At 37.9% G+C, this 259,296-nt stretch overlaps 9 protein-coding genes and 3 long non-coding RNA genes across 26 annotated transcripts; 7 read left to right on the plus strand and 5 right to left on the minus strand.

Moving 5' to 3' along the window:
- Positions 1-4,092: 4,092 nt before the first annotated feature.
- rab11fip4b (RAB11 family interacting protein 4 (class II) b) lies at positions 4,093-51,503 on the plus strand. The gene is made up of 13 exons (XM_067373808.1): positions 4,093-4,352; positions 19,903-20,109; positions 20,273-20,461; positions 22,204-22,332; positions 33,841-33,876; positions 36,514-36,613; positions 37,267-37,370; positions 37,612-37,752; positions 38,108-38,189; positions 39,970-40,107; positions 40,808-40,966; positions 48,687-48,830; positions 49,580-51,503. Exons 2-13 carry the CDS (start codon positions 19,925-19,927, stop codon positions 49,694-49,696), a joined length of 1,524 nt encoding a protein of 507 aa, XP_067229909.1. The 5' UTR covers positions 4,093-4,352; positions 19,903-19,924; the 3' UTR covers positions 49,697-51,503.
- Positions 51,504-78,258: 26,755 nt separating this feature from the next.
- On the plus strand, positions 78,259-83,566 carry LOC137010907 (uncharacterized). Of its 8 annotated transcripts, none has more exons than XR_010893424.1 (9): positions 78,265-78,825; positions 79,211-79,283; positions 79,418-80,599; positions 81,707-81,760; positions 81,851-82,015; positions 82,144-82,204; positions 82,302-82,380; positions 82,591-82,641; positions 82,768-83,559. It is a non-coding gene; the product is annotated as an uncharacterized lncRNA (long non-coding RNA). The 8 variants fall into 8 exon arrangements; XR_010893422.1 differs by having other exon boundaries at positions 78,266-78,825; positions 79,418-80,587; positions 82,768-83,558; XR_010893423.1 differs by having other exon boundaries at positions 78,266-78,825; positions 79,418-80,587; positions 81,912-82,015; positions 82,768-83,557.
- Positions 83,567-109,243: 25,677 nt separating this feature from the next.
- On the minus strand, positions 109,244-116,228 carry utp6 (UTP6 small subunit processome component). Its single transcript, XM_067372651.1, has 19 exons — positions 116,005-116,228; positions 115,836-115,920; positions 115,617-115,658; positions 115,214-115,306; positions 115,065-115,112; positions 114,866-114,929; positions 114,556-114,674; positions 114,361-114,438; positions 114,195-114,276; positions 114,024-114,105; positions 113,588-113,763; positions 113,387-113,466; positions 112,715-112,792; positions 112,407-112,586; positions 111,111-111,191; positions 110,806-110,915; positions 110,366-110,432; positions 110,181-110,253; positions 109,244-110,082 (listed from the first exon to the last, which is right to left on the minus strand). Exons 1-19 carry the CDS (start codon positions 116,094-116,096, stop codon positions 109,928-109,930), a joined length of 1,785 nt encoding a protein of 594 aa, XP_067228752.1. The 5' UTR covers positions 116,097-116,228; the 3' UTR covers positions 109,244-109,927.
- A 115-nt stretch (positions 116,229-116,343) lies between these two features.
- suz12b (SUZ12 polycomb repressive complex 2 subunit b) lies at positions 116,344-130,546 on the plus strand. Its single transcript, XM_067372650.1, has 16 exons — positions 116,344-117,337; positions 117,683-117,729; positions 117,839-117,903; positions 118,004-118,072; positions 118,944-118,993; positions 119,095-119,180; positions 119,311-119,542; positions 120,245-120,353; positions 120,447-120,552; positions 120,757-120,931; positions 125,003-125,091; positions 127,087-127,230; positions 127,484-127,641; positions 128,541-128,739; positions 128,931-129,010; positions 129,131-130,546. Exons 1-16 carry the CDS (start codon positions 117,190-117,192, stop codon positions 129,429-129,431), a joined length of 2,058 nt encoding a protein of 685 aa, XP_067228751.1. The 5' UTR covers positions 116,344-117,189; the 3' UTR covers positions 129,432-130,546.
- A 13,481-nt stretch (positions 130,547-144,027) lies between these two features.
- LOC137011574 (uncharacterized) lies at positions 144,028-146,524 on the minus strand. Its single transcript, XR_010893496.1, has 5 exons — positions 146,482-146,524; positions 145,725-145,855; positions 145,512-145,563; positions 145,366-145,402; positions 144,028-144,537 (listed from the first exon to the last, which is right to left on the minus strand). It is a non-coding gene; the product is annotated as an uncharacterized lncRNA (long non-coding RNA).
- A 779-nt stretch (positions 146,525-147,303) lies between these two features.
- Positions 147,304-161,541, plus strand: atad5b (ATPase family AAA domain containing 5b). Of its 4 annotated transcripts, none has more exons than XM_067373438.1 (14): positions 147,304-148,389; positions 148,525-148,675; positions 150,479-150,875; positions 153,144-153,232; positions 153,364-153,509; positions 153,621-153,771; positions 153,961-154,128; positions 156,505-156,656; positions 156,811-156,904; positions 156,974-157,038; positions 157,262-157,447; positions 160,204-160,952; positions 161,052-161,204; positions 161,375-161,541. In XM_067373438.1, exons 1-14 carry the CDS (start codon positions 147,616-147,618, stop codon positions 161,445-161,447), a joined length of 3,348 nt encoding a protein of 1,115 aa, XP_067229539.1. In that variant the 5' UTR covers positions 147,304-147,615; the 3' UTR covers positions 161,448-161,541. The 4 variants fall into 4 exon arrangements, with proteins under 4 accessions (XP_067229539.1, XP_067229541.1, XP_067229540.1 ...); XM_067373440.1 differs by having other exon boundaries at positions 157,349-157,447; XM_067373439.1 differs by having other exon boundaries at positions 153,409-153,509.
- Positions 161,542-162,429: 888 nt separating this feature from the next.
- On the minus strand, positions 162,430-165,719 carry tefm (transcription elongation factor, mitochondrial). The gene is made up of 4 exons (XM_067373601.1): positions 165,532-165,719; positions 164,643-165,112; positions 164,405-164,554; positions 162,430-163,274 (listed from the first exon to the last, which is right to left on the minus strand). The coding sequence occupies exons 1-4, from the start codon at positions 165,572-165,574 to the stop codon at positions 162,849-162,851; spliced, it is 1,089 nt and encodes a 362-aa protein (XP_067229702.1). The 5' UTR covers positions 165,575-165,719; the 3' UTR covers positions 162,430-162,848.
- A 27-nt stretch (positions 165,720-165,746) lies between these two features.
- LOC137011038 (E3 ubiquitin-protein ligase RNF135) lies at positions 165,747-170,095 on the plus strand. Of its 2 annotated transcripts, none has more exons than XM_067373599.1 (5): positions 165,747-166,108; positions 166,386-166,481; positions 166,576-166,722; positions 169,365-169,470; positions 169,560-170,095. In XM_067373599.1, the coding sequence occupies exons 1-5, from the start codon at positions 165,773-165,775 to the stop codon at positions 170,084-170,086; spliced, it is 1,212 nt and encodes a 403-aa protein (XP_067229700.1). In that variant the 5' UTR covers positions 165,747-165,772; the 3' UTR covers positions 170,087-170,095. The 2 variants fall into 2 exon arrangements, with proteins under 2 accessions (XP_067229700.1, XP_067229701.1); XM_067373600.1 differs by having other exon boundaries at positions 169,365-169,461.
- A 1,718-nt stretch (positions 170,096-171,813) lies between these two features.
- On the plus strand, positions 171,814-192,732 carry rhot1b (ras homolog family member T1). Of its 2 annotated transcripts, XM_067373596.1 has the most exons (21): positions 171,814-171,905; positions 172,004-172,139; positions 173,787-173,845; positions 173,985-174,066; positions 174,556-174,599; positions 174,691-174,744; positions 175,252-175,304; positions 177,426-177,534; positions 179,239-179,340; positions 179,478-179,576; positions 180,664-180,772; positions 180,915-181,035; positions 181,601-181,685; positions 181,780-181,925; positions 182,123-182,223; positions 186,389-186,519; positions 186,952-187,035; positions 187,527-187,649; positions 187,872-188,074; positions 190,345-190,467; positions 191,699-192,732. In XM_067373596.1, exons 2-21 carry the CDS (start codon positions 172,103-172,105, stop codon positions 191,814-191,816), a joined length of 1,983 nt encoding a protein of 660 aa, XP_067229697.1. In that variant the 5' UTR covers positions 171,814-171,905; positions 172,004-172,102; the 3' UTR covers positions 191,817-192,732. The 2 variants fall into 2 exon arrangements, with proteins under 2 accessions (XP_067229697.1, XP_067229699.1); XM_067373598.1 differs by lacking the exons at positions 171,814-171,905; positions 190,345-190,467.
- Positions 192,733-192,870: 138 nt separating this feature from the next.
- cd7al (cd7 antigen-like) lies at positions 192,871-200,877 on the minus strand. The gene is made up of 4 exons (XM_067373602.1): positions 200,705-200,877; positions 200,060-200,413; positions 194,199-194,305; positions 192,871-193,695 (listed from the first exon to the last, which is right to left on the minus strand). Exons 1-4 carry the CDS (start codon positions 200,763-200,765, stop codon positions 193,519-193,521), a joined length of 699 nt encoding a protein of 232 aa, XP_067229703.1. The 5' UTR covers positions 200,766-200,877; the 3' UTR covers positions 192,871-193,518.
- A 2,919-nt stretch (positions 200,878-203,796) lies between these two features.
- On the minus strand, positions 203,797-216,204 carry znf207b (zinc finger protein 207, b). Of its 2 annotated transcripts, XM_067373095.1 has the most exons (11): positions 216,022-216,204; positions 215,494-215,620; positions 215,272-215,410; positions 215,000-215,185; positions 214,847-214,922; positions 214,692-214,762; positions 213,554-213,696; positions 209,777-209,869; positions 209,104-209,316; positions 208,747-208,912; positions 203,797-205,628 (listed from the first exon to the last, which is right to left on the minus strand). In XM_067373095.1, exons 1-11 carry the CDS (start codon positions 216,060-216,062, stop codon positions 205,477-205,479), a joined length of 1,407 nt encoding a protein of 468 aa, XP_067229196.1. In that variant the 5' UTR covers positions 216,063-216,204; the 3' UTR covers positions 203,797-205,476. The 2 variants fall into 2 exon arrangements, with proteins under 2 accessions (XP_067229196.1, XP_067229197.1); XM_067373096.1 differs by lacking the exon at positions 209,777-209,869 and having other exon boundaries at positions 203,801-205,628.
- A 9,751-nt stretch (positions 216,205-225,955) lies between these two features.
- On the plus strand, positions 225,956-230,162 carry LOC137011676 (uncharacterized). Of its 2 annotated transcripts, none has more exons than XR_010893508.1 (5): positions 225,956-226,007; positions 226,958-227,047; positions 227,199-227,288; positions 229,545-229,633; positions 229,765-230,162. It is a non-coding gene; the product is annotated as an uncharacterized lncRNA (long non-coding RNA). The 2 variants fall into 2 exon arrangements; XR_010893509.1 differs by having other exon boundaries at positions 229,770-230,162.
- Positions 230,163-259,296: the final 29,134 nt, after the last annotated feature.

Consider the following 259,296-nt stretch of genomic DNA (forward strand, 5'->3'; position numbering starts at 1 on the left):
ACTGTGTTAAAATATAGAGGGTTTTCTGTAAAATGAGACCATTTTTATCAATTTACTGCAATGTATGTGGCTAGGGTGTTCTTTTAAATTCAGATATGCCTAATTCTCTAAAAAACCCAAAAAATGCTGCAGAGCTCGCGTCCTCAATGCACTTGGATGGTCACATGGACATGGTTATGTCAGTCAAAATAATAAAATAATAAAGTATTCTCGAAAACACATTCGGTTATGTCTTAATTGAACGAGGTGAGAATTCGGAATCGGATGTGTATATTGGATGTGCGCGTGCATGGAGTCTTACTCTTAAAGTGACAGCAACCTAGAAATTCCTGCGGTTGTCTGTCATGTCAAACAACAAAACACAGCTTTAACAAAGATTAATCTATATTACATTAAATTTACACAGTGAACAGTTTCATTTTATATTTAATTATTACATTTCTGTACACGAAAATTAATACTACAGTTAGAACTCATATTTTATTTGTAACTTTATGTTGCATTTATCTATGCTTGTAGTTGGTATATAGTATTTGTCCTTTGGGGGGAGGGGGGCTAGGGCAATCTCGCCTAGGGCAACCAAAGGGCTAGAGCCGGCCCTGCTTGTGATCGCAAATAAATGGAAGCAGGCCTAACTGAATAGGTCTGTATTCTTTTTATGTCAATATAAATATCAGTTAGATTTAGCATGATTGATGTGCACTCCTGACATAAATTAATACATTACTATTACTGTAACATTTTTTTATTGTAAAACATTGTTCAAATATTGATGCCGGAATCTTAAATCTTTAAGTAAAAAACAAACGTTCGCAAGTTTGGATCGTTAAATCTTGAATCACTGTCAACTGTTGAATGAATGTCACGTCCAGCTTGTTTACAATGGACAGTAATATATCTCAAGCCCACACATTCATTCAAAACAATTGAGAACTACACACTTCTTGTTTGATTAAAAAAAGGAAATGTATTCTAAAGCCATTTTGAAGGCTTTTATTCAGTCTGTCCATGTGAGTTATACTCTGGCCTGCAGAGTCTAAATAGAATCACTGATGCCCTTTACAAGGAAAGGAGCACGAAGCTTTAACAAATTGCATTTAAACAAATAGCTTGCAGTCATTGGTCGACCTATGGCCAAACTCTTTCTGAGAGAGAGCCCATGAGAGAACATTCCTTTCCACATAATTAGCTTTCATCTCCACCCCCCACCCTCAAGGACCCCTTTTTTCTCATTTCTCCCTGTCACCATCTCTCTAGTTCTCTTTTTTTCCTCAAACTTTTTCTATCTTCTCTAAATCTTTTTCTAATTAAGAAGCTAAAATGTGCAAGATAAAATCCAAGGTCAGAGAGGAAGAAAATTAACACCATCTATTTTGTTCCTCTGACAAATACCAGAAGAAACAAGATACAAAAATCCAAATGAGAGCCGTAAAAGTAGTTGTGGGTTTGTTTTGAAACTCCCTCAAGAGGTTTGGCTGAAAGAGCTGGCTGTGTTTTTGTATGTTTTGGGGTCACTTGTATCAATGTGACGTGAAGTGGGAAACTGGAGACAGGTGTGGATAGTGAAAATTTACCTGAGCTAATGCTAAACACACAATGAGAAACATGATATGAGGAGACATACAGGAACTTTGATAATAAAAACGGTCAGAAGATGAAGTGTTAGGCTTTAGAAATCACAGGTAATTTGTTAGAATGATCAGGGTGGGAGGAAACAGAACAGTTAAAGGAATATATATACAGTGCTCAGCATAAATGAGTACACCCCCCTTTGAAAAGTAACATTTTGAACAATATCTCAGTGAACACAAAACAATTTCCAAAATGTTGACAAGACTAATTTTAGTATAACATCTGTTTAACTTATAACATGAAAGGTTAATAATATAACTTAGATTACACATTTTTCAGTTTTACTCAGATTAGGGTGATGCAAAAATGAGTACAACTCACAACAAAAACTACTACATCTAGTACTTTGTATGGCCTCCATGATTTAATGACAGCACTAAGTCTTCTAGGCATGGATGAACAAGTTGGCGACATTTTGCAACATCTATCTTACTCCATTCTTCAAGAATGACCTCTTTTAGAGACTGGATGCTGGATGGAGAGTGATGCTCAACTTGTCTCTTCAGAATTCTCCATAGGTGTTCAATATAATTCAGATTAGGGCTGCACGATTAATCGCATGCGATTGTCATGCGTGTCTCATCAGTAAAGCCGGTTCTGTGATTAGCGGTAAAGGTCCATCACCTGCTTTCAAATGGAGCGGCACTTAATATACAGAGCCGTAGTTCGTGGACAAGCTACGCAATATCGCATTCATAATCGCAGATGAATCGCCTTCGATTATGAACACGATATTACGTAGCTTGTCCGTGAGTTTCCCGAAAGCATTGTTAGTGAACCATGGTCGTTAGTCCCATTGAACTCTATTGGTAACGACGGAACTTGCGACCATAGTTCGCTTTGGGAAACGCACCCCTGTATATTAAGTGCCACTCCATTTGAAAGCAGGTGATGGACATTTACCGCTAATCACAGAACCGGCTTAACTGATGAGACACGCATGACAATCTCATGCGATTAATCGTGCAGCCCTAGTTCAGATCAGGAGCCACTGAATCACTTGCACCCTTTTCTTCTTCAGAAATCCAACAGTGGCCTTAGATGTGTGTTTAGGATCATTGTCATGTTCAAAAAGTGTATGACAACCAAGGGCACAGATGCCGTCAATGAAATGCAGCTCCCCGATACCAGCAGCACTCATGCAGCCCCGCATAAGGACACTGCCACCACCATGTTTCACTGTAGGCACCATGCAATTTTCTTTGTATTCTTCACCTTTGCAACTCCATACAGTTTTGAAGCCATCAGTTCCAAAAACATTTACCTTGGTCTCATCACTCCAGAGTATAGATTCCCAGTAGTCTTCATCTTTGTCAGCATGGGCCCTGGCAAACTCTAGGCAGGCTTTTTTGTGCCTGGGCTTTAGGAGAGGCTTCTTTCGTGGACGGCACCCATGTGTACGCCGTATTGTGTCACGAGAAATAGTCACCCCAGTTTGGCTTTCTACTTCTTTAGATTACTGCAGTGAACTTGCATACTGATTTTCTTCAACCCTTATCATCAGAAGGTCATTTTATAGTTAACTGTGTAATGAAGAATTAGACTCACCTGTGGTTGAATTCTTGTTAAATTAGACATTTGTAGTCTAAAATTTAGCTTCAAGTTCTTGCTCCAGAGACTTTCAGTGTGGTGTACTGAAAAGTGAAAAAACTGAAAAATGTGTAATCTAAGTTATATTATTAACCTTACTCTCATGTTATAAGTTAAACAGATGTTATATAAAACTTGTTTTGTCAACATTTTGGAAATTGTTTTTGTGGTCATTGAGATATTGTTTAAAATGTTACTTTTCAAAGGGGGTGTAATCATTTACGCTGAGCACTGTATATATATATATATCTAATTTGTTTCTCAACTAGATTTCAAAGCAGATGTTACAGTTTAAAGGGTAGGTTTCGCATCAGAGAGACTGTTGCAAATGTTAAAGGGCTTTTTTAAAACTTTCCAATTCTGCAATAGTGCAATACAACCACACACACAAATCCAGTTTCACAATGAATCATACTCAAACACACACACAATACAAACTGGTCTTGCAAAGAAGGAAGTGAAATTGTGACGTTTGGTGCTTTTGTGTGTACTGTGTTGCAATTAACATTGTCTCCTCCAACTTCCCTTTGTATTGTGGAATTACAAATAATTTGTTTTATTTTCATGTCTTTATTTATTTATTTTTCATTTTAAAACGTGATTGGAAATGATTCATTCTTGATTTGAGTTTTTTAATGTTTTAAATCCCTAAGCCTCTCAACTTTCCAAACTAATGCACTTTCTGTTGCTACAGTGATTAGGTGTACCTGCATATGCAAATGCTTTAGGCAGGAGCTAGTGTGCAGCTTTTTCAGCTCCACCCACAGGACCTCCCCTGAACCCGGTTGCCTGGCAACAGCCAAAGAGATTGAGAAGGAGAGAGTAGGAGCGGCTGGAAACCCACAACTGCTGTCAGAGCTTCTGCGAGTGTGTAGAGGGAGGGTGTGTGGTCAAACAAGCTGTGTGGTGTGTTTTCACAAGTTTCAGAAACAAATAGATTCATTCAAGAAGTGAGCAGATGAAAATAGTCAGGATAAGGATTCTCTCTCTCTTCCTTGGCTGTGGATTACGGATTTTGATACAGAAGCTTACCAGTGGATGAGGCCTCACCTGTTGGATTTTTTAGTTGGATGACAACAGTGGACAGTTGGAGTGAAGGAGATCATGGTCCCTCAGCTCTGAGAGACAGGGTAAAAGGAGCTCTTTTTATTGTGTTTGGCAGGGGAAGGAATGGACTTTGAATATAAGAAATCTATGTGAAGGGTTTCATGTTTTGTTTTGCTCTCTCAAGGTTTACATTTACCTGTTCATTTCTCATTTGTGTTACTTCTTATACTCCGTTTCACTTGTTTCCCATCAACCTCATTTTCTCACACTAATATGTCTGGACTATGTCTTTTGTTGGTTTCCAAACAGTTCTCTGTTGTACCTCTCTTTCTCTCATTATTAAACTGTCTGATTGCCCTGCAGTCAGATGATAATGAGATTAATTGTTAATTGAGAGCAGCTGGCAGCTTGTGTGTTCATAAACCTAAAAGAGATTTATAGTAGCAGACATAATTGAAATGTAGGTTAAATTATAGGTTAAATTGTAAGGTTAAATTTGTGACCTTGTCACTTCATTGTCCTTTTAACAAAACATACATTTACTTTAAGAAAAAAGGAGGAAGAAAGTGGTTCATATTAGAGTGCCACTAGCATATTCAATAATTTCCATAGTTTTAAAACCAGGTAAAAGTTAGACTGCTAAGAAAATTTGTAAAATATACTCATTATTATTATGTAACAATCTTGTCTATGGTGACAAATGTACTGTAAGTGTTAATCATGAAGATGAAATGCACCTCACCAGGTAACTAGACCAGCTTGAGCAATTAAAGATCATTTAAAATGTGTTCTGGGTTAATTGTTGAGTATTTTAGATTTGAGTATCATTGAATATGCGTGTCAGTTGCTAAATATTTGGTCTGTAACTGAAAACTAGAATCTCCTCAGAATTTCCTTAGAATTGTAGTTGTCTAGTTTGAAATAAGATTTTAAAGGCCGCAGGCAGCTGTTGCTGAAAGCATAGACACATTTTTTGAGAAAGATCACCATTACACTGATTTTGGATAACTTTATCATACTGCATTTTTTTTTTTTTTTTTTTTTTTTTATACTGAACTTTTAAAAAAGGATTTTTAAAAATAAACTGTAAATGGAAGTGTGTGTAAATGTATTTCAACTATTGCTTGCACTGCTGTTCCTATCTATCATCTTGCTGACATTTGTTATATCACCTGTCTTCCCCCCCGCCCCCCGTAAACAGTCTCTCCTTTTCTCTCTCTCTTTGCAATTAGTTTGGCTCTGCTAAATATAGACACAAGAGGACCAGTGCATAGTTGAATTCAATTACCCACTTGTGTTTCACACACTTAATGTATTGTATAAAAATACTGACACACCAGCCTGCATAAAAACCTCTGGAATGCTGTCAGAATTGATTTTTCCATCGACCATTAATCAATTGTTACTTTTTTTCTTTTCTTTTCTTTTTTTTTGTTTAGAAATTTATTTAGAACACCTACATTTATTTTATGTGTATTACATTCTGAACAGCTTCCTAGAGAAATTTAGCTTTGATATTTATCAGAAGTACTCTTGAAAGCCTCTCAAGTCTTTTCTGAATCTCTGTGTCAGGGTATCTCACACACAAAACCCCTCGGCTTGAGTTACTGCTTAAGCACAGTGCAGGTTTCGATGCACAGCAGAGCGATGAGGTCTGGTAATGCAATCTCTCTCTCTAAACAAAGACAGATTATATATTTGTTAACTGGATATGGGTTAAAAAAAAAAAAAAAAAAACCCTGTACAGCAGCCAGGCGCAATCCACACATATACAGATATAGCTTATATATAGCATTACACAGAAACAGGTTTATGATTATTAATTTTTTGCCTGTCCATTAAATTGCACTGAGAATTATTCATTTGATAAGTGAATCAGTCTTGGCAGGGAGTTTTTGCTATTGGCAATACCATGGTTTGGGCATGTAGTGTATTTCTTTGGGTTGCAAAAACTGCAGTGCATCTCAGGATGGTGACTCATTGGTTCCTGTGCATCAGCTCGGCCTTGACGGATCTTTTTGTTTTTTTCCTTGGTGTGTGTGTAGGAGGGAAAATGTCTCCTCAGATGAGTGAGAAATGTGAATCAGTATGATACATTACACTGACTGTAATCATTATTACACAGGAAATACACATTTCTCTTCAGTTATAAGAACTGTGCTAATTCTAGATTTTAAGTTTGTAAAATACCATGAGATGGGCCGTTTAGTCAAGATGTACATCCAGCAATATTAGAAAGTTGGCACGTGCACAGGTAGACCCCAAGTGGTGCTCAAGCACCTACCCTTTGACAAATGCCCTTTTTGTAAGGCATTTTTTATGATTTAGCTTTTGTTTAAATGTGGCTCGTGGCATTAATTTTCAATTTTAAATTTCAGCGGCGTGTGCCCGAAAACTTATTCTTAATAATTTTGCGAGACCGCTGATGATATCCCTTGTCACAGTGTGTTAGCCAGCCACTGTTAGCCAATGCCATTGTTAGCCATTAGCCATTGTTAGCCAACTAACATCGCAAGTTCCATTGTTACTAACATAGTTCAACGATTTGGTGTTTCAAGAAACCATAGTTCAAACAAACATTCACAAACTTGTGTGGTTGGAACAACACAGCTCTCGAGCTGTGGTTAGAAGCATGTTTTCTTGTTTTTAATTAACACGTGACCCATTCTGTTTACACCACCATGCGAATATGAAATGAAGTGTGAAGTGACATGTGGCCAAGTATGGTGACCCATACTCGGAATTTGTGCTCTGCATTTAACCCATCCAAGTGCACACACACACACCGTAAACACACACCCGGAGCAGTGGGCAGCCATTGCTGGGGCGCCCGGGGAGCAGTTGGGGGTACGGTGCCTTGCTCAATGGTCTCACCTCAGTCGTGGTATTGAGGGTGGGGAGAGCGCTGGACATTCACTCCCCTCACCGACAATCCCTGCCAGACCTGAGACTCGAACCTATGACCTCTGGGTTACAAGTCCGACTCTCTATCCATTAGGCCACGAATTTGGGCCATTAGGCCCAAATGGCGCCAGCATCATTTTCAAGGCAACGGAGTTCACTGCGCACTTTAATTAAAAAAAGCATAGACATGTACATAGCAAAACATAATAGATTAAACATAACAGATCCCTATAATGCCCACCGGGGTGCTTTTAACGTGTATCGATAAAGTAACGGATAGCTTTCCTGACCTGCAGTATCCTGATATGTACAACTACCTCATCAACTTTCCCTCATTCTACTTCGGAGACACTTTAAAAGCTTTAAAAGAGGGGTACAAATGGACAATCTAATTTTGTGATGAATATTCAACTTTGGAGTTTCGTTGTCATTGGAAGGGTAAGTCAACTGTGTTGTTAGGTAACTTAATCTGTCCTAGCTATCTTTTGTAGGTAGCCAGCATAGCTATATCACCATGAGTACAGTAGACATCATAAATGAAATGAAATCTTAACCCATGTAATCCCAAATTTTCCCCAAACATGAAAATATCCAAATGAGGTGTCATTAGTTGCCCCTTGAAATAATCAATAATTATTTTTTGAAATTTTTTATGGAAATGTGTGTGAAAAATTGTGTTTTATGTTCAGCCACAATTGTGACCTGTTGAATGTGTAATGTTAAGTTAGGCTATATAAGAATTATAACAGTATATCAGTCCAGTTATTTAACACATTTTAAACTCTTTCATATAATTTTAGGGTTACTATTAAACATAACCCTTATACAAAACTTATAGGAATACGGAGATAAAACAGCAGCTGTCCACCATGTTGAAACAGTAAGGATTGTAAGGTCTAAACATGTCTGGTTTTAAAGGTGCCCTAGAATCAAAAATTTAATTTACCTTGGCATAGTGGAATAACAAGAGTTCAGTACATGGAAATGACATACAATGCGTCTCAAACACCATTGTTTCCTCCTTCTTTTGTAAATCTCATTTGTTTAAAAGACCTCCGAAGAACAGGCGAATCTCAACATAATGTCGACTGTTACGTAACAGTCGGGATCATTAATATGTACGCCCCCAATATTTGCATATGCCAGCCCATGTTCAAGGCATTAGACAAGGGCAGGCAGTATTAACGTCTGGATCTGTGCACAGCTGAATCATCAGGCTAGGAAAGCAAGCAAGAACAATAGCGAAAAATGGCAGATGGAGTGATAATAACTGACATGATCCATGATTACATGATATTTTTAGTGATATTTGTAAATTGTCTTTATAAATGTTTCATTAGCATGTTGCTAATGTACTGTTAAATGTAGTTAAAGTTACCATCATTTATTACTGTATTCACGGAGACAAGAGCAGTCGCTGTTTTCATTTTTAAACACTTGCAGTCTGTATAATGCATAAACACATCTTCATTCTTTATAAATCTCTCCAACAGTGTGTAATGTTAGCTTTAGCCACGGAGCACTTTCAAGCTCATTCAGAATCAAATGTAAACATCCAAATAAATACTATACTCTCATGATCCGAAGCATGCATGCAGCATGCATGACGAACATCTTGTAAAGATCCATTTGAGGGTTATATTAGCTGTGTGAACTTTGTTTATGCACTGAATTATAGTCGAGAGCTCGGGGGGCAGGGAGTGCAAGATTTAAAGGGGCCGCAGCCTGAATCGGCGCATATTTTATGATGCCCCAAAATAGGCAGTTAAAAAAATGAATTAAAAAAAAATCTATGGGGTATTTTGAGCAGAAACTTCACAGACACATTCAGGGGACACCTTAGACTTATATTACATCTTGTGAAAGAACGTTCTAGGGCACCTTTAAATTATTGTTCGACCACTATCGATACCAATGCTACAGCCTCTCTAGCACTCTCCTGATGGCCTGCCAAAATGGCGGAGTTTAGACTGAGTGACGCCAACATCCAAGCTCTATCCAAATGTCATTTACATATTTTAGTTTGCCAAAAGATTTTAAGCACCGTTTTTGAAGAGTGCGCATTTGCGTATGTGCTCTAGTAGGCTACGTATGAATGAGCCTAGGATTGAATCTGGAAATAAAGCAAAATAACAGAAAAATGAGATTTAGCCCTTAGATGCCATGTCTGTAATTTATAGCAAAAAATCTAGCATTAATTTGATCTCAAACAGATTAATTCAAAGAAGTTATTACACCACCACCTGCGTGACATCATTAACCAACGTGGCTGAATGACAGGTTTGCGACAATACTGTTTCGGGAAACACCAAAGCTTTATGAATGTTTTGTTTCAAATTAGTGATTCGGAGTGTGTATCAAACTGCCAAAGTCACGTGATTTCAGTAAACGAGGCTTCATTACATCATAACTATTTTGAAATGTTTCGAAACAGTTCGAAATTTCAATGGTTCACCGTTAGAGGGCGATGATAAAGTGAACCCATAAATCATGCAGATTCACTGAGAACTATTGAATAAGTCTCTATGGGCTTTACCCTATGGTTTTACAGATCTCTGATCAGTTCTATACATTTGTAGATGTCAAGTCAAGTCACCTTTATTTATATAGCGCTTTTTACAATGTGCATTGTATCAAAGCAGCTTCAGTAAACGAGGCTTCATTACGTCATAATAGTTTCGAAATGTTTCAAAACAGTTCGAAATTTCAGTGGTTCGCCGGTAGATGTCAAAACCTCGATCTGCCCATCACTAGTAAACAGTCGTGACTAGCTAGTTGATTTGTTCAACGATGCATCGTACTTTGGTAGTGAAGCAGTGAGTTACGTCATTGTATGGGAAACGCACCCCAGAGCAGTCGAGCAGCATCAATGACTACCGTAGTCCCGGACCTTCCTTTATTGGTGACGTCCAGGTAACCACTATTAAAACATCTCAATACAGCCAGGCTAACTTAGCCAATAGTTAAGCTTGACAACAAGAAAGCTAGTCTGGCATGATGTAAGCGTTACGCAAGGTCGGAAATGGCACCAACATTAATAAAAATGCCCCCCAAATTAATAATTTACATTGAATTAGTGTATTCATTGGGCACTTGCTTCATTCATGATTAAATCAGTTGAATGAATGATTCTATGATTCACTTATTACGACTTGCTGCCACCTACCGGTGGTTTTAGTTTCTTATAGGCCTAGAATTATTTCATTTTTCCCAATATTTCATATTTCTCTATTAAAAATGTTATATTTAGAACATTAATCGAATAACCTCATAACATTATTTAGGCAACTGTAATTACAGTGTAAATGGATATTGTTGATAGGCCTACTGATTTCATTTAATTGGTATAACAGCCCTGTAGTGTGTGTTAAATAGTGTAATTTATTAAAAGATGATCAACAGTATGTACTTATTATAAATAATTATTAGAGGGGTGCCCTTTTTTCACTTGAGCACCTGCCCCTCAAAATGTCTATGCACAGCCCATGGATTTAAATAGCTTGTCTGTTCACACACAATGCCACTAGTGAATTTTATCCTTGTCTTCTAAAATTATTCCTCGTTTAGCTGGACAGGCCCTGAATCAGTGGTCTGATTGTTCTCGTTAGAAAAATAGAGAACATAGTTTGAGAGTTATTTAAATGTGTCATGGCTGAACACTAAATCAATATAGAACTATCTTCATAAATATGTCTATATAACGCAGATATTGACTTTTCTAGTATAATTCTCTAGATATTTTAATCATGGCTGAATAACTTATGCAAGACTTTATTTAGACATTTAGCTTTAAGATGCAGTGCATGTAGCTAGTTTAGCTGTGACATCATGCTAAACCTCCCATAGGTCACTTATTATTGTCCAAAGAGTTTCTGGGCTTACAGCTTACAAATAAGAACATTCCATAGAAATCCTTCAGCTATAGCAACCTCTCCTCCCTTTATGTGACAAAAACACCTGAGCAGTCTACTTTTGTCATGGAACAATACCAATCATGTTTTGTACAGAGTCTGTTGCGTTTCTGAGAAAGGCTTTTATTTTACTATTTATTTATTTATTTGACGCCTTCAGTATTTGAGTTCAATCCAGTTATTCTAAAACTAAATTAACAACAATCATTTTTTACAGTGCATTTGTGTAATTGAACTTTTGACACAAAACCTCATAAGTTCTTCAGATATAATGACCATGCAAACTAATGAACTAGCCAAGATATTAAAGAGTGTATGCACTATAGTGTCATTGCACATTTGACACATTTGACTTGCTTTGATTCACAAATGTGCCTTTAGTAAAGCAGCCTGGTGAGGATTGCTAAATTTTCTAGGCAGTGAGCAGTTAAATAGAGCTTATGATTATAAGATGGAAATGAGAACAGGGCCCTGGGGCTCTTCAGTTCAAGGGCGAACATGAGACGTCACACTCTAAAAGGGTCTAGAGACCCTGATGTACACCATTGATTCTGTAGTTGCCTTTAGTTGCACCCAGGGCCGGCTCTAGCCCTTTGGTTGCCCTAGGCGAGATTGCCCTAGCCCCCTCCCCCCAAAGGACAAATACTATATACCAACTACAAGCATAGATAAATGCAACATAAAGTTACAAATAAAATATGAGTTCTAACTGTAGTATTAATTTTCGTGTACAGAAATGTAATAATTAAATATAAAATGAAACTGTTCACTGTGTAAATTTAATGTAATATAGATTAATCTTTGTTAAAGCTGTGTTTTGTTGTTTGACATGACAGACAACCGCAGGAATTTTTAGGTTGCTGTCACTTTAAGAGTAAGACTCCATGCACGCGCACATCCAATATACACATCCGATTCCGAATTCTCACCTCGTTCAATTAAGACATAACCGAATGTGTTTTCGAGAATACTTTATTATTTTATTATTTTGACTGACATAACCATGTCCATGTGACCATCCAAGTGCATTGAGGACGCGAGCTCTGCAGCATTTTTTGGGTTTTTTAGAGAATTAGGCATATCTGAATTTAAAAGAACACCCTAGCCACATACATTGCAGTAAATTGATAAAAATGGTCTCATTTTACAGAAAACCCTCTATATTTTAACACAGTGGTGGAATATTGTATATATTTTATTGTATTTTTTCAACAATGTTATGATAAACACAGATAAAAAGTCACATTTTTATATAATTTTTTATTATTATTTTTATTAAAAATGTGTAATTTAGGATTGGCTTCATCTATGAACCTGCAGAGTTTCTTTTTATTCCACTAGGTGGCAGTAAACGGGAAAAAAGAATCTTCTTGATATCTCCTTGTAAACAAAAGTTATTAAGATTTTACTGAAAGGAGGTATTGGTGCCTCAAAGCGTTCCTTTCCTGTCTCTATTTTTGATTTCTGAAAGAACTGGACATACCCGAATTAAAAAGAGTGCCTTACCCATATAAATTGGAGTAAAGGGATAAAAATGGTCTCATTTTACAGAACACCCTCTATATTTTAAAACAGTAATATAATATTTCTTATATCTTTTAGTATGTATTCATAATTTTATGATAAACACAAATAAAAAGTCAGATTTTTATTAATTTTTCAATTACGTTTTATTTTGAGAGTCTGTAGTATAGGATCTGTTTGGTCCATGTCCCTGCAGGAAGTTTCTTTTGATTCCACTAGTTGACAGTAAACATGGGAAAAAAGAATCTACTTGATATCTCCTTCTGAACAAAAGTTATTGAGATTTAACTGAAAGGAGGTGTTGGCGCCTCCATGTGAACTTATACGTTCTTGTTTCTGAAAGAATTGGGCATACCTGAATTAAAAAGAGTGCCCTACTCGTATACGTTGGACTAAAAGGATAAAAATGGTCTCATTTTAAAGTAAACCCTCATAGTTTTAACACAGTGGTGGAATGTTGCATTTATTTTATTGTATTTATTCACAATTTTATGATAAACAAATAAAAAAATTTGATTTTTATTTATTTTTCAAATCAATATTTGATTTAAGAGTCTGTAATTTATGATCTGTTTTGTCTATTCCCCTTTAGAATATTTATTTTTATTCCACTGGATATCAGTAAACAGGGGAAAAAAGAATCTACTTGATATCTCCTTCTGAACAAAAATTATTGAGATTTAACTGAAAGGAGGCACTGGCGCCTCCATGTGTACTTGTACTGAAAAAATTGGGAATACCTGAATTAAAAAGAGTGCCCTACTCATATATGTTAGAGTAAATGGATAAAATTGGTCTCATTTTACAGAAAATCACCTACATTTTAACAAGTCAGTGGAATAATTTGTATTTTTTATTGTATTTGTTCACAATTTTATGATAGAGATGGAAGTGGGAGGTGTGCTGGAGGCCAAAAACTCCCTTCTAGGTGCCTGGCTGACTTCTTAGCTACTATCCATCCTTCATCACTCAGTCTAGTCTGAAAAACAAAACAAATTTGTAAATTCACATTGAAATCCTGAAATGCATGCTAAAATAATGATACATGTGCACAAATGCATGCTAAAATAATTAAACATATGCACAAAGGTAATTCATATATACACATAACAGATGCACAAATGCAATTCACTTATGCACATAACATTCACAAAGGCAATTCGCATAACCACAAAACAGATACACAAATACAAGTGCGTGCAAAAAAATAAATAAATAAATAAAAAAAAAATGAGCACAACCAATGCACAAATGCAAGCAATTATTAAAATATGCACGAAACAGAAACGGTTATATAAACTGCAATTCGCGTGCAGATGAAACATGTATAAAAGCGCACAAGGCAATGCACTCCTAAATGCAACCGATGCACAAATGCGTTAAATACAAATATGCATGGAAAAAAACAAACATGCATGCAACAGTACAAATATGCATGCAACACACGATATGAAATGCACAAAGACAACGCTTATGTGTAACGTTACTTACTGAGGATGAGTATCTTCTCCCACGCAGCTTTTCTGACCGCGTCAAAGCTAGTGTTGCTGAAATTTTCAGTCACTCGACAGACGATCAAGCTCCTCCAAAACCGAATTCAAACCAAAAACACCTTTTGTGAAGCCATTGCGCAAAGACAAAGTGTTCTAACCAGTTTTTTACGCAATAATACAGGGGAAAACACTGTCAGTTCTCTCCAACTAGCTTTCTAGCTGAACAGGACGTCCTCAGGAAGACACGCTCAGTGGTCCCGCCTCCTCAACGTTACAAGCGCATATCTTAGCCAATGAATGGGCTAGGAAAGTGATCGAGATGTCTATGGAGAGCTAAGAGAGCTAGCTTTATGATGGTAGGACGAAATCCGCGATGACGTCATCAAAAAATCGCCGCTAACAAAGCTCATTGATCAGAGTAATAAACGTTTTTGGCTGCATCCCATGTTTAGATCTGTACTTCTGAGACATATTACAGTGTCGTTTGGCCATACATGCTCATAGACAGGTGAAAATAGTCTCATTTTAAAGAAAACAACCTAAAGAACGAGCTGATATAGCATGTGAGGCTAGTAGCAACACGAGGAAGTAGTGATCGGAGCAGGAATATGATTCATGTATTGTCTTGTTCAAAGGAGTCATTTTTATCTTAATGATTCTTTTGATAATTTCGATACGAAAACATATTGGATTGGTGAAATAAACTATGCAATGATATTCTGGAGAGTGAGAGCATTTCATTTGATATATGACTTGTCTATGTTTGGTGAGTCTGTCTGATAAAAATATTAAATTGAATATTATGAATATGATTTTTTCAAGGGGGGGTCGTTGCGGGGGGGGGGGGGGGGGGTTTTAATTAGACCTTATTATGTTCTTTAGTGTAATACAAATGCAAAAGTGACTGGATTAGCAAGAAAGCTAAGGTTCTAAGCTTTTAAAAGATACCCTATATGTCTAGTTTTGTGCTCCATAATTTATAGATTTTTGCAAATAATTATGATGATGCAATATTGGACCCACCGGTGGGTCAGGCTTAGGCTGCAGAGCTGAAGAGGCTAACTGTATGTTCACACCGCCGGCGGCGAGAGCGTCAAAGTGACGCTAGTCATTCATTTTCAATGAGAGCCGGCGGCGAGCTCCGGCGAGAGCGGCGCGGCGCGTCTTGGACGGTGAGAGCGGCGAGGAGAGTTGAAATCAGGTTAACTTTATGGTAATGAGCTATGACGCGGTTCGGCAGCAACCAATTAGAATGTAGAGGTCCTCGCTTGAGAGGCTTCCGATTGGTTGACGCGACTTGTCACTTACTTTGGCTCTGCTTTGACCCTCCCGTCGGCGGCGGTTTGAACGAACAGCACAGCGTTGTTGGCAGGGCGGCCAAGGCGAATGTTGACGCTCTCGCCGCCGGCGGTGAGAACGCACGGTAAGAGCTATCTGGAACGCGCCTCTCTCTCTCTTTCTAGCTCTCTGTGCGCGCGAGCCTTGTGTGCGCGTCTGCGCGTACCGATAACACCTGCGTGCGATACCGAATTAAATCCTCTTTTTCCTCTTCTAGCGCTGGAATAGTTTTATATGTGTGAAATAGCAAAACAAAACACGTTCAAATTATAACCTGTTCACTCTATTGCGGTGAAACTTGCAAATGATCCGTGAATCACATGCGTCCAGAAGCGGGGCTTGATCCGAACGGATCACGGATCAACAACAATCCGTTTAACCGCTAGTTCAAGGTGATGATGCACAATACTAAGCACATTTATTTCATTTAACACCTTAATGGCTGAGATGAGAAGATTTACCTCTATACTCGGTTTTCCTTTTATCTTTTTCCGTTTTCGTCCCTGTGCACCGGAGGGTTTATTAGACCGCTTCATTTTCTTCATCAACTGCGCACCTAACGTAACGTAACGGCGACCATAGAGGGCGCCCGCGCCCCCAACATATTTGTCGCCCTAGGCAACCGCCTAGTTCGCCTATAGCAATCGCCGGCCCTGGTTGCACCCATTCTGCCCTGGGGAAGGATAATGTTTTTATAATTTCTCCTTGGTGATATTGAGTTTACCTTCCTAGATTCAGTTTTTGTAGTTCATGTAATTACCTGACTAAACCAGTTTGTTGTTTTGGGAGCAGTGTTTCACGAAACGGATCGATACTTCTCCAAGAATGATGTAAGAGGCACTTGGAGAGGTTTGTCCTGCCCTAAGCTTACTCTTACTACTCATATTTCATCTTAGTATTGTGTTTAAAAAAAAAAAAAAAAAAAAAATTCTCATTCACTTCAGCTGGTTTCAATTCATTTCGTAATTGGGGCACCTCTTGCTTTCTGTCTAAAATAGCCCCTACTTACTGTACATGTACAGCAAGCTCACTGTACTCCTGAAAACAGCTGCACACAGTGGCCTTGAAACCCATTAAAGTATTATATTGTGGCTGGTGGGTGGTAAGCTTGTGACTTCATAATGCATCTGTCTAAGTGACTAGTGGAAGACTCACAAGTCCTTGACTAGACAATCAGTCATTGCTATTTCACAATTTCTCAGTCCTTAACAATATTGTTTTTGTACTGAAAATAGTTCTAGATATTGTACTTCGTGACAGCTGGGAAAGTCATGAGATGAGAACATAAAAGATGTCAAAGTGGCCAAAATTTAAGTCCATGATAAAGAAAAAGAAAAATCTTTTAAATGTTTTATAACTTACAAAAACACACATTATTTGAAATGCACCTGTTGTATTCATATGGTTTTAAATTTTTGTTTTACCATTTTCAAAAAAAATTAAGTTTATTGGCTTTAAAAAATAATGCGGTTTAACAATCAAAGTAAAAAGTATTTTTCTTGAATACATGTTAGAGAGAAAAAAAGTTTATTTAATCATAACTTCAAACAGTCTTGCCTTGTCATAAAAAAAGATCAAATTTTCTTATATTTTACGGTACTAACCTTGACATAGTCATGTCTGTTTTTTTTGCCTTTTTTCAGCTGCTTCATAAGCAGTGAAGCTTTTTTTATTATTATTATTATTATTTTATTTTTTTTATTTAATTCTTTATTTGACAGGGACAATGGACAGCAAAAAACTGCCCCAGAATTAGCTACAAAGCTAAAGTTCATCTGCTGTCCCTAAAATAAATAACAAAAAAATTCAAGTTTTTATTTTACGCTTACGTTTTTTCCCTTATTATATAAAGACAGTTTTTTTAATAATAAAAAATAAAAATTTCAGTGATTTAGTTATTGTATGTGTACCATAAATAATAACTGCATTTTCGTAGTATTTTTGAATAAATTAATAGATAGTACAGAAAAAATATAAAGCTCATCATTGATCCATGTGCTGTGATAAAAAGATTCATCAAGAGATACTCCTGATGTTGGAGCCAATATCCTTGTGGGCAGCACTCTGACATGCTCGGACAACTCCGGTTGGTTGCACTTATTCTTTTCATCCTGTCATGGTTATTTGAAGTGGCCTCATGCTCTGTTTACCAACTGTTTTCAGTTGATCAAAAAAAAAAGGCAGAAATGTTAACATAAATCTGCATCACAACATGCACAATTGTTAATTGTGTAAGGTCATGTCAGGTCTCAGAAGTTCACAAAGAACATGTTTTCAGACAGCATGCCTTTCAGTTTCATGTATGGCATATTGTTTGAGTAAGGGATTACATAATGCATAAAACTGACAAGTGTTCTCAATATCTGAAAAATACACCCATCCTGCTTTTTTATTATTTTTTTATTATGAATGTTAAAATTCTTTTAGCGACCATTATATAATGTGATCTTAAAGGGGCATTGCACTGTGAAATGTGAACATTACAGCTATTGTCTGGCAGGCACTGAACTTTTGTGCATTTTTCACACATGCATATTAATGCGTTCAGAGCAATGTGTGCATGTACAGTTCACTTTCTAGCATTTCCAATGTATGTTGGCATCCTTTATGTAAAAGCTTCCTGCAGGGCATTGAATGTCATGTGTTAAGTTGTGGCGAGTTGTGCGCATTTATAATCAGGTGCTCAAACATGGGTAATCGTACCCTGCTGAGACAGTCAAGGATCATATTGTGGAGGAGGAGATCTATTCACAAATAGAAGAGCACATAATTACCTCAGTTTTGTGACCTGTTTTGATTTTGTCCTTTGCAACGGAATATGAGAAAACTCTTTGTATGGCTTGTATGTGACAGAGAGAGAGGGTAAAAAAAGAATAAATGCGTGTGTGTGTGTGCACTCCCACTGTTTCTGTGTCTATAGGACCACTCACTGTTCAAGCACCCTGACCACACACTGGCATTTTGTATCCCTACCCCCTCATGTTCAGCACAGCAGAATACTAAAGAGCACTTTTTTTTCGTTCTCACACATGCGCACACCCACCTGCTGTGTGATCAGCTTACAAAAGTGACTGGTAGTTGTAGAGCCAGTTTTGTAAACCACAGAAGCAGTGTCTGATTGATTAAAAATTGAGAAGAGAATGCTTTATGCTTTTGCAGTTCTGTCCATTCTTCTGTAAATGCCAAACAGAATGCAAAGAGGTAACGCTACACAATTTTGGCTAGTAGCTGTGATTAAACTTTTGTGTTTTCTTGTTGTGGTCCTATACTGGTCGGCTATGTAAAGATTCCTTTATAATTTCTTTTTATGTTTTTGCTTGCAAAGACGTATTACAAACACTTTACTAAAAAATTGCCGGATGATAATGTGTCAATGACATGATGCTTTTTATTTCATTCTATTTAACAGAAATAAAAAGTCATAAATGCCAGTGTGATATAACTGTCCTGATATCATAATGAATACGTGCATTTTTTTTTTTCTTGAAAAAAAAAAAAAAAAATACTTATAAAGTTTGGCATAAACTTTTAATATTATTTCTTATAAAAACTGTTAACAAAACCTAATCAAATTTATGTGGTCCAAAAAAAAAAAAAAAAAAAAACACACACATGACTGTGTATCAAGTCTCTTAAAATATCTGATGGTTTGAAACTAATTTAGATTGTAAAACGTCACGTGCAAAAAGTAATTGTGTGTGTGTGTGTGTGTGTGTATATATATATATATATATATATATATATATATATATATATATATAATTTGCGCAATTACTAATTCATGATATTGTAAAAAAAATCTATGTAAAAAAAAAAGTAAACTTTTTTTACTTTAACATATTGTATGCAGAAACTAATTAAGATTTTAACTTTTTTTTTTTTTTTTAACTACATGCCATTTTTAGAGTCATTATATTTATATGGTATAATGATATGACATTTTTTCAAAACTATATTAAACCAACATAAGGTACATTGCTAAGAATTTTGCACATGTATTTAACACTATTTTTAAAAAAAAAAATTTAATTATTTTTTTTTTTAAATACCTTTTCTTTGTTGTTACCCTTAAACAGTATGTCTTCAGTCACAAATATTACTAATATATATGAGAGACCAAATGGATAAACTGTTGGTATCCATGTTCTCAGCTTATGAGGCCATGAGGCCTCTGCCCCTCCCACCCTGGCACCGACCCTCAACATATAAGTAACTTTGCAAGTAAACGTATTCTACTAACCCTAACCATAATCTAATAGTATACTAATTCTCTAAGTTACTTTTAGTTAGTAAAATGTCTAAAAAGGACTATGGAAATAAAGTATAACCGAGATTTTATCTCTGACAGACATCAATGCGTCAGTGATATTTTCATAATTGTTTCTCTTCTTATGTAATCCAAGCTGGGTGTTGTGTGACTGTTCTAATAGTTTAATCTCTTTTACTTTTGACAAAACATTCAGGACAGGCCGGACTACAGTCATCATGTCCATCCAGGAGTGCCTAGATAGCCCAATGTTTGAGGATGAGGAGGGTGAGGAAGGCAGAGGGGTGGAGAGAGAGTCGGATAGAGACAGTACAGTAGATAGCGCTTTGTCATCAGAGATATCGGATGAAGGGAGAACCGGACAAAAAGAGGAAGGGATTGGTATTTGCCTCCCAGGAGAAAAGTGAGTGCATTTTTATGTTATCTGAATAAACATAAGGCTGAATTTAAGGATTTGTAAAAGAATGAGTGAACTGAATGAGAATTGCTTTCATGGATGTTACCAAACCTAATGCGCACAAAATAAAATCTTTTTTTAATTTTCATGTCTTCTCTCATTGCTGCAGGTTTAGTCAGATGTATAATCGCTCAGAGATTTCTGATCAGTCTACACATTCATCTGCCTCATTAAATGAAGAGCAGTTTGAGGACTATGGAGAAGGAGAGGATGGAGACTACACTCCTAGCAACCCCTGTCCAGACGATGAGATCCGAATTAATGGATGCTCAGATCTGGGCTCCTCTGTTTCCTCCAGGTAAATGTGTGTCTATGTGTGTATTCCTCGCTCTGACTGCCCCTAAGTCTGTTTTCAGAGGATTTACTTTAAAATGAAAGAATGATTAGTTCAGAAATCCAGATATCAGCTTTCATTACACAGGATTTCTTTCATACAATTATATAAATAATTGTATTAGTGGATGGAACTGTGGGAAACTTTCTCACTCAAATGGATGCTTTTTAGTCCTGAAAATGTCCAAAATGGTTTTATTCATGTTTTCTAACCTACTGAGTAGACAGTACAATCTACTGAGTAGCGGTACATTTCAGTACAGTTCAGTACGGTATGCAATTTTTGTCGTTTCCTTTGTCAGAAGTTGTGAATGGTACCCTAATTCCGAACTGTACAGTACCTCTTTTTTGGGACCCTACCTTTGGGGTACCAAGCACAATAGTACCAGTAGTACTGGTACCAAAAGGGTGGAGCTACACTCACTGCAGAATGTTGATTGGTTGCACGTGGTACAAGGTGAATGACAACACAATACCAGTGCAACACAATGTGTATTTTTCAGTTGTTTTTCCTTGCAGCCTTCAGCCATTGCTGAAACAAAGCTGTTGTATGTCCCCCATTGTTGTTTACCGTCTTTCTTCTTCATGCAAGAATGACGTCAATTGCTGCTTTCCGGCTTATACACCACGCCAATCAAGTAAGGGTACTGTTGGCAGTGGGAACACAAGCTGTCCTGAATCGTACTGTGCTGTACTAAACTGAACCATACCGCTCGGTGGAAACTAGCAGTCCCCAACACTACATTTTATTTTAATTATTTTAATTAAAAAAGTAAAAAAAAAGAAAAAAGAAAAAGAAAAAGGGAAACATTTTACTCTTCTGGTCTGTTCAGCCATTATATGTTAGTGTTTAACATATAGGAAAGTAGATGTTTGTTTGTAGAGCATATCAAATGAAATGTAGTATATATCAAATGAAAAAAAAGAGAATCTGCTGATTTATATGATACATGTTCTGTCATTTAATATGCACTAATCTGACTGCAAATTAATTTATAACCCAGAAGTGAAATGTTTTTCTAAACCCAAATTGCTTTTCGTCCTGCAAATGCTTTATATTTATATGCAGATGCTGTGTCCAAAATTGCATACTCCCTTGAATAATACTCTTTAGGTAATTATTTTGAATAAGTAATTACTTCTTGACCACTAAAAAAGTATGTTTTATATAGTATAAATGTGTGTAGTATGAATGTAATCTGTACGTACTACTTTTGCCATGTTTTCATTAACATGTGACCTTCCAGCGTCAATTGCTTCGCATCACTGCCATTCACAAATGCTTTTCCATGGCCTCATGGGATAGTAAAGTGTCTATTGTATGCATACTTCAGAATTTTGTTGGAAGAAGTAGGTCATCCAGGTACTTTTTGCCTACTTTTTTATGAGTACTGTGAATTTGGACATAATTCTTTTGTCACATACTGTTTTTCACCCACTATATATTAGGGAGGCATGCGATTTTTGGATGCAGCCAGAGTTTTACAACTTTTACCACTTCAGAAAGATGGTGGTCATATATGTTAGTGACTTCAACACTTTACCTAATTTCTAAGTGCTTAAAGGGATGGTGTTACAACTCACTTCCTGTTACAACCATCCTGATCCTCACTATACAAATATTTTCTTTGAATTTCCAAAGAAAATTATAATAAGAACAATAATTCTTTGGAAATTTTGATCTTCACTCTCATTCCCTTCATCCAGTGCTGGTCAGACTCCTCGGAAGATGCGCCGCGCTGGTGATCAGATGGATGTGTTTTGCTCTCAGTGCTGTAAGAGGGTCAGTCTGCTCAATGACCTGGAGAATAGACTGAAAAACCTCAAAACCAACAGGTACAACATTGACTATAGTTGTGTTATGTGTTATGAAAGATTAAGTTATAAAATACTTTTTCATCCAGAGGGGTTTGTCATAGAGGGTGTAAGCTCATCTTCAGGAAGACTTGGGGTTAGAGTTAGCTCTTTGAAACTAAAGTTTAGTGGTTATGGTCTAGTTTCTCTTCAGTATGTAAAATGAGTGCTCCCTTACATATGGGAAATAAGCTTTTAGTGGCCTGGAATACACATTAGAGGCTCTCTGGGAGGATTAGAAGTTATTTGTTCTTCATTCTCTTCCCGTGGGCTACAATAGACAATATAAAAACAACAGTGTGATAGAAGCAGGGTTTTCCTCAAGGAGTTAATGTGAGTATATGAGAACACAATTGAGGTGGATGGGCTCTGATATCTTGCTGCAGTCTCTCTGCACCACTAATGATTCGCTCCCTTTTCCATACATCATCCAGCCCACCACTTTAGAGCCCATTAGAGCTTTATTAGGCACCTGCACACATCCACACATTAATCTGTCTCTACGTATTCTGTATTTTCCCATCTCTCTGTGTCTCTTCTTCATTCTCACTCACATCAACATCCACACATGTACAAACAGGCAAGCCCTTCTGAGGCTTTGGATACTGATGATTTTGTAGAAAGTCGGGAGATACAACCAGATCTTCTCTCTTCTTTTCTTCATCTCTGCTGGTTTCAAAGATTGTGAGTGAGTTTACCTTAACATTTCTCTCTTTTGAGGGGGCTTGTAATTAGCCACTTATATCTTAGCCTTTCAAAATAGAAGATGAAATAGGAATTAGATCAGATGTAACAGATTAGACAGATGGAACATGTTTGTACATGTTGGTTTGGGAAGAGGGCGTCAGATAGAAGAGGAAGAAAGAGAAAAGGCCAGGATGGGCTGCGGGATAGAGTGGAGGAATGAAAGCTAAATGCTCTGTCAGCAGATTGCTTCAAGAAATGCATTAGTTCACACCTCATTCTGTCACTGCTGGAAAAAAGCTATGTCTGCAATAACTCTATATGTGCGTGTATGAGCAGGAGAGAGTTTTGTGTATGAATTGTAGTATGTGCTGCTTTACCATAGAAATCCTTAATTATTTGAAAACTCTATTTAAATACCTTTTGAGAGCATTGGTAAGGTTGGAGGTATCTGATCTCATGTCAAGGCTGACACTAATTCAAATATGATGTGAGTGAGCCTGGGTTAAGTGCAGTGTCCAAAAATGGAATAAAGCCTATGACACTTCCCACTGATAAGGTACAATTTGGTGTCTCATTATTCTTCTAAAAGCTTTTTTTTTTTTTTTAATACTGTAGAAACAGTATATTCTATCCCATACCCCTAAAACTACCCATCACAGATCATTTTTGACATTTTTACATTTTATAAAAATATAATTTTGTATGATATATATATATATATAAGCTGTTTTCCTCATAGGGACCAAAAAATAAATTCAGTCAGGAGCACTTAAGTCAAAAATTACAAGAGACAAAATTTAGTCAATTTTTTATTGGCATATTTGCTAAAGTTACAATTTGGCGGTATGACTCTGTTCTAAATTCCCTGTCCTTTCATGAGCTCCATGAAAGCCAAGACCGGGTACAGCAGCAGCTTCTGGGGACAACCTCCCATTTTTTAACTGGGAGAGCAGCAGAAAATCCCCCTATTGAGAACAGAGCATGCATCAATGACAACAGAATGACACTGATTAAGTTATACACAAGTTTAAGGAGGAGCTGGGGAGGAGGTGGGTTGCAAGCAGCGTGCAGTGGAAGCAGCCAAGCAGGCAGAGAGACGGAAGCTGCATTTAAGTAATGCGCCTTATTTTAGAGTTGCCAATGGAGTCCATAGAAATTGGATCAGCTGATATGGGTGGGGTTGGAATTTGAGAATCAGCTGATAGCGGAGCTTGACTACGAGGCCTGCCTGAACTAACGCTGACGCTTCATTTCAGTCAGGACCACTTAAGTCAAAAATTACAAGAGACAAAATGTAGTAAATTTTTTTTTATTGGCATATTTGCTAAAGTTACAATTTGGCGGTATGACTCTGTTCTAAATTCCCCGTCCTTTCATGAGCTCCATGAAAGCCAAGACCGGGAACAGCAGCAGCTTCTGGGGACAACCTCCAATTTTTTAACTGGGAGAGCAGCAGAAAATCCCCCCCAAACAGACCATACCAGGCAATCCTCCCTGGCTAAATCGAAGAGCCAGCCGAGGATTCAGATGTGCATTTCAGGAAGCCAATGCAACAATATTTATAAAAGAACAAATTAAGATACGTGAAGCCAATATAAATGTAGCTAAAGCAATGATAGAAATAAGTATGTAAGTATGCCTCTGTTCGAAAATTCCCTGTCCTTAACATGAGCTCCATAATAAGTTAGGGAACAGCAGCAGCTTCTAGGGACTACCTCCCATTTTATAATCAGGGAGAGCACAAATTCCCCCCCAAACAGACCATACAAGGCTATCCTCCCAGGCTTTTTCTGCCAATCAAAAAGCCAGCAGAGGAACCAAAAAGCTTAGCTTACTGAATTTAAGAGCCAATCGATCTATGTGAAGCTAGCATGAGGAATGTAGCAAAAGCCAATGATATAATGATCATTTTTACGAAGCAAGTTCATTTATGCACTAATCCCATGCGTGAACGCTCTTTACAAAAGCGTACGTGAGTATTTACAAATCGAAAGCAGTTTTCCATCAGTGACTTTCATATTTTATAAAAGCCCACAGCATTTCAAATAACAAATGATGCCTTTTTTTATTTGTACAGAAAATTGCCTATCGGTGGACAAGACCGTAAACTGCAAGTGTAAACATGAAGTAAAGCATGCGTTTCTCACAGGTCTCTCATACCCTGTCAATGAATCCTGTGAATGTAATTTGCTTCAGCTTTTCCAAACTTCACGCTCAACTTTAAAGAAATTAATTGAAAACGCTCACTCTGCTCCTTGCCAGTGGACACACACCAAGCACACGCAGCATCATCACGCATCTGCGGGCAAATTACAGTATTTAAATGTAAATGGGCCCAACAGCTACTGAAGCCATAATATTTATTTTCAAGCAGGGAGCAGTACTCATTGCTTTTCTGGCTTGAGCAACGGCCGAAGGCAACATTCATAGCAGCTGAAGACCATCGCCCCATGGCCTTCAATGTAGAGACAGGAGTGGAGGAAGCTGCAGTTGTAGCAGCACATAGCACAGTGAGTGAAGGAAGTTCTGGGGAAGCTTGTAGTATTGCAGAGGGTGTAGATGGGAGGTAAACCAGGCCCTGGACATGGGCTTTCCCTCCTCTTGTGGCAAATAATGTGTCGTGCTGACCAGTTTGTGGACGGCTCCTCAGGTAGCCCAACATAAATAACAGGATAAAGCAGAGTTAGATTCAGAGATTAAAACGACTTCATTTCTTGTTCCTATCAGTTTTAGAGTGCTTTAGAAATATGAGGTGGTGCAATTAATTTGATACATCAGAAATTGTGAGGTCATGTGACAGAATAATCAGCGTGTGGAAAACTCGCCACCTCTGAGAAACCGTGAACAAAAGGGGAAAAGCTGATCATTAACTAGAGGTTTCTCTTTAAAGCCTGTTAGCAGAAAACAAATAGATGAATTTCTAGTACGCTGATGGTGGATGGATCCAGCAATGCAGGTGACCATACTTTTGGTTGAAGGCAGTACAGCTATCGAGAAAGTGGCACAGAAGAACTAAAGTAGATAGTAGATTAGTAGATAGTAGATTGATGGCACTGCCTCTAGACCCAAGAGTTGGAATTTCTGAAATCAAACAGACAGAGAATAAGCAATTTGTTGTTTAGCATGGAATGTGTGCAGCCTGAAATATATATTTAACCATGACTGACCAATAGGCTACTTCAAATCTGTTTGAACTGAAGAGAGTCCCTTATTAATATGAACGGTTTTGTTGCAAAAACAATGTTTCTAGACTAGTGTTTACCCCAAAGAATACAGCTATCACAATGGATTAAATTACAACAGAGCAGTTGACAAGGTGATAGCAGCTCATTGCAATACACTAGCAAATCACTGACCATTAAAACAGAATCACAACAAACCCTCTATTACCCTATTGTAAATGTGGAGGTCATTTGGACGGATTATAGCATGTGTCCAACATTCATTCAGCTGAAACCAACCAAAAAAAACATGGTTTAATGAAAATATCAGCCCATTGGAAAGGCGTTGAATAGTTGAGCCACAGTAAATATCTATACATAAAAAAGCCCATCACCGAACATCTCATAACCATAGTGGGTTAGTCGCAGTAATTTAACATAGATGGCTTATGCTGCTGCATATGCAATATGTAGCACTACTGTTATATGCTTGTATTTTACTCCTCTATGCAAACTGTAAACACCCTTCTTAAAAACCATAGACTGTAGAAAACAACAGGCTTTGTTTGATTATTCGCAGATTAAAAGAGGGATTTAGACGCGAATGCAAGCCCTGTACTGGAATCCAGAATTTTCTCCAAATTTAGAAAGTGCTCTAATGCAGACACTATGAGCAAGCAACAGCTTCTGAAACTAATATTCTATTATAGCCAACTTTTAGTCCGAGTTTTTGAAATGAGGGCATACGGAAGAACGAACAAAGGAACGACTCCCAAAACTCGTGCACGAGTATTGGAACACAAGTGTTTACCACCGGCATTCGCTGTGTTGTGTTAGTGGATTCATTATGTCGGACTCACTGCAGGTAACTCGTAATCTGCAGTTGTTACTCCTGTCTCCTGACAAAAACATTGCATGCAGTGCCTATGGAGTGCGGAAAGTTACTGGAGAGTGCAGCCACGCTAGTCTCTCACAAGGAACGTCATGGCAGTGATCGACAAGCCAGAGGGCCAATCATCGCGTAAACGATTGGCTGATGTTTTTAAGGCCCTACCTCATGCACCGATGATGTATATTAATATTATTACTTCAGTGCACATAATAAATAGTCTTTTATCAGTTAGTAAAGACAGTTTCAAGTAATATTGCAAAAATGTATAAAGCAAAACATCCCATTTAGCACCTTTAATCCCACGTATATGTAGATGTCACTTCAAAACCCTGCAGCGTGCAACAGACTATCGGTCCTCACAGCAGTATGAATTCTTAATTTCGTGATATGGCCACGAGAGCATACAAAGACCCCTAGCTCAATCTTAGCCCAAGCGGTCTAAGGAAGTGCAGCTGCATTAATAAGCTGTTAAAATTAATGATAGGAAACGTACTCGGTTACTAACGTAACCTCGGTTCCCTGAGATATGGAATGAGTACTGCGTATGGGGGGAAAAGTCTCCTTTTCCCCGCTACTGAAGCCTTTTCAATAACGCAGTGTAACTGCACCGTCATTGGTTCACTCATAGACAAGTTGTTGAACCAATGGCAGCACGGCTCAGCTGCGCGGCCTATGAGAAGAGGGGCGGGGTAATGTGCTATATAAGCGAGCGTTTCGCCATAGGCCATCAGGCCATATCGACTGAAGCGACGACCTAAGCCGCAGCCTCGTGGCACGGCAAGTAACGCAGTACTCGTTCCATATCTCAGGGAACCGAGATTACGTTAGTAACAGAGTACGTTCCCTTTTGATATTTCACTCGTACTGCGTATGGGGGAACGAATTCAACCGCGCCGTGCCACGGCTGGGGAATGGCGGAACTTGTCCGGACGCCATTAGGGGGGACCAAGGACAAGTGAAGGCCGAAGCCGCTACTACCCTGTTACACTACAAAGGAGAGAACTCCTGGGTTTGTGCAAAAAGCGGAACACCTAGAGGGCCGCGAATTTACACTGAAAGGACCCGAGCATGTAAGGTCGGAACGTCCAACTGGTAGAATCTGACAAAGGTGGACGGCGAAGACTAGCCGGCCGCTTCACAAATGTCTTTGATTGAGACTCCACTGGACCAGGCCCACGACGAAGCCATGCCTCTAGTGGAATGGGCCCTAACTCCGATGGGGCAAGTAGCGCCCACAGAGGAGTATGAAAGAGCTATAGCGTCAACGATCCATAGTGATAGACGTTGTTTTGAGACCACCGAAACAAACGAATAGCTGATCAGACTGCCGGAAAGGCTGTGATCGCTCAATGTAGACGCGTAAAGCCCTAACGGGGCATAAAGTTTCCAGCTCTGGCTCGTCCGATGAACGGGGAAGCGCAGAGAGTGAAATCACTTGTGCTCTGAATGGCGTTGAGAGCACTTTTGGAACGTAGCCAATTTTTGGTTTCAAAACGACCATGGAGTCGTTTGGACTGAACTCAAGGCATGCAGGGCTCACCGAGAGTGCCTGCAGATCGCCAACTCGCTTTACTGATGCCAGAGCAAGTAGTAAGGCAGTTTTGAGTGTTAAGGGTCTGAGGCCCGCTAGACGCAGTGGCTCAAAAGGAGGACCTTTAAGAGCTCTGAGGACCACGGAGAGGTCCCGGGGGGAACGGTGAGGGGACGAGGAGGATGCAATCGCCTAGAGCCCCTCAGGAACTTAATGACCAAATCGTTCCGCCCTACTGATTGTCCAGCAATGGGCAAGTGAAACGCTGCAATGGCTGCTACGTAGAGGGGGCTCGTCCCAACTCTAAACGCTCCTGGAGGAAGGTCAGGATGGAAGAAACATCACATCCTTCCGGGTCGATGTTGCGTGTGGAACACCAGCTAACAAAGACCGACCACTTCTGGGCGTAGAGGCGTCTTGTAGACGGGGCTCTCGCCTGTGAAATGGTATCTAGCACTTCCTTCGGAAGGTCAGATGATTCCCGTCGAGAATCCACAGATGTAGAGCCCAAAGCTCCGGCTGCGGGTGCCATTTTGTTCTGTTCGCCTAAGAGAGGAGGTCCCATGGGGCTTTTGTGGAAAGCCGAAACAGCTCAGAGGTCCAAATCTGGCTCCTCCAGAGTGGGGCCACTAGCACAACTCTGTACTCGTCCTCTTTGATTCGCCTGATAACCTGAGGGATCAGGGCGATCGGAGGAAAGGCATAAAGAAGGGTATTGGGCCATGTGTGGGCCAATGCATTGTCCTCCTTCGAATAATAGGTTGGGCAATGAGAGTTGTCTTCTGAGGCGAAGAGGTCCACTTCCACTCTCCAGAAGAGCTCCCATATAGTGAGAACCGTCTGGGGGTGGAGCATCCACCCATCTGAGGGAACGTTGTTCCGAGACAGCATATCTGCTCCCAGATTGTTCTTTCCGGGTATATGAGTCGCTCTGAGCGTCCGAACCCTTGGGAATGCCCATTCCAGAAGGCTTTTCACCAGAGCGCATAAGCGGCTGGATGAAAGACCTCCCTGGCGATTTATATAGGAGACCACTGTCATACTGTCCGACTGGACTAAGACGTGGCGATCCGTCAGATGAGCCCGAAAGGCATGGAGGGCTCGTGTCACTGCCAGCATTTCGAGACAGTTGATATGTAGGTGGCTTTCCTTGTGTGTCCACGAGCCGAAGGCCGGACTGCCCTCGCACAGAGCGCCCCAACCCGAGTTGGATGCGTCTGTCGAAAGTACCGTTCTTCGTGATACCGCCTGAAGGGGTACTCAGAGTGTGAACCAAGTGGGGTTCATCCAGGGCTTCAGGGCTGCCAGACAGGCCTGATTGACCTTGAGGCGCAGGCGACCGTGGCGCCAAGCGTAGGGAGGTACCCGAACCTTCAACCTGTACTGCAGAGGCCGCCTGCGAAGTAGGCCAAGCTGAAGAACTGGAGAGGCGGAAGCCATGAGCCCTAGCAACCTCTGGAACAGCTTTAGAGGGAGGTAGGCTTTGTTCCTGACGGAGGCCGCGAGCTGCTGAATGGCCAGAGCGCGCTCTGGCGAGACTACTGCCGTCATACGGATAGAGTCGAAAACTGCGCCCAGGAATGGGATACGCTCAGTGGGAAGCAGCAAGCTCTTGGCTGGGTTGACCCTGAGACCCAGGCACTGTAAGTGGCTGAGAAGCACGGATCTGTGGTGCTCTAGTTCTGTGCGCGAGCTGGCTAAAATGAGCCAGTCGTCGAGGTAGTTTAAAACACGTATTCCCATCTGTCTCAGAGGGGAAAGGGCCGCGTTCATGCACTTCGTGAAAGTGTGAGGAGCCAGGGAGAGCCCGAAGGGGAGGACCGTGTATTGTAAGCCACACCCTCGAACGCGAATCTCAAGAATCGCCTGTGATAGGGGGCTATCTGGATGTGAAAGTAAGCATCCTTCAGATCCAGTGAACAGAACCAGTCCTCGTGGCAAATCTGCGCGAGGATCTGCTTCAGCGTCAGGACTTTGAACTTTCGCTTCATGAGGGAAAGGTTCAGTAACCTGAGGTCCAGAATGGGTCTGAGACCGCCGTCTTTCTTCGGCACCAAGAAGTAGCGGCTGTAGAAGGCCGACTCGCTCTCTGGGAAGGGAACTATTTCTATAGCCCCCTTTCTCAACAGGGTTAAAACCTCGGTTCGGAGGACATGTGCGTCGTGCATAAAGACGCTAAACTCATGCACTCACAGTGTGGGCATGAGCTGCCGGCAAGTGCGTCATCCGCGTGGGCAACGCCCAGATATCCAACGCACTCCCCGTGTCCGTCATCTTCGTGCAGCGGGGCTCTGCACATAGCACAGTGGTGAGGCATTGAAAAATGCTGGTAGCGCCGTGAAAACGGCGATTGGGAGGCTCTTTAATGGCGAGGGCCGGGCTCGTAGCGGTGAAAACTACTGGACAGTTGCTCTGAGGCACGGTAAAGTAACCGCGGGAAGACGCTCTCAGGGTGCGCCGGATGGCGGGAGGCGGCGGCTCGACGTCGACGCGAAGGCGGCAGTCGGCGAGGGCGCGGCCGCTGCGAGGAGCCGGCGAGTCAGCTGGGTTCACTGCGGGGCCTCTTCGGCGGCGGCAGAGCTTCTTCAAAGGCGGCAAGCTTCTTTCTCGGCAAGCAGGCTTCTGCGAGGATCAGCGAAGAGAAGTTTCAGTCGTCGCTGAAGGAGAAAGGACTTATGGCCCATGGCGAAACGCTCGCTTATATAGCACATTATCCCGCCCCTTTTGGCGGGAATGTTCGCGCACTCTCTTCTCATAGAGCCGCGCCGCCATTGGTTCAACAACTTGTCTATGAGTGAACCAATGACGGTGCAGTTACACTGCGTTATTGAAAAGGCTTCAGTAGCGGGGAAAAAGGGAGACTTTTCCCCCATATATCTATAGCTTTTGTCGTGATAGTGCTTTGAAAACTGCAACAGAGCTTCGGAGTCCCGGTATAACATACTATCACCACGGTCCATATACAATAAATCTCCTATTTCTGTTTAAAGCAAAAAGTAAGTAAGTTTTAGCAGTAAGTGACTGATGATAACGAACCTGATGACCACAAACGAAACCTCCAGAGCCAAAGACCAGTAAAACGTTTGTCAAATGATATGATTACAGCATCAACTGTGCTCTTGCTTCGTTGAGAATACCTGGAATTGCCTCGGCATACTCGGCATGTTGAAATAATATTACGTGACAGCAGTGAGTCACAATGCTGACGAATATGTGTTCATATAAATCGCTGTTCGTCCCATATTTATTAAATTGTATGCCCAGATATAATCGCCTAAATGCAGCTGCTCCCGTACTTCCTATGTAAATAGGTGAATACATTATTTTTAATCATAAGGTGCAACTAGTAAGCAAACAGCTTCTACTTAACCACAAAATCTGCTGGCGATCTATTGCTGGTGATATTCGCGAACGGTCTGAATCTGTTAAACATCCTGCCAAACAAAACTATGATGCTGTAGCTTCATTTGATATGCGATTACAACGAAAAGCCTCTTCCTATAATAAAGTTCAGTAAAACTCGTCTCTGAATAAAAAGCAAATCTCATTGCTAGCTCCTTAGTAAATCACTCTTGAATATAAAAACAGACTGCTCACTGACACGTGAAATAAAACTCACGTAGTGTTACATCATATCAAACTGATAAAGCAGACCACCCGAAAACGATAGTGATAGAGCATAAAAAAGACCGTTTCACTTATCTTGATTAATTGCAAGCAGCGTGCAGTGGAAGCAGCCAAGCAGGCAGAGAGACGGAAGCTGCGTTTAAGTAATGCTCCTTATTTGAGAGTTGCCAATGGAGTCCATAGAAATTGGATCAGCTGATATGGGTGGGGCTGGAATTTGAGAACCAGCTGATAGCGGAGCTTGACTACGAGGCCTGCCTGAACTAACGCTGACGCTTCATTAGTCTAAAATTACTGGTTTTACCATCCTTGTGGGGATTGTGTGTGTTTCTGGTAAACACTGCACTGTGAACCACTCACACATACACACATACGCACACACACACACTTTGAAAATTGTGGTTATCGTCTAAGATTAATTGCTTATAATAAAAAGCATTCATTACATTTGGTTATCCATATCGGAAATTGCAAACAATTTCTATATACTCTAAAAAATGCTGGGTTAAAAACAACCCAAGTTGGGTTGAAAATGGACAAACCCAGCGATTGGGTTTGTGGCGACCAGGGCGGGCGAGAGCCGTGAGGGAACGGCGCGAGGCCGGTGGCGCGAGTGTTAATGAGCTTCACCGTTCCCTCATGGCTCTCGCCTGCCCTGGTCGCCACAGGGTTGTTTTAACCCAACTGTTGGGTTGAATGTTTGCCCAACCTGCTGGGTAGTTTTATTTAACCTGTTATCTAACTGTTCTTTAAAAATTTCAGTATTGCTGACTTAAAATGAACCCAAAATATATTGAAAATTAACATTTATTAATATGTTTAATAAATGAACATTTTAATTTCATTTTAGATTCATTTTAAGTCAGCCATATAGTCATTTTCAAACAATAGTTGGGTTAAATAAAACTACCCAGCAGGTTGGGCAAACATTTAACCCAACAGTTGGGTTAAAACAACCCAATCGCTAGGTTTGTCCACTTTCAACCCAACTTGGGTTGTTTTTAACCCAGCATTTTTTAGAGTGTAGAAACTATGCCTATAGAATCAATATCTATAGAAATCTATAGGTATACCAAATGATTAATTGATTAACCATCAAGTTCAGTTGGGTTAAATAAGACAAATGTATTAAACTGAATGAAAAGAGATGGAAAAGTTTTAACTAGCATGTCTGTATTTTGATCACATCAGAGCACTTGACCATTTTGACTGTATCCAGTTATTGAAATCATATACAACGTGTATATGAGAAAATAATACTTCTTTCCAATAATTTGGGAAGAAGTAAATCTTTAACAATGATTTTCTTAATTTTTACACAATTTTAGCATTGGCTGTGTTTGTCAAGATCAAGCATTCAGTTATATTATTTTTAAAACATTATTAAAAAATATTATATCATTAAAAAATAACCAGCCCTCATATGTAAATAAATATAGTGTTTTACTGAACAGTTGTTTAAAAAAAAAAAAAAAAAAATTCATCAGTATTAAACTAAGAGACTTGCACTATATGTTTGATCTATGTTGTCATTTAATTAGATGTTTGTTTGTTTGTTTGTTTATTCTTTTCTTTTTCTTTTTTCCCTCCAGCCCGAACAGAAAGATCTCCAGCACTGCATTTGGAAGGTAGGTCACTTCATATCACTCTGCTCTGTGTTTGTTTGTGTAGTCTATGCTGCTGTTAATAATTAATAGTGCCCGTTTCCAACTCCCTCACTGCTTTGACTGTGAGCACCACCTGTGGTTTAAGTGTTATATAAAGTTGTGGAGTCATGATATCAATATTAATCTGGCAGGCTAAATCTTTAATCAAAAGGTGAAAACAATTTGTGAAGGAGAGATGAGAATATAAACGTGTCAATTCTAATATAATTGAGATGATTTTAGTAAAAGTTTAGACTCCAAGTTTAAGTAAACTGAAGATTTGACAATAGGGTAAAAAACACAGAGCCGTGGAGCATTACATAATCGGAATAGAAGTTTGTTCCTCATATCAATGTTTGCGAAATATATAGTGCAATCTGTAATTTGTCATAAAGAACAACAAGAACAACAACAAATATATATGATGGTAAAAATTACATATAACCATACATACAGTTTCTCTCATAAGTCTGAATCCTATTGAAAATTATTCTGTTTTCTATTTTATATATTCTATAGTTCTATTCTAACTATTTTACAGTTTTTTTTTTTTTTTTTTTTTTTTTTTTTTTTAATTGCTTTGGTGCAATTTTCACAAGCAATTGGTACATTTTCACAACTCTTAGGTAATATCACAACAGATCATCAAAAGTGCACTTTCTTCAAACATTTCAGCATATTTTCAATTGTATTAGTGCAATACACAAAAATACAAAGTATCGTTTTTTTACTATATAAATTTACTATATAAATGTTTCATTCACTCTCAAACTTTTCCATCTCTTTTCATTCAGTTTAATACATTTGTCTTATTTAACCCAACTGAACTTGATGGTTAATCAATTAATCATTTGGTATACCTATAGATTTCTATAGATACTGATTCTATAGGCATAGTTTCTATAGAAATTGTTTGCAATTTCTGATATGGATAACCAAATGTAATGAATGCTTTTTATTATAAGCAATTTATCTTAGACGATAACCACAATTTTCAAAGTGTGTGTGTGTGTGTGTGTGGTTCTGGTAAACACTGCACTGTGAACCACTGTCCCCACAAGGATGGTAAAACCAGTAATTTTAGACTATTTATTTTTTGGTCCCTATGAGGAAAACAGCTTCTAGATCATACAAAATTATATTTTTATAAAATGTAAAAATGTCGAAAATGATCTGTGATGGGTAGTTTTAGGGGTATGGGATAGATACCATTTCTACAGTATAAAAATCATTGTCTATGGAAAGTCCCCATAAAACATGGAAACCCAACAGACTGCATAACATCAGTTCATCCTGTTCAAAAGTTTTCACCCCCTGACTCTTAATGCATCATGTTTCCTTCTGGAGCATCAGTGAATGTTTGAACCTTTTTTAATAGTTGTGTTTGAGTCCCTCAATTGTCCTCAGGGGATCTCGAAATCATAGTCACTGCTGGAAAGGGTTCAAATATGCAAAAAAATCCTTGGAAACTGAAGAATCCGCAGGACCAGGAGGATTTTTCTGAAGAATACTAGGCAGATTAACTGCTCCGAACAAACAAGGGTATTAAGAACCAAAACCAATGGTTCCCAAACTTTTGAACGGGGTTATTTTAATAAATTCAGCTATTGTTTTTGTCTTGTGGACTATATAAACATCTTTTATGTAAAATATCTTACTCAAGACAGTACTAAATAAAAAATAACATGCATTTTGTATGATCTCTCTTATTTTGTTAAAATTATTCACATTTTCACAGATTCTGCAAGTGGTTGCCATACTTTTTCAGATCTCTTGTGTTTAATTGTATGAATCTGATCAAATGTTGCGTGGGAGGTAAACACTGGGTGGCAAAATTGTGTGGGTGAATAGCAGTTTTTCTTGTCTACTCTAAATCACAGTGACAAGATGAAAAAGGCCTGCCACAGCTGACCTGAGTGTAAGAGAGATAGAGAACACAGAGCCAAAGAGAGAGAGAGAGAGACAGACACCAATGTGTGTAATTTATACAATGTATTTTCATGTGTAAAGTTATTGATTTAATGAGAATGACAGAAATAAAACAAAATGACAACCAAGACCTGACTCTGCAGAAGTGTTATGTGAATGTGTAATTGTATACACACAAGATTATGGCTCTCAGAGACTAATGCAAGTGGGACAAGAGAATAGTGTACATGCCTGCGCATGCGCTTGTGTCTTTTAGACGAATGCTTTTTGGTTCTGTGTGGGTGGGTTGACTGGATCGGGCACTGCACCAGCTCTCACAATGCCTCTATTGGTCAGTGCCTTCTCTCCTTCGAAACTGCAGTGCTCCTAAAGATGCACAGGCATTGAATGTAGATTCATAGAACAGATGTGTGGTCCGCTGCAGTGATGCAGCATGGGTAGCGTAGTTTGCAAGCATTGCAGTGTAGTCCAGTCCATCCATAGAACTGAGCAGAGAGGTAAGTGGGACATCCCTCTTGCAAAATATAGCTGTCAGCGTGGGATCTGAATGCTGAGGGTGCACAAAATGAACTGGTGTGGCGTGTGATGAATCAAAATAGAATCGCATTATAATATCTTATTGTGATGCATGACAGTATTCTATGATTAAATTGTTTCTGTTTTTGTTTTGTGTGCATGTGGGTCCAACAGGCAGCTGCTGCACAACAGTAACCTCAGCAGTAGTAACGGCAGCACAGAGGATTTGTTCCATGAAAGCATTGACTCCTGTGAATTAGACATTACTGAGAAGGTAAAAACCCCTCACAGCACACTCATCTACTTCCTGAACATAGTCCTGTGAAAACTGCATCACCAGTGCTGACTATCTTTGGAGTGTCTTTTTAAATACACGCTTAGTCCTGACCTCTGCTCAGGAAATCACATCCGTACGTGTAAGCAGCTTAATGCAGGGGTTTAAAAGGGTCCAAATGATGCTGATGACTTAAATTGGATTTTGTCTGTAGTGTAACACTTTTAATGTTATCAAAACATAATTTTTTTTTTTCTGCTCTTCAATTGCCTTTGTGTATAGATATTAGTATTTTACTCTCCTCCCAAACACAGACTTTCAAGCTTAAAATATCAATTTTTTATAGAATTAAAAAAATGTAACCAAAGAATGCTATTAAATACAGAATATAAGTTCAAGATGTAATGCAAATAATATGGTGGAAATCGTGGATTATGAAGTTTCACACATAAAAAAAAGAGAAATAATTCAGCTGTGATCCACTGTTGGACCTTGTTAGTAGTTAAAATAAAATAATGTTGCAAAACTTTTTTTCATGGTCCTGCTTCGGTGTTGATAGACATTCAGACTAGACTGGTTCAGAAACCGCCACTAACTCATAGCTGCTCTGAGAGTGATAGTGAGATTTAAATGTATTGTTGTTTCCTACACAGGTAAGTTACTTGGACAAGAAATTGACAGAGCTGGAAAGTGAGATTCTGATGAACGGGGATGTGAAGTCCAAGCTGAAACAGGAAAACATACAGTTGGTTCACAGGTAAATTGCTTTGCTACTCAAGCTCCACCAACCCATGCAAAGTTCATTTCATTGGAACTATGTTATATGGATATGTATTTGCATATTTATCACTTTTAAAGAGCAGATTCTTTACACAAGCAAAACTTTCCCTGAAAATAGTCCTAGCAAAAGTTTTGCATTTGCTAAATGATAAGGTCAAAGTGGGTCTCAGCAGGTCTTATAAAGTTTCATGCTAATGATGAGGACTGTGCTTCAACAGAATTCACGAGTTGGAGGAGCAGCTAAAAGACCAGGAGACCAGAGCGGATTCCATGATGGAGGAGGAGCTCAGGAGACACAGAGAGGCCTACAGTCGACTGGAGAAAGACAAGAACACACAGATAGAGCTGCTTAAAAATCGGTGAGAGACAAAAATAACATTGCAGCACAATGTGAATTGTAATTGCAAAACTGTCATATTTTCTTTAGCATTACGAGTCTTGTAAGATAATTTGTTATTCTAGTAAAAAAAAAAATCTTTAAAACAAGATAAATTTACATAAATCTAACTAAACTTAGTGAGGTTTACAGTAAATACACTAAAGTAAATGTATAAAAATACTGATTAATACTATTATTTTTGTCATGCAGTAAATACAATAATGCTTTAAAATAATTTTTTATACCTCATTTATAGTTTTGACATTCGCCTAGGCAGTGGTTTTACATTCCACTGTCCTGCTATTTCAGCTTTTTTAACACTCTCTCCGCCACAGAGTACATCAGCTAGAGGAGGAAAATGGAGACATGACAATGAACATGAACAGACTAAAATCCCAGACAGAGAAGCTGGATGAGGTGGGACAGTTTATACATACTCTGATTTCAAGTTTAAATTGAGTACATTTTTATTTAGGTTAAAGGAAATGTAAATGTGGATGAATCGATGCTTGTAAAGGTACTGCTTTATTTAAAGGTAACCTATGTAACTTTTTTTTTCTTTTCAAAACTAACAAAATTTAAATAAGTCAATACATCATCAATCATTCTTCCAAATCATGTATTTGTCTTACCCTGACTCACTATGGTAAGCCTATTATAAGTGTTTATATTTTAGACCTGTCGTGATGGTCGGGATGGTGTGGCATATGTTACTTGTCACAACGAGCAAAAGGTTGACATGCCATGGAGTAGGGCTGCATGATATATATTGTTTTAGCATCAAAATTGCAATATGCGCATCCGCAATAGTCACATTGCAGGATGTGCAATGCAAGTATAGGGAATCATTGATCTGTACGGACCAGATACCACTGTTTAAAATGCACGCGATTCTCAGATTATTGCAGAGTTTGACCATCATACAATGAAAGTTTATCATATTATATACAGGTCCTGTCAGTTTAAATGTGCAAAGTCAATGCATGTAAAACAGAGTATCCTCGTAAAGACAGTTGCTTATGGCTTAGGTGAACTAAACAATTGAGAAATTTGTGTAATAGTATTTTGGATCCGTGCATTCAGTCTTAAAGTGAAGGCAGCCTAATATTCCTGCTGCTTTGTGTCATGAATGATAATCAAACAACAAAAAACTAAGAGAAAAATCACTTTTGTAGTTGTATTAGACTTGCCTGAAAAATATAAAGCTTTATTTATTACATTTGTATCTTTGTTCTATTATGTTTATCTATGCTTTTAATTTGTTCATTATTTTTTATGTGTATTCACCCACCTCCAAAATCACCCCAATCATACTAGATTGATTCATTCTTTCCAAATAGAACTATTCAAGTCATCTGGTTAATTTTTTTCATATCGCAGAAAAACAAAATATCGCAATGTCAGTTTTTTTTCCAATATCGTGCAGCCCTATCATGGATCAAGCTAAATCTCAAACCTCCAGGGAATCAGTCAGCTGTCAAAAAGAGAATGTGACAGAGCTCATAATAAAATGAGAATCATCATGGCTTTGGCTTGGCTTTGAGGAGATGGCAAGAATGAGGGATTTGAAATGTTGTAAAAGTGAGATGGTATTTTTATTATTCAACAGGTAAGGTATTTTATTGAACAGATAAATTAACATATGTCTCTAACAGATTTCATTGTAAAGCATTCTCTATTGTGAAGGTCCATTTTATTATGGGTTGTTGTAACGCTGTGCTGGAATTTATTTTAAAGGTGTGTCTATTAATGGGTATAGCTACAGGTAGTCAGCTTGAAATCCTTGAAATCTAAACTGGTTATATCTCTTAAACCTAGTAGTGAATGTTTTATGTGCAGTAGAATTTTTAGTTATGAGAAGGAACCATATTCATCCATAGTCACGCAGAGCTGAAGTACAACCAATACAATGTTCTTCCGCAAAATGCATGCAGTTTTTGTTTTTTAACCGCTAGAGGGCAAAAAGTTAAATAGTGTACCTTTTTTAAATGTTTAGAACAAAATTTGTTCCTAACACAACTTCTGGCTTGTAAAGCCATCTGACAGTTCTTACTCTTGGAAACTGATGAAAGCTATCTTGCCAGTTTTAGGGGATCTGAGCTGAATTTTAGGGATTCAATAGGGATTTTAAATAAATGACAAATAATTGTCTAAATTGACTGTACACCTGCTTAAATTTTCATTTGTGTTTGTGAAGGAGAGGCAGCGGATGACAGATAAACTGGAGGATACGAGCCTGCGGTTGAAAGATGAGATGGATCTGTACAAGAAGATGATGGACAAGCTACGACAGAACAGAAATGAGTTCCAGAAGGAAAGAGATACCATGCAGGAGGTAAAACCATGTTCTAAAATGTGCTTATTTTCTGACACTGTTTAAAACTGACAAGAATTTGGACAACCTTTGATTTATAGAAAATCCCATAGAAACTTATGTAAAGATTGTGATAATAGGGATTTTGACAAGTAGGATTTCGATCAGGGGGCAGTGGTCACTAAAGTTTCAGTAATAAATTTAGAGTAAACTCTGTAAAAATGGCATTTAAACAGTCTCATTATTCAGCAAGTTGTCAAAAGCTCTTCCTAAGCTTTTATATCTACTTTTATGGCAGTTGTTTTTTAAAATGTATTTACCCAGGTAAAAAAAAAAAAAAAAAAGTACACAAAGTGCTCTTTTTTTCACACACTAATTTTGTACTTGATATACTAAAAATTCTTAACATAATCAAACATCTAAGTGGACTCAACTGTGCTATTTTGAGACACCATGAATATTAACTTAAATGTGCATTTTGTATTAAAACAAAATTAATTTAGTTACCACTTGAACCCCTAGTGTACTACAAAGTGTTAACTAAATACATTTTTAGTAACAAGAATTTTTAGTATATTATATAGTATATTTTGTCCATCGACTACACAGCAATCCAATCCTGCCCTTGACCACATATAAAACAGAAGTGTTCTCAGTTCAGTAGCTTAGTGCTTTTGAAGTTATTTTCAAAAGTGTATTTTATGTTCCACTTCTGTTTCAGCTGATTGAGGACCTACGGCGAGAGCTGGAGCACCTCCAGGTATACAAGCTGGAGGCAGAACGAATGGGGCGTGTTCGCAGACCTTCCATTAGCCTATCAGAATACAGCACTCGAACACGTGAGAGTGAGTTGGAACAGGAGGTCAAGAGACTAAAACAGGTGAGAGACATGGAAAGCTGCTCAATCTCTTAGCATGTATATTTCTACTACGGTAGTCCCACATAGTCAGATCTTTGACGAAACCTAATGAGTACAAATTATTTAACATTTTCACATGAAACCATGACTACCGTTGAGAGAGAGAAAAAAAAAAAAAGGAATTATTTACTTTTTGTGTTTTATAAATGTTATTATTTTATATAGTGTTTAATTTAAATGTGTGAAGGCTGTCAGCTTCATTCCCTTCAGGCAGTCTCCACTTTTTGCAAAAAAAAAAAAAAAATTAATAAATAAAAATAAAAAGCACCAGACAACAGTGATCTTTTTTTCAAGTCTTTCTTTGTCTTTTTCTGTTTCTTACTTCATCATTTTTTTACTGTGTGTATATGCAGAGGAGTGTTTCCAAGGACATGCCCTTTGACCTTCAGCAGCTTGTGTCTGCTCGGGCACGACTCTTTCCGAGTCTGATGGTAAACTGTAATTCTTGAGAAGACTTAATATCATCTCATTAACCACTAATGTGTTCATTCACAAGAAGTCTATTTTCAGATTATCTTCCAGTCTTCTCACCTAACATCTAATATAGGCTAGTTTTTTTGTAGGTTGTAGATTTCGTAGTTCCATGTTGCCGTCAAAAGAAGAGGATTATTAGACAAAATCACAAAAGTACTGGTGTACTGAATATCAAGAATATCACCTTGTGCCTAAAGCAGAATCACAGGGCATGTTGCTCAAAGCTTTCTGTTTTCACACCACTCTAATTTTCCATTTCCAACTCCCCACTGATGTTCCAACGTTCAAGTAACCACTCCTCACCCATGCAAAATCGCACATATCTAACTGTGGAGTGGTATAAATAGTGAAATATCCCACTGCTATTATACTAAAAATGAGCACTCTTAAAGGGCATATTGCAGGTTAGAGCTTTAGTGATTCAATGTATAGAAAAATAATGTATGAAATAGATTTTCTTGAAAAAACACACATAAATACGCTACATAGGTTTCTGGAGTCGTTTTTTGTGAGAAAATTTTACTTCCGCATCTGAAAAATGCCCAATCGGACGTGACGTCAGTGAAGGGAGCGCGATCAATATAAACTATAGGAAAACAATGGAACGCAATGACAGTTCGGACGCTGAGGAAATTGTAAATGCTTATTTATACTCGTATAACTAATCACAGCCATACAATTAGCCTGCTATGTGATCAAGAGAGCAGGGACAGGCCAGAATTAGACAGAATAACGGTCAAAAGAGACAAATTGAGCTGTTGTGTGAGGAGAAGCAGTGAAGAACAGGACAGAGACCGGTGTTAGCTTATAGATTACGTTAGGTAACGACATGTGCTCAGATCACAATATTGTACAGATTATTATCATGAATCAGGCAATAGCAAAGCTATTGGTCATCTAGGAGTAACTGATTACTAACAGAAACAAATAAATTTGATCAAGCGTATGTCACACGCGTTAATATCCGTCCACACTAACGTTACGTGATATAGCCGTTTCTCATCACGACTGATTTGGTAGTTAGCAAATGTAATAATCAAACACAAAACTTAAAATGTGCACCGTAAGTCTTCATCGAGCTGCATCTCTTGACGGATCCGTGATCATGTCTCCCGCCGGCGGCCAAACATATAGTGTACTGTATGTGTTTCATGTTATCCTTTATGCATTAATTCTGTGTTATGAGTTTATTCCGTGCCCATTCACCGATAGTGTGAGGATGTATATGACGCCGTGATTATGTAGTTGTGTGAACTTGAATGTGTATATATAAGTTTACATATATGGCATGCATGAAATTGGAGTATTTACATTACCAGCACATCATTCAAAACTGTTTTGTGTAAGTGTGAGACTGTATGCATGTGTAAATAATTTGTATGTATCAGTGTTGAAATTGATTCAAGTAAAAACGGTGAAGAAGCATAGCGTGTGTAAGTTTATTAATTTAATATAATCATTTACAGAAGTATTACAATGTTGAACTCCCATCATATCGCCAGGATGATAATCCTCCAGTCTAAAATGAATGCATTTTTCGAAGCACATGCAGAAGTGAAGTCCCGTCTCTTCACCTGCACAAAACAAACCCCGGAACAGAAGATAGCGTAGTTTTTCTTGTTAGTAAACCTCTGTACTCGATGTCCTGACAGGCTGAAGTTTGTGCAACCTCCACAAACACAATAATTTACCATTACGATGATAAATAGAATACAAAAACTACCGAAAACACACTGATTCACGGCCGCTGTTGCTAAATACCGTACTCGGTTACTAACGTAACCTCGGTTCCCTGAGATACGGAACGAGTACTGCATATGGGGAAAGGTCTCCCTTTTTCCCCGCTGCTGAAGCCTTTTTCAATAACGCAGTGTAACTGCATCGTCATTGGTTCACTCATAGACAAGTTGTTGAACCAATGACGACGCGGCATAGCTGCGCGGCCTATGGCGACAAAGCGCGCGAATATTCCCGCCGAAATGGGCGGGATTAGGGGCTATATAAGCAGGCGTTTCGCCATAGGATTTCAGTGTAATCGACTGAAGTGACGACCCTGAAGCCACAGCCTCGTGGCACGGCAAGTGGCGCAGTACTCGTTCCGTATCTCAGGGAACCGAGGTTACGTTAGTAACCGAGTACGTTCCCTTTCGAAACTTCACTCGTACTGCGTATGGGGAACGAATTCAACCACGCCGTGCCACGGCTGGGAACGATATAGCCTGTATTTGGACACATGGGAGGGGGTCCAAAAGACAAGTGAGAAGGCAAAGCCATAACCGAACCCTAGTTACACTTAAGGAAATAATTCCTGGGGTTGTGTGAGGCGGAATTCACCAGAGGCCGCTAAATCACACTGAAAGAACCCGAGCTTGCAAGGTCGGGACATCGGAGATGATAGAATCTGACAAAAGTGGACGGCGAAGACCAGCCGGCCGCCTCACAGATGTCTTGAATGGAAACTCCGTTGGACCAAGCCCACAAGGAAGCCATTCCTATAGTGGAGTGGGCCCTGACTCCTATGGGGCAGTCTGCACCCAGTGAGGAGTAGCACAGGTTAATAGCGTCCACTATCCAACGGGAAAGGCGCTGTTTTGAGACCGGAGACCCCCTGGAGCGGCCACCAAACAAACAAAGAGCTGATCCGACTGCCTGAAAGGCTGCGATCGCTCCACATAGGTCCTCAATGCCCTGACTGGGCAGAGTAGCTCCAGCTCTCGTTCATCCACCGAGGGAGGAAGAGCAGGAAGCGAGATGACCTGAGCTCTAAATGGGGTTGAGAGCACCTTAGGAACGTAGCCATGCCTAGGTTTGAGAACGACCTTCGAGTCTCCAGGCCCAAATTCAAGGCATGCAGGGCTCACAGAGAGGGCCTGCAAATCGCCAACGCGCTTAACCGATGCCAGTGCTAACAGCAGAGCGGTCTTAAGCGTTAAGGGCCTGAGATCGGCTGAACCCATTGGCTCAAAGGGGGTACCCTTTAAGGCCCTGAGGACCAGTGAGAGGTCCCAAGTGGGAACGGTGAGGGGGCGAGGAGGAATCAATCGCCTAGCACCCCTCAGGAAATGGATTATAAGGCCGTTATGTCCCACTGATTGGCCAGCAATGGGAGCATGGAAGGCCGCAATGGCTGCTACATAAACCTTAAGAGTAGAAGGGGTGCGCCCCATTTCCAAGCGTTCTTGGAGGAAAGACAGTATGAAGGATACGTCACTCTCCACAGGGTCTATGTTGCGTGAGGAACACCAATCAACAGCTCAGAGTCCTTCTGGTAGCCCCGCTCTGGAGGAACCAGGTTTGGTCCTCGGTGTTGGTCTTCTCTGATGCGCCTGATAACCTGAGGGATCAGTGCGATCGGAGGAAAGGCGTAAAGGAGCGTGCTGGGCCATGTATGGGCCAGAGCATCGACTTCCTTCGAGAAAAATGTTGGGCAATGAGAGTTGTCTTCTGAGGCGAAGAGGTCTATCTCTGCCCTCCCGAAGAACTCCCAAATCTTGAGGACTACCTGGGGGTGGAGCATCCACTCGTCGGAGGGGATGTTGCTCCGTGACAACATGTCTGCGCCCAGATTGTTCCTGCCAGGAACATGAGTCGCTCTGAGCGACTGAAGCCTCTGAAGAGCCCATTCCAGAAGACGTTTCGCCAGAGCGCATAAGCGGCTGGACGAGAGACCGCCCTGGTGGTTTAAATATGACACCACTGTCATACTGTCCGATCGGACTAGAACATGACGTCCTGTCAAGTGAGTCTGAAAAGACTGAAGGGCCTTCATCACTGCTAGCATCTCTAGGCAGTTGATGTGTAGACGGCTTTCCTCGTGACTCCACGAGCCGAAGGCCGGTCTGCCCTCGCACACAGCGCCCCAACCCGAGGTTGGAAGCGTCCGTTGAGAGCACCGTCCTTCGTGAGACCGCCTGTAAGGGTACTCCGCGCTTGAACCACGTAGGGTCCATCCAAGGTTTCAGAGCTAGAAGACAGGCCTGATTGACTTTGAGACATAAGCGGCCGTGCCGCCAGGCGCTGGGAGGAACCCGGAACTTCAACCAGTACTGAAGAGGCCGCATCCGAAGAAGGCCGAGCTGCAGCACCGGGGAGGCGGAAGCCATCAGCCCTAGTAGCCTCTGGAAAAACTTCAGAGGGAGACAGGCTTTGTTCTTGATTGAGGCCGCGAGCTGCTTAATCGCTAGAGCACGCTCCGGCGAGACAACTGCCGTCATACGGACTGAGTCGAAAACTGCCCCCAGATACGAGATTCGCTGGGTGGGGCACAACGACCTCTTGGCTAAGTTGACCCTGAGACCCAGACATTGTAAATGGCTGAGGAGCACGGATCTGTGGTGTTCCAGCTCGGCTCGCGAACGGGCTAGAATGAGCCAGTCGTCGAGATAATTTAGGACCCGGATTCCCATCTGCCTCAGAGGGGAAAGTGCCGCGTCCATGCACTTGGTGAAAGTGCGAGGAGCCAGAGACAGCCCGAAGGGCAGGACCGTATATTGATACGCCACTCCCTCATATGCGAATCTCAAGAATCGTCTGTGACGGGGGGCTATCTGGATGTGAAAGTACGCATCCTTCAGGTCCAGCGAGCAGAACCAGTCCTCGGGGCAAATGTGCGCGAAGATCTGTTTCAGCGTCAGCATTTTGAACTTCCATCTCATGAGGGAGTGATTCAAAAGTCTGAGGTCTAGAATGGGTCTGAGACCACCGTCCTTCTTGGGGACCAGAAAGTAGCGGCTGTAAAAGCCTGACTCGCTCTCTGCCGGGGAAACTATTTCCACAGCTCCCTTTCTTAGCAACGTCATAACTTCGGCCCGGAGGACATGCGCGTCGTCCGGATTGACCGAGGTTTGAAGCACCCAGCCGAAGCGAGGGGGCCGTCGTGCAAACTGGAGCGAGTAGCCCTGGGTTACGATCCCCATAACCCATTCTGACAGATTGGGGATGGCCTGCCAGGCCTCGGCCCGAGTGGCAAGGGGTTGAATGATATCGGGTGACAGACCGCCGTTGAGGGGGTCGTACACCGAGAGGGGTGGAAGAGGAAATTTGCTCTTTTTGAGATGAGGTAAAATATTGTTCGCCGTGAAAACGGCTTTTGGAGTGGGCGCAACAGGTGTGGGCCCAGCTGTCACTTGGAGCATGTTTCCCACGCCCGGAATTAAACGAGGCGGAGGGGAAATTACTCATGGGAGCTTTTGGGGCTGGAGTTTGTTTCTGAGGAGTTTGGCCTGGAAGACTTGAAATATGGCCATTGTATGGAGTGCGAAGGCAGCCTGGCCGAGCGGCGAGATTGCCCTCCGTGAAGAAGGCGACCCGCGAGCGCAGGGAACTGAGACTCATGCACTCGCAGTGCGGGCATGAGTCTCCAGCAAGCGCGCCGTCCGCATGGGGCTTGCCCAGGCAGGCGACGCACTCGGAGTGTCCGTCGCTATCGTGCAGGGGGGTCCTGCACGTAGCACATGAGTGACGGGGCATCGTGAGACGCCGGTGCCGTGAGAAGCTCTTTTAGAAGCGGTGAAAACCGCTGAAAATTGCTGATTTTAGAGCGGCGTTGAGCCGCAGGTGAAGCTCTGAGGCGGCGCGCCGGATGGCGGCAGGGGACGCACAGGATGCGGCCGGGAGCGGGAGGCGGCGACTCGACGACAGCGCTGTAGCTGCAGTCAGTGAGGGCGCCAGCGATGTCCTCAAATGGCGAGTCCAGGCGAGTCCGCTGCGGGAGCCTCTTCAGACGGCGGCGAGAGCTGTCAGGGAGGCGGCGAGCTTCTTCGGCTTCAGGCGGAGATCAGCGAAGAGAAGTAGAGGTCGACGCTAAAGGAGAAAACACTGAAATCCTATGGACTAAACGCCTGCTTATATAGCCCCTAACCCCGCCCATTTCGGCGGGAATATTCGCGCGCTTTGGCGCCATAGGCCGCGCAGCTATGCCGCGTCGTCATTGGTTCAACAACTTGTCTATGAGTGAACCAATGACGATGAAGTTACAGTGCATTATTGAAAAAGGCTTCAGCAGCGGGGAAAAAGGGAGACCTTTCCCCATACGCAGTACGAGTGAAGTATCGAAAGGGAACAATATATTCTGCACTGAATCAACACAGAGCTCTGCGAACATCTCCCTGTAGTGACGTAAAATGACGCGAAACTGAAAAAAAAAAGCGGTTTTTGCAGTACCTTTTTATATGGTATTTTTGAACAAGGTTATATATTCATCTCGAAAAAATTTTTAAACCTGCAATATGCACTTTAAGCCTCGTTTCCACCAAAATTACCCAGGATTTTACCTGGAACTTCATTTAGACCCTGGTCCCTGCAGTCAAAACATACTAGCCGCTTTTCCACTGTTGGGCCAGTGCTAGCCAGGGCTAACAGCGTGCCGGGCTGGGCCTATGGCCACAGACCTTAGGCACTGAGGCCAAAATCAAGTTGCATTTCCACTGTCGGTCCGCTAGCTCCGCAGCGCTGATCTAAAACCCGCCCTTAAACACACCTCCCTTGATCAAACGTCACACAACCCAACCCATTCCAGCGTGTAGACCATCACCTGACTACGATTAGCTCCGCCTTTCACCTCGACCGCGCCTCAAGCCCCAGCTGGCCCGCTTTAGACCAAGGTTTTCAGCAGGCCAAAAAACCCATGCCTTTGGCACCGAGGAAGCACCGAAGAGGCGCGATCAAGCCCCGGAAGTGAGGCTTAGTTTATAATATATAAAAAAATAAAATAAAAAAAAGCCCCGGAAGTGACAGTGGAAACGCAACCAGCCCTGGCACGCACTAGCACGCCCGCCTTTGGCCCGGCAGTGGAAACGCGACTATTGAGTACCATCCCAAAGTCCCTAGTTCCTGGGTAAAGTTCTTGTGGTGGAAACACGGCTTTAGACACTGCTTGACCAATCAAAATAGAGCTATATTAACTAATATAGCTGTTGCATTATTGTGAAAATAAAGATTTAATAGTAGTATTACATTTAGTGTATGGCTGTTATAAGAATGTGATCTGATATTTTTTTCCAATCTACATTCATACATTCAAACACACTCAATCCAGATTATCTTCATCTGCAGGTTACTGCTTTCTGTTTGCCAGCAGAAGCTGATCTAACCAACTTCTCTTGTTTCAGTCACAACTAGGCCACAATGAAAAAGGAAAAGCAAAATGACTCTTGGAACATCTTTCTAGGTTAATTGTAACGCCATCCTCTTTCCTTTTCCATTACAGGAGAACCAAAAATTGAGAGAACAGAATGAAGATCTAAATGGTCAGCTTCTCAGTCTGAGCCTCCATGAGGCCAAAAACCTGTTTGCCACACAGACAAAAGCGCAGTCTCTGGCCATGGAGATTGATCATGCGTCCCGTGACCAGGTAAGAGAAATGCATAACCTTGATCTGCTGATACAATTGGAACATCCTAGAGGAAGTTTGTAAATGAAAACACAGCTTTAATGTGTGCGTGTGGACAAGAGAACAATATGTAGAGGGGTTGTGTCTTTTTATTTAAAGAAATTAAATAATTAAAGGGTTAAAAGAAATAACGGTAAAAAGGTCCAGTTTTAATGGCAACCTAGTTGTGAAGTAATCCATTTAAATTCTTTGCAAATAATATTTTATTTAAAAATATGCACACATTGACTCTTATTTGAATGTTTAATATGTCAAAACTGCAAAATGTTTCGTCTAGTCACATTCAGTTATGAATGACATGGATCATGTAAATGATAGCATATTTTCAATTAAAAATTGTGAAATTCCATAAGAAGTTGAGTAGTTTGCATCACCGTATATTACTGTGGGTCGTAGAACATACAGTATCTATTGTAAAACAGTGGTCAAATATTAAATGTTTAGCTATTTACATCTTACCATGTACTCATTCACTGTAAAAACTAAAGTGTTGCGTTGTCATTGCATTCATACTTTTATGGTGGTTACACCACTAATATTTACTGTAAACAAAGAAACTTAAAAGGAGTAGTTCACCTAAAAAGGAAAATTGTGATTGTGGAAAATTTTCTCCTCAGTAGTTCTCAAATTTCAGTCAAAATCTTCAGTTTTTAGAGACCTATACAATCAACCAGTTCAATATCATTCTAACGCTGTTTCGATTCCCACAGTTGATGGAAGCCCTCAAGGAACAAGAGGAGATCAACTTCCGTCTCAGGCAATACATGGACAAGATCATTTTATCCATTCTGGACCACAACCCATCTATTCTGGAAATCAAAAACTAAAAACCTGTCATAAGCTGTTTAGAAACAGAGGACCTAGAGCTCCCCCTGAGGTAGCACAGGACTTTAAATGACTTGTGCCTCTAAATGCACAATAACTACAATATGCTGGTGTTTTGTGCACCTATCTCATGTTACAAAAATTTAAAATATACTGGCTGAAATATTCATGCACTTTTAAAGGGCATTTTTGTGGCTCTGTACAACACAAGGGAGTTTTACTGGAATGGCATTATGGTTAGGGTACTGAAATTGCACCAACTAATATGTGAATATTTTAGCACTGGGTGTTCACGCAGTGTATTGCGTTACGGATTGTTGATATTTGCCGAGTTTGCACTGGAATGTGATGAAAAAGGGTGATTGATTGAAAAAGAAGAACTTATTCAATGGCCATCAGAGCTTGTCCCATTCAGAGTTGCTGTATCTGATGAGAGGAAAGAGATTTTTGTAGGTGCATATGTAATGATTTTGGTAAGAGAAGGTTATTTTGACCGTCGTCCTATTATATGGCATGTGAAGGAAAGAGGTAAGGAGAGACAAATGAGAAGAATAGAGGAGAGGTAATCAGAGCTGGTAATGGAACTTGATAACACTGCCTGTTGTAAAAGAAATCCATTTTAGATGAGGGCAATGCTCTAGTCTGTGTTTGCAATATAAGGTTGAGATGTTTATTCTGACAATAATCTGTACATGCTTCAAAAATGAGTAAAAATGCAGGAGGCTGAATGTAAACTGTCATTGTGAATGAATGTACAAAACAAGTAGTATTTCAGGTTATTTAGAGGCTTTAGCATAATAGTTTAAGACCTGTCTGTTCATCAGCTGAATTATGTTCTTAATGGTCTTAAAGGAACTTGCACTTGTTCTTCCAAACTAAAATATTTAATATTATGTTAATAATTTCAGATGCAACAATCTCATGATTTTCTATAATGTGCAAATGTGATGGGTAACTTACAAATACAAATAAACATAAATGATGCAGGTCTACATGAACACTGATAACTATGAATTTGTGTCCACATCCTAGGGGGGTTTCATATTTGGTATTTGAACTTTTTGAATGGTAAATGAGTCTTAATTTTTTTTAGAGCATACTAAAATTACAAGTCCACCCCCAGGCCTACATTTGAGTGTATTATGAGATCCTGAAAATGTTATTGTACACATTTTCTCATCATATCTCCCTTTTCACTCACTAGTAGACTTTTTTTTTCCAGTCACACATTAAATAATTACTGAGCTATATTACACTTTATATGTACTATGTGTGGGATTTTAGCAACTTGTAAATGATGTAAAAAAAATCTTTTTTTACTCTGTACCACTCATTGCTTTTACATTATCTCTCGCTTTGTAAGTACTTTACGCGTAGAAACACCATGACTACTATCTGATTATTTCTCATTCTCTTTATACATTTATAAACGAGGTGCTGGAAATAAAGACAGTATTAGGTTTGTTTGTTTGTAAGAGAGCAGACTGGGTCAAAAACATGCTGAATGGTAATACAAACACATGCACACACACTTTTATCCAGAAAGGGATATGTACACTTGCACAAAATGTATACCAATTGAATAATAGACTGTTCTCAAATGCCTTAGCAATACTGTAATGGGCTTATTTCTGTTTCAGATGTCTGTTAATCCCTATGATTAAGATGTGCATACAGGCTTTTTACTTTTGCATGTCAGGAGTTACTGAACTGTAACATGAGAAACTAACAGACTGAAATTTTAAAATAAAACAATACAGAATTCCATATTTGTGACTGAAAGGGTTTGGTATATATTGCATGACACTGTATTCAAGACTGATGCAAACAGAATCAATAAGAGGTTTATATTATATGGAAATGAGATTTATGAATCTCATAATTGGTGTACAAGAACAAGAGAAACAAGTTATAGATACAATGTAGCCTATATATTCCAATAAAACTCATCACATACAAGGAAAAGCTATATATATATATATATATATATATATATATATATATATATATATATATATTTCGCATTATAGCCATATTCATATTAGTAATCAAAGAATATTAAAAGTGTCTGAGTTCAGAGAGACTAGATGTCTTGACTTGCCATAATGTGGCAAGAATGAAAAAGCGTTTCAGAGCCTACAGATTGTCTGTACATTGATATCCTTACATTGTAGTGTTTGGTTTCACCATCAGAGGGCGCTGTTAGCAGTTTCAATTCGTATTAGCTTCATCATCGCACTAGTTTTTCCGGAGTAAAAAAATGGACCAGATTGAATACACCTGTTGTGCTGAATTTCGACCCCCCTGCCAGATTATTACCCCCTTAGTATTGGTAGGTTTAGGGGTAGGGGTTAGGATTAGGGGTGGGGTTAAGATTAGGCAATCAGGTAGCGACTTCAATGAGGGGGGCAGTAATTTGGCAGGGGGTCGAAATTCGGCAAAACCCCGGCAGGATATTTAAGTAGCTTTTTATAAACATGTCTCAGAAAAAAAAAAACATTACAGGTGTGCATCTTGAGACAAAACATAAGATATGTAAGTGCAAGTTTCTTTTAGTTAAAACAGCTCAAACATACATCTAAAACATTTAAATTTGTTAAGGTGAGGACAACTAGTTAATTTTGAGGTATTGATACAAAAATGAATGACTCCTGTCAGCAAAAATGAAAAATACAATAAATAAAAGATAGTTATAAAAAAAAGCTAATTAATTTAAATTAAAAAAATTTAAAATTTATAAAAGCTATAAATGTCCTAATTTAGCTAAGGCCTAATCCTGGCTTAATCTAAACCCTGTCTGTGAAACTGGGGCTGGGTTTCACAGACAGGTAGGCAGGACTAAGCCAGGAGTAGGTCTTGGTTAAATTAGGTCGGACATTTAATTAGCTTTTATAAACATGCCTTAGAAAAAAAACATTCCTGGTGTGCATCTTGAGACAAAACAATGGCAATGAGTCACTGACATATTTAAAGATATGTCCCTGCTAGTTGCTTTCAGGGAAGACAGCTAAAACATGCATTTTTAGTCTGGGACTAGACAATATTTGCCCCCTAAATTGATTTTCCAGTATTCCATATTTTTACGTTTATAAATAACTTTATAAAATAAATAATGTTTTAAATAAAAAAATGTTTAATAGAGAAATATGCAAGGATGGTAAAACTAAGTGATACTTTTAAATATTAAACAAACTGCCAGTAGATGGCAGCAAGTCTGTTTTTATGAGTGAGTCATCGAGTCATTCATTCAGTAACGAAGCAAGTGGCTGTGAATGAATCATTGACTCTCACGATTCGTTCAAAGCCGCATTTGTGTGTTGTAGTTCTGCTCTGGTTTTCGTTAGAAATATTATTTTCGTTGCAAAATAGAGTAAATACTGACAGTACTGTGTTTAAAATGTACGTTTTGTTTTTTGACCTGTTGTATAATAATGCATGTTTGCAGTCATGTGGATATTTGGGTACAATTGCATTCTTCCTCGTTATCAACATTAAATACAAGAACTCACACAAGGTATGTTTTTGTATCGAAGAAAGTTTAAGTCTTGATATCAATCCACTATCGGTGTCTATATTTGTGCTTCATTCAAGTGCTAAATCCCCACTTTTACAAATAATAATAATTATTATGATAATTCCTTACATTTATATAGCGCTTTTCTGGGCACTCAAAGCGCTTTACATATCGAAGGGGGACTCTCATCAACCATCACCAATGTGCAGCATCCACCTGGATGATGCGACGGCAGCCATATTGCGCCAGAATGGGCTACAGGGTGATATGGCTGCTGGTGCATTGTCGAGAACGGCAGTAATGTAGCGCGATTTAAGGCAGCAGATTCTGCACGCAATCTATCATATGCATGCTGCTTGTGTGGATGCACTCATTTTAGACTGCAAAACATGAGGTAATTTGATTAAATGTAATGGATTTACAGCATTTTGCCAGTTAGAAATACATGCTCAGTTTTAATATTATTTTAAGGTATGGTAGAGTTAAATTAACTACTCCGCATTTTGTTCGCGTACCCCCTTTTGTCACCTCGCGTACCCCAGTTTGAGAAACACTGCTCTAAGTGATGTCACGCGTTTTTAGGCCAAAACATTTTTTGTCACATACAGCAAACATCTCCTCACTATCCGCTAGCTGCCTGTCCCCTGAACACACTGTAAAAAAACCCCACAGATCTCTGTAGTCGCCACAAGCTCCAAAAACGGCAATAAAAACAAACTAGTGCAGCCTGGGGGGTATTCCAGAAAGCAGGTTATGTGACATACCTGGGTATGCTTGAGAGTAAGTAAGCAGATAACCTCAACTTTCAGTTCCAAAAACTGAGGTAACTTTTAGGGTATGTAAGTAACCATAGCAACTTGCTCTCTGAACATAACCTGCTCCGGAGCAGGTTATGTTCAAGGGTTAGTTAGTTTAAGAGGAATTCAGAATCATGTTATATTATCAATATGGTTATATTAATGTATCTAAACTTGTTATATAGTTACAGTTATATACACAATGTTATATTATACAATATATAAATGTTTATTCAATTCTAATATACAAATTTATTTTATTGTCATCTCACACATGGATCTCCTTTATAACAGGACATTTTCTATGCTATAATTTCTATAATAAAATACATATCATATATGTGATATCTTATTAAATTATTAGCATCAAACAATATTAAGAATATAAAATTATTGCATAACCACCCAATTGGTGATGTGCACCAAGTAGGTTATGTAAATCGCCATTAAACAAAAGAAGAATAATGAAGTAGAAAGGCGTGCTTTTTCTTAGCATCTGTTTCCATGGTGAATCATTGATTCGTCGCTCTGCTAACCGGCAACATACTCTGGTTTGGCTGAACTTACTCCCGGACGCATTTTTGGAACCAGCATACCACAAGTAAGCAAGGTTTGGGTTAATCAACCGAGAGTTCAGGGTATATGTGACAGTAAGTTACCCTGCTTTCTGGAATACACCCCTGGACCACGAATCATAATAAACATGCTCCAGCCAATAACCGACAAGAATGATTTTAAATGCGCGTTCATGACTGTTTCAGAAGCATGGATGGGAGGGGAGGAGGAGGCGGAGGAAAGGTCTAGCTAGCTAGCCTCTGTTTTGTTTGACAACACTTAGAACGTCAACAGGAAGTTAACTTACTCCGCTCAGGATCGCTTAGAGAACCGTTAAATAAATTCCAGCACAGTGTTACAACAACGACAAACTATAATAAAATTATCATTTACAATGAATTATATACTCACCCGTTGAATAATAAAAGACGCCATCTCCACGTCACTATTACATTTCAAATCAAAGCTCTCGCCATCGTTTTATTGTGAGCTCTGTCCCATTCTCTTTTTGCCAGCTGACTCTTCTCTGTTCGGCGTCGAGATTTAGCACTTGGGTAAAGTTGGTTTTATATTCGCACATTCGGACATCCGTATTCAATAGCCTTGTTAGTCACACTACATTGGACATTCAGTGGACATTCACAAGTAAATATGCCATTAAAACAATACTTGCCTATTTTGATCGACTGTGAAAAATGTTGTAAGTTGACAATCGTTGGTTGTCAATATCATGTCGTTGCTTAAAATTCGCAAACATTAATTTATTGCCCATTTATTGGAAAGTCTGAATTTATCAGAAGTCCGAATGTGCGAATATAAAACCAATTTTACCCAAATAGATTTAGCTTGCTCCATGTCAACCTTTCGTTGTGACAAGTAACCTATGCCACTTTATCCCACCATACGTATTTCAATGTAGTCGGAGCATAGACTGTAAAAAAAAATAGTCAGAGCAACGTGTCTCTATTATTTACGGATATGACGAGACACGCACGGGCGAGTGACGTATGTACGCAATTTACCGCGAAACCATCCCGACAGGTCTGAAATATAAACACTTATAATAGGCTTACCATAGTGAATCAGGGTAAGACAAAACACGTTTTGGAAGAATGATTGATGATGTATTGACTCCTTATTTAAATTTTGTTAATTTTGGACAAAAAAAGTTAAATATTATACCTTTAATTAGCTACATTAACAAAAAGTTGGGTTAACTCAAGTGCATTTACTCAACGGATTGTGGAAGAGTAAACAAAAATTGAATTTAATCTTGAAATCTACATTATGTTTAAATGGTTTATGGCCAAGTATTTAACAGAATGAAATGTTCACATGCTTTTCTCACATTTTTATCAATATAGTATCTGGAGGGAGAACATATTTCTGTGGCCAAGAAGTGAAGAAGAAAAAGAAGAAATGCACCCAAACAAGTGGAGACCAAAAAAAGTAAATAAAGCATTTATTCGAATGTGTAACCGCAGTATCAAGCCACAGCCCCCTAGTCAGGAAGAGGACTGGGAAAAGGAGTTAGAGGAGATTTCACAACGCATAGAGAAGCAGAAACAGCCTCCTTATGGTAAATTCATGTAAAAATAATGTTTGATATAATCTCAGTTTCATAAATTTTGTAATAAGCTATTCATATGTATCGACTTGCATGGCTGTATTTCTACCACAGATCCTGAAGATGACTTGATTACAGAAGTAAAGGAGATGTTTCACTGTAACGTCCAGAATGGTCCAAGCTCAAAGCAGGGACACTACAGCCCAGCAGTTCACCACATTAAACCTGTGAAATGGGTCCGCATTGTTTATACCGTAGTGGCTGACCAGTTTGCTGATGCTGAAGAATAAGGATGTTAGCTCTTTGTATATGTGCTTCCTTACAGAAAAAAAAATATTTGAAATGAGTTGGTTTATAATCTACTGAGCTCAGGCCAATGTTGTTTTAAGCACTTTTGTTGTTTTTAGTCACCTTTCGGTATTTAATGTTAATTTATAAAGGTATGTTGAGCAAATCATTGCTGAGCAGATTTGCCAATTTATTTCATTTATTCACTTTTGCCAGTTGAAGCCAGTTTGTTTTAATCTTAGTCTAAGCACACATTTGAATTTCATTATTGTATATCTATAAAATAATGCATTACAATGTTGAGGTTCATTAAAGGGAAGGGATTGTGTTCTTGTTTAGAATTAAGAAACATTAAAGAATGGTTGGAATTGAACTGAAAATGAGCATTTTGTACAATATGTGTATTGTCACTTCACATGAGTTTCCACTAGATGGCAATATAGGCTCAGTCTTCAGGAAAGATTTGTCCTTGAATTGAGCATTGGTACTTATGTCTTCATAGTCTTGGTAGATACAGCTCTTCTGGTAAAACAATGAACCAAGATGTTGGCTAACTAAGATTCTTCATGGCTAAGATGTTGTTGAAGTTTGTCTGTCTCGAAGTGCTTGCATTGTGATGATGGGTTTGACTTCCTCAACTGTTCTCTCTATAGTGACTTCTTGTGTCTCCTTAAGATCAGTCAGTTACTGGGGTGTCATTCACCACATTGCTTTTCTAGTACTGTGTTGTTCTTTGCTTTTACAGACAGATCTCAAATGTTTATATCTAAAAAATAGTTGTTTGCTTCAAAGTGTGATTTTCAAACATGGTTTATGAAATCACGTGAATAGCCTAATTGGTTGCCTGCCAGACATCTCAACAAAATTCCATTACTTCCATTGAATCAAACAATGCTCTTTGGGTTATTCTCAAATCATTCTGGGATAACATGGATCATCAGTTTTAACACAAACTTGCTACAGTGTTTCCAGTGCTGCTGTCATTGAAATACATTGGGAACATTTATTATTATTATTGATTTATTTTGTATAATTATTTTAAACTTCACTCAAATTGGGGTTAGTAATTTTTTTAAAGAAATATTTTTTTAAATTAATCAAAAGTGAATGTAAAGACATAATATTTATAATCCATACTGTACATATTGTCTGAACTTTCTATTCATCGTCTCCACAAAATTATTAATCAGCACATCTGTTTTCAACATTGATAATAATAATGTTTCTTCAGCCCCAAATCAGCATTTTATTATGATTTCTGAAGGATCATGACACTGAAGACTGGAGTAATAATGCTAAAAATTCAGCCTTGATCACAGGAATTAATTACAAAAATTACTAAATTTAACCATTATTTAACTTGACAGGAGACATCAGAGATGAGTATTAATCAGTGTTATTATATTCTACTTATTTATTGATCCTCTGACCACATCCTGCCCAGAGATTGCAAACCTTTCTGAGATTTAACTTTTAATTGTGTACAGCCTCCTCATCATGTCAATTTTTTTTTGTTATGGCTGTAAATATCCGACAGTGAGTAACAAGTAATCTAGACCAGTTTTTGTTAAAGAGTTTTCTGTGCTTAAAATGTGTTGCACAGTCAGTTACACAAAATTTTTGATTTTATTCAATGTTTTTATCTTATCCTCGTATCTTACTGGAGTTTAGTGCAGCTTGCTTTTTTAGGCAAAAGTTCAACAAAGACTTAATGTCTAAAACATTAGGGGCGTGATGTTTAGAAATACCTGGCAAGTGCAAAGGCATGTTTATTGGTACAATAGTTTATTTCCTAACTCAGATGGACCATAAAATGGTGCAATGCCTTTCTTTCATAAACAACGCAGGCCTTCCAAATAGGCCAGACTTTTTGCACAGTCACGATGGTGCATGTTTCAGATTAACTACAGTTTGAATCTATTATAAATGGGTTGTGTGAAGTACCTCTGCTTATGGGCTTTTGTCAGGAATCTTGTCTGGCCTTAGATGCCTAAATGAATCGGCAGGTTAACCGCAGTTCAGGTGCAGACCCAACAGAGGGTGGTGTTCTACATGTCTCTGGCCCTGAGATGTTGAGATGCGGAGTTTGTCTGCAGGCCTGTGCGCAGGGAGCCATGACGCTTGTCTCCATCACTGTCTAGACCAGCACCAGGCAGCTGTCTGGGTCAAGCTATAGACTGACTGTATAGAGTGTGAAAAAGATACTGAAGGTGTATAAAAGGGAAGAGAATTACAAGATTCAATTCTTTGTGCTAGATTCATCTATATCACTTTCATTAGAGTGTGATGTTTAGGGAGGCACATTCTTTATGTGTTTAGGGATGTATCATATCGGTTACCAAAAGTATAAACCGGTATACAAATAAAATAAATTTAAGGAAATAAATTACATAACAAACACAAAGTTATTTTAAATTGTAATAATGTTTCACAATATTACTGTTTTTACTGTATTTTTGATAAAATAAAAACAGCCATGGTAAGCATAAGAGAATTCTTTCAAAAACATCTTAATTATTCCAAAGTTTTGAGCAGTAGTGTATATTGGCTATATTGCCATAATCTGATGCTCTCTCAATAATAATCTAATAACACTGTTAAATGGAACATCTTTTGCAAATTTTCAAAATAAAAATCATTTTTTTCATACTGTACTTTATAATGATGTGATGCCTAAATTCACTTATAGTATTTAAAATTATTGATTTAGTTTTTAGTGTTTAGTTTTTTATTTAATTTTTGACAAAATAGTAGACAATTTTAATGTAGTAGTTTATTGGCTATAGAATTTCAAAGTCACTATGAAGTCAAAATTGACAATTTTATGCTGATGGAAAAAAATCAAGTCCTGTCCTTAATTTTTTTTCTCATTTGAGAAGCCATTTCACTCTTATATACATCACAATAAGGGAAGAAAAGACAACTGAAACTTATATCCATGTCCATTACTCTAGATGTTCTCAGTATGTACTGATCTGGAAGGCCAAGAGGTCATCCACTGCAGAAGGCCGACTTTGATCACCAGGCATAAACCCACATCCTCATTTTCAGGATTATTTAGACTTTAGATAAAGGGCATTTCCTCCCACATATGCTTAGCTGCATTCTTTTTTAGAAGAATGTGTGTGTGAGACTGCCCTCTTGTTTTAAGTATGTACAGTCATAAATCTTGTGTCAGTTTTTTTTTTTTTTTTTTTTTTTTTGTGAAGTGACTACGTCATTAAATTCTTCTGGGAATAAATCTTGGTGATAGAGTGAAATACATTTTTGCTAGCAGGTAGCAGGTAGTTCTAGTTTCTATTTTCTGACATCATCAGTCTCTATGTCCTTTTATGATTCCAAGCAGGGTTCTGTTCCACTGCTTCATGACTCATCTCCTCTCTGGATTCAACAATAAACGTCCATAGTCTGTCTCTGGCACACTTTTTGGCCTGCTCTGCACAGCAGACATAGCAACAAGATTCGACCCAGAATCCAGGACAACTCATTGCAAGGTCACTCCTCCCCGATGCAGAGCTGAAAGGTGTGGGCAACCTCCTACATTCACAAAGACAAAAGAGATGGTTGGGTGTGTGCATGCATTAGAATGAAATAGAAAGAAAAGTGCATAGGGAGGTGTGCACACCTGTGGGAAAGAAAGATAGAACCCAACATCACATCACTCCTTTCAGTTTTACCACATACCAATGTTTAAAAAAGAAATTTAAAAAAATGTTCCTCTATAATTTATTCCTGCCATTTTAGTTTTTAATAGAATTTAGGGGAAACATTCTTTATAGGCCTAAATTATATTGCAGATGATTGGAGGACAATGTCTGACATGTTGGAGCAAATGAGTTCAGGCAAGTTAAATATGAACTAAACGGTGTGCTCATGTGTAAATGTGTTTTCTTTGGATTAAGTGATATACTTTGGTGTTTTTCAAAGACAAAGCGGTTGAGAGGTTAATTAATACTGAGGCTGAATGAGAGAGGTTGACGTTTCCCTCTCATAGATATGAAAAGAGTACTTGGTCTAAAAATGCATTCCAAAATAATACATTAAATATATTATTCATACACACAACTGTGTACTCTTTTCATATCTATGAGAGGGAAACATCAACCTCTCTCATTCAACCTCAGTATTAATCAACCTCTCATTATTATAATCATTCAATAATAACTGCCTCATAATGTACATAATTCATTCTCAAACCATCAAACTCATTGATGCTTTTCACCTATGATTGCTTTGTCTTTGAAAAACACTAAAATATATCACTTAATCCAAAGAAAACACATTTACACATGAGCACACCGTTTAGTTCATATTTAACTTGCCTGAACTCATTTGTTCCAACATCGTGTCAGACATTGTCCTCCAATCACCTGCAAATATAATTTAGGCATATAGAGAATGTTTCCCCTAAATTCTATTAAAAACTAAAATTACAGGAATACCTTATTAAGTAGTATGGCATGGTCTTTTATTCTATTATTTCTTAGATAAGTATTTTAGAAAAAAAAAAAAAAAAAAAGCATGTGTCTTCCCAATCAGAGTCATGTGCTCCAACCAACATGCAGGGATAAATAACCTATAAAACAGGAAATGATATTGTACAGAGGACCCACATGACTGGTAAGTCAATAACTAAACAAATAATTACATCATGTGGCTTGACACCCCAGATCTTAATGGTATTTGTGAATTAATACTTTGTGATATTTGTAAATAATAATAATAAATAAATAAATAAACACAGCTATGACCGCTTCACCCAACGGTTCAACACCCTTAGCAACCACTCTCTGTAACATAAACTGTAGGTTCTCAATTGATATTGTTCATTGAAGCTTACTGTATTATGTAAAAGAGTATTGTGAGAAAAAGATTGAGTGAGTGAGATTATTACCTTCAGATTTAGCATTTTCCTTCAGGTCAGTCCTATGTTCATAATAAAAAATCTGTTTAAATGTCCGATGTATTATCTTGTCCTTTTAACAGTTAAGGGGTTTTCCATGACTGACATTGCAAGTCAAAGCATTTGTCAGTTGCATCTTGTTCTGTGTTCACAACAGTTTAGTCTTTTCAATGTAAAAGTCTTTGCTACTGATTGACACACTCATAAAAACAGTCTTTACTGCCATCTAATGGCGTAATAATGTAACTTCTGTTGCTGTTCACAGTCAGGGACTATTTCTTTTGGCGGAAGGAAGGCTTTTATTGAAAGTGTACTTCATGAAAGTTGCATTGATACATATTTTTGTGTGGTAACCATTTCATAAAAGCAATAAGGTAGGCCTACTCGAGGCTAGTGCTGTATAGCGTCGTGCCTAACAATGCCCTTCAGCCGTGACTCATTCACAATACAGCACAGCCTCTCGTACCTTATTGCTTGCATATATATTCTTAATCATTTTTGATAATGATTAATAAGGTTTAAGGAAAGTATATTAATTACGTTTAACACCACATAACATGTAGGCAATATCAAAATTTCAACTTTGAAAATCAATAGGTTTTTCAAAACAATATGAACCCAATATAAATACAAAGAACTCTGTCTGTCTGCATATCTCTGTATCCAAACGAGCAAACATTGCAACTTGAGCATGTTACCCAATTGGTAGAGATGACCTAACCCACTTACTGTACACACTTACTTTTGATGACAGGTGTTTTTTGCCCTAGAGAAATTACTCGGGAGTCCATTAAATGGTTGCTTACATCTCAATATATATAAAAGTTCCTTCCAGAGAATACAAATTCCGTGAGAAACACATTTAGGTAACTTTTCAGTGGCTGTAAGTGAGCCTTGTGGCCATGTCATGAGTCTGGCTTACCATGGAAATGCCTCTGGACCCGGAGCAGCAGAGTGGTCCAGGCTTGATTTTCTGTATCATTTGTCCAGGTGGAGAAAATAGAACCTGTGCCTCCTCTAAATCTGTCACCTCTGGCTCAGAGCCACGAGAGAGGGAAGCACAGGACAGAGAGAGAGAGAGAGACCGAAAGGCAGCAACAAACAAAAGAGAAAAGAGATGAGACTTAAAGACCTCAGATGTAAACAAACTGATATTCTGTAAATATGCCACAAAACTATCCTGTAGATTCAGGACATGTGATGTGTATTGAGAGATGCCTAACTGCATAGTCACTTGTGGTTGGTAACTTCTAATTTTACCCTGCCCTTCTTGATGGTTGATGGCAAACATATTCCTAAAGAAGGAATCATGTTTTCACGTGAAACTTTGTTAAAAGTCCAATCATACCAAGCTTTTGCTTAGGAAGGATTATAGGTAAACAGATGTCTTTTACCTCCTCCTGACCCCTAAAATTTCACCAGTTTGTCTGCTGGTTTCACTAAAAGTGTCTTGGGCAAGAACGTTTTGACAGTACTTTAAAGTATAGTGGTCACTTGAGAGTTGAGTATGACAGATATGCGCTTCCTCTTTCACCTACATTTCTTAGACATCATTCACAAGACAGTCTGTTCCATTGTGCTGGAAATGACACTGTTGAATGAACCTTTGCCTGGATGAATCTATAAACCAGCTGACCATGATAACTGTTGTGAATGGAGACTCAGGCAGGGGATCCAAGTGCAGCGTTTTATTAAATGTAAGCGTGGTCGTACAGGCAGGGTCAATCAGGAGCAAGCAGGTACAGCAGAGGGTAGACAGAATCCTAATCCAGGTACAGGCAGAGGTCGGGACTGGCAGATATCACTCACAGGTCGGTATACAAAGCAGGGGTCAGGACAGGCAGCAACGGGTCAATAAACAGGGAACAAGCAGGAACGGTAACAGCAAAACAGGCAGACAGAAAACACAGGGGAACGCTCTGAATTGCAACAACAGTTAACAATACTTTGCGGTGAGGTGGTGTGTGTGGAAGTCCTTTATAGTCCTGGTAATGATCTGCAGCTGGGTGAAGTGATTAATGTGGAGTGTGCATGACTGTATGTGGCAACAGGTGATTGGTGAGTGCATGTGATTGACAGGGAGGATTATGGGAAATGGAGTCCGGAGTGAACAGGAACAGACTGTGATCGTGACAATAACTGATGCACTACCCTACAAGACCATTTTTGGGGATTTTATAGGATATAATAATAGGAAGTTAAAATGACCTTGATATGAATTTAATAATTTAAATTCTACCCCCATAATCATAAACTAATCAAAGGATAATTTAAAGTCAGCAGATCATCATCGAAACAATGAACCCCATTACAGGATGATCAGGACACCATGAAAAGATATAACTTATGTTAGGGTTGTGTTGGAGATATAGGGTCACACAGCATTCAATGCTCCATAAATTAGGAGCTCCCTAAAGTTTCACTTTGAAAAAAATAATTTTTTGGATGCCCTGCAACACCATCAAACACAGACAATGCTTGAGTCACACATAGGGATTCCAATTATAATTACAATATAATATGTTACTATAAATAATTATTAATCTAATATCAATTACTGCGCTATATTTTACATATAAATGTATTATATGTCAATGTGAATTTATATCAAATATTTATATTTTTAATATATTTAAATTAGTATAATTTAAATGAGTACCTATATAATTTGCCATAATTGAAACAGAATTACGATTATTTTTAATATAAAATTAATTTTAATTATGTAACTGTGATATAGCCTGCAATTTATTTCTGCATTGTATTCACAGCTGAGGTTAATTTTTTTTTTATTTTTTTTATTTTATTTATTTTATTTATTTGTTATTGTCATTATTTTAGCCAAATTTCACAAAGTACTGTGCAATGACTACTTAATTTCCTTCTCTACTTCCTGAAAACTGATGTTCTGTATCAGTGTTCACTTCTTTCTGTTTGCAGTGGCTTTCACACTAAATATGTTTACATTTACGTCATGAAACATTTTACAAGCAATTTGTGAAAAATGTATCAAATAAATTAATGGACAAAGCATTTGAGTTCACAATTTTATAATTATGTGAGAAACACAGTATGATACTGGAGGGATGAAACTACAGCTGTATAGAAAATCGGTTTCCTGGGAAAACTGTTACAGTTTAGTGGTTATTGTACAAAAATATTTGAATCCAGAATGCTGTGATCGACCAATCAGAATTATGTATTCCAGTATTATGAGTATGATTTGACAAAAATAGAAGTGTGTGGAGCACAAACCGATACGTTGTGAGTTTGAAGGATGTTGTAACTTGCAATGTTTTGCGGATGAATACATGAAAACAAAGAGAACTGATGATTAAATCCTCTGATTTGGTATTTCATGTTCTCAGTGTTGTACTGCTGATGGCAGTATTGTATCAAGTCACAAAACAGATTAATATGTATCATTTAACCAATACAGAGGAATAAGTAAAAATTATTTTACATATTAATTAAGAAATTTTTTTTTTTTTTACGTTTCAAATAAAATCTGTATTAAACAACCTCTCTCTCTCTTTATTTGGGTGCTGGTAGTTTAATGGTTAAAGGTCTGAGTATGTAACACAAAGTTTGAATTTCAGTGCCAGGTAGGGCACTCCTGAACTCAAGAATACTTTCTTCTGTCTCAAATGTTCTTTTGTAAAAGTTAATTTGCCCTAGCAAAAGTGTATTGTAAGGATTAAAAGTTTTTGATGAATAATTAAATAAAATTCACAGGATTAAGCACTGGAAAACAAGAAATCTGCAACAGAAAATAGCAGAGAAACTACAATATACCCTTGCCAACCATTGCCACAGTTTTTTTTCCAATAATTTTGCCAAAGTTTTCAGTTAAGTTTTGGCCACCATTAGATAATGAATAAATAATGTATTTGACTATTTTAGACAGTTCTTCAACCTCAGTTTAAACCTTAAAGGATTAGTTCACCCAAAAATGAAAATTACCCCATGATTTACTTACCCTCAAGCCATCCTAGGTGTATATGACTTTCTTCTTTCGGATGAATACAATTGGAGTTATATTGAACAATGTCCTGACTCTTCCGAGCTTTATAGTGGCAGTAAATAGAAGATGAGATTTTGAAGCCCAAAAAAGTGCAACCATTCGTCATAAAGATATTCACATGGCTGGGGGATATTTAAAAATGTTAAAAACTAAAATAACTAGCTTCCGACAGACAGCCGTACTCATTACGCATGGCGTAATGACGAATGCGGAAGCACAGAGGAGAGAGCAAAACAAAACACCAGTCACAAATTAGAAGTCTTAAACAAGAATTTTTAAAGAGCTTGAGTTTGTTGCACTGCCCTATTTGTTTGAACAGCGAGAGGTGTCAAAGCTTACTCCTACATCGCATCAGGGGTTACTCTATTGGCATAAGTCGACGTGTGCACGGCCGTCTGTCAGGAGCTAGTTATTTTAGTTTTTAAAGTTTTAAATATGGATATTTTTCTTACACAATGTCAGATCTTAAAATTTATACTAGTAAATTAAGTCTTTTTAGAAAGCTACCAACATATTAGCTGTGTCTCCATATTATTGCCAAGTTTATGTAGGTGTGTTGAGGTAGATCCCATCCTTGCCTGTAGGATCCCGCCACTGTGACAAGTTTGAACTGCCGCCAGTGTTTGATGTTGGAGACTTGTTGTAAGATGATGAGTCATCAAAGCTTGTCTTTGCTCATATCTATTTGCATGCAGACTCCTTGTCTCAGGTTCATACTGCTGATTGAATCCGAGTGCATTAGAGTTGTTTTATCATTTGTTAAATGCTACACTTACTGTAGATCAGGTAACTCATTTTCAATTCACAAAAGCACCATTTTTAGGTAATGTTTTTCACATTGTCCTTTGTCAGGCACAGAGCAAGTACATTATAGCTGCAGTGGTATAGCATAAGTACATGCATCTGGTAACTTTAACTCAAAAATGTGTGCTTTAGACTGTGCATCATGAAAGAACGCAGTTACCTGTTCACAAAGTCCTTTCTGGGTCTTGATATGATGTCATGCATATATCTGCATTCCAAAATAAAATAATATCCCTAAAAAATTGACAAATTGTTACGGTACTGGTGTAGAGATGAGGCAGATGCAGATTTCCACAATCATAAACACTCTTTAATCAACAACGGCAGGGAATCACCAAACATACACATAACACAACAGAGAACGGACAAGGAGTGCAGGGAGTGAGTGCAATATATGGGGAGTGCTGACAATAGAGTCCAGGTGCAGGTGATGAGTGCTGATGAGGAGCAGACGAGGGAAGTGAGTGCAGGTGTGGAGAACAGGAGGATGATGGGAAATGGAGTCCAGGGGAACAAGGGATCCTTGACAGTACCTCCCCCTCCCGGTTGTTACATCTACGGCGCGAGGACGTGCCTACCGGGAGGGGGAGGTACTGTCACGGATCCCTTGTTCCCCTGGACTCCATTTCCCATCATCCTCCTGTTCTCCACACCTGCACTCACTTCCCTCGTCTGCTCCTCATCAGCACTCATCACCTGCACCCTGGAGACCTCAGGCCGGAGCAGGGGGAGGAGTGGACTGGAGTGGAGGTCTCCAGGGCAGGTTCAAAAGCCATGGCGGGTCAGGGGCCGTGGGCAGCCATGGCGGGTCAGGGGCCGAAGCCGAATTGCCGATGATCCCAGGTGGCGGTGAGGATCCGGCGGGGCAGGGCGATGCCGCAGGCTTGGCCGACCGAGGTGCAGGCGGGGCTCCAGAAGGCCGCAGTGGAGCCAGAGCGACAGCCGACCAAAGGGACGCAGGAGGGAGTGAGGAAGCCAACGGAGCGTGAGGGACGAAGGGACGAGGTGAACACCGAGGAGTGCAGTCCTGATGTGAGGGAAGGCCGACGAATGACTGATGCGGAACCGGGGGGAGGATGGAGCCTGGCGGAACTGGTGGACTGATGGGCCACGGTGGAGATGAGGGAGGTTGGAGCCAAGGGGGAGCATCTGGACCAACGGACCGAGGTGGAGTCCTGGGTGAGGTGGCTTGAGGTGGAGGTGCAATGTGGACATTAGTGGGAGGAGGCGGGAGAGGGAGGCAGGGAGGGAAAACAGTAGTTGGGTTGGATAGTTCAATAGCATAGTTCATAATAAGAGCGGCTGGCTCGGCGGCGGCGGCGGCTGGAGCGGCTGGCTCGGCGGCGGCGGCGGCTGGAGCAGAGGGCTCGTAGGCGGCGGAGACTGGAGAACTTGGCTCGGCGGAGACTGGAGAACTTGGCTCGGCGGAGACTGGAGAACTTGGCTCGGCGGAGACTGGAGAACTTGGCTCGGCGGAGACTGGAGAACTTGGCTCGGCGGAGACTGGAGAACTTGGCTCGGCGGAGACTGGAGAACTTGGCTCGGCGGAGACTGGAGAACTTGGCTAGGCGGAGACTGGAGAACTTGGCTCGGCGGAGACTGGAGAACTTGGCTCGGCGGAGACTGGGGTTGAGGGCTATTTCATCCCCTCAAATACAATTAAAATCCCCACAGGCACTGGAGCTGGCTCTGTGGGGACTGGAGCTGGCTCTGGAGATACTGGAGCGGGCTCTGGAGATACTGGAGCGGGCTCTGGAGATACTGGAGCGGGCTCTGGAGATACTGGAGCAGGCTCTGGAGATACTGGAGCGGGCTGTTTCCTCCTCCTCCGCTTTCGGGACCCAGTTGAGGAGTGTGGGTTCCGTGTGGGGCAGGCAGGGAGTTCGCTGGAGGGGCATGCGGAGGAAGACGGAGGTTGACTGACTGGCCCGGCCAACCGTGTTTCTGGATGGACCAAAGACAGACACCCATCCTGAACCCAATCAACGATAAATTTGGAATCATTTAACCACAAAATGGAATTTATGGTTTCGCTTAAGGAGAAACGATAATCGGGTTCACCAAAATGGATGGTGTCATCGTCTAGTCCATCCAGAAACAGGGAGATTAAACATGCTTCAGGCCAGTCAGACAAAACAGCAAGCTCAACGAACTCCTCCACATACCTCTCCAGCGAACGACCGACCTGCAGAAGCCCGATGATGCGATCGCCAGCAGACAAGGGAGTGGGAGGCATTGGAGGAGCAGGAGCCAGGGAGCCGGGGAAAGTCTCCATCCCTTTTTTGTGGAAATCCAACGGTATTGGTCCGTTCTTCTGTTACGGTACTGGTGTAGAGATGAGGCAGATGCAGATTTCCACAATCATAAACACTCTTTAATCAACAACGGCAGGGAATCACCAAACATACACATAACACAACAGAGAACGGACAAGGAGTGCAGGGAGTGAGTGCAATATATGGGGAGTGCTGACAATAGAGTCCAGGTGCAGGTGATGAGTGCTGATGAGGAGCAGATGAGGGAAGTGAGTGCAGGTGTGGAGAACAGGAGGATGATGGGAAATGGAGTCCAGGGGAACAAGGGATCCGTGACAGTACCTCCCCCTCCCGGTAGGCGCGTCCTCGCGCCGTAGATGTAACAACCGGGAGGGGGGTGGGCGCCCTGGAGACCTCAGGCCGGAGCAGGGGGAGGAGTGGACTGGAGTGGAGGTCTCCAGGGCAGGTTCAAAAGCCATGGCGGGTCAGGAGCCGTGGGCAGCCATGGCGGGTCAGGGGCCGTGGGCAGCCATGGCGGGTCAGGTCACAAATATATTGATGATTTTGTTAATTTTTTTAATTTAAGCTTTAAATGCAGCTGCTCAATGACTTCAAGGAATTTATGACGAAATAGCACATTGTGGAAAATATAAAATAATAATGGCAAAATTCTAGTTGTGAATTAGTAAAGTTGTAGGCCTACACTGTAAAAACAAAATTAAATAATTAATTTGGTTCAGATAACATAATATATTGAGTTTCTGTTGATTAAACTGATTGCCTTCATTATATTCACTCAAAATTTTAACTTGAATGAACTCAAATTTTTAAGGCAACTTTTTTTTTTAAGCTAAACCAACAATTCTTTTTTTACAGTGTATTTGTTCTTAAGTAAAAAGTTATATGGATTTTTGTTGTTGTTGTGTTATAGTCTGGAATAATTGAATGCCAATGATCAGTCAACAAACCAAAACGTATGTTCTCCACATATAATATACAGATTTTCTCTGTAATTGATATGTGTGAGACCGTTGGGATTTGTTTTGCAGATGAGAATCTTGACAAAAAACAGCATAAATCCCACAATTAAAAGGTGCTAAAATAAAAAATAATTATTTTACATGATTGTAACAGTACATTTTATAATTAAATGAAACTCACAGGCAAAAATGTGTTTAACTGTTTGGATAGAGTACATAAAGCATTAAAAAACAAAAAATCTGCAACTACAAAAACTACAATATACCCCTGCCATGTTTGATGATGGAGACGTGTTGTAAGATGATGAGTCATCAAAGCTTATCTTTGCTCGTATCTATTTGCATGCAGACTCCTTGTCTCAGGTTCATATTGCTGCGGAATCCAGGTGTGCACTATAGCTGCAGTGGTATAGCATATGCACATGCTACTCTGAGAAAGCATCTCTGGGTGTCATGTGGTAATTTTACTGTTTTTATCAAAGTAATGTACCTGCTCTCAAAACAATTAACACAGTGATCTAAACACACATTTACCTTAGCCAAAGAGTTCATCTTTACTGCAAAATAAAGCACTGCATTTTTTTTTCTTCTAGAAATGCATTTATTAAAAGTAAATACTAACATCAAAACTACAGGTGTATTGTCTATTGATTTTATAACATTTTCAGCTGTAGATGTACAAATACATTAACAAAAATACAGGTTTATTGTATTTGTTTTTCCAACAGGTTTTGTTATACACTGTAAAAAATGACCGTGATTTTAACAGTAAAAGACTGTAAAAATGCTGCGGTGAAAAACTGTTGATTGGTTTACAGAAAGTTTCCGTACTATATACGGTGAATAACTGTAATAGATCTAACGGTACATTTAATGTAATTTTACGGTAAAATACCGTTAAATTCACAGTTTTTGGAAGTGAAAAATAACAATTCATTGTAAAATTTACAGTGAAAAACCGTATATTGACATTCCCACAATTCCCTGCGTGACACTTCACATTTGATATATTTTCGTTGAAATAACTCTGTTTCTTCTTAGTTTTTCTCATTTTTTTCTAATCAATTTTGTACATTAGGGTTTTATGTTACATCTAATGTTGTTAAATTAATGTTTATTGCATTTTTAAAATTTCATGCATGTTACCATGATGGTGTTTAGTGTGTGTGTGAATGACACTGTGTGCTCCTTCTATATATTAGTATTGTCCTCCTCAGCTTGTGGAAAAGCTGCTTGGGATGAACTTTGATTCATCATGTGACTCTCATCACCACTGTGTTTGGTGACTGTCAGTGTATTATAAAGGTACAAAACAGATATTAGTACTTCATTAGGTTAGTAAATTAACATTATATCAGTTAATGAAATACGTTATTTTACCGTAAATTTAACAGATTTAAAATGTAAAATTCACATGTAACTCCGTAAGTATGTTTACGGTTTGATGTCATTTTTACAGTATTGTTCTGGTAACCACAGCTGCCGGTATTTTTCCGTAGAAACAACGGGATTTTTTTTACAGTGTATGGGCCATTGAGCAAATAAAGCTTAAAAAAAAGGTATTTAAAAAAAAAAAAAACTGATGTAATGCATATTTTCGAGTCATGAGCAATGTTTAAACAAGTTGTTACATATTATTTCAAAGTTTAAAAAAAAAAAAAAACTATTATTTTTTGTCAGGTGGTACAAACAAATATTTGTGAATACAGTATATATCTATCCATACATGAAATTAGCTGTTTTTATCAGTATTTCAGAGGTATCTATAACCCTTTTTTACTCTGCCACAATGATCTGTTGGGGTCCTCTGGATGTTGCATTACAGTATCAGGCTTAAGGTTATTACCTTGTCATTTGATAATAAAATATTTGCAGTTGTGCCACCCTGACATTTGAGAATATACAAATTGCTGAGCAAAAGTTTTTCAATTATCTTAACAACTTTAAAACTACAGATATTTATAAAATGTGTTTATGTATATTCAAACATAACATTATGCCAAAGTATTTTATCTTGAATTTCTTATAAACAAAAATAAAATTTGGTGGCTGAATCCAAAATCCCCCATACCCTCAGATAGGGCTCCCCAGGACCAGGATTCAGAACCACTGAGTGCATTTGATAATATGATAAATTCCAGTGTTTTGTTTGTTGTGTTTGGACAAATGGTACATAAATGTTAAAAAAAAAAAAAAAACTGTGATAGTTTTTTTCCTGATTTATTAAAGTTTTGGTTGGATGTATTAACTATTATGAAAACATTTGAGAATTTTGTGCATAGTATTTTGAGAAAATTATTCACATGATTTGCAATTTGTGTGAAATGAATGAAAACGTACAAACTGTTTAGGACAATTAAAGTGTTCAGATCACTGTGTTAACTGTTTTGAGAACAGTGATCCGATTTTGGAGAAATGTGTCAAATCAACTGAGAAAAACTGTAACTCAAAAATGTGTTCTTTAGAGTGTTGTGTATCATGGAAGAACACAGTTATGTGTTCACAAAGTCCTGATGAGATCTCATGCAAATATCTGCATCCCAATTTAGGACATAATAGTACATTATGAAAAATGCTATACATATGTTGTTTTTGTGTTATTGTCTGGAATAATTGAAAGCCTCTGATCAATCAACAAACCAAAATATATTTTCTCTACATATAATATATAGATTTTCTTATTTATTGATCATTGGGATTTGTTTTGCTGATGAGAATCTTGACAAACCACTTTTTCCACGTAAACTTGAAAAAGCTATTACCTTGAGAAAAAACAGCATAGATCCCACAATTAAGAAAAATATATATATATTTTATATGTTTGTAACAGTCAAGTACATTTGTGAATGATTTGGATTCTGGAATGTAGGGAGATGTTTGTATGATGTGTTTGTTGTTATAGGTGGACAGTTGGCTTACTGTAATTCCACTGAGTACTAGATGTGGGAGGCCTGCGTAGGGAAGAAAATCCAATTGACCAACTCTTGATCTGTAATAGTTTTGGTATGTGTTCCTGACAAGCCTGTGATTCGTTGACCCACTGACGGCTCTGTGATGTGGTGGAGGTCTGGTCTTAATAGGCAGTCTTCTGTTTTTTTGTGGTTTTCAAACCCCAGACAGGATGGCAAGAAACCCCAGCATTGACTCAGTTTTGGTTCGATGCTGGAAAGCGTGATTAGTTTCCCGCAATTTATCTGCTTTGTATCGCTGTGAAGGGAACTGATCCTAAATCAGTTATTTATTTGAATAAGAGCTTTTGTTCTTTGATGACTCATGGAGGAGATTATGTGGTTAAATCATTAGGAATCTGCACACTGTTAAACCTGGCTCTGTTATTTTGGTTCAGGTTACCCAAATATGCATTCAACATGGAGGTAATATTCTTTGACTTAGTCATTGTAGTCAGCATAAAAAAGCCAGCATTTGACTCCAGGGGGTTAATAAAGGCCTTCTGAAGCGAACTGATGTGTTTGTGTAAAATATCAATTAACAAATATCTTTATTTAAAATTTATAAATTAAAATAACAAGCTTCCATTCTATACTACACCATGACGTACTACGCTATGTCCTACGTTATACCGCATAGTACGTCATGCCATTGTGTTGAACGTCATGGCATTGTGTACTACATCATGGAAGTTAACGCTTTTTGGACGTACATCGCTGGAAGCTCATTATTTTACTTTATAAAGTTTTAAATAAGGATATTTGTCTTACACAAATGCATAGATTTGCTTCAGAAGGCCTTTATTAACCCCCTGAATTAATTTTTTTTTATGAGTGGATAAATTTTTTTGTCTTCAAAATCTGGGCAGCCATTTACAATCATTATAAACCTTGGAGGACTAAGGATATTTTTTAAATATATCTCCGATTTTGTTCATCTGAAAGAAGATCATATACATCTAGGATGGCTTAAGGGTGAGTAAATCATGGAATCATTTTCATTTTTGGGTGAACTATCCCTTTAAATCTGAAACTTCTCTCATCCGTATGAGACTCCTCATCAGTGCTTGTTATATTATTAGATCTTAAGAGCTCTTTGTCTCGTCTTAAAGTAAGGCACAGGTGTTTTCCAATGTTTGAATAGTCAAGCACTTCTCTCTCAAGCACTCTTTCCCTTTCACTAATAATACATGACCGCGCACACACAACCCCTGCTCTCTTCTTTGGCTGTCTTGTTTGTTCTCTCTCTCTCTCTCTCTCTCTCTCTCTCTCTCTTTCTCTCTCTCTCCAAGTAGTCTTCCTCGACCTACTCTCCTGAGTGTTGATTGTCTGATGAGTGTTAATGTGTTGGCCCCAGGCATTTGTCATGTATTTCAAAACCATCTGACTGTTGTACACTATCCGGCTATTATTAGAGACTGGCAAAAACGGCTGCTCTATGCTCCCAGTCAGCGGAAAAAAATCTATCTAACTGGTAGAGAGGAGCTGAATGATCCTCAGACCCAGACTAGAGTCTTCAGGGAGGAACACTGCTGAACAGCACAGCCATAGTGGTAATTTCATGCTCTTATGAAACAAATTTTTGTAAGAGTTGTTTTGCAAAGTAGCTCATGACATGCTCTTTGTGTGCGTTTCCAAGATTCTGGTCATTTGATGAAAGGCAATCTCAGATTCTTGGTAGCACTAATGCTTAGTTGCCCTGTGGAAATGCTGCTTCAAACACCCACAGCCCTGGTTTTGTGCTTGTACAAACTTGTTTCATAAAAAAACCTTATTTAAGCCAGAACATAATTTTAAAGTGTCCATGTTAGAAATGGGGAAATTGATCATATACGACATGACGCTCATTTGAGTTTTTTGAGAAAGTAAAAATGTGCACAGTTTCCTGTGATGGGTAGGTTTAAGGGCAGGGGTAGTGTAGGGTGAGAAAATACAGTTTGTACAGAATAAAAACCATTACACCTATAGAATGTACCCACTATTCACAAAAACAAACGTCTGTGTGTGTGTGTGTGTGTGTGCGCGCGTATGTGTGTGTCATGGAAAATAAGTCACTAGATAAATTGATGGCAAAAGCAAAATTAGTTCAGGTAGTAATATCTAAATTAAATTCTAAAGTTAAAATGTTAGATTCTAAATTCTGAAGTTTAAAATCAATATTAAACCATTATGAACATGCTATATGAAGAATACATGATTAAGAATTTGTACGTGTCATCATTAACCCTTTGGCCATAATAATAAAGTAGCACCATTTGGTTGCATGTTTAAGCTGTGAGAAATTTGAATAAGCTTCATTAATTTTCTTGATTAAGAAAACAGCAGGAAATTCCTCCTCCACACAGAAGTGCTGAGAATGCAGCTCTGATAATGTTATAGAGTATCTAAATGAAAGTGAGGAATCCACAGACATTAACCTGAAGAGGGTCATGAGTGGGCTGACTGTAGAATGCAGCCTGCTGCAGCTGTTTGACAAGCTCCCTCCCTTCTAATTTATTAGGGTGAACATTGTCATTCTTTTTATTACATGCTTTTTTATTGCAAAAATTTAGCACGCAGGGGGTCTTCTTGCCCCATGGTATGGGTCCATATTAATTTTAAATTTCAGTTTGTGCTATGACAACTAAATTGATTTCTATTTTATTCTCTTAATAACACATTAGGTATCATCATCCTGCACAAATTTTTCATATTATTCTTATGGCAGTTTGAAAAAGAAAAAAAAAGTTTTTTTGTTTGCATCCACTCAAATATGGGCCTCTGTAATACCTAATAACTAATAATAATATTGTCAGACCAACCCCTGCTCTAACCTCATGAAAGTTCCAATCTACTATGTCTGTGTGCCCAGGGATGGACAGTATTTATGATACATGTATTTCAAATACGTATTTGAGAGGGTTGATGAAAATGTCTTTGTATTTTGTATCAAAATAATGTGTTTTGTATTTTTGTAGTTTTAAAATACTGTAAAATACTCTCTAAGTCTACATGATGACATCATAAAAATGCAGCCTCTGATTGGTGCTTACTCAATAGTTTGCCCAGACTTGTTGGGATCAGAACAGATGTTAAGTTTAGGTGTTGGTTTTAGTAGCTTCGGCTAAATAGTTTACCAATTTACATGTTCTTGAAAACTATTATAACGAGCAGCAGCCCCCTATATTTATGATTAACAATCAAATGATTAATTAATTAGAAACTAGTTGCTATGGATACAGGTGCCATCAGTTGTCTTCTTATGAATGACTTGTTTGTGACTGAGTCAGTGTTGCTGATGGAAAGTAGGCCCTTCATTACCAAACACCAAGTAACGAAATTAGGATACAATTATGAGTCATTCGCAAACATTATACTGTTGGTTACATTAAAACTAACTTTCATCTGCGAGATCACAGGGATATGTGAATATTTGATCTGTTAAAGCCACAATATTTAAAGTTACTTGCTAGAGGTCGCTTATTCAGTCGCTTATCCTTGATTTTGTGGAATCATGGAAGGTGTTGTCTTCACGTCTACAGCCAGTGGAAAAGAATCAGGACGGGACTCGGTCAGAAATCATGTTCATGGATGAGATTATTAATGTTACAGAGTGATGTTGGAGCTGAACGAGACTGCTGGAGTGACTGCTAATGAGAGACGAGCGCGACACAAGCGAACATTTATTATGCCAAAGTTGCTGCTTCCGCTTTTTTTCGGTCTAGCGTATGCAGAGTAAAGCAGCGCTGTTGTCTGCTGATGAATGAATCCAAACAGTTCCTCATTTGTCTAATAAAACATATAATATGTTTTATTAGACAGATGAGGAATCTAAAGCTTTGATGTTTCCATGGTTTCTACTAAATAAAACTGGAAATTGAGGGCATTATGTCATTGATAGGCGATGCACGGACACAGCCTGTGTCTTGTTTAAAATTCCTTATTTCTCTCGATTTAATAATTCTTGAAAACATTTAGGATAATGTAAGTACACAAGTCAACAAAATATATAACATTGTACTAGAGGTTTTTAATATTTTAATCCAAAAATCCTGCTGTACATATTGTGCCTTTTAACTGGTTGCATGTCAGATTTATTGCATGACTCGGGCAGAGAAAAGCTGTTGCTATCAAACATTGTTTGTCAGTCAGTGTAATGGTGAAGGGATAGATCAAATAGGCCAATTTCACGCTCCCTTGTAAAAGTATTTTTTAGTATTTTCAAAATACATCAATACAGTAGTTTATTTTGATACATGGTGTGGCTGCTGTATTTTGTAGTTTATTTTGATACATTTAAAATTAAGGTATTTGGTATTTTATTTTAAAATACATTTTGATGTATTTTTGCCCAACCCTGTGTGTGCCTCTCTTAGTAAGTACTTTAGTACTTCCTGTCAAGTGGAAAATTAAAAGGAGTGCTTATACTTCTCCTGGAGTAATACTTATCAGGTAAAGTACAAGTATATGATTTGTTTCCTTGTACACTAATGCTTACACACACTGAATAGAGAACTATGGGCCAAGCACATGTGTTCTGTACTTTTAGAATATCAGTATTGCTGGTTTAGAATAATTTGGGAAATTTTGCTTCCCTTTTATATGATGACCAGTGTTTTCATGTGAATTTTTATGCAACCATGTTTTTAACCAATATTTTAAACATTAGGACATGATGAAGTATGCATATTTTTGTATTGGTTTTATTAAATTGTTCATTTATTTTCGAGACATTAAGCATTTACAGGAACACTTATAACAGAAGCAAGCTAGTCTAAAACATTTTATGACAAAATAAAGTATGTATGTAGAAAATAGGCCTACTGCAAGCTGTGCTTTATGCTGCTATAATTCCACACCATCAAAGAAAGTATCAGCTGCCCAAATATTTCAAACTGTACAAAAGGCAACAAAAAAACATTTTATTTTATCTCTGCACTCTCAACAGAAAGGCTTGATTTTAAATTGCCTGGTTTGGCAGTTTGTCAAGTACCAGGGGCAATATCTGAGAATTGAGGAATCTTGTGATGTCAGGTGACGTCAATGAGTCTTCAATTCAATTTCACATGCTTTTACAGAGTTTAGTCAGAACAGCCATTCATAGATCTTTACTCTGGAACATTAGATAGATCGAATATTGATACTAAAATTAGTACAATACTACTGCTTTATTAGCATATAGGATATTTCATTATTGTATAAAAAGCCAAAACCAATTGTATATGGATAATATTATTCAGAAACGAACAGCCTCCTCATGAGTTTCACTGCTGTTTGATAAGAGACTTCGCCTCAGGCTTCATGTCATGTGCATGCTCTCTTTAAGACAGAAGATGTTTGTATGTTTGTTAAACCTACCCAAAACAGAAAACTTTCTGCATTTTACAAGGATCACACACACACATACATTCACACAAAAAGAGAGAGAGAGAGAGAGACTGTGAGAATGTTAGCTACACTCTTAGAAGAGGTCGAACCTTTGGAGTTCAATAAAGAACTTTACAGTGCAAATATGAACTTCTAACTATCAAAAAGGTTCAAAGTTGAACTTACAGGTAAACTGGTTATTTGGAAGTTCTTTTTAGAACCTTTGTTGTGGTAACAGGGTTCATATTAGAACCTGTGTATAGTTAAGGTTCGTTTATGAACCTTTTCTAATATGATTGGAGTGTACAGTCGATACAGTGTTTCATCTGTACCCCCCGACCTCCCCGCACATTTCTATAAATTGCATCATAACATTGAAAGACACCATGTTTTTTGTCCATTTTTAAAGCATAAACTAAGAAGACCAAGAATAAAAATTCAGTTTTACATTCATAAATGGACAAGAAGCTGTTCAATGTTAAATGGAGAGGTGACGTGAAATTCTTAGCCCTAAAAATAGACTATGTTCAATATCTTTCGCTTAGACAACCGAAAAAATATTCCCCAATTGAAAAGGACACTATGCAGTTTTAGAGCAAAAATCATGAGTAAAGTGTGATGCACAGGCAATTTATTTTACGTGTTTCATCTCTCCTTCTGTTCCAACTTTATCTACTTTGTTATTAGCTCATGTTTTAGAAAACATTTCATAATTGTATTGTGTAAGGTTTCATCAGGAAGATTATTTTTTTCTTTATTTAGTTTATTATTATCATTACTACTACTACTACTACTACTACTATTGCTTTTACTACAGCTGTTGTTAATCATTGTGCTGAGATTGCTTGTGCCTAAATGTTTTTACAAAATAAGAATACTGACAAATAACTAGCAATTCAAAAGTACATTATTTTCACTAAAAGTAAACGAGATTATTAATATTGTTTCGTTTTTAAGCATGAATAAGCAAATCCTTCAAAATGCTTTAAATGTTTTCATCTGGGCTTTGGTACGCAACGCAATGCACTGAATCTCCACAAGTCTCTCTCGCGCAATGATGTCAGTGGTCACGTGGAAAAAACCGTTACAAATGTTGAAGCGGCAGCAGCGGGCCCGAGTGGGACTGAGCGGAACGACACAAAAATCTGAGGTAAGACAACATAACGTCTCAAATAAACTATTAACTTTTTGAAAAGCTATGAAACACCTATTTAATGTCATAAACTTTAAGGTGTGTGATAATGAATAAATGACGACGGGCCTAAGCAGACACGTCGTGTTAATTCGGCCACAATATTGTCAATTTAACGGCCTGGAGAAATAATTCCGGGTGTACCACTTACTACACCTTTCCCACATGTACTATTTCAAGATATTTCCCGTTTTTTATCCTTACTGTGTGTGCGCGTGTGTTTGCTCGCGCGCTCGAGAGAGAGAGAGAGAGAGAGAGAGAATTTAGTAAAAATGAAAAGTTTATTTTTATTCATATTTTATAACGCATTGTTTTCTAAATTGCAATATTTCTCTGCATATAGAGGCAAGAATAAGCTCAGAGCTGATTCACTGGAAAATCCATGTGGCTGACTGGTTGATGGCAACAGTTTCCAGGTGATCATCCCTACATTTCAAGGTTTATCTCACAAAAATGCACACTCTGTTTAACTTCCCCATTGCAGCAAAACAGACATTTTCACAATTAAGAAGATATGACATTCTCCTATTGAATCCTGTTGTTTTAACAGACAATGGAATTGATGCGGACACTTGAATGAACCTAACTGAAAACTATGATACCTAAAATATTCCCTAAATTGAAGGATCAAGTTAAATTCATAAGATTAGAAGAAAACCTAAAGACTGAGATGCCTACCAAGACCACAAACACCATTCATGTGTAAGTTTATTACATCTACTCTTAAAGTTTTAAAAAAGTATGTGGACACCTCTATTAATTATTATTTACATTTTTTAAATACTTAATAGGTTGTACTGAAGAATTCAGTGACTAGCATTTTCTCACATGTATGTATTTAGTTGACACTGTTATCCAAAACAACTTACATTGCTTTAAACTTATATTGCATTCCCGTTTTGGAATGGGATGCCCATCAACTTGTATAGGTGTGATGGTTAGGTTTCCACATACTTTTAGCTAAACTATATTGCTATCATTACAAATTACTGAGCTGTTAGTAGTACCATTATAACATGCACCTCTCTGCAGTTTTTTGTTTTTTTGTAGGACTTGATTTGGTATTTCACATGGATCAATCTCAACACAACGTATTGCTCAAACAGGGTGACCAGAAATTTATCAGCTACCCCACTAGCAATACAAAAAAAACTTAAGGAGAGTGGAGATTTTTTTTCTTTATAAAATGTATTTATTACTTTTTTTTATCACAAAGCAAATGGAGTTAAAAAATAATCTGTTTGATCAGATGTGCACATAATTCCAACAGTGAAGTACAGGTAAGTGCATAATTTTAAAGAAAGATGGAGGTTAAAATTGCCTTTCTTTAATTTCAGGTAAAGCAAGCAAACAATACAACAAGGTTAGTTTAGCCCTGGTGACAAGTGACAAGACTGGAAGAGTGTATGTAAGAACGTGTCAAAGAGCCCTGCAGTTTCATAAAACCTTTTATAGTATTTTACATAATATTATTTTTAAAGGAGTCATGGTGTCACGGACAGAAGGAGACAACAGAGGTAATACAGTTCACAAAGGTTTATTATTGCAGGTGGCAGAGATGGGGAGAATAAACAGGTTAGTAGATTGAATGATGACAGGTTGAATGAACTTAGCTGGATGATAACAGTCTCTTTGTATTTGTAGATGATGGTGAGCGGATTGGTCTGGACTGAAGACAAAGGATGATGAAAGTGAGGGATCTCAATTATGAGACGAACAGGTAAGGAACCAGGTAAGCGACACATAGCATGAGATGCTTAAAAACTAATTCAAGAAAGATCACATTTGACTGGTATTGAAAGACTAAATTAAATTCGTAGCAGGTTTAGCAAAGTAAGGAAATGGGGTATTTTACCAAGGGTCCAAGGACTTGTGACACTAAAAATTTGGCAAGTATTGTAGATGTAAGTATGCCAAATGAAATAACACCTTTTCACTTACATGGCTAATATATATAAACTGAAGGGCTCTTTGACATGTTCTTACATACACTCTTCCAGTCTTGTCTCTTATCTGTGCCCGGTTGCATAAAGCACCTTAAAGGGTTAGTTCACCCAAAAATGAAAATAATGTCATTTATTACTCACCCTCATGCCGTTCTACACCTGTAACACCTTCATTAATCTTCGAAATGCAAATTAAGATATTTTAGTTGAAATCCGATGGCTCAGTGAGGCCTTCATAGCCAGCAATGACATTTCCTCTCTCAAGATCCATTAATGTACTAAAAACACATTTAAATCAGTTCATGTGAGTACAGTGGTTCAATATTAATATTATAAAGCCATGAGAATATTTTTGGTGTGCCAAAAAAACTAAATAACAACTTATTTAGTGATGGCCGAATTCAAAATACTGCTGCAGGAAGCTGGTGTAGTATTTTTGGCACAGAAATACAGTACTCCGTCATTCGTCCAACTCGTATTTTGAAACTTTGGCCATGTTTAGCATGAGAATCCAACCCTTTAACAGTGTAAATAAGTCAGAATATAGCATTATACCCCCTTTAAGCTTCAGAACGTTATGAATCAGCGTGTCGAATCATGATTCGGATTGCGCGTCAAACCACCAAACTGCTGAAATCATGTGACTTTGGCGCTCCGAACCGCTGATTCGACACACTCATCATCACTATTTAAGTCCTTATTTTTGTTTTTCTGGAACACCAAAAATACTCTCTTTATGCAACCGGGCACTGGTATTTTGTAACAATGGCTGAACACACCTTGTTTAATTGTTCGCTTGTTGGAGACCTGGAAATATAGAGAACTGTTTTTACTCTCCACCATTCTCTAAAATTACACACTTGCGTAATAATATATTTCTTTTGTTTTTTTAGATGGACAATCTGTCTGACCAAGATGTGTATCAAAAGAGGTCAAGGGCAGTTGGGGTAAGTGTCCCAGACAGAATCAACTTAAGTTTTTTAAGAATAGCAGACATATTTTTGTGGGTAGATTTATTCAGGAGAAGATGATTACAGCGTTGGGATCCACTTGGATAAAATGAAAACCAAATGCTTGATGATCACCAAATCCTTTTAGAGGACTAAATGACACGGACAAAGAGTGAGGGGACAGACTATATGAAACATCACTCCACAAAGGAAATATTATCATGATATCCAGCCCTTAATGTCACCTCAGTTGTGAGTAAAATTGTGTTTCAAATTGTGACTTAAAAGCAAATAATAATGGAAATTATGTATCATTTAATACGTTTATATTGAATACATACATGTTATATTGAATATAACATTATTCTCTTCTTGTTTAGGAACCACGTACACCCAACCCTGTGCTGTATATACTGTAAATGGATGTGCCTTGTGTAACAGGTATACAAAGTATACTAGTAAATATTGTTATAATTCACACAAAATTGTTCATATACGTTTTATGATACCTGATCTAAAGGTGCGCTTCTCCTTTAAGTGATGCGAGGTCACAGTATGACCTAATTTCCTGTCCTGTCTCCTCCTCTTCCCTTTTGAAATGTGATTCGATGGAAGAGGTAGGTTTCTTTTGTCATCCTGTTAATTTTATTTAATCCTAATGTTAATTATATCTTTTATATCTTTATTTCAACCCAAACTTATGTGTAAAGTACTGTTTTATCTATCCTTGGGATTATTTTTGATATTTTACATTCTTTGAGGTATATTTCTGTCTTTTATGTGAAACAAGCACATGGTAATGGAGGCGCACCATATTTGTTTTATAGTGTTATAAGGGCCACTGGATCTGAGGCTGCTTATTTGTCTCTGTTAAACAGGTATGTTTTCTATATTATTTTCCTTATGTTCATGTTTTCTTCCGCCCTTTTGAAATGTGATTCGATGGAAGAGAGTCATATAAGGGCCACTCAATCTGAGGCTGCTTATTTTTCTCTTTTACTCAGTAAAAAGATCCAGTGAATCGACTGCTTGCTGTCCCGTGTCTGTCTCTTCATTCAACACAACGTAACACAACGCAGACCAAGTTTTAATACCCGGTGTCGCTGGCCGCACATCACGCTGGGCATAAGCGAGCCACACGGGTTACACTTGGATGCGGTCTGTTTTAGAAATAATGATGCAAGGGGAGAAAGTCTGTGAAGTAGACGATATGACCAGGTCATATGACCATGTTATTCTAATGACAATGTACTTAATCTTCAACCTTGAATATGCTTCAAAGCCGAGAAACACTCTTAACATTATTTGAAAAATAAAAATGTCCTGTTTAAACATTATCTTAAAAATTATATATAAATTAAAAATTAAATTATTAAAAATAATATAAAAATGATAGATATTCAGCTACATTCTGTTAAAGGTTGATGGAAATGTATAGATTAATGAATGAATTTATTTATTTGATTGTTTATTTATTTATTTATTTGAATGATAACAAACAATTTTCCTTTTTTCTCTGTCCATTGGTGCCTGTGCTCACATTTTATATTTATGTATTAAACATTTTATAGACAATCATTGTGTTCTGTATTCAATGTTTTGAAATGGGATTAAGATATAGTTATACAAGTTATATATAAGACATATAGTTAATGTATATTTTATATTATATTTTAATAATTATTATTAATATATGTTATTGCTATCTAAAAGGAAAAGGTTCAAAATGGAACCTTAATGGGCTTTAATGCACCTTTAAGTGAAGGTTCCAATTAGAACCTTTTTAAAAAGGTTCAAAAATGAACCTTTAAGGTTCCCCCACAGTTGCAATCGCCAGGAACCTCAAAAGGTTCATTTTTGAACCTTTTCTTCTTAGAGTGTAGTTGAAAGCAACACTAGCAACTGAATAAAAAAAATTAGAATACTATGCAGCTGCCATCAAACAAGAAAATGTTAAAGATGTAAAAATAACTTTTGACTAATAGCTTTAGTGTAACAGTACACCAATGACATTGTAACTACGATTGTGACAATAGTTTAACGCATAAGTTCATAGTATACTTTTCAAATGTATACTAGCTTATTCATTATCGGAAGATTCCACGTTTTTTCTTTTCTTTTTTCTTATAAGTTACTCCTTTGGGTGTCATAGTCTTTGTACACATAAGGGTGTGCCGGAGGAGAGAGGGGGAGAGGCATTGCATGTATTTTTGTAAAATTCTTTTAAATTAATGTCTCTCTCTTGTGTGTGTGTGTGTGTGTGTGTGTGTGTGTGTGTGTGTGTGTGTGTGTGTGTGTGTGTGTGTGTGTGACTGGTCTAAATGAGTGGGTGAAAGGGTTATGGGTCAAGGATTCTTAGCTTTCAGGAAACCTTCCACTCACCTCCTAGGAACCATCAATCCTCTCCCACGCCAATCTCAAAAAATCTTTATCTTAACTGTAAATTTAAAACAAAGCCTACCAGGCCAACTAAAGACCTGCATATTCAAATAGCAAAATTCCGTTTTGTTTTGCATGAAAATTAATGTTTTCATGACAGTTTGTATTGCAACTAGCCTTGTTTGGCTAGTTCATTTACATCAGTACTACTGACTTTTTGTATGTTCACTGCATGGGCCTGCCATGATAAACTCACTCTTTGCTTCTCAAGTTGGTGACTCTGGCACAGAACACTCACACTTTAGATGGGGCCCCATCTGTTCTGCACACAGACAGCATACACTGTAAACGATTTCTGTTGTTTTCACAGTATTATTGCTGTATTATCAGAGAAAGCTTACTGTAGAAACAGTTTACAGTAAGTTGCTGTCAATTTTATAACTTTTGCAGTATTATTGCTGTATTTCCAGCTTTGTCTTACTGTAGAAACTATTTACAGGACAGTTGCTGTCAATTTATGCTATTCTTTGAAAAAAACAATAGAGTGGGAAAATAATTACAGTAATCCTTATATTACTGTTAAATTGATGACAGTAATAATCCAACAGACAAGGAATTTTATTTATTAATTATATATTTATTTATAAGGAATTTTATAATACATCGTTTCATAAGGTAACCCATATATTAAGGCATTTAGCATATAGTTAAAAAAAGTTTAATGTTTTATGTGGGTGTTTTTTAATTGCGTATCTTTATGGTTGCCAGATTTTGACACAAAACCAACTAATCTCATAAGTTATAGCCAACAATTTTGTGGGTGGGAGGTAGTTGTAGAGATGTAGATGTCAATAATATAGGCTAGGTAAATAGATAAAATCAATTCCCATGATATTCTTTTATTATTATTATTATTAATATATTAATATATTATATATTTTGCTTTCTATTAAACACACTAATTAAGAGCGGAATCGCAAGGGATATACCTGGCAACCAATCATCTAAACCGTCAGCCCGCGCTCATTTTCCAGTTCATTTGCTGAGCCTTTGAGGATGAGCAAGACCAACAAGAACCAGTCAGGTGAGATATACAATTTTATTCAATATCTTAAAGATGTGTATTTCTAAAAGTTTCACCCAAAATGGGAAGATATTCGTTTTAACGTTACCACTAACGTTAACGTTAAATAATCGGTGGTTTGATAGTAGTTTTGTAACACAAACATTCTAACTTTAACGTTAGCCAAATACTAATTATCACAAGGTTTGCTGTTAATGTTAGTTAATAATTTCAAGTTCAGAACAAAGTAATCGAAATGTTCTTGTTTCTGAACATTTGTGTGTAACTTACACCGTGTGTGTGTGTCCTGTCGCGATCGAGGCCTTACGCGCCTAAGCCTAAAGCTATGTTCGAAATCGACCTGTTGCACTAATGTTATGCATGACTTTCGGTTAATAAAGAGGTAAGTCATTTTCAGCTATTGAAGAACGCAGTAAAATTCATAAAATGAGAGCGGTTTTAGCTTTGTAACGGATCGAGGAGATCAGGATGTCTATGCAGTGTTGAATTTGTTTTTCATTTCTTTTAGCGTGTATGTTGTTCGACATTGCAGCGTGCTGATGAGTATCTCTCTCTCGGTTAATAAAGAGGTAAGTCATTTTCAGCTATTGAAGAACGCTGTAAAATTCATAAAATGTGAGCGGTTTTAGCTTTGTAATGGATTGAGGAGATCAGGATCATTCAGAAAGGGGATGCATTGTGAAACGAATATCTCTGTGTAGGTCTATGCAGTGTTGAATATGTTTTTCATTTCTTTCAGCGTGTATGTTGTTCGACATTGCAGCGTGCTGATGAGTATCGCTCTTCGGTTAATAAAGAGGTAAGTCATTTTCAAGTCTGTTTATCACATTGATGTCTGTCAAGCTGTAGTGCAACTCAATTTTTGTGTTTTGTTCTCTATAGGCAGCAAAAACCTGGGATCTGCATTGGCCCTGTCAAGTCTGGAGAGTGTTTTTACCGTTTAATGAATTAAATTGTAATAAAAGTTTTTAAATGGACTTCTGAGTGTTGTCATAATTTATGTGACATCTAATAATCAGTAATATAACTGTGAAATTTTTTTTTGCATACAAGCCTTTATATTTAATTATTTTTTAAGCATGTAACAGATTGTAGTTAGTTATATGTTGTGTATATATGCATATATGTGAATATAAAAACTACCGTAATCAATTATACTGCATAATAACTTTACTGTATTTTAAAATACAGTGCAAAAACATGAACTGTAATTAATTTTACAGTATAAATATACTGTAAGTTATTATACAGTATGTTGTGAACTACTGTAGTCAGATTTACAGTAATATTACCGTGGAATAAAATACTGAAGCTTGCTGGCTATTTGTTGCCAGTAAGTTACTGTTGATTTTACGTAAAATTTTTTACAGTGTATCAAAACATAACAGTTACAGAACACAAATAATACAAAGTCACTCAGGTCCCTCCAGAAATGCCATTTGTTCTTCAATGTTCACATTTTACATAAATGTTATAATAGGAATTTTATCTGTTTGTGTAATAAGATGTTACGAGTTTCATATAAAAGTACCTATGTAGAAAGATGTTCTGTATGTTTATATTATTATGCTGTACAGTTGTGTTAGTTATCATTCAACTTGAGTAAGGTCTATTAACACTCTTTGGTTTGCAATATGTCTAATAATGGAATATTATTTTTGATTTTTTGACATAAAACACCAGACATTTTAGAGCACAATTTTGTGGTAAATGTTGGGAAATTAGGTGAATAGTTTTTGTATAAATGCCTCCCCCTAACTGAATGATGTTTTATTAACAAAATTCGGGAGGAGCAAGTTCAGATGATTAACCTAATTAGCACAGGTGGAGGGCATTCAGTTAATCAACTCAACCAATGTCAAAAGGTATAAATTCAGCAGACTGACTTCTGTTCATCTGAGAGTTTATCAGCATCCCTCCTCCACCCCATCGCTTCACTTATAGTTCTATCTACTTTTACCACACCGAGGGGAGTACTCTGGGTTCGGGCCAAAATTCCGAGCTCGGAGCCCTCTCCCCGGACAGCACGCCAAATACGCATAACTTTACTCTATTTAATTATATGGATATGTGAACTCATGAAATTCATATTTCATTCAAGAATTCACAAAATACAATTAAACCAAAATTAAGTAATGTTCTTTTATTAATATCAATATCAATGTTTTCACAAAAGCCTGCCATCTTCACTGTTGAGCCAGTATTGCTCTTCAGCGTGCTTTTTTTGGTAAACATAAAACATAAATAAAAAAAACATAATTGTGAGACTTATGCAGAGATGCAGTTATCATGTATTATCATAAACACTTCCACATACATAAATAATTAAATAAATGCAGTAATAAAATTTATGAGGAAATACATTATATTATTCAATTTTCGGTAAACAATGTTAGATAAAGTTGATCTGTGAACATTTTTGCTCAACAAAAATGCGTTTTAAAACCCAGATGTAGAAGAAATGTGCTTAATAGCACAGTTTGAGGAGTGTTTCGGCATGTTTATTCCCAATGTGATGCAATCCCCCCCATGAGAAAAAAAAAAAAAACAGGAATGAAAAGTTATGTTACACAATATACTACACAGTATACACAGAAACACAAAGGGTTAATATATGGATACTTAGTCATTTGTATTATATTATGTTCATTTATACTGTGGATTCTGTGGATTCAGTTGTCCATTAGGAACATTAATTTTAGCAGCCTCTCCACAGTACAACTGCAAGCTTCCTGATGAAACCTCTGCATCTATCAAGTAATTCATTCATATATCAGCGATATTAAACATAAGTGAATTGCTCTCCTGTGGAATAAGCTTTTCAGGATACAGGTTAATCCTGATTTCATCATGCAAAAAGCCATGGCAATTAACTATGAATCACTGTGTGTAAACAACCAAAAACCTACTACCAGTCTCTCTGTATCAAAAGCTCAAGAAGGACAAGAACAGAACTTGACTTTGCCATTAACAACATACAATGGATAATTAGAATCTATTAAAAAAAAAAAACAGAATAGATGTTGGAGGACAATATTTGAGCTCTCATTTTGAGATTTTTATGCATATATCCCATACAATAACACTCATGCTGACCATAAATCATAAATATATAATCATGCCAATTCAAAAAGTTGTATTTGCCAAGAGCCAACCCTGGGATTTCAGTTAGCTGTTTATTTAACCTTCCCTCCTCCTTTCCATTCAGTCATACTGAGAAACGCTAATGCACAAGACTTGTTTTAATAGAAGTGCACATCCATATTAGTTCAAAATGTCCATAATTGTTTCATGCTGAGTTTACTGTTGGAGAGGATAAACACCAATGACACTAAATCATGTTTAGAATGAAAGAAAATGCACATATTATTTATATTAATAATACCTTCCCACCCTTTACAAGGATACAACAAGCATTGACATCTTATTTGCTCTGGAGGGTGTTCAACAATGCGTTTCCCAACTTTTATATTGGAAGGTGGCTGCAGAAATCAGGTCGGGTAAGTTTAGCCTGGAGGGGACCGGGGAGTGTTGGGGGTGGGGGTGGTTGCTGCTGCCTTTCTACATTTTGTTTGCACATTGCCTCGTATGTGGACCAGCTTTTTTTTTTTTGTATCCCACACCCACATTACTGCAGAACCCAAGGAGATATTTGGAGTTGACACTTGTTAATAGGGTGTGTCCTCCTCCTATTCCAGTGGTGACTCATCAAACTCCCTCAGATTCACCTGTACACTGAAAGTGTGCTGTTAACTTTACAAACGTGAGAACCGAAACACAGTTTTAATTAGGTGACTACACAGATGAATATATATACACAACCTTTCAAAAGTTTGGAATCATTACGATTTTTTTATGTTTTTGAAGTCTCTTCTGCTCACCAAGGCTACATTTATTTGATCAAAAATACAGTAAAACAGTAACATTATTAAATTTAAAATACACTGCCTGGCCAAAAAAAAAAAAAAAAAAAGTCGCTGTTTGGATTTTAATATAGGCAAATACAAATAAGGATCATTATTACAGTGATTATTATGTTTCTAGCATGTTATATGTTTGGCAACGGTTCTTTTAACCCTTAAAGATAGTATGTAGCTAAGACGTATCATGGCCATATTCCAGGATGACATTATCAAGATTCACCAGGGTTAAAATTGTGAAAGAATGGTTCAGAGAGCATTTTCACACATGAATTGGCACCTCTGAGTCCTTAACTTCATTGAAGGTCTTTGGGATGTGCTGTAGTAGACTTTACAGAGTGCTCACCTCTTGCACTGTCAATACAAGAGGCGAGCTCTCTCTCTGTCTCCTCCAGCACATCCCAAAAACTTACATTTTCATGTGTGAAAATGATTCTTCATGCTCCCTCCCAACAATTATTTCACAGTTTGAGCCTGATGAATCTTGACATTGTCATCCTGGAATATGGCCATGATACATCTTAATACATGGTTGTTTAAGAAATTAAAAGCTACACACTCCATCTTTTAGGGTTAAACGTTCCGGTGCCAAACATGCTAGAAAAATAATAATCACTGTAATAATCCACCGATTGACTCTTAAGTATTTGCCTATTAAAATCCAAACAGCAACTTTTTTTTTTTTTTTTTTTTTTGGCAGGGCAGTGTAACTTCTCTGTTTTAAAGTATTTTAAAATATAATGTATTTATTATCAGTTATTATTTGTGCTCAATTATTTATAATGGTATTGGTATTATAAACATTGAAAACAATTTCGCTGATTAACATTTTTGTGGAAACCATAATATATTTTGTTCAAGATTATTTGATGAATCGAAAGTTTAAAAGAACATCGTTTATTTGAAATAGATTTATTTGTAACATAATAAATGCCTTTGCTGTCACTTTTGATCAATTGAATGCATCCTTGCTGAATAAAAGTATTCATTAATTTCATTATTCAAAAGTCATTTTTATAATTTTTCTTTAAAAAAAAATGTCGGTGATGGTTTCCACAAAAATATTAAGTAGCAAAAGCTGTTTTCAACATTGATAATAGAAAATTGATTTCTTTAGCACCAAATTAGCATATTAGAATGATTTCTGAAGGGCCATGTGACTGATGACTGGAGTACAAGCTGCTGAAAATTCAAATTATAATAATATTTCAGAGTATTACTGTTTTTACTGGATATTTGATCAAATAAATGATGAGCATTAGAGACTTCTTCTAAAAACATAACAAAACATTAGGGATGTGCCGATACCGATGCCTATACATTTATTAATTTCTCTCTCTCTCTCATTTTTTTTTTTTGTGATGTTGCAGTTTTCCAAGCACAACACAGTGAGACTAATGAATGTAGGACAGCTTCTTTATTATTATTCTAATGAAAAAAGTAATAATTTTTATTTGCTTGTCACAAACTTAAAGAACAAAAAAATTCACAGTGTCCAATAACCTTCAAAGGGCATAACTACCAATATATATAATTGTTATAAAATACAACAAACAATACAACAAATACTATAGAGATACAAATTAAATAAACTTGTTTTTCAGATACAGTAGGTTTATTTACCATGTATACATTTATTTAATATCTTTTGTTGTTTTATTAACATTAATGACAAATATAGGCTACGGTCCCTTTAAGACCGAATCCATGGAGACTGACACATATTCTGTTTTTACACAAATGTTTAGGTCCACCTAAGCCATAACCGACTGTATTTATGTGAGAAACTCCACATGATGGACATTCTGACAACTATGTGTGCATTTGACCATTCAGGCGCGAGGAGAACTGAAAGAGAGAGAGAGCACGCACGCGAGAGAGCGCGCTTCTGGTCTGTGTCATTCAGCGCGATTCCACCTATCCCGCTTCACTAATCAATAACGAATTATGACTGAAAGCATGTGTGTTGTCATCATTAATTTTGAAGTATTCCCACACCTCTGAGGCTGACATTGTTTCTGCTGTTGCCGCTGGTGTCTCTGTGCTCGGAAAATCCTGTCAGTTACGTCACGTGAGGTATCGGTCTTTGGTATCGGGTAGGGCTGACCGATATATCGCATGCGATTGGAGCGGCATTTAATAGACAGAACCGTAGATCACTGACAAGCTGCGCAATATCGCGTACATGTCGCAGATGAATCGCCTTCGATAATGAACGCGATATTGCGTGGCTTGTCAGTGAACTACGGCTCTGTCTATTAAATGCCGCTCCATTTGAAAGCAGGTGATGCCGATTTAGCGGTAATCAGGGAACCGGCTTTACTGACGAAATGCGCGTGACAGTCGCATGCGATATATCGGTCAGCCCTAGTATCGGGGGTATTTTTACGAGTACGAGTACAAGTACACAAGCTTGGTATCGGGCCGATACCGATACTGGTATCGGTGCATCCCTACAAAATATTCCAAAAAGTGGTCTTTTATTGGTCTTAACCATTTTTAATCACTGGTCAGGAAATTAGCAAAAATATTGTACATAAAGTAACTTAGGATGGAATAGCCTTCTCCTTTGTAGCTATTCTGTAAATGTTTAAGTCATGTGGGTAGACTTGCAGACAGCTTTTTACAGGAAGAAGAGTCAGTATTGTTTCACTCAATGTTAAAGGATTAGTCCACTTTTAAATAAATTTTTTTCTGATAATTTACTCACCCCCATGTCATCCAAGATGTCCATGTCTTTCTTTCTTCAGTCGAAAAGAAATTAAGGTTTTTGAGGAAAACATTCCAGGATTTTTCTCCATATAATGGACTCCAATGAGCACCAAAGGGTTCAAGGTCCAAATGACAGTTTCAGAGCAGCTTCAAATTGATTTAAACGATACCAAACGATAAATAAGGGTCTTATCTAGCAAAACGATCGGTCATTTAAAAACTAAATAAAAAAGTTTAAGTTTTATAAGCACAAATACTCACCTTGCTCTGTTCTGGTATGCACGTTTGTGACGTCACATAATACGCAATTACGGAAGTACGAGTCTGTGTTTACAGATTGAACGTGCAAAGTCAAACGCCATTTACAAAAAAAAGTTAAAATAACAATGTCAGATGATTTTGAACTTCGAGGAGAAGATGAGTTTTTCGCCGCCCTACCTTTTTGAACCGGAATACACAGAAATTAGGCAGATGGAAGAGACTGCTGCGGCGACACACACCTCTCCAGCATCGGGCAGACGAAGATCTAATGAGACATGGTGGTGCACATGTGGCAAATGCCAACAGAGGAAGAATCTAGATGCTGCCACGACTGGACCATTTCAATCCTGCCATTAGAATCAGTCGGTGAGTCCCTGTTTCCATCTCGCTGCATTACCGGACAAAATGGATTTCCACCGTTACTGAGCAACAGCGTTTTAAGGGGGTCGCACACTGGACTCGAAGCTCAATGCTGCGCCACGTCTTTAAAATTCAAACGCATTGTTTTCTATGAGTGTAAGCACACCGGCGGTGACATTCGGCGCCTGTCCGTGGTACCGCGCTACGACTCAAAATCCTGCCGTACCACAGAGCACCATGTACATTGTTTTATATTAAATATATATTATATTTCTCTCAAATCATCGTTAATGTACATACTGACTTCACCATGTGCTGCAAGATACATTAGTTTTACATTTTTAGTTTAACAGCTTGAATAAAGTCTAAAAATGTATAATAAACGCAGCCTTTCTTTCCTTTTGCTTTGTTGTGCCATTTTTCCATGTACACTAACCTCGAAATATTAAAGCATGGGCATATGTAACATTTCCCTGTTGACGTAAAACACTCCCATTGTGCAGCTCTTCTATCAGGAGTCGATTCAAAATTGAGCTTGCGCATATATTATGTGCGTGGCCGGTGTGTGGTACCTGTGAGTTGTCAGAGACGCGACGCTTCGGGTCCGGTGTGCGACCACTTTAAGAGGTGTTTTTGTTCTGATGAGGAAGGGTATGACAGTCTGATGGCACTGACAACACAGGATGGAAAAACCATTAGTTGTTTTACCTTTTTTTGTAAATTACGTTTGACTTGTAAACACTGAGTTGGTACTTCCGCCTCCGTCAAGCATGACCTTTTCAACGTAATTGCGTATTACGTGACGTCACAAACGCGCATACCAGAACAGAGCAACGCGAGTATTTGTGCTTATAAAACTTAAAAAAGCTTAAACTTTTTTATTTATTTTTTAAATGACCGATCGTTTCACTAGATAAGACCCTTATTCATCGTCTGGTATCATTTAAAGCACTTTGAAACTGCACTGAAACTGTCATTTGGATCTTGAACCCTTTGGTGCCCATTGAAATCCATTATATGGAGAAAAATCCTGGAATGTTTTCATCAAAAACCTTAATTTCTTTTCGACTGAAGAAAGACAGACAACGGACATCTTGGATGGCATGGGGGTGAGTAAATTATCAGCAAAAGTTTATTTAAAAGTGAACTAATCCTTTAATGGCTTCAAACAGTTCATGAGTAATTGAAAAATGTCCCCAGTTTGTCTGAGTTTAATGTGAGACTAAATATGCACTATAGGGCTCAAATCTGGACACTGACCAGTCCAAAACATGAGCCTGATGGACTTGTTCTTAAGGCAAGCCACTTCTTGGTTGTCTTTGCAATTTGGACAGGAGCATTGGTTTTGTTGAAAACAACTTTTCATTTGTGGGAAGCAAGTCATTCTACAATATTCTCCTGTTCTCCAAAGCATTAAATGACTTTTCATAGTGTAGAAGCACACCAATACCAGTAGCTTACAGTTTTTTTCGATTGCTAAACGACAGTGAGCACAACTGGAGCTACATGTGCAAAACTCTAACTACAGTCTGCACTACCAACAGTCACCTGAGCTAAACAGTTAACACATGGCTCAAAACAGGCTCAGTGCAGCCAAACACTATGCACAACCCTCACTGTGATAACACACACTGTCACTCAGAACACACTGAGAGTAAAAACACTAGCATCAAACACCAACACAGAAAATACTAACTTTTCATCTTTACATTTTGAACAATTTCAGTGACTTCATACAAAGTAATATTTTCTTCAAAGAAAAGAGTGACATTCTTTCACATGATTTATTTAAATTTTTAGAACATAACAGTTCTTTAAGGTAAATGGAAATTAGCAGTTTGCTTCAATAGTCTGTAGTAATTTACGAAATTACAGTAATGAGTTACATATATATATGTGTGTGTGTTCACTAATAAGTCTAAAACAAGACACCTGCTTAGCCTTTCAGCTGAAATTACAGTGTTTGAAAGGCACAAGGCTGAAATCTATTCTGTTTTGAATGTGTGGTTCACAGTTTTGACAGCAGTGCGTTAGCATTTGAACAAAGTGCTGTAAATCCACAGTGTTGTGCAGGTTGTGGTTAAAGTCATGGGATAAGTGTGTAGAGTTTTGAAAACTGTGTTCAAGCAATGAAAAACGAACTAGAGTTTGATCCACATGAACTACTGCTGTGCAGACTATAGTTAAGAGTTTTGCACATGTGACTCCAGTTGTGCCCACTGTCGTTTAGCAATTGAAAAAAACTGTAAAAGGCTCCCCACACAATGACATCCCCATATACTTCACTATGGTAGAGATGGATTTATTATTATATTTCTCAACATATTTTCGAAGACACTGTTTTGGAGGATCGCCACGCAACTCGTGTTTCATTGTGATTCATCACTCCACACAACTGCAGAACCACGAATCAAACTTCCCACATTCTGCCAAAAACTTAATTCTATCTCTGATGTTTTTCTGAGCCAGCAATGGCTTTAGTGCATTTGCTTAAATTTGCTCATTTCCTGACCAGTAATTTGTTGTTAAGACAATGAAAAGCTTAGTGTTTAGCCATTTTATTTATTTATTGCCCTGGAGTGTACACACATACACAGGTTTGTTTTTGTGAATTGTGGGGACATTCCATAGGCGTAATGGTTTTTATACTGTACAAACCGTATTTTCTATCGCCCTACACCAACCCTACACCTAAACCTAACCATCACATTTTTACTTTCTCACAAAAACTCATTCTGTATGATTTATAAGCCTTTTGAAAAATGGGGACATGGGGTACTGTCCTCATAAGTCACCTCTTCTTGTTATACACATTTGTGTCCTGATATGTCACAAAAACACACGCACACACACACACGCACACACACACACGCACACACACACACACACACACGCGCACACACACACACACACACACACACACACAAAGACACACACACACATGTTTGTTTTTGTGAATTGTGGGGACTTTCCATAGACTTCAATGCATTTTACACTGAACAAACTGTACATTCTATCCCCCTACCCTGCCCCTACCCCTAAACCTAACCCTCACAGGAAACTGTGCAAACTTTTACTTTTTCACAAAAACTCATTCTATATGATTTATAAACCCATTTACATTGTGGGGACCGCTGGCTGGTCCCCACGATGTAGGTGAACTCAGGTTTATATTACATCATGGGGACATTTGGTCCCCACAATGTAATATAAACAAAAGCACACACACACACACACACACACACACACACACACACACACACACACACACACACACACACACACACACACACACACACACACACAGTAACCCCTATAAATGTCTTTGCATTACCAAATTGCATTACAAAAGACAACTCAAGCAAACTTTTCAGCAAAACATTTCTTCAGAAGTTACAGTTTTTTTCAATTGCTAAACGACAGTGGGCACAACTGGAGTCACATGTGCAAAACTCTAAATACAGTCTGCATAGCAGCAGTTCATGTGGACCAAACCGTAGTTTGTTTTTCATTGCTTGAACACAGTTTTCAAAACTCTACACACTTATCCCATGACTTTAACCACAACCTGCACAACACTGTGGATTTACAGCACTTTGTTCAAATGCTAATACGCTGCTGTCAAAACTGTGAACCACACATTCAAAACAGAATAGATTTCAGCCTTGTGCCTTTCAAACATTGCTGATTGCAATTTTGCATGATTAGCCCCTCAATTATTTGTTCGAATTACAGTATGTACTTTTAGTTTCTACCTTTTTTTTCCTCATTACTGTAATTCCGTAAATTACTACAGACTATTGAAGCAAACTGCTCATTTTCATTTACCTTAAAGAACTGTTATGTTTTAAAAATTTAAATAAATCATGTGAAAGAATGTCACTAATTTCTTTGAAGAAAATATTAATTTGTATGAAGTCACTGAAATTGTTCAAACTGTAAAGATGAAAAGTTAGTATTTTCTGTGTTGGTGTTTGATGCTAGTGTTTTTACTCTCAGTGTGTTCTGAGTGACAGTGTGTGTTATCTCAGTGAGGGTTGTGCATAGTGTTTGGCTGCACTGAGCCTGTTTTGAGTCATGTGTTAACTGTTTAGCTCAGGTGACTGTTGGTAGTGCAGACTGTAGTTAGAGTTTTGCACATGTAGCTCCAGTTGTGCTCACTGTCGTTTAGCAATCGAAAAAAACTGTAATTTTCAAATGATAAAACATTCACTGCCTATGATATCCCACTATCATATAAAGAAATCAGAGTATGGAAAAATATTTGTGCTTCCAGACTATTGGCTCTATTCAGTTTTCTAATTTATCATACCTGCAAACTAGTCACTTTACAGCAAAATTAGCCCTTTTGAATAAAAATACATAATTTATGTGAATCGTGTAGATCCAAAGAGGATTTTTTCGGGGCAAGTGTGTGTGTCTCAGCATTCTCACAAGAATCGTAAATAGGCTACTTTCCCATAGGCTGGAGTGAGTCACGATCTTTCTTGCTGCTCTGTGGCGTGATAGATCGCTGTAGCGCTCGTGAACCAACCATCTCTTCTGCTTTACACAAAATAAACATAAATGAACATCCGAAGGTATGTTGAAAGATACAGTACAACTTGCCGAAATCCGCATCATGCCACATGCAATCGATCAATCAGTGTTTCAACCGCAGAAAGGCGTCAATAAAACAGCTTGTAAAAATGTCACATTTAGCCTACCTCAGAAAAGCCATTTAAATGTTTAGGCCTAAATAAAAAAAGAATAGAAAAATAATTGTCATTAAAAATGTATATAAATTTCCTTGTGTAATTTAGCCTATATGTAAGTAGCTTACAAATCGATTTTAACCTAATATTATAATGATGTACCAGCTGTGGTTCTCTGTGTAGTTTACAGCATTAGTTGAGAGATTTTTTTTCTTGAAAAGTAATCAAATCGCAAGCTTCTGAATCAAAATCACATTCAACTGTGAACTTTGTGTCAATGCTCAGCCGTACTGCCAGTAATTTATTTATTTTTACTTGAAGCAAATGTTGTTTTTTCCATTTAAGTTCTTGTCAGAGTGCACCAGAATGCTTAGTTTACATGTTAAAATCACAAAAATGATGTGTAGCTCCTACACATCACCTTTTACACCTCTTTTGACTTTGCAGATGTTTATAAACTCATGAAATTCTAAAATATTACTGCGCTTATGCTGTGCTTGTGTAGGCTTCTCGTAGGCTACTCTATGCTTTGATACCAACAACAAATACCGACAGTAGAGCAGAATGGATAAATCAGAGAACGATGTCTATGAAGTATTTGTCAAATTATTAGAATGTTAAACAAATGAAATATTTACGCCTATGTAGCGAGTGGTATGGTCGGAAAGGGAAACAAACTCACTATGCCACCCTTTTCAACAGGGAATATATTAGTACTTGTAGATTAATCCCCAACAAAAGTCTCACAGGTATGTGGTTTTACGAAGAGAAGGGCTGAGACATTAATACTAAATACCAAACTTTATTTCAACAATCAAACACTAATTTAAAAATCACTAAAAAATTGTAAGACCCTAATACAAACATGAAGCAGAGAAAACAGAGAAAATGAGACTGAGGCTTACCAATGGGAGAAAAACATTTGATAGGAGGTCTGGAAATTTGAGTCTGGAAAAGTATTGAATTTTGAAATGGAAAATGTGTAGGAACCCTGACTAAAGCTCCTTCTATTTTGTTTTAGATAATTATGCTTCCCTTGGCCCTGTTTACACCTGCTCTTAGGATGCTAAATACAGGTGTAAACATGGTCTAAAATGTTTTGAGCTTGTCCACTTTTCACCACTTCCAGAGACAGTCAGAAACACATTTAACCAGACTGCTTTCATAGTGTAGACACTAATGTGGTCGAATGCATTTGAACAGACACAAAAGAATGACCTAACCTGATATGGGATGCATTTTTAGAAAGTGCACCAAAACAACTGATTCAGACTTTGCTATGGATTAAGTTTGAAATCGGTGTTACAATTTGTATCCTTTCCATTCACTTCCTTTACTGCTTGCTCATAAGCAGATTAATGGCTTCAACACAAGTGGTCACAGGAGATGCATTTAAGTGAAGTTCCTAAACGTAATTTAGGGAGGAGCGAGCCCATCTAATCTTCCAATCAACAGCCAGAGCATATAAGCAGCTGCTTACCTCTCTTCAGTCTCAGCTGTTTCAGCATCCCTCCACCTCCCCAAACTCCACCTTCATTTCAGGTACCTTGCCCTATGTAATCACATCCTATATTTATTCACTGGGGGGTGTATCAGAGCTCGAGTTGAAGATGCTTCATCGAGCCCCTCCTCAGTGGACAGCAAGCCAAATTAGCTAACCTAATATCCTAAAGATTATATGGGCAAACGAACTCGTTAAAACACATTAAGACCAGTTGTAAATGGTAATGTTTCTAGACTGACAAATTAAGATATTTTTGATGAAATCCGATGGCTCAGTGAGGCCTCTATCCAGAAAGGTACTCAAAACATATTTAAAACAGTTCATGTGAGTACAATGGTTCTACCTTACAGTTTTTTCCGATTGCTAAACGACAGTGGGCACAACTGGAGTCACATGTGCAAAACTCTAACTACAGTCTGCACAGCAGTAGTTCATGTGGACCAAACTCTTGTTCGTTTTTCATTGCTTGAACACAGTTTTCAAAACTCTACACACTTATCCCATGACTTTAACTACAACCTGCACAACACTGTGGATTTACAGCACTTTGTTCAAATGCTAACGCACTGCTGTCAAAACTGTGAACCACACATTCAAAACAGAATAGATTTCAGCCTTGTGCCTTTCAAACACTGTAATTTCAGCTGAAAGGCTAAGCAGGTGTCTTGTTTTAGACTTGTTAGTGAACACACACACATATTTATATAGAGATTGTATGTGTGTATATATATATATATATATATATATATATATATATATATGTAACTCATTACTGTAATTTCGTAAATTACTACAGACTATTGAAGCAAACTGCTAATGTCCATTTACCTTAAAGAATTATCTTCTAAAAATTTAAATAAATCATGTGAAATGTCACTCTTTTCTTTGAAGAAAATATTACTTTGTATGAAGTCACTGAAATTGTTCAAAATGTAAAGATGAAAAGTTAGTATTTTCTGTGTTGGTGTTTGATGCTAGTGTTTTTACTCTCAGTGTGTTCTGAGTGACAGTGTGTGTTATCACAGTGAGGGTTGTGCATAGTGTTTGGCTGCACTGAGCCTGTTTTGAGCCATGTGTTAACTGTTTAGCTCAGGTGACTGTTGGTAGTGCAGACTGTAGTTAGAGTTTTGCACATGTAGCTCCAGTTGTGCTCACTGTCGTTTAGCAATCAAAAAAAACTGTAATATTATAAAGCGATGAGAATACTTTTTGTGCGCCCCCCCCCAAAAAAACACCCCAAAATAACTTTTCAACAATATCTAGTGATGGCTGATTTCAAAACACTGCTTCATGAAGCTCTGAAGCTTTATGAATCTTTTGTTTTGAATCAGTGATTCGGATCGAGAATCAAACTGCCAAACTGCTGAAATCATGTGACTTTGGCGCTCCGAACAACTGATTCAAATCAAATGATTCGTAAAGCTTTTGAAGCAGTGAAATCGGCCATCACTAGATATTGTTGAAAAGTCGTTATTTATTCAATTTTTTCCACACAAAGTTTTCTTGTCGCTTTATACTATTAAGGTAGAACCAATGTACTCACATGAATTTTAAATATGTTTTGAGTAACCTTTCAAGTTAGGTGGCATTGATCATCATCCAAAATATCTTAATTTGTGTTCCGAAGAAGAATGAAGGTCTTACTGGTGTAGAACGACATGAAGGTGAATAATAAATGACATTATTTTCATTTTTGGGTAAATTAATCCTTTAATACCTGGTGGAAACATGGCATCAGAAACCTGTCCGAAATTGGGAGGTACCTTCATGTGCAAACTTTTTCTGCAAAGCCATTGACTGATAGGGCAGTGAGGCAGCGGTCTAAACTTTCGGACAGAGCCAATCACTTTGATACCAGTTCAATGGTTCAGAAAAGTCCAATTGGTTTAGAAAAAACTCAAATGACTTGGATATGATTGGATAACTGGACTAACCAGCAGACCAATCTCATTGCACAGTTGGTGGTTTGTTAGTTTGTTCAAATGTTGGTTTGATCATTATGAAAAGCCATAGTCTGTCATCAGAATAATTTAATATAGTGACCTCCCTGAAGTGTCTCACATTATTCCCAAACACCAGTCATCCAAATGGAGGATAACATGACAGCGTTTATTTAGTTCGTCTGCACTCTCTGAGGCGTAAGTCATTTATGATGTAGGAACTATAAGAGCTATAGTGGCTTCCATTTTTATTACAGATATTTTGCACCAATTTCCCAGAAAGTGATGATTTTGTTCTCTTGAGAGGATGGGATGGAAATATTTGCAAATTTGCAAATATAAAAAAAAAATAATAATTCACAACTTTGGATGAAAACATAGCTACAGTCACATTCTGAAAGTGTCCAAATAATTGTTTACATTTTGTACATGGTATATACACATTCAGTATGGTCTTATTTTAAGATCCCCTCTTTTTCCTCCCCAAAAGGCAGGCAGCTATGGAGGATTGTGCATTGCAATTGGCTGTCCCTTTGGATGCAGGTTGTTGCTGGAGACAGACAGACAGAGTGGGCAGTCTTCACCTACCTCAGACAGAGTCATGAACAGGCAGGCAGCAATGAGGAGAAAGAGAGAACCTCGATCCTGTGATAGCCATATGAGATTCCACATGCTCTGATGAGTCATTTCTCCCTCCCTCCCTCCCTTCCTCATCCCCCACTCCATCCCTCCCTCCCTCCCTCCCTCCCTACATATGAAGCGTATGAGCCTGAGTCATCAGCTAGCTTTCTTTCTCTTGCTCCAACCATGCTGCCAGTCTCTTTTCTCTCCTTACCACCCTTTATTTCTCTAACTATTGCTGTTTCAGTTACTCTGCTGCCACTTTCACTCTTATTCTCTCTCACTTCCTGTATGAAACAAACAGCAGAAGAACAATTGGTTAGAAATGCACACACGTTTTAAGCAACGCCATTGGTTTTCCCCCATTCACATATAAAATTCCCCTCACTGCTTGCCTTGGAGACAACGGATGGCCCTATGCCAAGATGTCAAAGTGTGACGTGAATGAGAGAAGCAGATATATTTGACATATATTTGAGTTACTGATTTGAACGCGCAACAGATCTCAAGCACTGGGATCTGGTTTTTATTGCAAATGGGAAACATTTTTAGTAGCTGAAACATAACCAATTGTTGAAACAAACCCCAAATTCTATAAACACACTTCTCTAAAGGATGATGTCCATAAGGAAAGCACATTTTGAGGCTAATCACTATATTACAGATCCTGAGGGAACAATACTGTTAGGACTGATTTAAGAGCAGTTCATCGTTGAGCATTGCAAGAGTAATAAGGATTTTTAGGGGCATTATGACTGGGTCAGTGTAACACAGCTGCCCCTAAAAGTCCCTCACTTTTCTTGCTGACTTATTCACAGTTTCTTTGTCCGGGATCTGCCTGCTGTTCAAGAACTTCTAAGGTTTATACCATGGATCTAAAGACTCTGAGGAAACTGAAGTAAAGGTCAGTCTGGACTATAATATCCCTCCTCTCCCTGAACGAGGGCCAACCATAATGTCAGAGCCTTATTATTAGAATGCATTGAATGACTAAACTATTTCAAATGATGAACTGTGCTTTACTAAGTCTTTTTTTTTTTTTACCTGAACATTAGAAAATGGTCATTTACAAACTACAAACATCTCTTGATCATTCAGGAAGATTCTTCACAGTACAGAAGTTTGTTGTAAGTTTGTGTTATGCTTGTTCTATTCAAATTATGCAAATACAATAGAGCTCTAACTTTAAAATTGTATTTTAATAGAATTCAAAGCAGATGCTTAATACAAACTCCAGCATGTTTCAGTGAAGCTGCTGTAATGACTTGTTTTCTGAAAAAAAAAAAAAAAGTCAGTTATTGGTGAATGGGTAAAGAACTAAACATAAAAATAACTTTTTTTTTGTGAAGTAATTGGAAAAATTAATGTATGTTTTAACTTGTATAATATGGTCATATTACGGGTATCTTTAATTCCTACATTAGGTGAGGTGAAATAGAGCAAATAAGATATTTTATGGTATTTAAAAAGGAACTGATCTCATAACATCTAATGAAATAACTTTTACCAATACAATAAAGTATTATTATTATATAAACCATTCTATAAATTATTATTGTAGCTTTTCATGTGCTGCATTGGAATAGGTTAGTTTACTGTGATTACAGGCCTTTGCAACTCTCAAGATGTGTGACTGAGCCAGAACAATATACAAATCATTTGGGAAAGTATTGGCAGGCAACTTTGAGAACTGCTATATCAGACATGCTTGTAAGCTATTGCAGAAGTCATACACACTAACAAAGCTTCTTGTAACCTGCCTCTGCCACTCCCTATACAGTAAAATCTTTAATGAGAACCAACATACTTTTATTTTCGCAGAAACTAATGAAGTTTATGTTTTTGATTTTATGTCTTTTTTTTTAAGTTTGTCTTTTTATTGTCCCTGAATTCAGTATTTTTTCGCTGTTAATGTTAAAAAAAGCTTTTATTCAGTGTTAGAGTCTGCTATTAATTTTAAAATATGCAAACAAAATTTGACAAATTTATTTTAGTAAACAAAAAGGCTTGAATTCCAAGCATTTAGGGTTTGAAGACAATATTTATATTTTCTACATTTTGATTGTAAAGCATATATTTAACAAAATCAACATACAGGTAAAACACCTGTAAAAAATAAATGAATGAATGAATAAATAAATAAATAAATAAATAAATAAATAAATAAATAAATGAATATGTCAAATTAATTTGGACAAATTTTTACGGATTTTTTTTAGAGTGTACCACTTCAATATTCACAAACAGTTCTACATTTTTAAATAAGTAATATGACACCTAAGTTACTAGTTATTACCAAAAGCCTATAAAATATTTAATTTGAACATTTATAATGCATAATACAAGTTCACAAAACATTTAGCTGACACAAACAAAGCTTACATCAATCATTTATTTATTTAATTTACAAAATTTATTTTAGTACTCTGCAAGAGATGATTTCTGTCAAATGTTTCCAAAGCTCTTTACTACATATAGTACTTTTATAAGTTAAAATATACTGTAAAACTATGACTTAAGTTGGATTAAGTTGGGTTGAAAAAGGACAAACCCAGCAATTTGGTTGTTTTGACCCAGCGAATGGGTTAAATGTTTGCCCAACCTGCTGGTTAGTTTTATTTAACTCAGCTATTGTTTAAAAATTACTGTGTTGCTTACTTAAAATGAACCCAAAGTATGTTGGAAATTATCATTTATATGTTTAATAAATTAACATTTATTAATAAGTTTAATGAATAATAATTAAACAATTACCATTTATTATATTGCTTATTAATCAATGTTCACTGTTTGATTATTATTGTTGCCTGTTACATGTCTGATTTTTCATTTTCAACCTATTTTGGGTACATTAAGCCAGCCATATAGTATTTTTTAAACAATAGTTTTTTTTAAATTGCCCAAACATTTACCCCAGCCCAATCACTGGGTTTGTCCATTTTCAACCAAACTTGGGTTGTTTCTAACACAGTTTTTTTTTTTTTTAGCTAGTGTACTAGCTTATATTTATATATTTAAATTATATTTGTTTTCTGCTTTATGTAGGCTATTAATATGTCAAATTTACATAATACATAATTATACATTTAAATCATAAATTAAAATAAAAAGTTTATAAGAAAGTTTGAAAAGGGTTTGGAGTGAAGAACAGAAATCTAAAAAATGTTATGACATCACAAAAAAGAACAGAATATTGAACAAGAGCTATACTTAACTTAAACTATTCTATTCTATTTCAGCACTTTATTATTATCAGTGGCCTATTGGAGATAAACTCCACTAGCTAAGCTATATTCAGCATGGTCAATTGACAGAGATGGTCACATGGGCCGAAAACTGGGACTTTGTAGGCCAGTTGAATAAAAGGAAAACTCACCTTGCCCGCAAAGACCCAGCCTCTGACACACTCTCAATTGTTGCTGAATTCTGCTTCAGGTTGCGTGCTCATGCGTTAAAAGTGTATTAGTCTGTGTTAATCTATGGCATTTGCAGTAGACCATCGGCAAATCTCGGAAACGCGATCATCCCATTGCATATGACATGAGAAACAACGACACGACGAGTCCAGTGAAGACCGAGTGAACCTATCAAGCCACCAGTGTCTCACTTTTTTTACCTGTCATTTTCACCATGTCCACCACCAGCCTTCCTCCACGGAGCTTCTTTAGAAAGAAGGGTCATATCGCCTGAAGAAGAATGAAAAAATGTTGCCGTGTAGTGAGAAGTTGCTGCCACTCTTCACACATTATCATCACCCGCCCCCTTATTTGCGCTCAACTCCTCATGAAGACACAGTATATCCACAGGGACCGCTTACAACATTCTCCCTTTGCGCAAAAGTGGACGAAGGGAAAAAGTCAATATTACGCGGTGGAACAGTGAGCCTCGTTAATGCGCAAGCCTTTTGAAATGCTCCATGTATGCTGTTTCTGCCAGAGCGACCCCATGTGCTCGTTATTAATGAATTATCCATCTGGCTGCATACACATATCATATTTGTACATGTTGCGCTGAAGCGCCACCGACTGGTTCCTTCGACCACATGCGGGATGAATTGTGTCTGGGTCTAGAATCAGCGAGTCCTACTATGGTGAAGGCATAGCTTATGAATATTAATTAAGCCAGGCTGACGTTGCTTAGTAACCCTTCTAAAGTGTCCATTCACGTACTGTAATTAATCCTCGTAACTTCAGTTAAACCGCCTGCTGGTTTGACCTACTAGGTTAACGTCACTAACCTAATTAATATTCAAAAGCCAGTCCTTCATCGTAGTAGGATGTGTGTATCCGCGCCCGGGACCTCCCAGAATTGGATCGTTGATGTGACTGCATAGCCTGGTTATTTCAAGATCGTCCTGCGGATGTGAAGATGAATGCATTAGACCTGTCATAATAAACAAACGACTAATAGGAGTAAAATCACTAAAGTTTACGGTATCCATAACCCTGCTAAAATTGTGCATCAACGTCAAAACACATAACAATAACACTAATGTAAATTATAAACTATTCAGGTTAATTGTTGTTAGGTTCATTCTCATTCAAAACCGGTGAATAATAATAAGGATAATTAATACATTCCATTTACATTTACATTTCCAATACATCCGCCTCTAAAAGTTATTTAATGTCTGTATATTCTATAATTAGGCAACAGACTGTACATAAATAAAATTGTATTTATTTATTTTTTTCAGTTGCAGCGTGGAGCGGCTCCCTGTGGTGACACATTAATATACACCCTAAACATTCGAATTGTTCTACTTTTTCACTACTGTTGTAGTTGTGAAGAAAATTACGACACTCGTCTTTCTTTTATTTTTAATAAGTATATACATGCATACAAAAAACATAAAAAACAAAACAAAAAACATATACATGCATACAAAGCATATTAAACGCCAAAATACCAATATTCTGTTTGTAAGATATTTTTATCTCTCTGCTGTGGCGTATTTTTTCATTATATTTAGAGACATTATATATAAGGACATCGTTTTGTTCACAACAGATGATTTAATACATTGAATAATTCTCAATAGAAGACACGCCCTTCACATATGTCGTCATCACTGGAGCCGCTTTAGGGCTCGCGGCGGAGTATCGCAGATTTCTGTCATACGGCGGCCGGTTATATTTTAAAAAAAATATTCAGCTGTACGAATGATCATCCACATTGCATCCGTTATTCAGCTAACATCGTCAAACCTTCGGTGAGTCTTTATCATTGTTCATCACGCTGTTTGTCCGAGCAGGAATGTCAGCTGATGATGTTTTCATCTCTGACGCCTCTCATCATTTCCTAAATTCTTTTATCTGGCTGCTTCAGAAACTCTCAGATACTAAATCACACATAGTGCATTTTATTTAGCAGGGATGGTTATTTTACCCATAGGGAGATATATGATCGGCCTAGTGAGCTGAGCAATAATGGCCTGTAAATCAGTGCAAAGTTGCACAGTTCTTCGTAGCTTTTTTAAATTGATTGAGACGGCAGAGGTACAAGATTTTGAATTGTGCTCAAACTAGAGTTGCACTGTTGCTGTGAAGGATGTCATGCCATGCTTATATTACATGCAGTAGGCTATGTAAAAATGAGGGGCTGTGAGATGTACCTGGGCTCGTTCTGTCAGTGAACAGACTGGACTGGTCAATACAGTAACAAATGATGTCACTGTCAGTATTACAAGCAAACACATTATAATGAAACAAAATCTCCTTTAATTTGTGATTAATGCTACATTGTTTTGATTATTTTTCATTGAATAATAAAGGTATTACTGTACGCACCACACGAGAGTGTTTCATAATACTAGCTACTGCATATGGCATATGCAAATTAACAGAAAATAAGAGTGAAACAGAAGCTTGGTGTCAGCAGTTACCCTTTAAAGGTATATTTCCCCCAAAAATGAAAATTCTGTTATCATTTACTCCCCATCAAGTTGTTCCAAACCTGAAGATATTTTGAAGAATATGGGTAACCAAACAGCTGATGGGCCCTGCTGACTATACCATTGAAGTCACTAGGGCCCCATTAACTGTTTGGATACTGACATTCTTCAAAATATCTTCTTTTCTGTTCACAAGAAGAAAAAAATTCATACCGGTTTGGAACAATGTAAACATTTTACAAAGGGGCCTCATTCCAGGGAGCCCAAATTAAAGTGCCTTAGTTTGGTGTGGAGAATCTGTTTAAAGGGATAGCTCACCCAAAAATGAAAATTATCCCATTATTTACTCACCCTCAAGCCATCCTTGGTGTATATGACCATTTTCTTTCAGACGAACACAATCAGAGATATATTAAAAATATCTTTAGCCCTCCGAGGTTTATAATGATTGTGAATGGGTGGCCATGTTTAAAAAAATAAAAATAAAAATACATCCATCCATGATCAAAGTAATCCATACAGCTCCAGAGGTTTAATAACGCCCTTTTAAAGTTAAGTGATGTGTTTTTGTAAGAAAAATATACATATTTAAAACTTTATAAATTCAAATAACTAGCTTTCGGCTGACAACCATACACATACTGCACATGTCGAAGGATTTCGATATGAGGAGTTTGAGTTTATTGCACAGCCCTATTTGTTTGAACCGTGAGAGGCTTACACTTACACTAAGCTTACAATACTCCTACATATATTGCGTCATATATTGCGTCAGGCGTTTACTCATTTGGCGCAAGTCGACTTACGCAGTATATTTGAAGCTAGTTATTAGAATTTATAAAGTTTTAAATATGGATATTTTTCATACAGAAACGCATCCCTTCACTTCAATATTAACTTTACAGCCTTTATTAACCCCCTGGAGCCATATGGATTTGTTTGATTTTGGATGGATGCATTTTTTTTGTTTGTTTTAAAATGTAGCCACCCATTCACAACCATTATAAGCATTGGAGGCCGATTGTGTTCATCTGAAAGAAGATAGTCATATACACCTAGGATAGCTTGAGGGTGATAAAATCATAGGATAATTTTTAAAAGACATTTCTAAAAATGGCTTATTTTATTTTCTACAGATGAAAGAAAATTGTTTGGAATGGCATGTGGGTGAGTAAATGATGACAGAAATTTCATTTTGTTGAACTATCCCTTTAACCTGCTGTAGAATTTGTTTCACAGCCAAACAAGATATTACAACAAGAAATATTACAATAGATGCTGCATACATACAGTGTACACATTATCTAGTGTTACTACTTTAGTTTGAGTATGTTTTATTTATCTGTCTCTCTATCCCTCAGAGGGGGCGGGGTGAGTGAGGTCCGCTGTGAGGATCCCACACTGTGGGGCAGTCACACACTCAATGGTGTCTCCCACAATGAAGGCATTGGTGGATGCAGTTTGGGCGGTGTGGAGCATTGGGGCCTCAATCTATGACTACATCCACACGAGTGCCATGGAAGAGCGCATTCACTCACTGGAGAGTGTTATAACTATCCACCAGTGTGTCATTGGCCTGCTGTCGGCTGCACTTGTGGCTCTCTTCACCTATATTCTACTAAGAAAGCACTGACTCAGGACTAGTCAAGCCAGAGAGACTACAGCGGTGACAACAGAGGGAATTTATGTTGGTGTCAAGCAGTGTTCGGTTCACCTTAAAAGGGATTTTTACATGTCTGACTTTTACCTAATCAATAACTTACTAAACTTTAGTTACTCCTAACTCGTTAAAATTTTGCTGCTTCATTATCAGTTCATGTGATTCCTAGTAATCTGGTAAACCAAAACAAGCATGTTTCTTCATTAAAAAATAGGCTTCCACCATGGATTTCCATTATGGATTTTATAGGTTGTTCATGGTTTCTTTACACATGCTTGGTGAAAGCTGAACAAACACAAAACCACCACTGGATTAGCAGGCTTTTCAACCTGTTTGCTGCTATCTTCAATGGAGTCAGTTTTTGTGTAGCTTACTTTTAAATGACACATTCAGCTTGCCAATGTCAAAGTATAACTTTATTAACCTATAACATCTCATACAACTTATTTCTCAGATCCATGGGAATTGTTAATAACAATTAGTGACATTGATTAAACTCTTGATTTCACAACTTGAAGTGCCCTTAATCACTAAAGAAAAGGTGTAGTGATCTTGACAATTTTATCTGTGTATATTAACTACTACTAAGTGTCATGCTTGAGAAGCTTTTACTTTGATTTTATTAAAATTCAGTTGCGAAATCAGTTTATGCACTGCCATTGTGCGTTTAAATTTTTACATTTTATGAAAAGGCTTAAGTTTCGTAAAAATGTTAAACTTGCTCTGTAATAGCAAAATGAATGTCTAGCTTTATGCAAAAAAGAAAAAAAAAGTATTCTGAATTGATGAAACCTACAGGCTACAATTCTATTTTATTTTGTGTAGAATTTGTTTTTATTTGGTGTGCTGGTGTTAACCAGGATCCTTCAAAATACAACAAAGCATTTATTTAACATTTTTAGACCATAATGTCATAATAAAATGTTTATTTCTGGAAGAACAGGAAAGAGCAAATGTCTGTGCACTAGCATGTTTCACAAAACTTTCAAAAGATAACAAATGGAATTTCAATGTTTCCTTTTACTGACTGCAACATGGGAATTAGGCTTTTAAAAGGGAAACCCCTGAGGCTATCAGTCACTGTGTGCTCCAAATATGAACAATACAGAGTAAGATGTTAAAGACTCATGCTGGTTTTAAATGTTCCCGGTCTGCAGCAGTGTGTATTGGGTGGTAAAACTCTCAACTCTTTCGCCCTCCAGGGTTTTAATAGCCCTCCAATGGAGCTTCCCACAGTTCTCTGGGTTTCCAAGCCTTCCTAACTCTTCCTTGATGTAATCCATCCACAGATCTAAAACATCAAATTGTTTTTGTTGCTCAGTGTAATATACTATTCAAGTATGAGAGAGAGTTGCTTCTTCAAAGGCTAAAAAGAACTGAATCACTCACTTTCATCTGAGGAGCCGAACTCACGAAGGGCTCGCTCATAGTAATCTCTCAGGTTACTCATCTTTGGTGTCTCCTGAGAGAATAATACAAATCAGTAATACACTGTAAGCATTTATACACGCACACACGTCTGTTGGTTAATAAATATTTTACACACTCGTCACCAGGTGCTACATCACTTTTACCTGCTCCTTTTCGATCTGAATCATCTTCAGGAAGAATGCCTTAGTGAAGGGTCTGTGTTCATGTAAGCTAAAACCCAAGAAGTAAAAGAAGGGGTTGTTTTCAAATGGCTTATTTCTAATTTGTAGATATACAGTGCATTCCAAAAGTCTAAAACCACACTGAAAATATAGAATTGAAAATTAAATTAAACCTGAAAATAATGTTTCAGGATTTTGCTTATGTTTCTCATTTGTAAGCTGCTGCCTTATATATAAGTATCTGCTAAATTTAAAGGAGTAAAAAGTATGTCAATATAAAAAATTGAAATATTTAAAATTCTGATTAAAATGAAGTTAAATTTAAAATTCCATTAAAACAATGCAAAATATAAGCATTTTTACTCCCACTGTTCATACAGAAAGAAAGAACCTTAGAGCACATAAATGTATTCGATGTGTACCTTCTAAATGTTTTTCTAGCCCTTTTGTAACCACCAGTTTTGTATGACCATTCAAGGTATTTTTCCTTCATGGCAGATGACACTGCAGGTACTGGGGACAGAAGTCCTTTCTGCAAGTACAGAATCAGGAGCAATTTAATTACTTTTGACATTAGCACTGTGGACTGCAATAGAATTCAAATTCAAAGTATTCAGGACTACAGTAAAGAAAGTAAAGGAAAAAAGCTAATGTCAGAAATATCCACAGTCACTGATCGGTCTTGAGTAAGTTTTAGTGTAAACAAATAATTAATGTTATGTCCCACCTTGAAAAAGGTCTCAGTTTCCTCTGGTGTCTGTGAGGTCATGCTCCAATCTGCCTGCAGCTGCCATAATGGAAGACTTTCCTGCAGAACATATAGAGATTATTAGATATATAAGGGATATAATTGGATCCACAGTGAAAATATTTGTAGGTTTAAATTAAGAATGTCTACATTTCAGGATTTTGAAAAAAAGAGAAAAAAGCATAAAAAGAACACTCTATGTAGGTCATTAATCAAATACAAATTTACATTTTATTTATTTTATCCAAAGTGACTTACAAATGAGAAACCAAGCAATTCATCTTAAGGAGGCAATAACACAAGTAGTACTAAAAATACAATTTCAAACATTGTCTAGAATACAGTTAGAAGAATGTAATTAAGTGCTTACAGAAGAGATGAGTTTTTAGATGATTTTTGAATATTATGATGCTGTATTAATAAATATAACAAAATTTGTGACACTGACCCTGGGAAAGCATATGTACTAAAAGTCAATTTCCTTGCTTTCACAAGATGCTTTGGAACATTCTCAATGTAGTTCAGTTCCACTGTACATTATGTACAATGCTGAAAATATTAATGAAAGTAAGAGCATTTGCACTACTGCAACATGACCCCAAACATATTATTTTGGACCCCAACCGTATTATATAATATCACAATGAATTTCACAATAGTGATGAGTTCACTCACTACTCTCCTCCTCAAAACCTCTAATTCTGCAAGAAACTGATATAACCATTTTGTTTGGACAAAACAAACACCAAGACGTGAAGGAAAGAGAAATGAATTGTGCATGCTGATATCACTCTATAGCCTCACGTTCCCATGTGGTTGGATAACGGCCTCTTTGTGGAGTTATGTAACCAAAGGCTTCATAATCCTGCACACATGGCTACTTCTCACTTGCTGGTTGACGAAAGAGCGCTGAGGACAAGTAATGTGCAAACCTAAGTTATCCTAGCAAAGGACGACTCCTATCACTTGACAGTTTTATATAGGCATTCCTGTAGCTCAAACAGTAGAGCAGGGTGCTAGTCACACCAAGTTTAAGAGTTCAATTCCCAGGGAATGCATTAAATGATAAAAATGTATGCCTTAAATACAATTTAAGTCACTTTGGATAAAATCCAAATGGATAAATGTAAATGTAATTATAATATTGTTATTCAATAAAATATTTGTAAGAAAAAGCACTAAGGAGAAGTTCATTTATTAAAGTAGACTAATTAGGGCAAATCTGCTGTTGCAGGAAGATGTCCCACTTAGAGGCAGCTGTGGCACAACTGCTACCTTGGGATTTACGTGTTTCAGGGCTTCCTGGAATAGATGTCCCGCCTCTGCGCTCTCCAGATGGACCAATGTCTGGAGGCTGAAGCTCCACATCTCTAATGATTGGCTGAAGCGCTGGGTGGCTATGATGGCAATCTGGGTAGCAGTTACTGTATCCCCTAAAGACAGCAGGACCTGTAGCTGTTTTTGTGGGGATAGAAGTGGCCTATATTACTACAGCAGCACCATTTTAACCAACTGCTGCATACTGCATAAGGTGTGTAAGGAGAAGGTGTTTCAATAAGATACCAGTGTTAAGTGTACATTACCCAGTTCTTGTAGAAAGTCTCTTGCAAAAGCTTTGCGTCATGAGCACTCTGTAAGACTCGGAGTAATCGTTGCTTTCTCTGAAAAGTCGGACAGTCACACAATCAAGTTAAGCACAAACTGAAAACAATAAAATCAAATACCAAAAAACACTTGTTTAAGAAAGAAAAAAAAAAAAAGTTGCTATTAGTAACAGGAAATTTCTCAATGTTATGATCAGACTGGTTATAAAGGTATTATCATCAACATGCAATTTGATCAGAGCTTGGTATCAATCTATTTAAAATAAATAAAAATAAGATTCAAAATAAACTTTTCTATAATAAATTAATCAAAGAGTGGCTTAGATTCATTCAGCTCAAACTGAGCTAATCATAAGAACCTCTATAAAAGGTTTTGGCTTTTCCTGAGACACAGGAATCACACAAATTTGAATGATGAAACAAGAATGATGGGTAAGAACTTATAGGTTATTGTTTAGCCAGACGTTATACCAAATTGTTAAAATGAACTCTTCTCAACGTGCCTTTCGCCTGTAAAGGGGGAATGACTTCATACTCATGTTGTAAATGTCTTCCCAACTTCCCAAATCAAGAATATCCATGCCATTTCATAATTAACATTATCATATGAAAATTTTACACTACACCCCAATAAAACACCAGGTTCTTTACCTTTTCCTTAAGTTCAGTGATGTTTGTCTTCCTCTTATATCTCTCAAGACAGAATGTGACATAGCATGTCCACATAGCCTCTACAAAAAGAAATTATGCACAACCATGAGAATCCACTCATATCCAACCAATGATTTCTAACGTAATATTTTTAGATGAAAACACCGAACATGTCTGGAGGTAGGTGTAACATCATGATACCTGTATTAAGGCTCTTCAGAGCCTCCTCATAGACGGCACAGCAGCGATCTTCTCTGCGGTCTGTATCGGAAGCTCTTCCTTTCGCAGACTGGAGCTCCGGGGCCCCGGCAGCATCCAGCTCACGCTTAGCCATGAAATCCCACATCAGGTAGTCATCGTTATACTGACTCTGCAGACTGAAATCAAAAGTATTCAAACATCACCTTTTCTGACTTAAAGAACTTTCTGTACATGGATTTTGCCAATACTGGTTTCACAGTAATTTTTTCTGGATTTACAATAGTACCAATAGCATTAATTGTTGCTGATTATTCAGCAAACATGATAAATCATTCAAACTCTAATTAAAATGATCATGTAAAAACTGCAAGACATGAAAGAGGAAAAAAAAAAAAAAGAATCTGCGTTAATAGCAGGCAAAAAGGGAAAAGACTACTCTTGCAGGATGGTGTCCTGTAGCTCCTTTGTGAAGTCAAAGATGGCAGCGATCTGTAGCAGGGACAAGATGAATTCAGCCCCTGATGAGACAAGACAGATATGTTTACAACACTCAACTAATACAATCTGAAACAGTTGAGTTGAACAGCTCTGTGGAAATGTTTCTGACCTTTAATTTTTTGTGCACCATCTCTGTATACCACCTCAGCAAGTTTTCCACTCAAGATTTCTGGAGAAAATGTATATTCCCCCTAAATTGAGAAAATAAATGTTTTGTTACTTTTTTTTCCAATTGCATTTTATGCACGGGTCCAAATCTTCACCTATTAACCCACCACATCTATTTGAGCTTGTTCCAACTCCTGCTGCTGTTTCCTCAATTTCTCAGCATGCATGAGCTCCATCCGAAAATACTGCACACACACAAATGAATGCTATTTTATCGTATGAACATCAGTGTGGACCTTTTATAACTCAATTTTTTATTAGTTTTCCCAAGCTAATTCAAAGAGACGCTAGTGTCTTCACACCTCCTGATAGATTTTCTTATTCTCAGGGTGAAAGCGCAGGGCACGGAGGAAGAGATGTCGAGCGCTCTCTGAAGAGTTCCTGTCCTCCATCTCACACTTAGCAGCCATTATCCACAGAGCTGCAAGAATTACAATATTACTTTATTTCTTTTCATCTGTTTGAAAATGTATACACCTCTAAAGTAAAAGAATATACACTTGACACACACAGACATACTCACATACAAATATTATAAGAATATGGTTCCATAGAGCAGTCAGAGTAATATAATTGTCTATAGCAATGACAATAAATCCAATAAAAGTTTACCTGGTTTGTCCGGATGGATAGCCAACATAGTTGACAAAACCTTGCTGAGCTGAGACTTTGTGCCCTGTTTGAAAGATGAGAGGAACATGATTAAGATCTTCTTTTAAACCTAATGACAAACGTATTATAACTTCATCATGCCCCTTAATATGGATGTGATGGTTTTTATTGAAGTTTATGCAAATGCAAAATCACATACCCATTTCTTATTAAAGGCAACCTGAGAAAGCCAGAGCTGCACATCGTCCTACAGGAAAAGCATTTATTTGAATCAAAATATATTTGAATCAAAAACTGAACATCACTTTATAGCACCTAAAGTGAGATTATAGTTTCATATTTTCCAACCTGCCATTTCGTGGTAGCCCTTCTGAAAACATTGTTTATGCGATGAATGAAGGGATACTCAATTTCCTCACGTTTAAAATGGTATTTAATTCTCTGTAAACACAACAGTACAGTTCAGTTAAAGTACAATTTAGTGCAGGGGTTCTGAACTTTGGCCCTCAAGCTCCACTTTCCTGCAAAGTTTAGCTCCAACTTTGATCAAACTCATCTTCCTGCAATGTTCTAACTAATCCTGAAGACCTTGATAAGCTTGTTCAGATGTGTTTGATTAGAGTTGGAGCTAAAATCTGCAGGAAAGTGGACCTTTATGGTAAGTGTTGAGAACCCCTGCTATAAGGTAACAATTTTTTTTTTTTTACTAAAAATGAATTTTACAATAGAAGTAAACCAAAGCTCTACGCACCGACCTCCTCTTCTTGATGAGCTCTAGGACGTTAATTTCATACTGAAAAACAAAAATCAAAAACAGCCAATTATGTCACATATCAACCTATTTGGACTGTGCAGCTTGTTAGAAGAATTATTTGCAAAGTCCAACCTATTAAGATAAAGATAACTAATATGTATACTGATCATTTTTGTCTCAACAAAATAAATTAATGAGCTTTTGGTTAACACAGACCTGTATGTACGTAATAAAGTCATCTTTACTCTGAATTGCCCGGTGCAGCTTGTATTCAAGAGCAGTAGATCTTTTCAGCATGGACCTAAAACAAAAGTCTTGTCTGAAGAAGCTGCTTGTTTCAGAGAATAACCACTTTTTCTATTAGTGTGTTTACTGTTATACTCACTTGACTTCTTTATTCGTGAACAAACCGACTCTCTCCAGCTGCTGAAGCGCTGGTATTCTGTCCTCTAATCGTTGTTGTACTATATCAGCCATTTCTAAAGGTTGTGAAGTAAATTTTCACAAAACGTGTAAGATATTCAGTGTTTTAATATAATAACGAAAACCGACCAACTTCACATCACTACACACGTGTGGAGGGGAACTTGTCATATGTTCTACATCCGGTTGCTCGTCAGAGAAAAAACTCCGACGAGAATTCTGCGCACGAATGATGGGTCCTCGGTTTTTTATTTTTATTTTTTTAAAAGCTATTCGTTTTAGGGAAAGATTGTAATTTTGAGCATTAATAAGTAGGTCAATTTTTCTTCTTTGCGCATCTTCGTGAACTGGCGAGGGACAACACTGTCAATATTTTTAACCGCTGTCATTCGATTCAAATGTAGCACACACTTTTTATGTTGGTTAAATATTTTCGTTATTTATATTGGAAATTATAATTTACAACATATGAGTAACTAAACAGAGTCCTTAAAATGTGATTCTGCCCCGAGTCCTGTCTCTTCTCAGAACCAAAACATTCTTGGCGGCAATTTGTCTCCTCTACCAATCTTAATCTCGCGTCTATCAAGATCAGTCAGACCAATAGAAAACTTCGATTTCACCAGACGACGTTTCTGATTGGCTGACACATTGCAGTAGGCGGGTTATCATGGCACTTTTCTCAAGGGCTCGGGCGATACAGTAGTACCGATATCCATCATTTGGTAGGATTTTCCCATCCAAAATAAATGCAATTTCGGTCGTAAATAACAAATATTTAATAAACCATAACGTTTGTCTAAACCGGAAGGTGAACGGCTGCCTATATGGATGGATAACCTGGTGTTATTTAACTGTGTTTTTGTCGCTGTGAAGGACCGCAAGCTAACGTGCTAATTTTCATCTGTTGAGGATCAGTGACCAGACTGGGGATATACATCAATAACATATTTACAAGTCATATGTTTTACTCATATAAGTCATATTAATACACGTACTAGTTAGAGAGACTGGTAACCAGCGGTATATGATGTTTAGGTGATGGTAGAGAGCTGGTTAAAGGAGCGAGGGCGGCTGTCTGTCATTAATGTGCAGATATTCATTTCGCCTGGTGTTTTTGTGTGAAGTTTCGGTAAGTTGTTAGTTTATGATGGCTCCTCAGAAATACTCGGCTCAGGTGATGAACTGTAAAGCCAATGGTGCTGTATACCCTTCCTCTGGCGTGAGCTCACTCAAGAAGCCCAAGATGGAGCAGCTGCAGGCCGACCATGAGCTCTTCCTGCAGGCCTTTGAGAGTGAGTCCACATCTGTCTCATTTAGCGCACAAAGTAAAACCATTAGCTCTTCCTGAAAGAGAATACATTAACAGACTCACATCTGTCAAAACACAGGATCATGACAAACTGCTATGCCATTAGATACCTGGACCTTGGATTAAAGTCAAGTCCTTGGATTTATCTTTATCTTGGGTTTATTATTTATAACAAGTAATAACTGATTTTGATGGCGCTTAATTAAAACCAGTTTATTGTAGATGAAGGATTTAAAAGTGACATATAAGTTGTCACTTAACAGAGTAAACTTTATAATACTGTGTTGTTTTTAATAATGTTTATTAATGTTTTCATTTTTTCCGTCAGAGCCTACTCAAATTTACAGATTCCTTCGAACAAGGAACTTAATAGCTGTAAGTATACCTTTATAAGTTAATAAAAGGCTTAACACTGAATTTACATTAACAGTTAAGTTGAGTCTGGTTGTACTTGGTTTTAGTTTTCTTTCTTGCTCTTTCACAGCCGATATTACTTCACAGGACCCTTACCTTTATGTCTCATAGAAACTCACGAACAAATGCCAAAAGGTGGGTCCTCTCAATGTTTTAATAATTGTTACCCAAAAATCTGCTTTGCTTAGCTCTCTTAAAGTGTATTTATTGAATAAACTGTTCTTTCTTTCTTTAGGAAAGCATTCAAAGTGGATGACTTGCTGTCCAGTGTGGAGAGAATGAAAGGGGAGCCTGAGTCTCAGAGGTATTGGTTTTCTACTGATTTTTTGCAAGCTGTGTTCTGACAAATGTGAGCCTAAAGGCTGGAATACACCACACAACTTTTAAAATCTGAATTTTTTTTTTTAAAGTAATAGGCCTTGTACTAAGGGTGGGAATCACAGGGTACCTCACAATACGATACGATACATGGCTCATGATACCGATAATATCACAACACAGCAATTCTGTGATAATCGATATATTGCTATACAATCCTATAATGATACATCACGATATGTCTAACAGTGAAAACAAAATCCCTGTGAAAAGGGATAGTGTAGGTTCTGTCTTTATTCAAGTCAGAATTGTTTGAAAACAAAAAAAGCAACACAGGAAAAACTGGGCATTTTACACTAAAAAACTGACTTTCAAGTCTCTCTGAACACAATAAGCTAATGCAGAAACATGTGCCTCATTACTAGGAGACACATGACAAATGAAAGCAATATGTATTCTAAAACTCACTCAAAACATCAAACATGTTTTATTTCTTCCAGCTGGGTAAAATCATAGTCTGAATCGAAAAATCGTCATACATTACGCAATTTTCTGTGAAATCTGTCAACACCAACTGCCAAAATTCGCAGACTGGTTCTGACTTTCAGCAAATAGTGTTGAATCTGGGCAAAAGTCGTGTAGTGTATTGCAGCCATAAACTGGATTGTTAGATTATAGCAGTTTTGTCCCAATAAGCTTGGGAAAGGCGCTTCATAAATAAAACTTATTGTTGTTTTCAGAATGACTGTGTTTTAGAGTGAAGAAATAGTTTTCATTGTAAATTGTGTTATAGGAAAATGTTATAGGATCATTTGGTTCCAGATGGTGTTGTTTAGTTGTTTCATTTGTGATTTCAGTTTGACTTCACATCTGCAACTGACATTCACTGGATTTTTTCACAAGAATGGTTAGTCTAAATCTGCCTGAAGTATATCAATGTGTCTGAATTATCATCTTAATGTACAATTATCATTTTAGGGTTCTAATATAATTTTGTTTCTTTACCAGATAAGCCATGTCAAAACTCAGAAAATGATCAAAACTCAGTTTCACTTGAGGTGCTACTTGTCAAAGTCTGTCATAAAAAGCGTAAGGTGAGCCTCTCTTTACTTATATGTGTTATTGCATTAAAATGTACAGGTGGAGAAAACAATAGTTAAAAAATCTATGCTGATTTTAAGACCATAACTTTTTTTTGTTATGGTGGTCATTTTGCTTCCTCAGGATGTCAGCTGCCCTATAAAGCAAGTGCCTACGGGGAAAAAGCAGGTGCCTTTGAACCCGGATCTCAGCCAAACCAAGCCTGGTGCCTTTCCTTCACTGCTGGTGTCCAGCAATGAGTTTGAGCCCAGTAACAGTCACATGGTCAAATCCTATTCTCTTCTCTTCAGGGTGTCTCGCACAGGCAAAAGAGACCCCAATGGCTTCATCAACTGTGAGGCGGATGAGAATATCGGTGAGTGGCAGTGTAGGTACACAGTGTTTGACATCTTTTTGAAAAGTGTAGAATGCTGTGGAAAAGCTCTGCACCCATCCCAATCTGTTTCATGGCTTGAGTGTTAAGCTAAAGGGATAGTTCTTCCAAAAAAAAAAAAAATAATAATGTAATTTACTCACCCTCTTGTTCCAAACCTGTACGACTTTCTTCTGTGGAATGCAAAAGTTGTTTTGAAAAATGTTTTCTTTTTTGTCTATACAAAGTCAGTCATTGGGGTCTAGTGTTCTTTGGATCCCATTGACTTTCATTATATGCACAAAACAGTTTTTCAAAATATTGTGTTCCACAGAATTAAGAAAGAAAATGTCCTACAGGTTTGGAATGATATGAGGGTGAGGAAAAGATGACAGCATTTCCATTTTTGGGTGAACTTTCGCTTTACTATCCATGAATCAGGGAGAGGGATGGCAATTTAAGGAGTATCATTTTTTTCAGAAAATCTGATGGTGAGTGACTGACTGAAATCGAACCTTTTCTGTCATCTCTCCATGATGATGCATGAATTGGTGCGAAGAGCAATTAAAGTTAGCACCCTACATTTTCAAACATAGTCAATACAGTTAATTGCGCACTGCCCACTGCAGTTGTCGTAGCCTCAGCCTCACAAATGCTAGGCCAGAACAAAATGGAAGAAAACAGTTTTAATGATTTTATCTGTAGATGTAAAAGAGGAACTCCCATCCAGAAAGAAGAGATCCTTATCACACAGAGGTGATGGAGAGACCACAGAAACATTTGTTGCTCAGATGACTGTTTTCGATAAAAACCGGTTAGTAACTTCTGAAAGAGCTAGAAAAAAAAAACAATAGATGCTGTTCCTTATGTGACACATGATAGCTGATTAAAAACTATTATCCTTCAGACGGTTGCAACTGCTGGATGGAGAGTATGAGGTTTCCATGCAACAGATAGAAGACTGTCCAGTCAGCAAGAAGAGGGCCACATGGGAAACCATACTGGATGGAAAGGTTGGTGTGCTAAAACTAAGCTGTGAACTTTCCTGTCAAGCATTTGAAGTTCTGAACAAAACAAGTGGCGAGTTATTTGGCAGTGTTTTTTAAATTTGTCAAAAATCCTGAAGTTTTCTTGGTTTAAATCCCATATGTATATAGCTGTATTGATTTCATTCAGTGGCAATGTAGATTGCAATTGTTGATCCTTGTATTTTGAAGAGGTTGCCCCCATTTGAGACCTTCTCTCAGGGACCCACTTTGCAGTTCACCCTTCGCTGGACAGGTGACCCCAGTGACCCTTCAACGGCCCCTGTGGCCAAACCTCTCTCCACCCGCAATTCTGACACCAGCACCACAGAGAGCAGACCCAGCACTCTCCGACCTGCACCTGTTGGTAAGGAGGCAAGGGACTGCTTGCTAGCATCTGATCTTGCAGTGCTCGAAAATAATGACTGCCTAATGGCCCGAGGCAAGTGTAAATGTCACTCGGGACAGTTGACGGAATTTTCTGTTGCCTGATCGGGCCAGTGATGCATGGTCTGTGCAGCTCTCAAAGTGACAGCAGTATAATGAGTTTTTAATGTTAATAAACCAACAAACGTTAGTCGATGAGAAGAGGCTTAGTTGTCCAAAATTGTATTAGTTGTTTAGTCGCAGAAAAAAAAACTCCACAGGAAGTGGCGAAGTCACGCTATCCGTGAGGAAAAGACTGTTAACGGCACTGTTCCTTGTGGTAAATACTGTATGTCGGGCAGGAAATTCAAACGTTTGCCTATCATCCATCGACTTCAGATCATTTGAAAGATGTAAGTAACTTGGCCTTTTTGCTTTAACATTAACCTAGATAAATGTTCTCTATTATTAGTTGCATATGACAAGTGTTATGACATGTTCTAAAAAAAGGGCTACACGTGAATATTTCAGATGTTAAATGGGAATCCAGAGACAACAAGAGAGGATCTTATGTCACCAAAGACACCAAAACATAAGATCCACAAAAAGCAATTTATTAAGGTTGAATGAAAAATAATTAAATCAAGGAGCCATGGCTTCAGTATGCCCCAGGGTAGAGGTCTACAAATACCCCCTTTCCACCAGCACGAACCAGGTGCTAGTTCAGAGCTAGTGCTAGTGGCAGTTCGGAGTTGGTTCAACTGACGAGCCTTCTAAGAACCTGTTTGCCTTTCCACGGGCTTGAGAGCCAGCACAGAGCCAAGTCTTACGTCACTGTATACGTCTCATATTTCACAGCAAGCTAGCGCTGAAGCGTCAAACACAAACACACCAAGCTTGTTTGAGATGCATCGGCTTCTCGCATAGCGATCGGCGCATGACATCAAAGCTTCACGAGAACGATCCAAAAGCACAAGGAGTTGTATGCTCTACAAACGCTCCCGTGGATCCGCGGCACCCGCTGAATCAGTCCGCGCTGCTCCGATGCATCTCGAACAAGCCTTCTATCAACAATTGCGGATGTTTCACTACTGTTGATGCTCATGGCTTTGCGAACCTACATCAGCATCCAAACACGGCTCGCCGTAATCTGTATATAGACGGAGATTACAATTGATCTGCTATTAGCTCGATTAGCTGCTATTTCAAAATTGGCGGTCACAAGTTTCTTGTTGGTCACGTTAACCCCGCCCCTAGCTCCTTACGCAAGCGGTTCTTACTTCTAGCCCAGCAATGTTTTGGTGCTACTTACGAACCACTTTTCTTGGTTCGGAGCTGGTGCTTTGTGTGTCGAAAGACAAAGAACTGATTTGAAACTAGGCTCTGGCTCCGAAACAGCACTCAAACTGCCTTGTTGGAAAAGGGGTAAAAGAGGACCCGAGACCCGATATTTTAAATGGTCAGCCGGGTCCGGGTTGGGTCCCAATCTATTATCTAATCGATCTATTGGAATAGGCCTAATGAGTGGATTAAGCATTTCAATCGGCAAGAGAAGAATAACGGAGGAACTTTCTTGGCAAGTGCATCACAGTCAGGTACAAGGGAGAAAGCTAACTTGGCCTACTAACATTAGGTAAGACAAAACATTTTATTTTCGTGACTTGTTTATTGACTTGTTAATAGCAATTTGCTGTGGAATAGACCTATGTGCCGATCGGGTCCAATCCGGTCTCGGTCGGGTTCGGGTCCAGCTTTCAAATAAGGGACGGGTCCGCGTTGGTTCCGGGTAGTACATTTTTAGCATCTCTCGGTTCTGCACGGGTTCGGGTCCAACTTTCAACATAATAGTTGTGCGTAAATGTGTGTAGCACATTTACGGGTCTGAATGAATTTTGGACCCATGAAGACATCTACCCCAGGGCCAAAATAATAAACAAAATAGACAATAAATAAAACATGAATAAATAAAATAATCAGGAAAAACTCTAACTCCCTATAAATAAACAGTAGCTAAAGTATTAGCAGGCTTACTGCATGACATGGAGGTACTGGCGCAACACTCCGTGTCAAAAAAATGAACCGAAACTCGGTGTATAGGCCATTTCCCTCACAGACATGACATAACTACGGCACCTTTAAAAGCTTTCCATAGAACGTGTTTTCAAAAGATGTAATATAAGTCTAAGGTGTCCCCTGAATGTGTCTGTGAAGTTTCAGCTCAAAAGACCCCATAGATTTTTTTTATTCATTTTTTGAACTGCCTATTTTGGGCTTCATTAAATATGCGCCAATTCAGGCTGCAGCCCCTTTAAATTTTCATGCTCCCTGCCCCCGGAGCTCGCGCTTGCCTTAAACAGCATAAACAAAGTTCACGCAGCTAATATAAACCTCAAAATGGATCTTTACAAAGTGTTTGTCATGCAACATGTCTAATCGCGTAAGTATGGTATTTATTTGGATGTTTGCATTTGATTCTGAATGAGTTTTATAGTATGCTCCTTGGCTAAAGCTAACATTACACACTGTTGGAAAGATTTATAAAGAATGAAGTTGTGTTTATGAATTATACAGACTGCAAGTGTTTAAAAAATGAAATGTCTTGTCTCCGTGAATACAATAAGAAACGATGGTAACTTTAACCACATTTAACAGTAAATTAGCAACATGCTAACGAAACATTTAGAAAGACAATTTACAAATATCACTAAAAATATCATGATATCATGGATCATGTCAGTTATTATTGCTCCATCTGCCATTTTTCGCTATTGTCCTTGCTTGCTTACCTAGTCTGATGATTCAGCTGTGCAGCTCCAGATGTTAATACTGGCTTGTGTAATGCCTTGAACATGGGCTGGCATATGCAAATATTGGTGTCATACATATTAATGATCCTGACTGTTATGTAACAGTCGGTGTTATGTTGAGATTCGCCTGTTTTTCGGAGGTCTTTTAAACAAATGAGATTTATATAAGGAGGAGGAAACAATGGTGTTTGAGACTCACTGTATGTCATTTCCATGTACTGAACTCTTGTTATTCTTGTAACTCTTATTATTATTGTAACTATGCCAAGGTAAATTAAATTTTTAATTCTAGGGCACCTTTAAATGTCTACTTTTAAATTAACCAATTCAAATCAAAAACAAATACTCTCTAATTATGTAATCTTTATGAAAGGTGCCTTTCTCTCTAAATGCACGTTCATTCTACCATGGAGATGAGAGTCAGCATCATCAGATTCATCTTTGCAGCTGACACTGACTCAGAAAACACTAGTTTGTTAATAAATAATTAAAATGTATCCTACACATTTGGAATTGGCTGTATATTACGCCTATATATATTAAAAGTTCATTATGGTTTAGTATTCCCCCCAGTATATATTCAAGTAATGAAATCATTATAAACGTGATTAATTGACTTATGACTTAAATGAACAACTACTAGTCGACTAGAAATATCTTAAGTCCTAATTTGTGCATTTGCTCGTAATTAAATTTTTTTTTTTTTCTTATTTTATTACTGCCAGTTTAATTGTCTTTAACAAAATATGAAATTTGTATGAGTTAGGCTAGTATTTTTTGGTGTTATGACCTTTTTATTAAGTGTATGGGTCAAAAAAAAGAAAAAGAAAAGAAGAGAAAAGAAAAAAGAAAAGAGAAAAAAAAGAAAAGAAAAGAGAAAAGAAAAGAAAAGAAAAGAGAAAAGAAAAGAAAAGAAAAGAGAAAAGAAAAGAAAGGGGAAAAACAGGAACTAGGCCTATTTTATTTATTACTTTTTTTGTGGTGGGGCCAGTGAACATTTTGGCAGGGCAAGTAAAAATTTGAACCAAGAAAAAATCCTTGGCGTTGAGCCCTGTCTTGTATAAGTTTGTTAGCGACCATGGCCTGCTTGGTCTGAAAACATACAAAATTCTTATCTGATGACTATAATCATAAACATAATGCAGGATGTGATGACACAGAATTTGCTTTCTTGCAATGTTTTTAGTTTTGGTGAGGTTTCTCATATATAATATCTAATCAAGATCGAATGGTGAATATAGTTGTTTAATGTTTTATTCTCTCAGCCGTGAAGGATTCAGTGAGCACCAGCATACAGACCAGGAGAGAGCAGTCCCCCTGCGAACCTAGACAGAAACTACGCATCTTTTACCAGGTAGAAATTTTGAACTCTTTATGATGGTACATATATGTAAATTGTAAAAAGGGCTATATCTAAGAATTTTCATGTATTAATGTTTTTTTTTTAATTGCCAATGTGTGAACAGCATGTAATGAAACTTATGGTGTACTCACACTAGGCACGGTTGCCTTTACTGAGCCCGAGCTCAATTGTCCCCCCTCCCCACTCACTGCACTTAACGTTCCGAGCCGGAGCACGTTTGCGTCATATACGATGCAACTTTTTGAATGGAAGAAAACAGGAAGAAATGCACAGATACTGCCTAATATATTTATCATTTATGCAGCGCAGCGATTTTCACTTGCACGTATCAGAGGATTTTTACAGCAAATTACGTTAATGGTGGAATTTAAAGCTTTACTTGCAAACTACAATTTCTGTTCATCAAGGTGAGAATCAGACCCATTATGAACCCAAATACAAATTAATTGCATGAATTGATAAGTGTACTATCAGAGTAGTAATAAAGATGTTTGCCATCGTAATGATGACAGTAGTGCACACAAAAGTAGTAGCTGTTCTGTGCTCAGGCACGGTTTGCGCTCACACTGCATGCGAACCGCGCTTGAGCCCAACTGAACCGTGCTCTGGCCCACCTCTTTCAAGTGGGCCAGGGCTGGCTAAATGAACCGCGCCAGGGCACGGAACGGAACACTCACACTTGTCAAACGAACCAAGCTTTGAGGGTCAAACGCTCGGGCACAGTTCAGAGCGCCTAGTGTGAGTTTACTCTTAAATGTCCCTTCCTAGGCTGTCTATGAAAGTCTGTTAACTGATTTTTATGTGACAGACTTGGGATGTTTTTGCCAGGAAAATCTAAAGGATGTGATGTTTTTGCATGCTTCTGAGAGCCTCTCTTCCATTCTGTCACATGAAACGAATGCTTATACAATGTTTAGGTTAATGCCATTCTGTACTTCTGTAATGTCAATAATGTCATGCAAAGAAAAGGGATTAATTCAAACTATAGTCTCGCATAGCCAGGTTTATAGTCTATAGTCTCTGATATACTTTATAATCAAACTATCATAACAGAATAATTTTAATGACCTCATCTGTCAACATGATGCCGGTGAATTGCAGAGCTGGTGCAAACATATACACATCGCTATGATCAGATGATCTCTTAAATGCTGTTTTTTTTCGCCGTTGTCATTTTTGTTGTGTTTCTTTTGTTATTGAGAGGAAAGTGCACAGCAAATATTTACATATTCATCTAAACTTCGCTCTCAGCAGCATGGATGGCATCTGGATGTTCATTATCAGTACATCACTGCCAAGGTATTTTCTAACTTATTTTTACTCTAAGCAAAGAATAAAATAGAACATCGCTGTGAGTATATCGAGGCCTTGAATCACGTTCAGTCTCATGTACATTCGTTACGTGTCCATGAATGCAAACATGAGCAATAAGTCGCTGGCTGCAGTTCACTTAATGGCCAACAATGTCACTTATAACAAGGGTTTCTGAATTCTACATATAGCCCCTTTAAAGTACATTGTATATTACCAAATAGAAAACACAATTTACACTTAAACGGTTAGTTCACCCAAAAATGAAAATGTCATTTATTGCTCACCCAGTGAAGCCTTCATAGCTAGCAAAGACATTTCCTCTCTAAAGATCCATTAATGTACTAAAAACATACATTCTTGTCGCTTTATAATATTAATATTGAACCGCTGTACTCACATGAACTGATTTAAATATGTTTTTAGTACCTTTATGGATCTTGAGAGAGGAAATGTCATTGCTGGCTATGCAGGCCTCACGGAGCTATCGTATTTCAACAAAAAATCTTAATTTGCGTTTCAAAGATTAACGAACGTCTTACGGGTGTGGGACAGCATGAGGATGAGTAATAAATGACAGAATTTTCATTTTTGGGTGAACTAAACCTTTAAGGTTTACTGGAGAACCAGTTGCATCTTTATGCATCTTTGTTTTTTTTGTTTGTTTGTCCACAGTTTCTGTACAACAATAACACTCGTCAGCAAACAGAGGCCAGAGACGACCTGCATTGTCCTTGGTGCACGCTCAACTGCCGTAAACTCTACAGTCTGCTGAAACACCTCAAACTCTCCCACAGTAGATTCATCTTTAACTATGTGGTGAGAACAGAAGGATACTAAAATGAATCTCTGCCTGCTTTGTTTCAAAAGATGAATACAACAGTTGTATTAGTTTAATACTTAGTGTAACAGTTACTTATATTAATTTTATAATTTCTTGGATAGTTACTGTTTGTATGAAAAGTTTTATTAGAACAAGAACTTAGAGGGATCATGCTATAATTGGTTGTGTCTTTAATTTCATAGACAATTTCAAGAATTCAGTCACATGACTAAAATTTTTGTTTTCCAGCCTCATCCTAAAGGTGCTCGGATAGACGTTTCCATAAATGAGTGCTATGACGGCTCATATGTCGGCAATCCACAAGACATCCACAGCCAGCCTGGGTTTGCTTTCAGCCGCAACGGCCCTGTTAAAAGGACAGCTGTCACCCACATACTTGTTTGTCGGTATGAAACAGGTCTAAATGTGTCAATGTATTTTGGGGGAAAAAAGTCACCATGAAACCAAAATTGACAATTCTTAATTGTTATAAATGATTTATCTGTACAAGTCATAATTTAAAAAGGAAAAAAATGGCACGAGGGCCGGGCAGTACGTTTGTCCAGTACAAGATAAGAAGAATCCTTCCCCTTCCAGCAACCTGTCAATCACATTAAAACAAGTGTAGCAGTTAGCAAATGACAGTGATCAGTTCCCAATGAACGAAATCAAGTCCCACCTATGTTTTTTTTTTTTTTTCTCGTCCGTGAAGTTGTTTTACTAAGATGTCACAATAGTGAAGAAGAGACTACCACAATTTCCGTTTAATTTTGACTTTAAACCTATGTTGTAATCAATAAGTGCGTTTCAATCACTGACAACTATTTAAAATCAGCTCAATTGATTTTTAAATTGTCTTCAGTTTTGTTGTCAAAATATATACAGACTGTGCACATTGAATAAGCCAGAATGCCGGTAAAGGTTTTTACATAGAACAGAATTGGGGTAAGTCAAGTCACCTTTATTTATATAGCACTTTATACAATATAGATTGTTTCAAAGCTGCTTTGACAGGGATAAGCAGGAAAATTACATTTTGTGTCTTTGATAAGTCTTTCAGTCTGGTTTTTCTTAAACCATTATGAGTTTTACTTGATTAAAATAAATAAATAAATAATACTGCTTAGGGCATTTACATGACCTTACATGCATGTATTGTTGCTCAGTGTTCTTTTTGCCTATAAAATCAATGGTGCTGCAAGCTCTTAAAGTTTAATACAGATAAATGCAGAACACTCTTGTTTTATTTATGGTTGTGATGCCAGAATTGTTACCCATGGTTGTTTAATCTCACACTTTCACTTAGGCCAAAGCGAACCAAGCCAAGCCTGTCTGAGTTTTTGGAGTCAGAGGATGGTGAGCCTGAGCAGCAGCGGACTTATGTGAGCGGACATAATCGTCTGTATTTCCACAGTGACAGCTGCATGCCCCTCCGTCCACAGGAGATGGAGGTGGACAGTGAGGATGAAAGGGACCCAGAGTGGCTCAGAGAAAAGACCACCACGGTTAGTTGAGTGGTTAAGCAAGTACCATTCTCAGCATGATTGATTTTTGCATTTGAATGGATCAGTTAATGCTCTTTTATGTATTATAAGTCTGGGTAATATATGAAGAAGATCATGCTTTCACTCAATGGAACTTTTCAGTTCATGCATTATGTTTGCACTGATAGTAGTATAATTTGTTTTGCCTGAAGCAAATTGAAGAATTCACAGATGTGAATGAAGGAGAAAAAGAAGTAATGAAGTTGTGGAATCTTCACGTTATGAAGAATGGGTAAAAATATACATTCATATTGTCTTTCATCTTTATATTACTGTTTAAGTAGCTTTAGAACCTTGATCATAATTTACAAAAACACTGTTGCATCTTATTTGCCAACTGTCCATTCTCCAGATTCATTGCTGATAATCAGATGAGTCAGGCAAGCATGCTGTTTGTGGAGAACTGCGGGCCTCACATCATTCGCAGGAATCTGTGTCGGAACTTTCTCCTCCACCTGGTCAACCTGCATGACTTCAACCTGGTCACCATAGCGACCATTGACCGGGCCATGGCGCGTATGAAGGAGATAGAGGAGTCACTTCCTGAACTAGAGGAGGGGCAGGAGTCGTCGGATGTCACTTGCAATGGTCATGCAGTGTCCTCGGGTGTTTCACTACATGGCAAACGCACCAAAAGTGGAGTCTCAGATTGACAACTGCCAGTTTTAAAAGAAAAATTATGAACAGAATCATGAGCTCTAGTTTGAACTCAAATTCTCCATACTTATCCCTTGGAATCACTTTATTGTTTTAAGGTCTAGAACTCTCAGCCAGCAGTGCTCTGTGGCTTAGAACATGAGTTCTATTTCTGATCTGCCCATTTATTAATAAGGAGCCCATTTGAGACTCGATTGTGAGTTAGCTGCTGGTATTATGAACTGACGCAAGTGCTTTTTGAATGAATTAATGCAATTTTTCAATGTTTTCCAGTGCAGTGTGTCATAAACCATTATCATTTCAGCAGTCATGTCTAGGATAATCTTTAGTTGTTGTTTTTTTTCTAAAAAAGAAAAAGAAAAAAGAAAAAAAGTGAGTTACTGTAGAATTGGGAGTACTGTTAATCAACATTTTCTGTATACGTTTTGACTTTTTTTTTTCTCTCTAAACCACTGTGCGTTCAGTGACTATTTAGCACATAGTAGCACTTGTGTTACTACTTATTCAGTGGCTGTAGACTCAGAATTGTTGAGACATGGACCCTAAGTTGTGATATTCAGGTTTCTCAAGTGGGATTTGAAAGCTAAACGGCTTTGCATTTCCTTTTTTATAACATACAGATGCTCTTTTATCAGATTTAGATTGGACCAATCGATATATAAATTGCATTCTGTCAACAGCTTCTTGTCTCACATGTGGAGTGTGAAGATCCTTCCATCTTAGAATAACTTCTGTGTATATTTTTTCTTTTTTTCCCCAGTTCTCTTTTTAATTGACTAGCAATATAATGCACACCCCATGAAAGGAGAGCTGCCTGTGTTTAGGCTACAAGAAGTACTTGTTTCATAAATCTTTGTAAACCAACCTCATTATGCCATTTAGAATGGGGATCAGGAATCATTTTCAGTCCTATGTAGGTCATGTCAAATCGATGTTACTACTGGATATGTGGTTATATAATAGTTTGTTGCTATTATAATGTTCAGATGTTGTACATGCCAAAGTATATCAGATACAGCATCCTTACTCCTTCAATTTGTTTTCTCTGCAAAATGCACAAGTTTGGTGTACACAAGAAAATTATTTACAAATTAAAGATGTGTAAATGCTCGGTTTAGATTGATTTTTGAATTAATTGTTCTCAATTCAAAAAATGCTATGGGACCACTTGTTTTTGGAAATTTTAGTGTCATTCTAAATGTGATTCCACGCGAAAACATTGTTTTCAATATTAGAGCAACAATACTAGTTTACAATACTATGTAAATACTAGTTTTTATTTATCATCTTTATAAGTTGAAATGGAGATGTATTTTAGCAGCCGTAAAGCGAGAAGCCACGCCTCCATGACAATCATATCCATTTGGGGAGAGTGAAGGTCATGGTGAGAAGGCATCTAATGACGCAGCCCATGAGATAGGACTAAAGCTGCATTCACGTCACCTCGTATTTACCGGAATCTTGAAATGACAACACGTGACGTTATATTCGGAGCTGTTCACGTCCTTTTGGTCCTTGGACTGGGAATTATGCGTTTCCATGGCACCACTATCAACGCCTAATAAATGAATCTACAGCGGCCACGTGGTACATCTGGGAGCTTTCAGAAAACTCCCAGCTTACAAGCTGTAATTACGAGCTCTACGAGGACGTGAACGCTTTTTACAAGCTAGAATCTTGTAACTACAGGAATTACGAGGCCACGTGAACGCACCTTAACCAGTGTTGCCAGATTGGACTAAAGATTTCCAGCCCAACTACAGCTTAAAACCCGCCCATTTCAAAAAATACCAGCCCAAAATACATACTGTTATTAAAACTGTTATAGAATAAAACACACAATTTTTATTATTATTATTATTAAACAACCAGACTAACACATCGCACATTGGAGAGCACCAGGCTCGCCTCAAGTATATCCAGTGCATCTTTTTTTTTTTTTTTTTTATATAAATGATAATTTTATTGAAACACAAGGTCTACATCGGAAACCTCAGAAGGGGACATTTTTTATTGTTCTTGTGCTACTATTGTCAGAACTACAGTTCTTTTCTAATAGGCCAATTCTCAAATCATTTCATTATACTTTTCTTTTTGTATTAGTAGGCTACTTACAAATTTGTGCTTAATTACCAACTAATTAATTTTTTTATATTATCATTATTAAAATTATTATTATTATTTAACTTATAGACCACTGGGCGATTCAACATGAATTCTCGTTTTTTTTCCTTCTTTTAATTTTAAATAAAACTAGATTAAAAAGTTTGAGACAAACTTTAAGTTGGCTTGAAAAAGCCTAGCCTGAAAGTTTAAAGTAGTTTATAAAGTTTAAAGTTTGAAAGTTTTCAGTTTGAAAGTTTCAGTTTTAGTTTAGTAGTTTTGATAGATAGATAGTCAGGGAAAGGTGGTTGCTAGGATTTTACTATGCGGTTGCTAAGGTACTTAGGATGGTTGCTAGGCTGTTGCTATGTGGTTGCTAGGGTACTCGGGGTGGTTGCTAAGGTGTTGCTATATGGTTGCTAGGGTACTCGGGGTGGTTGCTAGGGTGTTGCTATATGGTTGCTAGGGTACACAGAGTAGTTGCTAAGGTGTTGCTATGCGGTTGCTAGGGTACTCTGGGTGGTTGCTAGGGAGTTGCTATGGTAACCTGGGTGGTTGCTAAGGTGTTGCTAGGCAGTTGCTAGGGTGTTCTGGGTGGTTTTTAGGTGGTTGCTATGGTAACCTGGGTGGTTGCTATGATGTTACTAGGTGGTTGGTAGTTGTCACAGATGGTTACTATGGAGTTTTTATAGTTATTAGCATGTTTTTAGCCCACTTTAGCACTTAGCTAATCACTATTAGCATGTAGTTATTCACTGCTAGCATGTGTAGCATTTTGGAAGTCCAGATTGCTAGCATGAGTCAAAAGAGCCAACAGCCATGTCTCTACGATGTTCTGATGCAGAGATATAATTCTTGCAAAACGGTTGCTAGGGTACTCTGTTTGGTTGCTAGGGAGTTGGTTGCTAAGAAGTGATAGATAGATAGATTTAGTTTGATAGATAGATAGATAGATAGATAGATAGATAGATAGATAGATAGATAGATAGATGAGAAGTGATAGATAGATAGATTGATAGATTTAGTTTGATAGATAGATAGATAGATGAGAAGTGATAGATAGATATATATATAGATGAGAAGTGATAGATAGATTGATAGATTTAGTTTGATAGATAGATAGATAGATAGATAGATAGATAGATAGATAGATAGATAGATAGATTTAGTTTAATAGATAGATAGATAAATGAGTTTGAATGAGTTTCAATGGATTAGAAATAGTACATAGAATGGCACTTGAGTCTAATTGAGTTTTTGAGTCTAATAGGCTTCCGTAGTTTAAATTCGAATTTTGACAGTTGGCATTTGAAAGTCTTGGCTCATTTGAACATTCCGTCAATGAAAGTCAATGGGATTTTTCCGAGCTTTAATAGTCATTTTTAGGAAAACCGTAAGTCGGATCACTTAGAAAAGATATAGCACACTTGGTCAGAACAGTCTTAAGGTTTGAGCCGAATTTAGTAGTTCTAGCTTTAAAGCTCTAGGACGAGTTAGTGTTAGAAATTTTAGTCTCAGAAGAAGAATAATAACTAGATAAAAAAGTTTGAGGACAAACTTTAAGTTGGCTTGAAAAAGCATAGCCAGAAAGTTTGAGAAGTTTTAAAAGTTTGAAGTTTGAAAGTTTAAGTTTTATTAGATAGATAGATAGTCACAGATGGATACTATGGAGTTTTTATAGAGTTATTAGCATGTTCTTAGCCCACTTTAGCACTTAGCTAATCACTATTAGCATGTAGCTATTCACTGCTAGCATGTTGGAAGTCCAGATTGCTAGCATGAGTCAAAAAGCCAACCCCCATGTCTCTACGATGTACTGATGCAGAGATATAGATTTTGCAAAACGGTTGCTAGGGTACTCTGTTTGGTTGCTAGGGAGTGGCTTGGCAGCTACCAGTGATGATACTCCAAAGGCTGCTTGACAATATAAACCAACCCCCATGTCTGTACGATGTTCTGATGCAGATATATAGATTTTGCAAAACGGTTGCTAGGGTACTCTGTTTGGTTGCTAGGGAGTGGCTAGCCAGCTACCAATGATGATACTCCAAAGGCTGCTTGACAATATAAACCAACCCCCATGTGTGTACGATGTTCTGATGCAGAGATACAGATTTTGCAAAATGGTTGCTAGGGTACTCTGTTTGGTTGCTACGGTGTTGCTATGCGGTTGCTAGGGTACTCGGGGTGGTTGCTAAGGTGTTGCTATGCGGTTGCTATGGTACTTGGGGTGGTTGCTAAGTTGTTGCTATGCGGTTGCTAGGGTACTCGGGGTGGTTGCTAGGGTGTTGCTATGCGGTTGCTAGGGTACTCGGGTGGTTGTTAAGGTGTTGCTATGCGGTTTCTAGGGTACTCGGGTTGGTTGCTAGGGTGTTGCTATGCGGTTGCTAGGGTGTTGCTATGCGGTTGCTAGGGTACTCGGGGTGGTTGCTAGGGTGTTGCTATGCGGTTGCTATGGTACTCGGGGTGGTTGCTAAGGTGTTGCTATGCGGTTGCTATGGTACTCGGGTGGTTGCTAGGGTGTTGCTATGCGGTTGCTAGGGTACTCGGGGTGGTTGCTAAGGTGTTGCTAGGGTACTCGGGGTGGTTGCTAAGGTGTTGCTATGCGGTTGCTAGGGTACTCGGGGTGGTTGCTAGGGTACTCTGGTGGTTGCTAGGGTGTTGCTATGCGGTTGTTAGGGTACTCGGGGTGGTTGTTAGGGTGTTGCTAGGGTACTCGGGGTGGTTGCTAAGGTGTTGCTAGGGTACTCGGGGTGGTTGCTAAGGTGTTGCTATGCTGTTGCTAGGGTACTCGGGGTGGTTGCTAGGGTGTTGCTATGCGGTTGCTAGGGTACTCAGGGTGGTTGCTAGGGTGTTGCTATGCGGTTGCTAGGGTACTCGGGGTGGTTGCCATGGTGTTGCTATGTGGTTGCTATTGTATCCAGGCTGGTTGCTAGGATGATGCCAGGGTGATTTGTGTGGTTGCTATGCAGTTGCCATGGTGTTCTGGGTGGTTGCTAGGTTGGTTTGGGTGGTTGCTATGAGAGTTGATCATAGATAGATAGATAGATAGATAGGTAGATAGATAGATAGAGAGATAGATAGAGAGATAGATGAGAAGTGATAGATGAGAAGAGAGATAGATGAGAAGTGATAGATGAGAAGAAAGATAGATAGATAGATAGATAGATAGATAGATAGATAGATAGATAGATAGATAGATTAGAAAGAGAAATAGATAGATAGATAGATAGATAGATAGATAGATAGATAGATTTAGTTTGATAGATAGATAGATAGATAGATAGATAGATTAGAAAGAGAAATAGATAGATATATAGATAGATAGATAGATAGAGAGATAGAGAGATAGATGAGAAGTGATAGATGAGAAGAGAGATAGATGAGAAGTGATAGATGAGAAGAGAGATAGATGAGAAGAGAGATAGATGAGAAGAGAGATAGATGAGAAGTGATAGATGAGAAGAAAGATAGATTGATAGATAGATGAGAAGGGATAGATAGATAGATAGATAGATAGATAGATAGATAGATAGATAGATAGATAGATAGATTTAGTTTGATAGATAGATAGAGATAGATAGATTAAAAAGAGAAATAGATAGATAGATAGATTTAGTTTGATAGATAGATAGATAGATAGATAGATAGATAGATAGATAGATAGATAGATGGATAGATTAGAAAGAGAAATAGATAGATAGATAGATAGATTAGAAAGAGAAATAGATAGATAGATAGATAGATAGATAGATAGATAGATAGATAGATAGATAGATAGATAGATAGATTTAGTTTGATAGATAGATTTAGTTTGATAGATAGATAGATAGATAGATAGATAGATAGATTAGAAAGAGAAATAGATAGATATATAGATAGATAGATAGATAGAGAGATAGAGAGATAGATGAGAAGTGATAGATGAGAAGAGAGATAGATGAGAAGTGATAGATGAGAAGAGAGATAGATGAGAAGAGAGATAGATGAGAAGAGAGATAGATGAGAAGTGATAGATGAGAAGAAAGATAGATTGATAGATAGATGAGAAGGGATAGATAGATAGATAGATAGATAGATAGATAGATAGATAGATAGATAGATAGATTTAGTTTGATAGATAGATAGAGATAGATAGATTAAAAAGAGAAATAGATAGATAGATAGATTTAGTTTGATAGATAGATAGATAGATAGATAGATAGATAGATAGATAGATAGATAGATAGATAGATGGATAGATTAGAAAGAGAAATAGATAGATAGATAGACAGATTAGAAAGAGAAATAGATAGATAGATAGATTAGAAAGAGAAATAGATAGATAGATAGATAGATTAGAAAGAGAAATAGATAGATAGATAGATAGATAGATAGATAGATAGATAGATAGATAGATAGATAGATAGATAAAGACATATTAGATAGAATGGAAATTTGAATGAGTCTCAATGGATTAGAAATAGTACATAGAATGGCATCTAATAGAGTCTGATGGGCCTCTCCAACTGTCAAAATTTGAATTTTGACAGTTGGAGTTTGAATAGTCTTGGCTCATTTGAACATTCCGTCAATGAAAGTCAATGGGATTTTTCCAAGTTTTAGTCAGCTTTTTTAGGAAAACCGTAAGTCTGATCAGTCTGAAAAGATATAGCACACTAAGTCAGAATAGTCTGAAGGTCTAGTCCGAGTTTGGTGGTTGTAGCTTGAACAGTCTAGGAGGAGATGCATTTAGAAATTTAGTCTAAGAAGAATAATAATAACTAGAATGTACATTTCCTGAAGAAAATGTGAATGGTGCTTGCAGTGGCAAAACTCGGCACTCTTGATTAGCATGATGGTAGCATGATGCTAACACCCTTAGCATATTGCTAGGATGTGTTTACCAAGATGCTAATCATGTTAGCATAATGCTAGCAACATGCTAACATGATTAGCATGTTGCCACCATGATGTTAACACCCGTAGCATACTGTTAACATGTTTTTAGCAAGATGCTAACCATGTTAGCATAATGTTAACAACATGCTAACATGATTAGCATGTTTGCTAACATGATTAGCATGCTACTATCATCATGCTAACACATTTTCACTAGTTTGTGTCATGTTTAAACCCTAAGCTAATCACTATTAGCATGTAGCTATTCACTGCTAGCATGTGTATCATGTTGGAAGTCCAGATTGCTAGCATGAGTCAAAAGAGCCAACCGCCATGTCTCTATGATGCTCTGATGCAGAGATATAGGTCTTGCTAAACAGTTGCTAGGGTACTCTGTTTGGTTGCTAGGGAGTGGCTTGGCAGCTGCCAATGATGATACTCCAAAGGCTGCTTGACAATATAAACCAACCCCCATGTCTGTACGATGTTCTGATGCAGAGATATACATCTTGAAAAACGGTTGCTAGGGTACTCTGTTTGGTTGCTAGGGAGTGGCTTGGCAGCTGCCAATGATGATACATCAAAGGCTGCTTGCCAGTATGAATGATATAAACCAACCCCCATGCCTGTATGATATTCAGATTTGAAGATATCCCCTCTATGCTTTGGGTTGCTAGGGTGCTCTAAATGGTTGCTAGGGCGTGGCTATGAAGTGTTGAAGGTGATTCGTGATTGGCCGTTTGCTGCCCCGAGTCAAATGAGCCCACCCTCATGTTTCTATGACACTCCTATCCAAAGATATTCATTTGATCTTTTTCAATGGAAGTCTATGGAACTTGTTGCTATGGTGCTCTATATGGTTGCTAGGGCGTGGCTTGATAGCTTCACAATGATCCTGAGAGACTGATTGGTTGCCTGAGTAAAATGAGCCCACCCCCTTGTCTCTAAGACATTGTGATCCAGAGTTATGTTCAATACAAAATCCCTATGTAATTTCCCATAGTAGGAAAAACACAGTACTTCCTGGTTCATGGGCACGGCTTCACCATAGTATGTCTATGGGGCAACTTTGGGCAGCTCTTGCGCCCCAGGGGTACAACTTACACCCAGTTTTGAGGTATGGCCTGACAGAGCTTGCTAGCCTCTTCAAACGTGGTAACCCACATGTTTCTACGAAATTCTCACTCGGAGCAATAACTCGTCAAAATTTGTCGCAATGCAAAGTCTATGGGATTTTTTTCGCTACTTTTTCGCCCGCTGGACGAACATCGTACACCCGATCGCTTATAAAAGTCATAGCACAGGTCTCCTCAATAAGCCGGTCGAATTGACACCTGATTCATTGGTCTAGGACAAAAACTGTGGGAGGAGTAGCGCGCCAAACTTTTGTCCAGAAAAATAATTATAATAATAAGTATGAGCAATAATAAGAATGGAGCTTTGCCTATGGCAAGCACCATTAATAATAAGCTTAAGTAGTAGATCAGTAAGTTGGCTTTTTCAAGCCAACTTAACTAGATAAAAAAGTTTGAGGACAAACTTTAAGTTGGCTTGAAAAAGCATAGCCAGAAAGTTTGAGAAGTTTTAAAAGTTTGAAGTTTGAAAGTTTAAGTTTTATTAGATAGATAGATAGTCACAGATGGATACTATGGAGTTTTTATAGAGTTATTAGCATGTTCTTAGCCCACTTTAGCACTTAGCTAATCACTATTAGCATGTAGCTATTCACTGCTAGCATGTTGGAAGTCCAGATTGCTAGCATGAGTCAAAAAGCCAACCCCCATGTCTCTACGATGTACTGATGCAGAGATATAGATTTTGCAAAACGGTTGCTAGGGTACTCTGTTTGGTTGCTAGGGAGTGGCTTGGCAGCTACCAGTGATGATACTCCAAAGGCTGCTTGACAATATAAACCAACCCCCATGTCTGTACGATGTTCTGATGCAGATATATAGATTTTGCAAAACGGTTGCTAGGGTACTCTGTTTGGTTGCTAGGGAGTGGCTAGCCAGCTACCAATGATGATACTCCAAAGGCTGCTTGACAATATAAACCAACCCCCATGTCTGGACGATGTTCTGATGCAGAGATACAGATTTTGCAAAACGGTTACTAGGGTACTGTTTGGTTGCTAGGGAGTGACTTTCCAGCTACCAATGATGATACTCCAAAGGCTGCTTGACAATATAAACCAACCCCCATGTGTGTACGATGTTCTGATGCAGAGATATAGATTTTGCAAAATGGTTGCTAGGGTACTCTGTTTGGTTGCTACGGTGTTGCTATGCGGTTGCTAGGGTACTCGGGGTGGTTGCTAAGGTGTTGCTATGCGGTTGCTATGGTACTTGGGGTGGTTGCTAAGTTGTTGCTATGCGGTTGCTAGGGTACTCGGGGTGGTTGCTAGGGTGTTGCTATGCGGTTGCTAGGGTACTCGGGTGGTTGTTAAGGTGTTGCTATGCGGTTTCTAGGGTACTCGGGTTGGTTGCTAGGGTGTTGCTATGCGGTTGCTATGGTACTCGGGGTGGATGCTAAGGTGTTGCTATGCGGTTGCTAGGGTACTCGGGGTGGTTGCTATGGTGTTGCTATGCGGTTGCTAGGGTACTCGGGGTGGTTGCTATGGTGTTGCTATGCGGTTGCTAGGGTACTCGGGGTGGTTGCTAGGGTGTTGCTATGCGGTTGCTAGGGTACTCGGGGTGGTTGCCATGGTGTTGCTATGCGGTTGCTATTGTATCCAGGCTGGTTGCTAGGATGATGCCAGGGTGATTTGTGTGGTTGCTATGCAGTTGCCATGGTGTTCTGGGTGGTTGCTAGGTTGTTTTGGGTGGTTGCTAGGTTGTTTTGGGTGGTTGCTATGAGAGTTGATCATAGATAGATAGAGTTTATGAATTTGAATGAGTTGATAGATAGATGATAGATAGAGAGATAGATGAGAAGAGAGATAGATGAGAAGTGATAGATGAGAAGATAGATAGATTGATAGATGAGAAGTGATAGATAGATAGAGAAATAGCTAGATTTAGTTTGATAGATAGATAGATAGATAGATAGATAGATAGATAGATAGATAGATAGATAGATAGATTAGAAAGAGAAATAGATAGATAGATTTAGTTTGATAGATAGATAGATAGATTTAGTTTGATAGATAGATAGATTTAGTTTGATATATAGATAGATTTAGTTTGATAGATAGATAGATAGATAGATAGATAGATAGATAGATAGATAGATAGATAGATAGATAGATAGATAGATAAGACATATTAGATAGAATGGAAGTTTGAATGAGTCTCAATGGATTAGAAATAGTACATAGAATGGCAGCTAATGGAGTCTGATAAGCCTCTCCAACTGTCAAAATTTGAATTTTGACAGTTGGAGTTTGAATAGTCTTGGCTCATTTGAACATTCCGTCAATGAAAGTCAATGGGATTTTTCCAAGTTTTGATCAGCTTTTTTAGGAAAACCGTAAGTCTGATCAGTCTGAAAAGATATAGCACACTAAGTCAGAATAGTCTGAAGGTCTGGTCCGAGTTTGGTGGTTGTAGCTTGAACAGTCTAGGAGGAGATGCATTTAGAAATTTAGTCTAAGAAGAATAATAATAAGCTTAAGTAGTAGATCAGTAAGTTGGCTTTTTCAAGCCAACTTAATAAGCTTAAGACGTAGATCAGTAAGTTGGCTTTTTCAAGCCAACTTAATAATAAGTTTAATAAGCATTTCAGTAAGTTGTCTTTTTCAAGCCAACTTAATAATGACTGAATGATACACTGAATCGTCACTAGTAGGGCTGCCCCCTAATAGTCGACCGTTAGTCAGCTTGAAGAGGCTTGGTCGACCAAGATTTTATTAATCGGTTAGTCGCAGAAAAAAAATCTCCACAGGAAGTGGCGAGGTCACGCAGTCCTAGAGGCACAGATCATTAACTGCAGGAAATCCAAACATTCACCTATCATTTATCGACCTCAAATATGCCTTATCACTTGAAACATGTAAGTCGCCACTTTAGTCCATTCTCTTTAATGTTTGCCTATAGATAAATGTGCGCTATTATTTGGCATATCCAAGTGTTTGTGTGGAGAGCGTGTGTACTGCATTACATGGAGGCGTCGGTGTGATCACTGCACTTAAAATACTCCGTCATTTTTTATGGAAGTAAATCAGTAGCAAAACACGAGAGGTTGCTGATTTGAATGTGAGAACTTGTCATATTAATTTGTATTTGTAAACTGAAATGTACACTCACAGCCCTGATGTGAAAAGCTGAATGTTTCCATTTGCACACGCAGACAACAATCAAAACACCCGTGTTACGAAGTTGTAGTTGCAGATTAATTGTTACAAATGTGTAAAATGGCATTCACATAGACAAAATGACAGACACAAATGTGTGAGACATATTTACTGTTGCACTTTACTTCAGTTTCGCTGTACAGCTTCAAGTCGGCGCTTACAACCTCTCAGATCTGGCAGTACAAGTTCAATTCCTGGCGTTTTGACTTTTGCTACTCTTTTTGCGATATTCATGTTGCAAAACTGACTTGAGCACTTGAAAGCAAAAGGGAGAGAACAGAACGGGGGTGGGGTGGGGGGGGGGGGTGAAGCCGTTTTATTGGTCGATGCCTGACCAACGCCATCCAGTGCGACTTGGCATGCAGAAAGAAATAATTGCGTATGTATGAGACAATATTTTCATTAAAATATCATTAGTTTTAACAGGTTTTTATATTACAGTAAAAGAGTAAAGTTTTGGACCACCAAAACAGCACGATCTGCTCTATGAAGTGGCGTCATTGTGTACAAAAACGTCCAATTTCATTGGCTGACTCCAACCAATAAACGACTTTACTACTCTTTTACTGTAATATAAAACTCAGTTAAAACTAATGATATTTCAATGATATTTTAATTGAAAACATGGATTTTATCCCACCCCCCCCCCTCCCATGTCAGAATGTTTGAACCCAGACCACTACTATATGAAAATTCAAGTCCATTTGCTAAACATTTTAAATATATAAGCCTGTAGCCTATACATCATCATATGTTCTGTCATATAGGCTACAATAAACACACAGCAGCACAATTTACTTGCATCAAACTCAGTAGGCTATGTAGGCCTATTATTAGTAATTATTATAATTAATCTTTTTGTTGATCCATTTAATTTATTGTCTTTATGTGAAATATATTATTGAAATAAACACATTTAGTGTCGTCAGGCTTTCATTTGTGTTTAATGGATAAAACAACAGAGCTGCGATCTCATGTTTATGGCTGCTGTAAATTTCCCGAAACGTTTAGAGAAAAGCTTCAAATATTTAACAATCTTCATTTTCCCATCCCTACTCAATGGTTTTAGGCCTCATTGCAAATGTTTCAGTCGAATTTAGCTGTTTTATTGAGCGTTTACTCATTTTGAGCCTGTTTTTTTAAACATTAACCATCTGTAATGTCATATCCAATCAGATTTCTTTTCACCCATATCCCCCACGCCCACCATACGCACGTTTGACTTTACAACATACAAACGCACACCTTTATTTATTCTCATTCTCTCTTGCTCTCTTAATATGTAATGAGTTTATGCAGATAGATTTTAATAATTTAAATTTAACATTTTTAAAATTTAAACATTTTGTAAAAAAAATAAATTAAATAAAAATAGCGCCCTCTCTGAGTACACTGGCGTTGTTCATTGGTCAGGCATCGACCAATAAAACGGCTTCACCCCCCCCCCCACCCCACCCCCGTTCTGCTCTATCCCTTTTGCTTTCAAGTGCTCAAGTCAGTTTTGCAACATGAATATCGCAAAAAGAGTAGCAAAAGTCAAAACGCCAGGAATTGAACTTGTACTGCCAGATCTGAGAGGTTGTAAGCGGCGACTTGAAGCTGTACAGCGAAACTGAAGTAAAGTGCAACAGTAAATATGTCTCACACATTTGTGTCTGTCATTTTGTCTATGTGAATGCCATTTTACACATTTGTAACAATTAATCTGCAACTACAACTTCGTAACACGGGTGTTTTGATTGTTGTCTGCGTGTGCAAATGGAAACATTCAGCTTTTCACATCAGGGCTGTGAGTGTACATTTCAGTTTACAAATACAAATATTAATACGACAAGTTCTCACATTCAAATCAGCAACCTCTCGTGTTTTGCTACTGATTTACTTCCATAATTTTTGGTCATAGATAAGAGTAATGCAAAATGTAAAGGGTCTACTCTTATTTCTGTAAACTCACAATAACAGCAAAACGTTGTGCTTTTGTAAAACAATGAAAGCAATCAGGATGCGTTTTCTGATCTCGGTCTCGGTGAACTTGAGCTCGTAACAAGCATGAACCGAAACTCATCGTATAGGCTGCTTTCCTCACAGACACAAGAAATATATCTATAGCTTGGAATGTCTACTTTTAAACGAGCCAATTCAAATGGAAAATAAATATTCTCAGATTATGTAATCCATATGAAACTTGTATATAGGCGTGTCCACTACTGCGGAGATGAGAGATGAGTCAGCATTGTTGACTCATCCGCTCTCCCATTCCTTTCTGTAGGACTTTTTATATTTAACCCACTTTGGCATGATGATGATGATGAATGATGATCACTGATGATGATAATGCAGTTTTTAACGATATAACAAATTAGCCTACAACAACCCGCCAATCAAGCTTGAAGTCTGATTGGACAGGATTCCCCTGAACCTTATTGGCTAACCTGAACCATACCTAATTTAAATGTCATCCTAAGTTATATAATTTATTTTATAGTTAGTTTTCATTAAAAAAATAATAAAGAATACTGTTTATAGTCAAAAATAAAAACCCGTCTGTTGCATCAAAAACCAGCCCAAATCTTAAAGACCCGCCCAATCTGGCAACACTGACCTTAACTGCAGAACCGCAGAACCGCAGAACCATACGTCATGACAGTCTGAGGACGACAGCGCCAGACTAATGCTGCGTTCACGTCACCTCGTATTTACCGGATTCTTGAAATGACAACACGTGACATTATATTCGGAGCTGTTCACGTCCTCGGACTGGGAATTATGCGTTTCCATGGCACCACTATCAACGCCTAAATGAATCTACAGCGGTCAGGTGGTACATGTGGGAGCTTTCAGAAAACTCCCAGTTTACAAGCTGTAATTATTAGCTCTACTAGGACGTGAATGCTTTTTATAAGCTAGAATCTCGTAACTACAGGAATTACGAGGCCGCGTGAACGCACCTTAACAGCCTGAGGGCGGAGCCAATTTATCTCCGTAGGCATCGCTCCATTTGGAGCTTTTTAAAGTTTAAAACCATGTTAATGTGAAATATTGTATTAAAACGATCTAACTGAAATGATAGATTCGCATTGTGTTAATAGCTTAATCATATACACAAACACGTTACGATATATATATATGTGTATATATATATATATATCTCCTATGTGTGTATTAAAACCCCCTTGTAACCTTTTAATATTTTAAAAGTTCATACATTTGTTTTATGTCTTAAATGATTAACTGAATATAAATTGAACAAAAAGCTTAAACACTAAAAATGATAAACATTTAATTTGTCATAAAATATTTTACTGAAGCATTTCAGAATGAATCATTGTTTTTCATAATATATAATACACATTACACGGTTGTACACTAGAATGCATGAATTAAGCACATTCAGATCCATCAAACCCAAAAACAAAACACAAAAGATATTTATTTAATTTTAATAAAATGTACTAAAATGTAAGAGCAAAAGCATTATATAGCCACTAGCTGTGCTTTGCTCTAAAAAAAAAAAAAATACAAAATCAAACCAAATTGAGTGTAGATTGAACAGCAGGTACATGATGATAAATTAAATCCTAAAAAAGAAATGTTTTTGTCCAGACACTCATTAAGAAAAATGTCCAGATCATCCTTAATTTGAAAGCAAAACACTAAAGACTCTCTTTGGCCAGTTGTCTGTCATCATCTGTTTCAGCCTGTGAAAGTTGAATAAGGGCTTGTTCCTGGTCTTCCTCTTTCAATATCAGAAAGCATAGCTCTTCCACTAAACCCATGAAGACCTTTGGTTGTTGTGCAGTGCAGAAGTCTTCCGTGATCCGTGGTTCCTTCATTAGAGAAGGGTACAAACAAATGGGATGAGATGTTAAAAGTGTATTTAACAACACTTTGTGTTGTAGTCAGGATGCAGCACAGCATGTATAATAAAGTTTTGACATTCTGTTTTTCTCATGTTTATATATTGAAGACATAAATCATACCCTGTCACCAATGAAATTAATCAGTTATGTTCAGTATAATTTTTTTTTTTTTAAAGGCAAGCAATTCACATGGCTTTTCACGCTGCACTTAACCCCGGGTTATCGTCGTCCTAAACACCACTTTTAACCGTGGGTAAAGTAACGCTCCACATATTGCTTGTATATTTACATGCTTTTGACAGTCACAGAAACACTGTGCATTGTATATAAATAGAAAATTCAGCATTGGAAAGAAAAAAAAACAATAAATGCTGACAGAAAATGGAACAATTGCAGTATAGTCTGAAATGTTCATTCAGGATAAACTTGATAGAGAAGTTGACTATATGTAATGAGGATGTGCAATGCCTGAGCATTTATGAAAACATATTGTGTGCTTTGTTCATCCAATCAGTGACACTAACACTGCAAATAAGGATGTTAACCAGGGTTTAGTAATGTACAGTGTGAAACGCTGCATATGAATACTCAGAATTAAATGTTAACCCCAGGTAAATGATGATCAGTGTGAAACGTGAATCAAGATAACCCAGGATTCTGTTTACCTGGGGTTAACAATCACCCAGGGTTAACTATTTAAAGTATGAAAAGCCCTCATATATGTTTTTCATTCTAATGAAAAGAGAAGTTCATACATTTTTAAAAACGTTTTTTTCCTTTTTTTTTCTTTCTTACCATTAACATGAAGATCCCACACAGCCGGTCAACTGTTCTAAAACAATAGAATATTATTAAGTTATTCCTGAAAAGATTTGACAGATATAACAACACACCATCTGTATAAGTAGCTTATGTGTTTATGAAAGTCTTATGAAACTAACCTTGTTTTTGATCAGCTTCTCTTGTCCTGGGGTGATTCTGCTTGTCAATTTACTGCATTGCAAAATCAAAGAAAAACTTAAATATATAACCATAAAAATTGCATAAAAGAAACAAGTTTCATTATTCTAAAGTCAAAATTACTACTTACTACATTGCAAAAACAACATTTTCAGCAATACAACAAATTCAGAATACAAAAGAAACGTTCATACCTCCATGAACAACAGCCTTTTTGAAGTGAATTTGAAGCTGTGCATTCAACCTGTGCCGTCTGGTCGGTTTAAGAGCACTGGACAGTGGAAATTGTTGCAGCACGTTTTGCATCGCTGTAAATGAAGTGCCTCTAAAATCCACAAAAACACTGATCAGTATTGTAAAATGTAACCAATTAAATAAAATACAGTACCAACAACAAGTAAAATCACAAACCATGAATATGTAAACACCCAGGTGAAAAAGATACTAAATACTATAGTGTTTTTGAAGCATACTGTATTTACAACACTAATGAATGCTACAGAATACTATAATATTAACTATAGTGAACTGATAAACTGTAATAAATAGTATATTTTAGTTTTTACTACAGTAAACTGTAGTGTATATTGTAGTATAATATACCCTAAAATTGTAGAAAACTTAGTACAATATTGGGTAAAGTAATTTGTTTATATTATTATAGCTGTTATATTATCACAGCAACTATAGAATTACCACAATAAATTAATTCAAGTACTTATAGTAGTATAGTATGGTTCAAAAACACTAGTATTTACTATAAATGGCTATAGTATTTTTTCACCTGGGCGCAAGCAACGTGAGACGATTTGTAAAACATCAAAAGACGTGATAAAGTGGCTTAGAAGCCCATTTACAAAATATTTGAGTCATGTTAAGTGTTAACGATCGAATAAATACACAACACATAAACGTGATCGATTAAAAGCACAACACAAAGAAACTTTTTACCGTGTTCTCTTCTTCCGCCATTGTTTGCTTGTTTGTCGCTAACTCCGCCCACATCCAACGAGATCCCTGCGTTCCAATGTCCATACTATCCATCCTAAATAGTATGCGAGATTAAAATAAGTGTGTCCCAAAGCATAGTATGTTGAAAAGAGTATGCCAAAAGTCCCCGGATGGTCTACTATTTCCGGTAGATTTTTGAAGTGTGGATCCGTGCACACTATAAAGGCTAATATTGCCCACAACCCATTGCGCATTGGACGAGGATTCAGTTCAGAACTACAAACATGAGTAAAAAGTGTTAAACTACAAAACATAGCGGATACGCGCGATCGACGCTGAGAGATTTGAGTGACTAATAATCAGTTTAACCTGATAGAAAATATATATTTAATGTTACCCGTGTTATTTTTCATCTGCAAATACCAATGTGGACTTTTATAAAGATCCGAATGGCCATTAACTTTTAAATGCATGCATTAATATGAGGAGAGTTCTCCTCATGAAAGACACGCGACTGCAGATCAACGTGCTGTATTTCTCTCCTATACGGTAGGAAATTAACTAAATGAAATGTGGAGGATGTAAGATGATTGACAGGGCAGTTTACGGTGACTGGATGCGACAGAGAGAATTGACGCGATTGTATGACGTGTTAGTATGTCCCAAAGCTTGTCTACTCTTTTGCTACACACTCAATAGTAAGTACTTTTTGTTCACAGAAAGAGTACATACTTTTAGGGCGTAGTATAAGTAGGCGAATTGGAACGCAGCATATTACTCCGCCCACTTCCGCCCTCAGGCTGTTAGTCTGGCGCTGTCGTCCTCAGACTGTCATGACGTATGGTTCTGCGGTTCTGCAGTTGGTTATTATTGCAGCCCATGAGCAGCAGCAATCGCCTTTCTGCTTGGCGCGAGATTTAATATTAGACCGTCAAACCTTGCTTTGTGTTAGTACAAATCCATAACAATTCCGTGAATTTAAAAGCTCGACAAGGTACAAAACGCCCACGGTATTCATCATTAAGGTACAGCAATAACTTTTTATCCAAAGCGAGAAACTGGAACGGTTAATTATGAAATATGAAGATACAACTGTGACTGCTACTTGTTGCAGTTAAAGTGTTTACTGTAGGGATGGATTACATATATATGGAAACGCCGTTCTCTCTACCTCAGCCTACAAACAAGAACTCTTCCGGAAGTGTCTCCGACAGAAGGACCTGCATTACGAACGTGGAGACGGACAGCAAATGCAAAACCCAGGTGCTCCCAAAACACAACAGGCTGAAACGAACAAAAACACACAAAGGATTGGAGGATTTAACTGACTGCGGAAACAGGCTCACCCACGTGACTGAGACCCCGGAGTCCAATGCATCTTGTGACGTTATTCTCATTAATGGTAAAGAAAAACTATTTACTGATGCTGCCATAGCTATTGACGGTAAAGACAATTCAGTTTGTCTTCCTATATCATCAGAACTTACCACAGAAAGCATAAGAAATGAAAGACGCCATTCTCAAACTTTGCAAAAAGTTTCCCAAATGCAAAATGAGATATCTACAAAGGGATTTCTGAAACGCAATAAATTGACATTAAAGAGGATGAGCAGCAATATGGGTGTTCAGTTTGTCTCTGTTCCTGCAGAGAGGGAACGTAGCTCAAGTGACAGAAGCTTAAAGCCAGACATTGATCATTTTGCAGCTAATAAAGAGGTGTTGTCCAGCTGTTTACGAATAAACACCAGTAAGGGGGACCGTTTGATGGATCTGCCAGAAGGTAACATTGGACAAACCCCAGTGAGCACAAAACATCATATTATTGGCCAAGCCCTGACTCTCATCACGCCTCGGACTGCTCAGAACATCTGTAGAGAATCAACCAATGTCAAAATCCTCAGAGAAATGGTGGGTCTGCAAGTCTCTCTCTCTCTCTCTCTCTCTCTCTCTCTCTCTCTCTCTCTCTCATATGTTGTTGATTATTTTGTATAGTGTAGTAGAATAATTAGTTTGCTCAGTATTTGTGTTTATTTTTGTTCTCAGATGTCTGGCTGGAGAAATGAATTTTCCAACGAAATCAGCAGTGAGTTTCTGGAAGAGATTCAGATACTCAATTTGAAGTTTCCCATCCACAGGTTTCTCACTCTTCTCCTGAGGAAGAGAACTAAACCCGAGGAGGAGAGTTCTGCTTTGGGTAGGAAATTAGACATGATTTACCAACAAATAGATGTTCACAACCTACCTACAATATTTTAAAGAGGAAGCAACAGACAAAGATCTTTGTTGTATTTATTTACAGTGGGTATAAAACGTTCATACACCCTTATTATAATTACAGCTTTTTGAGATATAAGAAATGCATCCATTTAAATCCATGTGAGATCTTTTTCCACATTTAATATAATGTTGAAACAGACAAATCATATAACAAATAAATATAAACATTTAATGGGGGGAACAAGTGAAGATTTAAAATATCCTTGTTGCACAAGTGTGCACACACCTCAACTAATACTTGGTTGAAACACCTTTTGCTTTTAATACAGCTGCCATAAGAGTATATCAACGCTATTTGTCCCACTCTTCCTTGCAAAAAGAGACTCAGATTAATCTTATTTCAGGGAGATCCTCTGTCTACATCCCTGTTTAAGGCATTTCATCCGTGTTAAAAAAAAAATCTCCCCATTGGATATAGGACTGGGCTCTGACGGGACATTTGAACATTTTCTTCTTCTGGAGCCATTTCTTTGATCTTTGACTTTGACTTATCGTGCTGTGATGAAATTCCTCTTCATCTTCAGATTTCTAATAGAGGCCTGCAAGTTTTGTGCCAAAATTATCCGGTATTTGACACTCTCCTTGATTCCTTCTATTTTGACTACTGTCCTGGTCTCAGCTGAACTGAAGCAGCCCTACAGCATCAGCATGCTTCATTGTGGGTATAGTAGTGTTTGGATGATGACCAGTCTTGTCTTTGTGCCAACATACCTTTTAAAATGATGGTCCAAAAGTTCAGTTGGGTATCATCAGACATTTTGCGGACAAAAAGCGGGCTTATTTATGTGTGTTTGTTGTTGTTTTTGTCTGGCTACCCTACCCCATGCCAAATAAATGAAGAATACATGACAATGTTGTCACATACAGCAAGTGATCAATACTTGCCAGATATTCTTGCAGCTCCTTTAATGATACTGCAAGTCTCTTGGCAGTCTCCTTGATGAGATTTAATTTTGTAATTTTACATCAGTTTTTGACAGGTGAACTGTTCTTTGGAATGTCATTGTGCTGTCCACTGTCTCCACTTGTTGATAATGGCCTTCATGTTATTCCATGGCACATCTAATGGTTTTGGAAATATTTTTGTATGCTTCTCTGGTGCCTCTTCACAATTTACAGGTCATGGATTATGAAAGGATGTACATTATGAAAGGGTGTAAAGGTGGAAAAAGATCTGACATAATTTTATTGATGATACTATATATATATATATATATAATTAAAAAGCTCCAAATTTAATAGGGTTATGAAGACTGTACCTTTCTAGTAATGGGGCGAAAAACTACATAACCTAACCACCTACCCATTCATCATGCTGCTGCTAGTTTCTCATGATAGAGAAAACAAAAATATACTAATCAAATGACTTTAGTAAGATATTCCCTTTTTTTTTTTTTAGTAATATTTTTTTCTCTATTTTTCTATTTTTATTTTTATTGTATTTATGCAACTCTTGTATAACTAGTAATTCAGCTCTTACTATGAAAAAAGGCATTTCCCACATGCTGACATGGCATCAACATTTCTATTACTACTACTATAGTCATCAAACTAAAACTAAGATTAATCATAAAAAAAAAAAAAAAAAAAATTCTGATTTACTGTAAATCTGTGTGGATGTGGGAAATGTCTTTTTTGTAATGTTTTGTGATTGTAAGGTTTTTGTTTTTTACTTTTATTGATGCAAGTTTTTCCATGTTTTACTGCCACTCATTTTCAGAAGCAGAAAAAACTGACTATTCCAAGCATCCTTCAGCTTCCCCTGTCCAGAGAAAGAGAAAACGAGAGTTGCAAGAACAGATGTGTGACAGGACATACAAAAGTCCTAAGACAAACAAAGGCAGTATTTCTGCTGATAAGTTGGATTTTGAGCTATTTTCAGATGGTTTAACCCACTCTCATGCAAAATACAGAAACCGACTGAGCCGAACAAAACGCAGACAGCAAGAAACTACATGTTATGCTGTTGTCACTGAACCAATGCAGGATGAGACTGTTCATCTGGACCCATGGCGCGGTTGTCTACAAAGAGTGGATGTTCTCTGGACAGATAAATATAAACCTCAACAGTCTAGAGAAGTCATTGGCAACTCTGCATCAGTACGGCAACTACACAGGTGAAATGTCACTGCATTAATGTTAGATGGTAGCCTAGTAGTTAACCCAAAAATATGTCATTTAATCACTCTCAGTCTCAAGATTTTTTTTTTTTTTTTTCCCCAAAGTCACAAAAGAAAAATTTAGTCTGTACAACTTGTGTACTTTGTCACAGGCCTTTTTAAGTATGAAGCATATAGTATCTCGCAAAAGTGAGTACACCCCTCAAATTTCAGCAACCTTTTTATGTTCTCAAGGGAAAATACTATAGAAATGAAAATTGGATATACTTTAGAGTAGACCGTGTGCAGCTTGTATAGCAGTACAGATTTACTGTCCTCTGAAAATAACTCAACATACAGCCATTATTGTCTACATAACTGGCAACAAAAGTGAGTACACCCTAAGTGAACATGTCAAAACTGTGTTCAAAGTGTCAATATTTTGTGTGAGCACCATTGTTATCTAGCACTGCCTTAATCCTCCTGGGCATGGAATTCACCAGAGCTGCACAGGTTGTTGCTGGGATCCTCTTCCACTTCTCCATAATGACATCCCGGAGCTGCTGGATGTTAGACACATGGCGCTTCTTCACCTTCTGCTTGAGGATGCCCCACAGGTGCTCAATAGGGTTCAGGTCTGGAGACATACTTTCCCACTCAATCACCTTCACCTTTAGCTTCCTCAGCAAGGCAGTTGTCATCTTGGCGGTGTGTTTGGGGTCATTATCATGCCATTTAGCTCAGTTTCTGAAGTTTGCTTCAGAATGTCACAGTACATGTTGGAATCCATGCTTCCCTCAATGAAGCAGAGCTCCCCAGTACCAGCAGCAATCTTGCAGCCCCAGACCATGATGCTACCGCCACCATGCTTTACTGTAGGCAAAACACAATTTTCTCAGTACTCCTCACCACGGCGTCCCCAAACATGCTGGACACCATCTGAGCCTGTTATAGCCAGACACAGCGATACACATTCTTTCTCCCACATTAAACAGTTGAGAGAAGAAAAAAAAAAAGATGGACGAGCCCCCAATTATGTTACAGCCACTGCCATAACATAAGAGAAGGATGACACAATGGCTCGGTCAAATAGGGGAATTTATTGAAATAAGACAAAATATAACAATGAGTGGGAGAAATTAGAAAGGAAAATGCAAACCGACTTGTTGCAGTGTGTGGCGTATGGTCTGAGCACTGACAAGCTGAACTTCTGCTTCTGCAACCTCTAAAGCAATGCTGGCAACACTCATGCTCTGTTTTTTGAAGCCAGCTTCTGCACCTGATGCACAGCACAAGGTCTCAACTTCTTTGATTCAACTTCTTTGGCTTGTTCAAAGTGGAACCCATTTTGGAAAGCCTCTCTATGACCCTGGCCACTGTGCTGTAACTCAGTTTCAGGGTGTTACCGATCTTCATCTAGCCTAGGCCAACTTTGTGGAGTGCAACAATTCTAATTCTCAAATCCTCAGAGAGTTCTTTGCCATGAGGTGCCATGTTGAACATCCAGTGATCAGTATGAGAGAAATGTACTCAAAGCATCAAATTTTCACTGCTCTAATACAAGATCCACACATTTGTATGGTCCTGTCAAGCAGACAAAAACATGAACATGATGGATAGGATATGTGGCTTTGCATGGTTAAATAACATACATCTGTTATCAGTTAGGGTGTACTCACTTTTGTTGCCAGCTATTTTGACAATAATGGCTGTATGTTAAGTTATTTTCAGAGAACAGTAAATCTATACTGCTATAAAAGGAGCACATTGACTACTCTAAAATATATACAAGTTTAATTTCTATAGTATTGTCCCTTGAGAAGATAAACTAAAATGGTTGCTGAAATGTGAGGGGTGTACTCATTTTTGTGAGATACTGCACAGCAATGCTACAGTTATGAACCCTGATGAACATTCAGCTTCATTATTTATAACTAAAATAGTTACTTATTTTATTTTCTGAACACTCTAATGTACTATTTTCTGTACATTAAAAAAAAAAAATGAAAACAAAACGTATTAATTATCTTATTAATCAAACTTATTACCAGTGGAAACTTATTAGCCTACATGGGGTGGGGCATTCGAATATTGTGGGCAATATTAAAGTCAAAAAGGTTGGGAACCACTGTTCTAGAGGAATGCCATATGATTAGTATGTCACTAAAATAAAAATATGTATGCATTTTATGTATTTTACTACACAAAAATGACCAAAAGATTCATATACTAGACAGTACTGACAAACAGAAGTGCATCTCCTTTTGTTCATTCTTCCAATGACAGCTGGTTAAAAGAATGGAAATTAAGGGCAGACATTGAGGAGAGGAAAAGACGACAAGAAGAAAAGAAGATGAAAGAAGAAAACAGTAATGGTATGTAACTGCCAGAGCATTTGCAGTTTTTGCAATAAAATATAATATTATTATCGTAATAATTAAATATTATATTTGTCAAGCCTGTATTGTTCTGTAACTGAGAAATGTGTAAACTTCTATTCTGGTAGAGTCATGGGACTGTGGTGATTTTGAGGGCGATACTGTATCCATAGACCATGAGAAGGACCTGTGTAACACAGTGCTCATGATCGGTCCATCTGGAGTGGGCAAAACTGCTTCTGTTTATGCCTGTGCACAGGAGCTGGGATTTAAGGTCAGTGCAATATGTTTTCATTTTATCAGAGCGTTTATCACAATAAGCGTAATCTTGGCTGTCTGTTAAACCTGCCTTAATGACGTCTTCCTCTGTTCCTTGGTCACACAGGTGTTTGAGGTTAATAGTTCAGTCCTGCGCTGTGGTCGTCTCATCCTCTCCCAGCTGACAGAAGCGACTCAGTCTCATCAGGTGGACATACAGAAAATTACCCTCAAACCTGAAATAATTAACCAAAGCAAAATAAAACCTGCTCCACCTTGTGAGTGAACATCTTAGTTTACAATATTAATTCTTGGTTCATCAATTGATATTGTCTTGCACAAAATTTCTCATGGATTCTGACATAGATGACCAATATGAGTGAAAGGGGATAGTTATATAATTAATGCTGTTTATTCAAACTGAATAATTTTGAAATCATTGACTACATTTCCCCTTTTTTTCACAGGCGATGAAGCCAATAGAAAGGTTAATTCATCTAAGGGCACTTCAAATTCTCCTAGTCTTTCCTGTCTAAGTGGTAAACCACAACCAGTAAAACTCACTCGTTTCTTCAAGTTGAGTAGCAAAAAACCTGTAGGTAAAACCTCTGATGGTTCTGAACGCCACATTCATGGTAAGTGTACTACGCTAATTAAGCCATGTTTTACAAGAACATGTAAAATGGGACTGTTTCGCTAAACCATTTCATAGATATATCTGCTTTGTCTGGGTAAAATAAGTAAGCATTGTATTGTATAAGTATTCTATAATATCTGAAGAATAATAATGGAACTTTTATAAATATGAACATTTGTCATTATTATTTTGGTTTACAATCAGGTCTCATTTGTTAACATTAGTTAAAGGCACAATATGTAAGATTTTTGGATTAAAATATCCAAAAACCACTAGAACAATGTTATATATTTTGTTGACTTGTGTACTTACATTATCCCGAATGTTTCCAAGAATGTTTAAATCCAGAGAAATAAGCAATATTAACCAGGACACAGACCATGTCCGTGCTCGCCTATCAATGACATCATACCCGCGTTATCCTCTGTTTCCGGTTTTATTTTGTCGAAACCATGGAAATACCTCAGACGCTTTAATATATTATGTGTTTTATTAGACAGGTAAGCAACTGTTTGGATGGAGACATTTATCAACAGAAAACTAATTGTTATATAGCTCAACACAGTAAGTCTTATTGTTTAAATCTCGTTTTCTTGATTTTCAGGGAGTACCATGTTTTACCATTCCTAATATCGGTCTAGTTTACTGCAGTGTGCTTTGTGTCTCATAGTTGCTGCTGAGCGAACACTAGGGGTGGGACGGTTCAGATTTCTCACAGTTCGGTTTGTATCAAGGTTTTAGTGTCACGCTTTCGGTACAGTTCGGTATGTGCTATGTTTAGTAAAAAAAAATAGGACAATTGTACAAATAGGACAAACAAGAAACAGCACAAATAAATACATGAGAGCTAAGATACAAATAAAATAAACAATGCTTTACAGGTTTTTCAGGTATTAACAATAGTTTTCAGGTACGGAAATTGAATAAAGTAATCAAATATAAAACAACGCTGCATATAAACTTCTTTGAATAGTTAAATAACGATGAAACATTATTGAAGTTACAAAATCTATTCAGTGAAGAGTGATTTCTCCATGCTTTGTTGTTCGAATAACATTAAAACACAGAGCAGGAATATTAGACTGCTTTCCCTTGAAGACATAATTCAAAGATCCAGTACACTGATACTGATACACATACGTTGTCTGTCTCTTTCTCCTTAAGACATAACCTACTATGTTTGTTAGGATACTCGCTAAGATGGTCATGTTGACATAATTTTTGTGTGAATTTGTCGGTTTATGGCAAGACTTGAAAGAGAATTTGTGAGTATTTGCGCGCTGTGACGTGGCTCTCCATGAACGAGCTTCAGATGAGCGCACACAAATCTCCTCACAGCGCTCGCGAGTTCTCTTTCATGTCTTATGGATGAATGTTTAAATTGGCAAGGTTTAATGAGTTTAGTTTGAACACAGATAGCAATGTGAGAAGTTCAGGTCTTACCTGCGCTCGTGTTGCGCGCTATCAACACCCGAGTGATCACGGCGTAAATGACTGGTCATAGAGCTTTCGGCACGTCATTGAATATTTGTTTACAACGAGTGACAGTTTTGTCCACGTTCTTTTGTCCACTTTCATTGTTGTTGTAACGTATTGGGAAACTAGAATGCGCATCGACTGAAACATACATTAGCTGAATCCATCTGTTTTGCACACTGTTTTCAACAAACCATATTATACATACGTCAGAGATATAATTTTTTTTTTTTCATTTAGCGAACGCAGAGTAGCACTATAACAACTTTCAACACGTGTCTCGCTTGTCTCTCATTAGCAATTACTCCAACTGCCTCGTTTCTGCTCGCACAGCACTCGCCTTGCTCTGCTTCATACTACAGTAACGTTAATAATCTCATCCATGATTAGGATTTCTGCCTGAGTCCCGTTCAGATTCTGTTCCTTAGGCTGTAGACGTGAAGAGAAAACAACACCTTGCATGAGTCCACAAAATCAAGGCATCATCAAGCTATGCCTTTGTGTGACCTCTAGTGGCAAAAATTTACATATTGTGCCTTTTTAACGTATTAACATGAACTAACAATGAGCAATACATTTGTTATTGGCAATTGCATTTGGTATTTATAAACGTTTGTTAATGTTATTTAATACAAATCCAGCTGTTCATTGATTGTTCATTTTAGTTTACAGTGCATTAAGTAATGTTATCAAATACAACATTTGATTTGAATAATATATTAGTAAATGTTGAAATTAACATTAACTAAGATTAATAAATGCTGTTGAAGTATTGTTAATTCTTAGTTCTTGTTAACTAAAGTAAATAGTTTAGAAGTTAACTGATGTTAACTAATGAAACTTAAATGTAAAGTATTACCATTATATTGATTATTCATCACAAATCTGATTACAACAGCTGTCGAACTGAAACCGGGTAGACTTCAGAGTTCAGGGTCGGGTTTTAAGGACAAGAGAGAAGGAGATAAGGAGTTAACATGTTCTTCTAAAGATCCTACATCAGTCAGGCAGAGCCAAACAATCCCCATGTCACTCATTCTGTTTGAGGAGGTAAAAAGTGAAAGAGACTACTTTGCAGACTGAGTGAAAGCATCATAAATGCTTTTAATTAACTGTTTATTAAAAAATAATTTATAATTAACTAATCCTTTCTATTTGTTCCCGTTTTTTTAAATGTGATTTCAATGTTAAATGTGTCCCCCAGGTTGATGTAATTTTTCCTGAAGATGTTGGATTTCTTGCAGCAATTAGGACTTTCATGAGCACAACCAAAAGACCCATAATTCTAACAACCAATGGTGAGGAACCAATGATTGCATAAAATGCAAATAAGTGTTTTTGTTTGTTAAAATGATGCTTCCTTACAGATCCATTATTTGGTAGAAGACTTAAGGGGCATTTTGATGAAGTCCATTTCCAAACTCCTTCACTGGTAAGAAAAACATATGTATATTTGAATATGTAATATCTAAATGTTAATATTTAAATATTACACTATTCACAGATATTGTAAGTTACTGTTCACCTTTTTTGTATCACAATGACACTTTTTGATGCAATTGTTTGAATTAGCTCTTATCTTATGGCATTAATATTATTTTGATTAATTGCATAATTATTTGAAGTAATAATATTATGTATAATTTTAAACTCAGCAAACCATCAGGAGCTATCTGCAGTGCATGTGTGTGGTGGAGAACATGAGGACTGATCCAGAAGACATGGCTTTTTTGTTGTGTCAGAATAAGGGGGATATCAGACAGAGTATTCTCCAGCTTCAGCTCTGGGTCTGTAGTGGTGGTGGGAGAACGGAACAACAAATTCTCAAGAACACTCTCAAAGTGAGCCAGATTTGCCTTACTACTTATTTATCTGTACATCCAATTTTAGAAATCCAAACTGTCATCAGTCTCAAAGTTTTGCATGGTCATGTAATAGATCATTGGGTGTTTTGTGTTATGTGTCACTGCACACTTAAATCTTATTACCATGTACTATATAATACAGTGGTTCCCAACCCTCGTCCTGGAGTACCCCCAACTCCATATTTTTTGTCTCCCTAATCAAACACACCTGATTCAACTTGCCAACTCCTTTAGTAGAGACTGAAATGATGTGTATAATAAATGTGTATTATTGGGGGTACTCCAGGACCAGGTTTTGGAAACACTGCTATATTGCAAACTGTTGTCTAAAAGTCTTTGTTCTGCATACATATATACACTGCCTGGCAAAAAAGTTGCCGTTTGGATTTAACTAGGCAAATGCTTAAGAGTCTATGACTGGATCTTTATTGCAGTGGTTATTATGTTTCTAGCATAGAGCTGGGCGATATATCGAATGCTTTTGTCACGCGCATTTCGTCAGTAAAGCCGGTTCCCTGATTAGGCTTGTTTGAGATGAGCAAATTCTGCGCAGAATCGATCAACGGTGATCACCGCGAGATGCATGCCGGTTAGAAATGTGTCCGAGGGTGGTCCGCCTTGCTCTGATGTCATGCCGGCGTGTGTCAAAAACCTCTCGCGAGGGTGAGGCGGACGTGTCGGATTCTGCAGTCGAGCGCAGTTGCTCTCCACCGACTGCGCTGACCAAAAGCACGATGGGAAACGACTTGATGACGACACAGCTTAAAGCTTATTGGTTTAAACAACCGTGATGTATTGATCTCTTTTAAAATGTTTGATTTTGAAACACTAATACCATGATTTTATGCGTATAAATTATGTGTGAATATTCCAAAAGTCTCTGAGAGTGCGATCTCTCTGTGGGTTATGTGATTGTTATCATATTTATAAAAATATATAAAAACATGTCTGTAATTAAAATAAAAATGATTGATACATCCTTCGAATGGAAATAAATATCAAGTACTTTGGGTGTATTGTTCATTATGCTTATTTTAATTTAAAAGCAACAGAACGTAAATTACATCCAGTTTATCAGCAACACAGCGCACGAGTGTGAATCCCACGATATCCGCCTTTGATCTCGCAGGTGTCTGATGCACTCCGAGAACGGAGAATAGAGTGCCCCAGGGATGACGCGTTTTTGTAGGCAAAACCCGGAAGCGAGTTAGCATTTTAGGACTTCCGGTTCCAACGCCATAAAGCCTATGGGTTTTTTGAATGGGTTTTTGCTAAATCGCCTGAAATAAGGTCTGTGGTTAACAAAGCCTCTAAATACTTTCAAGTTTTGATCTATGACATAAAACACACCAGTTATAACCCACTTGTGATTTTTTTTAAACTTTTACTGTGTCTTCAAATCGGCGGTTGCTAACAAATTGCTAAAAGGGACTACTTCCTTTGGCGGGGACGTCATCATTAAAAACGGGACATTTGGACAGCATTTCTCATGAAAAAGTGGATAAGTATTCATACACAGCACAGATCATAATCAGCAAGCATGTTTTTAAATAGTTGTTTTCTAAATAAAGTTTGAGGACGCTTGGTGGTGACGACGTTGATGGTGTGCTGTAGTCCGTTTATAGCCTACTGTTAGCCTTTTTTTTATCTGACCACTTTATTTAGGCTTCAAAATCTATAAATGTTGTGTTAACTTGTAAAGATTATCTTGATGGACAAAACATGTAAGTGTCATAACCCTTTGTTAAACACAGAGCTTATTTTCTGCGATTTTCCAAAAGTCTATGGGAAAAATGAATAGGCTTTCAGTCGAGGGAACCGGAACCCGCGCGCCACTAACTTCCGGGTTGGCCTACAAAAACGCGTCATCCCTGGGGCACTCTATTGTCCATCTTGCCTGCACTTTTTTTCACTCCTCCCCTCACTGCAGCCGCCTACTCTCGGCTGAACTTAAGGCGAGGCGAGGCCAGGCGCATCTCAAACAAGCCGCCACTAAATCGCCATCACCTGCTTTCAAATGAAGTGGCATTTAATAGACAGAGCCGTAGTTCACTGATAAGCCACGCAATATCGCGTTCAATATCGATATGAATCGCCGTCGATATTGAGCGCGATATTGCGTGGCTTATCAGTGAACTACGGCTCTGTCTATTAAATGCCGCTTCATTTGAAAGCAGGTGATGGCGATTTAGCGGTAATCAGGGAACCGGCTTTACTGACGAAATGCGCGTGATCAAAGCGTTCGATATATCGCCCAGCCCTATTCTAGCATGGCCAAGAAATTGATGCACCTCTTGGTGGAAATAAATGTTGATCAAGATCTTGTATTGACAATGCAGGAGTCAAGCACTCTGTAACTTTCAATGAATTTAAGGTTTGTGCCAATTTTTTGTGTGAAAATGATTCTTCATGCTTCCTCCCATTCATTCTCACAATTTGAGCCTGGTGAATCTTGACATTGTCAAACTGCTTATCTGAGTGAATGACAGAAAAAACATCATGTGGAGTTATAAATAATGAACAGGTGATTGTGACATACATTTATTAGCAGTCAATTCAGCATAGAAGTGGCTAATTGATAGATTAATGTTCTGTTAAGGTTAGTTAAAAGGATTTGTGTAATGTAGAACCTAAGCATCAAAGTGGACCATACTTTATGCTGCTTTTCTCACAGAGCTTGTAGGCCTCATAGTAATACACCTAATGTGTGTATTCTGTCTTAAATTACACAGTGTGGATCATGGACTGAGCTGGAAAACAGCAGATGTCTGGAGATCCTGGCAGAGAAAACGGGAGGAGGTCTACTGTACTCCAACATCGAAAGACTATTTTCTCCACATTTCACATCTCAATCCTCTCATCATCAAGAGTCAATAAATCCCAAGACTAAAGGAGAAAAGACAGTCAAAGGCTTGATGTTACAAACCTCTGCAAATGTAAATGAGGTTAATCCAGACAGACTCTTTATACGCAGAGGACAAAAACGTTTGTCATCTTGTGAGCCAAAAAAACGTTTCTCAGTTCCCTCAAAGCAAACTAATCATTTGGCTTCAGAAACAGATGTCCATAGAAAAGATAATTCACTCATGCTGGTTTTTCAGCATTTGGTGTGCATTGCAAATTTTTTTGACAACATGTCTTTTCTGGATGCTTATTTACAAAGACCATCTCTCAGTGGAACTGGATATTGCAAACCGGAACCTCTTGGTTGGATGGGCGCCACACTGAAGGATAGCTTATTGGACTTACCAAGAGAGGAGCAGATTAGACAATGTTTCGAGAATTCCTCACAGATATTGGCCATTGTGGAAGGTTTGGGTTTTCTTCAGTGCCAGACTGAACTCTCTGGGATCTGGATGGAAGCTGTGAGGCTGAAGGAGAAATTGTCTTCAGAGAAATGGGAACAAATTATTTCTGCCCTTTCTCTGCCATCTGACAAAAAAACCCTCAAATTGTGTCACTGCAAATTCTGTGCACCTAGGTATGTGTGTATTAAATGAGTTTACATGAAGCGTTAACTTCATCTCTGTGTGGTGCTGCTCTAATATCCTGTGGTGTGTGGTTTTGACTTCTTTTATAGTGGTATCCAGAAGTGCAAGGAAATTGTATCCATACTGATCTCTAGCAAAAAGGTTTGTTGTCATAATAATAAACCTGCTCTTTCCATGGACTACCTGCCCACTCTGCGCTCAATCTGTAGATCAGAGAGAGTTAAAGAACAGCACTCATTCAGGTACTTGAATTTGTGCATGTACAGCTTGGAGTCTCAAGATTCATGAATGTGCCACTGTTGTACTTAGGAAATTTCTAATGCTTTATAATAAGAAATAAAATGTACCGCAATTATTTAATGTGATCTTTGTTTAATGATTAAGATTTGCTCTGTTTGTCTCTCACTGTCAGACGTTCACACTACCTTTCAAGCCTTAACCTGCCCAGAAGCACACTGGAGCTTATGGCCTCGGATTTCCCTTGATGTCTGACAGGCTGCTCTAGAAAACCTCCATGACTTCTAAACTGTTTACTGTATTGTGACAGGAATGTGATGTTTGTACATGGTTACAGAAATATGTGAAGTCTTATATAAGATCATTTTACTCTTGTCAAATAAAGAAAATATATTTTGTTAAACTTTTTAATGTATTTTACTAATTAGCAGTGGGGAATTTTCACTGGTACCTCAAATGAACATAATGACATTCTCGTTATGCACGACAGTACCATTCATAATATCTATATATACACTGTGACTCCAACAAATATTCAAACACTTAGTAAGTCATGTTTAAAAATACACGAATTTCATTGCATTACATACTAAACATCAAACCTAGTGCCATATGCAAACAAATAGATTTTCTCAGAACTAACTAGTTTTGAAGCCACTTTTTTATTTTTAACCAACTGGTCTCAAGGTAATTTGTGGATGTATAAAGTAATTTCCCTTTAAATCCTCAAATATCCCAGCAGAATAATCACTGGTGTAGTTAATCAAAATAACTATTTTTAACATTAAACATTTTTCACAAAATTTGACAAGTGCCCAAGACTCTTGCTTCATATTGTGTTTTGATATTTAATATTAAAAAGCATAACCTTTTTAATATTCTTGTTATATTGAGAAACGTTACTTTGTCATCACAGGAATGTATTTTATTTTTAATTTATATTCAAATATTATTAATGTTTCACAGTATTACCGTTTTTACTGTAATAAATAAATAAATGCAGTCTTTGTGAGCATAAGAGACTTCATTTAAAAACATTAAAAAATAATCTCTCCCTCTACAAAATGTATGCCTTGTCTAATCTTCATCTGTGTTTGGCTTGAAAAGGTCTGTCAGATGTTAAATGTTTCCACACTGTGGCTCAGGGGACACTATATTTCTATATTTTGTTTCATTCTCATGTGAAAAATGACAACAAACCAGCTTGACATTTTTAAGTAGTTTCTTTAATCCCAAAGCAGCTTTCCCACTGGACAGTACAGTTCACATTCCCCCTCGAGCAGCAACCTGGGGTTTAATGCCTTGCTCAAGTGCATAATGGTGATGGCTCATTCTTTGTGGGTATCCAACCGACAACGTTATGATTACAAGCCTTGGGCTTTAACTCGTAGTGGATACAGAGGTGGAGCAATGACCACTAGTTAAATATTGTATAAAACTGTTGCATTTTAACAGGGCTAAAATAAGGTGTATAATACCATGTTACTGTAGATTTCATTTAACCTTTAAATTTATAGGGCTTGTCCTGGTCCAGTTTAACAGTTAGGGAAATAAAAGTGCTTAATAAAATCCTAAGTAATGTTCAAGGAACTTGATTAATCATTCAGCTGATGAAGTCAACAAATAAGACATGGTCATCCAGTAGCGATTTACTCCTGCAGGAGTTCGAAAAATGCGACAGCTTGCAGAAGAGCGTCACAAAGCTCTTCCCCTCTATTCCTACTGCTTATCTGAAAGGAGTTTCTGTGCTTTAACACCAAGTCATGAGGAAAAAGAACACGTGGGTCTCGCTTCATCACGGACCCTGTCATCATTTTCCTTACTGTCTCAGCTCCACTTGTCCGACAATCTCCCACTATTAGGTTGAAATGGCGGCCAATGGCTGTGCGTAACATGTTAAGGACTTTAGGAGGGCATCCTGGTTCCCTCGCTGGAGTGAGTAAAGCGAATAGCATGGCCTCTACTGTCCGGAGATGGACCATGACTGGATAAAGAGAAGTATTCTGGGGAGAGATGCTTGGCTTCTCCACCACAAAAAAGTCAGCAGCAGGAAAGCTTGAAATAACAGTAGAGATCTGGGGTTGATAAAGAATATACACTGTAATTCAAAGTGGTTATTCCAGTGCAAAATCACTATCAAATAAGGTGCATGAAAGTAACTACTATACAGAAGTTAAACCAGCAACTCTTGTTGACAGGAGAACTTAAACCGACACATTTTGGCATACACAAATGATTTGAGTTGTTTGTGTATCATATCAGGCCCAGTGAGGGACATACCACCAAAAAACAAGACACTAACACATACAACACTTAAGGTAAAAAAAAACTATTTTGTCTCTAAAATGTTTTCACTACAGAGTGCTTTGATTTGGAGCGAGCGTTACAGGGGGAGTGGCCTTGCATCTTTAATGGCCGATTGGCCCAGAATGGGTTTGCAAACGCAAACCCAGAACAAAACCTGCTCTGGAGCAGGTTAGCCTTGTAGCATAAGTTACCATGGCGATGAACACCTCTAAAAATCAAACCACATTCTTGGGCCCGAAAACCAGAGTTTGCTCAAACTAATCTTTTAACTGGGTAGCCACTGAAACCGGCTTTGTGCAACAGGCCACTGGAGTGGTGAACGTCAGTCCTGTAAAGCCTCAGTCATGCAGAGTTGAGCTCCAACCTTCATAAAAACTCGCTTGCCTATAGCTTTCTAGCAACCCTTCAGACCTTGATTAGCTTGTTCAGTTGTGTTTGATTAGGGTTGGAGCTGTGGCTCTCCAGGACCAACGTTAGCCACCTCTGATATAGGTGAATCATATTCATTTAGGAAAAAGATTGCATGGGTGTTTGAATCGAGATTGCAATCTTTTAACAATAATCATGCAGCTCTATTTGTTGACCTTATAATTTGTAATCAAAATGATACAACTACAACTGTGAAATGTCAGACATGTCCAAATATTTCTCCAATCATTTTGTCTGGATAAACCCCGCCCCTTTCTTACTATAAACTGCAAGCTATGCATTCAGATTTGCTTTCATCCAATCAACAATCGATGCATAGAACTAACTCCCCACCCCTACATTTTCTTCAATTCACAAGGGTTGCTGGTTTACCTTCTCAAAAGGATATGCAAAGATTTTACTGAATATTAAAGCTGAATACTGCTAAATCTCAAATAAATTAACATAAAAACACAATTTAGAAACTCACATCTTTCAAATAATCTGATGCCATGTACGTTCCTTTCATAAAACTCTTGCACTCTGCTTGCTGCCAGTCTAAGACCGTTTTTGCCCGATCCATGTGTGTCCATGCAATTTTATTAGTACCACAAACAATGGACACGATAGAGCTTGTATCCTGCAAGACATTCAAGAACAAAACATAGAATACATTTCTTTATTCACAAAAGCTATTAAATTTAGTGGTTTAGATAAATTTTCCTCACCTCCAAGAGAGCTCGGTCAACCTCAGGTCTTATAAATTTAGCCAGATTGACTTTTCCTTTTTTCCTCTCTTTCCTGTCAGCTGGTTTGAGGATTGAGTCAAATACTATGACAGCACTCTTGTGTTTCAGTAAGGGTACATTAATGACACTGTCCAGACTGTTGAATGGTCCATATCTGGTTCTGTAGTCAATGATGTTGACAGCTTTCCGTCCTCGCAGCAGTTTGACCTGTGCCAGTTCTGACTCTGTGGCTGTATTAAGACGCTGGAGGATGGCAGCACGCTGCTCTGCAGTATAATACGAGTCCAGGGGTTTGTCGTTTTCTTGGCACAATTCAGATGAAACGGATGAATTCAGGGTGTCAAACCCAGACAACATTATTCTGCTCCTTTTGCAACAGGTGCAATGCAAGAATCGGAGCTCATATTCAGGCAAGGAGCTTGGAGGACGACAAAACAGACTGTAATGCCCTGCAAACAATCAATGATTTAGTCAGAAAATAATCAATCAAATAGTACAATAACAGTGCCAATGTTGCAAAGGGATTTTAATTTCAGCTATAAAGTAGCTCTACAGAAGACAATATTGTCATTAACCAGCTCAATTCAGTTCACGTTATGTTCTCTAACTCACAAATAGTTAAGTAGATAGATATATTTTCTGAATAGTAATTTAAGCAAGTTCATTCAACAAATACAAATATATTCAAGTAAAATACTTTATACTGTATATAACTCTACACTTAAAATTACGTTACATTGGTGCAACTGATAACCCAAAAAGATCTGTGATGATCTGCAAGACACTGTATAACGTTAGTCCTTGTGATTGGCATCGCAACTTGCTCTTATTGAATTTCATACCTAATATATTTACGTGTTATTGTTACCTTTGAGAACGATAGAGGACAGAAGGCGTTTCGCAATCCACATGTTTGATCGCTACAGCTTACTGTTTTTGTTACATGTGAATGTGCCCTATGCTTTACCCTCAGAGGTCCGAGGTTAAGGGCTCGTGAGGAAACATGGTGTGTGTGACTTTGGTTCCGACGGCGAATGAACACTTTGGCCAAGAAAACAAAAGAGTTAAGAGGTAAGTTTCAGTTTCGATTCTAGAAGAAAATTGTTGACATGATGGCAGCATTATATGAGGAAATCGTGAAGTTCGTCGCAAACAATCTTAAATGCTTAATATGTTTTAATATTTTTACAAAGCCAGTTACGCTAATTTGTGGGCATAACTATTGTCTGAAGTGCATCAATGAATGTTGGGCACGTAGCGGCGCAAAGAGAGATTGTCCACAGTGCCGGACAGATATAAGAAGTAACGTTAGTAAACTAAAAATTAACTTCACTCTGTGTGACATACTGGAATTACAGGAGCTTGGTGGTCGTGAGAGATGGGAGCAGATTCTGGCAGAAACAGATCAAGACTACAACCCACAACACGCTGGGAGAACTAAAGTGGCAAGTTCATGGTCTTAATTTGACCAAGTTCACGGTTTATTATGCTATAATTTAGTATAACAATGTTTTATCCATGACTAGTCTGAGCTAGTTTTGGGCACTTTTCACCTAGCCACTGTAGACTGGAAAGAGTACCACCTTTACCTAGAAAACCAGTATAGGCAGGCACATTTCAGTAGGGATCTATTTAATACACTACATGGCAAGTGTAGTGTAGCCTATCTGGTCTAGTGTGCTAACGTTCTATCTATTCTAACTTCAACTGCTTGCTCTTTAGGATACTTTAATGAAACGTCTGGATTGGTTAAAAGCTGAGATCAAAAAGACAGAAGATTCACTTTCAGCTGAACTGAATTCAACTCAGGCTTGTGAGGTAATATGTTTAGCGTCTTAGTACTTTCAAATTTGCACATGTACTATATGAAAATAAATCTTAAAAAATAATGAGTGAATTTTGTATGACTCAGGATGGGTTTGGCATTTATGATCCCTCGACTGTTTCGATGGATGTAACCACTTCATCAATAGACAGTGATGCTTCAAGTTATGCTGACAGAAGTTTTAGTCAGACATCAGGGGATCATCAGGAACAACCTTCTCAGTACAGTACAGAGGTACAGCACCTTTGGTATCTAAAGATATACACTCAAATATACACCTGTAACAATACCATTATGAAAGTTTGCACTCTATATATGCAGAAATGTTTTATTTTGTATTATTGTCTGTGAAGTAGATGTGGCAATAAACTCAAATACTACTATAAATCAAGGAACATGTGATCCAAGACCCTCATATCTACCAATAAAGAGACCATGGCTGTGTCCGTAAACTTAGGTTGCTGACTTGTTGCTTCACTGCTTTATCAGGCATTGATTTTGCAGGCAATGTTTGCACACTAAGGCATCTCACAAAACTGATTTCAACAGTTTGACAATTTAATGATCTACAATAAAATAGAGAGAGCTTTGGTGATAACTAAGTGAATATTTAATTACCATAATAGTAATTTCCCACTATGTTCAAAAATATGTCAAATAAAGGTATCCCCATGATACTTGCTGCATCTGAAAATTTAGGCAGCTGACTTGTTGCCTCACTGCCCTATCAGGCAATGACTTTGCAGGCAGCATTTGTGCATGAAGATACCTCACTAAACTGATTTCGGACAGACTGAGGCAGCGTAAAGGTTAAATGATCTACAGCAAAATAGAGATAGCTTTGATGATAACTAAGCAAATATTTAATATTAGTAATTAATAGTAGTAATGTTTTGCTAGAAATGACATCAAAAGTGGAAAACAATGGTCAAATTTTTCACCCAAACTGACCACCAACCGCAACTTTCATTATTTTTTTAGCTCAACTGTCACAGAATGGAAAGCACAGAATTGTGGGATATCAAAGGCAGCAAAGGATACATCTATGCTGCCTTCAAAAATGATCAGATGAAGGCATCTCACGAGTTAAGCATTTTTCAGTTTTCGGATGCAGCCTGGAAGTTAAATTAACATTTGATATGTATGTGCAGTTGTCAGGTGGTACAGTGGTCACCTGGTACAAGTAGGAGCTTTCAAAAAAAATCCCAGCTTAGAAGTTGTAATTATGAGCTCAGTGAGGACATTGATGCTCTTTACAAGTCGAAATCTTGTAATTATGGTAATTACGACATGGCTTGAATGCATCTTTAGAGTCTAAGGTGTGTTTGATTAGGGAGACATCTAAAATGTGCAGTGCTGTGGGTACTCCAGACCACTGTTGAAGGGACACTTAGTTATGCAGTTTCTATAACTAGTAATGTAAATTGTTCAAAACTTTATATCAAAATATATCCTTGGAATGATTAAAAGTCTAAACAGCTTGCCATACAAAATCTGCAGACTTACTCTGACTTATGGCAACTCCTAGAGACTGTAAAAATCTAGCACAGCATGAAAAGTCATGTAGTGTATTTCAGCCTTTAGAATGATTTCTGAAGGATGTCTGAAACTTGTAAAGGCTCCCCCTCTCTCAACACACTCCACTCACTCTCAGCTTGCCCACATTCTAATTTACATTTACATTTATCCAAAGCGACTTACAAGTGAGGAATACAACAAGCAAGTCATCATGACGATGCAAATAGACACAAGACGTGCTCACAATACAAGTTTTAGGCAGTGCTCAGAGTATCATAAGCTACATTAGAGAGGGATTAAAGGAAGTGAAAGGATAGGTATAGATTTTTTTTTTTTAGGATGAGGATAAGTGCTCACGAAAGGGAAGAGTTTCCTGCTGTCTTTTGAATATTGCCATGGATTCTGCATTTCGGATGAAGGTAGGAAGATCAATCCACCAGCAAGGAACAGTGAACAAGAATGTTCTGGAGAGTGATTTCGTGCCTCTCTGTGATGGTACCATGAGCCTTCGCTCCTTTAATGAGTGTAGGCTTCTGGTAGGAGTGTAGACTCGTAAGAGTGAGTGGAAGTAGGAGGGTGCCGAGCCTGTGGTAGATCTGTAAGCAAGCGTCAATGCCTCGAATTTCACACACCTGACCATCATTAACCATCATGAACTGCACTTACACCCTGCATTCTTGAATTGCAATAATATAACTGATTTTACTTAATGTTTTATCAAATAAATGCAGCCAAAATCATAAAGGCCCTGATTATTTTAATCTAAAATTGAAGAATGAACTGATGTGACGTCATTTTGAACAAAATCAGGCCAAAACAAACTTCTTTGGAATTTGTTTTGGGAATTCAAAACAGCTTGCCAAAGCGAACTTTCCGGAAAAGTTTGCTTCGGCTGGTAAACAACTTTGTACTACCATTGGTCCATGGTGATTACGTAATAGGTAGTTGTAGATGTTTGATAACAGTTTATCGCTGCTCACATATTTTGAACTTTGTTTTACCCCTAAATGAAGAACGGAAAAAAAAAAAATCTTTGCCACGGGCCTTTGTTTGTTTGTTTCAAAAGCTTCTTACTGACCCCAAACTCTCAAATGGTAGTGAATGTACAAATGTATATATTATTCATGATGGATTGTGTGCACGCATGACAAGTGGATAAGACCCATTATGTTTTTACAAGATGTCTAAATGAGAGGTTTTGGAACCAAAGTATTTTCATTAAATCACACCAGCCCAGCAAGTACATGTAATGGCTAGTGATTTAGGGATCTTCTTAAAACTGATATAATGAAGAATGCTGAGGAATATGTTTACAGTTCTCTCATAGAAATGATTGTCAAAAACATAATCTCTTTCAGGATAGTTCACAGGAGTTGGTAGAAGAGAATTCAGACTCTCTGTTTGAGGATGCTCGACCTACTCCCAGTGCAGTAGCACAGCATCGCAACAGTGATGGTGCTGAGGGTAATGTTTTTATGCTAACTGATTTTCATACATGTTTGACTAATATGGATATTCATGTTATTACTTAAATGTCTCTCTCCCCCTCCCAGCTGCTCTTCAGGCAAAGTTTGTTGAGCTTTCCTTCTCTCCTCAGCTGGGAAACAGAAGGCTGGTTTTTCATACAGAGCGCCGTACAGTGGAAACACAACTGGGGCAAGGAAGAACTTCACCTGGCCGTTTTGATGCCTGTCAGTGGATGGCTGAGCAGGAATTCACAGGAGGGTGGTTTTACTGGGATGTGGACACCACATTCAGCACTGGATGGGCTGTTGGGGTGGCGTGTCCCGATCTGATGCGTAACGAGAGATTGGGAAAGACTTCTTCATCTTGGTGTTTGGAGTGGAGCAGTAGGCAACTGAGTGCTTGTCACAACAATATAAAGACCACTGTAAAGCATAGTGTCCCTAATGGGATCAGAGTCATTCTGGATATGGCAAAAGGACAGTTGTGCTTTCAGGGTCTGGATGATAGCCTGCTTGAATTACACAGTTTCCAGGTGAATTTCTCTGGCCCTGTCAGACCTGTCTTCTGGCTTTATGGATTGTCGCAAAATGCCTTAACCTTTCCTAGACATTGAGTGTAGGATAAAATTGATCCATAGAATTTACAATAGCTTATACACTCCATTTTGCTTACAGAGAATTTCTATATATATATATATATATATTTTTTTTTTATTAAAGTTATGAATTGTATTGAACTTTTTTCAATACCTGTGTAATCTCATTTGGCTTTCTGGCATTTACCCTTTAGCTACACCACCATAAATATTCTAGGACCAAAGAATGTCCTTTTTTTGCCTTGTTCTGCCAGCTTCATTTCTCTTCCATTGTCCCAGATTAAAATGAATAAATTAGCTTAAACCTTAAAAAGCTTAAAATGAATGAATACATACATACATACACCGATCGGGCATAACATTATGACCACTGAGAGGTGAAGTGGATAACACTGATTATCTCTTCATCACGGAACCTGTTAGTGGGTGGGATATTTTAGGCAGCAAGTGAACATCTGGTCCTCAAAGTTGATGGGGGTCTTGTGGGGTGTTCCTGGTCTGCAGTGGTCAGTATCTATCAAAAGTGGTCCAAGGAAGGTACAGTGGTGAACTGGCGACAGGGTCATGGGCGGTAAAGGCTAATTGATGCACGTGGGAAGCAAAGGCTGGCCCGTGTAGTCAGATCCAACAGACGAGCAACTGTAGCTCAGATTAGAAGTTAATGCTGAAAGGTGTCCTGATTGAAAGGTGTCAGAATACACAGTAATGAATCGCAGTTTGTTGCATGTGGAGCTGCATAGCCGCAGACCAGTCAGGGTGCCCATGCTGACCCCTGTCCACTGCCAAAAGCGGCAATAGTTGGCATGTGAGTATCAGAACTGGACCATGGAGCAATGGAAGAAGGTGGCCTGGTATAATGAATCACATTTTCTTTTACTTCACGTGGATGGCCGGGTATGTGTGTATCGCTTACCTGAGGAACACATGGCACCAAGATGCACTATGGGAAGAAGGCAAGCCGGCAGAGGCAGTGTGATGCTTTAGGCAATGTTCTGCTGGGAAACCTTGGGTCCTGCCATCCATGTGGATGTTACTTTGACACGTACCACCTACCTAAGCATTGTTGCAGACCATGAACACCCTTTCATGGAAATGGTATTCCCTGGTGGCTGTGGCCTCTTTCAACAGGATAATGCACCCTGCCACAAAGCAAAAATGGTTCAGGAATGGTATAAGGAGCACAACAACGAGTTTGAGGTGTTGACTTGTCCTCCAAATTCCCCAGATCTCAATCCAATCGAGCATCTGTAGGATGTGCGGAACAAACAAGTCCAATCCATGGAGGTTCCACCTCGCAACTTACAGGTCTTAAAGGATCTGCTGCTAACATCTTGCTGCCAGATACCACAGCACACCTTCAGGGGTCTAGTGGAGTCCATGTCTTGACAGGTCAGGGCTGTTTTGGCAGCAAAAGGGGGACCAACACAATATTAGGAAGGTGGTCATAATGTGCCTCATCGGTGTACATAAGCAAGCAAAACAATAAATCCCATCAACACTTCCTTTTGGTGCTTTCCTGCTTATTTCTAGAAATCTGATTTGCTAAATCTGTTAGCTTGCCTTTTTTTTTTTTTTTTTTGCTTGATTGTGTTTAGGCGCTTGGATATGAGTTAATTTAATGGAATAATATGATGTATCTTGAAAACATGTAAAAAGTGACTCTTAACTAATAACTTTCTATATTAAAACGGAAGAATCTTGCGTGTTTTGACTTTTGCATGGTTTGTCCCTTTGTGAGACCCGTAGTCATGTTGGAGGTCAGCAGGAGGCGTGTGCGCGTTACATCTACAACAGTTAACAGCCACTGAGTGTCTCCACTCCACCACTTTAGGCTCCAGTAATGCCAATTAATACCGATGCTTATATCATATAGAAACGTCGTATTGCGCTGTGATTTTAAAAATAAACTTGTTTTAATTTTTACATAATGTCAAGCTTATTTAGTGTGACGATTGATGTGGATTGCTGTGGACGCCTGTAAAATCTTGAAGATTATAATCGGGTAAATGCGATCTGACTTCAGAAGTGGGAAATATGCGGAAAGACGTGAGGATTCTGCTGGTTGGAGAACGTAAGTCTCTTATTAATGGGATGTTGTCCTTATTTGTTACGAAATTACCGTAACCTTTAAACAAGTGAATCTTAAATAAATATAACATTTACAGTCTTCCTCTGAAATATTCAGCTTATAGACGGTAGAATTGTTTGAAATTGTCGCTTTGTAACATTAGATGGAATGACAGTTATGGTTGATGACAAGGTTACTGTACTGTCGCATTGCTTCATAACAGTAACATTGAACATAGACATTTGGTTATATTTATGTATGACCGTGTAAGGATGAGGGATAGTGAACTTCCTATAGTATCTAGGCAACGTTTTTGAGCATCTTTATGTTCCCGTTTCAGTCTGAGCTGGGCAAAGTGTGTGAGAGATGCCCAATAATACTGTCTAGGTAGACCACTCACTACATAGAATTTTATCTAAGCAGGCAGCCCACTGTCTTTTGGAAATGCTGTCTTGATAGGCAGCTCACTAGGTTTAGCCTATAGGTTTTCTTGGTAGGCAGCTCACTAGGTATACAAAATGACATCTAGGTTTGCAGCATTTGCAAAATACAAAGTGTAAAAAAATTGAATATTTTGAGGGTTCTTACTCCTGAAGCATTGAAGATCTGTTGTGGTCCATGAAGGCCTGTTTAAAATAAAAGGAAGAATAGGTTAATCTGTGACAGGTTTTATGGAATGCAGAAGGTTGGTAAATATTGCAGTTTGTCACACTCAAATGTGTTTGCCTATCTGAGAAGGAATGTTATTTCTGAGTTTTATGACCGTAATAGTGTTTCATCTGGCTTATGAAATAAATTATAAATTAAAATTGCATGAGGAATTCTCATGTCTAGATTATGTTAAGGATTTCAGGGTTGATCAGGTTGATATGTGGAGATATAGGGGGGGGGGGGCATAAAATAATTTTTCTCATCTACAATATTTTCCTCATACTGTCTTAACAATTAATGTCTATAAAATTAAATATGTCCTGTTTTGTTGACCATTCTGTTGTCTAACATTTCATATCTTTGTCAAACAATTAGCTTTGTTGTTTCTAGCTAGCAGGGTAGCTTGTCACAGGGTGGTACAGTTGGGGGCAATTGTAACACTGCATTACAATTGCCCCAGACACCATCAAAATAGTGTCCAGCATAGTAGGGACATCAAAATAGATTGATAGATTCCAATAATTTAGGAAAAGTGTTTTTGCCTCTCAATCTGGGGATCTATTTTACTGAGTAGGCCATGTTCACAGCATGCCGAGGTTCAGACCAAGGAAAACAGCAAGGGGAGTTAATGAATTGTTCTGGATAATATGGATGTAATGGATATTGAATAGTTTTAACTATATCTATATTCTTTTGAGTTTATTATGGTCATTGGTATTTATAAGAAGATAGTACATGTGTTGTTACAATTGCCTCCGCATGTGGGGGCAGATGTAACATTTGACTTCTAATGTTTCAGTCAATATTGTGACTCTAACATTGCTTGTAAAAACATATGGTGACTGTTAACAAGTAGAACACAGATACAAATTACTGACATAAAAATTGTATCCAAATATTTCAAAAGGTTTTTGAGTAATTACGACATGACCAAAATTTGTTACAGTTGCCCCTGGTCTCCCCCTAATACTCTTTTTGTTTGTCGTTGTGTTTAAACAGCCAAAGTGGGGAAGACATCCCTGATCATGTCATTGGTCAGCGAGGAATTCCCAGTTGTGGTATGTATTATTATTATTATTATTATTATTATTATTATTATTATTATTACAGTCCTTCTAAAAATTATTATTCTCACTACGTTATTATTTGCAACAGTGTCTGTTTCAGTTGTCAGTATGGATCTTTTTGTCATAATAGGTTCCTTACAGAGCTGAGGAGATCACTATACCAGCAGATGTCACACCAGAGAGAGTCCCCACTCATATAGTAGACTACTCGGGTATTAAATAAGCAATTCAGTTAGTGGTCATGTAAAATAGTTCAATGGCTGATTATTGATGATATGATTTAATGATGATAGCAAATACACAACTTTACTGACATTATTTTGGAGTGTCAACTTACACTGTGCAAATAGTGCCAGTAGCCCAACTTGTGGCAAAGACTATTTAAATTAACTTTAGGGGTTGGTGTAAGGGAAGTACTTTAGGGATAAGGATAAGTAAAGTTCCAATAAGGCAGCATATATTATAATATATTGTATATTTAATAAATATACAATATATGAACAGAATATGTTGTTATTATTTGAAAATGTTTTATAACATACTACAGTACACTGTATCTGCCACTATTTGCACTATGCATTAATAATATTTAACACTTTTTACACAAAGAAAATACTTTTTGTTAATTTTAAATAAATATTTTAATTATTATTATTATTTAATGGAGAGGAGATAACAATGTCTTTTTTAAATATTCACAGAAGCTGAACAAACAGATGAACAACTGTATCAAGAGATCTCAAAGGTAAGATATGGATTAACAACACTCAAAGTGATTTTTTTTTTGTTGGTGTTGTTGATATCTTCAGAGAAATGATATTTGCATCCATTTTTAGGCCAATGTTATATGTATAGTCTACTCAGTGAACAACAAGAAGTCTATTGAGAAGGTGAGAGAACTTGATCATACTAGTCTTCATTCTGTAAGCCAGAATAACTTAATCGTTCATTATAATAATTGGTAATTTGATCCGTGATCTGTCTGATAATACAATTTACATATATTTTACTTAAAGGCCCATTCACATCAAGAATAGTATCTATTAAAATATATAACTATATAAGTGTCCAAACCAGCTTACAATAATGTTCTGTTTATTATAAGTAGTTATGCTGCAGATATGTTGCATGCCACTTTAAATGCTCAAGCTCTTTAAAATCGGGTGGATTCTGATTGGCTGTCAATGTTTTTATTATTCATCAACTGGTAGAAATCATTCTAAAAGTGATTCTAACAATATTGTTCCTTGTCATTGTTATAGTTGTGGTGTGGATTCTGATAGAATTAGAATGATTATTAAAACTTTATAGTCGTTGTTATAGTTATCATTATTATCCTTGATGTGAACAGGTCTTTCAGTAGCTTTCAGATTTTGTAAATAATGTAATTGTCACAGGTGACAAGTCACTGGATTCCTCTGATAAATGAGAGAACAGACAAAGATAGCAGGTAAGTACCTGCTTGTATTAATGGTTCAGTGTGCTCCATTGTATGCTGTGGGATCTTCTGGACTTCTGGCCACATGCCATTACAGCAACAGAAATGATTTAATGAAAGCGTTAAGCTTGCAGACAAATACTACTGGTGTTTAGATTAATAGTAAATATAATAATACATTTCCGCTTTCTATAATAAAAAGGAACTATGTGGCAGTTCAATCATTTTTGTTTATCAATAAAATTTATTTTTCACACTGAGCTAATTGGTTCACTAATTAATTTTATTATATATTTTTATGGTAAATAGTGTTATCAGAATGCATTGTTCTCAGTTTGCCTAAAAGAACATACAACATTACGATGTTTTACACACAATTTACATATGATCAATTTCTGTCAATTTTACCACCAGCTAACAATTTGAAATTACGAACACTTTCATGAATCTGAAAATTTACTTTATTAATGCTTTACACAAAAATGATTTTTGCCCATATTTCATGAATTAGGCCCACCTTATGTGACTGTTCTGTTGGTCATCACACATGAAAAGGGGCAGTAGCAAAAAAAACCTAAAAAATAAACCGTGCTATATATTCATGGTTTGCACAGCCTCTTAAAGTCACAATTAAATGGAATTTCTTTCGCAGTCAGTATAATTTCCTCATACACTATATTGCCAAAAGTATTGGGACACCCCTCCAAATCATTGAATTCAAGTGTTGCAATCACTTCCATGGCCACAGGTGTGTAAAATCAAGCACCTAGGCATGCAGACTGCTTCTACAAACATTTGTGAAAGAATGGCTCGCTCTCAGGAACTCAGTGAATTCAAGTGTGGTATTGTGATAGGTTGCCACTTGTGCAATAAGTCTATTCGTGAAATTTCCTCACTACCAAATATTCCACAGTCAACTGTTAGTGGTATCATATCAAAGTGGAAGCAATTGGGAACAAGAGCAACTCAACAACAAAGTGGTAGGCCACGTAAAATCACAGAGCGGGGTCAGCGCATGCTGAGGCTCACAGTGCGCAGAAGTCGCTAACTTTCTGCAGAGTCAATATCTACAGACCTCCAAACTTCATGTGGCCTTCAGATTAGCTTAAGAACAGTGTGTAGAGAGCTTCATGGAATGGGTTTCCATGGCCGAGCAGCTGCATCCAAGCCTTACATCACCAAATGCAATGCAAAGCGTTGGATGCAGTGGTGTAAAGCAAGCCGCCACTGGACTCTAGAGCAGTGGAGACGTGTTCTCTGCAGTGATGAATCATGCTTTTCTGTTTGGCAATCCGATGGACAAGTCTGGGTTTGGCGGTTGCCAGGAGAACGGTACTTGTCTGACTCCATTGTGCCAAGTGTAAAGTTTGATGGAGGGGGGATTATGGTGTGGGGTTGTTTTTTAGGGGTTGTTGGCCCCTTAGATCTAGTGAAAGGAGTTCTTAATGCTTCAGATATTTTGGACAATTTCATGCTCCCAACTATTTGGGAACAGTTTGGGGATGGCCCCTTCCTGTTCCAACATGACTGCACAACAGTGCACAAAGCAAGGTCCGTAAAGACATGGATGAGCGAGTTTTGTGTGGAGGAACTTCACTGGCCTGCACAGACTCTGACCCCAACCTGATAGAAGAGCTTTGGGATGAATTAGAGCGGAGACTATGAGCCAGGCCTTCTTGCCAACATCAATGAGCTTCTAGAAGAATGGTCAAAAATTCCCATAAACGCACTCCTAAACCTTCTGGAAAGCCTTCCCAGAAGAATTGAAGCTGTGATAGCTGCCAACGGTGGGCCAACTCCATATTAAACCCTACAGATTAAGAATGGGATGTCATTAAAGTTCATGTGCACGTAAAGGCAGGCATCCCAAAACTTTTGGCAATATAGTGTATATGTCTATGTTTGTCCAAACTCTGTCCTGGAGGGCCACTGTCCTGCAGAGTTTAGCTCCAACTTGTGTTTAATTGGGGATGGAGCTGCATGAGTAGGATTGGACAGCCCGGTCCCTACTAAAAATAGCCAGAAGCTGTTTGTGTTTACCTTTCACTGTGTGTGTGTGTGTGTGTGTGTGTGTGTGTGTGTGTGTGTGTGTGTGTGTGTGTGTGTGTGTTTGTGCGCATGCATTTGTTTAAGGGTTCCGCTGATCCTTGTGGGGAATAAATCTGATCTGGTTGAACATAGCAGTATGGAGACTGTCCTTCCCATCATGAACAAATACACAGCGATAGAGACTTGTGTGGAGGTATGTCAAGCCATGCATATTCATATTATTTGTGTGCTGAGCAGCTTAATGTCTCCTTATCCCTGACATCTCCTTTAACCATCAAATAGGTCATGTGCATTCAGATTATACTAGTCTGTATGCTGTGTGGATTCCAGTAAAATATTTCATTCCAAAGGCATGATACTCAAAAAAGAGGAAGCCACTCCCCAGAATCTCCACCAATTTTTAGGTATTTTTGAAGTCCCCAATAATCTAATATAAGCTAAATTGAAGTGTACAGAGTAGAGTGTAGAGTGTACATTGCAAGGCAGAGTCAAGGATGTATAAGAAAATAATTTATGGTATTAAAAAAAAAAAAAAGGTGTACTTAAATATGTATCGTCAGGTGAGCTCTAAAATGTAAAGCTGTATTCATTTATTGTTTTACAGAGTTAGTTCACCAAAAAAAAATGAAAATTCTGTCATTAATTACTTACCCTCATGTCGTTCCACACCTGTAAGACCTTTGTTCATCTTCGGAACACAAATTAAGATATTTTTGATGAACTCCTAGAGGTATATGACTCCTCTATAAACAGCAATTTAACCACCACTTTCATGGTCCAGAAAGGTACTAAAGCCATCATTAAAAAAGTTGACGTGACTGTAGTGGTTCAACCTTAAAGTTATGAAGCGATGAGAATACATTTTGTGCGCAAAAACGAAACTAAAATAATGACTTTATTTAACAGTACATTCTCTTTTGTGTTAGTGATGCCCGGGTCGTCTTTTCTTCCAACCCGCGGGTCCCGCTTTTATGAAATTATTTGGCCTGCCCAAAGCCGCCCCGCCCCGCCCCGCCCCGCACCCGCGACTATTAAAAATAGACATACTAGGCATTGTAATGTTAAATGAAAACAGCCTTTATTTCAGCCTGAAAGTGCTTGGAAACATTGCCCTGTAAACTGGCAACAACATGCAATTATGAATATGAACCATAAATCAGGTCATATTAATAACAAGATAATGATAAACATTTTCAACATTTACAAAGCAGCGTTTGTATTCATCTAATAGGCTAAACATTTTTTTATTTCAGATTTGTATAGGCCAACAGTTTACAGCCTACGCTACATAACCACTGAACTTTTGTTTTATTTAACACACGAAAATGTTAATTTAGCGTTTTTACGTTCGCTGTGCTAAAAAAAGATGAGATGACCTGCGCATCACGATTCTTTGTTACTCTCATACGCTGTTTACGTTCAGCACTTCCAGGTTCTATGTCAGAACAGCGGCTTAACAATGTCTTTTGTACCTTTCTGGACCTTGAAATTGGTGGTTAAATTGCTGTCAGATACCTCTCGGATTTCATCAAAAATATCTTAATTTGTGTTCCGAAGATGAACAAAGGTCTTACGGGTGTGGAACGACAGTACTTTAACTATTGAACTTCATGGGTTTAACATGGCACAGGCAATTTCACCTCTTTTGGAAAATTATGTGTTGCTATTTGTTTGGTTCATAGGTGAATTCCTTACGCTTCACTGTAAGGATTTATACTGCATTTTTGTTAATTAATCAAGCTAAAGTCCCATCTCTAGTTTTTAGATTTGCAAAAAGCTTAATTTTATCTGTAACTTTAAATTGTTCAGATAAAAAAAATCCTGTATTCCTATAATTTCTTTGATTGTGTAGCACATTTTAATGTTTAATTTGTATCTTTTCTACCTCTTTTCATAGTGTTCTGCTAAGAATCTGAAGAATATTTCAGAGTTATTTTACTATGCACAGAAGGCTGTCCTTCACCCTACAGGGCCACTCTACTGTCCAGAAAAGAAAGAGGTCTGCACATCTTTGTGTGTGAAATACTTTTTAATATGTATTTGCTTAAACCGTACAGTACTTCATGTATTGTGTTCTGAAGTTTAAGGGTTTTTAATTAATTAATTAATTTATTATTTTATTTTTTTGGTTCACAGATGAGGCCTGCCTGTGTTCGAGCATTGACACGAATTTTTAAGGTGTCAGATTTGGACAACAATGGCATCCTCAATGATTATGAGCTCACCTTTTTTCAGGTGAGATACCTGCTGTGTATGGTATATTTATGTCCTTTTAGGGTGCTCAACACAATATGTGGATATCTTCTAATTAACAGGGTTATATCATTATATTTTAGAGAATTGTTTGCTTCCTGCTTGTTACAACAGTTTAGGGAGAGCCTTTTTCTGCTCCTGCATAGCATTTGTGCACAAAGTGAGGTCCATCATCAAATGTGGTGTGGAAGAGCTTAACTGGCCTCCACAAAGCCAAGACCTGAACCTCTTTGACAACATTAAGAAGAATTGGAACACAGATCCCATCACCAACATCGGTGCCTGACCTCATTGATCTTCCAAATCAGTTGATCTTGAGAAAATCCCTGCATCCATATTGAATCATAATTGTAGCAAGCCTTTGTGGACCAATCTCCTGTAAATCCCAGTGGCTTTGAAATAAATGCTCAACAATTGTATTTGGTGTTTTGGTCATGGAAGTGTATTTGTGAATGTAGTCTTCTTTCTCTCCTAAGGACATGTTTACATATATATATAATATATATATATATATTTATTATACACTTAAACTAACATTTGTTGGTCCTAACCTTTAAGAAATATTTTTTACTCAATATTTTGCCATAAAATTTTGGTTAAGTCAAACCATAACAATATAATCAATCTGAAGAGACAGTTCACCCTAAAGTCAAAATTCTGTCATTACTCTCATGTTATTTCAAACATGCTTTTGTTCATCTTTGAAACACCAAATTAAAAAATACGAAGAAGGTTAAAATTTAAAAGATGAACATTTGATGTGCTCTTTGTATGTGTGCTGCTGATCACTGTTAATAATAAAAGCCTAAATTAAATCTGTTTATTATATAGATTTGTCTTACAATCTCTTAACTTTTGTCACGTCAAAATTGTGGTGAAATGGAATTTCAGTGGAGAGACCGAAATCTTGTATTATTAAAAAATGTCTTTATTTTTGTTTTGAAGATTAACTGAATTCTTACGGTTTTGTATTGATTTAAGGGTGAGTGAATGATGGCATAATTTTCTTTTTTGGATGAACTAACTTTGTCATGTGTATTCAATGTCATTGTCTGTTTCTTATTTATAGAGAACCTGTTTCAACACCCCACTAGCCCCCCAAGCCCTGGAGGATGTAAAAAATGTTGTAAGTAAAAACCTGACGGATGGAGTGCGTGACAATGGGCTCACTCTCAAAGGTAAGGCTGCATTTGTCAAGCTTAACATTTGCACACAGCCCTGTGTTTGCTTAGGAATCTGTCCAGAAAGGAATATCCGGGGCTTCTTATCTTAGCTTTATCTTTAAATCGATCATCATGGCAGTTGTTTTTTTTCCCACAGGTTTCCTTTTCCTACATACTCTCTTCATCCAAAGAGGAAGGCATGAGACCACGTGGACGGTACTGCGGAGGTTTGGATATGATGACGATCTTGAGCTGCATCAGGACTACCTGTTTCCCCCGTAAGAACAACCACTTCCCATCAGTCATTATTTCAGCAAGTCACATTCTCTTTCATGGGTGGAAGCAGCAGCATCTTATTTCGCCTCATACCTGATTTCTATTAATTTGGCTTGTCTGAAGAGACCGTGGTAAATTTTCTGTTGGTTAGAACATACTGTAGATTTATTTTCCCCAGGTTTCTTTGTTTATATTCCCCACAGTTCTTTTTACAGGGTCTTTTTCAAATACAGACCTTTTTACTGGGTCTTAGATTGCATGTTGTAATTTTGTCCTCTGTATAAAAACTTAATAAATTAATTATTTATTACATGTGAGTGCACAGAATACATTTTCTTTTCAGTAAAAACTATAAATAATAAATATAATGTAATCTTAATGTGTCTGTTGATTAACTGCTCCCTTACAGTAATTAAAAACAGGCTCGAACACTCTTAACCTGGAAATTTCATAATCTGCTTTGAACACTCCCCATTAGACTTTTCAGCAATCCCAATTTAATCCAACTATGCTAATCTGCTAATCTTACAGTTATCAACATCCGACTCAATGTTTACGTTCCTACAGGTTAAAAATACCACCAGATTGCACCACAGAGCTCAATCACAATGCTTACCTGTTTCTACAGAGCATCTTTGATAAACATGATAAGGTACAAGTGGTTGATGCTCCTTCACTTCATTTTTCATTTCTGGATGATCAGTTGAATACTGTTTTAAATTAAACTTGTTTTGTATCTGCTTTAGGACAGAGACTGTGCTTTATCCCCTGAAGAGCTTATGGATCTCTTCGATGTTTTCCCCTACGTCCCCTGGGGAATGGATGTGAACAGTACAGTCTGCACTAATGACCAGGGCTGGATCACATATCAAGGCTATCTCTCTCAGTGGACGTGTGTATCAAACATGCCATGTGTCTGTTCAAGAATTCTAGTCTTCTTTAATGTTGTGAATGTAATGATGTGTTTTTAAACAGGAGAATAAATCTCTGTTGATCATTAGAATGTTACCCTGTTGTTCATTACTGTCTGAATGGTTTTGAAATGCTTCATCAGTTTATCAATTATCAATGTTTTTTTTTTTTTTTTAGGTTAACAACTTACTTGGATGTCCAGCGATGTCTAGAATATCTTGGCTACCTTGGTTACTCCATCATTGCTGAGCAGGAGTCTCAGGCATCTGCCATAACAGGTAAGTTCAAAGACATATATTTGCTATAACAAAAAATATATAATTACTACTACTTGGGTATTTTTGAGCCAAAAATGTCTGTATAATCGGATATGCAAAGATTCCATCTTGGACATTTGAACTTGAAAAGTTGTTTAAAAAATGTGAAAATAATGACAGCATTTTCATCTTTGGTTAATCTCTGAGTCACTGAGCCCTCCTGTGGTTGTTAGGATAATTGCAGATGCAGAAATAAAAAGTCAGTAGTCAAGTCACCTTTATTTATATAGCGCTTTATACAATACAGCAGTTTCAAAACAGCTTTATAATAATATACAGGAAAATAACAGAATCCGTGTTGTAAACTTCATAAAATTATGAGACAATTCCTTGACTGCACTGATACTATTTGTGAGGCAGCTGGAATTAAACCACACCTTGTTGCTTACACCATGTTCACCCAGAAATGAAATTTCTGTCATTAATTACTCACCCTCATGTCGTTCCACACCCATAAGACCTTTGATCTTTTTCGGAATACAAATTCAGATATTTTTGATGAAATGCGAGTTTTTGATGAAATGCGAGGTATATGACTCATCTATAGACAGCAATATAATCACCACTTTCAAGGTCCAGAAAGATACTAAAGACATTGTTAAAACGTTGATGTGACTGCAGTGGTTCAACCTCAATTTTATGAAGTGATGAGAATACTTTTTGTGTTCAAAAACAAAACAAAAATAGCGACTTTATTCAACAATCTCTTCTCTTTCATTATCCTTATGAAGGTGACTCAGTAAGCACAGTAAAGGCTTCTGTGTTTACATCTGAATGCCGGCTCAGTATTGGCTAAAGCTGCACATGTGAGCAGCACGACGCATGGGTGTGATGCTGATGCAGGAGCCGACTAATAATAATGAGTTGCCGTTCTGATGTAGAACTTGGAAGCGCTGGACATAAACAACGTATGAAAATGACACAGAAGAGAAGATTATTGTTGAATAAAGTCACTATTTTTGTATGTTTGTTTTGCTTTTGTGCACAAAAAGTATTCTTGTTGCTTTTAACTATGTCTTTAGTTCCTTTCTGGACTTTAGGAGTGTTGAATATATTGCTGTCTATGGACGAGTAATAAACCTTTTTGATTTCATCAAAAATATCTTAATTTGTATTCCGAAGATGAACAAAGGTCTTACAGGTGTGAACTACATGAGGGTGAGTAATTGATGACAGAATTTTGATTTCTGGGCGAACTAACCCTTTAATATTCATTTTAATATTTTTGAATGCACTGACACTATTGGATGAGAACTGAACTGAGCTCGATGGAGACTTCACTGTTTTCTGCAGAGCTGCTTTATAGATGAAATGAACTAATTTAAAGGTGCCATCGAACGATTTTTTAAAAGATGCAATATAAGTCTAAGGTGTCTCCTGAATGTGTCTGTGAAGTGTCAGCTCAAAATACCCCATTGATTTTTTTTTTTTTTTAATACATTTTTTTAACTACCTATTTTGGGGCATCATTAAATATGAGCCGATATAGGCTGCGGCCCCTTTAATTGCTCACGCTCCCCACCCACGGAGCTTGCGCTAGCCTTAAACAGTGCATAAACAAAGTTTACACAGCTAATATAACCCTCAAAATGGATCTTTACAACGTGTTCGTCATGCAACATGTCTAATCGTGTAAGTATGGTATTTATTTGGATGTTTACATATGATTCTGAATGTGTTTGAGGCTGTGCTCCGTGGCTAACGGGTAATGCTACACTGTTGGAGAGATTTTTAAAGAATAAAGTTGTTTATGAATTATACAGACTGCAAGTGTTTAAAAATGAAAATAGTGACAGCTCTTGTCTCTGTGAATACAGTAAGAAACAATCGTAACTTTAACCACATTTAACAGTACATTAACAACATGCTAACGAAACATTTAGAGAGACAATTTACAAATATCACTAAAAATATCATGATATCATGGATCATGTCAGTTATTGCTCCATCTGACATTTTTTGCTGTTGTCCTTGCTTGCTTACCTAGTCTGATGATTCAGCTGTTCACATCCAGATGTTCTGCCCTTGTGTAATGCTTCGATCATGGGCTGGCATATGCAAATATTGGGGGCGTACACCCCTACTGTTACGTAACAGTCGGTGTTATGTTGAGATTCGCCTGTTCTACGGAGGTCGTTTATACAAATGAGATTTATATAAGAAGGAGGAAACAATGCAGTTTGAGACTCACTGTATGTGATTTCCATGTACTGAACTCTTGTTATTCAACTATGCCAAGGTAAATTAAATTTTCAATTCGATGGCACCTTTTAATTGATGATCTTTACAATGGAATTGAATCAATACTAAACTGACTTAAGCTAAACAGTGACACTTTTTTTCTTTTTAGAGCTACTTTACAGCCAAATTGAACTCTTTCATCACTGAATCATTATTTTCCTATTGATTACTGTAAAACTGCTTTGAAACTATTTGTATTGTATAAAGCGCTATAAAAGTAAAGGTGTCTTGGTTATCAGGTGGGAAAAAAAAGACATACCAGGCTGAGTCGGAGACAGAGGTGTAAAGAGTACCTGAAAACCATACTTGAGTAAATGTACAGATATCTTACTGCGAAAATGACTTCATTACTAGTTACAAGTCACCAATTCTAATATGACTTGAGTAAAAGTTTTAGATTATCTGATCTTAACAGTACTTAAAGGCACAATATGTAAGAATTTTGCAGTACAATATCCAAAAACCACTTGGCCAGTGTTATATATTTTGTTCACTTGAGTACTTATAACATCCCACATGTTTGCAACTATTTGTAAATCGTGAGAAAATTGCTATTTTAACTAAGGCTCCAGGACGTGTGAGGAGTCGTCTGTCAGTTACATACCCGTGTTACCCTCGGTTTCCGGTTTTATTTTGTAGAAACCATGGAAACACCAAAGACACTTTAACATATTACATGTTTAATAGGCAAGGGAACAACTGTTTTGATATATTTATAGACGGATAAACTAATTGTTGTTATAGCTCAACATAGTCTTATTGTTTAAATCTTGTTTTCTTTATTTTATTTTATTTATTTTTTGCAAGTACCATGCTTCTTGCCTCAGAGAAAAATACTATTTTTGAAGTAGCTAATCAGATGCAGCTTTATTTTTAGTAACAGCCTACAGCATTTTCTCCATCATAAAATACATTTTAAAATTAATTGCATGCCATTTATCAACACAAGCCATCCAGCATGTAATATAATATTCTAAAATTAATCTAGCTTACTGCAGTGTCAACAAGTGTCTCACAGCAGCTGCAGAGCGAACGCACAGAGTAATGTTATAACATAATTTTCAACACAGTCAAATGTATCTAATATGATAAACAGCATAGACATTATAATGTCTATGATAAACAGAGCTGTGTTACCTCATACTCATGACAGGAAAAGCGGAAGCGGCGCCTGCGACTGGCATAATAAAAGTTCTGCTGCTCGTGCGGTGTGTGTTGCACAATCGCTCCAGTGGCCTTGTTTAGCTCCCACAACACTCAGTCCGGCTCTGTTTCATACTACAGTAACATTAATAATCGCATCCATTAACATGATTTCACCCCGAGTCCTATCCCGGTTATAAGTTAAAGACCACATGTCCCAAAATTCCGCGTTTAAACTTGGTGTCATCAAGCTACGCCTTTGTTTTGAATAGGCCTCTAGCGACCTCTAACGGACAGAATTTTTTACATATTGTACTTTTAAGTATTTTACTCATGTTGAATGTAGGCTCAGTGATGCACTAGTCCTCAACCCCTGAGAGACATGCCAGTAAAAATGAGAAACAGTTGATTTGTAAGATGAGAATCATGTTTATTTTCTAAAGTCAAAATAAAACTGAACACCTCAAAATTGCAATAAATCAAGGTCGACAAAACAGCCTCTTAAACGGCTATAAACTCTCAAGTCTCAGTTAAGCTCAAGTGCAAAAAAGCCATAAGTAAACCACTATCTTTCAAAAAGGTCTTGTCAATATAGCGGATAAAGTCAGTTTAGTGTTGATTCAGTTCAGTTCAATGACTGTGTAAAATTCATCATGACATTATGTATTTTATTTTATTTTAAAATACATAAAAGAGCAGTATGACACCTATGGTGCTGACTGAATGTATCTGCACATGCTAGTGACCCGTGATAAGAAGCTCGACCTTCAGAAGAAACAGACGCAACGGAATGTATTTCGCTGTCATGTGTTTGGACTAACTGGAAGTGGCAAAACTGGTTTCCTGCAGGGCTTCCTTGGCAGAAACCTTGTGGTCAGTTACAAGAAAAACATTTTGTTTAAATGAAAAACCATACAGACCACTTGCCTTCAAATAAGCATTGTGTCTTAATATTGTGACATTTTTTGTTTGTTTGTCTGTGTTATTGTGGAATGAAAAAAGCACGTTACAACAAAGTTAAGTTAGGTTAATGTTAATGTACAAATATACCATTGCTGTTCATTCATAGTATGAACATTAAGTAGTAATTTGTTCATAGTTCATCTCTTGCGCAGTTTTAGATTTCATCAGAGCTACTCTATAGGCAACATGATTTTGAAACATTTTACATGCCCATCTGTGGTATTTCTGATGGTATCATTTGCCTTTTATTCATTAAAAAAAGATGTGACTGTGTAGTTTAGATGTGACATTGTCATGATTGCTGTTTTTTTCCCTAAGATGTTTATTTACTGTCCTTCACAGCATCAGAGGACAATAAGAGAAGAGCATAAATCATATTATGCAATCAGCACTGCACATGTGTACGGACAGGAGAAGTACTTGTTGGTAAATAAATTTGTCTTACAGAATCTTACACATTAGAATTTTTTTTTCAGTCTGGAGCAGTAACTACAGTAACTCTGAACACTCTCTTGGAAAACATAACTGCTTCAAAATTTGTGTTTTTGATATGGGTGTGTGTGATTTACGTTGTAGAGAAAAACGTCCAATTGTTGCTGTTATATTTACCACAGACCTTATTTTTCCTCATAAATTGAAACCCCCCAGAAAAAAACCCTTATGAAAATCTCAAGGAAACAACTTGCCATTTAGTGGCGAAATTAGTCTTCTGGGTTTTGACATCATCCCTGCACCTCTCTATTGCAGTTCCTCAAACCATTTGAACTTACATTATGCATTTAATCCATTTTTTTGGGATCCAAGAGTTCAGATAATTGACCACTATTTCTCATTATTTCTACTATTTATCAGTTTCTCAAAAAGTAAGCTGAATTTTTGATGAAACTTTGTTCTAAGTTTCTTTGTTTTTCCTTCAGCTCCATGAAGTCTTTCCAGATTTTGATTTCCTGTCTGAGACAGAACTTTCATGTGACATTGTGTGTCTGATCTATGATGTCAGCAACCCCTGCTCTTTTGAGTACTGTGCACAAATCTTCAAGGTTTGCTATACTGACACTGATCAGTGTTGTTCTTTTAAACATTGATGCCAATTTGTTTTCCCTCTAAATAAAGGGCAAAGCCAATACTGTGCTGTCTGTTTAATAATAATAGATTAGAGAGCAATAAGTTCCTTTATGACTGTAATTTACTTTTATACATGCTATATTCTGCATGTTATCTGATATTTGTGTTCTAAATGCACATTTTACCTCATTTGCCAGCAATACTTCATGGACAGTAAGACTCCATGTATGTTGATTGCTGCAAAGTCAGACCTGCCAGAAACAAAACAGCAATACTGTATGACTCCACTGGAATTCTGCCGCAAGCACAAGATGCCTCCGCCTCAGTCCTATACCTGTAACACAGCTGCGGCTCCCAGCAAAGACATCTTCATCAAACTCACCACCATGGCCGTGTACCCGTAAGTGTTGTTTCATTATCCACAATTCAGATGTTTAGAGGGTATTTTAACATTTGAAGGACAGTGGAGTTTGCCTCTGCTTATCAGTACTTTTTGGGGGGTGTTTTAACCTTAAAATGGGTTATACAAATGTTTGAGAGGCTGTGGGGAGAGGCAGGTAAAGTGTAGGCCTCATTTCTTGGTTTCATGTTGAAAGGGTGTTTTGTATGAACATACATTCTTTGTTTAGCTCACTGGCAGCATTTAAAAACAGCGTGACCACCTATAGTGGGAAATCTGCTCACCTTCAGTAAAAGTTGATATTTCACATATTTACAATATTTGTAGGGGACTTGCGTGTTTTAAATGGTTTAATTGTTTGTGTAATTGTTTGTACCCCCCAGGATACGTCGGTATTTTGGGGGTATAAAAATGCATGTTACAACATTTTTGCCAAACATTTAAACTCTTTATTCTCTCATAAGTTATTATTCAACAAGTATAAGTAAGTTTAAGTATAATGCCTATTTATGAATATATTAGCCAACTTCTATCATATTTATCATATTTAATATGCCAATTTCTAGGGATGGGAGAGATGGACAAATAAATGTTCCCCAAATCCTGTTGTGTCATATTTGACATTTACATTAACATGAAAAATTGTAAAAAGTTTTAATTTTTAACATTACAAAATAGTGTATGAATAACCAAGTAAACACAAGTTGTTTCAGTCCTGTAAATGTTTATCTTACATTTTCTCTATAAAAATCATTAGATTTCTGAGGAAAAAATACATTACTTGATTAAAAAAAAGTATAAATTAACAGAGGACAGAAGGCATGAAGTAGATTGGGTACTACAAGTTTTTCATATTGATTAATTTATAGGCCCTAGATATTTGTGTATTAAATATGATTCATTAGGCTAATATATTCATAAATAGGAATTATACGTATTGTCCAACAGAATTTTACAAATAATGTTTAGTTTAAGTTATAAAAGGTTGGCTAAAATGTTGTAACACGCATTGCCACACAAGCATTCTTTTTTCAATTAATTTACAAAGTGAGGGAAATTAAAATCAAAAATAAGTCAAATCATGAAATCATATTATTTGTGGCCTAAGAAGATGGAAAATGTGTCTGGCTATCACAAGACCAAGCTCAATTTAAAATTGAACATTGGTCTGGGGAGTCTGCTATGTATTTTCTACTGCACAAGAGGCGTGATCGAGCATTATTCACGCAGTTGGATAGTCCTTCAACCAATCAGATCAACAATCTGGGTGACGTACTTTGCAGAGCGATGTGAAAATTCCAGTTTATATTGTTTTGTAGCATTGATCAGCGGTTTGCAGAAGCAGCAATGGCATTGAGTGATTTTTTTGCAGGTTGTGCAAAAAAAAACATGAAAGTGAGTGGTATTTACACCCACTCGAGCGATTTGTTTACTAAACTAAAGAAGTCATTCAGCATCTTTGCGAGGTTAAAAGGAATTGGATTGACGGTCGTGCTTGCCGTTGCTTCTCTATCGTCATCGTGTTATACCCGCCAATAGCGAGCAAGGTGGATAAGCCAGTCTGTGATTGGTTCCCGCAAAAGTGTAACAGAAGCAGTAGAAATTAATGTATGGGTTTCCAGACTTGAGTTGCTGGGTGAAATCAAATTGCCGGCAGATCAGGCTGGGTTTACCCAGTCTAATGGAAAATAGCAATAAATAAATTTTCTGATTTCTCTTTATGGTCTTGCCATTTTATGGGTTAAAACAAATGACTTTTATCTCTCTCTCTCTGTCTCTCTCTGTCTCTGTTCAAATGGAAAAATCAAATCTCTCTGTTAAAATCTCTGTTCATTTACCACTCTTGTTTTTTTTATATGCAGATAACGATGAAACTAGCACGTGGTTTGGTGATTTACTCAGATAAATTATTTTGCTAAAAACAGAAACCCCTTCTTCAAGCTGTCTGGCTGCAGAGCATCTTATGAGTCAGTTAGTGAAGTCCCGAGCATGTGATATAAATAATATTTTTTCCTCATTTTTTCCTTCATTGTGTAAGACAATAAGAGAGACACTGCATCTTCTGTGTGGAAAGAAAACAACAAAGAATATTACACTCGTTAGTGGTTTAAAAAATCTTGAGAGAACATATAAATTCACAGTGTGCATTTAATCATTTCACTTTTTCACTTCAAGTCTTTCCTTTATCTGTTAACTCGAAAGTACACTATATCCTGTTTCTTAGAAATAGCTCATTTGTCATGTGCTTGTATCTTTTTCTGTGTTGGCAGCCATGCGCGACTGCGCTGCATGTGTACCTGTAACAGGTGCACCTTCTGTCTGTGTCAGAACTTCCTCAACTCTGAGCTTGTCCAGACGGTTCGGACCAAACTCTACACTGTCGTCTTTAGCAGGTTCTCAGGATGGTTTTATCTTGCTTCATTGCTGTTCCTCTATTTTTATATATCTCTTCTTAATTCATCTTTATTCATCCACTTTATTTATCATCCTGATTCACATTCATTTTCTTTCATTTCAGCCTTTTGGTTTGGCCTGATAAACTTTTGACTATATAGACTATATGAAAATGCAATGGAGCTGCTGCAGTTATGACGTTTTGTGGACTCATTTCTGAGTTGGGCTGTAGACTTTTGGATGGATCACCAGGCATTTTTGGATACTATTTCAATTCAGTCCAGTTTATTTGTGTAGCACTAGAACTTTATAAAGAACTTTATAAAGAATAGTGCCTCATAAATCCCCCCAATGAACAAGCGAAATGACAAGGAAAAAAATTCCCTAAGACATTTAGGTAGATGTCAAAAAAATTTTTTGAACCAAGAATCTGGGGATTCTCACACTGGGAAAGCCCACCTTCTCATGCTTTATGCAAACGTGCATACAAACTCAAATGTTTATTTGAGGATCAACAGTATTAATGATAGTATTGGCATTTGTGTGCATGTGTAATTAGACAATGATTATAAAGACTTCTAATAAAATAAACCATGTCATGTGCAAACAGGAGGGATATACCCTTCGCATATACCACATATGACGAAAACAGGTTAAAGCTGGTCTTGAGACTGTCATGGCCAAGGGGACATGTGAATTTGGGGTTGATTTAGTGATTTAAGCACTTTCCTGCAAATTCTACATGCTTCTTAAATTCATTATCTTGTCATCGTCATCTGACTTGCAACTGGTGACATGCAGCAGTTCAGTTTCTCATTCTCACACAAGTTTTAAGTTGCAACAATGATCCAGCTATTACCCTTTTCCTCTCTTATTTCCTCTTCTTAAAGTTTCTTTGTTCTCCATCTGACATTGGCATTTCTTGACTCTGAAATGGTTCTTTCTTCATCTTTTATCTTCAATAGAGTTTTGTAACATTTTAGTGTTGAGCCTTTCTTCATTTCCTGTATATATCCTCCTTTTCATTTGAATTCTTCGGTTTGTCACTTTTCACGCATCATTTTTAGTTTTAACTTGATCTTCCCATATAGAATGTTACTAAATGTTTTATTTGTATTTATCTTAAGTTGTAGCCACATAGCTATAATTAGTATAGTTGTAAAAGTTATAAATGCAAGCTACCAGATATTAATCGAACCTTCTTGTCTTAATTTCTGTTTTGTCTTTCAGACATATTACACATGCTGACCTGAAGAGCTCTACATTTTGGCTCCGAGCAAGTGTTGGTGCCACGGTTTTTGCTGTGTTTGGCTTTGCCATGTACAGAGCCCTCCTCAGATCTCGATGAGCAGACACTAAAACTTACTCTCCTCACTTCCTGTCTACCTTAGATATATCCCATTTGCAGAGGAACCAATAGAGACAGGAATATTTCGTTTTTAAAAAGGAAAGGATAAAGCAACATAGCTGTTATATTTATATTTAATTATCATATTTATTTGAGATGGAAAATTAGAATAATACAAGCAAACTGTAAATATGTATATGAGAGAGAATATTTATTTGTTGCCATGTGAATAAAAATATAAAGCATTCATATTTAAAGCAAACAAAAGCAACACTACGCCCTCACTTTTGTCTCAAACTGTCAAATAAACTGTTAGTGGTCTATGGCCCACTGTTTTGAACCAAAACCAACCAAGTGGCAGATAAGACCGGGAGCCTTGTTGCCTGCTTGTGTAAAGTGAAACTGTGGAAACACTCCATCTTCTAGACTTTATTTGCATGCTTTAATGTTTTAAATAATGTCTGAAGAATGATGTGAAAGTCTTATCAACTGATTTTTTTTCTTTTAAGTTTGCATCTTTTTCCAACCTTTCAATAAACAGGTCCTGCAATAGTGTATTTTGTGAAATCAAATTTTATTTTTTAAATAGAATGTGCAGACAGTGGTAAACTACCACTCTATTCTTATTCAGTTCCACACAAGGGTTAAAAACTAAAACAACAAATAAACATATTGCCAGTGCGTACTTTAGAAATACAGAATACTTTATCTTAATTTAAAGAAGGATGTGTTCTTGCAAATGGTTCCTGGTTGAATATGTATCAGAAAAAAAGTCTGATATAGCTTGTAAATTTTTTATATATATTTATATATATATATATAATGTATATGTATATATATATGTATATGTATATGTATATATATATATAATATATATATATATATATATATATATATATAATGTATATGTATGTATATGTATATGTATGTATATGTATATGTATGTATATGTATATGTATATGTATATATATATATGTATATGTATATATATATATATAATGTATGTATATGTATATGTATATGTATGTATATGTATGTATATGTATATGTATGTATATGTATATGTATATATATATATATATATAATGTATGTATATGTATATATATATATATATATGTGTGTGTGTGTGGGTTTAATATCTACATGCATATAGATGTTTTACTTAAATGAAAGTCACTTGAGTCTATTCTGGATGGAATTAAATTAGGCCACACGTTCTCTCCCTGTATGTACATAGTTACTGTTTATATACCTTTATTTTATTATTATTATTATCATTATTATATTTATTTTTGTAAAAATGAAAAAAGGTTATAAACAACTTAACAAATGTGGAGTACAATTTACATTTAAAACGCCTGAAGCCTATATGTAAAGTGAAATATGTTATATGACTACACCTATAATCAAAATAAACATAAAAAAAACCATTGTGTTTTATCATGATATATAAATTTTGTACTATTAGACAAAAAAACATTTAATCTCTGTATAAAAAGGATGCAAGCTGACAATCTGTTTTTGTAGCAATAAAATTACATGTCTTAAAGTACCTTTAACAGAGGTACAGATGAAAGATGAAAAGACTAATTTTATGCTAACAAACAAAGGTGATGATTCAGTAAAGTCTTGTGGATCAGCTGAAGCATCATCATGAACATCAATGCAGAGTGACTTCTTATTCACTACATTTTGACACTTCAATTTACATAATGGTTTTCGTTGCTGAACAAGGTGGCCACAGAGCTGTTTGCCTCCTCCAGTTTTGCAATATCAATCTGACGGCTTGTGGCTTTTCCTTTGGTGGGCCGCACCCCAGTCATCTCCTCATAAACAGGAACTACAGGCTGTGGCTTTCTACGGTTAGGCCATCTACACTGCATGTGAGAGGAAATCGGTAAAAGTGTGGGTTTAACTGAAATGTATAGTGGGGAGTAAACCATAGAATGACACCTTTAAATCACATATTTGATGGCAAATCACCATCAACATTTTGATTTTTTTGATTTTTGAACCAATATTATAACAATTAAACACTGTATTGTAAAATAAAGTTGCAATGAAACTTTTTATGCATTAATAAATTGTTTTCTCGTAGAATTTGTGTTATTCTTATAATTATTATTATTATTATTATAATTAACTTATTCCCCAATGATGGGATCCATAATATATAGGGACCAAGTGGTTTGAGGAGAAAAAAAGTCCACGGACCTATTATTATATGCAGTTTTCTTCTCATTTCAGTGAATAGCAAGACATCTTGACTATAACTAGGAGTTTTAGTTATTTCATGTCTTTTTGCCTAAAGAACAAACTGAATAAAAGGTGACACAGTTGAATTTAAACTCAAACTTGAAACTCTACATAAAATACTTACACAGTAAGCTGTAGCGAGAGTTAAAACCAGAACACCCAGCAGACATGCAGCTCCAGAGATCACATACAGCAATGGCAGGTAACTTGAACAATTACAAGGCTCACGAGCTGCAACACAGTCACAACAAATACAGTCACAATAAAGAGACATGCTGTAATACAGTGCACAGCATAAATTACATAAATGACACACCCCCTCTGAAACTTAAATTACTTATTTAGAAGACATGTTAGGGTTCTTTAGAGATATAATGCTCCAGCAAGTCTGCTTAATCAATTACCAAAGAAGAATATCAAAATTATTCAGGAAAATAAGATTTTCTTATCAAGGTTATAAAATGCTGTGTAGCAAAAATGAGTACACCCTCCTAAAAGTTACTAAATAAAACAAAATAAAAATGTTCTGGTGTAAGTTTAAGGCAATGTTTGATCAACAGGTAAGTATGTTGAACCAAAACATTTAAAGAGAAGTACTTTCTTGACAGTTAAAAGTGTTATATAACCCAGTGAATCGTTCTCAGACTTAATGCTGACAACAACAGAACAACTTGGGAGAGAACTGTCAGGAGATTTATTTCTTAGCACAAAAGAGGACAGTGGTACAAGAGGATTACAAAATCATTGTTTTAAGTGTGAAAATATAGCAAAAGTAACACAGAAATTCAAAAACAATGGACTTGTGACAAGGCCCCTGAAATAATCAGGCCTTCATTTTAAGCTTTCATTTAGTGATGAGGGATTTTTTTGCTAAACAAAGAGCAGGAGAAATACCAAGAGAGTGTCTCAAAGCCAGCAAAAGCTATGGAAAGAGTGACTGTTTATCTCACAGAGTAAGATGCAGCCTGCAGAAATGAAATGCATGGTTGTTGTTCTCACTGGCACTACCTACTGTAGCCAAGGCACAATAAAGTCAGTTAACCATTTCCAAAGCCCTTATTTACAAAATATAGATTCTGGGAATCAATACTCTGGTCTCATGAGACCAAATCAAACATTTTGGATCTAACTGCATCCAGAATGTTATGGTGTTGCTAGAGGAGGAGTACAGTGAGAAGTTTATGGTTCCCAAAGTAATAGTAAAGCTATTATATAGGGATGTATGAGTGCTGAAGGTGTGAGGGAGATGTGCTTTATCAATGCTGTCATGAATTCCCACACCACTGTGTAATTTAATACACAAACTTGAAACAGAAGATGTTACCCTTTCCTCATTCCCTGCATTGTTGGGCATTTTTTCAACATGACAATGAGGATATGCATTCTCCCAAGGTGAAAAACCTTTTGTGGACATGTATTGCACTCAATCTTAACACTCTTGAGCACCTATGAGGGATTCTGTAATGACGAGTGGAGCAACACTCCCCATTAAGATCAGGGTATTTAAGGAGCTCATCATCCAGGAGTTAAACAGGACAGATGTGACAATTTGTCATGAACTTGTACACTCTGTGCCAATAAGGGTCAGAGCAAGTATATTCAAAATTATGGAGGGCATATAAGTACTAGAATATTATACATTTGTTGAATTAAATCTAGGGTGTACTCATTTCTGCAATTCTTAATTTGAACAAAATTGGCTAATTTACTTATTTTATAGCTATTAATGACATATATTTCTCAGTTTTTATTATGTATATGTTTAATACATTTTAGTTTTGCCATCTTTCCATGAACTGTATTAGTGATCACAAAGAAAATTCATCTTTTGTATTTGTTCAAAAGGGGTGTACTCATTTATGCTGTGCACTGTACTAGTGTATATAATGTATTGTATTTACTCACCTGTCTTGTTTTATTAAAGATACACTGCTGATTTTGTAATCGGCCATCAATGAACACACACACACATATATGTAAGAAATAGCAATAAGAAATAGCTGAACATGGTATTATTTAGTACTCTTTATAATGCCTATTACTAAACGTTAGTTCATACTGAACAACACTGTGTGCAGAATTATTAGGCAAGTTGATTTTCTGATTTTACCAATTATAAACCACATTAATCTTAATAACTACTATTAATATTGTATTTAATAATTTATAAGTGATATATAATTTTTAATGAAGGCTGGAAATGAAAAATGCGCATGTGAAACGTGTGCATAATTATAAGGCAGGTTTGCTTTTACAGGCAAAATGAGGCAAAACAGAGATTTAACTCAGACTGAAAAGTCAAAAATGATTAAATGCTCATTAGAAGGACGCAATACTAATGCAATACTAGAAATTGCAAAGTTAAAGGTGCCCTCGAATTAAAAATTGAATTTATCTTGGCATAGTCAAATAACAAGAGTTCAGTACATGGAAATGACATACAGTGAGTCTAAAACTCCATTGTTTCCTTCTTCTTCATTTGTTTAAAAAACCTCCGAAGAAGAGGTGAATCTCAACATAACACCGACTGTTACGTAACAGTCGGGGTGTACACCCCCAATATTTGCATATGCCAGCCCATGATCGAGGCATTACACAAGGGCAGAACTTCTGGATGTGCACAGCTGAATCATCAGACTAGTTAAGCAAGCAAGGAAAATAGCAAAAAATGGCAGATAGAGCAATAATAACTGACATGATCCATGATAACTTGATATTTTTAGTGATATTTGTAAACTGTCTTTCTAAATGTTTCGTTAGCATGTTGTTAATGTACTGTTAAATGTGGTTAAAGTTACCATTTTTTCTTACTGTATTCACGGAGACAAGAGCCATCGCTATTTTCATTATTATGCATTATAATGCATAAACACAACTTAATTCTTTATAAATCTCTCCAACAGTGTAGCATTAGCCATTAGCCATGGATCACAGCCTCAAATTCATTCAGAATCAAATGTAAACAATATAACAGTATACAATACTCACATAATCCGACGCATGCATGCAGTATGCATGACGAACACTTTGTAAAGATCCATTTTGAGGGTTATATTAGCTGTGTAAACTTTGTTTATGCACTGTTTAAGGCAAGCGTGAGCTCCGGGGGTGGAAAGCGCGCAATTTAAAGGGACCGCAACCTGAATCGGCGCATTTCTAATTATGCCCTAAAATAGGCAGTTAAAAAAATGTATTACAAAAAAATCTATGGGGTATTTTGAGCTGAAACTTCACAGACACATTCAGGGGACACCTTAGACTTATATTACATCTTGTAAAAAAAACATTTGATGGCACCTTTAAAGCATGACCAATGGACAGCAAAATGCTCATTGGGTCAGTGGGGTCATACAAAAACATCTGGAGAAGAAAAGACACGTTAACTGCAAAAGAATTAAGAATTAAGGTGAAGAAATAAGTGTGAAACCATCAGAACCCTTTAGTCTCCAGCGCCACCATTTCCCAGTACTGAAACCTACCTGGAGTCTCCAGAAGTGCAAGGTGTCAGGATCTCAGAGACTACAATATTACAATATCAATACAATATCAAATACAATATTAATAGTAGTTATTAAGATTAATGTGGGTTGGAATTGGTAAAATGTGAAAAAAAATATGATCAGAAAATCAAATTGCCTAATAATTCTGTGTATTATGGAATTGTTGCGGCCATTTATGTCATTAATAATAATAACAATAATAATAATAATAAAAGTTGCAAGCAGCATTTATAGCATTTATTTTATTCAAGCATGTAAGGCCTTTAAGCACATAAAAAGATATTATATTTTATTTAGCAATCGTGTAAGTACTTAGATCATATATGGAAGAAAAAATTACAGCCAATACAGGCAATTTAGTAAGGAAAAATATGTTTTTTAAAGGTTTTTTGACAGTGGTTTGATCTCCACCACTTTTTTGTGTTAATTTTGGTGAAAATATCTCATTTTGCTTTGGAGTTATAGAAACGTATGTATATGAGAGCATAAAAAATGACCCATGAGTGACTTTGAATTTTTTTTTGCCACTTCCTATCAAAATTTTGACTTTTGGGCAGTGACATATAGTTAACCAACTTTGGTGCCGTGTTTCCTACGCTGGTCTTGTCTCGATTGGACTAATGGTTTCAAAGATATTCGCAAAATTTGTTTAAGCTCTAAATCACAACGTTGCACAAACCATAAGCCGAAACCTGGCAAGTCTGGTATCATTGAACTCGGCAAGGTTTCAGGTGTCTAAGGACGTGACTCCCGGGAAAATAAGTCGACCACACCCAAAGTTACATAAATTTTCAGCCAAAACCATTAAAAACATATATTTTTAAAGCTTTTAACAGTTATAGCGCCACCTATGGTCCGATCTTCATAAAAGTTGGCATGCTTCTTTAGAGTCATATGCTGCATGTGCAAGTTTGAGTTTTTGTTTGGGATTCATAGGCTTTTGAGTATATTTTGCCATGCCCATTTTCTAAATGACCCCTGTTATAGCAACCCAAAGGGTAAAGTTAAACTTTTTTTTGATAATTATTGATCTAGAAAGTCCAAAGGATGTTTTTTTTTTTTTGTGATCTGGCGAAAAACCTAGGACTAGTTTGCAAAAATAGGTTTTTCAGATATTCGCGAATAATTAATGAACGATTTGATTGACAGCATTGGTTCTTGAGGCGAAGTTGTTCAGAATGAGGACATCTATGAAATGATATGCATCGATATTAAATTGATATGCATTCTTATAGACCTTGAGTCGAACAAGCTCACCAAGTTTTGTCATGATTGGCCTCCGTTAACCTTGTCTAATAGGTGCTCAAATTTCATTGGCCAATGGCAGCCATGTTTTTTGAGATATGCCAATGTACTCATAGACTGTCATGCCCCCTTGGTCCAAGACACTAAATGCCAAATTTCAAGTCGATCGGACTAACAGTTGCATAGTTACAGCTGTTTTATTTTTTTTTCCAAGTTATAGCGCCACCTAGTGTCCAATCGACACGATTTTTTAATTGTGACCTAAGTTGAGGCCCTGCACAAGTGTACTGAGTTTGGTGCATATATCTAATTTTGTTCTTGAGTTACAGCTATTTTAGTAAAAGTGGCTCATCATTTGTTTTGGTGCCCCTTAGCGACTGTGAATCAAAATTGCAACTTTTTTTTTTGATAATTATGACTCTGACTCCAGAGAACATTTCTGCAATGGTTTGGTTCTGACTGAGTCAAAAACCAAGGACTAGCTCGCTAAAGTAGGTCTTTTGTCCGCCTTGAGCCAAGGATTCCAACAATACAAGACACTTGCGCCTAGGCCTAACGGTTCAGGAGTTATGAGCCATTTCATACTTTTGACTGCTGTAGCGCCCCTGTCAGGCCGATCGGGGTGAGCCTTGGTGACGTTGTAAGCGTTATGAGTACTACCAGCCCTCAAAGTTTCAAGTCTCTACGACTTATGGTTTGGTCTGCCTGATCACTTTTAGGGGAGAATGCTGATCCTTCGAAAATTTAACAATTACACGTGCTTGCCTTGAACTCCTAATAATAAAACAATAACAAAGGTAGAAGCCGAAAGAATTATGCACAAAAATGTATCTCTTTTTCAATAAATAAACTATGTATGTTTCTGCCTAAGTTTAATTTATTTTAAGTGTCATTCTTCTGGGGTTCTGTAACCATCAACTGCAAATAAAAAAGAACATTACACAACAGTTTGTTATGGTCCTCTAATTTGATTTGTGAAGCAGTGTGCAAGAGTGCTGATACGTTTAGTATATTTTCACTGTATAACTTAAGTTTGCAGACTTTATACAGACCACACTATAAGAGTATTGTCAGTTTCTAGGCTTTGTGTCTACAGCTGTGCTAATATTTAGTACAACAGCACTCTTGACTGTGGCAAGAACTGTGGTATAAGTAAACACCATAGACATTACAATAGACCTGGATCTAGACTGTTTCATGTAAAGTCATATTTGATGAAATATAAATAAAAGTCACCTACAGAAGTCTTCGACATAGATGAAGAACTCGATCTTGCCAGGGATATTCTTGTCATATGGAAGATCACCATAGTGGAATTCACAGTGGTACACGTCTGTGTCCTGACCTTGCAGGTTTGAGATTGTCAGATGAACTGTGTGGTTGAAGAACTCATCACGTACAGTAATGCGATTCTTGTCCTCAGATTTATTGATAAATGGTGTGTTTCCTTTTGAAAGATACATTACTTGACTGGTCTGCAGCAACCTGCGTTTCAGTGAAAAGGCAAATAGGTTTTTCTCCTTGTTTGCCGATACACAGGAAATGTCAATGGATGAATTTCTCACTCTGTGGATATAAACAATACCTCCATGTGCTGAGGTGAAATGGCTACAAGTTAGTAACATTTAGATGAATCGCGTGTATTGCACAACTCATGCCTAGTTACACAAACTAAAAGAACTGTTTTAGTTTGCTAAAATAAAATTCAACATTTAACAAGTCTTATGAGAACACTTTTGCCACAAAACATTTCTGTACATAAACTTTATTTTCTCTGCTTACCTTCTTATGTAAGAGTGTATCAATTATTCAGTCTTTAAATCAGTCTTAAAAAAAAAAAAAACTATAACAAAAAGGTTAGAATCAGTATGAAATATTTACTTACCAGTTACAGAAGGGGTGATAAGAAACAAGAGAGTAACATGAACATACTTCAAACCTAACATTATTGAAGAGGAAATTAAATAATAGTGACTGAGGTAAGAAAGCCAGAAACATCTGAGCGTAACAAAGAAATAATGTCAGATGAACACGAGGAGCACAGTGACTCCACCTCGAAGGGGTGTGGGGTTTGGGGCCCTTTACAGATCAAGAGAAAAAGGAAACTAGTGTTGGGTGGTTTGTCAACTTCAGTTCATTACTGTAACACATACAGATTTTTGCATAGAGTCATCTTCACTTTAAGTATCTCAATAGTGTAATGTTTGATAATAATAGTATGATAATAGTGTAAAAACACAATAGAACATAAACATGAACGTACAAATAAATCTCAATTGATTATGAGTGGTAAATCAAAATTACCCAAATTAAAAGGACTGCTTCATTGCAATCTAAAAAGAAAGAATATATGCATACTCACACTTTCAACATTTAAAGCCTGGACACAATATCTTCAACAAAATGAATCTAAAGTCGTTTGAATGAACCTGACCATTTACTTTCTGATGCCAAGAACTTTCTTCAGAGCTTATTCACATCTCAGGATGAACTGTTATACTGCCTCTTAGAGGGAGTACAGAGAACATACACAGGACAAAACAAAACAGATTAATGGTCGTGTCAGTTAAGAAAAACAGGGAAACAGGATTCAGGTTATTAATCTGCATCTGGAGACATCTGTTACACATCTGTGAGGGTAGGAAAACAAGTAGTCTGAAAAGAATTGCCATCTTAGGTAGAACATCCTGCTGGAGCCACAGAATGTATATTTAGACCAATCCAGTTGGCAAAATATAAAATTTAGCTAAAATACATTTGGCCAAGCAAATAAGCAATAGACAATACATTTTGTTAATTGACAGTTGCTACATAGGTCAAGGAACCTGAACTCAATCAGGTGACAGAAAGGCTCAATTGAGAGACTATTTCCTCTCTGGTGTAGATAAACAAACACGGTGTGAAATTTAGGTGGGAAGGAAGAGTTGTAGTCTGCCAGCAGGTTAAAACATGAAGGAAGAGCTGCTGTTGAGCCAGTAGATGACTGGCTTATCAATGGCCTTAAATAAAAAAACATGTCTGATTCCCAAGCACCTGTTTGGAGACTATACAAAAGCCTTTTCCCCCTAATGCTTAACAATAAAATCTTTTTAACAAAACGTTTTCAACTTCACCGTTATAACGGGTGGGGTTATGAGGCTAAGGGAAACTACTGCAAGACATTTTTTAAATGTGGATTTTTCAAATGTGGTTTCTTGTTTTTGTAGAATAAATGTGTTCTCAAGAATGTTAAAATGGTTTAACTGTTACTTCTCAGGGCTGAACATAACTGGATTTCTGCAGAAAAAAAATCTCATGGTCTGGCAATCATCTGTGATAAATTTGAATATTAAGTGTTTTCACATGTATTCACAACACGCACTTGTACTCCTTTGCATACTCAGAAAAAAAAATCTGACTGATGTTCAATTAAAACGAGCTAAAGCAACACACTTTTGAACACTGTCTTAATTACTTAATTTCAATGTATTCAATACACCTATTTAAAACTAAAGTTTATCTAATCCATTTTAGTTTACATTACTGTAACTGGGCAGTGGATTTGTAGTTCCCAGCATGCTTTGCAAGGGACTGCATTAGGAGAGCTTAATTAAGAGATTAAGCATTTTATTTTTCAGTAAAGGAAAAGACTTGTCAGTGTTTATGATGGACATTTATTAGAGTTTCTGAACATTGCGGTTATCATTGTGCTTGAAGAGTGGTGCTTGTGCTGTGGGCAGCTCTATGATGGTGTGAGATTAACTGATTCACTAATAACTATGTAAGCACTGACACCAGCCTTGCCATATTTGTTCATTCTATACATTTCATATACTGATCAACTAAGGTGCACCCGAAAAATTTGTTCAATGAATTTAATTAAGGAAACATTTCCACGCAAAATTGGCACAGTATGAAAGAATTAATTTTATTTAAACAAAATGTTTTGTTGAGCCAACTTAAAGGGTTAGTTCACCCAAAAATTTAAATAATGTCATTTATTACTCACCCTTATGTCGTTCCACACCCGTAAGACCTTCATTTATCTTCGGAACACAAATTCAGATATTTTGATTAAATCCGATGGCTCAGTGAGGCCTCTATAGACAGCAATGCCATTGAAAATCAAGATACATACAGTAAAGGTACTAAAAACATATTTAAAACAGTTCACATGAGTTCAGTGGTTCTACCTTAATATTATTAAGGGAAGAGAATACTTTTTGTGCACCAAAAAAAAAAGCGTACTTTTCAACAATATAGAGATGAACCGATTTCAAAACACAGCTTTGGAGCTTTATGAATCGAATCAGTTATTCGGAGCGCCAAAGTCACGTGATTTCAGCCGTTTAACCATTTGCTAGGAGATCCGAATAACTCATTTGATTTGTATAGCCAAGCAGTGTTTTGAAATCGGTCCATCACTATATTGTTGAAAAGTCGTTTTGTTGGCACACAAAAAGTATTCTCATTGCTTAATAATATTAAGATTGAACCACTGAACTCACATGAACTGATTTTAATATGTTTTTAGTACCTTTATGGATCTTGAGATTGCTGTCTAGAGGCCTCGCTGAGCCATCTGATTTAATCAAAATATCTGAATTTGTGTTCCGAAGATGAACGGTCTTACGGGTGTAGAATGACATGAAGGGAAGTAATAAATGACATTTTAATTTTTGGGTGAACCCTTTAAATTCTTAAATTATACTAACCAGAAATAGCACATGTTAGTATGCTAAAGCCATGAGTATGACACAAACTTAAATGTATTAAGTCTGCTTTTTATTTGTTAAAATCAACTTTCATTTCATTCTTATTGTATAGACCTAAATTGTTGGGAAATTATCAAGTTTATTGAACAAACCTTTTTTTTTTTTTTTTTTTGAGTGTAAAGAAAATATTTAATACATGTACAGTATGTGAAATTTTGCCCAAAGATATATATATATATTTTTTTTTTCAAACATTATGGGCAAACCATCTCCACTATATACCGAAGTTTATTCAAGACTGTTGGAAAAGCATCTCAATTAGCACCTCATGACAAGACTGGACAAAAAGGTGTTACTATATGTGGAAAATGACCTCAAAACCATTTTGACTGGTACTGTATACATATTAAAATCCAAGCAATGAAACACAAACTCAAATTAAATTACAGTTGTTTATTTCACATTTGTAACATCAGTCCAAAAAAACCCTACCTTTCTACTTTAAATCAGGAGTAACAATCATAACACTTCTCGGCATTCCCAAGTAATACTGAAGTAGGAAGGAAAGATGAAAATCTGGTGTGAAATAAAGTAAATTTAAAGCAGGGGTAGACAACCCCGATCCTGGAGAGCAACATTCATGCAGAGTTTAGTTCCAGCACTGCTCCATCATGATTACACCTGTAATTTTCAAGTAATCCAAAACACCATGGTTATAACTTATGTAGTACAAGTGTGATTGATTGACTTTGCAAGACGGTAGATCTCCAGAAGCAGGGGCAGCTACCCTAAAAATATATCTAAACTGTATGACTCTCTGGCAAACACTTGGTAAATATCTGGTAAATCTCTTCAGCCAATTTTTCCTGCTTTCCCCCAACACTAAAACAGACGTCACATTCTTCTTGTGATGAATCAATTACATGACAGACTAAAACCCATGGGTTAAATACAAAAACATGCAGTAAAATTGGATCCTTTGCAATATAATACACACAGCGGGTCTTACCTGCAGACCAGGAAATGCTTCCAAGCCATTGTACCAATTTAATACTGGTAACTGAGAAATATCACAAGCATGTCATGTCAGACAAATGTGTGGTGCATTCAAATCCAACTTCTGGAAAGCTCATCCATGCAACTGGGTTATCAAGCAAAAATGTGTCATATGACAGTTAAAAATATTAAGGAGGATTACTTCTTTACTCTTTACTATAAATGACTCTTAATGGTGTGTTAATATAGACTAAATACCTATATGAACATTCCAGAACAAATTTGTTATTGACAGAACGAGTGTGTCTGTAACATTATGGCTTTATCAAGAAAACCAACCTGCCTGAAGACTCCACTGTACAGGAAACACTCACACAAAAACAAAATCAAGAAGAAAAAAAATCAAAATTAAGTATGTTTTATTACAATGCACATAGCAAAAAAATAAAAATACAGAGAGACACATATTTACCCTTGTGCTATTTAAACCCTGAATAAATGGATGCAAACAGTTAAAAGAAAAAACACCATGACAACAGTGATCTGAAGCCCTCACCAAGCTGATGTTGGGGACGTAAAGTCCAACAGCACAGTATGGTGCTGTGAGGGCTTCTCTACCAAGATAAAAGCAGAAATCTTACTGGGAACTTGCCTTGAGTATGGAGATACTGTTAGGCCAGCGGCTTCAATATATTATGAACCTTTGTCTAATATACTGTACTTGTACAACCTGAATGAAACACAATAGGAAGAAAAGCAATACATGTATCAACTGTAACATTGATACTGCTGTTATCTTCTTAGTCTTTATTTAAGGGCTGAATCCAATACTTTTGTGTGATATAACATATCTTAAATGTCCAGTTTTTCTTCAGCAGTGGGTTTAGAGCTCATTGGTTTGGCTACATTAAAAGCACAAGATGAGAAAAGGTTTAACCTCCAAACCTAGTGGGACGACAGCGCTGTTTCAGTATCGGCTGCCTGGAGACATTACGGGTGGCCTTATACCCATGGGAGGCCCAGGTGGGTATGGGGGCACCATTGGGGCACTCTGTCCATAAGGAGGCATGCCACCAGCCATATAACCAGGAATGCCCTGTGGAGGACCACCATACTGACCTGAAAACAAAAATACACATATTGGGACTAAACATTACATTTACATCATAAATTCAACAAGACTGACTGCTAATACTAAGCATACAATCGGAGATATACTTAAAAATATCCTTTCTCTTCTAAGATTTATAACAGCAGTAAACGGGGGGCCTGTTTTGAAGCCAAAAATAAATGCATCCAGTCATAATTATAATCCATAAGGCTCCAGGGAGTTAATAAAGGCTTTCTGAAGTGAAGAGATGGGTTTTTGTAAGAAAAATATCCATACTTAAAACTTTATAATCTAAAAAAGCTAGCTTCTGCCAGATGACCGTACGCATAATCCGCAAGTCGACTTGCGCCAAATGAGTAACCCCTCACACGATGTATGACGCGGGATGTAGGAGTAGCGTAGACGCCTCTCACAGTTCAAACAAATAGTGCTGGGCAACAAACTTAGCTCCTCTTCTCGTATCGAAATCCTCTGACATTTCTCTTTGAAATTTCTTGTTTTATACCCATTTCATGTGCAGTGTTTTGTTTTGTTCTATCCTCTGCGCTACCACGTTCATCATTGCATCATGCCTTGGGTCAGAGTTCACTCTTCCGGCGCAAATCAATGTGCACAGCCGCTCGCTTTTTTTTTTTTTATTACTTTGTTTTAAATATGGATTTTTTTCTTACAAAAACCCATTGTTTTGTTTCAAAAGGCCTTTATTAACCCTCTGGAGCCCTACTGACTATTATTTATGATGAATGGATGCATTTATTTGTTGATGCATTTAATGGATGCTTCAAAACAAGCCCCTGTTCATTACCATTATAAATCTTTGGAGAACAAGGATATTTTTAAATACATCTCCAATTGTGTTCATCTGAAAGAAGATAGTCATAAACACCTAAGATTGCTCGAGGGTGAGTAAATCATGGGATAATTTTAATTTTTGGGTGAACTATCCCTTTAATGATTTGAGCTAATCAAATTATCATCATTTAAATTCCCTTATTTTAATGTCAACATGATTGTGGAATTCAAGTATGATTATGATAAACAGATAATCACTGTCCTTGATTATGATTTGCTGTTTGTGTACACCTGTGACCTCATTACATCACTATTACATTGTTTGTTGCTAGGCAACCATTCTGATAAACAGTGACTGATTTGTAAAGTTAGAAATGAACAATAAAACATTACACAAAAAAGTGGCAGGTTTACATTTACAATACAAGACTTAATCTAATGCTGTATGTCAAATAATCTGTGCATTGTTTTGTTTTGTTCTGTCCATCGCTATGATTATCACTGTCGGAGCGCAGTGGTTTACCTGCTGAACTTTCACTATCTGGCAACTGTTACACACGCAACGCGAGTGGATGTCCGTTCCTCACAGCTGACGTGCAACAAAATGCAAAAAATAAAGTGCAGCTGATGAACGACAAGCACAAAAAAAAAAAAAAAAAAAAAATGAACGTACAGTACACACGAGTAAATGCAAAGTGTTCGTTGTTAGTCATAAATACCACAGCAGCTCCACACAATCAAAACCCAGTGTACACACATGAGAAGTGGGATTAAAGCAGTTTTCAGGCCTTCCTTCTTTGCACTCTCCAGTGCTGGAAAGCTTTTCTAATATAACAGGGTCCTAAAGCACTTGCCCAGGCATAAACCTTCATTCCAGTGATATTCTTTTGAGCGGTTTTGTATTGTGTCCCATTTCTCGTTCTGCAGTTTTTTTCTTCTTATTTTCAAATCTCCCTCTTGCTCGTTCTCTCTCCTTGACCGTCATATGCCCCTGATGCTGACTGGTTAGACGTTTGTTGTTGTACTCGGCCCGACTAACTTCCAAACAGTGGATTAGAAATATCTAGCTAAAATATCTAGTGTAGCTAGCAGCATTAAAAAAAAAAAAAAAAAAAAAAAAACACAATACAGAAAGCAAACAAAGATCTCTGCCATTATAATAGCTGAAACTGTCAAATATGACGTGGTGCACAAAGCTGCATTCTACACAAACGTGCAGAACTCGTGCTGAACAAAAGAATCCACCATTTTGGGTGGTGTGAGTAGATTCTGACCATCTTAACATTGCAACAGGGAGGTAATCCAGAAAGCAGGTTATGTGAAATACCTGGGTATGTTTAAGAGTAAGTAAGCGGATAACCTCAACTTTCGGTTTCCAAAACGGAAGTAACTATGTAAGTAAGTAACCATAGCAACTTGCTCTCTGAACATAACCTGCTCCGGAGCAGGTTATGTTAAAGGGTTAGTTAGTTTAAGAGGAATTCAGATACATGTTGTATTATCAATATGGTTATATTAATGTATCTAAATTTGTTATATAGTTACAGTTATATACACAATGTTATATTATACAATATATAACTTTATTCAATTCTAATATATGAATGTATTTTATTGTCATCTAACACATGGATCTGCTTTTTATCCTTTATAACAGGACATTTTCTATGCTATAATTTCTATAATAAAATACATATATATGTTATATTATATTTAATAATTAGCATCAAACAATATTAAGAATAAAAAAGGATTGTATAACCACCCAATAGGTGGTGATGTGCACCAAGTAGGTTATGTAAATCGCCATTAAACAAAAGAAGAAGAATGAAGTAGAATGGCGCGCTTTTTCTTAGCATCTGTTTCCACGGTGAATCATCAATATGTCGCTCTGTTGAGAATGTCTTGTGTGTTAACCGGGAACATACTCTGGGTTGGCTGAACTCCCGGACGCATTTTTGGAACAAGCATACCACAAGTAAGCAAGGTTTGGGTTAATCAACCGAGAGTTCAGGGTATATGTGACAGTAAGTTACCCTGCTTTCTGGAATACATCCCAAATGTCTGTGACTGGCTAAAAAGCTCAAAAGCTGCAAAAACACATTGTAAATAGAAACCTTTGATGCTCTTCACAAAGCACAAACACTCACAGGAGTTTAAAGCAGACGGCTATCAGAGCAGGTACCAGTAGAACGGCACATCAAATGACCAAATAAACCTTTGGAGGAACTAAGATTAATTTTGGTGATCGCCAAAATATTTGTTTAATGCAGGAAAAACCCTGTGACAGTGGCTAAATGTCAACAGAAATACGACCTACAGATGCAATCTTACCATGTATGGGATGCCTCATTCCAGGCTGCTGAGGAGGTATAACCTGCTGGGCAGGTATCATTCCCCCCACTGCTCCACTAGGGGGAGCCGAGGCAGCAGCCGCTGCAGTCTGCCCAGGCCGAGGGATTAGCCTCTGGTACCTAGGCAGCTGAGCCCGTCTCTCTTCCTGAATTGGGGCCAAGACAGTAACAACGTAATTAGACACTTGCGGTAACAAGAACATACTTTGGACTGCATGTATTCGCGCATCATTAATTGTTAAACTTGTGCTTTTTGCAATATTTCTTTAACTCCAGATAATGCATTTACAATTACTTACTGTCAAAAAAGTAGTTAGAGCAAAACTCAAGCACTCACCAGCGAAATATCCTCATCAGGGTGCATCAACTTACTGGTAGCACTCAAGGTGGTGAGGGTGGCTGGCTTACTTGTGACTGTGGCAGGGGGCTTGGCCACAGTGCTGGAGGAGGCAGCAACAGAAGGAGTGGAGGAAGGCTGGGTGTAGGCTGGGAATGTCACTTTAGGAGAATCAGAGGTGGTAGATGATGGTTTTGATACAGTCTGCTGCGCCTAAAAGGAAATAATAAAAAAAAAAAACCTGACATTTTCAAAACATGCTTGAAGAAAAAGGTCTTGCCACATCACAGCACACACTGACAAATTATCACCAAAAAAAAAAAAAAAAAGTGTCAAATTGAGCTGTTTTTAATTGAAGAAATAATTTCAGTTTTGAAAATAATAAAAATCATACAAAAATAAAATACATAAAGGTAGTTAAAAAAGCTAGTACAAGTACTTGTCTGTTTGGAGTGATTTTTGTGGCCAATTACATAATTGTCCATATAATATGCTGAATGCAAAAAGCATATGCATGCATCAAGAACTGAATCAAATCATTAAGCAGCTAAATACCGGCCTAAATATCAACACTACAACTTCATATGCATGTGCATATATACTAATGACAGAAACAAGCATCTGATCGGCATGCTGTGCTGCAGTAAAGAGAAGCACACAAACTACTGCGTACTTGGGCAGAGCTAGGAAACAGAGGCTTAGAGGAGGCAGACTGTGTCTCTGCACTTGCAGGGGCGGCGCTGGGGCTCGCAACACCAGTCCCCATCTGAAGCAGAGAGAAAGGATAACAGTAATAAAAAAAAAAAAAAAAAAAAAAAAAAAAAAAAAACTTTCCTTAGACTCAACTCGGGATTCAACCTCACAAAGTAAACTGGCAATTACTCTAGAAAGCCTTGTGTGTTTGTGCAAAGACTTTAAAAGCCTGTTTATAATGACTTTAGCAGCAAGATCTGCTTAGCGGTTGTCCTTTACTGGCACTACATTTGTCAAAAAAACAAAAAGAAAAGTATGTCTCTATTATGCCGGGTTCAGACTACATGTTATCAGGCCGATTTGGCCATGATCCGTTTGAAGCAGTGTGTTCGTGGTGATTTGTTAACGACAATGGGTGTCAGAGCACAAGAGCTCATTTTATCAAGCATAGTGTGTCATAATGGGCAGTAACCGCCACTGCATCTGAGATGCTTCACATCCCAACATAAAGACTTGCATGTTTTTTTTTCAGTCCTCCAGGATGGGTTCCATCCATAGACTGTAAAAAAAGATGGACGACGCGACGACGCTTCCTTCCAATGTAATGAACTGAAACGGACGATGATGGGCGTTGACATGTTGGAACCTGGGCATGCGCAGAAAGACTCGTCAGTGAAACCAGGAGGTGGAGGCGTGGTATCAAACTTCCGCCCAGACGTCTGCGTCACCAAGATCAGATCACCCATTTGTTTTATTATCTATTGTTTATTATATTTTTCTTTTCCTCCTCCCTTTTTCATTTGGCTTAAACAATGCTAATTACATCTGGCAATAAGGAATTTACATTTATTTGAATGTTTATTAATGCACATTGTTCAGTTTTAAACTAAATTACTCATAACTACGTCAAAACAACATATCGTAATTGATGTATTTTAAATATATAAATTATACACAAATTAAAATTATACTTGTAAAAAATATTCTGTTTCTAGAGCAATAATATTTTTGAAACCTTGGTAAAGTTGAACTAACTCTACAGCAGATCGATTGCTGTAACGTTAGACAGTGCTCTTTAACTAGAGTAGGATTAATTTTGTCCTTATAATTATTATTTTATACCCATAAAGATAATTAGTAACTGCCAGATTACGATCACCTGCTTTTTCTGTCATGGCTAACATTAGCAGTGTTATCTTGGCTAATAACATTTAGCTTATAAAGCCCACATTTAACGTGACTGAAAAAAACTCAGTGATCCGTCAGATCTGTAGGTCGGTTAGTACAGTTTACTGCTGAACAACAACTTTTGTCAGTGAGAAATAACACAGAAATCGAAAAATAATAGTTATTTATTCATCTTCAATCTCCCCTCAAAGCTCCGACAGTCCTCAGAGAAGCTGTCAATCAACTGTAAATCGTGATGACACGCCCCGTTTCTATAGCACCAAATTGCTTGCAAAAATCAAACTGATCACAAAAATGAACTATTGAATATATATCAGCATGATAACAACTACCTTAAATGACCAAAACCATCTTTCGGAAAATTTTATTGTATGTGTAATTATTTTTTTTGTTATTTTTACAAGTGCCATTAGTTTGCATTGAGAGGGCGGGTTTATGACTTGTACTGCATCCAGCCACCAGGGGGGCGATCAAAGAGCCCGCGGCTTCACTTTTCAGGCGTATGAGACACACCCGGTTCCATCACATCTGTGACACTGACCAATAGGAGAACATAAGCTCTTCTGTACACAGCTTTCAAACATGGTGAAATGGAAGAGATGTGATATAGGTGCTGCTAGGTGAAATTACGAAATGGAGGAAAGGTTCGTGAAACTATGGAAATGATACTCCTGCCTTTATGATGTTTCTTCAAGGGACTACTACAAGAGACTGAAAAAAGATAAATGCTGGCGAACTTTAATGATGTCCAATTATTCACTTAATAGTAGGGATGTAACAATATCAAAATGTCATGGTACGGTAATACCTCAGTATAAAGTCCACAGTAAGATATTTATTGGGATATAAAAAAAAATAAAATAAAAAAAAAGACAAATCAAGACTTGGAAAAAAGTGCCATTAAGTGTTAAACAATTATTGAACATTACAATGATGTACAAATTAACCATGTCCAGACCTGCCAACCTTGGAAAGTTTTTTGAGTACCACGAGACACTTTTTTTTTTTCCTCACATTTTTGAGAATGTAATACACAAAACACTCACATACTAACACACGCACGCACACACCTATCTTCGTAAATCTAATTTTGACTGTTAAAGGTTTTTGAATTTGATCCAATTAAAAAGTTTCACACCTGCTCAAAAGCATTTTTTAAATTCATGATTAATATTGCATTGCACAATGTGTGCTTATACAAACTGACAACCACAAGTGAATCACATTCAATTATATGAACTAAAACAAGTAGGCTATATTTACAAACTGCAACTAACCTGACAGTCTTTTATACAGGTTTTGTAATGGAAACTAGTATAAAATTAAGAAACCCTTGGAAAACAGTAACAGTTTGTATGTGATTCATTTAAAATACTTAATTTATTATTCCAATATCCAAGTATGCTACTAAATCCCACAGAAAAAAGGGTTTCAATAACATGTTGTCCTTGAATTTGATCATTGCACATTATAAACAAGAAACATTCGCTGTATAAAGGTTAGCCAATACAAACATATTTATAGAAAACAGTTGACAATGAATAGAAAGGACCCATGAGAGCAAAACGAATCGAAAATTCAAGAATGCGTCCGTCATTTACCGAATCTTAAAAACATAATTCAGAATGCTTTCCAGCAGAAAAATAAGAACGAAGCTTAAACTAAGTACGGCAATTTTCATTTTACAATGATCTTCCCTCTCTCTGTGCATGCACGTTTGTGTTTGAGAGAGAGCTCGCGCAGCACTGAGACAACGGTACTTTTAAATGCATAAGTAACTAATGTGCTAGTTTTCATACAAAATAAGTATGCTATGTAACAATTAGGTGCTTTAGTTATTATTAAAACAGTAACGCAATACACAATTTTGCTATAGTGAAACCACGAAATTCATAATACCGTTATATCTCTACTTTATTAATTAATCCCCTTATTATTAATTAATTGTTAATTAAGTGTAAGAAATTACGTTCAAGTGGTTTTATTATGCATAATATGTTTTTCTATGCATTATATAGTAAGCTATATGCGTATTTTAAATTAATATAATTCGTATATACTTAGGATAATCATTAACTGACAGTTTGTGGGGACCCGATTTCAAGACCACACCGGTGTGGTTAAAAAAAACACTCGTTTGTGAAGGTGACATGACACCAGTGAGTACTGAAATTAGATTAAGGTAGCACGCCGCAATGTTTACACTTTCCAGAAGACAGTCGCTACTTCCACCTTCTCGATGTCATCATGCACAATGTTAAAGATGACAAGTGATGACTGGTCAGGAAGCAACGTGTAGCCTGACATGTTTCTTGTTCATGACACAAAAATATAAGAGTCCAAAAAAAAAAAAAAAAAAAAAAAAAAAAATCACAATCTGACTGACTATTGTGACAAAAATATTATGTAGTCTGAACCAGGCATTACAATACCCACTGGTTTTTGGTTGTTTCTTTAAATCAATCTATGATCCAATAACTCTTATTTGATGATCCCATAAATGTATCAATTCCCAAACAGTGGCTACACACATCCAGCAAACAAGTAAGTCTAGCCCTACGTTCAGTACCTGCACAGCGCTGGGGAAGAGAGGTTTAGAAGCAACAGACTGTGTGGCAGGTACAGCTGGTCTGCTGGCCATTCCAGGAGCTGTGACAGGGGCTGCAGGTGCCATAGGAGGCATGCCAGGCCTGGCAATATGGGGTGGCATTCCTATAAACAAGAAAATTGTCTACTACTACCACCTCGGATAAGGTTTTTTGAGTGTCTATTTCGTGTGTACCAGTAATAAACCATAACAGGTAAATATGTGGAAGCACTTCACAGTGAACAAAAATGATGCTAAAAATGTCAAATTTATTCAGCTTAAATATTGAGGCATCTTGTTGCCAAATAACTTTACTATGACTAGTTTAATTTATCTGAGAACACAAAAACCCTGAACAGTATAGAGTTTAATTAGCAAAATTTTATTTATTTTCAGTTTGAGAATAAATAAATTTTTTACCCAAGCAGAAATTCAAGTTTTCATAATTAGTGCATCATTAAAAATAATGACAGTTAATTATTTATGTTAACTAGTCTATTTACAGTTTTTTTTCGATTGCTAAATGACAGTGAGCACAACTGGAGCTACATGTGCAAAACTCTAACTACAGTCTGCACTACCAACAGTCACCTGAGCTAAACAGTTAACACATGACTCAAAACAGGCTCAGTGCAGCCAAACACTATGCACAACCCTCACTGTGATAACACACACTGTCACTCAGAACACACTGAGAGTAAAAACACTAGCATCAAACACCAACACAGAAAATACTAACTTTTCATCTTTACAGTTTGAACAATTTCAGTGACTTCATACAAAGTAATATTTTCTTCAAAGAAATGAGTGACAATCTTTCACATGATTTATTTAAATTTTTAAAACATTGTAACAGTGTATTAGCATTTGAACAAAGTGCTGTAAATCCACAGTGTTGTGCAGGTTGTGGTTAAAGTCATGGGATAAGTGTGTAGAGTTTTGAAAACTGTGTTCAAGCAATGAAAAACGAACTAGAGTTTGGTCCACATGAACTGCTGCTGTGCAGACTATAGTTAAGAGTTTTGCACATGTGACTCCAGTTGTGCCCACTGTCGTTTAGCAATCGAAAAAAAAAAACCTGTAAATAATTTAAACCCCAATGATTGTCTTTAACACTGACCTGGTGGCATGCCAGGCATCATTGGAGGCATTGCTGGACCAGGAGGCATCATCCCTCCCATTGGCATCATGCTATTCAAAATGAAACCAAAGATTAATCACACTGGACCATAATTAATAAGATTACAATTTACATAACTGAACATTGAGACCTACCCAGGTGGCATGGCTGGCATTACTGGTGGCATACCAGGAATCATTGGTGGGACACCAGTCAACATAGGTGGCATGCCTTTAGGAAGAGATATGAAGTCTAAATAGGGCACACTTTTGTTTTAGCTGTATTCTGTATACTACTGGCATACACACCTGCATAACCAGCGTGTGGCATGCCTTGGGCCTGAGCTCCAGGATGGATGCCTGGCTGGGTCATTGGGGGCATGTAGGCAGCCTGAGGCTGAGCAGCAGGCTGCTGAAATGAAGAAGGTCCAGCTTCGTCGTCATCATCATCCTCCTCATCAGAATCATCCGGATTCTGTTTCTTCTTTTGACTCTCTGCTCAGACAACACAACACTGTTATATTTCTATGACAAACCATTCTATTGACGTTTTACAAAACAATTTGATTGTTACAATGTACCATGCGACTTTTGTTCAAGTACTCTTCTCCGATCTTGCATGTCTTTATCTGGAATACCCTCCATGCCATAGATTTCCAGTTCTATGTCTGTTCTTCCTGGTATTGCATTAGGAACTGCGTCAATAGTCTCTTTGTGCACCTTAAAAAAAAAAAAAAAAAAAGAAAGGTATTTAATTCAATACCCCTTACCAAACATCAACATATATATGTTATAAAACATACCTGCATGCAATGTATGGCTAATCCAGGCCCTGTGTACAGCTTCTTGTGACATATATGACATTTGAAATGTTTGGCTTTCTGGTGCTGAATGAGAATCTTTTCATCATCAAAATCTCTGTTGCAGTACCTTAAATTCTGGTTAAGGATCATATTAAAAGTGAGGAGAAAATACTTTTAATAAAAATAAAGATGTGAATTGTTTAAGAACAAACTTTAATGTTTTAAAAATGCATTTGGTTGTAGTTATAGATCACCGCTGCAGCCCAAAACGTTCAGAAAGCGCCTAGCTACATTTAGACAGCTTTTGTGTCTAAATACTCTCTTAACTCCAACAAACAAGACATTCTAACGAAAACGGCATTAAGATAACATATTCTACCAAAACTAAACACACAGGCTTCTAAAATTATTTTAATTTGCAGCAATAAATGTGACTGCAGTGTGAAACTGACAGCAAAAGCTCAAATTCATGATCACGCTGCTGCACCACAGCACTGAACAGGCCGCATCGGGTTACGAAAAGGATACCAGCACCAGGGCTTCATTTGCTTCTTCTTCTTTCGTCCCATTTTAGTAATAACTCGTTATCGTCTTCTAATCCAACAGGGAAACGATTCAAAACCGTCAAGATACACAGATTCTCGACTTCAGATCGAATTACGCAAAAATGGCGCGGCTTCGCTAGTATCTCTTCTCCCACAATGCAGCGGCATATGACGCAAACACGCAGCTGCGTCACGCGCTCCTGATGACGATCGATCGACCCCATAAAAGATCGACCCCCTCCCACACATAGGGTGTCTCTCAATCAGTTCCCTAGCTCCCGAGCTCGTGAATCAGTATATCGTGTACACGAATTCGGGCACTGGTAAGGACAGTAAAAGATGCTGGTTCACTACACATTGGGACACTTATGACTCTATTTCCGGCAACGTGACAACGTCCTCATTGTACAACATCACTACTGGTATTTATGAACAATAACAGAGCTGATATTTTCTGACATTACTTGTAATGTTATTTAAACTACATTATGATTAATTATTTGCTTGTTACTTATACGTGCAACATTTCAGCCGTGAATAAATTATAAATGTTAGCTAGATTATGTTCATTACCTGTCTAAAGATGTATGTTTATGCTGAAATATAATAAAATAACGGTTTGTATTTTTAAAAACATCTATCGCGTATCATTATGTGTAGTGAGTTGGCTCACGTGATCCAAGTTTCGCGCTTCAGAACTTCCGTTAAGGGAGCATAGTGAGCATCGATGCTCCCTGGTTTTCACGGTGCATTGTGGGACTTTTCAGGGAGCGAACGTTTCAGTGCCCTGGGCTGCGTTCCAGTCCAGTTTTAGACACGCACTCGCGAACTTCCCTAAACACTTCCCCTCCGGGGAATCCCTGCCGCCATTTTGAAGTGCGTTCCACTTCGCGAAGTGGACGAGGGAAGTTTATGGACAGACCCTCGCTCCCTCGATTTTGACCGAGGGAGCGAGTCTACTTCATATGTACACTTCAGGCAGCTTCATAACCCACAATGCAACACGATTATGACATCACCGCATATCACGTTTAATTTACTCCACCACAAACAACTCTATGATATTTTAATTATTTTTTAAAACATTTAAAACACACATATATACATATAGAATGCTGTATTAAACAATTTTTAAGGGGACAAAATAAATAATAAATCAGCTCCATTGCGAATTCCAAGTGATCAAGGGCTTAGGACGTTCCAGTTCAGCCCATTGCAAGGTTCCGCCAGAAGTGGGCACTCGTGCAACGTAAGCAATGACGTACATCCGAGTCAACGAGACCGAGTGAAGTTAGCGAGGGAAGGGCATTTAAAAACTGAACTGGAACGCAGCCCTGGAAGGATTCTGCGAATGAGACAGCCCTTAAAATGGCCGACTCCATGGTCAGTGCCCTGACTACTGAACTAGGGAGCTGATTGAGACACAGGGATAGACATCATCTAGGTAGACGCCGCCGCCATCTTGGACCGGTCGCCAGCTCCACTCAGTGTAACTTGTTTGACAAGTGCAATGAGCTGTCAGCGCATTTAATTAATCATATCTCACTGAATACCTAACTGATTTTGACACTGGTTTTTTTGCTGCAAAGGTCATTCATGTAGCTATGATACAGGACACATTGTTCAGTGTATTTTATTATTCATAGTAGGCTTAACAGTTATATAATATTCTGATATAAGATATAGTGACCAGACGTCCAAAATCAAAATATGTGATGTAGGATATAAGGTAATTTATAAACCACACACTATAAATATGATAAAGAAACAGATAGTTGCAGTAAAATAAGATATCTCAGTAATACTAGCAGAAGTGGGAGGGGTAACTCGATTTGCGCTTTGCCGTCATGTGTGTATACATTGCTTCCTGATATCACGTGCACAAACACAAATAACAGTTATTATGTCCGGTCGAACAATGTATGTATTAAATTCAGATTGGATTGTGTTGGTAATACCCAACAAACACACAACGTTGGCACAACGTAACCAACCTTCTAACAACGTTTTAACAACGTGGCCAAAAGGTTGCTATAACTACGTTGCGTTGTGAACGTTGTTACAGCGTTGTCACAATTTTGACATCTGACCACCGCTCAGTTCCATTGCTCAAGGTTGCGCTTAGGTTGTCTGGACTACCACTGGACGACGTCTACTCGTCACTGCTCCTGTTCCTCTGGAGCGCGCATTTTAAATTACAAATGAACCGTCTCTTCATCGAGCCAGGATACGTGAGTATTGCTTTTATTTTATCTCTATAAATAAGATATGCAAATATTCAAAAACAGCCTAAATGTTACATTTATTTGTTGTCTAAAAACTGGACTAAAGTGTTTGCGATCTAATGCAAAACTTACCAGTGTAATAACGTTGTCTTATGCAGATCAGAACGTTAAAACCTCTTCTGGTCAGGTAAATGAAAAATATTTCAACATAACGCCAAAAGTTATTAGCCATAGTGAAGAGAAAATTACTTGAGTGATGGTTGACATTTTAACACATTATGAACAGACAGCGACTCCACTTTATATGTTTAACGCTAGGCTAGTTTAAAGTTAGGCTAGAAACACGGTATTGTTTACCTTGTTTATTATTACAGAAGCTGTTCTGTAGTGTAGCATGTCACATTACCCATCAAAAGCTTGGGGTCAGTAAGATTATTTTTTTTAATAAATCAATGCATGAATTTATACGTAATGTTTATTAATAAATACACGAATCCAAGGAGGGACACATTAAATTGATCAAATGTGACAGTTAAGATATGTAATCCACGTAAATATGAAGCAGCACAACTGTGTTCAACATTAATAATAATCATAAATGTTTCTTGAGCAGCAAATCATCATATTAGAATGATTTCTGAAGGATCATGTGACACTGAAGACTGGAGTAATGCTGAAAATTCAGCTTTGATCACAGGAATAAATTACAAATTGTAATACTAGATTTTAAATTATAATAATTGAAATATTACTGTTTATATTGTATTTTTGATAAAATACAATTAATGTACCCTTGGAAAGTAAGTGAGTCAAATGTCTTTGAATCTTACAGACCCAAACTTCTGAATGGTAGTGTATGTTATGCATGTAAATCTTTGCTAAGGTTGAAAAAACAAATATTCTTATATTGATTTTCTTTTATTTCTTTACTCAACAGGCTATGTTCTTAACTCATTCTTCAGTCAGGTGACTGGAGCAGAGACCTGGAGGGCAAAACACCCACAGAACTGCAGGACAGGCCTGTTAATTTTCCATCTGTTTCAAACAAAAAATATTACATTTTGTGCACTTGTGATCCATGTACAGCATCTGCAGCAGTATTTCAATCACTGAACTGTAGAGTATTCACTATAAGTAGGCTACGTAAATAAAACAGTGAGATTAAGAGATCAAATTATTTATACAGCTTATTGATGTTGCATACTACATACAGGTGAGCAGATGAGCCTAGAACATAAATGCAATGCCTAATGACAAACTGTGCGTTCTGTGTATTCTAGGCTCATCTGCTCGCCCGCCTGTATAGTATTCATCATCAATAAGTTGTATATTCATTTTGGCCTTGTTTTACCCTCCAGGTGGGTGTTCCTATGAAAACTAGCAATGAAGGTAAGCATACACTATTTTAAGTATTTTCTTGTAAACAATTGAATGGGTCTATTAATAAATCTATTAAATTTAATATTAAAGATTAAGTAACAATAAAAAAGTAAGTAACACTTTCAGAATGTTTTCATTTGTGAGATTCACCTCAGATCAGTGCAGCTGTAATTCCTGATGCATGGATGCATTAGATAAGTACTGTGTGAAATTGTTGTTAGATACAAATCTCTCTCTCTTTATTTTTCTTTTTTAGGCAATATCAACACCATACAACAGGCCCTGCTCTCCTCACCAAGAACAAGTAAGAATTTATCTAAAAGATTTTATTTTATTTATTTTTTACTGTGAACTATAATTTTGATATCATTTGTCTATAACAGCAGATAGTAATTTTATTAACAATATGATTCTGCATACTATTTTCAGCACCCGCGCCATCATGGGGTTTTGACACCTTGCCAAGAGCTGGATTTTTTTGGCAAGTATATATAGATACACAGATTTACACAATACATTATATATCTATATATAAATATATCTATATGTTCTTAGCTATTTACTAATACTGTATGTCATTGATCCAGAGATGCTGGAGGGACTACGGAGCAACTATACACATTCAGTCATGCTACAGCAACAATTAGGTAATTTCTCTTATAAGGTAATCTTTCTTTTGATAACACTTTAAAAGATTATTACTCTCCCTCATGTCGTTCCACATCCGTAAGACCTTCATTCATCTTCAGAACACAAATTAAGATATTTTTGATGAAATTCGAGGGTATCTGATCCACACATAGATAACAACATCATTGCACCTTTTGACATCCAGTAGTTAAACACATGGTTAAAATAGTCAATGTGACTACTGTGGTTCAACCTTTATGTTATGAAGCAATGAGAATACTTGTGCAAAAACAAAACTAAGATAAATGTATTCTACAAATTTGTCTGTCCCGTCATTCTGCTACATTGTTTACGTTCAGCGGTTCTGTGTTTAGGTCTGAACGCGGGCTCAGTATTCGCCAGTAAAATTGTTACTTTTGTTTTGGCACACAAAAGTATTCTCATTGCTTCATAACATTACGGTTGACCCACTGTAGTCACGTTGACTATTTTAACAATGTGTTTAACTACCTTTCTGGACGTCAAAAGGTGCAATGACAATGCTGCATTTGTGTGGATATGTGGATCAGATACCCTTGGATTTCATCAGAAATATATTAATTTGTGTTCTGAAGATGAACAAAGGTCTTACGGGTTTGGGACGACATGAGGGTGAGTAATTAATGACAGAAATTTCATTTTTGGTTGAACTAACCCTTTGTTACCTTTATGTTACCTTTACATAAACTAATGTTAACATAAAGTTAACATTTGATACATTTTTACAAATGTCAGTCAATAATAACATGGCTGTTCATTGTTTTTTCTTGTTAACACAACATCTTTTTTTTTTTTTTTAGATTTCTGCAACACACCAAACATGGATGACAAGAATGAAGGACAAGGTTATGGCTCATCAATTTTAAGGTAAGGTAAATAGAGCTTTTTATGAAAAATAATCAGAATTTTACCATTTTGAGATCACACACACAGGACCTTTTGAGTAGACTGATTTCTCCTGTCTGCTCACTAGTCACTCCCGGTCTAGTCCTGTCACATCAAGCTCCGATCTGCTCTGGTCTCTGCCCAGTTCACCTGTGCATGCAGTGCAACCCTCTCTGGTCCTGGATGTCTACAGGTTTCTGACTCATGCCTCAAGGTTTCTGCGCTTGCATCTCTCCTCTGGATTTGTTGATCTTTCCTGGACTCATTCTGGTTATCTTTTCACCTGGCCTTTGACTATGCTCACCTATCAGCCATGTACAGAGCCCAATTTTGTTCAATAAATGTTCTGAATTGCCTTTGCTGTTTATTTTTTATTTATTAAACATATACAGACATTTATATATATTTATTTGCTGTCACATATATTACATGCTATTATAAATGCATACCTTTTGAAGAATTAGAATATCATATGCAGTTTTAATAAAGTTGAATTATATAACCTTGTATGTCATTTTTACTCTTCAAAGTGTACATTTGCAGGTGTTGATTATAATTGACTAATTTGTTGCCCATAAATAATAAGTATAAACATATAGTGATCTAATGTCGAGTGATTAAAAATTAACCACAAAATATAACACGCAGAATGGGAAATATTTATAATCTACCATTTTAAAAAAAACGTCAGAACGTCGTGTCGCAGTTGCTCAAAGTTGCGCTATAACGTTGCTGCAGCCCCGAGGCGTCTTACAATGGACTATATGCACGGGTTACTTCCTGGTTGTCGTTAAGCCAGCTCGAGCACTTCCGGTGAACTGTTAGTTGTTCATTCTGTAGTCGTTGTACATCGACACAAAACCATCTATGGTTGACTTTTTAATGTTGTATTTATATTTAATGTAGTTATCACATTTACCTAATTTGCCAATAAACCAGTTTTATTGATTGCAATAAAGACGAAGCTATTGGGACTGTTTAAAAATGCCGTGTCTGTAATTAGACACGCACACACATTTTTTCCCAGCACTTCAAATGTTATTTTTAATGTGATGACCACAAACATTATTTGTTCATCCTTCTGAGATTGTCCCCATTGTAAAACCGAACGTTTAAAAATATAGGAAATTTAACATTTGATAGACGTCACAACGTTGTAGGCACGTAAACCGCAACAGCATTGTGTACTTTAATAACGATGCGTTTGCTCATTCATTTTTAAATGCATCATGCAAAGATGAGGAGAGTTCTCTGTCTGCATGAAAGACCCACGACTGGCAGATCAACGTGCGACTACGCAAATCTCATCGCCCAGCGGCCAATAGGGCGTCTACCTATGATGTCTATGCCAGAGCCATAGAGAGAGAGAGTTGCGACAACTCCATAGTGAAAAAATACTATAATAAACAGTATAGTGTTTTTGAACCATACTATAGTGAATTGTAGTATACTGTATATATTATAGTATTTACAACATGTTGTTAATTAATGCTACAGCATACTGCAGTATAGTGAACTGAGAAACTGTAATAAATACTGTAGTATACTTTAGTTTTTTACTACAGTATATTGTAGTATAATATACCCTAAAGTTGTAGAAAACTTAGTACAGTATTGGGTAACGTAATTTGTTTATATTACTATAGTTGTTATATTATCAACTATAGAATTACCACAACAGATTAATTCAAGTACTTTACTATAGTATGGTTCAAAAACACTATATTTACTATAAATTACTATAGTATTTTTTTTTACCTGGGAATAAAGAAAAAAAAATCCTTATTTTAGAATTTATATTTGAGAATTTATACATTGTGATTCTGTTGACTGTCTATTATGTGTCAGCTCAGCTGATTTTTGGATTGATGGGGAGAGGGAAGTTTATAAGTGAGATTAAAAAAACTGCTTAAAAACAGAAAAAAAAAAAAATAAATAATAATATATATATATATATATATATATATATATATATATATATATATATATATACTAGGCTAAATGGGAAATCATACTAAATACCAAAACTCTATATTATATACTACTACTGTATTTAATTTTTCCCATTTTGTTTCCTTTTATCTTGCTTTCCATACAAGCACAAAGGGGATTCAGATCCTGAAGACTCCATTCAATGATGCTGCACCCTCACGGTCTCTGCTCCTTGGATTTTGCAAGCTTTTCCTTGCTCCTTATTTTTAATAAACATAAAAGTTCCCAGTGTTGGTTGTTGGGGATAAACAGTTTAGGACCCTTGAAACCAGATATGTTGAATAAAGACCCGGAGTCAAAGTTTAAAAAAATAATAAATTGAAGAAAAATTTAATGAAGAATAGTTTGCAGTTTCATCAGCAGAAGCCAGCTTCAAGTCTCACAAGGAGTTCGTAGGCCGCTCTGCCTACATTCATATTTCCACAACAATTATACTCTAACAGAGTCCACTAACTACGTCATTACTTCAGGTTGGATGATTCTGATTGGCTAAGGAAAATAGACAAGGTTAGAAATTTTCCACACGTGGACAGATAGTAAGAAGCATATCTCCCTTCGTCACGGTGATGACGAGGGGGACCCTAGATTTAGGTACTGGATGTCCTTTTGGGGTCATGATGTGGCGTCTGCTGGTCTCGAGCAGAATGCCAGTTGTCCAGTACAAAGGGACCTGCACAAAACACTTAGCGCACATACACAGATACACATGATTCACAGCTTCTTCAAGGCTGAAGTTGATCTGAGCTCTGCTCTGAGCAGGAAACTTTCCCCAAAACATACTGATAACATGTTCTTTTCTCTCAGTGAGATGTACAGAGGAAAATAGATCCTTTAACATACATTGAAGAAGTCATTCAAATAATTTAAAAGAAATATAAATGTTGATTTATAACTTAAAAGATATATATTGAAGCGGCAGTGGATTCCAGAATCCACCCCTTCATGGTTTTTGTGAAAAAAGGCAGATACATCTGTATATAATTAACACACAACTTGGCGCCCAATCTTTAGTTCTATTTAGATTGCTCCTGCTAACTTGAACATAACTTTCTCCTTTCCGTGTCAGTGGGGAAACCATGCATTCATACTGCTTTCTCTGAACAACTGCATAATCCTAATGCAACACTGCAAACCATAGCGGGGAGACTACAAGAAAATTTAGGAAAGGACAGATGAAATGCTTGACATGCAGTTTATTATAAATTTATAAATCCATTGCACTAAATCAGTGCAAAAGTCAATGTGTGTGTATAATCATGTTTTATTTTAGAATTGAACATATTGTGTATGAATATATATAGTAGTATGTGAATGGGGTTCATAAGAATTGTTAACATTAAGATTAATTAAATTTCACTTAATTAAATTTTACATTTCACTTATTTGCAATGGGTTTTTAAAGGCAATCACTTGTCACAGTATAGTGAACATGACATAATTGCCCTTAACTAACAAACAAGTTTAAAAACATAAAAATACTTGCAAAACAACTGCAACGCGATCTTTAAACAAGGTAATGTTAGCCAGAAATATGTTACCAAGGCAGGCAACGCTGGTTGACAACACTAATCCTCAAATATTAGCAGGTTTTTATCTTTTAAAAACAACATTGCTGTAACTACAAACATATACTACATTCACATGTCGGTGTATTATATAAATATTGTAAACCGATGCATTTATTGACTACAAATTACCAAAAATCACGGTTCTGTCTCTCTAACCCTATCATTTTGAATTGCCGCCGAAGCACTTCCTGGAACTATCTGAAGGCTACACGAATCACGTGACGAAGCGTTTTGAACTTCCGTTGTCGCAACTCTGTCTCTCTATGGCTCTGTGCCCGGTTGCATAAAGCACCTTAAGTTTTTCCCTTAAGTATGACACTTAAGGCGTGATTTCCCCTTAACTAAGGGAATGATTTAAGGGTGTTGCATATAATCTCTTAAACTGTTCTCTTAGGTAAAGGGAAACCGTTAAGTGTTTAACAACAGCATCCCAGGTTTTGCCGTTAAAAAATTCTACTGTTGCCATGGACACGTTATTTGTTAATACGTATCGTGGTAAGTTTTCACAGAAAACAACATAATATGGATAAGGAAAACAAAAAAAGAAAACCAAATATGAAAGAGACGAGAAACTCAAATTGATTGTTTACTCAAAATTGAGATTTCTGCCGTCATTCACTCACCCTGACACCCTCATGTCTTCCAAACCCATAAGACTTTCATTCATCTTTGGATAACAAATAAAGATATTTTTAATATTCTCTCATCATTTATGTCCATTTATTGAAAGACATATGATTACGGCTGTGTCGGAAGCTCAAATGTGCGCGCAAGAACCAATGAGGTTTGTTTTTGCGTGTGATGCACGCACGTTTGCGCTTCCGTTGACCATATAAGATATGTTATAAGATATGTTATATTTCATCAATGTTATGTGAATAAACCGCTAAAGTACAATTTGTCTATCATATAAAGCGGCCGATCGTGGCACCTTATACGACTTGGATTGAACCTGCTCACTCTGTGTAACACACTCAAAAAAATGGTTTTGCAGCACTGTTGGTTTTACCCTAAACTGTTTTGTTAAAATAACACACATACATTTCTTTTCCCACCAAAACACTATTGTATTGCGTTTCATTAACTGAAACTGTGCCAATTTCCACTATACTTAATTATCAGTCGTTAAACTAATGTAAAGTGTTTAAGTTCGCGATTCAAAAAACCGGATGTGACGACTTCAAACGTATTTGATGAAGACGGCGCGAAAGAGGTGGCAAGGTGAATGGCGTCAGACGTTAGTCAGTGAGGTAAGAAAATAAAAAGTTAATCTAAAGGCTTTAATTTCTGTTAGTGTTTCGCAAAGTCTGCGCTGGGATGTTTTTAATATATTGATATTGAATATTGTGTTAAACTTTATTGTTTAACGTTTATGGTGCCATTAATGGATGATTCCATGCGATTGAAAGATGCGTGTTTATTTGTAACATACTTGTACTTGTTACACTAATCTATAGTGTAAAACGCTTAACTTGAAAAAGTTTTACGTGGCTTCATGCACTAAGACAGTGATATTAAAAGTAAAAACTCAGTACGCACCTTATTAATAAACTAAATGCAGATGAATCCAGCATATGAATGCAACGCGTTTAGTTAACGTAAACGTCGTTCATATTTTAGGTAAATCTGCACGAATAACATGTGGTTTAGGCTATCATCATCATCAGAATTTGATATTTTTAGATTGCTGTTTCGGTATTAATAGCTATGTTAAGCGTGTAAAACATGGGAGGAAAACGCTTATCGTGTAAATAAACGCATTGCGTTGATATTTTGGGCTCATCTGCTTTTATTGGAATTGTGTTTCAGAGTTTGGTCTTTGATTATCTATAGTATTATAGTATATTAAGGCCTGGTTTCACAGACAGGGCTTAGGCTAAACCAGGATTAGGCATTATTTCAATTAGGGCATTGTAGCTTTTATAAACGTAAACTAGAAAAAAACATTACTGGTGTGCATCTTTAGATAAAACAATGACATTCACATATTTTAAGATGTATCATGTATAATGTATTCAGTTAAAACAGCTAAAATATGCATTTTAGTCTGTGAAAATGGGGTAAAGCATTTTAGCTCCTAAAACCTCCCAGTGTAGTTTCTAAGCTATGCAAGTCCCAGTAAAATTGTACAATAATGCCACGTTCACCTTGCAGATGCATACATTTTGACATTTTATCTGATATTACTTTTTTATGACAGTTTTTCATCATGGTTTTTGGAGTTCGTCACTGTCTTTGGTGAAATAAAGGAAGGAGATTTATTGAAGGAGAAAATGGTGTTTTGGCTAAGGTAAGTGAAGCACTGTATTTGTCTTTTTAGGTTTTAATAAAAGTAGTTAGTTAGAACCCATGGCTTGGCACAATAAAACTGCTAAACCTGCTCTTCATAACGTCTTTGTTTTAAATTTATCCCATTGTTGGTGTCAACATTCGTTGTCAAGCTGGATGGATACTCTGGAAAACTGATGTTTGCAAATTGAGGAGTCGTCCTTGGACAAAAAATTAAACATCTCTTGGTGCCCACTACACAGGTATGAAAAACTACACTCAACAAAACCTTGAATTAAAGCGTTAGTTTACCCAAAAATTAAATTTCTGTCATTACTCTCCCTCATGTCGTTCCAAGGTGTAAGACCTTCATTCATCTTCAGAACACAAATTAAGATATTTTTGATGAAATCTGAAGGTATCTGATCTACTCATAGGCAGCAACGTCATTACACCTTTTGACGTTCAGAAATGTAGTTAAAAACATGGTTAAAATAGTCAACGTGACTGCAGTGGTTTAACCTTAATGGTATGAAGTGACGGGAATACTATTTTTGCACAAAAATAATGACTTTATTCAACAATTTAAACTGTTGTCATACGTAGTGAACTCACTGCTGACTGACTTGTTTACGTCCGAATAACAGCTCGTTATTGGCTGACTCCTGTGTCAGCATCAAATGCACGTGTTCAGCTTCAGCCTATACTAAGTTGGCATTCGGATGTAAACAAGGATGACAGTTCCAATTGTTGAATAAAGTCATAATGTTTGTTTTGTTTTTGACCACAAAAAGTATTCTTATCGCTTCATAACATTAAAGTTGAACCACTGCAGTCACATGGACTACTTTAACCATATTTTTAACTAACTTTTTGGACGTCAAAAGGTGCAATGACGTTGCTGCCTTTGAGTAGATCAGATACCCTGGGATATCAGCAAAAATATCTTAATTTGTGTTCAGAAGATGAACGAAGATCTTACTGGTGTGGTACGACATGAGGGTGAGTAATAAATGACAGAAATTTAATTTTAGGGTAAACTAACCCTTTAACACTAGAACTACCAAGGCAGTCATTTTGACCGTTTTAAAGATTTGCAATGTAATAACTTTGTTGAAATAAAACCCATATAACTACAGTTCCATGACTTTTCTTAATGTAAATTTTATTTTAACATTATTTTATTAAAATTACAAAACACAAAAGAGTTCTGAGTATTTCTACCTTGAATGGCCATAGCGGTCAATTTGACCGCACATATTACAGGCGTTGTATCTCCTCAACGCTTTTTTCCGCCGTTAAAGATGTGCGTAGCTGTTGCCTAGAAACCTTTCTCTGGCAGTTTTGTATGCTTTTGCTAAGCTAAAACTTGGCTTTACCGTCAAAATGGCAACAAGAAAGAAAATGACTGTCACTGAGGTTTTATCCTTGCTTGAGAACATTGATGATGCAGAGTCTGATGGAGGAGCAGAGAGCGATGTCTCTTGGTCTCTTGACAGTTCGTCTGACACTGATTCTGAGAGTGATTCAGAGATAATTCCAAAAAATAATAATATTTATTCATTCTAGATTTCATTAGAGGCTGCATAAAATTGTTCCCGATTCGTGTGGTCCAAACATTTCCGATAATGCTAAAGCATTGTAAACTCCAAAAGTCAAAATGTATTGAATAAAGACAGATGTAATCATTTCCAAAATTCACAATATGTTTTTATCTAATGAAATATTCTGCTTCATTTTATATTTGTTGACATTTTGACTTTCAAGAACAACATTTTAACTGCGGTGAAAAACTTTGATCTCCAGCTTGCCGGATGCAAATTGCGGAAAGCAAATTGCGGCATGCACTTTTGTGGGAGGTCTAGTAGCTCTTACACAATAATATCACGAACATATTATATTATGTATGCTTAAATTACCCCACATTTTTCATAAAACATGACCATAGAAGCTTTGAAGTAAATATAACATGACAAAAATGACATTCACTGCTGTCTGGTATGAACAGTCAAAATGACCGCTATTGGCAGTTCTAGTAGTTATAGAATTCCGGTAGTGCTAGTGTTAAAACAATATTCTCTCACTGGGGTTATGGTCATGAGCATGCATAAAAAAAACAGATATAAGATTGTTTATTACCATGATAAATACAATAAATGCAAAGTAACTGACAGATGTTACATGTATAACACTATTGTTAATGGACAATGTTCTGCAGAGTTTAGCTCTAACTTACCCCAGCGCAAGCTGAAAGTTTAACACTTTGTTCTTATTTGAAAATTCAAAAAAACATTGATGGTTCAGGTGCATTTAATTTGGGTCGAGTTAAACTCAGCAGAACAGTCCCTCTAGGAGCAAGCTTTCACACCCCTGATGTAAAGCATGAGGAGGATGGATAACTGAAAGTGGTTGAGTATGATGGGAGCAATGGCAGGGTAATCCTATGGAAAGGTGAATTATTTTAATTTTAAAGGGTAAAGGCTATATTTGGGTAATGTTGTTGTTGTTTGCATCTTTAGAATGGTGACATTGAACTGAAGAGAGAGTGCACAATCAAATCTCTCTGTGTCTACATGAAAGAAGGCCCTAGCAGTCTGATCTGTATATGGTGAGTATATGTGCATTTTAAAATGTTGTTTATTTTCAAGGATGCTAAATGCTTTGTTAAAGTTAATACACAGGAATTTAAGAGTACTGTTTTTTTTTTTTTTTTTTTTTTTTTTAAAAAATCCACACTAGGACAGGAGGTGATTCAGAAGACTTTGATGGGGATTTATTTCATAAGACTGGAAGGTGCAGATATAGAAGAGAGCCTAGCAGATGTTGGAGTGGTGTTAGAGGGGCAAAAGGTTCTTCAGACCTTAGCAGTGTCCCATATGCCATATACAGCATGTTGATGAGACTAAAATATGGACTGAATTTGAGCTACCCTCCTGGATTCAGGTATACTTTCAAAGCACTGCAAAAGTTGATGGCAACAAGTTATCCAATAAAGTGCATTGAAGAGCACACTACCATCTGGACACTTTTTTTTTTGTAAATTTGTATAAAAAAATTTTTTAATTGTATTTATCCTTTGTTTGCTTTTGTTTTTCTAGGTTAATTTTCACTTTCTGAGTTTGCAGATGTCTTTTGATTCTAACATTATCTAAAATTACTTTTACATCAGACTGTTAAAAGCATTTGCACAAGTTTAAAGATTCTTGAATGTAATGACTGAATAGGCTGTTTAAAACACAGTTTATTGCAACTGACAAATACAGTTTGATAACTTGTTACATATCTTGTCTTTTTTTTTTTGTCTCTACAAGGTAATCACACACAAATAAATGCTGCTTTGAAGGGAGTTACTTTAAATAGAAATCACTGAGTTAAAGTAACAAAACCTAATTGGATGGAACCACTGTCCATAATTTAATTGAGTTATTTGAAACAAATCTCCTTTTGTTGGTTGAATGAAACATATTTGGTTGGTTTTAAATAAACTAAAGCATGTTCACTAAACTTAACAAGTTTAAGTTACAGGGAAGCAATTGCATTGATTTGATTTGACATTACTATTTTACATAGATTTGTCCTCATTCAGTTGTGTTGTCACAACACAAGAATTTTACATAGATTAAAAAAATTCTATTAATGTTAATAAAAAACAATTTGCTTGTGTGGAACCACTGTCCATAATAAAATTAAGTAGGTTTAAAGGATCATTTTTTTTTGAGTGCACTTAAGGTGAAGTTTTACGAACCTTACGATATACTTAAGGAAATGAAGGTTAAGGGGCTTTATGCAACACTTACGCATTACTTAAGTGAAAAATATATACTTAAGGGAAATTCTTAAGGGTTTATGACGTTTCGCCTAAAGAAACCCTTAAGTAACACTTAACGGTTATTTTCTGCAACACCCTTAAGTTTAAGGGAAACATAAGGGCGATCTTAAGGGAAAATTACACTTAAGGTGCTTTATGCAACCGGGCACTGGTCTATGCTCCCACATGCAGAACATCATCATCATCATCTTCTTCTTCTTCCTGGTTTTACGGCGGTTGGCATCCAGCTTATACATGGGTTTCAAAGACGTCACTTCCGCTATGCCCGCCGCCATGTTTGGGACCGGTCACAGCTGCGCGCCCTGTTTAAGTCTATGGTGTCAGCAGCTACAACTACCAGAGGAAGGCCAACAAAATGCTCTCAGAAAGTTCACAACAAGTTTACAATATATCTGGGATATGTGGTGCTGTTAGCCGTTTCAACAGTCGTCAGAACTACAAATTTATTTGATTTATTTGAAAATATTGTGAATTCTAGTTGCTGTGTTTTCGGCGTGTTGTTACAGGATAAACAAATTCACGACACCAGCTGACTACATTACTTAGTTCAAGTACATGCGTGCATGATTTTGTGCAAATATAAGTTGTAATTTAATGTCTATCTTGTATAAATATATATGAATTACCCAATATAGGATGTGTCCCGTTGAGTAAATTAACCTAGCAAAGCGCTTCAGTTTACCGGTGTTCATTCAGCGCACGCAGCTCAAATAATACTGTTATCAAAATGAGATGATTTGAGAAAAAAAAAAATCATGATCCTTATTATTAATCAAGCTATGTGTTGATGAAAATAATACTAGAACAATATAAGAGCTAGGTATTAAAAATAATGCATTAATTTTCTAAAAGAAATATTAAAGTTTTAATATTACTGTATAGTAACGTTAAACATTTTACTGACTTGATCATTGCTGTTTGAGCTGCGCACGCTGAAGCTGAAGAGAATAAAAAAAAAACATAAACTGAAAGTTAATTAACTCAACGGAACACATCCTATATAAAATAATCCAGATATTAATACAAAATAAAAATATTACAACTAGTATTTGCACAAAATCACGCACAGATGAACTTGAAGTAACGTCATTGAAACACCGAAACACAGCAAATAAGCCCAAATAATTCACAACGTCATTTTACAAGTATATACGATTATAATATCATGTATAAGAAGAAGACCGTCCCAATCATATTAATGTTGTCTTACTTTTTGAGCGCTCGCGCTGAAGCTATAGATGATCAGCTCTGTGGGTTATTTACCTCAACGAAACACATCCTTTATGAGAACAATCAGATATACTTAATAAAATTATTACAAGTTTTATCTGCACAAAATGACTAAACGAATGCACAAATGAAGTTTGAACAAGTTATGTAATCAATTTTTAACTCAGTCGACGCGCTCTTCCCACAACAACACGCTGAAACAACAACACAGAGAATTCACAACATTTTATTACAGTCGTGTTTTCGTTATAATGTTATGTAAATTACAGTCCCAGCAGTTATTAATGTTGTGCATTGCTGTTTGGCTGCCAGTGGTGTGGTCCCTTCTGAATGAAGCCAATAATTCTGCCGATCTAACTACTTTGGGATCAAATAAATTTGTAGTTCTGACGACTGTTGAAACGGCTAACAGCACCACATATCCCAGATGTATTGTAAACTTGTTGTGAACCTTCTGAGAGCGTTTCTTTGGCCTTCCTCTGGTAGTTGTGGCTGCTGTCACCATAGGCTTTAACAGGGCGCGCAGCTGTGACCGGTCCCAAATATGGCGGCGATAGAATACATTGACGTCACATGAAACCCATTACACCCCCTTCTGCTCCAGAGTGTGGACCAGATAATAGGTTTACAATCTTATAGAGTGCCCCAGGGATGACGTGTTTTTGTAGGCAAAACCCGGAAGCGAGTTAGCATTTTAGGACTTGGGTGGTTGACATATAAGCCTGAAAAACATTTTTTTTTAAAAAAAACGTCAAATATTAGGCATAAAAAAATATTGAGTTGTGTTGTACTGACTCTTGAATTTCCAAAAATAGTTGTGGTTTTTTAGATTTTGTATTGGAAATTGGATTTATTCACCAATTTGTTGCATTTGTGCCTAAAATTGTCATATGGTGTGACATAAAAGTTATTCTATATAAAATGAAAATGAGATATACTCTCCCTACGTAACTAACTTCACCATAAACCTTTATCATTACTATCTTCAGATTTAAATTTTTTTTGGTGCAGATCCAATATATTTTGTATTATTTTTAAACCATCATGCAAAGTAAGACATACCTCTTCAGCCTTTAGATATTTTAGATTAATTCTGACAAACTCTGTTATAAATCTAACAAAATGCCTGTGACTCTTGCTGATACTATTTCTCTTTTGCTCCATTGACTTTTTTATGATTTATAACAAAAAAGTAATTTTATTGTCACAATTCTGTTTGTCACACCAAATGATATAGTGTCACACTATATGACGAACTGAAAAAAAAAGTGTATTTTATATGCATTCATCATTCAATTAATTCAATTAACATTAATAGGACTAAAAATCATGAAACTTACTATCATCATTTTAAAACTTTTAAGATCTTATTTATGAAATATGAGTAAATCAAACTCCATCTCATGTCAAGAAACTTCAACATGAACATTAGAGGACAGTGTGTGTGTTTTAACTGTTAAACAGTAAAAAATATCAATTTACAATTAGCCGAATGTTTTAGATTGAAAATTCATAGACTATTATAGTATTAGTAAAAACGGATACCCATGGGATAATAACAGATTCACATGGGATCTTTAAACATCAGTGGAAGCTGAAAAGGTATAAAGAGAAGAAACAAAGAGGAAAACTCAAGGCATTCAGTGTGCACTCCCTTCCTCCTTCAAAAGATGAGAAAATGATAGAGATGTGGAGAGACACATAAAAGATACAGAAAAGAAAAAATAATTGAATTGAGTCTTTCCCTGTATTTTTGTGTCTGCTCTTTACTTGACATTTCTGCCTGACACAAACAAAAAATTGCATCTTTTAATATGGTTAAACGTTTAAATTAAGTATACATTTGAAAAGCAACACATTAAAGGGTTAGTTCACCCAAAAATGAAAATAATGTCATTAATTACTCACCCTCATGCCGTTCCACACCCGTAAGACCTTCATTCATCTTCAGAACACAAATTAAGGTATTTTTGATGAAATCCAATGGCTAAGTGAGGCCTGCATTGCCAGCAAAGTCACCAAACCTCTCAAGATCCAGAAAGGTACTCAAAACATATTTAAAACAGTTCATGTGACTACAGCGGTTCAACCTTAATGTTATGAAGCGACGAGAATACTTTTTATGTGACAAAAATAACAAAATAAAGACTTTTCAACAATATCTAATGATTCATAACACTGCTTCATAAAGCTTCAAATCTTGTTTCGAATTAGTGATTCAGGTTGCATATCAAACTGCTAAACTGTTGAAATCACATGACTTTGGCACTCCAAACCACTGATTCGATTAGTAAAGCTCCGAAGCAGTGTTTTGAAATGGGCCATCACTAGATATTGTTGTAAAAATGTCATTATTTTGTTTTTTTGTCACACAAAAAGTATTCTTGTCACTTCATAACATTAAGGTTGAACCGCTGTAGTCACATGACTGTTTTAAATATGTTTTGAGTACCTTTCTGGATCTTGAGAGATTTGGTGACATTTTTGGCTATGTAGGCCTCACTGAGCCATCGGATTTCATCAAAAATATCTTAATTTGTATTCCGAAGATGAATGAAGGTCTTACGGGTGTGGAACGACATGAGGGTGAGTAATTAATGACAGAATTTTCATTTTTGGGTGAAATAACCCTTTAATTGGATGGGTAATTTAATGTTCACCATTAATTTATTACAATTTGTTTTGATTATTTATTTATCATCAAAAAAAGGGGTATGTCATATTGTGTGACAAATGTATTGTTGGGGATAAACAGTATAGAACCCTTGAAACCAGATATGTTGAATAAAGACCCGGAGTCAAAGTTTAAAAAAAATTATAAAATTGAAGAAAAATTTAATGAAGAATAGTTTGCAGTTTCATCAGCAGAAGCCAGCTTCAAGTCTCACAAGGAGTTCGTAGGCCGCTCTGCCTACATTCATATTTCCACAACAATTATACTCTAACAGAGTCCACTAACTACGTCATTACTTCAGGTTGGATGATTCTGATTGGCTAAGGAAAATAGACAAGATTAGAAATTTTCCACACGTGGACAGATAGTAAGAAGCATATCTCCCTTCGTCACGGTGATGACGAGGGGGACCCTAGATTTAGGTACCAGATGTCCTTTTGGGGTCATGATGTGGCGTCTGCTGGTCTCGAGCAGAATGCCAGTTGTCCAGTACAAAGGGACCTGCACAAAACACTTAGCGCACATACACAGATACACATGATTCACAGCTTCTTCAAGGCTGAAGTTGATCTGAGCTCTGCTCTGAGCAGGAAACTTTCCCCAAAACATACTGATAACATGTTCTTTTCTCTCAGTGAGATGTACAGAGGAAAATAGATCCTTTAACATACATTGAAGAAGTCATTCAAATAATTTAACAGAAATATAAATGTTGATTTATAACTTAAAAGATATATATTGAAGCGGCAGTGGATTCCAGAATCCACCCCTTCAGTATCATATGGTGTGACCTGGAAAAAACGGTCACACCATATGATACGGTGTCACACCATATGACGTTTTGCTCAGTTAAGATAATCTCTCGGTTAACTAAAAACAGCTAGCTTTTACTTGGCATGTAAATTGCCACATGACAGCAATGATTTTTAAGAATAAATGAGTAAAATTTGTAAAAAGTGTTTCATTTTTATGCAAATAATGTCACACCATAAGACAGAAAACTTTGACCACTAGTGAGCTAATCAGATACAGAGCTTTTTAAGTAAAAATCAAATGTATTTGGCCAGAACTTTCTTAAAAATCATGCACAGACATCAACACTTTCTTTGTTCATTAAAAATGCCTAATTCTGTTATTTAAACTGTAAATCTATCAATTGTTTATACTTTGCTGAGATATATTGTCATATAAGTAAAGTCACACATAGCCCGGACAGTCACACCATATGACAATTTTGATGTTTAGATCAAAATTTGAAGTATTGGTCTTCATACACCAACTAAAGCTATGGTACGCTGTAGTAATATCTTGTTAGAGTAAAAACATAAGGATATAATTTTTTTTAAAAATACCCATTTTCTTTAGTAAATGACATTATGGACAGGTAGAACTGTACGTCATGTCATCCACCCACTTCCGGTTCCAACGCCGTAAAGTCTATGGGTTTTTTGAATGGGTTTTTGCTAAATCGCCTGAAATAAGGTCTGTGGTTAACAAAGCCTCTACATACTGTCACGTTTTGATCTATGACATAAAACACACCAGTTATAACCCACTTGTGATTTTTTAAACTTTTACTGTGTCTTAAATTCAGCGGTTGCTAACAAATTGCTAAAAGGGACTACTTCCTTTGGCAGGGACTTTAGAAACAGGACATTTGGACAGCATTTCTCATGAAAAAGTGGATAAGTATTCATACACAGCGCATATATAATCAGTGAGCATGTTTTTAAATAGAGTTGTTTTCTAAATAAAGTTTGAGGAAGCTTGGTGGTGACGACGTTGATCCGCGACCATGGTGTGCTGTAGTCCGTTTATAGCCTACTGTTAGCCTTTTATATCTGACGACTTTATTTAGGCTTCAAAATCTATAAATGTTGTGTTAACTTGTAAAGATTATCTTGATAGACAAAACGTGTAAGTGTCATAACCCTTTGTTAAACACAGAGCTTATTTTCTGCGATTTTCCAAAAGTCTATGGGAAAAATGAATAGGCTTTCAGTCGAGGGAACCCATGCGCTGCTAACTTCCGGGTTGGCCTACAAAAACGCGTCATCCCTGGGGCACTCTATTCCTTACCTTCTATTTCCCATTCAATTTTAACCCCACCCCATCCCACACGCACACACAAAACATTCTCCAAAATAATCTTTACTTAAATTATCCAAAATAACTGGTTCTGTTTTCTATACCCTACTAATATCCTTTTATAATTCCTCCCTCACATTACTAATTTAACTTCAAATCCTATTAAATACCCCTGATTCTCTTAAAAAAGTCATCAGTACTCTAATCTGTTCCCTATCTTTCGTGCCCAATAACCTTTTTACCGTGAACTCCTGTTCCCCTAATTCCCTCAATTTATTCCTCATCATCTCTCTATGAACTTCATATCTCTTACAAGTCATGATATGCTCTACTGTTTCCTCTTCTTGACATCCTTCACACAATCCTGTCTGGTGTTTCCCTATCATCTTAAGAGTTTTATTTAGTGTACAATGTCCCAACCTTAACCTAGTCATCACTATTTCTTCTCTCCGATACCTGCATCCTACCCTATTTCTTTTAACATTTCTTTGAATTTGATATAACCATCTCCCTTTATCCCCTCTATCCCACATTTCTTGCCAAATTTGATTTATTTTCTCCCATATTATACTTTTAACCTCTGCTTTGCTAAAACTTACTTGCATTTCTATACTATCTTTCAATAATGCCCTTTTTGCTAACTTATCTGCCATCTCATTTCCCCTGATCACTACATGCGCTGGTACCCACATAAATTTGACCTGACTACCTTTGTTTACTATCCTCGTGCTTACTGAAGAAGAGTCAGAGCATATCAGAGCTTTATTTTGTCCCATCTTTTCCACCCACCGTAATGCAGTTAATATTGCCAACATCTCTACAGTATATACCCCTAATTTATCTGATGTTCTTCTATTTATCCCAATTCCTTTTCCTGGTATTGCCACACCAAATCCTGTTGCCTCTGTCTCTGGATTTTTTGCACCGTCTGTATTAAATCTGTGTAAATTCATTATATACTTCTCCTAGTCGATTATTGAAAACTCTTATTAAGTTAATTTCCTCCTTTGCCTTCCTTTTTTCCTGTAGAACAAACCAGTCTACCTCAGGCCACATCATCTTCCACGGAGCTGATACTGGAAAAACTACCGTAGGATTTATCCTCAGATTAAATACTCATATTAAGTCTTCAGCTATTTTATTAGGGCTGCAACTAACGATTATTTCAATAATCGATTAATCTGTCGATTATTTTTACGATTAATCGATGAATCGGGGGGTTGGGGGTTAATTTCCAACCTTTTATTCAAAAACAGAAATGATAGTGCAAATTCACAGTGCAAAAAATCCTCAGAACGTGCAAAAACAGGTTGCTCTTAACATCCCTGAGCTGTTAAAGTAATAAAAAACAAAAGACAAATGGACTAACACGAAAAAATACACATGTATGCTTTACATCTCCCAAAAATATAGTTTTTTTTTTTTTTAATAAAGTGCACAAAAAGATGTATATTTTTGTTTATCTTAAGATGACCAAGTGTTATAAAAAACAATAACCGATATGGGACAAAGCACAGAATACATGACAAAAGATCAGTGTTAATTTTGACAGCAAATTTTGATTTAGTTTTAGTCATGGTTTTTTGGATTTTCACGTTCACAATCGAAATGTATGCCACTGATAAGCATTGTAAATGCGGTATTACAGTACACATACCAATTAAACGCGCAGGTCTCCTCTCGTGCGTCCTCCTCACTGGACGAGGCAATATCACTTTTGTTTCGCCTTCAGATATCTATTTTATAGATGCCATCAATGCTTTTATCTTTCTAGATGTAATTACCAAAATCAAAATAATAAGTCCATAAACTTTAAATCCTCACGAAAACTTCGGTCAAGCCAGCTCGCGCGTCAACCTGAGAGATCAGCCTCCTTACCTTCAAGTGTCAAATTCTCGGTTTCTGAATGGACGGTTTGGCTTGATTAACATTCGGGCATGATTTATATACCAGCGACCTGTCCTAAAACGTTAGAGCGCTTTAACCGGTGGTTTGGAGATTGCGTGTTTCTCCCATAGACGGTTTCTCCGTTCGAGAGCGCATTTCCTGTTCTTCACATCCACGACAAAACAGTTGATTATTTATGAACAAAAGCTCACAGAAACGTGAAAATGGTCTCATTTGAAAGAAAATATCCAAAGCTAAAAGATGATATTGAAGCAGCCCGTATCAAAAGTGCGGGGGTCGATTTCTGTCTTTTCAAAACTGCGGGGGTCCTGTCCCTCGTGCCAACGGCACACCTGTTCAGAACAACGTTACGGGTCTCTCCGATGGTCTTTCCTCTAACTCCGCTCTGCTATTTATTTATTTATTTTTGCTCCGCTCTGCTTCACGCTCAACCGCGCTTTTTTTACTCAAACATCTCCGCGTCTTTATTGAGAGGCATAATAGTCGCGCGACACAACGAATCGATAATGAAATTTGTTGCCAACTCTTTTAATAATCGAATTTTATCGATTTTATCGATTTTATCGATTCGTTGTTGCAGCCCTATTTATTTCCAAGCCGCCCAAAGTTTTCCCTTAAATTTCTTCCATTCTCCCAACACACCTGCAATACTGCTTTTGTGGGATGAGAGTCTTTATGCCCCTTCAAACTACCCCAGTAGTTTGCCATCAATTGGATCCTTCTTAATTCCAACAGCATTTCTCCCATTTCCACTTGTATAGCTGGAACTGATGATGTTTTAAAAGCTCCGCAACACACTCGTAGTGCTTGTATCTGGATCACCTCCGGTCTCTTTATCAGAGATTTGGGCTGCTGACCCAACCACTATACTGCCATAATCCAGCACCGATCTTATTAATGCTACATATATACTTTTAAGTGATGCACGACTAGCTCCCCAATCTCTGCCTGCTAAACATCTCATCACGTTTATTACCTTCTTACACTTTCCCTCCACTTTCTTAATATGCTCTGCAAATGTCAACCTAGCATCAAATGTCACTCCCAAAAATTTGAATGTACCTACCCTCTCTAGCTCTTTCCCATACATCCTTAACCTCTTGTCATCACATATTCTTTTCTTGCTAAAAAACGACAGACTTTGTCTTTTCTACGGAAAACCTAAATCTCCGTTCATATCCCCAATCTACCACCTTATCAATTTCCTCCTGTACCTTCCTAATAACATATTCCACATTCCTTCCTCTTTTCCACACTGCCCCATCATCTGCAAACAAAGACCTTCCTATATCTTCTGGACCCTGTACAAATACATCATTAATCATAATGATAAACCGCAACGGGCTTATCACACTACCTTGAGGTGTGCCGTTTTCAACCATATATAGATTTGACACATCTGCCCCAATCCTCACTTGAATTTTCCTTCCAAACAGAAAGTCTTTTATCCAATTAAACACCCTCCCATCTACCCCCATCTTACTCATCTTAATTAATAATCCCTCCTTCCACATCATATCGTAGGCCTTTTCTATATCAAAAAATACTGCAACTACACTCTCTTTATTTGCTTGTGCTTTTCTTATCTCATTCTCTAATCTTAAAACCGAATCCATTGTATCCCTTCCCTTTCTAAAACCACTCTGACAGCTTGTCAGTAAGCCTCTTTTTTCAAGTTCATATGACAATCTATCTGTTATCATCTTTTCCATTGTCTTACACAAGTTAGACGTAAGAGCTATTGGCCTATAACTCATGGGATTAGTTGGATCCTTGCCTATTTTCCTGATTGGAATCACTACTGCTTCTTTCCATTCACTTGGTAATTTCCCCTCCTTCCAAACTTTATTATATAACTCAAGCAGCTTTAAGAGTGATCTTTTCCCTAGATGTTTTAACATCACATAACATACCCGATCCTTCCCTGGAGATGTATTTTTTGCACTCTTAATTGCTCTCACCATCTCTGCCAGAGTGAATGGCTCATCTATTGCTTCTCCTGACTCTTCCTTTCTATCTAACACCTGTAAATACTGTCTCAAAGTTGTTGCCCTTCTTCTTCTCTCTTCTTCTAACAGATTTTATGAACTGTGAACCTTTGTAAATGATTTTACCATAACCTCTTCCATTTTCCCTATCAGATACCGCTATTTCCTCCTCAACTGTTAACACTAGATATTCCCATTACCTCCTGTCTCCACCCATCCTCTTTATCATTCCCCATACTTCCCCCACAGGTGTTCTTCCTATCTCATTACAAAAATTTCTCCAACTTGACCTTTTTGCTTGTCTTATCGTTCTTCTTACCACTGCTTGAGCTTTCTTATATTGGATTAGATTCTGTAGATTGTGGGTTCTTTTAACTATTCTGAATGCTTTATTTCTTGTCCTTACTTGCCCGATGGCACTCCTCATTCCACCAAGGCACCAATTTTCGGTTTCCTTTGTTTTTCCCCTTTGGAATAGCTTCCTCCGCTGCCATAATAATTGCTGATGTGACCTGCCTATTTGCATCTTCTATACTTCCAGACATATCGATCCTAGTCACTGTTTCTTCACTCAGTTTCTGGAATTTATCCCAGTCTGCTTTTTCAAAGATCCACTTTGGAATCCTTCCCTCTTTCCTTACTTCCGTTCTCCCACCCACCGTGCATAAACATGCAGAACATCAGCAGGAAAAGCCATCTCCATATGCTCTTCCTCATGTTGAAAGGTATTTAATGGCTGCGTCCGAAAACCTAGGTAGCTGTCTTGCTATCTTATAAGAGAATGACTTGTACGGCAGCATTTGTGCATGAAGGTACCTCACGAAATTGATTTCGGACAGACTTCTGAGGCAGCGTAACAGTTTAATGATCTAGAGCAATATAGCACGAGCTTTGGTGAGAACTAAACAAATATTTAATTACTACAGTAGTAATTAGAAATGATATCAAAATTGAAATATGTTGATCAAAATCGTACATTTATACACAAACTGAGCAGCAAACGCAACTTTCGGATGCCATCTTTATTTTTCTAGCTCAACTGTCACAGAATGCAAAGCACAGGATTGTGGGATATCAAAGGCAGCTAAGGATACATCTATGCTTCCTTCAAAAATCGATCTGAGGAAGGTATCTCATGAGAGAGGAAGTGAAGCTAACATTGGATTCGGACGTGCCTTGATGCCTTACTACCTTGAAATGTGTCCTCAGAAGGCAGCATTTTCAAGTTTTCGGACGCAGCGGAAGTCGGCAACCTGCGGCTCTTTAGCGCTCCCCTAGTGGCTCCCTGGAGCTTTTTCAAAAATGAAAATGGAAAAAGATGAAGGGGGGGGGGTGTCTGCGACACACGTTTCAGTGCAGCACTGAGGGTATGCATCGATGTCACTTTCCTGCCGAAAGCGCGCTCCCTCAGCTGGATTGAGCCTTTATGGGACTGAGTGGCAAAATAACCTGCTGCGTGACTGACCAGGGATGGGCAACTCCGGTCCTGCAGAGTTTATCTCCATCCCTGATAAAAGCTCACTTGCCTATAACTTTCTACTAATCCTAAAGACCTTGATTAGCTGGTTCAGGTGTGTTTGATTAGGGTTGGAGCTAAACTCTGCTGGGCAGTGGCCCTCCAGGACCGGAGTTGCCCATAGACTGTAAAAAGCTCCAGACAGATTTGTTTTTTTTTGGTCCAATATGGCTCTTTGAACATTTTGGGTTGCCGACCCCTGAGCTAGAGGTATAATGATAAAGGACACGTAATTGATAGAAATGGCTTTTTTCTTTGATAGATAAGGTGAATGCTGTGTTCCCTTTCAGTCGGTCACTTTCGACGTACGTCAGTAGTGACCGACAAATTGGGATATCGCTAGAGAGCCCCTATCAGCTTCGAGAGAACTAAAACAAGCCAATGGAATTGGCGTGCGATATTTGCATAATGCGCACCTCCCCTAACAGGTGGATATAAAAAGGGGGGCAGATGCAATCGCACTCTGTCTTTCGCTTCGGAGCCTACCTGGTGTCCTGCGGCTGTTTGAACTTCAAGCCTCTGAAGAAGTTTCGGCGCTTGTGTTGGTGTGACGACACCTGCAGCGAGGTCGCGAGTTGGAGTGAGCCGGGTGGAAACATCTACTGTTTTCCCAGCGTTCCGCTGTAATTCCACTGGTTGGTCTGCGATTTGGTCTGGTTCCTCCTGTGTTTTTCTAAACACGTCGTGACGCTCCCTCTGTGTCTCGACACAAAAGAGCTGAAGTTTCCCCTTCTAAAAGAGCTTCACAGACAGACACTGCGTCTTTTTCAAGATGTCATTCTGTCTGTGCGTTTCTGGAGGCGGTCGTTTCCTATCCTCTCTGACGGCCACGATCACTTTCTCTCATGTCTGCTTAGCGTGCTGAGACTGTGTTTGTGGGTGGTCATATTTTCTTATGGAAATATGTCCACGTCGGCGCGTTGTTTGCTCGCCTTTCTCGTAAGGGCTTGAGCGCTCAGCGCGCCGTGTGCCGTCGAATTGCCGGCTGACAGCGCGCGTTGCCACGGCAACCCTGCGCGCTGTCTGGCGCTCTAGATGCACGGTCGAGACTCGGCTGCCTTTAATGAGGTGGAGTCCCCTCACTTATTCCCCGATCTAGTTATTTTTCTGAATCAGAAAAGTGCTACTTTGGTTAATAAGCCTGGGTGACCAGAGGATCACAGTGGGGCAATACCCGCCGAGTCATTCTCCGTGGGCCCCCCACTCCTCTAGTGCATCGCAAACATGTTGTGACTATGTTCGTGGGTGGATCATGTTTAGATACATGGCCACGTCGGTGCCCAGGGTGCTGTGTGTCGTCCAGTTGGGCGGCCACGTTCACTGTCCAACATGGCTGGTAGCTTCTGCATGTGTTGCTGGTCCTCCTTAAAATAAATATGGAGGACCTAACATCTTAGTCAGGGCTCCAGCAGAGGATCAGATGTCGACTGCTACATTGGAGAGAGTATTGTTGGGCTCTGAACATGAAGATGAGGCTGAGCGTCCCACGGTTGTGGCGTGCTCATGCCGAATCGGATTCAGACTTGGCAACCATGCTTTCCCGGGCCCCTGGGGGTGTCGTGCGACGCATACTCGCCTTGCCCCGCCCCCTGGCTTAGCCCGGATGTGCATGAAAAAACTTGGTAGTTTGTGGCCTTTTTTGGCGTTAATATGGAACGCCAAGAGGGTCATAATCTGCACTACAAGTTTTTCTCTCTCTCTACCCCCTAGGGTGGGGTGGCAGTGCTACGGGCACACCACCTCTGCCCTGCATGAGTCTTGGCCCCTGGCAAGTCTGCAGTAGGTCAAAGCACTCATTGCATGTGGGTAGTTCTGAGTCGGGGTTGAGCTACGCAGGATGCAAATCAAAGCGCAGGCCCCTGGCCAGACAATGTCCACCATGGTGGTCCAGAAACACCCCTGGCGAGTCTTGCTGGGATGTGCCGTCGTCAAAGTGTGCTTTCTCGATGCGCTCATCTCACAAACTGGCCTTGAACCCAGCCCGCTCAACCCGCAGTCACCTGACTAGCGGGAGACGGTCCTGGAGATATGGCGACCTGGAGCTGACGTAAACGGTTCTTTCTCCCCGGAGGAGGGCCGGGTGGAGAATTGGTCTGTTCCGCCGCTGGCTCTCCGGAGTCCAGCGGTACCCACTAAGAACTGTTTTCCGATCCTCTACGTCCCAAGAGTGTGGCTGGCGATGTGCAGCGCCCCGCGTTGCTACTCCCAGCCCCCTCTCACCTCGCCAGCAGGTGTCAGTGTGTTGGTGCAGGCCGCGCCCCGTGTGCCGTCTCCCATACGCACTGCTACCTCGCAGAGTCTGATCACACTCTGGGCCGCTACCACGCCGCCCGAGTCGGGTCCCCGTACTCTGGTTCGCTGCCCCACCCCCGGTACGTCTGTGGTGCGTTTGGTTCTGCTGGCTCGGTGTCTGGAGGCCTGGTTAGTGCCCCCAGACCGTTCCGCTGGCTCATGCGTACTATCAGACTCGGCTATGCGATTCATTTCGCCCGGTGTCCTCCGGCGTCCAGGGGTGTCCACTTCACTTAGGTGTCGTTGGACATTGCACCTGTTCTCCGAGTGGAGATTGCTGTCCTCCTGGCGAGGGATACAATCGAGCCGGTCCCTCCAGCCGATTTGAAGTCAGGTTCAGCCCTACTTCATTGTACCCTAAAGGGCGGTGGGCTATGGCCAATCCTGGATCTGCACGTCTTGAACCGGTACCTTCAGGCTGCCGTTTAAGGTGCTCATGCAGAAGCGCATTTTCGAGTGCGTCCGTCCCGGGGTTTGGTTTGCAGCATTCGACCTGAAGGATGCATACTTTCATGTCTCGATTCTGCGCTCGGGTCGAGCATGTCAGTACAAACTCCTACCCTTCGGGCTGGCCCTGTCGCTCCACGCCTTACACGGTTGCGGAGGTGGCCATTGTTCCCCTCAAGGAACAGGGCGTTCGCATTCTCGACTGCCTCGACGACTGGTTGTTCCTGGCCAGCTCGCGAAGCAGTTGTGCGTACACAGGGAGATGGTTTAGCTCACCTCAGCCTGTTGGGTCTTTGGGTCAGCTGGGACAAGAGCAAACTCGCCCCCGGGCAGAGGATCTCTTTTCTCAGTCTCGAGCTAGACTCGGTCGCCTGGATTGTGCGCCTCTCTGAGGAGCGCGTCCAGTCGGTGTTGAACTGCCTGAGTTCGCTCAAGCGCAGGATGGCGGCCCCACTGAGAGACTTCAGAGGCTCCTGGGGCATGTGGCATCTGCAGCCGCGTTTCGCCGCTCAGGTTGCTCCATATGAGGCCGCTTCAACACCGGCTCCGCGACTGGGTCCCGAGATGGCCATGGCAGCGCAGCACGCTCAGTGTCCTCGTGACACGGAGCTGCCGCCCTACCCTCATCCGGTGGTCGGACCCTTTGTTCCTGCGGGCGGGAGTACCCCTTGGACGCTGTGGTCCACACAGATGCCTCTACCACCGGATGGGGGGCCATGTACAACGGGCATGCGGTTCGGGTCTTGGACGGGGCCTCGACTGCATTGGCATATCAATTGCCTCGAGTTGCTAGCAGTATGTCTTGCACTGGGCCGCTTCAAGGAGCTGCTGTCAGACAAGCACGTACTGGTCCGCTCGGACAAGCACGGCGGCCGTTGCGTACATCAACCATCAGGCTGGTCTACGCTCCCGTCGCATATCGCAACTCGCCTGCCATCTCTTGCTATGGAGTCAGAAGCATCTGAGGTCGCTTCAGGCCACTCATGTCCCAGGTGTGCTTAACCGTGCAGCCTACGAGCTCTTACGGCAGCCTCCACTTGCGGGCAAGTGGCGGCTCCATCCCCAGATGGTCCAGCTGATCTGGCACTACTTCGGCGAGGCCCAGGTAGTCCTGTTGCCTCCCCAGGAACTGCCCTCGGCCAGTGGTTTTCCCTGACCGGCGAGTCGCTCGGCACGGATACCCTGGCACTCAGCTGGCCCCGGGGCCTACGCAATATGCGTTTTCCCCCAGTGAGCCTTCTCGCACAGCTCCTGTGCTAGGTCAGGGAGGATGAGGAGCAGGTCTTGTTAGTGGCTCCATATTGGTCACTCGGACCCGGGTTTCGGACCTAATGCTCCTCACGACAGCCCCTCCTTGGCCGATTCCTCTGAGGAAGGACCTCCTGACTCAGAGATGGGGCTTCCTATGGCACCCGCGTCCCGACCTGTGGAACCTCCACGTGTGGTCCCTGGACGGGATGCAGAGGTTCTGGGTGATCTCCCGCAGGCGGTCGTAGACACCATCACTTCCGCTAGAGCTCCTTCACGAGGAGCCTCTATGCGTTGAAGTCGAACCTATTCGTTGAATGGTGCTCCTCTCGCAAGATGAGAGGACCCCCGATCATGCTCGGTCAGATCTGTGCTTTCCTTCCTGCAAGAGGGCTTGGAGCGAAGGCTGTCTCCCTCCACCCTCAAGGTGTATGTTGCCGCTTCGCTGCACATCTCCATGCAGTTGATGGCAAGCCCTGGGGAAACACGGTCTGATCATCAGGTTCCTGAGGGGGGCGAGGGGACTGATTCCTCCTTGCCCACCCTCCTTACCCTCTAGGGATCTCACCTTAGTTCTTAGCTAACTTCGGCGTCATCCCTTGAGCCTTTGCAATTAATCGAGTTAAAAGTACTGTCTCTTAGACCGTCCTCCTGGTTGTATTGGCCTCATGTTAAGAGGGTAGGGGACCTGCACGCATTTTCGGTCGACGAATCGTGCCTGGAATTTGGGCCTGGGGATTCTCACGTCTTCCTGAGACCCCGGCCTGGATATGTGCCCAAGGTTCCTACCACTCCCTTCAGAGATCAGGTAGTGAACCTGCAAGCGCTGCCTTCGGAGGAGGCAGACCCAGCCCTAGCTTCGCTCTTTCCAGTTCGCGCCCTGCGTGTTTACGTGGATAGAACTTGAAGCTTAGGACCTCAGATCAGCTCTTTGTCTGTTACGGAGACCAGCAGAAGGGAAAGGCTGTCTCCAAGCAGAGGATGGCCCACTGGTTAGTGGATGCCATCGCCCTGGCTTATGTTCCCAGGGCGTGTCTTGCCCGTTCGGGTTGAGAGCCCACTCCACCTGAGTGGCCTCTTCCTGGGCGCTGGCTCATGGCGCCTCGCTGACAGATTGTAGAGCTGTGGGCTGGGCGACACCCAACACGTTTGCTAGGGTTTTTAGCTTACGTGTAAGCTGGTTCTTCCCGTGTACTCGCTTCCACCAGCCGGTAGACGCGTTGAACCTGTGCTCGTGTCGGCTTGCAATGCCACTCCCGCCCCCTGGGCAGGATATGTGCATCTGTTGACTCCAGTCGTGTTCCCCGTTCGGTGAACCCTGTCGAGTTCCTCCACCTCCACCTTCGGCTCGGGCATTGCGGAGTGTCTGATGCCAGACCAACATCCATCTTCGATGTTGTCTGTTGGTTGGGTTCCATATGTTGCAATCCCTCTACGTGAGTGATTCCATATGTGTATTGTCCACGGTTACTCCCTACGGTGAGCCCGTGTCTTTCCCTTAGCAGAGCTTCTGCTTTCTCCTGTCAGATGAGTCTCCCCCTACTCAGGTGGAGCCATCCCAGGGACTCATATGCGTTCTGCCCTGCGGGCCAGTCCATATGTTTTCCATGTAAATTCCTTCCCCTCTGGGTAGGTAGTGGTTCCGCAGCGTTCCTTACGGGTTCGCTTCCCCAGTGTAGTCTAGTTTACTTAGTGGGTATATCGGAACAGCAGTAGACTTCCCGGCGTAAGCTCGCCCCTTCTCCGTCCCCTTGGTGCGTCGGGCGGCTAGAGCCTGCGCTGGGCACTGGAAGGGGTTTCGTAACTGTGGCGTTTTAGTTGGGATCCCAATTCGTCGGTCACTACTGACGTACGTCGAAAGTGACCGACTGAAAGGGAACGTCTCGGTTACGTATGTAACCCTCGTTCCCTGAAGGAGGGAACGGAGACGTACGTCCCGTCGCCACAGTTTCTGTACCCTCGCTGCAGTGCGGACACCGGTTGTCTCCTCAGCGAAAAACAGAGTGCGATTGCATCTGCCCCCCTTTTTATATCCACCTGTTAGGGGAGGTGCGCATTATGCAAATATCGCACGCCAATTCCATTGGCTTGTTTTAGTTCTCTCGAAGCTGATAGGGGCTCTCTAGCGATATCCCAATTCGTCGGTCACTACTGACGTACGTCTCCGTTCCCTCCTTCAGGGAACGAGGGTTACATACGTAACCGAGACGTTTTGTTGTTTGCAACTAAATTTGTAACATTCTTTCAAAAATTAGCGAATTAAGGATACTTGTTTAAAATAGTCACAAAGTTAATATTGTGCACACGTTATGTAAAAGTTTAAATCACATTTGCATATTATTTTGGAAATTTAAAATATTTGGAATATATATTTTTTGTTTATTTTGGATCTTCAAACAGGACATATCTTCATGTAGGTCTTCACTATATGTTTAATAGTGAATACACACAAAGTATATTTTTATTGACTTCAATAAAATTTATTCTTTTTTTTAATGTTTTTAACACCTGATTTACAAATATGAGAGAGAGAGAGAAAAATAAAACAGAGAAAGTGTCTTCATAAAAAAAAAAAAAAAAAAAACACTCGGTAAAGCTTCGTCAACTGCTATTCCAATAAAAGGACATTTCTGATGCAGGCTAAAATTCACCATTCAGTAGCCCTTTATACTATTTCAGACCATTAAAACTGCATTTCCCCCACATTACAAACATAGAACAGAACATCTATCCATAAAACAACAACGACAACAACAAAAACTATAGGCCTAATCAGAAAAATGTCTTGTTCAAAGAAATGAAAATAGGGGGCACTCTTCATTTCATTATATCATATCAATCAGTTTAGAGTTATCAGAATGCACCCACAAGATATAAGGCAAACACCTTCAATTGTAGATTTGAGAAGGATCGTTGTCTTCGTAATTATCTTTTTTTTTTTTTAAAGGATAATGATCCTTGCAATATTAAGGACTTTGTTAGGATAAAAACATAAATAGACGTATTAAGACCCCCGCAAACTAATTTAATAACACAAGGTTACATCAAAAGTCATTTTTAAGAGTAAGATCAACTAGAAAAACTTACAAAATCAGGTTACCACAATTTACAGTGTACTCTGAACCTAGCTGTCAACTGTAAGATTTTAGAACTTGTGAACACAACTGTTATAATAGCCTATAATAACCATTTGTTTCACTTTCAAGATAACATATGAATTTGAACAAAGATTGCAGCAAAATCCACACATTATTTTTGTAAATAATATCTTATTTAGATAGCCAGGGCTGAAGTTTATGTGTCTTCTGAGTTGAGGACAAAAAAAAAAAAAAAAAAAAAAAACACCAACATTGGTCTTTGTATAGTAAGCCAGGAAGTTAGTTGGAGGAGATTTTTAAGAAGTAAACATGTATGTTTACAAAGGGTACAAATAATCAGTCACTAAGACAATGCCAGGTACACACTACATGAGTTTAGCCCCGATTTTTTGTAGAACAGACAGTTTTGTGGAAATCACAGACAAATGCCTGAAATCAGAGGGAAATCAGTGCTTGTTCACATAACAATCCTGTGTATTATCAAAGACGTGATCTGAGAGAAGCGCAGATGCTTCGTCAAAGCCTGTGGTATGCACGTGACGTCACCGTCGACCGTTAGGACTGCGGTCACGCACGCTGAGTGGCAAAAGACTGAGCAGCAGCATTGGTTTTCAGCGTGAATGTCGCGAAAAACACACAAAACACAGTCAAAACGGGAAAGAGATTTGACACAAATCCTGAGATATATATTTAAAATCTAGATAAAGCAACAGAAATAGAAGTTCTGGTTCTGCTCGCTGGATCTGAAAGATGCATATTTTCACATCCAGATAGCCCCCCTTCACAGACAATTCTTGAGATTCGCATTCGATGGAGTGGCATACCAATACACGGTACTGCCCTTCGGGCTGTCTCTGGCTCCTCGCACTTTCACCAAGTGCATGAACACGGCGCTTTCCCCTCTGAGACAGATGGGAATCCGGGTTCTGAATTACCTCGACGATTGGCTCATTTTGGCCCATTCGCGAGTCGAGCTGGAACACCACAGATCCGTGCTCCTCAGCCATCTACAATGCCTGGGTCTCAGGGTCAACCTAGCCAAGAGCTCACTGCTCCCCAGCCAACACATTTCGTTTCTGGGGGCAGTTTTCGACTCAGTCCGCATGACGGCAGTAGTCTCGCCAGAGCGCGCCCTGGCAATACAGGAGCTCGCAGCTTCCGTCAAGAACAAAGCCTATCTTCCTCTGAAGCTCTTCCAGAGGCTCTTAGGGCTGATGGCTTCCGCCTCCCCGGTTCTGCAGCTCGGCCTTCTTCGGATGCGGCCGCTACAGTTCTGGCTGAAATCCCGGGTCCCCCCACATGCCTGGCGGCACGGCCGCTTATGTCTCAAGGTCAATCGGGCCTGTCTTTTAGCCCTGAAACCGTGGATGAACCCTGCTTGGTTCAGTCTTGGGGTACCCCTACAGGCGGTGTCACGAAGGACGGTGCTCTCGACGGATGCATCCAACTCAGGTTGGGGGGCTCTGTGCGAGGGCAGACCGGCCTTCGGCTCGTGGTCCCACGAGGAAAGCCATCTCCATATCAACTGCCTCGAAATGTTGCCAGTGATGAAAGCCCTGCAAGCTTTCCAGGCTCACTTGACGGGACGCCACGTCTTAGTCCAATCGGACAGCATGACTGTGGTGTCCTATATAAATCACCAGGGCGGTCTTTCGTCCAGCCGTCTATGCGCTCTGGCGAAACGTCTTCTGGAGTGGGCAACACCAAGGCTTCGGTCGCTCAGGGCGACTCATATACCTGGCAAAACCAACTCAGACGAGTGGATGCTCCATCCCCAGATGGTTCTCAAGATTTGGGAGCTCTTCGGGAGAGCAGAGATAGACTTCTTCGCCTCAGAAGACAACTCTCATTGCCCAACATATTTCTACATATTGCCCAGCACACTCCTTTACGCATTTCCCCCGATCGCACTGATCCCGCAGGTCATCAGGCGAGTCAAGGAAGACAGGCACAGTGTCCTTCTAGTGGCCCCGCTCTGGAGGAGCCAGACTTGGTCCTCAGAGCTGTTCAGGCTCTCCACGAGAGCCCCATGGCCCATTCCACTGAGGCGGGACCTCCTCTCTCAGGCGAACAGAACAATCTGGCACCCACAGCCAGAACTCGGGGCTCTACATCTCTGGTCCCTCGATGGGAGCCGACTAACCTTCCCAGGGACGTACTAGAGACCATATCTCAGGCGAGAGCCCCGTCCACGAGACGCCTCTACGCCCAGAAATGGTCGGTCTTTGTTGATTGGTGTTCCACACGCAACATAGACCCCATGGAATGTGACGTATCTCCGATACTGTCCTTCTTACAAGAGCGTTTGGATCTGGGGCGCGCCCCCTCAATGCTCAAAGTATACGTAGCAGCCATCTCAGCGTTTCATGCTCCTATCGCTGGCCAGTCAGTGGGTCAAAACAGCCTTGTGGTTCGTTTCCTAAGGGGTTCTAGGCAATTAAATCCTCCTCGTCCCCTTACTGTTCCCACTTGGGACCTTTCCTTGGTCCTTAGGGCTCTCAAAGGTAACCCCTTCGAGCCGCTAAGTTCAGCTGACCTCAGGACTTTAACCCTGAAAACCGCTCTGCTACTTGCAATAGCATCGGTCAAGCGTGTCGGCGACTTGCAGGCCCTCTCTGTGAGCCCTGCGTGCCTCGAATTTGGGCCTAATGACCGTTTAGAGCTCAGGTCATTTCGCTCTCTGCTCTTCCTCCCTCCACGGACGAACAGGAGCTGGAGTTACTCTGCCCTGTCAGGGCATTGAGGACCTATGTAGAGCGATCGCAGCCTTTCAGGCAGTCGGATCAGCTCTTTGTCTGTTTTAGTAGCCGCACCAAAGGGTCTTCGGTCTCAAAACAGCGTCTCTCGCGTTGGATAGTCAACGCGATTAATCTCTGTTACTCTTCCTTGGACATTCAATGCCCCTTAGGAGTTAGGGCCCATTCCACTAGAGGAATGGCTTCCTCCTGGGCCTGGTGTAATAGAGTTTCCATTAAAGACATCTGTGAGGCAGCCGGCTGGTCCTCGCCGTCCACTTTTGTCAGATTTTATCATCTGGACGTTCCGGCCTTACAAGCCCGGGTCCTCTCGGTGTAACTAGATGGCCTCTTCGAGTTCCACCTCTCGCCGATCAGGAGTTATCTCCTCCTTGTAGTGTAACAAGGGTTACGACGGCTTTGCCTTCTTACTTGTTCTCTTGGTCCCCTTTCGGTGTCAAAACAAGTTATGTCGTTCCCTGCCGTGGCACGGCGCGGTTGAATTCGTTCCCCATACGCAGTACGAGTGAAGTATCGAAAGGGAACGTACTCGGTTACTAACGTAACCTTGGTTCCCTGAGATACGGAATGAGTACTGCGTTTCTTGCCGTGCCATGAGGCTGCGGCTTCAGTGTCGTCGCTTCAGTCGATTGGCCTGAAATGAAACGCCTGCTTATATAGCCCTTTTCCCCGCCCATTTCGGCGGGAAAGTTCGCGCACTCTCTCGCCATAGGTCGCGCAGCTATGCCGCGCCGTCATTGGTTCAACGACTTGTCTATGAGTGAACCAATGACGATGCAGTTACACTGCGTTATTGAAAAAGGCTTCAGTGACGGGGGAAAAAGGGAGACTTTTCCCCATACGCAGTACGAGTGAAGTATCTCAGGGAACCCGAGGTTACGTTAGTAACCGAGTACGATTTGCAGTTATCATTTTGTCAAATTGTTGGATGCGTTGTTACATTTTTGAAGAGGTGCACGTCAGGCTACGTCGTAGGTTACGTGTGGTACACACAGCCTATGCCGTAGCTATGGTGTACACTGTATAAATCAGCCTTAAGTTGGTAAAATGTGTTGAAACAGCCAATAATAAAATGTGACATTATGTACTTCTGCTTCATATTAATCTTTTAATCAGCAATTGTATTGCACAGCACTGCTTCAAGTCGAACCTACTGATTCACTCATTACGACAGTCACTAGCCAGCCCCTACTGGCATTTTAATTTAAAAGTATTATGTTTTTTTATTTATTTGTATATGTACAGATGCATATTACCTCACTTTATCTCAAGTTTAATCCTTTACAATGTGTTATGAACTTTTACATTGTATAACATTTGGAAACTACCTTTGAATATTGTGTTATTTCATATTTATAGTATTTACCTAAAGTGAATGAGTGAATGTTATTAAATGCTTTTGAAATAAGAAATAACCATTAGTAACATCAGTCAATCTGTTCACTTTACAGATGGAGCATGAAGAGACTGGACCTGCTAGTTTGGCAAACCCAACCCCACCCCTCAGACACCCCAAACACACATTCTTACTGATTAAGCTTAATTTATATATGAATGAGTTTAAGTGTGTAGTTATATAATTATCTTTTGTAATTAACATTGTGTTCTTGGAATGGCTGTATCTTGTGTTAATAAAAAAAAATAACGTTGAACGGATGGTTCAGGGACATTATTCTAACCTTAACATAACATTTTAACATTAAAGAAAGTGGACATTTTAATGTTCTTGGATGTTACAAATCAATGTTCTTTGAACGCTGTATTGATAATTAAATTTAGGTGGTAAGAACGTTGCAGGAATGTTATGCTAACCTTAAAATAACTTTTTGCTAACGTTAAAAAAACTGGACATTTTAACGTTCTTGGAACGTTGTATTGATAATTAAATTTAGGTGGTAAGAACGTTACAGGAACGTTATGCTAACCTTAAAATAACGTTTTGCTAATGTTAAAAAACTGGACATTTTAACGTTCTTGTAACGTTACAAATAAACGTTCTTATAACGTTACAGATCAACGTTGCATGAACGTCATAAATCAACGTTCTTGGAACGTTACAAATCAACGTTCTTATAACGTTGTTTTGGTGGTAAAATTTAGGTGGAAAGAACGTTGCAGGAACGTTAACTTAAAGGAACACTCCACTTTTTTTAAAAACAGGCTAATTTTCCAACTCCCCTAGAGTTAAACAGTTGAGTTTTACCGTTTTAGAATCCATTCGCGCTGCGTAATATCATTGCACTGCTGCAGCCATGGAATGGCAGCAAAGTCCCTTGATTATTACGCCTGAATGAGAGTATAGTTCCTAGCCATATCAGCCTAGAAAATCACAACTTTTTATTTTCCGTCGGTCTTAGTACACGATTTAACTACAGAAGAGTCAAGTTTTAAATAGGAAAAATATCAAAACTCTTTGGTCATTTTTAAGCGCGATGCTAACGGTCTAATCAGATTCAATGAACTATGCTAAGCTATGCTAAAAGTGGTACCGCCAGAACCGGAGATCGGCTGAATGGATTCGAAAACGGTAAAACTCAACTGTTTAACTCTAGGGGAGTTGGAAAATGAGCCTATTTTCAAAAAAAGTGGAGTGTTCCTTTAAGATAACGTTCCAGCAACGTTAAGCAAACTGGACATTTCCACGTTTCTAGAACATTTCAAATAATGTTCCCACAACCAAAAGAGAACGTTTGGAAAACGTTCTCAGAACATAATTTTGTTTGCTGGGATGGATTTGCAGTTATCATTTTGTGTCGAATTGTTGGATTTTGAGGTAAAATCATACAGTATATATTGTATTGTTATTATTTTGACCACTCATCGATTAAATATTTTCCATCTTATATTATGCATAATTGGGTGTTTTTAAATAAACAACACTGTCAAAAACTATACTATAAAACTATATATGTTTTAGGGCTGGACAATATGACGATATAACATTGATATAAGTGATTAAGCAGATTTAAACCTACCGATATTGTAGTTATATAAAATATTCACAGCCAGATTTGCTTTATGCATTTCCCCTGTGTCAAATCAGGCACATATAAATGTCAGGAAACACGACTCCTGGTTGCATGTCAATATCCATGGATTAAGTTTATTTGACAAGTTGTAAGAAACACTTTCGAGTCCAACCTTTAGGGTAATTCGTTAGTTTTACTCGCGTTTTCGCTGTTTCTCCTATTAATCCAGTTACGCAGCAGGTTCTTTTGCCACTCAGTCCAGCTGAGGGAGCGCGTTTTCGGCGGGAAAGTGACGTCGATGCATACCCTCTATTTAGTATGCTAAATATTTGGACCTGTCTACTGCAGTGTGAAATGTGTTTTGACTAGAAATTACATCGACAAAGAACAACCTACACAGCCAATGAGAGAACAAGATACAGGGCAAGGGGAAGTTCAAAGGGAGAAGTCAAATCACAAACTGTATTTGTTTCGTTACATGTCAGTCAAATGTCCTCGAGCGGTCCTTGGCCAATGAAAGCTTCTGCCATCAGTCTGAAGATCTGGCTACGCGAGACTATAGACCTGCAACAGAACATCAGCAAACAACAGGGCTCTCAAGTCTCACGCATTGGGCGTGAGACACACGCATTTCAACCCGTTCACACGCTCACACGCCACACCATGTATTTCTCACGCAGAGAAATCTCCAGGATAACGCACAAGTTGCGCCGCTATTAGAAGAATCAAGCGAGTTCCCCAAAGAGTTCAGAAGGTCCTGCCACGCACCAGTTAATCTAATAAAAAAATATAGCTACCGAACAGCCAATCAGAAAATAGAATGACTGTATCCGGGTAAGATTTAGATATTCCCGCCACAAAAATATTTATGTTCTGATTCCAACGACACATTCTGTGATTCACGGGCTCGCGCACTGATTCAGATGCTCGCTGAAGTAGTTAGCTACAGAGGAGGACATCTGTCAGTCACATTGATTCACATCTGGCTACAGACTGATCGTGATCGATGTGGGACCATATCCTATGAGTACAGTAAGTCATACTTGGGTAAAATTGGTTTTATATTCGCACATCGGACTTCTGATAAATTCAGACTTTCCAATAAATGTGCAATAAATTAATGTTTGCGAATTTTCGAATATTCGTGTATTTAAAGCTGCAGTCAAAAAATGTACAAAAAATATATAATGAGAATATACAACATGAATCAATTTTCCAAACCGTGTTTCTGTCTTATCCTGAATCATTATGGTAAACTTATAAAGTGTTTATATTCGGACTATTTCAGACCGGACTGGTAGGACTCGCCGCAGAGTATGACTTTGTGACTCGCCATAGACATACCAGACATAGCTCCGGCTAGAATGTTCCTCCGCAAGACGCGTGCAGTTCTGTTTATTAACCGCTAGAGGGCCAAAAATCGCGGACAGCAGCTTTAAATTACGATTATTTTGAGAAAATGAGAGACGTTTTTTATTTTTATTTTTTATTCAAGTTGTCGTCACCATTTCTGAACAAACTTATGATTAGGTAATATACACAACAAGTTTGTGTTTTATCTTAAGGTTTTCATTCAGTTTAAAACAGTAATTAAAAACAATATGTGTAAACAAAAAATATATGCCTAAAGAACAAAAGCATTATAGGCTCAAGCAGCGAGCGGGAAAAAACACTAGTAAAGCAGAGCGCGCCAGTAATAGTGACAAACGTAACGTACATATAAGGTACACTAGAGTCGGAATATGGTTACCATGTTTATATTTTCACATTACAATGTTGAGGAAAAACAACAATATAATGTGTATGATTATATTACCATTATATATCTCTCACACTCACTCACATACACACAAAAATGCTGAATTAAATAAATATTTTTTTATTTGTATGAATGTGTCATTTTTCATATCAGACCCCCGTCCCCACCCAAACCCCCGTCGCCGCCGAAATCTCACTCTGAACTCAGTTCAAAACTTGAGAGCCCTGAAACAAGGCTTCTGCAAGCAACCATTCTCTTCTTCACATTCTTCATTTTTTCTTTGTGTTGCTGCAACTCAGCGCACAGCCAACTTGGATCGCAAGCTTCTTGCAGGCTACAATTCTTAACAGGAAGAAATCCAGTCTCGCATGATCTTATACGTTATTTTCTGTATCACTTATCAAGTCAAGTTTGTTTGGATGTGAAACACTTTGTAGACCAGACAGAGTTGTCTGAAATGGACATAATTAACAACAACTGTGGCTTTCCCACCAGAGGAACGTTTTCATAGTTCCTATAACTAGCAGGTTTGTATACAGGGATGGCCTATCATACAGTCCCGTTCAGTCTGTCATTAGCAGGTTTTTAGCAGATGCCTGAAAGCAGCTTTTTCCCCAGTGAGAAACAACGGCATGAGGACATTCTAGTACAAGGACTTTCTTATATGGATAGATGATAATAATGATAATAATAATAATAATAATAATAATATACTCCTCTTCAAGAGAACAATTGAGTAAAGATTTAAACATGATGTTAAATCATCTCGGGAATTTACATGATACAGTGAATATCAGTGATAGTTCACTGCCTCTCTGAAAGAGTTGTTTAAACGAAACAGAGGACTCAAACAGCGACTGAATTTTTCCTCATTTGCATTAATCTCAGCATGATGCATGTTTATCCACTGTCATTAACAACTGACTCGCACTCCATGGTTTCTCATCTATGTTGGACATGTAGTAACATACAAGTGTCACTTTCAAGAGCAATGGAGTCATTCAATTTTATAGTCAGTGTGACAGTGCGTCATGGTTTACTGCAGTTTTTAACCATTCTAAGAAATGGAACACAGTCAAGCAACTGTCTGTGGTTAGTAATATTAGATTAACACTTCTGAATACTTTTTATAGCTGTCGCATACTTAAAGATGCACATTTGCAACAGAGTTTGTTTTAAATTAATAATATTTAAATAATGTACTGAATTACTTTTTAGACCCACTTTAGACCTACCCTCACATCACTTTCACAAATTTCACAATACTTCGGTATTATAGACTCTAGTTGCCTAGAAACCATAATTTATTAATTTATTGAAATCAATATTCATTTTATTACAATAAACACCCTAATTTGTATGACTTGTGCTTATTTTTAAAGCAATTCATTAAAGGTGCCATAGAATTTAAAATAGAATTTACCTTGGCATAGTTGAATAACAAGAGTTCAGTACATGGAAATGACACACAGTGAGTCTCAAACACCATTGTTTCCTCCTTCTTATGTAAATCTCATTTGTTTAAAAGACCTCCGAAGAACAAGTGAATCTCAACATAACTGTTACGTAACAGTCGAGATCATTATTATGTACGCCCCCAATATTTGCATATACCAGCTCATGTTCAAGGCATTAGACAAGCCATTATTAACGTCTGGATCTGTGCACAGACTAGGTAAGCAAGCAAAGACAATAGCAAAAAATGGCAGATGGAGCAATAATAATGGACATGATCCATGAGAACATGATATTTTTAGTGATATTTGTAAATTGTCTTTCTAAATGTTTTGTTAGCATGTTACTAATGTACTGTCAAATGTGGTTAAAGTTACCATCGTTTATTACTATATTCACGAAGCCGTTGCTATTTTCATTTTTAAACACTTGCAGTATAATGCATAAACTCATCTTCATTCTTTATAAATCTCTCCAACAGTGTGTAATGTTAGCTTTAGCCCGTTAGCCACGGAGCGCTATGAAACACATTCAGAATCACAAGCTATGTGAATCTAACCATGTCATGTCAAGAAAAGGAAAAGTCAGCCAGCTATTCATTATCATGTTAATTATTGTGCCTTTTGCCCCAACATCAGGGGCGCTTTTTACCCCAAATACCATACTTTTACATATTCTTCTGTTATTGAAAAACTGATGCTTGAATTACCTTGAACAAAACTGAAAATCATCAAGACCTTTGTCTGAAAATACAAACATTAATTTAATGGATACTTATTTGCTACTTAAATCAACAACATTTAAAAAAACATCAAATATTAGATCAAACTACCTCAGAATCAACTTTGCGTTGCTGCCCGTGATTGCGTCAAAGATCAGACAAATTTGCATGTGCATTTTTAAAAACAAATGTTTAGGAAAGTGCTGCAGCAAGTTTTTGTGCCATCTAGTGGTTCAGATGGAAATTGTCACGATCACCTGTGAGAGTGCCCTTCAGCCATTAGAGGGCACTCC

Source organism: Chanodichthys erythropterus, chromosome 21, assembly GCF_024489055.1.
Source record: "Chanodichthys erythropterus isolate Z2021 chromosome 21, ASM2448905v1, whole genome shotgun sequence".
Classification (NCBI taxonomy): domain Eukaryota; kingdom Metazoa; phylum Chordata; class Actinopteri; order Cypriniformes; family Xenocyprididae; genus Chanodichthys; species Chanodichthys erythropterus.

Bases quoted from the DNA above. Each gene is read 5' to 3' on its own strand.
- rab11fip4b (XM_067373808.1), top strand. From the start codon at position 19,925: ATGTCCATCCAGGAGTGCCTAGATAGCCCAATGTTTGAGGATGAGGAG. The intron at 22,333-33,840 runs GTACAACATTGA...TTTTCCCTCCAG, and splicing joins AAAAACCTCAAAACCAACAG to CCCGAACAGAAAGATCTCCA. The intron at 36,614-37,266 runs GTAAAAACCCCT...TTTCCTACACAG, and splicing joins AATTAGACATTACTGAGAAG to GTAAGTTACTTGGACAAGAA.
- utp6 (XM_067372651.1), bottom strand. From the start codon at position 116,096: ATGGCTGATATAGTACAACAACGATTAGAGGACAGAATACCAGCGCTT. The intron at 114,930-115,064 runs GTATGTGATTTT...TCTTTCAAACAG, and splicing joins TTGCCTTTAATAAGAAATGG to GGCACAAAGTCTCAGCTCAG. The intron at 111,192-112,406 runs GTAGCAGTTGTG...TATGTTCTGCAG, and splicing joins TGAAACACGTAAATCCCAAG to GAAAGTCTTCCATTATGGCA.
- suz12b (XM_067372650.1), top strand. From the start codon at position 117,190: ATGATGGCTCCTCAGAAATACTCGGCTCAGGTGATGAACTGTAAAGCC. The intron at 118,994-119,094 runs GTTAGTCTAAAT...TTTCTTTACCAG, and splicing joins TGGATTTTTTCACAAGAATG to ATAAGCCATGTCAAAACTCA. The intron at 127,231-127,483 runs GTGAGAACAGAA...TTTGTTTTCCAG, and splicing joins GATTCATCTTTAACTATGTG to CCTCATCCTAAAGGTGCTCG.
- atad5b (XM_067373438.1), top strand. From the start codon at position 147,616: ATGGATTACATATATATGGAAACGCCGTTCTCTCTACCTCAGCCTACA. The intron at 153,233-153,363 runs GTATGTAACTGC...CTATTCTGGTAG, and splicing joins GAAAGAAGAAAACAGTAATG to AGTCATGGGACTGTGGTGAT. The intron at 154,129-156,504 runs GTAAGTGTACTA...TGATTACAACAG, and splicing joins TTCTGAACGCCACATTCATG to CTGTCGAACTGAAACCGGGT.
- tefm (XM_067373601.1), bottom strand. From the start codon at position 165,574: ATGTGGATTGCGAAACGCCTTCTGTCCTCTATCGTTCTCAAAG. The intron at 164,555-164,642 runs GTGAGGAAAATT...AATGTCTTGCAG, and splicing joins TTGACCGAGCTCTCTTGGAG to GATACAAGCTCTATCGTGTC. The intron at 163,275-164,404 runs GTGAGTTTCTAA...TATCAACCCCAG, and splicing joins CATCAGATTATTTGAAAGAT to ATCTCTACTGTTATTTCAAG.
- LOC137011038 (XM_067373599.1), top strand. From the start codon at position 165,773: ATGATGGCAGCATTATATGAGGAAATCGTGAAGTTCGTCGCAAACAAT. The intron at 166,482-166,575 runs GTAATATGTTTA...TGTATGACTCAG, and splicing joins ATTCAACTCAGGCTTGTGAG to GATGGGTTTGGCATTTATGA. The intron at 169,471-169,559 runs GTAATGTTTTTA...TCCCCCTCCCAG, and splicing joins CAACAGTGATGGTGCTGAGG to CTGCTCTTCAGGCAAAGTTT.
- rhot1b (XM_067373596.1), top strand. From the start codon at position 172,103: ATGCGGAAAGACGTGAGGATTCTGCTGGTTGGAGAAC. The intron at 173,846-173,984 runs GTATGTATTATT...TTGTCATAATAG, and splicing joins GCGAGGAATTCCCAGTTGTG to GTTCCTTACAGAGCTGAGGA. The intron at 188,075-190,344 runs GTAAGTGTTGTT...CTGTGTTGGCAG, and splicing joins ACCACCATGGCCGTGTACCC to CCATGCGCGACTGCGCTGCA.
- cd7al (XM_067373602.1), bottom strand. From the start codon at position 200,765: ATGTTAGGTTTGAAGTATGTTCATGTTACTCTCTTGTTTCTTATCACC. The intron at 200,414-200,704 runs GTAAGTAAATAT...ATTTCACCTCAG, and splicing joins TATCACCCCTTCTGTAACTG to CACATGGAGGTATTGTTTAT. The intron at 193,696-194,198 runs GTAAGTATTTTA...TCTCACATGCAG, and splicing joins CTCTCGCTACAGCTTACTGT to TGTAGATGGCCTAACCGTAG.
- znf207b (XM_067373095.1), bottom strand. From the start codon at position 216,062: ATGGGACGAAAGAAGAAGAAGCAAATGAAGCCCTGGTGCTG. The intron at 214,923-214,999 runs GTGTGTATGCCA...CTCTTCCTAAAG, and splicing joins GCCACACGCTGGTTATGCAG to GCATGCCACCTATGTTGACT. The intron at 208,913-209,103 runs GTGAGTGCTTGA...GCCCCAATTCAG, and splicing joins CTGATGAGGATATTTCGCTG to GAAGAGAGACGGGCTCAGCT.